The sequence below is a fragment of the Macaca fascicularis genome, chromosome 15, assembly GCF_037993035.2.
Source record: "Macaca fascicularis isolate 582-1 chromosome 15, T2T-MFA8v1.1".
Classification (NCBI taxonomy): Eukaryota; Metazoa; Chordata; class Mammalia; order Primates; family Cercopithecidae; genus Macaca; species Macaca fascicularis.
The window spans coordinates 15609649-15835964 of NC_088389.1; the positions used below are offsets into that span (position 1 = coordinate 15609649).

The 226316-nt window shown below is 52.9% G+C and overlaps 7 protein-coding genes and 2 non-coding genes across 81 annotated transcripts; 4 read left to right on the forward strand and 5 right to left on the reverse strand.

The window, feature by feature from the left end:
• Positions 1 to 6011: 6011 nt before the first annotated feature.
• Positions 6012 to 26643, reverse strand: SLC27A4 (solute carrier family 27 member 4). Of its 5 annotated transcripts, none has more exons than XM_015436097.4 (14): positions 26316 to 26643; positions 25733 to 25838; positions 24491 to 24657; positions 22239 to 22633; positions 18811 to 18969; positions 17136 to 17205; positions 16942 to 17033; positions 15247 to 15356; positions 14760 to 14969; positions 14453 to 14579; positions 12673 to 12810; positions 12301 to 12465; positions 12067 to 12213; positions 6012 to 6901 (listed from the first exon to the last, which is right to left on the reverse strand). In XM_015436097.4, the coding sequence occupies exons 3-14, from the start codon at positions 24649 to 24651 to the stop codon at positions 6744 to 6746; spliced, it is 1932 nt and encodes a 643-aa protein (XP_015291583.1). In that variant the 5' UTR covers positions 24652 to 24657; positions 25733 to 25838; positions 26316 to 26643; the 3' UTR covers positions 6012 to 6743. The 5 variants fall into 5 exon arrangements, with proteins under 5 accessions (XP_015291583.1, XP_015291584.1, XP_045228663.1 ...); XM_015436098.4 differs by having other exon boundaries at positions 25733 to 25843; XM_045372728.3 differs by having other exon boundaries at positions 25733 to 25843; positions 26297 to 26643.
• A 356-nt stretch (positions 26644 to 26999) lies between these two features.
• On the forward strand, positions 27000 to 27092 carry TRNAR-UCU (transfer RNA arginine (anticodon UCU)). The gene is made up of 2 exons: positions 27000 to 27036; positions 27057 to 27092. It is a non-coding gene; the product is annotated as a tRNA-Arg (tRNA).
• Positions 27093 to 27351: 259 nt separating this feature from the next.
• Positions 27352 to 46409, reverse strand: COQ4 (coenzyme Q4). Of its 8 annotated transcripts, XR_012424333.1 has the most exons (8): positions 46317 to 46409; positions 46092 to 46229; positions 43711 to 43807; positions 43071 to 43173; positions 37323 to 37427; positions 36378 to 36507; positions 35716 to 35809; positions 34577 to 35176 (listed from the first exon to the last, which is right to left on the reverse strand). XR_012424333.1 is itself a non-coding variant. In XM_045372726.2 (7 exons), exons 1-7 carry the CDS (start codon positions 46393 to 46395, stop codon positions 35005 to 35007), a joined length of 813 nt encoding a protein of 270 aa, XP_045228661.2. In that variant the 5' UTR covers positions 46396 to 46409; the 3' UTR covers positions 34577 to 35004. The 8 variants fall into 8 exon arrangements, 3 of the variants coding, with proteins under 3 accessions (XP_073872531.1, XP_065387019.1, XP_045228661.2); XR_012424336.1 differs by lacking the exon at positions 43711 to 43807; XM_045372726.2 differs by lacking the exon at positions 37323 to 37427.
• Positions 46410 to 46473: 64 nt separating this feature from the next.
• On the forward strand, positions 46474 to 60709 carry TRUB2 (TruB pseudouridine synthase family member 2). Of its 7 annotated transcripts, XM_074016428.1 has the most exons (9): positions 46811 to 46961; positions 47523 to 47654; positions 51781 to 51855; positions 53375 to 53436; positions 55528 to 55619; positions 55746 to 55827; positions 58243 to 58315; positions 58812 to 58948; positions 59935 to 60709. In XM_074016428.1, the coding sequence occupies exons 5-9, from the start codon at positions 55575 to 55577 to the stop codon at positions 60258 to 60260; spliced, it is 663 nt and encodes a 220-aa protein (XP_073872529.1). In that variant the 5' UTR covers positions 46811 to 46961; positions 47523 to 47654; positions 51781 to 51855; positions 53375 to 53436; positions 55528 to 55574; the 3' UTR covers positions 60261 to 60709. The 7 variants fall into 7 exon arrangements, 6 of the variants coding, with proteins under 6 accessions (XP_005580817.3, XP_073872528.1, XP_073872529.1 ...); XM_005580760.4 differs by lacking the exons at positions 46811 to 46961; positions 55528 to 55619 and adding an exon at positions 46474 to 46779; XR_012424332.1 differs by lacking the exon at positions 55528 to 55619 and having other exon boundaries at positions 58243 to 58336.
• A 22308-nt stretch (positions 60710 to 83017) lies between these two features.
• On the reverse strand, positions 83018 to 96522 carry LOC101867360 (DNA repair protein SWI5 homolog). Its single transcript, XR_006692555.3, has 5 exons — positions 96235 to 96522; positions 95881 to 95929; positions 87415 to 87536; positions 85935 to 86029; positions 83018 to 83353 (listed from the first exon to the last, which is right to left on the reverse strand). It is a non-coding gene; the product is annotated as a DNA repair protein SWI5 homolog (transcript).
• Positions 96523 to 96628: 106 nt separating this feature from the next.
• On the forward strand, positions 96629 to 117351 carry GOLGA2 (golgin A2). 6 transcript variants are annotated; one of them, XM_005580762.5, is made up of 27 exons: positions 96684 to 96743; positions 98506 to 98628; positions 99617 to 99697; positions 104306 to 104410; positions 104668 to 104711; positions 104831 to 104894; positions 105314 to 105373; positions 105557 to 105637; positions 106506 to 106544; positions 106811 to 106861; positions 106950 to 107043; positions 107140 to 107246; positions 110070 to 110128; positions 110458 to 110599; positions 111418 to 111507; positions 111612 to 111719; positions 111916 to 112003; positions 112374 to 112711; positions 112987 to 113100; positions 113795 to 114040; positions 114125 to 114200; positions 114625 to 114731; positions 114985 to 115203; positions 115291 to 115393; positions 115476 to 115582; positions 115660 to 115816; positions 115904 to 117351. In XM_005580762.5, exons 1-27 carry the CDS (start codon positions 96696 to 96698, stop codon positions 116116 to 116118), a joined length of 3066 nt encoding a protein of 1021 aa, XP_005580819.4. In that variant the 5' UTR covers positions 96684 to 96695; the 3' UTR covers positions 116119 to 117351. The 6 variants fall into 6 exon arrangements, with proteins under 6 accessions (XP_045228645.2, XP_045228647.2, XP_005580819.4 ...); XM_005580764.5 differs by lacking the exon at positions 105557 to 105637; XM_005580763.5 differs by lacking the exon at positions 99617 to 99697.
• Positions 117352 to 117914: 563 nt separating this feature from the next.
• Positions 117915 to 170760, reverse strand: DNM1 (dynamin 1). Of its 8 annotated transcripts, none has more exons than XM_005580766.5 (22): positions 170508 to 170760; positions 155316 to 155389; positions 154888 to 155037; positions 154365 to 154568; positions 153530 to 153628; positions 153275 to 153435; positions 151215 to 151357; positions 150952 to 151087; positions 150689 to 150756; positions 147390 to 147528; positions 138796 to 138882; positions 134069 to 134139; positions 133772 to 133823; positions 133556 to 133567; positions 131208 to 131321; positions 127052 to 127161; positions 126041 to 126152; positions 125589 to 125600; positions 124767 to 124937; positions 123074 to 123315; positions 122491 to 122706; positions 117915 to 118500 (listed from the first exon to the last, which is right to left on the reverse strand). In XM_005580766.5, the coding sequence occupies exons 1-22, from the start codon at positions 170666 to 170668 to the stop codon at positions 118440 to 118442; spliced, it is 2595 nt and encodes an 864-aa protein (XP_005580823.3). In that variant the 5' UTR covers positions 170669 to 170760; the 3' UTR covers positions 117915 to 118439. The 8 variants fall into 8 exon arrangements, with proteins under 8 accessions (XP_005580823.3, XP_065387023.1, XP_065387021.1 ...); XM_065530951.2 differs by lacking the exons at positions 133556 to 133567; positions 147390 to 147528 and adding exons at positions 120770 to 120771; positions 149133 to 149271 and having other exon boundaries at positions 117915 to 119151; XM_065530949.2 differs by lacking the exon at positions 147390 to 147528 and adding an exon at positions 149133 to 149271.
• CIZ1 (CDKN1A interacting zinc finger protein 1) lies at positions 169684 to 217955 on the forward strand. Of its 44 annotated transcripts, none has more exons than XM_074016367.1 (19): positions 186360 to 186405; positions 187266 to 187419; positions 187663 to 187778; positions 191161 to 191232; positions 193332 to 193576; positions 197953 to 198046; positions 198242 to 198350; positions 199029 to 199371; positions 199528 to 199723; positions 199950 to 200071; positions 200676 to 200873; positions 201975 to 202099; positions 208150 to 208237; positions 208736 to 208849; positions 209046 to 209192; positions 211412 to 211481; positions 211696 to 211817; positions 212170 to 212319; positions 215982 to 217955. In XM_074016367.1, the coding sequence occupies exons 2-19, from the start codon at positions 187271 to 187273 to the stop codon at positions 215988 to 215990; spliced, it is 2469 nt and encodes an 822-aa protein (XP_073872468.1). In that variant the 5' UTR covers positions 186360 to 186405; positions 187266 to 187270; the 3' UTR covers positions 215991 to 217955. The 44 variants fall into 44 exon arrangements, with proteins under 44 accessions (XP_073872475.1, XP_065387005.1, XP_065387003.1 ...); XM_074016368.1 differs by having other exon boundaries at positions 197968 to 198046; XM_074016379.1 differs by lacking the exon at positions 186360 to 186405 and adding an exon at positions 186586 to 186706.
• On the reverse strand, positions 215004 to 218888 carry BBLN (bublin coiled coil protein). Its single transcript, XM_045372724.2, has 2 exons — positions 218716 to 218888; positions 215004 to 215486 (listed from the first exon to the last, which is right to left on the reverse strand). The coding sequence occupies exons 1-2, from the start codon at positions 218792 to 218794 to the stop codon at positions 215314 to 215316; spliced, it is 252 nt and encodes an 83-aa protein (XP_045228659.1). The 5' UTR covers positions 218795 to 218888; the 3' UTR covers positions 215004 to 215313.
• Between the last annotated feature and the right edge of the window lie 7428 nt (positions 218889 to 226316).

Below are 226316 nucleotides of genomic sequence, written 5' to 3' on the forward strand. Positions count from 1 at the left end.
TGCGGAACTCTGTACTCTATAGGAGTTTGCCAAGAGCTTGCTGAATGAGTAAATGAATGAGTGATATCAGTCACTTAATGGCTTCCCTTTGCCAACAAGCTAAGGACCTACCTAGAAGGCATGCAGAGCTCTTTACAGCCTCTGATTCCAACCCACCTCAGTGTCCTCTGACCTGGAAGCTGCCTCCCAGAGCTGGAATGGAGCACTTGGGAGCAACTGAAGAGCTTCATCCACCGGACAAACCTTCACTGAGAACCTATTACACACCAGGGCCAGTGTTGCTGCTGGGAACAATGATGAACAAAACCTGTTGGTAGGCCAGGTGTGGTGGCTTACGCCTGTAATCCCAGCACTTTGGGAGGCAGAGGCAGGTGGATTACTTTAGGTCAGGAGTTCGAGACCAGCCTGGACATGGCAAAACCCCATCTCTACTAAAAATACAAAATTAGCCAGGCGTGGTGGAGCACACCTGTAATCCCAGCTACTTAGGAGGCTGAGGCAGGAGAATCGCTTGAACCCTGGAAGGGGAGGTTGCAGTGAGCCGAGATTGTGCCACTGCACTCCAGCCTGGGCGACAGAGCCAGGCTCCATCTCAAAACAAAACAAAACAAACCCCAAAACCTATGGGTCTCCTTGCCTCCTGGGGCTGATATTTAAGGAGACCACATAGAGGGAACCACAAAAGACACAGAGCAATCCATGCTATGGAGGGAGAACACGGGGCCTGTGGGAACCAGAGGAGGTCCCCAACCTAGTCCTGGGGTCCCGGAAGGCTTCCCACAGGAAGTCACATGGAAGCCCAAGTCTAAAGGAGGTGTTTCGAGTCTATGTGCAGGGCCAAAGACACTCCCTCCCTACTAGAATCTCCCAGGTGGTCCTCCAGCTTCTCCTGGCAGAGTCCAGAGATTGGTGAGCTCTTTGGGTAAGCCAGCCCACTCTGGATGCCCAGCTGTCACTGATAAAAGTCCTTCCTTCTGACCCAAGCCTACTCCACTCCACCCTTTAGTTAGTAACAATATTATCATAACACCCATAATCTTTCAGAGTATTTATTGCACGCCCACTTTGCACCTGCCAGGTGCATTGCAAGCACCCCCTAATTGCCTCCTCACAGGGACTCTTCAAGATCCCCTTTTCAGATGAGAGCACCAAGACTCCGACCCGGTGGCTTGCCTGAGCACCCGTAAGGCCTCAGCCCCAGGCTTTTGTACCGTCGGGATCCCTGCCCCTATGCACTGACCTCACTGCCTCCCCTTGGACTAGCCTCACCCAAATGCTTTCCCTTTGGGTCCACACAAAACAGGGGCTTGGGCCCCATTCCCTGTTCCCTCCAGCAGGCCGGCCAGCCCGGGCGTAGGCCTCCGTCCTCTCTGAAGCTCGTAGGGAGACAATGGCGGGGTAGGTGGGGGAGGCGAGGGCGCGGGTGCCCCCCTGCCTGCTGTCCTTTGTCTTCCCGCCTGCTCCCCTCGCGCGCCCCGGGAGGCTGGGAGGCGCCTCTCGCAGGCTTCCTCCTCCCATTCTTGTGCTAATTGGGTGTCAAGCTGAGATCAGTGAGAAAGAAATCCGCCCCGGCTCGGGTTAAACTGCCGCCAAAGACGAGGGCTGAGCCCAGAATATCATTAGACCAGGAGGAAGCAGGGCCCCCTCCTCGGGGGGAGGGGCTGGCTACGCATTTCAGGCCCCTTTGAAAGTCACTCGGTCACCCCCTCCTTTGCTGCCACAGCCTCAATGGGCCCCTCGGAGGTATTTAACCTTCTTCCCAGGAACTGAAAGTGATACACCACGCAGTGGCCTGGGTAGCCACTTGCCTGTCCCGAGGGCGGCTGGACCTCCGGGAGCGCGCGAGGCTAGCCCCTTCCAGCCTCTCCTGGAGGAGGAGAGAATTTGCAGATGGGAACACTGAGGCTCAGGGAAGGGGACTTTCCTCCCAGCTCTGCCATTCACAAGCTCTGTGGTCTTTGGAGAGACTTTGCCTCTCTGAGCCTCAGATTCCTCATCTGTGAAATGGGGATAAAAATGTACCTGCTTTGGGCCGGGTGCGGTGGCTCACGCCTGTAATCCCAGCACTTTCGGAGGCCGAGGCGGGTGGATCACTTGAGGTCAGGAGTTCGAGGCCAGCCTGACCAACATGGTGAACCCCTGTCTCTACTAAAAATACAGAATTAGCCAGGCGTGGTGGTAGGTGCTGAGTCTGAGACAGGAGAATGGTTTGAACCTGGAGGTGCAGATTGCAGTGAACTGAGATTGGGCCACTGTACTCCAGCCTAGGCAACAAGAGCAAAACTCTATCTCAAGGAAAAAAAAAAAAAAAAAAAACACACACACACACACACACAAGATAGTACCTACTTTGGAGGATTTAAAAAAAAAAAAAAAAAAAAAAGGTACCTGCTTTGAATAGGAGGATTTAATGAAATCATGCACCTAAAGCGCTTTGCACAGGGCCTGGCACATAGAAGTGCGCCATACATTGTGGCCATTAATGGGAACCTAAGGAAGGGGGTTTGACTTGATACTCGGACCTGCAAACAAAGCTTGCTCCTCTCTGGAGGCGTGCAAATAGAAGAGCCCACAAAGGATTCTAACAACTCTAACCCCTCTCCCCAACCCTGCAGCCTTGCTGCCTGCCCTTACTTACGTATTTATTTGAGACAGAGTCTCGCTCTGTCTCCCAGGCTGGAGTGCAGTGACGTGAGCGCTCAGCTCACTGCAACCTCTGCCTTCCGGGTTTCAAGCCATTCTCCTGCCTCAGCCTCCCAAGTAGCTAGGGTTACAGGCGCCCACCACCATGCCAGGCTAATTTTTTTTTTTGAGATGCAGTCTAACTCTGTTACCCAGGCTGGAGTGCAGTGGTGTGATCTCGGCTCACCGCAAGCTCCAGTGGTTCGTACCATCCTCCTGCCTCAGCCTCCCGAGTAGCTGGGACTACAGGCACCCACCACCATGCCCGGCTAATTTTTTGTATTTTTAGTAGAGATGGGGTTTCACCGTGTTAGCCAGGACGGTCTTGATCTCCTGACCTTGTGATCTGCCCGCCTCAGCCTCCCAAAGTGCTGCGATTACAGGCGTGAGCCACTGCACCCTGCCTAATTTTTGTTTTTAACAGAGATGGGTTTTCACCATGTTGGCCAGGCTGGTCCTCAACTCCTGACCTCAAGTGATCTGCCCGCCTGGGCCTCCCAAGGTGCTGGGATATAGGTGTGAGCCACTGCGCCCGGCCTGCCTGCCCTTCTTTAATTGGCCCTGGACTTTCAGACCTCTGCATACATGGTTGCTCCCTCCATCTCGAACAATCTTCCTTGAAAGCCCTCCCTGACCAAGATACGCCCAGCTTGGGTGCTGGATTAGGTGCAGCTAAGCACACAGCCTTTGCTTCTTTACCCACCATCCCCCTCTCTGAAGACGGTGGCTCCCTGAGGGCAGATCTGGGACCCGGGTCTCTATCTTGCTCATCTGGCAGTTCCCTGCCCTCCCTGCACTTTAGAATTTGCTCCATAGGGCCAGGCGGGGTGGCTCACACCTGTAATCTCAGCACTCTGGGAGGCCGAGGTGGGTGGATAACCTGAGGTCGGGAGTTGGAGACCAGTCTGACCAACATGGAAAAACCCCGTCTCTACTAAAAATACAAAATTAGCCAAGCGTGGTGGCACATGCCTGTAATCCCAGCTACTTGGGAGGCTGAGGCAGGAGAATCGCTTCAAACCAGGAGACGGAGGTTTCGGTGAGCCGAGGTGGTGCCATTGCACTCCAGCCTGGGCAACAAGAGCGAAACTCTGTCTCAAAAAAAAAACAAACAAGGCCGGGCGCGGTGGCTCAAGCCTGTAATCCCAGCACTTTGGGAGGCCGAGACGGGCGGATCACGAGGTCAGGAGATCGAGACCATCCTGGCTAACACCGTGAAACCCCGTCTCTACTAAAAAATACATAAAAAAACTAGCCGGGCGTGGTGGCGGGCGCCTGTAGTCCCACATGCGCGGGAGGCTGAGGCAGGAGAATGGCGTAAACCCAGGAGGCGGAGCTTGCAGTGAGCTGAGATCCGGCCACTGCACTCCAGCCTGGGCGACAGAGCTAGACTCCGTCTCAAAAAAAAAACAAAAAAAAAAACAAAAAAAGATTTTGCTCCATAGATGAACTTACAGGGTGCTCTGTAAACTGTGGGGGCACTATATAAATGTCAGGAAATGTCTGAGAAACAGTAGCTATTTTTTGTCAGTTAACTTCACAAGCATGTATTAAACACCTGCTGCATGCATGGAGACGACTCACATGGCCATGGCTGAGGTATGATCAGATGCAGACCCGAGAGCTGAAGGGGTCACAGGCTCACCAGTCCCTGTCCATCATGGAGGGGCTGCAGTGGGGTCCAGGGCAGAAGTGGGAAACTTAGCCTAGTCTAAGTGGGGTTTTAACATCTAAATATATCACCCTTTTCTCTTTTAATTACCACGCATTAAGCAGACACCAGCACCAGGTCCAGTGCTGAGATTTTCGTGCATGATCTCATTGAATTTTCACAACTATCCCAAGATAGGGATTCCCTGACATCCATTTACAGGAGAGGAAACTGAGGCTTAGCCTGGCAAGTGGTAGAGCTGGGATCTGGATGCAGGCCTGTCCGACTCCAGAGCCAGAGCTCTTCACCACCACTGCATACTGCCTTCAGGTGACTATGTTCAACCTGGAGGAAGGAATGCCTCACTCTGGAAGCTCCTTCTTCTCATTGTGGAGAACTCACTACTGAGGGTTAAAGACACAAAGCCGCACTGCCAACCAAGTCCAGGCCCTCAGAAACCCAACCAAAGGCCCTCGGAGGCCTGTCACAGGGTCCTCTAAGTTGGGGACCTGCTCACGGGTGAGGTGGGAATCAGCCTCTCCATGCTTTCCTCGGCCAGGAGTGGATTCTCCAAGCTCCACACGCCCTCTGCTGATCACACTCAGGCACGGCAGCTATACCTGCCACATGACCACTCAGCATCGCTCCGCAAGGCCCCCTACTCCAGTTCGGCCTCTGCATCTCAAATTCTCCCAAGACAGGCAATGGATTCCTCTGTCTTGCCAAGTGCACTCCCCCAGGAGGCACCCCAGCTTTCAGCCTGGCCACCCTCCGCCTGCACTGTCAGCTGCTGGCCTGGGGCGTGGCCGAGGCAGCTCTGCAGGCATGCGTGGAATGGAGGCTTTCTGGCTTCCCTCGCCTTCCGCATCAGGAGGCAGGGTGGTGTGGCAGGAAGGGCATGGGCTCCATTCCAGCCCCCTCTACTTCCTGCGAGATGTTGGCCATGTAACTGAAAACCTCCAAGTTCTGGTTCTTTCCTTAGAAAGCCCATAGTGGAGATAAAGGCCCAGGGGCTTGCACTGCCCACCGCCCTGGGCTGTACTGGAACCCCCTCCCCTTGGGCAGTGAGTTTCCAGCCTGGGTGTGACTCCTCCATCGGGGCCTAGGAGACAGCTGGCTCTCCACTGGCACTGCTGGTAGGGCAGCTGTGTTGACTGTTCCAGGAAGCTTCCCTGGCCTCTGTCCAGGCTGCCGGGCAGCCTTGCTTTGGCTCTCACAGCAGCCACCACCCCTGCATATCTTTCCTGCCCCTAAACAACTGGGAAAATGCACCTCAGGCAGAGTCAGAGTCCTGCCTGAGGTGAATTTCCTCTCAAGCCCCTTACTCGTGACGGCACTTTTAGCTTCTGAATCCTCTTAACCGATGAATCCATTTCACAGGTGAGGAGACTGAGTCATTTCCCCAAGGCCACACACTTAGAGTGACAGAGCTGGTTTGGACTTTCAAGCCCACACTGTGAAATGTCTTGCCAGACTGACATGGGCACTGCCCCAGCAGAACCAGCACACTGGAGACATGGGCTGTGGCATCTCACCTGCCGCACCCTCAGGTTAGATGGGTGAATGAACAGATGAGGTGGGTGAATGGGCCAGGGGGCTGGCGTGGGGGATCGAGTAGGCCGCAGGGGGGCTGCAGGGCTCTGGGGTCAGGGTGGGCTTGGGTGGCTTGCACACAGGCTAGGAGGACTCAAGGCAGAATTTATTGGCCCCTGAGCCCCCTCCCCCATTCCTCCTTCTCTCATAGCCAGGCCAAGACTGACATGGAGGGGACATAGACCCGTAAGGACTGAAAGGCTATGCCTGAGGGACAGCCAGGCAGCCATCTAGGGAGGAGGATGGGGAGTGGGGAGAGACCAGGAGCGTGGTCCTGACCTCCTACTATAGATGGGCATCAGGGGCCACCTATAGATGTCCAGTCCTCTCCTCCCCTCCTGGAGGTGGGGGTGGAGCCCAGTGAACTTGGGCCGCTCTGGGGCTATAATTCTCTTTGGCCACCGGATGGATGTGACCACTGTCCCTGACCACTCTGTTGACTTCCTGAGTCTGGGGACTTCTACCCTGGTTCCATTTATAAGCTCCCTGCTTTCTAGGAAGGGCTTGGTGACCCCTTGTCCTCTCCCTACCCTGACCCAAGACATCATCCTGAGAAGACCCGTCAGTCTCAGCCTGGGAATCAGAGGGCCTGCCCTGCCCAGAAGACGTTAATTTGGACATGAGACTTTCACAGAAAGCCTCTGGAAAGGTTGGGGAGGCAGTGAGTCACTTGGCAGTTTTGGATGGAGGGGGCAGCACCTCAGGATGGAGGTGCCAGGCCCCGCTTGCTTTGGTCTGGCCTTGTCCAGGACCCCTCTGGGGCGGAACCTGGGGCTCCGGATCCAGCATCCAACGGCCCTCAGAGGGATGGGGGGAATCACAGCTTCTCCTCGCCTGCCTGGATGCGGCTGTAGGCCTCTTGGTCCAACGGGACGTAGCGGCCCTTCCGGGCATCTAGATAGAACAGCGGGTCTTTCACAATAGCCGGGTCAAAGCCCTCCTTCCGTAGCTCTGTCTTCTGCAACTTGTAGGTCCCTGGGAGAGCAGGGAAGAAGACTCAGTGCAGGGCAGGGGCCTGAGCTCCCAGGAACCCCACCACCAGTGCTGAGGAAGGCAGGGAGTGGGGCTAGAGGACAAACACGGGAGGAAAGTGGGGGAGGAGGCAGCACAGCCCTTTACAGTTTGCAAAGAATGTTCGACCTATTACCTAAAGTAATAGAGCAGTCGTGGCAAAGTTGGGGCCTGGGGACAGCTGCTAATTACCCACCCACCCCTACTTTGCAGATGGGAAAACGGGCCTGGAGAAGGGAAGTTATTTGCCTAGTATTACATACTGAGTGACAGCAGAGTGGGGACCAGAACTGAGGTCTTCTGACTGTGATGTCTCCCTTTGAGTACCGACCAGATAACAGTGTGAGCTCATTTCATCTGTACATCAGCCCCACAGGGCAGGTGCTCAACCGTATCCTCTGGATTCTAACATGGACGTGCTTGCAGATTTTAACATCTCTGAACTAGTAAAATCAGCAGCACATATTTTCTTACTCGTATATAAAGTATTCATGGTATTTTTTTCTTTTTTATTGAGACAGGGTCTCGCTCTATCACCCAGGCTGGAGTGAAATGATGCTATCTCAACTCACTGCAACCTCCACCTCCCGGGCTCAAGTGATCCTCCTACCTCAGCCTCCCAAGTAGCCAGGACTATAGGTGTTCACCACTGTGCCTGGCTAAGTTTTGTATTTCTCTCTTTATTTTGTTTTTGGAGACGGAGTCTTTTTTTTTTTTTTTTTTGAGACGGAGTCTCGCTCTGTCACCCAGGCTGGAGTGCTATGGCCGGATCTCAGCTCACTGCAAGCTCCGCCTCCCGGGTTCACGCCATTCTCCTGCCTCAGCCTCCTGAGTAGCTGGGACTACAGGCACCCGCCACCTCACCCGGCTAGTTTTTTTGTATTTTTTAGTAGAGACAGGGTTTCACCGTGTTAGCCAGGATGGTCTCGATCTCCTGACCTCGTGATCTGCCCGTCTCGGCCTCCCAAAGTGCTGGGATTACAGGCTTGAGCCACTGCACCCGGCCTGGAGACGGAGTCTTGCACTGTCACCAGGGCTGGAGTGCAGTGGCTCGATCCTGGCTCACTGCAATCTCTGCCTCCCGGGTTCAAGCGATTCACCTGCCTCAACCTCCCAAGTAGCTGGGATTATAGGCGCCCACCACCACGCCCAGCTAATTTTTTGTATTTTTAGTAGAGACAGGGTTTCACCATGTTGGTCAGGTTTGTCTCGAACTCCTGACCTCAGGTGATCCACCCTCCTCGACCTCCCAAAGTGCTGGGATTACAGGCGTGAGCCACTGCGCCTGGCCAAGTTTTGCATTTCTTGTAGAGACAGGGTTTCGCCATGTTGCCCACGCAGATCTTGAACTCCTGGGCTCAAGCAATCCACCCGCCCCAGCCTCCCAAAGTGCTAGCATTACAAGCATGAGCTGCCACGCCTGGCCGCATCTTTCAATCAATGGTATTAATCCTGTACAGATGAGAAGACTGATGCTCAGGGTGGTAGAAGTGGGGTTGGAACCTGGATGAGACAGACTACCAGAAATGGCTACAGGTTCCTCCCCTCCCTGTACACACACACACCTCTGCTATGTGGCTTTGGCACTTCTGGCAAGAGCTCTTTTTCAACCTCCACTGGCCTCAATCTGGACTGGCTTTACAACCTGCTTTAACCAACAGAAGGTGGTAAACACAATGTTGTAGGAGTTCCGGATGAGTCTAGGCCTCGGGGGACCTTGCATCTTCCACCTCTACCCACTTAGGGGTGCCCTGGGGCTAGTCTAGCCTTCCAAAGGGTGAGAGGCCATGTGGAACAGAGATGAGCCATCCCAGGTGAGGGCCCAGACTGGCGCTGTCCAGTATGACCTCATGTGGCTATCTACATTTCAATTATTAAATAAGGCCGGGCATGGTGGCTCGCGCCTGTAATCCCAGCACTTTGGGAGGCCAGGAGTTCGAGACCAGCATGGCCAACATATCAAAACCCCATCTCTAATAAAAAAAAAAAATACAAAAATTAGCCAGGTGTGGTGGCACGTGCCTGTAATCCCAGCTACTGGGGAGGCTGAGGCAGGAGAATCACTTGAACCCAGGAGGCAAAGGTTGCAGTGAGCTGAGATTACGCCACTGCACTCCAGCCTGGGCAACAGAGCAAGACTCCATCTCAAATAAATAAATAAATAAATTTAAATTCAACAAAATTTAACCCCAAAGTGTTGATATTACAGGCGTGAGCCACGGCATCCAGCCAGCAGCCACCTTTCAAGTGTTCAGTAGCACTGCCAGGCTAGTAGCTATTGTGTTGGACAGCAGAAACCTAGAACATTTCCATCGCCGCAGAAGGTTCTGTTGGACAGTGCTGCAGAAGCAAGCAGTCGAGAGCCAGACACCTGGGTGAGGCCATCTAACTGCCTCCTGCCCCAGCTAAGTTACTAAGTGATGACAGCTCTTTCAGTGACCCCAAAGCAAGGTCAAAAAGAGAACTGCTCAGCTGCACTTAACCCCTACATTGCTTACCCACAGAATTATGAATAAATGAAGTGGCTGCTTCAAGTCATTTTGGGGCAAGTAAGTTTGGGGGTGGTTTGTTCTGCAGCAAAGCGCATCTGAAACACAAGGTCTGAGAGCCTCCCTGCCTGTCCTGGCCAGAAGTGTGGTGCTGCCCAATCCTCTGGAAGCTCCTGGTCTTGGCCATTAGCCTGGCCACAGTGTCTCCATCCTTCAGAACCACACTGAAGTCCTAAACCCTCCCCAATGCTTTAGGCACTCCAGGTACCCACTGTCTGGCAGAAGCCACACTTACTAGGGAGTGTCCACCATCAAGGCAGGACTGACATGATGACAACATGGGAGGTGGCCAGGGAAATGTGCTCCAAGGGTGAGCAGCCAGGGGGTGCTCAGAAGGGGCACCAAGGGCTGAGGAAAGCATGGGCAGGTATGGGCATGAGCCTCAGCATTTCCTGCCCACCAGGGAACTCTTGAGAGCCACCAATGGGCCAACAGATAGAAAGATGGTGCTGTCCTGTGGGCGACTGCAGGCCCGGGGCCCACCTCCCACCTGGACAACTGCAACCAGCCCTCCCTCGTCTCCCAGCTCCCTCAGGGCTGCCTGCAATCCTCTCCCACTCCATACACAGCAGCCAGAGAGCTTTCTAGAGCATGAGTCTGACCAGGTTCCCACCTGCTGAGATTCCTTTTTTTTTTTTTTTTTTGAGACGGAGTCTCGCTCTGTCCCCCAGGATGGAGTGCAGTGGCGCGATCTCAGCTCACTGCAAGCTCCGCCTCCTGTGTTTACGCCATTCTCCGGCCTCAGCCTCCCGAGTAGCTGGGACTACAGGCACCCGCCACCTTGCTCGGCTAGTTTTTTGTATTTTTAGTAGAGACGGGGTTTCACCGTGTTAGCCAGGATGGTCTCGATCTCCTGACCTTGTGATCCGCCCGCCTCGGCCTCCCAAAGTGCTGGGATTACAGGCTTGAGCCACCGCGCCCAGCGAGATTCTTTTTTTTTTTTTTTTGAGACAGAGTGTCACTCTGTTGCCCAGGCTGGAGTGCGGTGGCGTGATCTCAGCTCACTGCAACCTGTGCCTCCTGGGTCTCCTGGGTTCAAGCTATTCTCTTGTCTCAGCCTCCTGAGTCGCTGGGATTACAGGTATGCACCACCATGCCTGGCTAATATATATATATATATTTTTTAATATATTGAGACAGAGTCTCACTCTGTCTCCCAGGCTGGAGTGCAGTGGCATGGTCTCGGTTTACGGCAACCTCCACCTCCCAGGTTCAAGTGATTCTCATGCCTCAGCCTCCCAGGTAGCGGGGATTACAGGTGGCTGCCACTATGCCTGGCTACATTTTTTTTTTTTTTTTTGAGACAGAGTCTCACTCTGTAGCCCAAGTTGGAGTGCAGTGGTGCGATCTCGGCTCACTGCAACCTCCACCTCAGGGCTCGAGCTATTCTTCTGCTTCAGCCTCCCAAGTAGCTGGGACTACAGGCACCCACCACCATATCTGGCTAATTTTTTTGTATTTTTGGTAGAGAAAGGGTTTCACCATGTTGCCCTGGGTGGTCTCCAACTGCTGAGCTCAGGCTTTCCATCTGCCTTGGCCTCCCAAAATGCTGAGACTACAGGTGTGAGCCACCGTGCCCAGCCTAAATTTATTTTTTTTTGTATTTTTAGTAGAGATGGAATTTCACCATGTTGGCCTCGCTGGCCTTGAATTCCTGACCTCAAATGATTCGCCCACCTCGGCCTCCCAAAGTGCTGGGATTACAGGCGTGAGCCACCGCGCCCGGCCAGCTAATTTTTGTGTATTTAGTAGAGACGGGGTTTTGCCATGTTGGCCAGGCTGGTCTCAAACTCCTGACCTCAAGTGATCTGTCTGCCTTGGCCTCCCAAAGTGCTGGGACTACAGGCATGAGCCACCGCACCCAGCCTTGCTGAGATGCTTCTGTGGCTCCCTACTACCCCCGGGACAGTCCCGACTCCTGTCCTGGCCTGCAAGGCCCTGGACTTCCGGCCCCTGCTGGCTTCTCTCCCACTTCAATGCCACCGCCTGCCCCTCTCACTTGGCTCCAGCCTTGGGGGCCCCCTTTCATTCCTCGAGCACCCAAGCTCCTTCCTGCTTTAGTGGCTTTACAGTGTCTATTCCTGCAGCCTAGAGTGCCTCCCACCCCCATATTTCAGCTCTCAGCTGAACCATCCCCTCCTCAGAGGAGCCTTCTACTCATCCCAAGCGTCCTCCTTTTTGCTTTCCTATCAGCTTGCTCTGTGGTTCATTTTTCTTCTTTTTATCTGTTTAAGTCTAATCTCATGACAGATTATGTGGTCCATTCTTTACCTTTGGAATGCCTTGTCCTAGGCCAGCCACTCTCCTGCTCTAAGACTCCAAGAAGGCAAACGTCCTGTCAGAGCTCACCACCCGTATCCTGAGGCTTAGCGCAGTGCCTGGCACCTAATATTTGTTCTACTAAGGAACAATGTGTGTCCTCTCTGCTGGCCCCGTCTGCTCACCTCTACATGGGCAGGTCACTTTACCAACTGCCCGGCCAGGCTGTGTGCAGAGGTCAAATGACAGCCAACCGGGTCTCTCCAGAAGGAAACGGGAAGGGACCTGGGATCCGAGAGCTAGAGCAGGGGCGGGACACACCTGTTTTGTGCAGCTCAGGCAGGATGCGCAGGAAGATGGGGCGCGCATACAGGGGCAGTTCCTTCTCCAAGTCCTGAGCAAAGCGCTCCAGGTCACAGTTGCCAGTGGGGCTGGCCACGGCAGCCATTCCGGCCCGGCCCTCGGTTCCTGGGGGTGGCAGGGTAGACACTGAGCAGCTGGTGGTGCCCCTGGATGATGCCTCCCCACCCACACCTTGCGTCTGCCTGCACATACCTGGCACCTCGACACCATACACGGCCACGTCAGCCATGTCCAGCAGGCGGCTGAGTGTGCCTTCCACCTCGGTGGTGGACACGTTCTCACCTTTCCAGCGGAACGTGTCCCCAGTGCGGTCTCGGAAGTACAGGTAGCCCAGCTCGTCCATCACCAGCACATCACCTAGGGAGGGGCCGGATGAGGCAGGGCTGGGCCTGGCCAGCTCGGAGTCCAGGGCTCAAACCAGGGAGGCTTCGCTGGAGCCCAAGGATTTGTTTGACCACAAGGGCCAGGACTGGGGGAGTCCTGGGAAGGTGTCCTCTGGAGGTGGGAGAAGGTCCCCTCCTCCCCCAACCCTCAGGAAGGGGCTATGAAGGGCTGGGGACCCACCAGTAAGGTAGGCCTGGTCCCCCTTCTTGAAGACGTCCTTGGCAATCTTCTTGTTGTTGGCGCCCTGGTTGAGGTAGCCATCGAAGCGGCGCAGGGGGTCCTTCTGGATGATGCGGCCCACCAGCTGGCCCGGCTCACCTGGGGTGGGGAAGGCAGGGTTGGATCTGCCCTAGGCAGCCTCTCCCACCCACCCGTCCCGTCACCAGGTGTACCCTGCGTCGTTTTTTTTTTTTTTTTTTTTTTGAAACTATGTTTCGCTCTTGTTGCCCAGGCTGGAGTGCAGTGGTGCGATCTTGGCTCACTGCAACCTCCACCTCCTGGGTTCAAGCAATTCTCCTGCCTCAGCCTCCCGAGTAGCTGAGACTACAGGGGCACGCCAACACGCCCCACTAATTTTTTTTTTTTTTTTTTTTTTTGAGACGGAGTCTTGCTCTGTCGCCCAGGCTGGAGTGCAGTGGCACGTTCTGGGCTCACTGCAAGCTCCGCCTCCTGGGTTCACGCCATTCTCCTGCCTCAGCCTCCCGAGTAGCTGGGACTACAGGCGCCCGCCACCTCGCCCTGCTAGTTTTTTGTATTATTTTTAGTAGAGACGGGGTTTCACTGTGTTAGCCAGGAAGGTCTCGATCTCCTGACCTCGTGATCCGCCCATCTCGGCCTCCCAAAGTGTTGGGATTACAGGCTTGAGCCACCGCACCCGGCCATCCCACTAATTTTTTAAAAAAATTTTTTAGTAGAGATGGGTTTCATCCTGTTTGCCAGGCTGGTCTCGAACTCCTGACCTCAGGTGATCCGCCCACCTCAGCCTCCCAAAGTGCTGGGATTCCAGGTGTGAGCCAACACTCCCAGCCTGTACTCTGCGTCTTGATCTGATTTGAGTTACGCTGCTTGCCACAGAAATGCCCCACCTCCCCCAGCCCAAGAGCTCATCTTGGCAGTTCGGACAAACTGAGCCAGCGATGTCTGTTCTTGAAACTGATGGGAAGATGAACATAGGTCAGGCTCCTTGGGGACAGCCTAACGAAGCCAGTGCCCCAAGCCCCTGCTCCATGCCAGGCCCCACTCAAAGTTTTATGTTCTTTACCAAACATAATCCTCAGGCCAGCCCCACGGGCGGGTGCTGCCATGGGCACAGTTTGTAGATAAGGGGACTTAGGCACAGAGAGGCTGAATACTCGCCATGACACAGAGCTAGGGAGCTGAGCCAGAATAAATCTCAAGCAGCCTGGACTCAGGGTCATTTGGAGTCGATATGAAAATGAATGAATGAGGCTGGGCATGGTGGCTCACATCTGTAATACTAACATTTTGGGAGGCCAAGGTGGGTGGATCACTTGAGGTCAGGAGTTCGACACCAACCTGGCCAACATGGTGAAAGCCCATCTCTATTGAAAATAGAAAAACTAGCCAGGCATGGTGGCGTGAGCCTGTAATTCCAGCTACTCAGGAGGATGAGACAAGAGAATTGCTTGAACTCAGGAGGCAGAGGTTAGAGTGAGCCAAGCTCATGCCACTACACTCCGGCCTGGGCGACAGTGAGACTTCATCTCAACCAAAAAAAAAAAAAAAAAGAATGAATGAATGAAAATGAATGAATGGACTGATGGGCAGATAGAACGGTGAATGAATGAATGGATGGATACACAAAGAAATGAGTAACTTGTAGCCCTAGGAGCAGAGCTAACTGATGGCCACTGGTCAGAAAAGGGCTTCCCATCCACACACACCTGGATTCCTTCCTTCCCAGGCCAATCCCTCCCTCTCTGACCCCCAAGTGACAGACCTGGCTGGCAGGGAATGCAGATGCCATCGGGCCCCCGGATCAGCTCCATGGTGTCCTCGTTGACACGTACCAACCGGATGGGGTACACGAAGGACAGGATGCGGCTGTTGAAGCCACAGGCCCCCACCTGCGAAGGCCAAGACTTGGGCCTGGGCTCTCTCACCATGGGCCCAAAACTGGACAATGACGGGGAGGTGGGACTCCAGCACCCACAATCTCACGCTGGAACTCTGCCCTCCCCTCTGCGTCCAGTGCCTTCCATGGGCCATCCCTACAGCGGCCTCGCCCGTCCCCAACCTGGCCGCACCTGGCTGTCGAAGTTGCCCAGGCTACAGTTGCACTCCGTGGCCCCATAGAACTCAGCCACCTGGGGTATGTGGAAGCGGCTGGAAAAGTTGGTCCAGATGGACTGCCGGAGGCCGTTGCCTAGTGCCATGCGAACCTGGTGCTGGTTTTCTGCCTCCCTCGGTGGCTGGTTCAGGAGGTAGCGGCACAGTTCACCAATGTACTGCACAATCTGGGGGTGAACTTGGTGTGATTCGAGGCTCCAGAGGCTGCCCTCACTACACTAGGATTCTCCTGATCCCTCAAGCTCCTACTCTCCCCAGGGGCTGGCCATGCCATCCTTTCACTCTCCAGGTCTCAGTCTCCCCATCTGAACAATGGGGACTTTGCCACAAATGAGCCCTTTGGAATGACGGGCCACCTCAGCTGTAAGATAGATGCCCCGAAGTGTAGTTGGGAATAGGGTAACGAGGGGAAAGGGACAGTTCACCCTTCCCACTCTCGCTCACCGTGCACTTGTACTTGATACAATCATCCCAGAACCGGGAGGCTGAGAATTTCTTCCGAATCACCACCGTCATGCCATGCAGCAGGCACTGCCCGATCCCCACGATGTTTCCTGGAGGCGGAGGGATGGCCCCTGAGGGTCAGGGAGATGAAGACCCTCCCCAGACCAGCGATACTGCCATCCAGCCAGGCAGGCCTGCGCTGCCCTGCAGGCTTCTGTACCTCACATCTGCCTGCCTTGGGTGCCCTCCTCCAAGAAGCCTCCCCGGCTTCCATCCCCAGGCTCTTCCTGGTGCTGCACTCTTGTCCCTGCCCCTCTCCTACACTCACATATACAGCCGACTGTAAGCACGTGGAGGCCAGGAGCTATATTTATTCAAGTTGTCTTCCTGTAAGCCCCTACAAACAGCAGCAATGCCATGCATATCTGGGGAAACAAACTGAAATGAGACAGGCCCAGATGCTCCGTGGGACACTGCCACACACACTGTGAGGCTGCTGTGCTCATACTTTTTTCAATTTAAAACAACTTTTTTCTTTCTTTTTTTTTGAGACAGAGTCTCACTCTGTCGCCCAGGCTGGAGTGCAGTGACACCATCTCGGCTCACTGCAAGCTCTGCCTCCTGGTTTCACGCCATTCTCCTGCCTCATCCTCCCGAGTAGCTGGGACTACAGGCGCCCGCCACCATGCCCGGCTACTTTTTTTTTTTTTTTTGTATTTTTAGTAGAGATGGGGTTTCACTGTGTTAGCTAGAATGGTCTCCATCTCCTGACCTCGTGATCCGCCTGCCTCGGCCTCCCAAAGTGCTGGGATTACAGGTGTCAGCCACTGTGCCCTGCCTAAAACAAAATTTTTCTAGAGACAGGTCTCACCATGTTGCCCAGGCTGGCCTTAAACTCCCAGGCTCAAGTGATTCTGTCTCAGCCTCCCCAGTAGCTGAGACCACAGGCATGTGCACCACGCCTGGCTAATCCTGTTTATTTTTATTTTTAAATTAAATTAAGTGTATTTATTTATTTTGAGACAGAGTCTTGCCCTGTCACCCAGGCTGGTGTGCAATGGCGTGATCTAGGCTCATTGCAACCTGTGCCTCCTGGGTTCAAACCATTCTCCTGCCTCAGCCTCCCGAGTAGCTGGGATTACAGGCGCCTGCCACTAATCCCAGTTGTTTTTTGTACTTTTAGTAGAGACGGGGTTTCACCACGTTGACCAGGTTGGTCTCGAACTCCTGACCTCGTGATGCGCTTGCGTTGGCCTCCCAAAGTGCTAGGATTACAGGTGTGAGCCACTGCACCTGGCCTATTTTTATTTTTTTTGAGACACTGTCTCGCTCTGTTGCCCAGGCTGGAGTGCAGTGGCGTGATCTCAGCTCACTGCAACCTCTGCCTCCCAGGTTCAAGCAATTCTCGTGCCTCAGCCTCACAGGTAGCTGGGATTACAGGCACATGTCACCACACCCAGTTAATTTTTGTATTTTTAGTAGAGATGGGGTTTCGCCATGTTGGCCAGGCTGGTCTCGAACTCCTGGCCTCAAGTGATCCGCCCGCCTTGGCCTCCCAAAGTGCTGGGATTACATGTGTGAGTCACCGCACTTGGTCCAAAGCTGTGTGTTTGTACTGCAGCACACTGCCTGACAGGGGTGGGGTTCCTGGAGACCTGGCAGGTGCTGGAGGCTGAGTGACAGCCCTAGAGTTACCTGCTGAGTGGTAGAGGGGGAGGCAGTCATAGATGATGTCATTGGGCCGCATGCGGAATCCATAGTACACCAGGGCAGCCATGCGGTAATACCTGGGAGGGCACAGGGCCGAGGGCTGAGTGGGCCCTGAAAAGGCAGGAGGAGGCTCCCCAGCCCTGCCTGTGCCTACCCCACCCTGGGCACCTGCCCCTTACCTGCTGTGCACCACGATGGCGGCCTTGGGCAGCCCTGTGGTGCCCGATGTGTAGATGTAGAACAGTTTATCTAAAGAAAACAGATGCGAGTGGCTGTCGGGCGCAGCTCAGGGCTGGGCACAGGGTCACACAGACGGACACCTGCAGGTGTGCACCCTTCAACACCTGTTCCCATCACACCCCTGCCAGGAAGCCTGTTCTGATGACCTCAGATACCACTCAGCTCCAACACCAGCATCCATTCCAACACATATTTCCTGGGCCCTTGCTCTGTGCTAGGCCCTGCGGGGAGAGAGACATAAGTGAGCACGACGGGCATGGGCCTGGCCCTCTTGGCAGTCACAGCTCAGTGGAACAGTCAGATGAGGACACAGGCAATTCCAATACTAAGCAGCAAGTGCCAAGGGAGGCCACAGGACCTGTCGAAACCCAGTAGCCACATTCGGCCCAGGCTTGCAGGAGGGGAGCTGGTGCCAGGTAGGCTTCCCGATAAAGGTGACACCTGCCCCAAGTCATAGAGCACAGGGAGGTTAGCTGCGGGAAGTGGGGTGTTGAGTAGCTTCCGCACTGCTGAGCATTGATCTGCCCCACTCTGCAGCCCTCCACCGGGACTGCCACACTAGAGTTTCTATGCGAGGCTTGGCCCTACCAGACTTGAGGTTCCCTGGAGGTCAGGACCTCCACAGGAAGACTCCACATGCTTAGAACGCCTGCCAAGACACCTCACGCTCTCTGGCTGCCTGCTGTTTGCCAGCCCTAGGCACTATGAGGGCACCAGGGCAACCCAGCCAGAGTCCCTGCCCTGAAGTAGCTGACAAATGCACCCAAGAGACCAGATTCACGTACAAGAGAGAAGTTAAACAGTGCTGATGACAATGACCAGTAACTGAGCCCCTCCTGCCATACCCTAGCTTCAGGACTGGCTCCACTGTATTTTTTTCAACCCTCAAAGCCACCCATAGAGTAGGTTCTGTTACTGTCCCCAGTTTTATGGCTGTGGGAACTGAGGCTCCAAGGGCAGGGCAAGTGTCAGGGTTCACACAAAGGAAGCAGTAGAGCCAGGATATAAACTGGGATCTGACTCGATAGCCCAAGCTCTGAGCCACCAGGCAATGTGGCTTCACAGGAAAGGGAATGAGGAGAGCAGAAGAACCAGGTAGGCTACAGTATAAAAGAAGAGGGGTGAGAGGCTCAGGGAGACTGCCTGGAGGCGGGGTCAGGGAGGCAGCACAGCCCTGGGAGAGGATCACAGCTGGAGATCCCGAGGTGTCCTGCACTGAAGAGGCACTTGATGAATATTCAAAGGGTCTTGCTCCTCACCCACCCTCCCACCCAACTGCAACAAAGCCCAGACCAGGCAGGTTCCTGGAGTCCACAGGATTCTACATTAGGCATTAGTGAAGGCTTATTCAACAAATCAAACTGGACTTTGTGAGCTCCTGTGTTCTCAGCCCTGTATCTGGCACTGTGACACACATCAGCTCATGCCACCTTCACAGTAACCCTGGAGTGGCCCAGGTTTACTGTCACCATTTTCCAGATGGAAAAAGGGAGGTGATGTGACATGTTCCAGGCACACGGCCAATTTCCAGAAAAGCCTCCTTCTGGCACTGAGGCCAGTGCTCTGTCCAGGGCCCGTGTAAGCGCCCCTCTATGGGGTGGGGACGGAGCCCACCTGTGAAGCCCTTGTCAGGGCAACTGGGCAGGTGCTTGGGAGCATCTTCCAGCAGAGGGTCCAGGTGTTCTGTGCTTGTAGGCACCGCATTGGGCTCCCAGGAGCCAGAGCAGAAGAGACTGAGCGAGGGGTCCAGGCTGGCATGGATCTCACAGATGGCTGTGGGGAGACAGGGCAGTCAGCAGGCCAGAAAACCCCATGTTGCCAAGGACCTCTGCTCCCAGCAGGGCTGGCCATGTTGCTGAGGAGACTGGCTGGGCAGGAGAGGCAGTGAAGCAACTGGGCCTTCAGTGCTGATGGGGCACCAGCAACGGTTCTATTAGCCACAGGTTAACCACAGAGTAGGCCCGCTTTACCTGCATTCCCTGGTCTCACAGCCCTGGGAAGGAGGGACCAATGACAGTCCCTCTTACAGATGAGAAGATTGAGGCTCTGAGAATGAGAGGACCTGCTCACAGCTAGAATGTGCTGGACCTGGCATGCAACGCCAGCTCTACCTCACACCAAGGTCTGGGCTCCCACCCACTGTCCCGCACTACTTACTCTGTGGGGCACCAGATAGACGGGAGGAGTGCGGGTCAGAGGCCAGTGGCTGTCCATCCCCTTCCGAGAGTGGGAACCTTCTCTCAGGCTCCCCTGTGTGCTGCACAGACATCACATAACCACCCGCCCAGGCATGGAGCAGCGCTGGTCAGCTTGGCCCCACCTCCCTGGCTTCCTCTTGATTTGCCCAGCCCTCTCCTCTTCCCTGGCTGCCTTCTTCCCTCTCCCTTTTCAGCACCATTTTTATTTTTCTTTCTTCTTTTTTTTTTTTGCTTTTTAAAATAGAGATAGGGGATCACTATGTTGTCCAGGCAGGTCTTGAACTCCTGGGCTCAAGAGATTCTCCTGCCTTGGCCTCCCCAAGTGCTGGGATTACAGGCATGAGCCACTGTGCCTGGCCCCCTTTCAGCATCTTTTTTTTTTTTAAGACAAGAGTTTCGGCTGGGCGCCGTGGCTCACGCCTATAATCCCAGCACTTTGGGAGGCCGAGGCAGGCAGATCACGAGGTCAGATCGAGACCATCCTGGTTAACACGGTGAAACCCCGTCTCTACTAAAAATACAAAAAATTAGCCGGGTGTGGTGATGGGCGCCTGTAGTCCCAGCTACTCAGGAGGCTGAGGCAGGAGAATGGCGTGAACCCGGGAGGCAGAGCTTTCAGTGAGCCGAGATCACGCCTCTGCACTCCAGCCTGGGCCACAGAGCGAGACTCCATGTCAAAAAAAAAAAAAAAAAAAAAATACAGAGTTTCACTCTGTCGCCCAGGCTGGAGTGCAGTGGCATGATCTCGGCTCATTTGGTTCAAGTGATTCTTGTGCCTCAGCCTCCTGAGTAGCTGAGATTACAGGCTTGCACCACCACACACCTGGCTAATTTTTGTATTTTTAGTAAAAACAGGGTTTCACCATGTTGGCCAGTCTGGTCTTGAACTCTCAAGCTCAAGTGACCTGCCCTCCTTAGCCTCCAAAAGTGCTGGGATTACAGGCGTCAGCCACCGTGCCTGGCCCCCTTTCAGCATCCTAATGACTTCCCCATTCATTATCTCACAAACACAACAGTGTGGGGAGGAAAAACAGAGCACTGTGGTCAAGCTGAAGATCAAACCCCAGTTCTGCCACTTACCAACTGTGTGACCTTGGGTGAGCTCCTCACAAACCCCTCTGAACCCCAGGCTCATCATCCATAAAACCAAGATCCCTACCTTTCCCGGTCTTTATGGAGATTAGAGCTACTCTTGGAAAGCAGCAGTGTCAGCACTTTGCAGGTGCCCATTGTGGCAGCAAAAAAAATGCAGGCTCTGTGAGGACAGTGGGGAATTAATTTTGTTCCCATTATACAGATGAGCCAGATATGGCCTAATTAGTCACCAGGATGATTACCATTGTACTAAGGGGCCACTTCACATTAGCCATGTTGCTGGTGCTTCAGGTAAAGTATCTTTTTTTTTTGAGACGTAACCTCTCTCTGTCACCCAGGCTGGAACGCAGTGACGTGATCCTGGCTCACTGCAACCTCTGTCTCCTGGGTTCAAGCGATTCTCCTACTTCAGTCTCCCGAGTAGCTGGGACTACAGGTGCACACCTCCATGCTCGGCTAGTTTTTTTTTGCATTTTTATTAGAGACCGGGTTTCACCATGTTGGCCAGGCTGGTCTCAAACTCCTGATCTCAAATCTGCCCACCTCGGCCTCCCAAAGTGCTGGGATTTACAGGCATGAGCCACCGCACCCGGCGTTTTTTTATTTTTTTGGTTTTTTTTTTTTGAGACGGGGTCTCACTCTGTCTGCCAGGCTAGAGTGAAGTGGCACAATCGCCACTGACTGCAGCCTTGACCTTAGTCTTTTTTTTTTTTTTTTTTTGAGACGGAGTCTCGCTCTGTTCCCCCAGGCTGGAGTGCAGTGGCCGGATCTCAGCTCACTGCAAGCTCTGCCTCCTGGGTTCACGCCATTCTCCTGCCTCAGCCTCCTGAGTAGCTGGGGCTATAGGCGCCCGTCACCTTGCCTGGCTAGTTTTTTGTATTTTTTAGTAGAGACGGGGTTTCACCGTGTTAGCCAGGATAGTCTCGATCTCCTGACCCAGTGATCCGCCCGTCTCGGCCTCCCAAAGTGCTGGGATTACAGGCTTGAGCCACCGCGCCCGGCAACCTTAGTCTTAAGTGATCCTCCTGCCTCAGCCACTGAGTAGCTGGGACTACAGGTCCATGTCACCATGCCTAGCTAATTTTTTAAAAACTTTTTTAGTGGGCCAGGTGTGGTGGTTCATGTCTATAATCCCAGCACTTTGAGAGGCAGAGGTGGGTGGATTGCTTGAACTTAAGAGTCTGAGACCAGCCTGGGCAACATGACAAAACTGAGTATCTACAAAAAATGCAAAATTTAGCCAGGCATGGTGGTGCATGTCTGTGGTCCCAGCTACTCACAAGGCTGAGGTGGATGGATTGCTTGAGCCTAAGAGGTCAAGGCTGCTGTGAGCTGTGACTGCACCATTGCACTCCAGCCTGGGTGACAGAGCAAGACCCTGTCTCAAAAAAAGTTTCTTAGTAGAGACAGGATCTTACTATGTTGCCTAGGCTGGTCTCAAACTCCTAGGCTCAAGGGATCCTCTTGCCTTGGCCTCCCAATGTGCTGGGATTACAGGTGTGAGCCATTATGCCCAATCTGAAGTACCTTTTTGAAAACAGTATGAAGTAGGAACTACGGATGAAGAAACTGAGGCTCAGAGAAATCAGTCCCTTTCCCAGGATCTCCAGTTTACTCGTGGCACTGCCTAAGCTGTCTGACCCCACTCTGTGTCCTTAACCACACAGCCTCGGCAGGGCTGGAAGGGAGCCGTAGTCTGTGTAAGATCCCATGGAGTTCCTGCTTGTCCCTCACCCGTTTGGGGCTCACCTGAGGCCATTTCGCTGCCAAAGACAAGGGCCCGTGCACGTGAGGTGGTGAGGCAGTGGAGCAGGGCATCCCGCCGCAGGTTGGTGTTGATGAGGGCCGCCTCCACACCGAGCTTGGCCATGCCCAGCCACAGGCCCACGAACTCATTGCGGTTCTCCATGAAGATGGCAGCCACATCCCCCGAGGCCAGGCCCCGGGCCTGCAGGAAGTTGGCTACGCTGCTCGAGTACTCATCCAGCTGGCGGAAGGTCCAGTGGGTATCTGTGCCCTCGAAGATCAGGGCCGTCTTGTCGGGGTGGCGCCGAACGGTAGAGGCAAACAAAATGGGCACCGTCCGCCGCTCCCGCAGGCACTGTCGCACCTTCGCCTTCACCTTCAGGAGCACCAAGCCGCCACTGTGTGTGAGCAAGAGAGGGCGCTGTGCCTGCCATGGTTGGGAGTGAGGGGTCCTGACACCCTACCCCAGGCTGCTGCTTCGCCAGCCTATGCTTCATGAGCCAGATCCCCTACAACACTTCCATCTCCCGGCTCCTGCTGGGAACATGCACCGTCTTACTGATGCCGCTCAGTAACACTGAGAGTTCGTATGATTCCTATCTTCCCTCACACAGAAGGAAATCAAGGCTCTCGTGGTGCCGTGGCCTGCTCAAAGCTTCATGGATGGAGGGTGGCTGAGCTGAGATTTGAACTCTAGGCCTCTCTGGCTCCAGAGTTCAACTCCTACCCTCTCAGCCTGCTGCTCCAGCAGAAACCTCCTAGGTCTCCAGAACTTCCTGTAAAAGTCCAAACTCCTTGTTTGGGGCCTCCCACAGTCCAGCTGCTCCCCCCACCCACCATGACCACAGTAAATAAAGAATGAGTTTACTGGTCTGTCCAGTCTTTCTCCCTGTGAGCCTAGCTGGGATAGGCTTCTGTCTTATACAACACTCTGTCCCCAGGGTCCTGTGCCAGGCAGAGTAGATGTTCAGTAACTTTGTGGAATCACTTGGCAACATCCCACTCCTGCCACCTTTTTTTTTTTTTTTGAGATGGGGTCACACTCTGTCACCCAGGTTGGAGTGCAGTGATGCAATGTCAGCTCACTGCAACCTCCGCTTCCCAGGCTCAGATGATGCTCCCAACCTCAGCCTCCCAAGTAGCTGGAACCACAGGTGCACACCACGGTGCCTGGCTAATGTTTTTGTATTTTGGTAGGGACGGGGTTTTGCCGTGTTGCCCAGGTTGGTCTCGAACTCCTGAGGTCAAGTGATCCAGTCACTTCAGCCTCCCAAAGTGCTAGGATTACAGGTGTGAGCCATTGCGCCCAGCCCTGGACTCCATGGCTTCGTTGCTGATGCTGTGCCTTCTGGTTAGGACTCATCTCCTTCTACCACCACTAAGGCACCTCTCAAGTACAGCCAGTTTTTCTCCAGGAGGCCTTCTCTGATTCCCAGGATCCTGGCTGGAGGCTGTCTCTCCTTGCTCCATGCTCCCACAATTACCACCCTTCCTGGTGTGCCGCTCCGTGCCTTCTTTTGTAATCAACCCAGATTGACAAATGCTGAGCTGCCTGTGCTGGGTGTGGGTCACTGAACTGGGTGCTGGGACACAGTAGTGAGCAACGCTGCACCAGGGTCTCTGCCCACATGGGACTGCCAGTTTACAGATGTGCTGTGTCCCTTTCTTTCTCCTGACCAATCTGAGCTTGGCAGATAGGGTCTGCCTTATTCCTCTCTGGACCCCAGAGCTAGCCTGGCACCTAGTAGAGAATAAGCGGGAATAAGTATTTCTGGTACAGGATGTCTCTTGGAGCATACCTGGCTTTCTTTGGGGAGCAGGTTATCCCAGACATCTGAGTAGGGGCCCTGCTCTAGAACTCAGTGCCCCCTGTGTCATCTTGCACCCCTGCCAACCTGAGGGCAGGGCCTTTCCCCAAGGTTCCTCTTTACCCTTTCACAAACTTACAGAGTCCTCAGGACCCCTTGCAGATGTCTCAACACACTTGGTGTTCAATGTACGTCCTAGGCCAAGCCTGCCGAAAGCCTAGGAGCCTCAAGTTAGGGAGATTCCCTGGGAAAAGACTTTGACCTTGGAGATGGAGGTACCAGGTACCATTGCCAGGGGAAGGGTGTGGAGCAGAGGTTGCTGTTCTGGAACTCAGCTCAGCTGCCCTGTGCTGGTAGAGACCATGAGGTCTGGCCTGGGGAGACTTGGGGGACCAGAAGCTCACTGTAGTGTGAGAGACCCCAGGAAAGGCTGGACCAGGTACTCACAAAATATCGCGCCTGATGGTTTTGATGAAGACCCGGATGAAGCGCCAGCCTCCAGATCCCAAGTAGAGGAACAGCAGGGAGAATCCCACCTGGGTCCAGGGCAGTTTCAGCACCAGCTTGGAGAACAGCAGCACCCCCACTAGAGAGGCTCCAAGCAGCATTGTGGCCTGCAGACACAGAGCAGTTAGTGGACTCAAACACCCATCCCTCCAGGTCTCCTACCTCCCAGCCCAGACAGCCAGGCCACTGTGATCCCAAGGGGGCAGCCTGTGGTAAGGCTTAGCCATACTGAGTTGGGTGACTGACCACAGGGGTCCCTTTCCAGGCATGGCCTGGGAGGGGCAGGCTAGGGGCTTGGCACTTGAGGTGAGGAATTCCAAGAGTGAGAAGCAGGAGACTGGTTCTTGTCTCATAGTCCCATCTCTGCCTACCATTCTCCAAGTGACCTTGGGCAAGACCCTTTCACATTTTAGACTTTAGTCTCTGCCCTCTGTGCAATGGGTATAGGGAGACGTGTTCTAAGAGGCTTTTCTAGCCAAAACAGGACAGTTCCCTCTTCTGACATCCAAGGTCTATAAACCAGATGGCCTGGGGGTGGGTATCGACTAAGATCCTCTGGCTCACCAGCAGTGGGGGCTCACACCTGTAATCCCAGCACTTTGGGAGGCCAGGGCAGGCGGATCACGAGGTCAGGAGTTCAAGACCACGCTGACCAAGATGGCGAAACCCCATCTCTACTAAAAATACAAAAATTAGCCAGGCATGGTGGCACACACCTGGAATCCCAGCTACTCAGGAGGCCGAGGCAGAAGAATTGCTTGAACCTGGGAGGCGGAGATTGCATTGGGGCGAGATTGTGCCACTGCACTCCAGCCTGGGAGACAGAGCGAGACTCTGTCTCAAAAAAAAAAAAAAAAGTATCTGGCTCGACTCCTCACCCAGAGACCCAGGGAGGGTCTGTGGATGACCAGGCCAAGTCAAAGGGGCAGCTCCCTGGAAAAGGTGCCCTGCTCCGTCCCTGTCCACAGGCTCAGGCATCGCAGTGCGTCTGCTGGTCGATAGAGGGCGACCCAGAAAACGAGTTAGAGCCTGGAGGTGCTTGAGAGGTGACCGCCCAGGGGGCAAAGCTGATTGAGGGAGGCGAGGAGGACCTTGAAGATACCACCCCACAACACACAGACACACACAGACACTCGGATGAATCTTTGGGGTCTGGGACTTAGGGGAAGGCGAACGACTTACTGTGCTTCAGGGGCTGGGCTAAGCTAGGACTCTTGGATTCTATTCCTGGATCTTTGAGGACTTGCTCAAGGGGACATCTGATGGGGCTGTTTTTCTCCGGGTTTTCCTGTTCTTGGGAGTAGATGAAGGTCACGAATGTGAAATGGCCTGAGAGCCTCCAAGCCAGGATAAGGGAATGGTCTGGACCACAAGAAGCCCTGGGACACCATCTCCCCCGCCCCCTCGCGAAAAGCAAAAGCCGGGGGCGGGGGAACTGAAGCAGAGTGCTCAACCCCAACTCCAGGGTCCAGGATCCTCAGATCTCTGGCCTCCCATAGACCACCACAGCAGAGGGGCAGGAACCTGTCCTGGAAGGATGGCGGATGGGGCAAGAAGAGGCCAGAAGAGGGTGACCAGTTCCCTCGGGCCCCTGTCCGGGGTCACGCGTACCGCCCTCGCCCCTAGACAGCAACGTAACAGTGCGTCTGTCCGGGAAACAACGCCGCAGGGCGCGCCCCCCACCTGGGGTCCGCACCGCCACCTCGCCCGACTTGGCCCGGCACATTTCCCCACCCGGGAACCCACCGGCCCGGTCTGTGCTCACCCGGCGTCGGCTCCGCCGCGCGACGCCCCGTCCAGATGCGGCCCGGTTGCAGCAGAGTAGGGAGCGCGAGGGGCATTAGCCGCCCCTGGGCGCACGAAGCCGGGTCTCAGCAGGACTTAAACGGCTCTGCGCCCTGCATGGCCCGGCCGCCCCGCCAGCCCCGCCCGCCGCCAGGCCCCGCCCGCCGCGCTCCTCCCCCGCCCGCCTTCCGCAACCCAAACCGGCTGTGCCGGGCCGCAGAACCGCCTGCCGCACCTTCCCCGCGGCCGGCAAGCCACAGAGCCGGCGGCGCAGCGCAGCCCCAGCGCGCCCGGCGCCGCCCGGCCCCAGCCCGCCCTGCGCGCGCAACGGCTTCGGGCGGCGCCGCCGCGCGGCAAGCTGGGAGTTGTAGTCCACGCCGCCCCGCCCCACCCGGCCGAGGAGACCCCCGAGTCGACCCCCGAGTCCGCGAGGAGACAGGCGGACTTCACCCCGGCCCTTCCTCCCCGCCGACCTGGGCCCTTACCCACTGCTGTCCCCAGCGCCCGGATGTAGGAAGAGCACCCCAATCCATACCACAGCCGAAAACCCGAAGCACGCGCTCGGGCCCCGGCCGAGTTCAGCAAACACCCAGCACCACACCTAGAAGCTCGCTAAGAGGGCGATTTCAGGCAGAGGTGAGCGGGGCGGCTGCACTCCGCAGCCGGCTCTGTGGCGCAATGGATAGCGCATTGGACTTCTAGCTTGAGCTTTAGTGTGGTCATTCAAAGGTTGTGGGTTCGAGTCCCACCAGAGTCGAATTTTGATGGCTCCTACTCCCTGACTTCCACCTGCGTGTTTTGAGGACTCCAGGACCTATATAATAAAGTTCATAAAGAAAATCATAAATCACACCCAACTTTGCTGCGACACAGGCATAAACCTGGTGTCCGGGTGACTAAGAGGAATCCTTTCTCATATCATGGTGTCTTGTGAGCAGCCTGGCATACCTGTTGGCACAAAGGACACGGATTTGGAGGCCCTTAGTTAACTTCACCATCTATGATCTCTGGTCCCTGCAGTTAATCAGTTAACACACAAACCTATGCCCTTATTTGTCATGCCACCTGCAGAGCCATAGGCAAGTGGCCAGATTCTTGGCCCTGTTGGGACTCTTGGCCTCTGAAAAATTGGTTTCTCGTTAACCATGTCGGGCATCCACAATTGCCACTTGGAATAGATCCCTCGGAGGCTGAGGCAGAATTGCTTGAACCTGGGAGACCGAGGCAGAATTGCTTGAACCTGGGAGACCGAGGTTGCAGTAAGCCGAGATTGTGCCACGCACTCCAGCCTGGGCAACAGAGCAAGTCTCCGTCTGAAAAAAAAAAAAAAAGACATTCTGGCACTGGCGTGGTAGCTCAAGCTTGTAATCCCAGCACTTTGAGAGGCGGAGGCAGGAGGATCGCTTCAGCCAGGAGTTCAAGACCAGCCTGGGCAACATAGTGAGACCCTGCCTCTACAGAAAAAAAAAAAAAAAAATTAGCCAGGTAGCTCTGGCTTGTACTCCCAGCTACTCAGGAAGCTGAGGTGGGAGGATTGCTTGAGCTCTGGAACTTGGGGTTGCAGCGAGCTGTGACTGCACCACTGCACTTCACCCTGGGCAACAAAGTAAGACTGTGTCTCAAAAAATGAAAATAAGCTGGGCACAGTGGCTCATGCCTGTAATCCCAGTACTTTGGGAGGCTAAGGTGGGCAGATCCCATGAGGTCAGGAGTTCAAGACCAGCTGGCCAACATGGCGAAACCCTGTCTCTATTAAAAATACAAAAATTAGGCCGGGCGCGGTGGCTCAAGCCTGTAATCCCAGCACTTTGGGAGGCCGAGACGGGTGGATCACAAGGTCAGGAGATCGAGACCATCCTGGCTAACATGGTGAAACCCCATCTCTACTAAAAAATACAAAAAAAAAACTAGCCGGGCGAGGTGACGGGCGCCTGTAGTCCCAGCTACTCGGGAGGCTGAGGCAGGAGAATGGCGTAAACCCGGGAGGCGGAGCTTGCAGTGAGCTGAGATCCGGCCACTGCACTCCAGCCTGGGCGACAGAGCAAGACTCCGTCTCAAAAAAAAAAACAAAAAAAAAAAAACAAAAAAAAAAAACAAAAATTAGCCGGGTGTGGTGGTGCACGTCTGTAGTCCCAGCTACTTGGGGACTGAGGCAAGAGAATCACTGAGAAGCAGAGGTTGCAGTGAGCCGAGACTGTGCCACTGCATTCCAGCCTGAGCAACAGAGCAGCGAGAGCCTGTCTCAAAAAAAAAAAAATTATAATAATAAAATAAGGATGAAATTTTGGTCTGATAAGGATTGGGACCTATTTCTTCTGGAATACAGGGTGCATCCTTTTGGGGACTTGGGTAAATTCCAGCACCACATTCTTCATGGGTATCACCATCAGGAGGCAGAATGTGCAGTGGTATGGGCATGGGCATGGAGTTCAACTTCTCAGCTGAAAGGTCAAGATTCATTTTCTTCATATATATAAAAATTGGGACATACTAATTCATAATACCTCACAGGGTCGGTGTGGAGATTTGTGGGGAGTATTGGGGTTTTTTTTTTTTTTTCCTTTGAGACAGAGTCTTGCTCTGTCACCCAGGCTGGAGTGCAGTGGCACGATCTCCACTCACTGCAAGCTCCACCTCCCGGGTTCACACCATTCTCCTGCCCCAGCCTCCCAAGTAGCTGGGACTACAGGCACCCACCACCACACCCGGCTAAGTTTTTTGCATTTTTTTTAGTAGAGACAGGGTTTCACCGTGTTAGCCAGGATGGTCTTGATCTCCTGACCTCGTGATCGGCCTGCCTCGGCCTCCCAAAGTGCTGGGATTACAGGTGTGAGCCACCGCGCCCAGCCAGGGTTTTGTTTTTGAGACAGGAAGACAGGAAGACAGGATCTGGCTCCATCACCCAGGCTGGAGTGCAGTGGTGCGATCATAGCTCACTGCAGCCTCAACTTCTTGGGCTCAACGGATTCTCCCCGCCTCAGCCTGGGACTACAGGCACGTACCACCACATCCGGCTTGTGGGGAGCATTTGCAGTAGTGCTTTACATGTTTATAATTGTGGCTTATAGACTCATTAAGCATGAAGTACATACAACATCAAGATCTAGACAGGAAGATTATCTCTGATTGTTTTCACAGGGCTTGGCAAATAACAGCAGCTCAATAAACATTTCTTTTTGTTTGTTGGTTGGTTTTTTTGAGACAGAGTCTTGCTGTGTGGCCAGGCTGGAGTGCAGTGGCACGATCTCAGCTCACTGCAACCTCTGCCTCCGGGGTTCAAGCGATTCTCCTGCCTCAGACTCCCGAGTAGCTGGGACTACAGGCTTGCTCCACCAAGCCCACGCCTAGCTAATTTTTGTATTTTTAGTAGAGACGGGATATCACCATGTTGGCCAGGATGGTCTCGAGCTCTCTCTTTTTTTTTTTTTTTTTTTTTTTTTGAGACAGAGTCTCGCTCTGTCCCCCAGGCTGGAGTGCAGTAGCGCGATCTCGGCTCACTGCAAGCTCCGCCTCCCGGGGTTCATGCCATTCTCCTGCCTCAGCCTCCCTAGCAGCTGGGACTACAGGCGCCCGCCACCATGTCTGGCTAATTTTTGTATTTTTAGTAGAGACGGGATTTCACTGTGTTAGCCAGGATGGTCTCAATCTCCTGACCTCGTGATTCGCCCTCCTCGGTCTCCCAAAGTGTTGGGATTACAGGCATGAGCCACTGCACCTGGCCAACATTTCTTGAACGAATGAAAGGAAGAATGAATTGGAGGCTCTGACCTTATCCACATCGGGATCCGTGAGTATAAACATGAGTACTTCCACATCAACTACTGAGGTCATATACGAGTGGGCAGGTGAGAGTTAGCAGGAGGGTGCTGGTGACCAGCCATCTGCTCTCCTTCAGTCAGGCTTGTCACACTGGAGAAACCAAAGCAGTACCACCGGACATTGGGTCAGGCCTGAGGGGGAGAAGCAAGAGGGAGAGCAACAGAGAGAACAGGACAGCCTGCCTTTCAGTTGCTTACAGTCTAGCTGGCCACACAGAGGGCAGGTGGGAGTGAGATGGAATAGGTTGTCCCTCACTCAGTGCTCACTGTGCTGGTGTCACACTCATCACAGTACTGGCATTAAAATTTTTTAATTTTTTGAGACAGGGTCTTATTTGTATCATCCAGACAATCACAGCTCACTGCAGCCTTGACCTCCTGGGCTCAGGTGCTCCTGCTACCTCAGTCTCCTGGGTAGCTAGGGCTACAGGTATGCACCACCACATCGGGCTCATTTTTTGTATTTTTAGTAGAGACGACGTTTCATCATGTTGTTCAGGCTAGTCTGGAACTTTTGAGCTCAAGTGATCTGCCTCCCCCAGGCCTCCCAAAGTGCTGGGACTCCAGGCATGAGTCACCACCTCCAGCTCTACCAATAAAATAATTTCAGAGTGGTGAGCGCTCTAAAGAAAATAAGGGTAGGGTGCGGTGGCTCACATCTGGAATCCCAGCACATTGAGAGGTCAAGGCAAGAAGATGGCTTGAGGCCAGGAGTTCAAGACCGGCCCAGCCAGCATAGCAAGACCCTGTCTCTACAAAAAAAAAAAAAAAAAATTAAAACAAACAAACAAACCAAAAAAAACACAGCCGGGCCCGGTGGCTCACACCTGTAATCCCAGCACTTTGGGAGGCTGAGGCAGGGGGATCACGAGGTCAGGAGTTTGAGACCAGCCTGACCAACATAGTGAAACCATATTTTTATTAACAATTAAAAAAAAAAAAAATTAGCCGGGCATGGTAGCAGGCACCTGTAATCCCAGCTACTCAGGAGTCTGAGGCAGGGGAATTGCCTGAACCCAGGAGGCGGAGGTTGCAGTGAGCTGAGATCGTGCTGTTGCACTCCAGCCTGGGCAACAGAGTGAGACTCCATCTGCCAAAAGAAAGAAAGAAAGAGGCTGGGCACGGTGGCTCATGCTTGTAATCCCAGCACTTTGGGAGGCCGAGGCGGGCGGATCATGAGGTCAGGAGATCGAGACCATCCTGGCGAACATGGTGAAACCCCGTCTCTACTAAAAATACAAAAAATTAGCCGGGCGTGGTGGCGGGCGCCTGTAGTCCCAGCTACTCGGGAGGCTGAGGCGGGAGAATGGCATAAACCCAGGAGGCGGAGCTTGCAGTGAGCCGAGATCGCGCCACTGCATTCCAGCCTGGGCGACAGAGCGAGACTCCGTCTCAAAAAAAAAAAACAAAAAACAAACAAACAAAAAAACACTTGGCTGGGCATGGTGGCTCATGCATGTCATCCTAGCACTTTGGGATGCCAAGGCGGGCAGATCACCTGAGGTCAGGATTTCGAGACCAGTCTGGCCAACATGGTAAAAACCCATCTCTACTAAAAATAAAAATTAGCTGGGCGTGGTGGCACGCCCTTGTAATCCCAGCTACTTGGGAGGCTGAGGCAGGAGAATCACTTGAACCTGGGAAACGGAGGTTGCAGTGAGCCTAGATCACGCCATTGCACTCCAGCCTGGGTGACAGAGCGACTCTGTCTCAAAAAAAAAAAAAAAAATTTAGCTAGGCGTGGTGGCACGCATCCATAGGCCCAGCTACTAGGGAGGCTAAAACAGAAGGATCCTGGAGCCCAGGGGGTCGAAACTGTAGTGAGCCGTGATCATGGCACTGCACTCCAGCCTGGGTGACAGAATGAGACCCCATCTCAAAAAATAAATAAGTAAATAATAAACAGATGATAGCATGAAGAGAAGGGGAGGGGGACTAGGGACTGCTTTAGATGGCTGAGAAGCCCAGGAAGGCATCTCTGAGGTGACATGTGAGCAGAGATGTGAATGACAAGGAGCTCACCATGTAACAACCTGGGGATGGTGCTGTTCCAAAAGGCAGGAAGAAGCCTGGTGTGTTCAGGGAGCAGGATGAAGGCAAGCATGGTTTACTGAGATGGGAGACTGGAACTTTCTAAGCAGAAGTTAGTAGGGCCTCACTGGTGATTACCTATAGCCAGTTTGACTTTTCTCCAATCATGAGCTGGTAACACAAATGCCACCCTATGCTCAGGAGACCAGACTCCATTCCCAGCTAAGCCTGACGCTTTGTGTCCATCTCACGAGTGCTATAAAGGCCCAGGGTTGTCCAGGCACTGCTTGCCTAGAGCAGGTGAGCTACCCAGCTGGGCAGTGAAGGCCACCTGTCTGACCTCCGCTGCCACCCTGGCACTGTTGACTTTGGTGAGCTGCAGTGGGGGTGTCTAGGACCCTGGGAAACTGCAGAAACAGCTGGCAGGTCTGCAGAGACTGGTGAAGTATGGGGACTCACTAGCATGGCCTCCTTTTCCCGCAGAGATTCAAGAAGCTCAGAACAAGGTTTCCCTCCTGAAAAGTCCGTGGTTCTGAGGTGGGCCTCCAGCCTCTCCTGCCCTTCCTCTGCTATTGGGATCCCTGAACCAGACGTGGTACACACAGGGAAGGCTGGGGCCCTGGTATGGCAGTGCTGAGCAGGTCTTCGGACAACCCGTGGTTCCAACCCCAGCTCTACTCCTACTGCCTCATTAGTAAAACACAAGTAAAATACCACCTCCCTCCTTGGGTGGTGACCTTGAGGTGTCAATGCGATAATGCATCTCAAGTGCATGGTACTGCCTGACATATAGTACGGTTAGAAACTGATCATAGATAGGGAAACTGAGGCACTGGTAAACGTACCAGGGGGCCTGTGGCCTGTGTTTTAGTTACTCCAAGCAATTCTCTGCCTGCCTCTGGGCCATCAATCACCTATTCAAGCAATGAGGAATTGGCCTGAAAAATGCTAAAGCCTCTTCCATCTTAGGGCTTCTCTGGTTCTAAATCCCAAGCTAGGGCCACCCACTCTTCTAATACCTTTCATCCAGCCGGTCCTTGTTCCTTGGCTCTTACCCAAGGAAAATGCCTTTTTGCCACTCCAAAATGAACTGCAGCCTTTTGTGCTTATGAACACAGTAAGAAAACAGCTCCTGATTGGCTGGAAACAGTGGTTCACATCTGTATTATTTGGAAGGCCAAGGGCGGGAGAATCACTTGAGCCCAGGAGTTAAAGCAGCCTGTGCAACATAGAGACCTCAATTCTACAAAAAATTAAAATTAGTTGGGCGGCCAGGCATGGTGGCTCATGCCTGTAATCCCAGCACTTCGGGAGGCCGAGGTGGCCGGATCACGAGGTCAGGTGTTCAAGACCAGCCTGGCCAACATGGTGAAGCCTCGTCTCTACCAAAAAATACAAAAATTAGCTGGGCAGGATGGCATGCTCCTATAGTCCCAGCTCCTGGGAGGGCTGAGATGGGAGAATTGCTTGAACCTGGGACACAGAGGTTGCAGTGAGCTGAGATCACACCACTGCACTCCAGCCTGGGCAAAAAGAGCGAGACCCTGTCTCAAATATAAATAATTAAAAAATTAGTTGGGCATAGTGGTGTCTACCTGTGGCCTCAGCTACTGGGGAGGCTGAGATGAGGACTGCTTGGGCCCAGGAATTGAGGATGCAGTGAGCCATGATTATGCCACGCACTCCAGCCTACATGACAGGGCAAGAACTTCTCTCAAAAAAAAAAAAAAAAAAAAAACACAAAAAAACAAAAAACCCCACCTCCTGCTCCTTGGGTCCTTTCTCTGAAGTCCATCTTCTGAATGTCCTCTCAGAAACCCCCACAGTAGTCCTAAGGGGTGAGCGCCTTAGGATTCCACTTTTCTTGAGATGAAATGGGGACCCAGAGAGGGGAAGGGACTTGCCCTAAGTCCTCTGCTGGAAAACAGGGAGGAGTTGGCCGGGTGTGGTGGCTCATGCCTGTCATCCCAGCACTTTGGGAGGCCAAGGTGGGCGGATCACGAGGTCAAGAGATCAAGACCATCCTGGCCAACATGGTGAAACCCCATCTCTAAAAATAAAAAAATTAGCTGGGTATGGTGGCATGCGCTTGTAGTCCCAGCTATTCCGGAAGCTGAGGAAGGAGAATCATTTGAACCTGGGAGACGGAGGTTGCAGTGAGCCGAGATCTCACCATTGCACTCCAGCCTGGCGACAGAGCAAGACTCCATCTCAAAAAAAAAAAAAACAGGGAGGAGCAGGGAATTTGAATCCACGTCCACCCAACTTCAGCCAGAGGAGAGGGGACAAGCAGCTAAAGCCCAGGCTGGGAGGGGAACTTCTGCGCTAGTGCTTGGAAGTCGCAAGAGTGCCAAAGTCAGGGGCATCCCTGGGGGAAAGGACAAGCAGACACTTGACCTGATGGGAGCCTTTATTCACACACTCGCCTCCCCCCTCCACTTCTCTCTTCTCGGGCTTTTGGAATTGGGTGTAGCCCTCACTCCCGTGAGGACACCCAGCCTGGCCTCCAGCAAACCTGGCTGGTTGGAAGGAGTCGCAACAGGAGTGCTGCGACATCCCAGCATGAGCCCAGACGACTGATACTGTTCACGCATGGTTCTCCTTGGACAGCTGCTGGTCCCCCTGGGAGTGCCACTGTACTGCTTGCTCCCTGTGGGGTTCATCCTCAAGGCCACTCAGCAGTGGCTATGATAAATTATGATAAATGTTGTCCAAGGGTCAGTGTTCAAAGAAGAGGAACAAAGGTAGTCAAGGGAGCCCTCTGCCCCCAAGGGAAGCAGTAGATGGGGGAGGTAGGCCAGGCCCCGCTGGCTCAGGAACTCAGGCCAAGCCCTGGATATGCACGGGTGGTGCCGTAATGCCCAGCTCCTCCCGTAGAGCCCTCAGGGACTGCTCCCAGCGCCGCTCATAGTACAGGTTGAGGACACACGGGGCTCTGCGCCCGTTCTGAACGGCCCATGGGATCAACTCCGAGACCAGCACTTGCAGGCTCCTGTGGGGCAGCAGAGGAAAAAGAAAACATCAAGTCCCTGGGGGCCAGGCACTCGACTGCTCAGCACTTGTGCATTTTCTCAGTTCATCCTCACAAAGACCTCGGAAGGAGGTAGTTATTATCCCTGCTTTTCAGATGAGGCAACAGAGCTCAGTGAGGTGGAATCTCAAACCCAAAGCCACTCATCTTGAACATGCTGAAGCTCAGGTTTAAATCATAGCTCCCCCACTCCAGAATCTAACACCAACTTAACAGAATCTAACACCACTGATGCTCATCATTCTGACCATGCACTTAGGCCTGGCCCAAGAGACCCCAGAGTCCTGTGAAACTTATAGGCTTTATTTGCTCACCTGAAGACCCTTGCCCCAGGCCAGTTTCACATCTCTGCTCTATTCTTTCTACCCTTACTTCCTGGAGAACTGGAAGGGGCAGGGCAGGCGCCCGTGTGCTCTTCCTACTTCTAGGAGCCCTTGTTCCTCTGAGTTCTGTCCTGACACCACCCTCAACCCTGACCCAGCCACCACTTGAAAACTTACTGAGCACTGAGTTGGATCGGTCCAAAGAGAGCACCCAGGATGCACATGGGCAGGCCAGTCTGGACAGCCTCAAACCATTTCACCACGATCTCCCCTGGGGGTGAGGGATGGGTTGGGAAGTGAACAAGCTATCTGAAGGAAAGGCCAGTGGTGTTCACAGCAGGGCAAAGAGAGGCAACTGTTCCTCCCTAATCTCTACCAGGGTCAGCTGTGCCCAGTCCTGGCCTGTGCTGGGCCCTAGGGCACTTGGCTTGGAGTACGGGAGAGGGCCCAAGAGTGAACAGAAGGGAATAAGGGATGGAAAGGAAGCCTGGGGTCACAGCGCAGAGGATCCCATGACCCCATAAACCAGGCTAAACACTCCAGGATGGTTCCTGCAGGCCTTAGGGAGCTACTGAGGTTTCAGAGCAGGGAGGCAGCTAAAGCCCAAAAGACACCAGCCCATCTTGAAGATGGGCTGCTGCTACACTAGTGCAGGAGCCCTTGAGGGCCAGTGGGAGGGAGAAGGGGGACATGTGGCAAAGATGCTACTAAGATGTTCAGGTAAAACAGAAATTGAGGCACCAAGCCAGGTGATGCAGAGGGTGGTGGAGATAGGCAAGCCCTGCTCTGGCCCTGAAGCCACCCCAGGGAGACAGGCTGTCAGGGTTGGGGGCACTCACCCAGGATGTTAGTGGGCATTCCCAGCAGGGTGTGAAGCATGTCGTGCACCTCCCGGTATCGCTGAATCACATACGCTAGCTCCTCATCATCCACGAAGCAGGTGGGTGCTCGGGTGTCTGGGGAGACCCTCTGACAACCATAAGCCCCCCCTAGAACCCTTCCTGATGGTTCTCAGGGCCCGATTTGCCAGTCTGTCTCTGACACTGTCACAACTCTCACCAAACTCATACCCTACCAGAAAACTCTGGCGACTAGCCGGGGGCCGAGGCTCATGCCTGTAAATCCCAGCACTTTGGGAGGCTAAGGTGGGCACATCACCTGAGATCAGGAGTTCAAGACCAACCTGACCAATACAGGGAAACTCTGTCTCTACTAAAAAATACAAAAATTAGCTGGGTGTGGTGGTGCACACCTATAGTCCCAGCTACTCGGGAGGCTAAGACAGGAGAGTCACTTGAACCTAGGAGGCGGAGGTTGTAGTGAGCCGAGATTGCACCACTGCACACTCCAGCCTGGGTGACAGAGACTCTGTCTTGAAAAAAAAAAAAAAAAATTAGTCGGGTGTGGTGGTGTGTGCCTGTAGTCCTAGCTACTCAGGAGGCTGGGACAGGAAAATTGTTTGAGCCCAGGAGTTTGAGGTTACAGGGAGCTATGACTATACCACTGCACTCAAGCAAGACATTGTCTCTAAAAATAAAAAATGAAGCCCCAAAAACCCTGATCCTAGCACAAGCTGCTCCCAGCTTGGGGTGCTCTCTCCCACTACCCCTATCTTCACTGTGATAACTCCTACTTATCCTTCATGACCTGGGTTAAGTGTCCCCTGTCCCCCATCCCTTCCCCCCACCACAGAGAGGCCGCCCCTAACCTACAGACCAAGTGGGTTCATGTTATGGTCTCTGGAAGCATCATTCACCTCTTAGTGGCACTCAGAATAATTGTACCTTGATGTTTAGTGCATGTGAGTATTAATGTCTCCTAGACTTGCACTGTCCAGTATGGCAGCCGCTTGCCACATGTGGCCAAGAAAGGTGTCCAAGTGAGATGTGCTGAATATATAAAATACACACAAGACTTCAAATACTTAGTATGAAAAAAATGTACAAATCTCAATAATTTAAAAATATTGATTACTTGTTGAAATAATACTTTGGATATATCGGGCTAAACAAGATGCATATTTAAAATCAATTATAGCCAGGCACAGTGGCTCATGGTTATAATCCCAGCATTTTGGGAGGCCGAGGTGGGCGGATCACCTGAGGAGTTCAAGGCCAGCCTGACCAATATGGTGAAACCCCATCTCTACTAAAAATACAAAAATTAGCCAAGCATGGGGGCAGGCATCTGTAATCCCAGGTACTTGGGAGGCTGAGACAGGAGAATTGCTTGATCCCAGAAGGCGGAGGTTGCAGTGAGCTGAGATGGCTCCACTGCACTCCAGCCTGGGCAACAGAGTGAGACTCCATCTCAAAAAAACAAACAAACAAAAAATTAATTCCACCTTAATTTTAATAGCAAAATTTAATTTTAGTAGCAAAAAAATTAATTTTTTTGCTATTAAAGTAGCTGTCAGAATATTAAACATTACCTATGTGCTCACATTTATTTTATTTTTTTAGTCTTGCTCTGTTGCCCAGGCTGGAGTGCAGTGGCGTGATCTCGGCTCACTGCAAGCTCCGCTTCCCAGGTTCACGCTATTCTCCTGCCTCAGCCTCCCAAGTAGCTGGAACTACAGGCGCCTGCCACCACGCCCAGCTAATTTTTTGTATTTTTTAGTAGAGATGGGGTTTCATCATGTTAGCCAGGGTAGTCTCGATCTCCTGACCTTGTGATCCCAAAGTGCTAGGATTACAGGCGTGAGCCACTGCGCCCAGCCTATTTTTTTTATTTGTTTTCTTTTTTTTTTTTTTTTTTTTGAGACGGAGTCTTGCTCTGTCACCCAGGCTGGAGTGCAGTGGCCGGATCTCAACTCACTGCAAGCTCTGCCTCCCAGGTTCACGCCATTCTCCTGCCTCAGCCTCCCGAGTAACTGGGACTACAGGCGCCCGACACCTCACCTGGCTAGTTTTTTGTATTTTTTAGTAGAGATGGGGTTTCACCGTGTTCGCCAGGATGGTCTCGATCTCCTGACCTCATGATCCGCCCGTCTGTAATCCCTGTGCTGGGATTACAGGTTTGAGCCACCACGCCCGGCCTTTTTGTTTGTTTTCTGAGACAGAGTCTCGCTCTGTTGCCCAGGATGGAGTGCTGTGGTGCAATCTCAGCTCACTGCAACCTCCTCCTCCTCCTCTCGGATTCAAGCAATTCTTCTGCCTCAGCCTCCTGAGTAGCTGGGATTACAGGCACGTGCCACCACACCCAGCTAATGTTTTCTTTTTCTTTTTTTTTTTTTTTTTTGAGACGGAGTCTCGCTCTGTTGCCCAGGCTGGAGTGCAGTGGCCGGATCTCAGCTCACTGCAAGCTCCGCCTCCCGGGTTTACGCCATTCTCCTGCCTCAGCCTCCCGAGTAGCTGGGACTACAGGCGCCCACCACCTCGCCCGGCTAGTTTTTTTTTTTTTTTGTATTTTTTAGTAGAGACGGGGTTTCACTGTGTTAGCCAGGATGGTCTCGATCTCCTGACCTCGTGATCCGCCCGTCTCGGCCTCCCAAAGTGCTGGGATTACAGGCTTGAGCCACCACGCCCGGCCCTTTTTTTTTTTTTTTTAAAGTAGAGATGGGGTTTCACCATGTTGGTCAGGCTGGTCTCAAACTCCTGACCTTGTGATCCACCCGCCTCGGCCTCCTGAAGTGCTGGGATTACAGGCGTGAGCCACCACACCCGGCCACTCACATTTTATTTTTATTGACAGTATCAAAATAGCCTGTCTGCTACACATGGGCAGGACTGGCTCTGTTTCGCTTATTCTTTTACCTCCAGTAGCCTGATCCAGGGCCTGGATGAATGAACATCTCTTGAACATATGAATAAAAGGCCAGTCCTGGGCACTTTTCTGACCCCAGAACTCTCCTCCTCTTACCTGCCCACTACCTCTGAGTACTCAGTAGCACCCATACAGAGTGGGAACAGCCTGGTCTTCCTGTTCCCAAAGAACGGCTTTAGCTTGTTGTGTGAAGCTGAAGGTGATCATAGAGTATCCACCAGGTGCCGGCACCTAGGGTGTCCTTTACAGATATTATCGTATTTCATCCTTGCAATCTTGGAGGTAAATACTGTTATTACTGCAGATATAGATAAAGAAAACAAAGGCCGGGCGTGGTGGCTCATGTCTGTAATCCCAACACTTTGGAAGGCCAAGGCCAGCAGATCACTTGAGGTCAGGAGTTCGAGACCAGCCTGGCCAATATGGCGAAATCCCGCCTATATTAAAAATACAAAAATTAGCCAGGCGTGGTGGCGCACGCCTGTAGTCCCAGCTACTCGGGAGGCTGAGGCAGAAGAATTGCCAGGAGGTGGAGGTTGCAGTGAGCCAAGATTGTGCCACAGCCCTCCAGCCTGGGTGACAGAGTGAGTCTCATTAAAAAAAAAAAAAAAAAAAAAAAAGGAAAAAAAAAAGGAAAACAAGGCTCAGAGAGATAAAGTAATTTGCCCAAGATCACACAGCTAGTAAAGTGGCTGAGTCAGCATTTGAAACAAAAGTCTGTTGGATTCCAAAGCCAGTGGCCTTAACATCCATTACCAAAGCCAGTAAGTGCCCTGGGAAGATGTATGTGAGGTCCTCTTACTTCTGATGAGGAATCTGAGACTCAGCAAGGTCAAAGGATTTATCCAGGCTTGTAAAGCTGGGAAGTGAGCCAGGATTCTCATTCAGGCTCCTCCTAATTCTCAAGCCCATGCCTATAGTCTTGATACTACAAGATGACTTTACCTCTCACCAAAGTCAGCCTCAGGGAAGGGAGGGTAGCCTCACCTTGAACCTTTATCTAAATCTCTGCGGGGACAAAGGTACTCCTTCACATTCCATGAGCTGCTGATTTCCTTGCTCTACAAGTGTCACAATCGCCAGTGCCATCACAAGTGGGGCTGTGGCTGAGCAAGGTGTCCTGGCAGTCCCATCCCTGCTAGCCCCTCCCCTCCACAGCAACAGGGCTAAAGATGGGGAAATTCAGAAGACTTCCCTCCCTGTGTGGCACTTCAGGCAGGTCACCCTGGTGAGTTTCCCACTGATGAGATGACTTGCATCCTGGTGAAATCTGAGAGATGGTTTAAAATAGGGCAGGTGATCACCCTGTCAAGGTAGCTGTGCAGGAGACTGAGGAACAGAACATCGTCTCAGAGACAATAACCATTTAGAGCAGTGGTTCTTAACTGCCCACCAGAGGACACCTGTAATCTCTGGAGACATCTATGGTTGTCACAACTTGCCAGGGAGGGGATGCTCCTGGCACCCAGTGGGTAGAAGCCACCATTAAACATCCTATCAGGCTCAGGACCGCCCCCACAACAAAGAGTGATCCAGCCCAAACATTAACACTGCCCAGGCTGAGAAACTGTTCTAGGACAACCTTTGGAGACCCCTCACCTCCTCCAGCCTGGCTGGCTCTGGCAGCCAGGCTCGATAGCCATTTGGCAGGGGTGCCTTGATGGGATGTGTCTGTGTTGGAGGAGGGAGGGAAGATGGGACAGGGACAGGGAAGATGGGCCATCAGGATTCTGAGGTCCTTTACAAATCAGGTCACTTTACTACCCTGCTCAAAACCTTCCACAAGTTACCTACTGCTCCTATTACAAACTACAGACTCCTTCTTCTGGTGGCCTGCAGGGCCCAGCTGGGGCTCCCCTTCCAGCCCACTCACTCCTCTGTGGCCACACTGGTCAACCTTCCTTTTCCTAAACACATGGGGCCTCTGCCCTTGCCATTGCCTCTACTCAGAATGCTCTTTCTCAGCTCTCCACAAGGTTGGCTCCTCCTTACCTTCCAAGTCTCCCCAGAGGAGCCGGCTCTGACCACCCCGTCAGAAGTGGCTGTACCCTTCCCAACACCAAAGTTGTCTTCTATCACACTAACTTGTTCTCTTCATAACTGCTAGAACATAAATTCCACGAAGGCAGGCTTTTTGCTGGTTTTGTCCACTGTATCCCAGCTGCTGACAATAGTGCTGGTATACTTTTTCAAATTTTTGAGACAGGGTCTTGCTCTGTTGCCCAAGCTGGAGTGCAGTTGCGTGATTACGGCTCACTGCCCTTGACCTCCTGGGCTCAACCAGTCCTCCTACCTTAAACTCCCTCCCAGGTAGCTGGGACTATATGGGTATACATCACCATGCCCAGTTAATTTTTACATTTTTTGCAGAGACAAGGTTTCAACATGTTTCCCAGGCTGGTCTCAAACTCCTGGGCTCAAGTGATCCACCCACTTCAGCCCCCCAAAGTATTATGATTACAGACATGAGCCAACATGCAAGGACCAGTGCCAGAATATTCTAATTACTTGGAATATTTTACCTGTATTTCTATATGAATTTTTTTGTTTTGTTTGGTTGGAGACAGAGTCTCATTCTGTCACCCAGGCTGGAGTGCAGTGGCACGATCTCAGCTCACTGCAACCTCTGCCTCCTGGGTTCAATCAATTCTCCTGCCTCAGCCTCCCAAGTAGCTGGGATTACAGGTGCACACCACCTCACCCAGCTAATTTTTGTTATTTTTAGTAGAGAAAGGGTTCCACCATGTTGGTCAGGCTGGTCTCAAAATCCTGACCTCAGGTGATCCTCCCGCCTCAGCCTCCCAAAGTGCTGGGATTACAGGTGTGAGCCACCGTGCCCTCCCTGAAAATTTTTAAAAACTATTTTATTGTCTACCTCTCCAAGTAGAATAGAAATGAGGGCAGGGAACTTGGCTGTCTAGTTCACCATTATATCCCCAGTACACAAAACAATGGATGGGCTGGGCGCGGTGGCTCACACCTGTAGTCCCAGCACTTTGGGAGGCTGAGGCAGGTGGATCACTTGAGGTCAGGAGCTTGAGACCAGCCTGGTTAATATGGTAAAACCCCATCTCTATTAAAAATACAAAAATTAGCCAGGCTTTGTGGTGTGCACCTGTGGTCTCAGCTACATGGGAGGTTGAGGCAGGAGAATCACGAGATCGCACCACTGCACTCCAGCCTGGGTGGCAGAGTGGGACCCTGTCTCAAAAAAAAAAAAAAGATGGCACATGGCAGAGGCTCAGTGAGCTTGCCAATAGTCAGGACGCCCCCTTCCCCCATCTCCTTGTCCTCCCTGCCTGGGGCTGGAGAGTGCCACACCTGCCATACCATAGGGAAAGCAAAATAAGGGGACACAGTACAGCAGTGAAGAGCATGACCTGGGGTTGATTACTGTTCTCCATTAATACCGGTTATGTGAAATTAGCAAGTTGCTTCACTGCTCTGAGCCTGTTTCCTCATGTACTAAAAGAGGATAATAACAGAACATACTTGACAGGGTTGTGGGGGGATTCACAAGATCACGGATGAGGCTGGCATCAGGCATGCAGTGGAAGGTTAATGAACACTGGCCAGTATTATCATTTGGAGGCATGTTCCCACCCATTTGCCTATCTTATAGAAAATGACAAAGGCTTGGCATGAGCCTGAAGAGGACTCCTGCCGATGGTGGCAGCTCAGGGCTCCTCTTTCCTCAGGGTGTCATGCCTGTGCTATTCCTCTGTCCTGTCCGGTGACTGCCAGGTACATGGAAGCTGAAAACTCACATTCACATCCAGGAAACGGAGATACTCGCGACCCAGGGAGCCTTCTGGCAGGCTCTGGAGCTTGCCCAGGTCGAGGGTGGATGTCGAAATCCGGGGACGTTCCCTGAAAGGCAAGACTTGGGCATTGGGAGGGTGTGGGCAAACGTACGTGAACGATCCAACTACGGTGAGCTGAGGGGTGGGAGAATGTACAGAGGAGTAATGTGGCCACCACAAACCTTAATGGAGCACCTACAACTGGCTAGGCCAGTGTCAGGGTTAGGATACTACCCCAAACCAAGGACATGGGCAGGGGCACAATCTCGAAAGGAAGACAGTCCTCGAATGTGACCAGAGTACTTGCAAAAGGTACTGCAAGGAAAAGGTAAAGCCAGCACGTTATGATAACTTAATGAAGGCACAGAGCCCCGTGGCTGAAACTGGGCCAAGGCCATCACATTGCACAACTTTGAGGTCATCACAGTGTATACACATGTATGTGAATGACACCCCTGGAACTGGGGAGTGCCCAGCCTGTGCAACCATATGTGGCCAGGGTATCAAGAGCTCCCTAGCGGAACAGAACAAATACAATGTGATTCTAGAGAGGTCAGAATACCTAGAGATTGCCCCCAGACCCCCAGGCAGAGCTGGGACCTACTGCAGGATCTGGGCACCCTCTGGATCCCTCCTCATCCGGTCCCTGAGGACCTTCAGGGTGCGGTGTCCTGTGGTCTCCCCTAGAACTGCGACCATGTCTGAAAGGACAGAAACGGGCACAAATGGGGGATGTCACCTTAGGTAAGTTACCTGACCTGGTCTGAGCCTTTGTTTCCTACAGGACAAATTAGGGATAATAGCTAGCTTTTTGTTATAAGGATTCAGGTAAAACACTTAGCAAATTACCCAGCGCACAACAAGGGATCAGTACACATATCTATAATTCTTAATCTACTGGGGCGGGACAGCTCTGGTTGGCACAACGTTCTAAAGATTTTATAAATCACTTTTCACAATACAATATAATGTCTCCATTGATTGGTAGAGGCTTAGGCATCAGAGATGCTGGGCTACAGCCCAGGTGTGTTCACTATCTAGGTGACCTAGTGCAAATTGCTTCACGTTTCTGTTTTTTTTTCAGACAGGGTCTTGCTCTGTTGCCCAGGCTGGAGTGAAGTGGTGTGATCATAGCTCACTGCTAGGACTACAGGCGTGCAGCTAGTTTTTAAAATTTTCTGTGGAGATGAGGTCTTGCTATGTTGCCCAGGCTGGTCTTGAACTTTGGCCTCAAGTGATCCTCCCACCTTGGATTCCCAAATTGCTGAGATTACAGGTGTGAGCCACCACGCCTGGCCTGCTTCACATTTTTCAGCCTCAGTGTCCTAATTTGTGATGTGCAGACAACACCTTTCTCAGCTGGTTAATGTGAGAAACCATGAAAATCATGCATATATAACACTTACTAGCCAAGTGTAGTGGCTTACACCTGTAATCTCAACACTGGGGGGCTGAGGCAGGAGGATCACTCGAGGCCAAGAGCTTCAGACCAGCCTAGGCAACATGGCAAGATGCTGTCTCTACAAAAAAAAATTGAAAAATTCTCTGGCCGTAGGCCGGGCGCGGTGGCTCAAGCCTGTAATCCCAGCACTTTGGGAGGTCGAGGCGGGCGGATCACGAGGTCAGGAGATCGAGACCATCTGGCTAACACGGTGAAACCCCGTCTCTACTAAAAAAAATACAAAAAACTAGCCGGGCGAGGTGGTGGGCGCCTGTAGTCCCAGCTACTCGGGAGGCTGAGGCAGGATAATGGCGTAAACCTGGGAGGTGGAGCTTGCAGTGAGCTGAGATCCGGCCACTGCACTCCAGCCCAGGTGACAGAGCGAGACTCCGTCTCAAAAAAAAAAAAAAATTCTCTGGCCTTGGCCAGGCGTGGTGGCTTATGCCTGTAATCCCAGCACTTTGGGAGGCTAAGGCAGGAGGATCACCTGAGGTCAGGAGTTTGAGACCAGCCTAGGCAACATGGCAAAATCTCGTCTCTACTAAAAATACAAAAATTAGCCAAGTGGCACAGCCTGTAATCTCAGTACTCGGGAGGCTGAGGCATGAGAATCGCTTGCACCTGGGAGGTGGAAGTTGCATAGAGCTGAGATTGAGCCCCTGCACTCCAGCGTGGGCCACAGAGCAATACTGTGTCTCAAAACAAAAAACTAGTGGCGACATGGAGATATAGTGTTTTTTTGTTTAAGATAGGGTCTTGCTCTGTTGCCCAGGCTGGAGTGCAATGACGCAAATCACAGCTCACTACAGTCTCGAACTCCCCTGCTCAAATGATCCTCCCATCTCAGCCTGGGAATAGAGCCGCATGCAACCAGGCCCAATTAATTCTTGTATTTTTTTTTGTAGAGATGGGGATTCGCCATGTTGCCCAGGTTGGTCTCAAACTCCTCAGTTCAAGCCATTTGCCCGCTTCGGCCCCCCCATTGGGATTATAGGCGTGGGCCACTATAATAGGACCTGGCCTATTGTTTTTGTTAGTAGGAATAACAGTACTTCCCAGAACTCAAAAATCCTAGGAGACATGAGAAAAACACTGTAGAAACCTAGGATGTTCTAGTCACACATCCAGCAAACATTCATTGAGCATTTACTATGTGCCAGGCACTACCCAGAAGGCTGCAGATACAGTGGAAGGAGGCCGACACGGTCCTTGACCTCGGAGTTGACTTTTTAGTAGAACATTATAAACTGATCGGTACTTATGAATCATCTAGTTAGTCTAGATGTTCTTACTATGGCTGCATGACAGATTCTCCCAAGTAGTTTAAAAAGACAGACGTTCGGATTCCACGCCCATTTCTCCCTCCATTGCAGATTCAGATTCAGTGCGTTTAGGTGGGATGCAGGAATCTGCATTTTCATAAACGTTCCGAGTGGTTACGAGCCGCAACCAGGTTTGGGTACCCCAACCTAGGCTATGGTCCAGTTACCCACAGGAAACCGCTCCCAGCCGCCCCGACGGGGGCGAGGCGCGGGCGGCCTTACCGTGGCGATAGGGGTCATAGAGCGCCATCGCCGCGGAGCCGGCGGCCAGCAGCGCTTTCTGCAGCGGGGAGGTGGGGATGTGGTGCGAGTACAGCGGGCCGGCGACGGCGCCGTCGCTCCTGGCCCGGAGAGGCATTTCTGCAAGGCAAAAAAAAGGCCGAGGTCAGAGGAGCCGGGCGCCCTCAGGTTCCTTCCCGCCTGCGCCCGGAACCCGGCTCCACTTGCCTGCCGCAAGCCGCGGGAGGCCGGGAAGCCTGCGGAGCCCGCGGAGCCGGCGCAGGACAGGGCTCAACAGAGTCGCCATGGCAGTGGGCGTCCGCGGAGGATGGGCGGGCACGGAGAACGCCGTGAGTCTCTTAGGCGACGGAGCGTCGGAGGGGTCAAACACCACTGAAAAACCGATTCTGACGGCATTGCCAAGGCCTGTCGAGGGGAAACATCGCTGCACGAGCAGAAAGCATGTAGGCCAAGTAGGCGAAGGAAACGCACGCGAACTGTCTACCGTCTACGTCCACCGATACAAGACTCTCGCCATTTCACCTCGTCCCGGAAAGTGTCTGCAAAGGAGACGTAACCACGGTCACTCTGAGGCTCAGCGCCGGGCCCTATTTACTTCTCCACAGCCGGTTTTCCCCGAAGACTATAAAATGCGAACCTCTTCCGGCTGTGGAACATGGCGGCGCCCACGGTAAGGACCACATTTGGGGGCGGGGCCTTGCGGCACTTCCGTCCAGGTCCAGTGGGTGCTGTGATCTTCAAGCATGGGGTCCGCTGGCTTGTCGCGACTGCACGGGCTTTTCGCGGTCTATAAGCCCCCGGGGCTAAAATGGAAGCACCTGCGGGATACAGTGGAGCTACAACTTCTGAAGGGTCAGTGCCTCGAACCAGATCCACATTCCCGCTCTCGTTCTCTTGAAAGTCCATCTCCGTTTCTGGTCCTTCCCTCAAAACAAAATCACGTGACCTATTTCCTGGGCAGAGCGCTTTCCCAAACGTCTGTTCTCTGTGCTTTCTTACTCCTCACTTTCCTCTGTTTTTCGAGGGGGAAAATGACTCAGTATTGTTCCTTGTCACACCGTTACTACGTTGTAGAGTCTATTTTAATCCGCCTGTTCCTTAACTACTGCTCTTCTGCCCTCTGCACCATGGGCTTCTGCTTTGTCTTCTACATCATACTTCCCTGTTGTCCGGGTGTTTGAACAGAACAAGATATTCCTGGCCAGGAGTCGTCGTGCACGCCTGTAATCCCAACTACTCTGAAGGCTGAGGCAGGAGGATCGCTTAAGCCCAAGAGTTTGACATTACAGTGAGCCATTATGGTGCCACTGTACTCCAGCCTGGGCGACGGAACGAGATCCTGTCTCTTAAAAAATATTTTATATGTACATATATTTGTATGTATGTGTGTATATATTATCTCTGTGTGTACAGGTCTCAATGCCAGGAAGCCTCCCGCCCCTAAACAGCGTGTTCGCTTCTTGCTGGGCCCCATGGAAGGCAGCGAAGAGAAGGAGCTGACCCTCACAGCCACCAGTGTACCCTCTCTCGTCAACCATCCACTGGGTAAGGCAGATTTAAGCAGGATGCTGGGTGTCAGGAAATCCCTGAGCAGAGTCAGTGTCCCAGTGCTCAGACTCCTGTGCCAGGCCCTTGAAGGTCCACAGAGGAGTGAGGTATTAGACCAGGAATTGGTAGACTTCCTTGGAAAGGGCCAGATACTGAATGTTTTTGTTTTCAGGCCATGTGGTTTCTGTTGCAACTGCTCAACTCTGCCAATGTAGTGCAAAACAGCTATAGACAGTATCTAGAGGAGTGAGCCTAGCTGTATTCCGGTAGAACTTTATGAACATTCATATTTTAATTTCAAGTAATTGTCACGTGTCACGAAGTACAGTTGCCCCTGAGTCCATGAGTCCACATCCCATGATCCAGCTTCAGATCAGCAATATTTGGGAGAAAAAAGAAACACAAAGTTCCAAAAAGCAAAACTTGAATTTGCTGTGTACCTAGTACGGTGTTGAATCCACTCAAAGTGATGCATAGGCATCATATTAGATATTGTAAGTAATCTAGCCGGGCGCAGTGACTCACGCCTGTAATCCCAGCACTTTAGGAGGCTGAGGCGGGTGGATCACAAGGTCAAGAGATAGAGACCATCCTGGCCAACATGATGAAACCCTGTCTCTACTAAAAATACAAAAATTAGCTGGGTGCGGTGGCTCACGCCTGTAATCCCAGCACTTTGGGAGGCTGAGGCGGGTGGATCACGAGGTCAGGAGATTGAGACCATCCTGGCTAACATGGTGAAACCCTGTCTCTACTAAAAATACAAAAAATTAGCCAAGCGTGGCAGCAGGCGCCTGTAGTCCCAGCTACTTGGGAGGCTGAGGCAGGAGAATGGCGTGAACCTAGGAGGCAGAGCTTGCAGTGAGCCGAGATCACGCCACTGCACTCCGGCCTGGGCGACTGAGTGAGACTCCGTCTCACTCAAAAAAAGAAAAAATACGAAAATTAGCCAGGCGTGGTGCTGGGCGCATGTAGTCCCAGCTACTCGGGAGGCTGAGGCAGGAGAATCACTTGAACCTGGGAGGCAGAGGTTGCAGTGAGCCGAGATTGCGCCACTGCAAGCCAGCCTGGCAACAGAGCGAGACTCCACCTCAAAAAAAAAAGTAATCTAGAGATGATTTAAAATATGTGGGAGGGCCAGGCCCAGTGGCTCATGCGTGTAATCCCAGCACTTTGGGAAGCTGAGGTGGTGGATTATTTGAGCCTAGGAGTTTAAGATCAGCCTGGGCAACATGGGGAAACCCTACTTCTACCAAAGAATACAAAAATTAGCCAGGCATGGGTGGTGCGTGCATGTAATCCCAGCTACTCAAGAGGCTGAGGCAGGAGAATCGCTTGAATCCGGGAGGCGGAGGTTGTAGTGAGCCAAAATTGCACCACTGTACTCCAGTCTGGGTGACAGAGTGAGACTCTGTCTCAAAAAAAAAAAAAAAAAAAAAAAGGGGGTGGCCAGGTGTGGTGGCTCACTCCTGTAATCCCTGCACTTTGGTAGGCTGAGGCGGGTGGATCACTTGAGGTCAGGAGTTTAAGACCTGCCTGGCCAACATGGCAAAGCCCTGTCTCTACTAAAAATTAGCTGGGCATGGTAGCACACACTTGTAATCCCAGCTACTCAGGAGGCTGAGATACGAGGAGTCACTTGAACCTGGGAGGTGGTGGTTGTGGTGAGCCAAGATTGTGCCACTGCACTCCAGTGTGGGCAAAAGAGTGAGACTGCCTCAAAAAAAAAAAAAAAGTATATGGGACGACATACTTAGGTTATATGCAAATACTATGCCATTTTATATCAGGGACTTGAACATCTACAAACTTTGGTATCTGCAAGGGATCCTGGAACCAATCCCCCTGGATACCGAGGGACAACTGTAGTGTTCTATTTATTTAGAGACAAGGTCTCACTCTATCACCCAGGCTGGAGTGCAGTGGTGAGATCTCAGCTCACTGAAACCTCTGCCTCCTGAGTTCAAGCGGTCTTCCCACCTAAGCCTCCCGAATAGCTGGGACTACAGGCACAGGCCACTATGCCTGGCTAATTTTTGTATTTTTTGTGGAGATGGGGTTTTCTCATGTTGCCCATGCTAGTATTGAACTCCCGGGCTCAAGTGATCTGCCTGCCTTGGCGTTATAAGCGTGAGCCCCTGCAACTGGTCTCTTGATTTATTTTGAACCGTTAAAAAATGGAAAAGCCATTCTTAACTCATAGGCCACAAAAAACAAACAAGCTGGGTGGGGTGACTCTTTCCTGTAATCCCAGCACTTTGGGAGGCTGAGGCGGTTGGATCACTTGAGGTCAGGAGTTCAAGACTAGCCTGGCCAACATGGTGAAACCCCATCTCTACTAAAAATACAAAAAATTGGCCGGGCGCGGTGGCTCACGCCTGTAATCCCAGCACTTTGGGAGGCCGAGGCGGGCGGATCACAAGGTCAGGAGATCGAGACCACGGTGAAACCCCGTCTCTACTAAAAATACAAAAAATTAGCCGGGCGCGGCTGTGGGCGCCTGTAGTCCCAGCTACTCGGGAGGCTGAGGCAGGAGAATGGCGTGAACCCGGGAGGCGGAGCTTGCAGTGAGCCGAGATCGCGCCACTGCACTCCAGCCTGGGCGACAGAGCGAGACTCCATCTCAAAAAAAAAAAAAAAAAAAAAATTAGCCGGGCATGGAGGCGGGTGCCTGTAATCTTAGCTACTCGGGAGGCTGAGGCATGAGAATTGTGTGAATCTGGGAGATGGAGGTTGCAGTGAGTTGAGATCACGCCACTGTACTCCAGCCTGGGCGACAAAGTGAGACTCCGTCTCAAAACAAAACAAAACAAAACAAAAACCAAAAGAAAAACAGTCTTCAGGATTTGACTTGTGGACTGTAGTTTGCTGACCCTTTTTCTATTCTGGGACTCCAGGTGAGAAATGAGACCCTAGGTAGAAGTCCTAAGGTGGGGGTTTTGGGTTTCTGGGAAAGAATGATTTCCCAGAAAAATCATTCTGAGCCACCGTGCCCAGCCAAAAGAGTGCTTTTTTTTTTTTTTAAGACGGAGTCTCGCTTTGTCACCCAGGCTGGAGTGTAGTGGCGATATCACAGCTCACTGCAAGCTCCACCTCCTGGGTTCACGCCTTTCTCCGGCCTCAGCCTCCTGAGTAGCTGGGACGACAGGCGCCCGCCACCACGCCTGGCTAATTTTTTGTATTTTTAGTAGAGATGGGGTTTCACCATGTTAGCCAGGATGGTCTCGATCTCCTGACCCCGTGATCCGCCCGTCTCAGCCTCCCAGAGTGCTGGGATTACAGGCGTGAGACACCGCCCCTGGCCAGGAGTGATTTTTTTAGTGAACAAAGTTGCCCAACAATGGAACTGGTTCTGGTAATGTGCCCCCGTCCCTATATGTGATTAAGGCATGTGTCAGGGAATCTAGAGGTTTTACTAGAAACCTCTAAAACGCCTTGGACTTGTGATATTCATTGACTCTATTATATGGTAACAATAAGAAGTATAATGTATTGAGTCGTCACTCCGTACTAGGCATTGTTTTAAGCTTCCCCCAAGTACAATCCACAGTCCTGTGAGATGGGTCCTATTTTCATTTCACAAGAGAGAAAACTGAGGCTCAGTGTTGACATTTAGTAACATAGCCTGGATTCAGTAGGCCCTTAACTACTCTGGATCCTTCCCCTAAATTCCTCTTAATCTATGGAAGTGTAAACACTTCTGGCTCATTCCTGCATTTATTCTTTCAGTAGTTCTTTCCTGAGCAGCTAGTGAGCTGACACACCCAGCTTCTGCCTTAAGGAGCTCACGGCCTCCATTTTCCTCCAGGGACTCTTCGTCAGTAGAGCTGGGCAGGGAAGCCCACACTCCGGACCTTCAGTGTTAGGCCGGTCTTCCTAGAGCCTCTCACTGGCAGACTGATGTAGGCAGAGTAAGAGGTATCTGGGGCTGCCCTTTGGATCCCAGGGCACTGAGGAGACCGTTCAGGGTCCCAGATTCCATGCCAGGCAAGCCTGAGAGTCTAGCCTGATGCTAGTTTGGACTCCATGAGGCTGCATTCTGAGAACGAAGTCAACATGCAGCCCAAAGCCATCCTGGGGTGGCATTTAGTTGAGAAAATGGACCTCGTTTGTTTCTTTCCAGTATGTGGACCAGCATTCACCCATCTCAAGGTTGGCATGGGACATCGGCTGGATGTCCGGGCTTCTGGAGTACTTGGTAGGTGATGTGAGAAGCCTGGGGATACAGTGATAAGGCTTGAGAAAAGATCCCGGAGCTACCAGGAGCCCAGTCCGCTTCTTACCTGGCACCCACGTCCCACCATTCCTCTCCTGCCCTGATTCTTGCCCCAAGGCTGATCAGCTGGGGAGTGGATAGGTGGACGGAGGTAATCACAGGTTAATATCACAGTCACCCACCTTTGTTCAGTGATTCCCACACATGATGTAGTTCGAGGCCCTTTATGCACATTTATTTACTACGACGACTTTATTAGGTAGATACTGTATGATTTTATGGAAGAACAAAGTAGGAGTTAGGTGACTTGTTCTGTGTTCCGTGGCCAGTGAATACCCCTGGTCTGGAGAGGGAAAACCATCATTGCATCATGGGGCAGCCAGGCGCGTGACTCTGGGCCCAATGGCCAGGGCCTGCATGTGGCTGGGGCTGGACACACAAAGCCCTAGTCATGAGCCATCTGTGTCCCCAGGGTCAGGTGGTGCCCACATCCTCCAGCCGCGACAGTCACAGTCCCCTTGTCTTGCTTCCTGAGACACAGGCAGGCAGACATGATCTCACGCCCCCTCTCCCTGTTCTGTCTCCCCACGAGTGAATGCAGGGTCATTCTCTCCCGAAGCCAGAGGGAGAAACAGACCGGGAGAAAGGCAGGAAGTGACCACAGTGGCCACTGTTTATTGGGCCCTTCCTCTGTGCTGACTGCACAGCACCCACAGGAATCAGTATTTTTTTTTTCCCCGAGACAGAGTGTTGCTCTGTCTCCCAGCTGGAGTGCAATGGCGTGATCTCGGCTCACTGGAACCTCTGCCTCCTGGGTTCAAGCAATTCTCCTGCCTCAGCCTCCCGAGTAGGTGGAATTACAGGTGCCTGCCACCACATCTGGCTAATTTTTTTTTTTTTTTGAGACGGAGTCTCACTCTTGTTGCCCAAGCTGGAGTGCAGTGGCATGATCTTGGCACCACACCTGGCTAATTTTGTATTTTTAGTAGAGATGGGGTTTCACCATGTTGGCCAGGCTGGTCTTGAACTCCTGACCTCAGGTGAGCCGCCTGCCTCAGCCTCCCAAAGTTCTGGGATTATAGGCGTAAGCCACTGTGCCTGGCCTTCAGGCAGTATTTTTACCCCCATTTTGCTGATGGGGAACTTGACGCTCAAAGAGGCTACAGGTTATGCTTAGAGCTGCCCCTGATTTGAGTGCAGGTTTGTGTGACTAGGCCAGGGATCTCTTCCTTTGAGGTGTCAGAGTCCCCTGGGGAGCTTGGCAAGGATCCTAGGCCCCCTCCAACCATGAGTCAGATTCAGTGCATATGGGTAAGCCCTAGCAATCTGCATGTGATGCATACCCAGAGGGGCGTATTTGCCCCCTATAGATCTTCTTGCCTTCCTGCTGCCTTTGGCAGCATCAGAAAAGGGAGTATTCTGATGGTGGGGGTAGGGGCGGGAATATTTAGGGGAATGGGAAGGGGGTCCCAGGTGTGAGATGAGGCTGGCTGCTTTTCAGTGCTCGGCGTGGGACATGGATGCAGGCTCCTCACCGATATGTACAATGCTCATCTCACCAAGGTACGAGGGTCTGGGGACAGCCTATTTCTCTCTTGGTCCTTTCCTGGGGGTCACCAGCAGGATTCTGAAGCTTAGAGGATTCCTTCGGGGAGCACCCCAGCCATCAACAAGCATTTTTTTAATGATCGTATGCTGCACAGGGGCGGTAATGATGATAATAACTACTGGCGTTAGTGTATGCCAGCCACTCTGTGCCGAGCACTGTATGTGGATTCCCTTAGGGAAGCCTCACAGCCTCCCTGTAAAGTGGAATCTGTTGTTAGCCCCATTTCACAGATGAGAGAACTGAGGCTCAGAGAGGAGATGTCACTTACCCAGGTCACGTAGTTGTTAGGGCTTTAAGAGCTGGCATTTGAACCTAGGTCTCTCCAACACCAGAGCTTGATCATGATGCCATTCCATATTCTGTCCCAAGACTGAGAGGTAGATGTCAGCATCCTGCCCACAAGGGGCTTACCATCCAGAGGTAGGGTTGGGGCTATGGAGCCTGATGCCACAAAGTATGTGCGTAGGTGCCACGTTATGGGGCCCACGTTTTTAGTGGTTAAGAGCACAAAATTCTGGAGCCAAATGACTTCAGTTCGAACCCCAGCTTCTACCACTCTGACAGCTGTGTGTCCTTGGGTGGATTACCTAATTAATATCTGTGTTTCTCAGTTTCCTCATCTGTAAAATGGGAATGGGGGCCAGGTGTGGTGGCTCATACCTGTAATCCCAGTACTTTGGGAGGCTGAGGCAGGAGGATTGCTTGAGCCCAGGAATTTGAGGCCATTCTGGGCAACATAGCAAGACTCCATCTCTATTTAAAAAATTGTTTTAGGCCGGGTGCAGTGGCTCAAGCCTGTAATCCCAGCACTTTGGGAGGCCGAGGCGGGCGGATCACGAGGTAAGGAGATCGAGACCATACTGGCTAACACGGTGAAACCCCGTCTCTACTAAAAAATACAAATAACTAGCCGGGCGTGGTGGCGGGCGCCTGTAGTCCCAGCTACTGGGGAGGCTGAGGCAGGAGAATGGCATAAACCTGGGAGGCGGAGCTTGCAGTGAGCTGAGATCCGGCCACTGCACTCCAGCCTGGGCAACAGAGCAAGACTCCGCCTCAAAAAAAAAAAACAATTTTTTTTAAATTGTGGCCTGGGCTCAGTGGCTGCTGCCACTTTGGGAGGCTGAGGTGGGTGGATCACTTGAGGCCAGGAGTTCAAGAGCAGCCTGGACAACATGGTGAAAACCTGTCTCTACTAAAAATACAAAAAAATGGCCGGGCGCGGTGGCTCAAGCCTGTAATCCCAGCACTTTGGGAGGCCGAGACGGGCGGATCACGAGGCCAGGAGATCGAGAGACGATCCCGGCTAACACGGTGAAACCCCGTCTCTACTAAAAAATACAAAAAAAAAACTAGCCGGGCGAGGTGGCGGGCGCCTGTAGTCCCAGCTACTCGGGAGGCTGAGGCAGGAGAACGGCGTAAACCCGGGAGGCAGAGCTTGCAGTGAGCTGAGATCCGGCCACTGCACACCAGCCTGGGCGACACAGCGAGACTCCGTCTCAAAAAAAAAAAAAAAAAATACAAAAAAATTAGGCTGGTGGTGTATGCCTATCCTCCCAGCTACTCAGTGATCCACGTGCCTCTGTCTCCCAAAGTACTGGGATTATAGGTGCCTCTGTCTCCCAAAGTACTGGGATTATAGGTGTGAGCCACTGTACCCAGCCAATCATTCCTTATCTGTGGCAGATGGGGTTAGCTGCACAGATTCAGAGAAGGGGGAGTTTTTAGAAGCCGGGATGAGGAAGGGCCTGATCTGGGCCATGAAACCTTATTCTATTTAGAGGCGTGGAGAGAATCTGACAGGACATGCTAGAAGGGACTCGGGGTGATAAATTGCCAAGTTAGGTTGGAGAGGAGAGACATGGAGGCCTGGGGTGGCCACAGGGTAGCTGTCAGCGGTCAGCACCTTTGGAGGCTGCCAGTGCTGGTTGTCATGGAAACCAGCCAGCAATCTTGTAGGAAGCCTGCTGACTGGGAGCCAGGTACCATGTCCCGCTGGCTGAATCGGGGCAGCAGCACTGTGAGACTGGCCCTGTTACTGTCCCCAGGTGACGGGAGAGCTTGACTACAAAGAGGAAGAGCTGCTGAAGGCCACATGACAGAGCTGGTGCCCTTCTTCATGGGGCTGTGGAGCAACTGGGTGGGGGCTGGGCGCATGAGTTCCCTGAGGGAGACCTGGGGACTCCCCACCTCCAGCCTCTGGGGCAGGGGCTACTAGGGCTTAGAGTGGGGTCACTGATGGATCTTTTCCTCCCTGTCCTTGAAGGATTACACAGTGCGTGGCCTCCTTGGCAAAGCTACAGATGACTTCTGTGAGGATGGGAGGCTGGTAGAGAAGACAACCTATGGTGAGAACCAGAAGTGGCTGCTGCTGCCTCCCTCCGTGTTTGCTTTCCCCGAGTCCTCTCCCTGCCCTAGGCCACACAGGCCCCTTCTCAGTTCCATTCCACACACCAGGCTTGGGCTGAGGCTTTGGCCATGGGATCTGTCCACCAGGAGTACCCTCTACTCCCCTGCTTGCCTGGCTGAAATGTAACATCACTTCCAAAGACCCTCGTTTCTCTCCATCCGTATTGTCAGTCTTTTACCTTTTCCTTTTTTTTTTTTTTTTTTTTTTTTTTGAGACAAAGTCTTGCTTTGTCACCCAGGCTGGAGTTCAGTGGCACAGTCTTGGCTTGCTGCAGGCTCTGCCTTCCAGGTTCACGCCATTCTCCTGCCTCAGCCTCCTGAGTAGCTGGGACTACAGGTGCCTGCCACCATGCCCAGCTTTTTTTTTTTTTTTTTTTTTTTGTATTTTTAGTAGAGATGGGGTTTCATTGTGTTAGCCAGGATGGTCTCAATCACCTGACTTCGTGGTCCACCCGCCTCGGCCTCCCAAAGTGCTGGGGTTACAGGCGTGAGCCACCGCACCCGGTCTTTCCTTTTCTTTTCTTTTTCTTTTTTTTTTTTTTTTTTTGAGACGATGTCTTGCTCTGTCGCCCAGGCTGGAGTGCAGTGGCGCGATTTCGGCTCACTGCAATCTCCACCTCCCAGGTTCAAGCAATTCTCCTGCCTCAGCCTTCAGAGTAGCTGACATTACAGGCACACACCGCCACACCCAGCTAATTTTTTGTATTTTTAGTAGAAATGGGGTTTCACCCTGTTGGACAGTCTGGTCTGGAACTCCCGACCTCAGGTAGTCTGCCCGCCTCGGCCTCCCAAAGCGCTGGGATTACAAGTGTGAGTCACCGTGCCTGGCTACTGTTCTAAATTTTAAAAAGAGGCTGGGCACAGTGGCTCATGCCTATAATCCCAGCACTTTGGGAGGCCAAAGTGGGTGGATTACAAGGTCAGGAGTTTGAGACCAGCCTGGCCGATATAGTAAAACCCTGTCTCTAGTAAAAATGCAAAAATTAGCTGGGCGTGGTGGCAGGCCCCTGTAGTCACAGCTACTCAGGAGGCTGAGGTAGGAGAATTGCTTGAACCTGGGAGGCGGAGGTTGCAGTGAGCCGAGATCACACCACTGCACTCCAGCCTGGCAACAGAGCGAGACTCTGTCTCAAAAATAATAATTATAATAAATAATACAAAAAATTAACAGCATGGTAGTGCATGCCTATAATCCTAGCTACTTGGGAAGCTGAGGCAGGAGAATCACTTGAACCCAGAAGGTGAAGGTTGCAGTTTGCCGAGATCTCACCACTGCACCCCAGCCTGGGCAACAGGGCGAGATTCCATCTCAAAAAAAAAGGCCAGTTCGGCGGCTCACGCCTGTAATCCCAGCACTTTGGGAGGCCAAGGCAGGCGGATTGCCTGATGTCAGGAGTTCGAGACCAGCCTAGCCAACATGGTGAAACCCGTCTCTACTAAAAATACAAAAACTATCTGGGTGTGGTGGCGTGTACCTGTAATCCCAGCTGTTCGGGAGGCTGAGGCAGGAGAATTGCTTGAATCGAGGAGGCAGAGCATACAGTGAGCTGAGATTGTGCCATTGCACTCCAGCCTGGGCAACAGAACAAGACTCTGTCTCAAAAAAAGAAAAGGCTGGGTACGGTGGCTCACACCTGTAATCCCAGCACTTTGGAATGCCGAGGCAGGCAGATTACAAGGTCAGGAGATTGAGACCATCTGGCCAACATGGTGAAACTCCATCTCTACTGAAAATACAAAAAAAAAAAAAAATAGCTGAGCATGGTGGCGTGTACCTGTAGTCCCTGCTACTCGGGAGGCTGAGGCAGGAGAATCGCTTGAACCCGGGAGGCAGAGGTTGCAGCGAGCCAAGATTGTGCCACTGCACTCCAGCCTGGGTGACAGAGCGAGACTCCGTAACCAAAACAAAACAAAACAGCAAAAGAACTTTTGAACACAAGGAAATGATGGATACTGGGGTGTACTTGAGGTAGGGCAGGGTAGACAGAGAGAGAGAAGCAGAAAAGGTAACTATTGGGTACTGGGCTTAATACCTGGGTGATGAAATAATCTATATAACAAACCTCCATGACACATGTTTACCTATGTAGCAAACCTTCACATGTACCCCCGAACCTAAAATAAAAGTTAAAAAGAGAATGCCCTTACAATGCTGAGTCATGTGTATCTTTCTGAGAAGAAGGTCCAGAGCTTTCATGAGAATCTCAAAGGACTCCCAACCACCCCACCATGGGGATCCCTCCAAAACGTCCTGTCTCCATGTTCCAGGGACGGGGCTGTCCTGGGGGGAAGGAGTTTGCTGTAACCAATCCTCAGCAGGTACCTGTGCACTGACAACCACCTGCCTTTTCCAGACCACGTGACCAGAGAGAAGCTGGACCGCATTCTGGCCATGATCCAAGGCTCCCATCAGAAGGCCCTGGTGATGTGAGTGGGGCCCTCAGTGAGGTACTGGGAGAGCAGTAAGTGCCCTTGGCTCCCATAGGCTCCCCCAAACCTAGGGCAGATTCCATGGATCTTGTTTTTAGAGTCCAGAACCAGACGGGAGCTGCTTGTTTCTTTCTTGGCATTAAGAAATGGTTCTGTGTGCCAGGTCTTGGGTTAGCCAATGGGAGGCCAGGAAGAGCAAGAGAACCCAGCTGTCCTGCTGAGATAATATGATTTAATGGCAAGGAAACCATCATCGGAGCACAGAGCCCAAGGGCAAGAGCAGCCAAGGAGTTAAGAACTTGGGCTCTGGAGCCAGCTTGCCTGGGTTTCCTGACTCTGCCAGGCACCTGGTGATGAAGACGGGCAGGAAAGGTGGCTGGAGGAGCCACGGTGGCAGGGCACACAAAGCAAATGAGGAACTTACAGAGAGGCACCTTTCATGCGGGGGAAAGGGTAGGTGGTCTACCCAGCTGCAGCCCCTCCTGATCTGCAGGTACTCCAACCTCGACCTGAAGACCCAGGAAGCCTATGAGATGGCTGTGAGAGGCCTGATCCGGCCCATGAACAAGTCCCCGATGCTGATAACCGGCATCCGATGCCTCCACTTTGCACCTCCGGAATTCCTCTTAGGTAGGTTGGCCAAGGAAGTTGGAGCAGTGAGATGGGGCCCCTGGGTTTTGGAGTCACTCAGGAATGCTCTTGCAGAGGTCACTGTTGTCTGGCTCAGCTGAGGCCAGCATATGCCGGCCCTGATCTCTGCAGGCCAAGGCATCAGGCGCCGACTTCCTTCCCAGCCCTGTCCTGGACTTGGCTGATGACAGAGCTAACAGAACAAAAGCTCTCCTATCTCTTGCCAAGTCACCCTTGGAAGCCAAACCTTACCAAGCAAAGGTTATATTTAGTGGTTCATTTCCAGAGCTGCCCATGTTTGAAGCTGTGAGGTCTCCATCAGACACCACTCTTACCTCTCCAGTCCCACCCAGCTCAGGCCCTTCTTATCTGTGTTCCTTTTGTCTCTCCCTGCCCCTGCAGAGAGAGCATAACATGTTGGTCATGTTAATGCCTGCTCCTCTGCTTGAGCACTGAATTCTCTGTTATTAAGCACTTTCTATAAATGATCTTTTTTACTCCTCATAACTGCCATTTTACAGATATGGAAACCGAGTCTTAGTAAAAGGCAGGTTGTAACCTGGGCAACATGGCGAGACCCTGTCTCTACAAAAAATAAGAAATTAGCCAGTTGTGATGGCTCAGAACTGTAGTCCTAGCTACTCCGGAGGCTGAGGCAGGAGGATCATGTGAGCCTAGGAGGTCGAGGCTGCAGTGATCTGTGATCACAGCACTGCACTCTAGCCTGGGTGATGGAATGAGACCCTGTTGCCAAAAAAAGGCAGATTCTGACTTATCAGGTCCCAGTGGGGCCTGAGGTTCTGCAAGTCTAACATTTCAGGTGGCACCCACAGGGCAGGTCCAGTGAATAGCACAACCTGGAATGCTAAGGGGTCTTGCTAAGGTTGTTACACACCTAGGAGGTATCCAAGGGGTGTGGGTGCACAACCACACGCTAGAGGCTGTGCTCTCACCACCATGTCTTTGTCATTGTGTGTCCCTGGCAGAGGTGCAGTGCATGCATGAGACGCAGAAAGAGCTGCGAAAGTTGGTTCATGAAATCGGCCTGGAGCTAAAGACCACTGCTGTCTGCTCCCAAGTGCGGCGCACGCGCGACGGCTTCTTCACGCTCGACAGCGCCCTCCTGAGGACCCAGTGGGACCTGCACAATATCCAGGATGCTATCCGGGCTGCTGCCCCCCAGGTAGCTTCAGAGCTGGAGAAGAGCTTGGGCCCGCAGCTGGACACCAAGGAGCTCCCCAGTCGGGAATGGTCCTGGGAATCCCAGGGCCCGAGCTCTACCTTGGTGCCGGAGAGGGGTGCAGGGCATTGAATGCCCAGGCAGCTGCTGGGGCAGTGAATGGATAAATAGAAGAGCTGCTATGAGCTCGACCTGATAGCTGTGCAGAAAGTGAGAGCAGGAGCACCTTTTCTACGTGTGACACGAAACTCAAGCTGTAACAGAAAGATCAATGGACTTGACCCAACTGAAAAGGAAAAACTTCTGTATGGAGGAAAAGACAGTAAACAAATGACAGACTGATAGAAAGTACTGGCAGGCGAGGCGTGGTGGCGGGCACTTGTAATCCCAGCTACTCCCAAGGCGGAGGCAGGAGAATTGCTTGAGCCCAGGAGTTTTAAGGTTGTAGTGCGCTAGACGGTGCCTGTGAATAGCCACTGCACTCTAGTCTGGGGAACATATGAGATCCCCCCAAATCTCAAAAAAAAAAAAAAAATTCCCAATAAACTATGTGCCCATTAAAATTAAAAATTTTTTAAAAATTGTGTTTGCAGTGTCATTAACCAAGGACTAATATCCACAACATACAGAGAGCCCTTAGAAAGCAAGAAAACAGGCCGGGCGCAGTGGCTCAAGCCTGTAATCCCAGCACTTTGGGAGGCCGAGACGGGCGGATCACGAGGTCAGGAGATCGAGACCATCCTGGCTAACACGGTGAAACCCCGTCTCTACTAAAAATACAAAAAAACTAGCCGGGCGAGGTGGCGGGCGCCTGTAGTCCCAGCTACTCGGGAGGCTGCGGCAGGAGAATGGCGTGAACCCAGGAGGCGGAGCTTGCAGTGAGCCGAGATCCAGCCACTGCACTCCAGCCTGGGCGACAGAGCAAGACTCCGTCTCAAAAAAAAAAAAAAAAAAAAAGCAAGCAAGAAAACAGCCCGGGCGCGGTGGCTCACGCCTGTAATCCCAGCACTTTGGGAGGCCGAGGCGGGCGGATCACGAGGTCAGGAGATTGAGACCATCCTAGCTAACACGGTGAAACCCCGTCTCTACTAAAAATACAAAAAATTAGCCGGGCGTGGTGGCGGGCACCTGTGGTCCTAGCTACTCGGGAGGCTGAGGCAGGAAAATAGCATGAACCTAGGAGGCGGGGCTTGAAGTGAGCCGAGATCAAGCCACTGCACTCCAGCCCGGGCAACAAAGCGAGACTCCATCTCCAAAAAAAAAAAAAAAAAAAAGCGGCCGGGCGCGGTGGCTCAAGCCTGTAATCTCAGCACTTTGGGAGGCCGAGACGGGCGGATCACGAGGTCAGGAGATCGAGACCATCCTGGCTAATATGGTGAAACCCCGTCTCTACTAAAAATACAAAAAACTAGCCGGGCGAGGTGGCGGGCGCCTGTAGTCCCAGCTACTCGGGAGGCTGAGGCAGGAGAATGGCGTAAACCCGGGAGGCGGAGCTTGCAGTGAGCTGAGATCCGGCCACTGCACTCCAGCCTGGGCGACAAAGCGAGACTCCGTCTCAAAAAAAAAAAAAAAAAAAGCAAGAAAACAATGACAAAATTAGGCAGATGATATGAAGCATATATCAGAAGAAATCCAAATGGCTAGTAAGCCAGAAATGACACTCAACCTCTTTAATACTGGAAGACATAGAAGAAAATGAGAAGATTTTTGTTATTTTTCTGTTGTTTTGAGACGGAGTCTCACTCTTGTCGCCCAGGCTGGAATGCAGTGGCACGATCTCAGCTCATTGTAGCCTCTGCCTCCCAGGTTCAAGTGATTTCTCCTGCCTCAGCCTCCCAAGTAGCTGGGATTACAGGCGCCCGCCACCACACCTGGCTAATTTTTTGTGTAGTAGAGATGGGGTTTCACCATGTTGGCCTGACTTGGCTTCCTAAAGTGCTGGGATTACAGGCAAGAACCACTGTGCCTGGCCGGAACCTCAGTCTTTTTTTTTTTTTTTTTTTTTTTTTTGAGACGGAGTCTCGCTCTGTTGCCTGGGCTGGAGTGCAGTGGCCGGATCTCAGCTCACTGCAAGCTCCGCCTCCCGGGTTCACGCCATTCTCCTGCCTCAGCCTCCCAAGTAGTTGGGACTACAGGCGCCCGCCACCTCGCCCGGCTAATTTTTTGTGTTTTTAGTAGAGACAGGGTTTCGCCGTGTTAGCCAGGATGGTCTCGATCTCCTGACCTCGTGATCCGCCCGTCTCGGCCTCCCAAAGTGCTGGGATTACAGGCTTGAGCCACCGCGCCCGGCCGGAACCTCAGTCTTTTTTCTTAAAGGTCTTCAGTTTTTTGGATGAGCTCCACCCACAATTGTCGTGGATAATCAGTGTGACTCAAAGTCCACCAATTGACTGATTGAAATGTTAATCGTTTTTTTGTTTTTGAGACAGAGTCACCCAGGCTGGAGTGCAGTGGCTCACTGCAACCTCCGCCTCCCAGGTTCACACCATTCTCCTGCCTCTGCCTCCCCAAGTAGCTGGGACTACAGGCACCCACCACCGTGCTCAGCTAATTTTTTTGTATTTTTAGTGGAGACGGGGTTGCACCGTGTTAGCCAGGATGGTGTTGATCTCCTGACCTCGTGATCTGCCCGGTTCATCCTCCCAAAGTACTGGGACTACAGGCGTAAGCCACCACACCTGGCCTGTTTTGTTTTGTTTAAGATGGAGTCTCAGTCATCCAGGTTGGAGTGCAGTGGCGCAATCTCAGCTCACTGCAACCTCTGCCTCCCAGGTTCAAGAAATTCCCCTGCGTCAGCTTCTCTAGTAGCTGGGATTACAGGTGTGTACCACCATGCCTGGCTAATTTTTATGTTTTTAGTAGAGACAGAGTTTCACCATGTTGGCCAGGCTGGTCTGAACTCCTGACCTCAGGTGATCCGCCCATCTCAGCCTCCCAAAGCGCTGGGATTACAAGCATGAGCCACCACGCCTTGCTTGTTTTTGTTTTTTAGACAGGGTCTTGCTCTGTCACCCAGGCTGGAGTGCAGTGATGCAAACATGACTCACTGCAGCTTCATCCTCTCAGGCTCAGCCATCTTCTCACCTCAGCCTCCAGAATAGCTGGGACTACAGGCGTGCACACGGTGTCTGGCTTATTTTATTTTATTTTATTTTTTATATTTTATAGGTTTTTTTTTTTGTTTTTTTTTTTTTTGAGACGGAGTCTCGCTCTGTCGCCCGGGCTGGAGTGCAGTGGCCGGATCTCAGCTCACTGCAAGCTCCGCCTCCCGGGTTTATGCCATTCTCCTGCCTCAGCCTCCCGAGTAGCTGGGACTACAGGCGCCCGCCACCTCGCCCGGCTAGTTTTTTGTATTTTTTTTTTTTTTTTTAGTAGAGACGGGGTTTCACCGTGTTAGCCAGGATGGTCTCGATCTCCTGACCTCGTGATCCGCCCGCCTCGGCCTCCCAGAGTGCTGGGATTACAGGCTTGAGCCACCGCGCCTGGCCTATATTTTATACTTTATATTTTATTTTATATTTTATGTTTTCTTCTACTTTATTTTTAAAATTTAATTTAATTTAATTTAATTTAATTTAATTTTTGAGACAGGGCCTTGCACTGTCACCCAGGCTGGAGTGCAGTGGTGTGATTTTGACTCATTGCAGCCTCGACCTCCTGGGTCAAGCGATTCTTCCTGCCTCAGTCTCTGGAGTTGCTGGGATTACAGGTGTGCACCACCAAGCCTGGATAATTTTTGTATTTTTAGTAGAGACAGGGTTTCACCATGTTGGCCAGGCTGGTCTCGAACTCCTGACCTCAGGTGATCTGCCCACCTCGGCCCCCCAAAGTACTGGGATTACAGGCATGAGCCACCGTGCCTGGCCTGTTTTTGTTTTTTTGACAGTATTGCTCTGTCAGCCAGGCTGGAGTGCAGTGGTACAAACATGACTCTGCAGCTTCATCCTCTCAGGCTCAACCGTCTTCCCACCTCAGCCTCCAGAATAGCTGGGACTACAGGCGTGCACCACGATGCCGGGCTAAAATTTTTTTTCCAGCTAATTTTATTATTACTATTTTTTGAGACAGAGTCTTGCTCTGTCACCCAGGCTTTAGTGCAATGGCATGATCTTGGCTCACTGCAACCTCTGCCTCCCAGAGTCAAGTGATTCTCCTGCCTCAGCCTACCGAGTAGCTGGGATTATAGGCGTTCACCACCACGCCCAGCTAATTTTTGTATTTTTAATAGAGGTGGGATTTCACCATGTTGGACAGGCTGGTCTCGAACTCCTGACCTTAGGTGATCTGCCTGCTTCAGCCTCCCAAAGTGCTGGGATTACAGGCATGAGCCACCGCACCTGGCCCACCTGAGATCAGGAGTTCGAGACCAGCCTGGCCAACATAGTGAAACCCTGTCCCTACTAAAAATACAAAAATTAGCGCTATGGTGGCACACTCCTGTAATCCCAGCTACTTGGGAGGCTGACGCACAAGAATCGCTGGAGCCCAGGAGGTGGAGGTTGCCATGAACTGAGATTGTGCCCCTGCACTCCAGTCTGGGCGAGAGAGTGAGACTCTGTCTCAGAAAAGAAAAAAAAAAGGCTGGGCACGGTGTCTCACGCCTGTAATCCCAGCACTTTGGGAGGTCAGGGTGGGTGGATCACGAGGTCAGGAGTTTAAGACCAGCCTGACCAACATGGTGAAACCCATCTCTACTAAAAATACAAAATTAGCTGGGCGTGGTGGCGGGTGCCTGTAGTCCCAGCCTTCCGGGAGATTGATGCAGGAGAATAGCTGGAACCCGGGAGGCGGTGCTTGCAGTGAGTGGAGATTGCGCCACTTCTCTCCAGCCTGGGTGACAGAGTGAGACCTCGTCTCAAAACAACAACAACAACAAAAAAAAAAACAGAACAAAATCGAGCAATATTTAGATAAGCAGAAAGCAGAATCCAACAAAACGGTGAGGAAAGCTGGGTGGGAGTGGAGGGTATCAGCAAAACTCAGTTCTTTGGAAAAATTAGGTAACTTGAACCTAGGACCAAATGGGCTGTCACACCACCCCATTTAGAGTCCTTATTGGCATAGAGATGACAAAAGTGGACTCTGTGATGGCCTATCATGATCTCAGGATAGCAGGATAGGGGAACTCTGAGTCGTGGCCAAAATATTTGGTCAATGTACACAGCCTCAGACAGCTGGGAATACCACCCCAAATCACCTGGATAAGATGTTTTCCTTATCCCGTGTCTTTAACTCTGAGAAGGGTGGAGTTGAACAATCAATGATTGTTAAAAATGTACCAAATGTGTAAGCGTCATGAGGTATTTAAGCTGAGTTTTAAAATTAAAATTCTGCTAGGTGTGGCAGCTCATGCCTGTATCCCAGCATTTTGGGATCCTCACACAGGAGGACTGCTTGAGCCCAGAAGTTTGAGACCAACCTGGACAACACAAGGAGACCCTGTCTCTACAAAAAAAAAAAAAAATTAGCCAGGCGTGTTGGTGTGTGCCTGTAGTCTCAGCTACTAGGGAGGCTGAGAAGGGAGGATCGCTTGAACCTAGCAAGTCAAGGCAGCAGTAAATGGAGATCTGTACTCCAGCCTGGGCAACAGAGCAAGACCCTATGTCAGAAAAAAAGAAAAAGTCACCCAACAGGCTGAGTGCGGTGGCTCACGCCTGTAATCCCAGCACTTTGGGAGGCCAAAGCGGGTGGATCACTTGAAGTCAGGAGTTCAAGACCAGCCTGGCCAACATGGTGAAACCCTGTCTCTACCAAAAATACAAACATTAACTGGGCATGGTGACGCTTGTCTGTAGTCCCAGCTACTTTGGAGACTGAGGTGGGAGAACCATTTGAACCCAGGAGGTGGAGGTTGCAGTGAACCGAAATCAAACCACTGTACTCTAGCCTGGGTGACAGAGCGAGACCCTGTCTCAAAACAGACAAACAAACAAACAAAAACCCCACCAGCAACCTTGCTGACAAATCCACAGGCCCCCACATCTGCCAGTTGCCTGCCTGGATGAACTGGGCACCTGGGGGAGGGGCGTGGCCCCCAGGCTACTCTTCTTGGCCTTCACAGCTGAAAGGCCTAGGTTGAGCCTCAGCTTACTGTGTTTACTGACTGGGTAATGTGACCTCTGTGAAGCTGGTCACCTATGTATAAAATGGGGATTAAAACGACACCCACGTGCTCATTCTCTTTCATCCCACCCACGTGTGTTAATCGCATGCTCCTGTAGGCCAGCCACTGCTCTGGGTGCTAGGACTTGGTACTCAAGGACAGATGAGGCTCTAGGTCTCACAGAGATGATGATGTAAGGGGAGCAGGCAAGAAAATAATGGAGTGATGAGCACAGGGAGGAGATCTGGCTGGTCAGTGAAGCAGAGGCTGGGGACCTGATTTATTTAATATGTAAGTATGTATGTAAATTTTTTTTTTTTTTTTTTTTTTTTTTTTTTTTTGAGACGGAGTCTTGCTCTGTCACCCAGGCTGGAGTGCAGTGGCCGGATCTCAGCTCACTGCAAGCTCCTCCTCTCGGGTTCACGCCATTCTCCTGCCTCAGCCTCCCGAGTAGCTGGGACTACAGGCACCCGCCACTTTGCCCGGCTAGTTTTTTGTATTTTTTAGTAGAGACGGGGTTTCACCGTATTAGCCAGGATGGTCTCGATCTCCTGACCTCATGATCCGCCCATCTCGGCCTCCCAAAGTGCTGGGATTACAGGCTTGAGCCACCGCGCCCGGCCTTTTTTTTTTTTTTTTTTGAGGCTGAGTCTGACTTTGTCACCCAGGCTGGAGTGCAGTGGCGCGATCTTAGCTCACTGCAACCTCTGCCTCCCAGGCTCAGGTGATTCTCCCACCTCAGCCTCCCGAATAGCTGAGACTACAGGTGCACACCGTGACACCTGGCTAATTAAGACCCTCAACTTTTTTTTTTTTTTTTTTTTGGGAGGGGGGACGGAGTCTCGCTCTGTCACCCAGACTGGAGTGCAGAGGCGCAATCTCGGCTCACTGCAAGCTCCGCCTCCTGGGTTCACGCCATTCTCCTGCCTCAGCCTCCCGAGTAGCTGGGGCTACAGGCGCCCGCCACCGCACCCAGCTAATTTTTTGTATTTTTAGTAGAGACGGGGTTTCACCATGTTAGCCAGGGTGGTCTCGATCTCCTGACCTCGTGATCCTCCCGCCTCGGCCTCCCAAAGTGCTGGGATTACAGGCGTGAGCCACTGCGCCCAGCCGACCCTCAACTCTTAAAAAAAAAAAAAAACTAAAATGATAAATTTTACATTATGTACATTTTATCACACCCACATAAAAACAAAACAAAAGCTCCTTCTTGACCTCATAACTCTTTACGATTACTGCATTCCTCTGCCTCCTTTAGAGCAAAACTCCTGGAAAGGTGGTCTCTAGTCACTGTCCCCAGTTCCTCTCTTCCCACGTTCCCCTGAATCCATGCTAATCAGACTTTCCCTCGCCAGCACGTTCCTGAAATGACTCTTGTCAAGGTCAACAATGACCTCCTCCTTGTTAAATCCAGCAGCTCCTTCTCAGCAGCATCTCACACAGCTGGTCACTGACTCCTCCCAAAAGACACTGCCTTCAGGAGGCTCCTCCTGGTCTCCCCATCTCCCTCCCTGGTTCCTTCTCAGTCTCCTTTGTGGGGCTCCTCCTCTCCTGAGCTCTTCTCTGGCCCTGGCTCTTCCTCTGCCCACACCCAGTCCCTTGGTGACATCAACTCGATATTGCCATGGTTTTTCTTTTTTTTTTTTTTTTGAGACAGAGTCTTGCTCTGTTGCCCAGGCTGGAGCGCAGTGGCCGGATCTCGGCTCACTGCAAGCTCCGCCTCCCGGGTTTACGCCATTCTCCTGCCTCAGCCTCCCGAGTAGATGGGACTACAGGCACCCGCCACCTCGCCCGGCTAGTTTTTTTTTTTTTGTATTTTTTAGTAGAGACGGGGTTTCACTGTGTTAGCCAGGATGGTCTCGATCTCCTGACCTCGTGATCCGCCCGTCTCGGCCTCCCAAAGTGCTGGGATTACAGGCTTGAGCCACCGCGCCCGGCCTGCCATGGTTTTTCTTATTGTTTTGATATAGAGTCTCACTCTGTTGCCCAGTCTCGCTCTGTTGTGCAGTGGTGTGTTCCCAGCTCACTGCAACCTCCACCTCCCAGGTTGAAGCGATTATCATGCCTCAGCCTCCCGAGGAGCTGGGACCACAGGTGCGAGCCACCATGCCTGTCTAATTTTTGTATTTTTTTGTAGAGACAGGGTTTTGCCATGTTGCCCAAGCTAGTCTCAAACTCCTTGACTCAAGTGATCTGCTCACCTCAGTCTCCCAAAGTATTGGGATTACACGTATGAGCCACTGCACCTGGCCACCATAGGTTTTTTTTTGTTGTTTTTTTTTGTTTGTTTGTTTGAGACGGAGTCTCGCTCTGTCTCTCAGGCTGGAGTGCAGTGGCACGATCTCCACTCACTGCAAGCTCTGTCGCCTCCCGGGTTCACGCCATTCTCCTGCCTCAGCCTCCTGAGAAGCTGGGACTACAGGCGCCCGTCACCACGCCCGGCTAATATTTTTGTATTTTTAGTAGAGACGGGGTTTCACCGTGTTCGCCAGGATGGTCTCGATCTCCTGACCTTGTGATCCGCCCGCCTCAGCCTCCCAAAGTGCTGGGGTTACAGGCGTGAGCCACAACACCCAGCCCACCATGGTTTTTAATAGCATTGATGCATTCACTATACTGATGGTACCCATTTTTACACCTTCAGCCTGACTTCTCCCATGAACTCCATTCCACTGTTACTTTAACATTTCCACTTAGGAGCTGTGTTTGCATCTCAAACTAAACTCTTCTGAATCCTAACTCCTCATCTTCCCCCAAGACTGGCTCTTCCCAGGGACTTCCTCACTCCAGTGCATCACAGCTTCACCCTTCTAGTTGCTCAGGTCAAAATCCTAGCAAGGTTCCCTTTCCTCAGACCCCGTATTTGTTTATTTTTTGAGACTGAGTATCACTCTGTCGCCCCGGCTGGAGTGCAGTGGCATGATCTTGGCTCACTGCAGCCTCTGCCTCCCAGGTTCAAGTAATTCTCCTGTGTCAGCCTCCCGAGTAGCTGGGACCACAGGTGCATGCTACCGTGCCCGGCTAATTTTTGTATTTTTAGTAGAGACGGGGTTTCACCATGTTGGGCCAGGCTGGTCTCGAACTCCTGACCTTGTGAACTGCCCACCTCTGTCTCCCAAAGTGCTGGGAGTATAGGTGTAAACCGCTGTGCATACCCCCCCTTTTTTTTTTTTTTTTGAGACAGAATGTCACTCCATCGCCAAGGCTGGAGTACAGTGGTGCAATCTCAGCTCACTGTAAAACCTCCACCTCCCAGTTCAAGCAATTCTGGCTCAGCCTCCCAAGTAGCTGGGACTACAAGCATTCACCACCATGCCCAGCTAATTTTTGTATTTTTAGTAGAGACAGGGTTTCACCATGTTGGCCAGGCTGGTCTCGAACTCCTGACCTCAAGTGATGCACCTTGGCCTCCCAAAGTGCTGAGATAACAGGTGTGAACCACTGCACCTGGCCCATACCCCATTTTATTTTTATTTTTATTTTTTTGAGACGGAGTCTTGCTTTGTCACCTAGGCTGGGCGCCCAATGGCACGATCTTGGCTCACTGCAACCTCCACTCCTGGGTTCAAGTGATTCTCCCACCTCAATCTCCCAAGTAGCTGGGATTACAGGAGTGAGCCACCGTGCCTGGCTATACCCCATTATTAAATCATCAGGCCCTGACTTCAAAATACGAGTGTTTCCAGAATCTGACCACTTCTCACCATTCACCTGCTGCTCTTGGTCTTCTTCCACTCAGTGGACAGAAGTCTCCTCTAAAAGTGCAATTGGGCCATACGCGGTGGCTCATGCCTGTAATCCCAGCACTTTGGGAGGCTGAGGTGGGAGGATTATCTGAGGTTGGGAGTTCGAGACCAGCCTGACCAACGTGGAGAAACCCCGTCTCTACTAAAAATACAAAATTAGGGCCGGGCGCAGTGGCTCAAGCCTGTAATCCCAGCACTTTGGGAGGCCGAGACGGGCGGATCACGAGGTCAGGAGATCGAGACCATCCTGGCTAACACAGTGAAACCCCGTCTCTACTAAAAAAATACAAAAAGCTAGCCGGGCGAGGTGGCGGGCGCCTGTAGTCCCAGCTACTTGGGAGGCTGAGGCAGGAGAATGGCATAAACCTGGGAGGTGGAGCTTGCAGTGAGTTGAGATCCGGCCACTGCACTCCAGGCTGGGCAACAGAGCTAGACTCCGTCTCGAAAAAAAAAAAATACAAAATTAGCTGGGTGTGGTGGCGCATGCCTGTAATCCCAGCTACTTAAGAGGCTGAGGCAGGAAAATAGCTTGAACTCAGGAGGCAGGGGTTGCAGTGAGCCGACATCGCGCCATTGCACTCCAGCCTGGGCAACAAGAGCGAAACTCCGTCTCAAAGGAAAAAAAAAAGTGCAATTGGATCTTATCACATTTGTGCCCTTCCCATCTCACTTAGAATAGAAACCCAAGGCCGGGTGCCTTTAATCCCAGCACTTCGGGAGGTGAGGCAGGAGGATTGCTTGAGGACAGAAGTTGGATACCAGCCTAGGCAACAAAGAACCATTTCTACAAAAAATAAAAAATTAGCCAGGTGTGGTGGCACACACCTGTAGTCCTTAGCTGTTTGGGGGACTGAAGTGTGAGGAAAGTTTGACCCCAGGAAGTTGATGCTACAGTGAGCAGTGATCTCGCCACTGTACTCCAGCCTGGGCAACAGAGTGAGACCCTGTCATCTCTAAATAAATACATACATAAATAAACAGAAGCCCAAGTCCTTAAGCGGCCTGAAACCCTCATGATCTGCACCCCCTACTCCACTCCCTCTTAACTTCTCTGCTCTCCCCATTGATGCCCTTGCTGAGTCCACATAGCCTTCTCTTTTTTTTTTTTTTTTTTTTGAGACGGAGTCTCACTCCCGTCGCCCAGGCTGGAGTGCAGTGGCACGATCTCAGCTCATTGCAATCACTGCCTCCCAGGTTCAAGTGATTATCATGCCTCAGCCTCCCAAGTAGCTGGGATTACAGGCATGCCACCACGCCCAGCTAATTTTTCTATTTTTAGTAGAGACAGGGTTTCACCATGTTGGCCAGGCTGGTCTTGAACTCCTGACCTTGTGATCTGCATGCCTCGGCCTCCCAAAGTGCTGGGATTACAGGCATGAGCCACTGGGCCCAGCCCTAGCTTCTTTTTTCTTTCCCCTTTTTTTTTTTTTTTTTTTTTGAGACTTGCTCTGTCACCCAGGCTGGCTTGCAGTGACATGATCTCAGCTCACTGCAACATCTGCCTTGGGTTCAAGCGATTCTCCTGCCTCAGTCTCCCAAGTAGCTGGGATTACAGACGTCCCACCACCATGCCCAGGTAATTTTGTATTTTTAGTAGAGATGGGGTTTCACCATGTTGGCCAGGCTGGTCTGGAACTCTTGACCTCAGGTGATCTAGTTGCCTAGGCCTCCCAAAGTGCTGGGATTACAGGCGTGAGCCACCATGCTCAGCCTCTTTTTTCTTTTAATTTGTTAATAGAGATGAGGTCTTGATATGTTGCCCAGGCTGATATCAAACTCCTAGGCTCAAGCAATCCTCCTGCCTCGGCCTCCTGAGTAGCTGGGATTATAGGCACACTCCACTGTGCCCGGCCCATGTTGGCTTCTTCACTGTTCCCGATCACACCTGCCCCAGGACCTTTTCCACTTGCTGTTCCCCTGCCTAGAACACTCTTCTCCCAGGGGGCTTCCCCCAGGGAGCCACGGCTCCCTCTCTTACCTCCAACAAGTCTCCATTGCACTGACGTCTCACTTTATTTAAAACTGCCCCAGAGGCCATGCAGTGCCTCATACCTGTAATCCTAGCTACTTGGGAGGCTGAGGCAGGCAGATCGCTTGAACCGGGGAGGCAGAGGTAGAGGTTGCAGTGAGCCAAGATCATGTCACTACACTCCAATCTAGGTGACAGAAGGAGACTCTGTCTCAAAAAAAAAAAAAAAGAAAGAAAGAAATGTTCCTGAATGCTCTGCTTCCTAGGCCCCGGACCCAAATTTGAATTCATTCAATATATATTTGGGAGAGGCAGGGAGACTCACATTTGGTGAGCTTCAGGTCTCATCCCTCTTTCCTGATTTATTTTTCTCTCTAGCCCTTATCACCATCTGAACAAATATTTATTTTTTATCTGGTTTATTATCTGTCTCCTTTCACCCTAGAATGAAATTCTAGGAGAGCAGAGATGTCTGCTTTGCTCACTTTTGCATCCCTAGAGTTTAGAGCAGTGCCTGAAAGAATACTGTGGAAGGAATGCAAATGCCTACCTAACTGCAGCTTTCCAGGTCAGCTTTCCCCTCTACTCTCCCCAGCCCACTTCCCTCTCTTAAGTGCCCCCTCTCTACTCATCCCCAGCCCTCCTCAGACCCCACTGCAGCAGCCCTCCCAGGCACCTGGAGTGTCAGATCACTGAAGTCCTACTTTAAGCTATAACAACCTTGCATTTCCCCAGGGCCAGGAATATGCTTGGGACACACGAAATGTCATCATACTAATGAGCTGACATTTTACCTACAACTTTACAGTCATTAAGTCAGTCTCCATACAGATGAGCCCTTCAGAAGTGACTACAGCAGGCATGATATGACCTATTTTATGGATGAAGAAACTGAGGCCAGGTAAGGTGAAGCTACTAGCCCGGCCTATATCTACATAGTCTATCTCCATGACATGGCCTGTTGAGCTTTCTGTTTGGCCATAGTTTAAAAAACAAACAAAAAAAACCCATCCCTGCCACCATATCATCAATGTCTTGATTTCCTCTGAAACATTCTGTTAGTCCCTGACTAACTCCATCCTCTGAGCACTTTATTTTTTTTATATTTAATTTAATTTAATTTTTTTTTTTCCTTGAGATGGAGTTTCCCTCTTGTTGCCCAGGCTGGAGTGCAATGGAGTGATCTCGGTTCACTGCAATCACTGCCTCCAGAGTTCAAGCGATTCTCCTGCCTCAGTCTCCCGAATAGCTGGGATTACAGGCCCGCACCACCATGCCTAGCTAAATTTTGTATTTTTAGTGGAGATGGGGTTTCACCATGTTGGCCAGGCTGGTCTTGAACTCCTGACCTCAAGTGATCCACCCACCTTGGCCTCCCAAAGTGTTGGGATTACAGGTGTGAGCCACCGCACCTGGGCCCTCTGAGCACTTTAGCAGGAGCCTGGAAACTTATCCCAGAGATAGGCTGGGTAACAGGAAGGACTAACCTTAGTCACACCAAAGGAGCTCCTATCTGAGTGACTCTGGATCCGGATGCTGCTATGGGTGGTGGAGGCTGATTAGGAGACAAGCATCGCAGGTAGGCAGCCAGGGTGTGGTGAGTGGTGGGGGCGGGGGTGCTGTCCCAGGGCCTTCCAGCAGCCATGGGGTCTGTAAAGCAGGCTGAGGTCACAGTGACCTCCTGCCTGCACTCCTCTTCCAGCAGTCCCCAATTCTAACCCTCCATGTATTTTCTGACCACCTATGAAATCAGAAGCAAGAAGAGCCCTAAGATGGGAAAACAGGTCTTGCTCCTCCCTGGCAAACCAGCTGGGCAAGTTTGCTGGTTCAAGGGTGGAGGGTGGAGGAGCGAGTAAACTCCAGGGAATGAATGGAGCCAGCAAATGCCAGGGTCTGGGAGACAGCTCTGGGGCAAATCCAGATAAAAATCATGCCTGGGTTTGATCTAGCACAGACCACAGCCAGCATTTTAGGATCAGGTGACTGTGTAGATGTGTTTGAAGATGGGCTGGTTTTGAGGCAGGATTTCAGAGGATGTGATTAGTGCTGGTCAGAAGAAGCAATTTCATCAACCATCAAGGTACACGCACAGAACAATGTACCAAGAACACCCAAGGGGCCAGGCACGGTAGCTCACGCTTGTAATCCCAGCACTTTGGGAGGCTGAGGCAAGTGGATCACTTGAGGTCAGGAGTTCGAGATCAGCCTGACCAACATGGTGAAACCCTGTCTCTACTAAAAATACAAAATTAGCTGGGCATGGTGGCACATGCCTGTAATCCTAGCTACTTGGGAGGCTGGGACAGGAGAATCGCTTGAACCGGGGAGGCGGAGGTTGCAGTGAGCTGAGATTGTGCCATTGCACTCCAGCCTGGGCAACAAGAGCGAAACTCTGTATCAAAAAAACAAAACAGGCCGGGCGCGGTGGCTCAAGCCTGTAATCCCAGCACTTTGGGAGGCCGAGACGGGCGGATCACGAGGTCAGGAGATCGAGACCATCCTGGCTAACACGGTGAAACCCCGTCTCTACTAAAAATACAAAAAACTAGCCGGGCAAGGTGGCGGGCGCCTGTAGTCCCAGCTACTCAGGAGGCTGAGGCAGGAGAATGGCGTAAACCTGGGAGGTGGAGCTTGCAGTGAGCTGAGATCCGGTCACCGCACTCCAACCTGGGCGACAGAGCGAGACTCCATCTCAAAAAAAAAAAAAAAAAAAACGAAACAAAACAAAAAACAGAAAAACACCCAAGGAGTTTATTAAAATATATTTTTGGGCCTGCAAAGTCAGGATTCCTAGAGGTTGGATACCCACATCTTTATTTATTTATTAGAGACAGGGTCTCATTCTGTCACCCAGGCTGGAGTGCAGTGGCGTGATCTCGGCTCACTGTAGCCTCGACCTGGATCCTCCTGCCTCAGCCTCCTAAGTAGCTGGAACCACAGGGATATGGCACCACACCTGGCTAATTTTTGTATTTTTTGTAGAGATGGGATTTTGCTATGTTGCCCAAGCTGGTGTTGAACTTCTGGCCTCCAGTGATCCTCCCACCTTAGCCTCCCAAAATGCTGAGATTATAGGCACCCAGCCCCAAGTCTTTATTTTTAAAATCCCTCTCAATCCCAGCAGTTTGGGAAGCTGAGGTGAACGGATTGCTTGAGCCCAGGAGTTCAAGATCATCTTGGGCAACATAGGGTGACACAATCTCTATAAAAAATACAAAAATGAGTTGGACGTGGGGGCACGCGCTACTCAGGAGGCTGAGGTGGCAAGATGGCTTGAATCTGAAAGGTTGAGGCTGTAGTAAGCCCTGATCACACCACTGCACTCCAGCTTGGGTAACGGAGCAAGACCCTGTCTCAGGAAAAAAAAAAAAATAAATCCCTCTCAGATAATTGTGATATTCAGAAGTTTGGGAATTAGTACCTGGCCTTTAAAGAGCAAGTGTTTGAAACCCCTTCAACCTGTGAGTCTGCTCCTTAGCTGTGCTTCCTTGGGAAAGTGACTTAACCTCTCTGAGCCTCATTTACTTCATTTGGAGAATGAGGACAACTCTAACTGCCTCTCAGGGTGACCATGAGGAACACATGTGATAGGCAGAGCGTTAGGCTCAGGGTCTGGCACAGGGAATGTTCTCCAAGTTAGAGTGTGCTCATTAGCTGCCACAATGATTATTCCGCCAAGAACTTTTGGGATTGTGGGATGAACACGAGAAGCTGAAGGAGTCAAAGGTCAGGAGGGACTTCACTCCTGTCCAGACTTGCTCATGTTAGGAATGAGAGGCTCACTGGAAAGGAAGCCAAGCAGGCTGCCTACAGGAACCAGGAAGGAGGGACCCAGGCCAAGTCCAAGGCAGAGGCTGTTCATTTCTGGCCACTGACCTGGCCACTAGGTCAGGGCCCTGGGCAGATACAACATACAACAAACATAGCAGGGCTCTGTGGTTAAGACCTGAGGCTTAAGGGCTTGGAGAGCGCTGCGTTCAAGTTCTGATTCCTGTTTTAGTAATGCATGACCTCAGATAAGAGACTCAAGAGGCTCCACTGGGGAGGCAGGCAGCACACTGTGGCTACTTAGCCAGGTTCTGGAGTCAGATAGCTTCGCTGCTTCTCTGCACGCTTCTGAGCCTCAGTTTGCTCCATTTGGAAATGGGGACTCTCAACCACTCTCTGTTGTTGGGGGCAGTCAATGAGATATTGTGGGGCGTGGTAACTCAGCTCCCCATCTGCCTCGCAGAATTGCATACGTGCTGGAGATTGTGGCCATCAATCCCTTATCTGGTGAAACCTTTGGCTCAAAACTGGTTTGGGTGTGTGATTGTTACCTTTCACCTCATTCTCAGGTCCATCCACATGACATGGAACCTGGAGCTTTCCTCCCAATTTCTCCAAAAAATCAGGGTCGGGGGCCCTAACATCTCTTAGCCCCAACCACAGAGGGCACTGGGCCCTTGGCCTGGGCTTCCTCCCTTCCCTCTCTCCCCAAGTGGCCCCTCCTTTTTTTTGAGACAGGGCCTCACTGTATCACCCATGCTAGAGTGCAATGTGTGATCATGGTTCACTGCAGCCTTGACCTCCTGAGCTCGATAGATCCTCCCTACTTCAACCTCCTGAGTAGCTGGGCACCACCATGCTTGGCTTTTTTTTTTTTTTTTTTTTTTGAGATGGAGTCTCACTCTGTCGCCCAGGCTGGAGTGCAGTGGTGTGATCTCGGCTCACTGCAAACCCCGCCTCCCAGGCTCACACCATTCTCCTGCCTCAGCCTCCCGAGTAGCTGGGACTACAGGCGCCCGCCACCACGCCCAGCTAATTTTTTGTACTTTTAGTAGAGATGAGGTTTCACCGTGTTAGCCAGGATGGTCTCAATCTCCTGACCTCGTGATCTGCCTGCCTTGGCCTCCCAAAGTGCTGGGATTACAGGCATGACCACCGCGCCCGGCCCATGCTTGGCTACTTAAAAAATTTTTGTGGAGGCGAGGTCTCACTATGTTGCCAAGGTGGTCTCGAAATCCTGGGCTCAATTGATTGTCCCGCTTTGGCCTCCCAAAGTGCTAGGATTATAGGCATGAGCCACCACACCGTGCCCAGCTGATGTGGCCCCTTCTGAGCAAAACTAGAGTGGGGCACTATTTGGTGACACTGCTCTGTGACACATTTCTGTGTCAGGCCACCCAAAAATGACCCCTTCAGTCCCTAGGGACAACAGTGCAGGCTGTACTGTGTTAGTATTTTGAACTCTGTAGGTGCCGGATGATAAATATTTTCGAGTAGGGTTGATACCGGATATGATCAAACAAACCATGTATGTGTACACACCAGGCAGAGTAACCTCTGCCACCTGTTTTCCAGCACATGGGGGCACACCCTGAGGGATCCGCATCTTGTCACTTCAAACTCCTAAGAGGGGTGCTGCCAGAGAACCCCTCTTCTATGTGTTCTGAGGATTCAGCCTTCCGGAATCTGGCCTGGCAGGCTGGAATCTTTCCAACAAGGCCCTCCCAGGGCTTGCTTCCCAGGGCAGTTGAGCACATCTCTGAGTGGACACTGCCCCCTCGAGGCCGTGCCCACTAAGACACCTGCGCGAGATGAGCTCACACAAGAGAAACAGACCCAGGTGGATGCTTTCCTTCCAAGCGTCCTCCCTGGGTGCCTCAAGATTGAACCAAAATGCAGAGCTGGGTTACAATTGTGTTTGGCGAAGGCTTTCATCTTGCACCAAGAATCCAAGCGGACATAGCCTGCAAATCGCCATCCCTGATCACCTTTCAACCAGACCAAATCCCTTTGTGTCCTGGACCAACTAAGTTTTCTGCCTCTGGAATACTCTCCCACATTCTTTTTTCTTTTGAGACAGAGTCTCCCTCTGTTGCTTAGGCTGGAGTGCAGTGGTACAATCTTGGCTCACTGCAACCTCTGCCTCCCGGGTTCAAGTGATTCTCTTGCCTCAGCCTCCTGAGAAGCTGGGATTACAGATGTGTGCCACCAGGCCCGGCTAATTTTTATATTTTTAGTAGAGACGGGGTTTTGCCATGTTGCCCAGGCTGGTCTCCAACTCCTGACCTCAGGTGATCCACCTGCCTCAGCCTCCCAAAGTGCTGGGATTACAGGCGTGCAGCCCTGTCCCACATTCTTACCTGGCTGCCTCCTACTGGACAGACATGGATGTACTTCCCCTGGGAAGTTTCCCAGTGTCCCATATTGGTTGGATGCAGCTCCAATGTGCCTCCATAGCCCTGTGGCCGCATTTTATCCATATTGTCATGGCTGCTTGAGTCTCTGACCTCCCGCTGACAGGCAGGCGAGCACTGTGTGGCAGGGACCCAGATACCGGGGCTCCCCAGAACCTGGCCCTGACAGATTTTTTGTGTAGGAAGAGGCAAGACCAGCCAGCTCTCCACATAGAGAACATGGTGTAAGGTGAGAAAAACTCAAGGAAGGGCTCACCTCTCATGGGGCTCCCACCCATTCAGAACCTGGCCGCTTCCCTCTCTTCCTCCTCCTCCTTCTCCACCATAAAACCAGGTGGCCGGCCAGGCATGGTGGCTCATTCCTATAATCCCAGCACTCTGGGAGGCTGAGATGGACGGATCACTTGAGGTCAGGAGTTTGAGACCAGCCTGGCAACATAGTTAAATCCTGTCTCTACTGAAAATACAAAAATTAGCCAGGCATAGGGGTGGCCACCTGTGATCCCAGCTACTTGGGAGGCTGCGGCAGGAGAATTGCTTGAACCCAGGAGGTGGAGGTTGCAGTGAGCTAGGGTTGCGCCACTGTACTCCAGCCTGTGGCGACAGAGTGAGACCCTGTTTTAAAAAACAAACAAGGCCGGCGTGGTGGCTCATGCCTGTAATCCCAGCACTTTGGGAGGCCGAGGCGGGCGGATCACGAGGTCAGGAGATCGAGACCATCCTGGCTAACATGGTGAAACCCCGTCTCTACTAAAAATGCAAAAAATTAGCCAGGCGAGGCGGCGGGCACCTGTAGTCCCAGCTACTCAGGAGGCTGAGGCAGGAGAATGGTGTGAACCAGGGAGGCGGAGCTTGCAGTGAGCCGAGATCGCGCCATTGCACTCCAGCCTGGGCGACTAAGCGAGACTCTGTCTCAAAAAAACAAACAAACAAACAAACAAATAGGCCGGGCGCGGTGGCTTAAGCCTGTAATCCCAGCACTTTGGGAGGCCGAGACGGGCGGATCACGAGGTCAAGAGATTGAGACCATCCTGGCTAACATGGTGAAACTCGTCTCTACTAAAAAATACAAAAAACTAGCCAGGCGAGGTGGCAGGTGCCTGTAGTCCCAGCTACTGGGGAGGCTGAGGCAGGAGAATGGCCTAAACCCAGGAGGCGGAGCTTGCAGTGAGCTGAGATCCGGCCACTGCACTCCAGCCTGGGCGACAGAGTGAGACTCTGTCTCAAAAAAAAAAAGAAAAATAACAAACAAATAAAAACACAAAAGACAAACCCATGTGGCCCAGAACATTAAGGGAGGAGAGCAGATAAGGCACTCAGGCACTCATTGTCTCAGGCAAGGCAAAAGCTGGGTGGGACTGGGCCAGGCACGGTGGCTCACGCCTGTAATCCCAGCACTTTGGGAGGCTGAGGCAGGTGGATCACCCGAGGTCAGGAGTTGGAGACCAGCCTGACCAACAAGGTGAAACCCAGTCTCTACTATAAATACAAAAATCAGCCAGGTGTGGTGGCGCGTGTCTGTAATCCCAGCTATTCAGGAGGCTGAGGTGGGAGAATCACTTGAACCCGGGAGGCGGAGTTTGCAGTGACCCAAGATTGCACCACTGCACTCCGGCCTGGGGAACAAGAGCAAAATTCCATCTCAAAATAAAATAGATAAATAAAATTTTAAAAAGCTGGGTGGGACCTAAGATACATGAGAGCCTCTGAAGCCCCTCACAGTCCTGGTTCTATCTCCAGTGAGGTCATTCGCGCTCACCCAAGACCTAAGGGAACAGGAGCAGCCATGTTCATCAAGGCAAGTGCTGAGCGTGTGAGATGTGCAGGTGGAAATGATGTCGTCTGATGTGAATCTGACAAAATCTTGTTCCCAGGGGCATCTGGTTTGGTAAGAGTCTGGTGCAAGGCCTTGTGTGTGGAAAGGGGTTAGACAGACCTGGGTGCTGGTTCCAGCTGCCCCTGACTCACTGTGGGACTTTGATAGGTCGTTTCCGCTCTCAGAACCTGTTTCCTCATCCAGATGGGAACAATTATGGAACTTAGTTCAAAGGTGGTTGTGAAAACCTGTTGACATGACGAGGAGAAAGCAGAAAGTGTAAGAAATGACAAGGAAATCCCAGAAATGAGAATGCCCGCTGCCTGGGGCCACTGTCACTGAGGCTTGTACTTTTTGTGTGTGTGTTTCTTTTTGAGACAGAATCTCGCTCTGTTGCCCAGGCTGCAGTGCAATGGTGTGATCTCGGCTCACTGCAACCTCGACCTCCCAGGTTCAAGCGATTCTCTGCCTCAGACTCCTGAGTAGCTGGGATTACGGGCGTGTGCCCCCATGCCTGGCTAATTTTTTTTGGATTTTTAGTAGAGATGGGGCTTTGCCATGTTGGCCAGGTTGATCTTGAATTCCTAGCCTCATGTGATCTGCCTGCCTCGGCCTCCCAAAGTGGTGGGATTACAGGCGTGGGCCACCACACCTGGCTGTGTGTTTCATCTAGAAGAGCTGATAGATGGAGACAAGGGTCCGAAGTCTGGACCAGGACCAGAGCACAGGCATGGGATACTTGATGGCAGGGTGTGGGGGTAATGGGTCGCTGTCTAGTGTAACCCTAGGAGCCCGGTTGTGGGCAGTTGCCCACCAGATACTCAAAGCCGCCTCTGGAGGTGGGTCTTTTGTGGCTGACTCCCTATGAAGTGCCTGTGTGCTCACCCTTATTTCCCAGCCTCCCTCTTGGCTAGTTTGGGCCAAGTGACTAGTTATAGACAAGGAGCTGTGAGTAGAAGTTATGTCTCCCAAATAAGGGGGAGTTGGTTTGGAGTTGGTGTGTCTTCATCTCTCTCTTCCCCTGCTGTGGTCATTCTGGTGGCCACATGTTCTGATGGTATAGCTCAAAATAGAGGAGGGCTACCAGACCCTCATTAAACTGAGACAAACATACCTTTATTGTGTTCAGCCACAGAGGTTTTGTGGTGGTTTGCTGAGTTGGTTAATGCTAATTACCCTGGTGAATACAGTGCTACTATTATCTCCACTTTATTGGGACCACGTCAGTTGCCTGTAGTCACACAGCTTGTAAGTGGGCAGAGCTGAGACTGAAATCGAGGTCTTACTTGTATGGCTGGTTTTTAGAAACCAAGTTTCACCAAGTTGGCCAGGCTAGTCTCAAACTCTTGACCTCAAGTGAGCTGCCTGCCTCAGCTGCCCAAAGTAATAGGACTACAAGTATGAGCCTGTAGTCTGGTCTAAAATTTATTTATATTATTTATTTATTTATTTATTTATTTATTTTTGAGATGGAGTCTCGCTCTGTCAAACAGGCTGGAGTGCAATGGTGTGCTCTCAGCTCACTGTAACCTCTGCCTCCTGGGTTCAAGTGTTTCTCCTGCCTCAGCCTCCAGAGTAGCTGGGACTACAGGTGCGTGCTACCACGCACAGCTAAATTTTGAATTTTTTGTAGAGCTGGAGTTTCATAATGTTGGCCAGAATGGTCTCAATCTCTTGACCTTGTCTCTGACCTCCTTGGCCTCCCAAAGTGCTGGGATTACAGGCATGAGCCACTGCACCCGGCCTACTTTTTTATTTTTTTGAGATGGAGTTTCACTCTTGTTGCCCAGGCTGGAGTCCTGTGGCGCAATCTCGGGACATGTTTTTTTTGTATTTTTAGTACTGACAGGGTTTTGCCATGTTGGACAGGCTGGTCTCGAACTACTGACCTCAGGAGATCCACCCACCTCGGCCTCCCATAGTGCTGGTATTACAGGCATGAGCCACCACACCCGGCAAAATTTATTTTTTATTTATTTTTTTGAGACCGAGTTTTGCTCTAGTTGCCCAGGCTGGAGTGCAATGGCGCAATCTTGGCTCACCGCAACCTCCGCCTCCCGGGTTCAAGTGATTCGCCTGCCTCAGCCTTCCAAGTAGCTGGATTACAGGCATGCGCCACCATGCCTGGCTAATTTTTTTGTATTTTTAGTAGAGAGGGGTTTCTCCATTTTGGTCAGGCTCGTCTTGAACTCCCGACCTCAGGTGATCTGCCCTCCTCAGCCTCCCAAAGTGCTGGGATTACAGGTGTGAGCCACCACGCCTGGCCCGGCAAAATTTATTTTTAACAAGAAAAAAAAAATTTACCTTTGGGAACACAGAACATAATTTTTAAACAAAAAGGGGGTCTCTCGGCTGGGGGCAGTGGCTCACGCCCGTAATCCCAGCACTTTGGGAGACTGGGACAGGTGGATCACAAGGTCAAGAGATTGAGACCATCATGGCCAAGATGGGCGTGGTGGCATGCTCCTGTAGTCCCAGCTACTCAGGAGGCTGAGGCAGGAGAATTGCTTGAACCCGGGAGGCAGAGGTTGCAGTGAGCTGAGACTGTGCCAGTGCACTCCAGCCTGGGTGACAGAGCGAGACTCCATCTCGGGAAAAAAAAAAAAGAAAAGAAAAGAAAAAAGAAAGCGGGGGGGTGGTCTCTCTTTGTTGCCTAGGCTGGTCTTGAACTCCTGGCCTCAAGCGAACTCCTGCTTTAGCCTCCCAAAGTGCTGGGATTACAGGCATGAGCCACCACACCTGGCCCACTCTAAACTCTTGCCTGCTTCTTCCCAGCCAAGAAAGGCAGTATTGCAAAGCACAAGCTTGGGTCTGACCTGAGCTCAAATCCCTGTTCTGCCCCTTACTAGCTGTGTGACCTTGGGCAAGTCACTTTGTCTCCTCTCTGAGTCTCAGCGTCTTCATCTGTAAGATGGGGATAATTATGCTAATTTCTCACAGGATGATTTTAAGCATCAGAGACAATGGATATAAAGCACTTAGCAAAATGCCTGGCTCATGTAGGCCTGTTCTAATCCAAGGCACGCTCTCTTTGTCTTAGGTACTATTGGGGGCTATTGGAGAAGAGGGAATCAGTGTACAGATATGTTTATTGACAAATAAAGTACATATACCCCTATATAAGTATCACTGCGACATTTCAGGAACCTTGGAGCTGGGAACGCCCCTTCCTCCCTGCCTGCCTCTTCTCTAGGCTCCTCCTGATTCAGCTTGGGCTCTCTAGAAAAGCGCTTCTGGCATTTTCTCGCTGGAAACTCTGTAGGTGTGCTGGTTGGGCTCTCGGCGTTTATCATGTCCACACCCTTCTGTCCCTGGGGACTGTGGACAAGGGGCGATGAGCCTGCTCAGTCATTCATGTCCAGCCCAAACTCTGGATACAACTCTTTGGTGGTGACACCTCGGATCACAGCTGAAAGGAAGGAAGGAAGGCTGAATGTGCAGTGGGGACAGGTGGGAGGGAGTACAGTCAATGCCCCCAGCCAGTGTCACTGCCCTGACCCACCCAGGACCATCTCTGGCTTCAAGCCGGTCCGCACACTTGTGCTTCGCCTAACTGGCCAAGGTAAGCTCTCTGCTGCTCCTTCCAGGCTGCCCCACCGCGGGCCCCGCCTGGCCACGCTGGAGCTCCGCCATGTGCCAGCCACTGTATTCAACAATGGACCTACGAGGACTCCTTGGACCCTCACCCCATTTTGCAGAGGAATGAAACAGCTCCCTCCATTCCATTCTCCACACAGAGCTGCTGGATTCATCCGCTTCAAATGTAAGCTGATTGTATGCTGTGCCTGCTGAACATTCCAGACTCCTCGGCATGGCCCACGTGCTCGAGTTTGCCCCTCTGCAGCCTCTGTGATGTTATTCCTCCTCTGTTCTCCACAAAGGCTGGTCCTTTCTCCTGAAGAAGGGTTCTCCTCAGAGGCCTCCCCTGACTACCTATCTTACCCCACCGCCCCCCTGTTCATACCTCAATATTCTCCCCATCTCTGCCGTTTGTCACCTTCATAGCACCTAACACATTTTGTAATTAACTGCTGAGTCCACTTACTTCCTGGGCATTCCTCTACCCCCAACAGGAAAACAAACCACATGACAGCAAGAGACCTGAAAGTGTCTGGATCACCAAAGTGTCCCCAGCACTCTGTAGAGTGCTGGGCACAGAGCAGCTGCTCAGTAAATGTTCACTGAATAAACAAAAAGGACGCCAGGTACGGTAGCTCAGCCTATAATCTCAGCACTTTGGGAGGCCAAGGCAGGTGGATCACTTGGGGTCAGGAGTTCGAGACCAGCCTGGCCAACGTGGTAAAATCCCGTGTCTACTAAAAATACAAAAATTAGCCGGGCGTGGTGGCCGATGCCTGTAATCCCAGCTACTCAGGAGTTTGAGGCACTAGAATCACTTGAACCTGGGAGGCGGAGGTTTCAGGGAGCCAAGATCATACCACTGCACTCCAACCTGGGTGACAGAGTGAGATCAGTCTAACAAAACAAAAAAAAAAAAAAAGAGAGGCCACCGGCTCCAGGTCATATGACCTGGAAGTGACAGGCCTCATGCTGATTCTCGCTACTAAGAGCTTGTGTTCTTTTTTTTTTTTTTGAGACGGAGTCTGGCTCTGTTGCCCAGGCTGGAGTGCGGTGGTGTGATCTCGGCTCACTGTAACCTTCGCTTCCTGGGTTCAAGCGATTCTCTTGCCTCAGCCTCCCGAGTAGCTGGGATTACAGGCGCATGCCACCACACCCAGCTAATATTTGTATTTTCAGTAGAGACAGGGTTTCACTGTGTTGGTCAGGCTGGTCTCGAACTCCTGACCTTGTCATCCGCCTGCCTCGGGTGCCCAAAGTGCTGGGATTACAGTGAGCCCAGCCCTCTTTTTTTTTTTTTGAGATGGAGTTTCGCTCCTGTTACCCAGGCTGGAGTGCAATGGCACGATCTCAGCTCGCCACAACCTCTGCCTCCCGGGTTCAAGTGAGTCTCCTGCCTCAGCCTCCCGAGTAGCTGGGATTACGCATGTGCCACCACACCTGGCTAATTTTATATATTTAGTAGAGACAGTTTCTCCATGTTGGTCAGGCTGGTCTTGAAATCCCGACCTCAGGTGATCCATCCGCCTCGGCCTCCCACAGTGCTGGGAGTACAGGTGTGAGCCGCTGTGCCCAGTTGAGCGTGTGTTCTTAACCACTAGGCTACACTCCCCTCACACCCCCATCTTCTTGGGCCCTGATCACCCCCATCTTTTTATCCATCTATAGTTCCCGCCTCCAGTTTTTTCTTCTCCTCCTTTGGGGCCCATTGTCTAATGAAACACAGAGAAGCCTCCCTGCCGTGGAATCCTGGATGCTGAAGGCATTTCTGCAACAAGTGCCAAAACTCACACAGCAACTGGGCAGACGGCCCAGCTCTGAACACTACCCCTGGCTGCTGGTCACTGGCTGCTGAACATCAGAGTGCCCAGCACTCCAAGCTAGGGGATGGAACTGAAGGGTTTGTAGGGGCCACCTGCACATTTCGTCACCTCCAAGGTAGGCTCTCCTAGCCAGCATGACACGCAGGTGTTGGTGCCTTGGCTAAAGCCCTCTAGATAGCAAGATTTTGTTCAGGGAGGAAGAAAATACTTCTTTAAGTCACAAAAGGTCACCCTTGCACTTGCTGCCTCTTTAGCAAGCCAGCCACTTGAGGCATGGATGGTATCTCGATCACTCTGAGTAGGCCCCAGAAGACTGGGGAGACCCTGAGTCCTCAGTCTGGCAGATGGGCAAGTCCCGCTCAAACCTGGCTGCAGCTCCAAAGCAGGTTCTGTACTTGAGGAACAAACCTAGGCGGCCAGGGAGACCAGAGGCTGGTAAGGAGAGGGGCTGGGGCAGCCCAGGAGCAGGCCAACTGCGGAGGGCGTGAGAGTTGGCAAGTTAGGAGGCCCAGAAGCAAAAGCCAACACCCCTAGGTGAGACGACACCCTATGATGCCTGCTTGTGGCTCTGCAGTCCCAACTACTCACCTAGTTTGCCCATCAGCATCTGCCCCACATCCTTGATGTCATTGTACTCGTGAAGCTGGGTAATGTGGTCCTCCAGTTCATCCACACTGTAGCCTCTGGGATGAGCGATGGAGAGAGGGGGAAAGACAGCTCAGTTAAGAAAGCAGATGATGACCCCAGGCTCAGACAGTAATAAGGCATCTGTAAGGGCCTACTTGGTGCTAGGTACTAGGGATATGGTGACAGCAAGATAGGCCCTGCCCTCATGAAGCTTACAGCAGGGCAGGGCATCTTCCCAGGTCCGCACTCCTGGCAAACGTGCCCTGTCTCCTTAGGGCGGGGTCTCCAGCTACAATGGTACCATGTGACCCTGGCCACAGCTGAGGGACTCGCAGATGGGCACATGATCCAAACAGCCAGGTGGATTCCTTTAAGTGTGACATGCACATTCAAAGGCAGTTTAGTCTCTGCCATGTGGCTGGAGCAAGAGGTGTGGGGAACTCTAGGAGGTGTTCAAGAGCCAGCTTCCCCTACACACTGAAAACTCTACCTGCAGAGAGAGAAAGGAGTTTGTGCAGAGGGAAGTAGAGGCGGAGAACATGGCTCCAGAGACTGAGAGAGCAACAGCTTCCATCCCAGAGAGCTTTCCAGGTCCCAGTTCAGGCCCTCCCACAGCCTAAGCATCTCACTACCTGAGAGGCTGCTGAGATGTCCTGAATCCAGAAGCATAATCCGTCTGTCCGTCTTTCCGTCCTTCCTTCCATCCTTGCTTCCTCCCTCCCTCCCTCCCTGCCTCCCTCCTTCCTTCCTTTCTCCCCCTCCCTCTCTTCCCTTTCCCTTTCCTCTCTCCCTTCCCTCTCCCTTCCGTCTCTCTCCCTTCCCTTCCCTTCCTTCCTTTTTCTTTCCTTTCTTTCCTTTCCTTTCTTTTCCTTCCCTTCCCTCCTTCCCTCCTTCCTTCCTTTCTTCCTTTCTTTCTTGACCAAGTCGTGCTCTGTAGCCAGGTTGGAGTTCAGTGGCGCGATCTCAGCTCACTGCAATTTCCACCTCCCGGGTTTAAGCGATTCTCCTGCCTCAGCCTCCCGAGTAGCGCACAGTCCTATTTCTATGCTAAGCCAGTGCGACTGGGTTTTTCAGTTACTGGGCAGTTAGAGAGTTAAAAGTTATCTTTTTTTTTTTTGAGCTAGATTCTCAATCCATCACCCAGGCTGGAGTGCAGTGGCGTGATCTCAGCCGACTGCAACCTCCATCTCCCAGGTTTAAGCGACTCTCCTGCCTCAGCCTCTGGAGTAGCTGGGACTACATGCACGTACCACCGTGCCCAGCTATTTTTTGTATTTTTAATAGAGACAGGGTTTTGCCACGTTGGCCAAGCTGGTCTCAAACTCCTGACCTCAAGTGATCTGCCCACCTCAGCCTCCTAAAGTGCTGGGATTACAGGCGTGAGCCACTATGCCTGGCCCAAAGTTATCTTAACCATGATGGGGAACCCAATGAAACTTACTCAGATATGAACTGGGAGATCTCCTCATCCAGCATGTCCCTCTTCTCCTTCAGTTTCTGAATGTCAAGGTGCAGAGACTCCTCGCTGGTCCCATCAGCCTGGCCAGACTTGGGCGATGGCCTCTGAGAGGCAAAAAAAGTCATCAGCCAGACTGACCAGTTATCCAAAATTCACAGCTTACATGTCCCCCAGTAGTCACTTCCTGCTTGTGCTTGCTAATAGGCACCCTAACCCCCTGAATAAGACTGCATTTCCAAGCCTTCCTTGGAATTAGATGTGGCCCTATGACTAAGTTCCAGCAAGTAGAACTTAATCATCTGGGAATTTTTTTTTGAGACGGAGTCTCACTCTGTCGCCCAGACTGGAGTGCAGTAACCCAATCTTGGCTCATTGCAACCTCTGCCTCCCAGGTTCAAGTGATTCTCCTGTCTCAGCCTCCTGAGTAGCTAGGACTACAGGTGTGCGCCACCATGCCCAGCTAATTTTTGTATTTTTTAGTAGAGATGGGGTTTCACCATACTGGTCAGGCTGGTCTTGAACTCCTGACCTCATGATCTGCCCGCCTCAGTCTCCCAAAGTGCTAGGATTACAGGCGTGAGCCACTGTGCCCAACCTCCCCCCTACTTTTTTTTTTTTTTTTTTTAAATAGGGTCTTGTTCTTGTTCTGTCACCCAGGCTGAATTGCAGTGGCATGATCATAGGTCACTGCAACCTCAAACTCCTGGGCTTAGGTGATCTATCCTCTAGCCTCAGTCTCCGACAGTGTTGGGATTACAGGCATGAGCCACTGTTCCCAGCCAGTGACTGGGAGTTGTCCTCCCAGGAAGAGGGCATGCCTTTCTCTGGCTGGAATGTGGATGCAGTGCTGGAGCTGAGCAGCTATCTTGGATGATAAGGTACAAGTCATACATTGAAGATGGTGTTGAATTAGATGGAGGCCTGGGTGCCAATGACTGCTTAAACCATTGTTATTTGGGGTTTTCTTCACTCCTAGCCAAACCCAATCCTAACCAATGGGCCCGCCCTGGTCCCTAGTCTGACCCCACAGAACCTGCTCCAGGCCTCCGTCTTGGGCTCTCCTCTCATTTACAATGTTACTGGTTGTTTTTTTTTTTTTGGTTTTTTTTTTTGAGACAGAGTCTCACTCTGCCGCCCAGGCTGGAACACAGTGGCATGATCCCGGCTCACGGCAACCTCTGCCTCCGGGGTTCAAGTAATTCTCCTGCCTCAGCTTCCTGAATAGTTGGGATTACAGGTGCACACCACAATGCCCGGCTAATTTTTGTATTTTTTTTTTGAGATGGAGTTTCACTCTTGTTGCCCAGGCTGGAGTGCAATGGCGCAATCTCAGCTCACTGCAAGGTCCCAGCGATTCTCCACCTCTCAGGTTCCAGCGATTCTCCTGCCTCAGCCTCCTGAGTAGCTGCAATTACAGGCGCCTGCTACCATGCCCATCTATTTTTTTTCTTTTGTATTTTTAGTAGAGTTGGGGTTTCACCATGTTGGCCAGGCTGGTCCCGAACTCCTGACCTCAGGTGATCCACCCACCTTGGCCTCCCGAAGTGTTGGGATTACAGGTGTGAGCCACTGCTCCCGGCCTCATTTTTGTATTTTTAGTAGAGACAGGGTTTTTGCCATGTTGGCCAGGCTGGTCTCAAACTCCTGACCTCCGGAGATCTGCCTGCCTCGGCCTCTCAAGGTGCTGGGATTACAGGCGTGAGCCACCATGCCCAGCTGTCACTGGGTTTAGAATCTCATTGGATAAAACCCTTCCTTGGGGCTTTCATCTTTGCCCTTTCTGCCTGTAGAAGCTGTGAAGGCCAGTGCCTAGGACACAGCCAATCTTCAGGAAACGTATGTTGGATGAGCTGTCTACACATGATACAAGAAGGGACTGAGGAGGACGGTCTTCCTGGTTTTAGGTTAGTAGCTTGTAACCAGTCACTCAGAGGAAGGAGTGAGCACCCTCTGCCAGGAACTGACAAAGGGTCCAGGAGCGCAGCAATGAATGAGACATCAGGCCCAGCCCACTGCTCTCATAGAAGGCACAGCCCAGCCTCAAAGAGAAAGTGCCCCACAATGAAGTTCTTCCTCCAGATGCTTCCACTTAAAGCTCTACTTATGCATCGCTCCATCAGAAAGGCCCTCTCTGACAGTCCTGTCTACAACGGTAATGTCTCAATCACTCACTATTCCTTTTTCCTGATTTTTAATATTTTTTGAAATTTAATTTTTCTTTTTTTTTTTTTTTTGAGACAGAGTCTTGCTTTGTCACCCAGGCTGGAGTGCTGTGGCGCCATCTCAGCTCACTGCAACCTCCGCCTCCTGGGTTCAAGCGATTCTCCTGCCTCAGCCTCCCGAGCAGCTGGGATTGCAGGTGCATGCCACCATGCCCGGCTAATTTTTCTATTTTCAGTAGAGACGAGGTTTCAGCATGTTGGTCAAGCTGGTCTCAAACTCCTGACCTCGTGATCCACCCACCTCAGCCTCCCACAGTGCTGGGATTATAGGCGTGAGCCACCGTGCTCGGCCTTTTTTAAATTTAATTTTTAAGATGGGGTCTGTCTCGCTCTGTCATCCATGCTGGAGTGCAGAGGCACAATCACGCCTCACTGTAGCCTCAACCTTCTGGGCTTAAGCAATCCTCCCACCCTAGCCTCCTGAGTAGCTGTTACAACAGGCATGTGCCATCACACTCAGCTAATTTTTTTTTTTTGAGGTGGAGTCTTGCTCTGTCGCCCAGGCTGGAGTACAATGGCGTGATCTTGGCTCACTGCAGCCTCTACCTCCTGGGTTTATGCCATTCTCCTGCCTCAGCCTCCCAAGTAGCTGGGATTACAGGCACCCCCACCAGCCTGGCTAATTTTTTGTATTTTTATTAGAGACGGGGTTTCACCGTGTTAGCCAGGATGGTCTCAACCTCCTGACCTCGTGATCCGCCCGCCTCAGCCTCCCAAAGTGTTGGGATTACAGGCGTGAGACACCACGCCCAGCCACACTCAGCTAATTTAAAAAAAAAAAAATTTATTTTTTGTAGAGATGGGGTCTTGCTATGTCACCCCGTGTGTTCTCAAACCCTGGGCTGGAGCAATCCTCACACCTTGGCCTCCCAAAGTGTTAGGATTGCAAACATGAGCCACCGCACCTGGCCTCCTGATGTTCTACAGCATTTTTCATCACCTGACAAGTTATGCATTTCGTTATTTTCATTGTCTTACATTGCTTTACATCACTGAAGTCTAACCTCCATGAGGGAAGGGACTTTTGTTCACTGCTGATCACACAGTGTCCACAACAGTACATGGCACATAGTAGGCACTCAATATTAATATTTATCAATGAATGAATAAGTAACCAATAAATGAATTATGTCTGAAAAATGCTTTGAAGTTGAAGTCCAGTGTGCTATGGGAGGGTCTGACAGGGCAACTGGACTGACCCAGGAGTGGGGATATGGCTTCTCCGAGGAAGCTAAATTTTAAAGGATGAGCAGGCTTTAGCTTGGCAGAAAGATGGAAGAATGTATTGCAGACAGAGGGGACAGAACAGTTGGCCCTCCATATCAGTGGGTTTCACAATGAAAATATCTGATGAAAAAAAAGCATGGTTGGCCAGGTGTGGTGGCTCACACCTGTAATCCCAGCACTTTGGGAGGCCGAGGCGGGCAGATAATGAGGTCAGTAGTTCGAGACCAGCCTGGCCAACATAGTGAAATCCTGTCTTTAGTAAAAATACAAAAATTAGCCAGGCATGGTGGCGCGCGCCTGTGGTCCCAGCTACTTGAGAGGCTGAGGCAGGAGAATCCCTTGAACCTGGGAGGTGGAGATTGCAGCAAGACGAGATCATGCCATTGCACTCCGGCCTGGTGACAGAGCGAGACTCCATCTCAAAAAAAAGCATGGTTGAGTCTGTATTGAACAGGTAGAGTTCTTTTTCTTTTTTTTTTTTTTTGAGACGGAGTCTCGCTCTGTTGCCCAGGCTGGAGCGCAGGGGCCGGATCTCAGCTCACTGCAAGCTCCGCCTCCCGGGTTTACGCCATTCTCCTGCCTCAGCCTCCCGAGTAGCTGGGACTACAGGCGCCCACCACCTCGCCCAGCTAGTTTTTTGTATTTTTTTAGTAGAGACGGGGTTTCACTGTGTTAGCCAGGATGGTCTCGATCTCTTGACCTCATGATCCACCCGTCTCGGCCTCCCAAAGTGCTGGGATTACAGGCTTGAGCCACCGCGCCCGGCCAGAGTTCTTTTTCTGGTCATTACTCCATGGGGGTCCGGGTAGCAATCTCCATGGACACCCAGGGGTGAATGTGTACCCAAATGCCTTAAGGTAGGAGACAGCACATGTGTTCGGGGGAATGAAAGTGGTTTCCACATGTGTGAGTGGGTGAGTGAGGGGACAGTGGTGTGAAAAAGAATAAATGCAACTGGGCACGGTGGCTCACGTCTGTAATCCCAGCACTCTGGGAGGCCGAGGCGAGAGGATCACGAGGTCAGGAGATCAAGACCATCCTGGCTAACACGGTGAAACCCCATTTCTACTAAAAATACAAAAAATTAGCTGGGCGTGGTGGCACACGCCTGTAGTCCCAGCTACTTGGGAGGCTGAGGCAGGAGAATTGCTTGAACCTGGGAGGTGGGGGTTGCAGTGAGCCGAGATCACACCACTGCACACCAGCCTGGGCGACAGAGCGAGACTCCACCTCAAAAAAAAAAAAAAAAAAAAAGAACAAATGCAACCATGAGCAGTGCTATTAGAAAGAAGGAGAGGCAGAGCCCACTTTAAGAGCTTGGGGTTCCTCTGATGATGCAAGGGCAGTTGGAGGAGTTGGTTTGTGGTCCTGGTTAGGAGGCTGAGTGTGATTTCAGACTTGGCAAGTGGGAAGGCAAAGATTCTGCGGGCAGCTTTGGGTGTCCCGAGAAAGGTCAGGGCTGGAGAGACACAGGAGAGCTGTGGGCACTGGGATGGGCTGAGGGAGTGGCACTGAGACCTTGGAGCAGGTGTGTAGAAAGAGAACGGCAAGAGGAGAGCGGAGTCACTTGGAAACGTGTGGGCGAAGGAGTACCCAGGTGCCGAGGCAAGAGACTGAAGGCACAAACCGTTTCAGTATAATAAAGAAAACAGAATAAGAATAGTCAAAATACGAATTAGATATAGAGATGATGATGGACAATTATCAATCATTAGTATAAACATTACTAATCATTAGCTTTTAATATTCCTCTTTGTTTCATTACTCATATAACCTAAGAAAAACCGGAGGGTATAGGGTCAGGTGCTAAAGGGACATTGTGAGGTGACCTAGAAGGCAAGAGGTGAGCCCTCTGTCATGCCCGCATAAGGGCCGCTTGAGGGCTCCTTGGTCAAGTGGTAATGCTAGTGTCTGGGAAGGCACCTGTTACTTAGCATAGCAGACCGTGAAAGGGAGTCTCTTTTCCTTGGAGGAGTCAGGGATCACTGCTCCACCAGCTTCTTGTGGGAGGCTGGATATTAACCAGGCCTGCCCGCAGTCATCCGGAGGCCTAAACCCCTCCCTGTGGTGCTGTGCTTCAATGGTTATGCTCCTTGTCCACTTTCATGTTCCTCTTGTACTCCTGGTTTCTCTTGGAAGTTCGTAGTAGATAGCGGTAGAATAAATAGTGAAAGTCTTAAAGTCTTTGATCTTTCTTATAAGTGCATAGAAGAAAACGCTGACGTATGCTGCCTTCCCTCTCTGCTTTGGCTACCTAAAAGGGAAGGGCCCTCTGTCCCATGATCACGTGACTTGCTTGACCTTATCAATCACTTGGATGACTCACCCTCCTTACCTTGCCCCCTTTGTTTTGTATGCAGTAAATATCACCGCGCCCAGCCATTCGGGGTCACTACCGGTCTCTGCGTCTTGGTGGTAGTGGTCCCCCAGGCCCAGCTGTTTTCTCTTTATCTCTTTGTCTTGTGTCTTTATTTCTTACAATCTCTCGTCTCTGCACACGGGGAGAACACCCGCTAAGCTCCGTAGGGCTGGACCCTACAGAAATGCCCACATTTACCTCAGGAGTAGCAGGAAGCAGAGGAGCCAGCCAAGCGGGCACAGAAAAAGAGGCAGGAGAGGTCAGGAGGGTGCTGCTGCAAAGAGGCCCTGAGAGGAGCAAGCCCAAGGTACCGGTTAAGAGTTCAGTTCAAGCCCAGGCAAGGTGGCTCATGTCTGTAATCCCAGCACTTTGGGAGGCTGAGGCGGGTGGATCACTGAGGTCAGGAGTTTGAGACCAGCCTGGCCAACATGGCAAAATCCTGTCTCTACTAAAAATATAAAAATTAGCCAGGCATGGTGGCAGGCATCTGTAATCCCAGCTACTGGGAGGCTGAGGCAGGAGAATCACTTGAACCCGGGAGGCAGAGGTTGCAGTGAGCCGAGATCGTGCCATTGCATTCCAGCCTGGGTGACAGAGTGATTCCGTCTCAAAAACAAAACAAAACAAAACAAAACAGAAAACAACTCAGTTTCTCAATTTGAAGACCACAGCTCTGCCACGTCCTGGCTATATTCATCTCTCTGGAACTCACAGGCCTCACCTCAACATGGGGACAGTAAAGTGTCTGTCTCAAAGGTTGCTGGAAGGAACTGGAAAGATGATGTATGTAAAGTAAGCTGGTGGGGACAGTGCTCAATAGAGCCTCTTTTTTTTTTTTTTTTTGAGATGGAGTTTCGCTCTGTTGCCCAGGCTGGAGTGCAGCGGGATCTCAGTTCACTGCAACCTCCACCCTGGGTTCAAGCGATTCTCCCACCTCAGTCTCCAGTAGCTGGGATTACAGGCATGTACCACTATGCTCAGCTAATTTTTGTATTTTTAGTAGAGACGGGGTTTCGCCATGTTGGCCAGACTGGTCAAACTCCTGACCTCAGGTGATCCACTCGCCTTGGCCTCCCAAAGTGCTGGGATTACAGGCATGAGCCACCGTGCCTGGCCGAGCCTTGTTTTTAAAAGTGGAAGCTGGGACAGTGGCTCCTGCCTGTAATCCCAGCACTTTGGGAGGCCAAGGTGGGCAGGTTGCTTTGAGCTCATCAGTTTGAGACCAGCCTGGGCAACATGGCGAAAATCTGTCTCTACTGAAAATACAAGAAAATTAGCCAGGCGTCATGGCACACAACTATGGTCCCAGCTATTTGGGATGCTGAGGCAGGAGGATGGGTTGGCTCCGGGAGGCAGAGGTTACAGTGAGCCCAGATAGCGCCACTGCACTCCAGCCTGGGCGACAGACCCTGTCTTAAAAAAAAAAAAAAAAAAAAAGAAGGAATGAATTAGCATGAATGAGAAAGGCATGATCTGCAGTGAGTTACCCCATGGTCAAAGACAGTGGACACCAACTCACTTGCAGAGAGAAGCTCAATCAGCCCAATGCTTTTGGCAAACTGTGGCTGCCACCCCGTCATCATCATCTGAGCTCACTGTGACTTGCCCTTCAGGCCTTACCTCTGACCCTGCCATCTCTGGAGAGCCCTCTTTGCAAGCCCAAGACTGGGCTCCCCCTCTCAGAATCATGTGCATACTTGTCATGGAACCATTTTTTTGCCCGTGGCTCCTGGAGGGCAGGGGTCTATCTGGCATACACCTGCATTGCAGCAGTTGCTAAATCAATGAACAAATACCAAGTCTTTCCTGATCTAACGTCTTTTTTTTTTTTTTTGAGACATAATCTAGCTCTGTTGTCTTGGCTGGAGTGCAGTGGTGCATTCTCTGCTTACTGCAACCTCCACCTCCCGGGTTCAAGCAATTCTCCTGACTCAGCCTCCTGAGTAGCTGGGATTACAGGCCTGCACCACCATGCTCAGCTGACATTTTTTTTTTTTTGTATTTTTAGTAGAGACAGGGTTTCACCATGATGGGGAGGCTGATCTTGAACTCCTGACCTCAAACGATCCGTCTGCCTCCGCCTCCCAAAGTGCTGGGATTACAAGAGTGAGCCACTGTGCCTGGCCCTCACAATCTAACTTGAGAGTGGTGGTAGTGGTAGTGGCAACTCCATCTGGGGGATGAGAGGAGGAGGAGGCTGCGTTTTGGGGGTGGCTTGCCAGAGAAGAGGAGAGACTATTAGCAACTAAAGGAGTGGCCAGGGTGAACACCAAGCATTTTCCTGATTGGGGAGCTGTGGGTTTGTTTAAAGGCAGGGCTGGGTGAGGGGTGAAACGAGAGAGGAGGAGAGATGGCTGGTGCTGAACTGGAGTGAAAGGCATCTGAGGGGCCAGGAGACAGGATGGGGAGGGAGAGGAGTTAGCCTAGGACAGGACAGGATAGCACTTCTTTCAAGAATGGCGGGCCTGAGGAAAGGAAGGGGAGGGATTGAGGAATGACCTGGAGTTTCTCAGTCGGCTAGGAGAAGATATGGAAGAGGGCTAAGCGGGGATTGGCTGCGGTTGGGATGGGGAGGAGGGCCGGGAGCGCACGAGGGAGGGTCGGGGATGGGAAGGGGGGTGTGGGGGAAGAAATACTCACAGGGGATCGGAAGGCCCCGCGGCAACTTCGGGTAAGTCCTGGTTCAGTCCTGGAGAGGAATCCGAGGGGAAAGCCTGATTGGACCCACAGTCCGCTGTGAGGACAGGGGTACTGTGGGGATGCGGGAGGAGGAGCAGCTGGGAAGTAGGAGCGCCTGGGACTGGATCCATCTGGAAAGGGGACAGATATGCTCCCAGGATCAGGGTAGAGACCCTCTAGGAAGGGGGCGTTCTGAGGCGGGGGTTGTCTGAAGCACTGGATGGGAGTCTTTGGAGGTGATTTCTGGAAAGGGAAAGTCTGGGGCAGGGCTGTAAGAAGTCAGGAAAGAAACTGTGGAGTCCGTTCCTCGCCCACCTCCTGAGCCCTGGGGTCCGAGGCCCCCGGATCAGGGGGTTCAGTGGCGCAAGAGGGTCCAGCGCGGGAGTCGGAGAGCGGCCTCTCAGGTGCGCGAGGCAAGGAACACTGACCCGGAGCTTGATGGTCGCACAGCAAGCTGCGCGCGCACCCAAGGAAAGCCGGCCCCGCCCCTCTCCGAAGTGGGCGGGGACAGCGGTTGCGTGCGCAGCTTTTGTTGTGACGCCACAGGTCCCTCTGGCCACGCCGCTGCCTGGCCACGCCTCCTTTCCGCTTTATCTTTTTCATTGACGAATGGGCTTTGATCTTTGAGGCCACGCCCTTATTCTGCGCTCTAGTACCGCCCTGGTTACGCCTCCTCTGGCTCGGTCGCACAGCTGCGCGGTGGCTGACTGACTTCCGCAGTGGTTGCCGGGATCGCGCTGATGTGGCCCCAACCCCGCCTCCCTCCCCGCCCCGCGATGTCGGAAGAAACCCGACAGAGCAAATTGGCCGCAGCGAAGAAAAAGGTAAAGTGCACCGGGTCGCGGCCCCCTGGCCCAGCCCCAGCCCCATTCCGATGGCAGGACCACGGCCAGAGTCCCTGCCACTCCTGAGGCACACCGGGCTGGGCTCCCCCCAGCGCCTCTGGGCTCCCCCGACAAAAGTCTTGTCAGCCAGCCCCGCCCCCTCAGCCGCCCAGCCCCCGCCCTCGCCAGTCGCCCCCGGGTGACTTTGGGCTGGTGACTCCCGGGGCTCCCCGCTCCAGACTTGGCCCTCACCTCCTGCCGCCCCAAACCGGACCTCCCTGGGCGATTTGGGCTCGCGTCTCCAAGGACCTGGGTCCTGGCCCTGCGCTCCCCTCCCCCATCGCAGAGCAGCGACTCGGACGTCGCGCTGATGTTCCCCCCTAGGAGTGGAATGTAGTGACGTCACAGCCCCCCTCGGAACCGTAATTAGTGCGCGAGACCAGTCTTTGATCTTAGGACCCAGTCCCCTAAGTGTTCTCATCCCGCTTCTGGTTCCTCTGGTCACAGCATAAATTTCCAGCTGGAAGGGGATTGGGGACTATGGCACCTAGGAGGGAGAGGTTTCAGGCTGCCTTACACCCTTAACATAGACACTGATAGTGTGAAAAGCCTACACTTCCCCCGTGAGCTCAAAACATTGGCAGTATCTCTGGGTGGCAATGTGAGAACGGGATTGGTTTGATTTTCCCCCAGGCTTCTACTCTCCAGAGAGACTAACATTTTTTTTCTGACTTCCACCTCATATTCGAATTATCCATGGTTCTGGGACCAGAGTGCCCTTCAGTGGTCTCTGGAATGAGATCTGCTTATCTCCTGTGGAACAGGTCTTGGGAAACTGAACTTGACAGCTTGAATCTTCCTCATATCATCTCAGCCTAGGGTACTTGAAATGCCACAGGATAAATATCTTTCTGAAGCATCAGTTTCCCTTTATTCTCTTGAGAAAAAAACATTAATGTACTTAGGGATGACAGTCACATAAATTTCTAAGAGTATACCAGACTTTTCTCTGAAATGAGGCTTGGGTTGTCCTCTTTCTGTTGAATTCCCAGGTTCAACAGAAAGGCTGCCTTTTGCCAGGAGGATACATTGATGTAAGTTTCAGAGGCATTGGTGCATTTCTTACATTAACAAATGTGTGAGGATGTATGACTCTAAACCACACAGTGTACAGTTCCTGCCGACTTAATGTTCCAGCCCACATTTTAAGATACATATTTATTTTGAGAGGCGGAATGTCACTATGTTGCCCAGGCTGGCCTTGAACTCCTGGCCTTAAGTAATCCTCCTGCCTTAGCCTCCTAAGTAGCTGGGACTCCAGGCTTGACTTTTCCACCTCATATTTGAATTCTCCATAGCGGAGTGGAATGTAGTGATGTCGCAATCCCCCTCAGAACCGTAATTAGCGTGTGAAACTGACTTTTGATTTTAGGACCCAGTCCCCTAAGTGTTCTCATCCTGTTTCTGGGATGAGAGGTAGAAAGGTACCTCTGCCTCTGGTTTTGGCCCCTGGCAGCTGCTGATTTGTGGCAAAACCCCAGAGCTTGGAGTCAGAAGACTGAGTTTAAGTTCAATTCTTAAATTTTTTTAAGCCATGGTATCAGTCCCTCTCAGTCACTAAGTGATTGTGACAAGACCTTGTAGACTTGTTGGTGGCGTTAAATCAGATGGTATATATGAGTATTTCGGAAAAATTGTAAAGTAGGATGTAACTGTAGGGGCTTGTAGATCTCATGAGTATTATTGCTCTTCTTTTCCACAGTTGAGAGAATATCAGCAGAGGAACAGCCCTGGTGTTCCTACAGGAGCGAAAAAGAAGAAGAAAATAAAAAATGGCAGTAACCCTGAGACAACCACTTCTGGTGGTTGCCACTCACCTGAGGATGTGAGTCTTGGCTGGCTAGGCTCCTGGGGACAGGGGGCCCAAGGGGCAGTAGAGGGTAATTGTTATGATTGTGGAAGAACTGTTGGGTACTGATTAAGAGTTCTGGGTGTGTATCCTACCTGTCCATCTGCTAGGGATGTGATTTAGGGCAAATCGCTTGAGCTTTTTGGGCCTCTCTCTTCACATCTGTAAAGTATTGTTTTACTTACACTTGTGAAGTTTAAATGAGATTTGTTATTATTGTTGTTTTAATGTTAATCCCTAGTACAGGGCCTGCTGTAAACACCCAGGACACCCAGGAAATGGTAGTTGCTGTTTCATTTTCCTCATCTCCAGTCTCAAGGGGAAGCCAGGCCAATGACAACAGCCACTGGCCATCAGGCTATCCCTTTAGGAGTCATTGAAAGGGCCCCAGGGTGTGGTGAGGAGAGCCCCAGGCACTAGGATTAGGGGAAGATCTAACTTTTGAGTTCATCTTTGCCACCAGCTTGCTGCATGACCACAGAAAAACCACTTCTTCCCCTGGGCCTCAGTTTCCTCCTCTGTAAGATGACATTGGTTAAGATCAGTGTCTCTCAAACTTGTTTTTTAGCTGGAGCCCCCTTCGTTCAAGTGAACCCTTACTCAGAAGTCTGGTTTTTAAAATGGAGGTGGAGGTCTGCAGCTCTGCTAGATTCACTGCCCACATCCTGGGCCTAAGGAGAAGGGTCCAGTGAGCGTATTAAGAGCTGCATTGGTCAGGTGACTCCACTCTGTGTGACTGCATCCTTCAGGGGACTTTTCCATCTATTTGTTTCTGCCCCCGGCAAGGCAGCAGGTGGCCATTTGGAAGGATGGCACAGGCCATGGTATTGATCTCCTCCACTCTTCTTCAGCATTTCGTTTCCCTGAACCCACATCTTCCTCCTTCCCTGACTTTCTTGCCTCTCTCTAAGCCACTTCTACCTTTCTTCCCCTGCCCTTGTTTTTCCCTTTTCGCCTCCTGTAGATTCAGGACATTCTGAAGGTGCTGGTGTCCGACCTTAACCGTTCCAATGGGGTAGCGCTCCCCCCATTGGACAAGTGGAAGGTGAGGCAGTGCCGAGACCCCTCTCTGGCTTGCTCTCTCCAGCTGTGCATGCCCCTGAGGCTTCTCTGGTTTGGGGGATACTTTGCCTCTGGCTTATTTTATGTTGCTGCCATTAACCTTCCGCCTGTTTATGTCCGCTTCTTCACTTGCTTGATTGATCGGGTTTTTATTCTTCCCCAAAATCTTTTATCATCTTGGAGAAGGTGAGACATACCTTAAAGTTTAACAGTTTAAAGGTAATTTGGGAATAACTTTCAGAGGTGTGTGGGATTTGGGGCTTTTTTTTTTCTTCTTTTTTTTTTTTTCAGAGACAGAGTCTCACTCTGTTGCCCAGGCTGGAGTGCAATGGCACAATCTTGGCTCACTGCAACCTCTGCCTCCTGGTTCAAGTGATTCTCCTGCCTCAGCCTCCTGAGTAACTGGGATTACAGTTGCCCACCACCATGTCTGGCTCATTTTTGTATTTTTAGTAGAGATGGGGTTTCACCATGTTGGCCAGGCTGGTCTTGAACTCCTGACCTCAAGTGATCCACCCACCTTGGCCTCCCAGAGTGCTGGGATTACAGGCGTGAGCCACTGTGCCCAGCCTGGGATTTGGGCTTTTGAATGCCTATTGTGGGTACTCTCAGACTAGGAGAGATGAAAAAAAAAAAAAGAAAAAACCCAACGGACCTTTAGGTTTTGCCCTAAAGGCAAAGATCAGTAAACCACATAGAAGTTAGTGATTTTTTTTTTAATTAATTCACTTTGGTTTAAGAGTAGGGAACAAAGGGTTAAGAGAAAATGAGTCCACATTATAGTTGGAAGGATTGAAGCTATTTTTTCAGAGGAACTAACTGTAAAAGATGTGAGGTTAACTAAACAGATGAGTGACCAAGACGTTCTGCCCCTAACTTCTCCAAATGGACATTTAGCCATATTCACTGGGCTCTTGACAACAAAAGCACTTTGATAAATAAACAGTGGAGAAAATAGATGAACAAGGTAGGCTGCACACCGAGGGAGGCAGACTCCTTTGAAGGAGGCAAGAGATAATTTTGGACCATTCCAAATGCTCAGCTCAGGGGGAGGTTGGTTCCGAATGGACTCCAGGCTGGAGAAGGTGGCATTTGAGGCTGGCTTGAAGATTAAAGGTGGGTAACATTAATCCATATGGGGAGTGGGGGAGGCCGGGGGAGTGGTGAGGTCATGGCCAGAGTGTGAACTCACAGATCACCTTTCAGGAACACAGGGAGTCTGCTGGGGGGCAGGGCATGGGGGTACACAGGGCTAGGAGACAACCTCCTCTGGCTGTGATTTGGCATTTCCTCCATCTCTGACTCACCTGGGGGACTCCTTCCTGCCAAGCCAGAGGAGCAGGACACAAATAGAGCCTGTTGGAGATGGGTATGGGGAGAGGGACTGAGACAGAGCAGCCTTGGCTGCTGTTAGAGTTGTCCAGTCGTCACACCTGTTACCCTCCAGTTGATCAGGTCTGTCCAGGTGCTGTGACTCACCTTGCCAGCTCAGAGGAGACACTGAGTGGTACGGTTGGGGAGCACAGGCCTAGAAGCGTCCTGTAGCTGAGTATTTGGCTTTTGCTCTGCCAATGGTCCAGTGGATTAGGGGGTCTGCAGCCTGTTTCCTTATGCTCTGAGATTCCGTGCCAGCCCAGGTCCCTCTGTTCTGGAAACAAAGGCCTCGGTCCTCGTATTTCCGTCTTGTTGTTTTGTTTTTGTTTTTGAGAAAGAGTCTTGCTTTTTCTCCTGGAGTGCAGTGGTATGATCTTGGTTCACTGCAACCTCCCCCTCCTGGGTTCAAGTGATTTTCATGCCTCAGCCTCCCAAGTAGCTGGGATTACAGATGTTGCACTATTGCACCCGGCCATGTTGTTTTGTATTTTTAATAGAGATGGGGTTTTGCCATGTTGCTCAGGCTGGTCTCGAACTCCTGGCCTCAAGTGATTCACCTGCCTTGGCCTCCCAAAGTGCTGGGATTACATGCGTGAGCCACCATGCCCAGCCCCTTGCTATTTTTATACCTTCTCTATATGCATAACTGTTTCTAATGTAGGTTGTTTTTTTTAAATTTCTCATTTTTATTACCATGTAAGTTTTCTACTCCAGGAATGCAGGCCCGTGATTGTAGTATCTTGAGTAGAGCTGATAACATTTCCAGAAGTAGGGAATAATGGAGAGAGAAAAAATACCTTAATGGGATGGTACATTTTGAGGAGAATAGGCTTTCTTAAAAACTCTATCTTGGGCCGGGCGCGGTGGCTCAAGCCTGTAATCCCAGCACTTTGGGAGGCCGAGATGGGTGGATCACGAGGTCAGGAGATCAAGACTATCCTGGCTAACACGGTGAAACCCCGTCTCTACTAAAAAATACAAAAAACTAGCCGGGCGAGGTGGCGGGCGCCTGTAGTCCCAGCTACTCGGGAGGCTGAGGCAGGAGAATGGCGTGAACCCGGGAGGCGGAGCTTGCAGTGAGCTGAGATCCGGCCACTGCACTCCAGCATGGACAACAGAGCGAGACTCCGTCTCAAAAAAAAAAAAAAAACAAAAAAAACAAAAAAAAACTCTATCTTGGCTATAAGACTTAAAATTATGAAATAACTTGATTGCTCACAAAATAATCATGCTTTGTGTGTCAAAAAGTCCTCAGAAAAATGCTTTTTCAGCCAAGTGCAGTAGCTCATGCCTGTAATCCCAGCACTTTGGGAGACTGAGGAGGCTGGATCACCTGAGGTCAGGAGTTCGAGAGCAGCCTGGCCAACATGGTGAAACCCCATGTCTACTAAAAATACAAAAATTAGCTGGGCATGGTAGTATGCACCTGTAATCCCAGCTGCTCGGGAGGCTGAAGCAGGAGAATCTTGAACCCAGGAGGCAGAGGTTGCAGTGAGCGGAGATCTTGCCACTACGCTCCAGCCTGGGCGACAGAGTGAGACTCCATCTCAAACCAAAAAAAAAAAAAATTTCCCTTCCTCTGAGCATTCCTGTGTCTAATCCTAGAGATCAGTGGGAACCCAGGATGCCAGGAGGGCCCTAAAGACTTGCAGGGTCCATTGCTAGGAGTGCCAGCCTTCCCTCAAAGGCTTATGCCTGGCCAGCAGTTGAACCCCTGCTCTGACCTATTAGATTCAGTTGTAGGCATTGTCAAGGCAACACCAGGTTCCATGGTCACAGTAAACTTGCAAAGATGCAAAGACAGCTTGGCTCATCTTCAGTTCCACCAGCCTCTGCAGCACTTGCTGTAAGGAGGGAAACAGATTTGGGTTTTCAGAGGCCAGGGCTGAAGGGTCCAGCGAGTACGCAGTCCTTTCCCTGGAGAGAGGTGTAGCCACTTCCCCCAGACCCAGCTTCCCTGGAGAGAGGTGTAGCCACTTCTCGCAGAACCAGCTTCCGTGGCCAGGCCCTGGCTCCCTGGTGTTTTTCTCTTGTCCAGCTTAGCTGATCAGCCAGCTTTTTCCGCTGTCTGCCCATCTGGCCTGTCAGATATTAGAAGACCTCTAGAACCAGAGGCTTGGGTCAAGAGTAAGGCCAGAGCCTCGAGAGAGGCCGGGTGGGGCTCTGATCAAGCAGGTAGGTCCAGTTGGGGGCGAGGGAGAGGCTCCATGTGACCCCAAGTTCTGAATCCTAGGATTGTCCCCAGGTACAATTCCCAGGAAAGAGGCCCCATAACTTCCAAGTTGCCAGGAGCCATAGGGCAGATGTCTTACCTCTGTTTTCTTGGGTGGTTTCTTGGTTGGGTAGATGTTTTTGGAGGTAAGAGGTTGGGGTGGGGGTGGTAGCCATGGTTTATTCTCCTTTTACCTCCAGATAGTTGGGGAGAGGCTTCTAGTTGGGTAATTTTTTTTTTTTTTCCTGGAAAGGTCTGAATCAGAAACACAGCCAATAGGCCAGGTTCAATGGCTCACACTTGTAATCTCAACACTTTGGGAGACCAAGGTGGGAGGATCACTTGAGCCCAGGACTTTGAGACCAGCCTGGGCAAGATGGCGAGACCACATCTCTATAAAAATTAGCTGAGCATGGTGGTGTGCTCCTGTAATCTCCGCTACTAGGGAGGCTGAGGTGGGAGCATTGCTTGAGCCCAGGAGGTGGAAGCTGCAGTGAGCTATGATTGTGCCACTGCAGGGGAGAAGGGAAGGGAGGAAAGGAGGAGAGAAGCAGGCAGATAGCTACATTGCCCAGACAACTACTTCCTCATCACCATCCTCTGCCCACTAGGGGCCCAGTTAGGGTCACTCTGCAGCACAGACTGGCCTTCTGGAAGAACAGTGCCTTTCTCCTCCCTGACTTTGGCACACCTTCCTCCCACCTGCTGTGGCTGCCACAGGTCAGTGCCTGCTGCTGTCTTTTGCTGAGCTCCAGAGAGAGCGAGGTCCTCGTGTTCATGAAGGAGGCCGTGCAGCCCCTGCTTTGAGCTTTGGCCATCTGAAATGCTGCCTAGCAGCCCAAGGCCTGGGCAACCATATCCACACCCCTGAGTGGCTCCTAGCATGTGTGACTGTCACTGACTGCAGCAACACCTGTCCTACCTGTTCCACACCCTTGTGTTCATGGCACTGAGGCACCTTCTATCCCGCATGGCCCCCTAACCCCCTGCTCTGTTCTGTGACAGACACCCAAGGACAATGCTGATTCTCTACAACCGTCTGATGACACTGTGTTACCTGGCGGTGTCCCTTCCCCTGGTGCCAGTCTCACTAGCATGGCGGTATCTCAGGTTTGTGCCTCCTCCCCCTCTGCCTACTCCCCTCCTGTACCTACTATGGATTATCTTCTCTTTTCACAGGTAGCTTGTTCCCTAGGGCCAAGGGCTCTTCCTGGGGAATGGGCTGGGGGAAGGCTCAGACTAGGCTTTTTCTTGAGGTCTGGGGATATGGAAGATTGTTGGAATGAGTTTGGGAGCTTGACTCACCCTGTCCTGGGTGATTCTTAGCAGACATTGAATGACCATCTCATACGTTTCTTCCCACACAGAATCATGATGCTGACAATGTCCCTAATCTCATGGATGAAACTAAGTGAGTGTCTCCTGTTGGGGCAGCAGTCTCTAGGCCGAGAGAGTCAGGGAGGCCACTGCCCATGACCTTCTTTCCCATTGAGCCACCTGCACCCCTGACCCCTGTGTCTCCATCCCTAGGACTTTCTCATCAACCGAGAGCCTGCGACAACTCTCCCAACAGCTCAATGGTCTTGTTTGTGAGGTACCTCAGGAATTGAGGCCCAGAGTGGGGTGCGGGGGGAAGGGAACTATGATAGAAAGAAACTGAGGCAGGGATTCACAAGAGAGGGAAGATCCTGGACCAGCCAATGTGCTGGGCAATGTTGAGGAAGTCGGCTTTTCCCTGAGCTTTCTCCCTTGAAGTTGTGCACATGAAGGAGTTGGACCCTGTGACTGGTTGCATCATTTTATCCTGCTGCAGAAGCACTGGATGAGAGGTGCTCGGGAGGGAAGGATGGTGGGGAAATAAGAACCATGAGAGAAGTTGGCACAAAGGGGTTACGGGACAAAGGGTCCAAGTTAGAAGAGAAAATGTTGCCAATTGCTGGGGAAGAAAGGAAGTCAGAGGGCTTAGACACTGAGGGGACAGAACATCTCCATGTGCACTCTCGTCTCTTATAGTCTACGACATGTGTGAATGGGGAGGGCCCTGCATCATCTGCTAACCTGAAGGATCTGGAGGTAAGAGGCCCTGGGCCGTGGCCCAGTGACCCTGCAGGCCAGCCCTCCAACCTCCTCCCATAGCGGGGGCTGGGTGCCCCTCTGCCAGCTGAGACAGCCCACACACCCCCCAACCCTAATGATTGCTCTCTCTACCTCTCCCCCCAATCCTCCTCCAACTCCTCCTCTCTGCATGCGCCTCAGAGCCGGTACCAACAGCTAGCGGTAGCCCTGGACTCCAGCTATGTAACAAACAAACAACTCAATATCACGATAGAGAAATTGGTAAGAGTCCAGTGGGGTCCCCTGATTCCACGCTGCTAATCCTGGGCTCCAGTTTCCCCTTGGGACCCTGAAGAAAGGGGCAGGGGGCCCCTGGTGCCAAGGGCGAATGGGGAGCTGGGGGGCCCAGGCCTCAGCTGGAGGGACCCCAGAGCACGGAGCATGCAGCATGGCTCTTCTGTTGCTGCCCTCTTTGCCTACTCTCTCTTCTCTAGACACCCCTGCTCGAGTCCTTGCCACACATGCCCTGGGATTGTTGCCTCTTGGGGAAGCACTAGCCTGACTGGTTGTCAGGAGCCCCGTATTTCCACCCTGACTCAGTCCTTAATTTGCTCTTGGATTCGGGACAAGCCACCTCTCCTTCTTGGGCTTGCATTTCCTGAGGAGGTAGAGTTAGAGAGTATCAAAGGTCTCTTAGCTCTGAGCGTTGAAGATTTAAAGGCCCACTAGAATGTAAACCTCAGGGCCAAGGGCTCCTGTCTGTCTTTTTCTGTCTGATATCCCTGCTATTAAGAACTGTACCTGGCCTATATGTGCTCAGCAAATGTTTGTTGAATGAATACACCTTTCTAAATCACAAACTGGCAGAGGGTGGGCTTTTCTCACACTCCATCTCTAGAGGTTTATGTTACTGTCCTTTCAAGAGAATCCAGATTCAGACTTTCAGTTCTGTGGTTGTGGGCAAAAACCAACAAAGACACAAATCCCCTTTCCTTGGGAGCCTGAGGAGAGTTGAGCAGTTCGTGTTCCCATTGGGTCTGAGAACTTTGCCTTTAAAATCCATTCCTGGCTCCTGCCTACCCCTTCCTGGTCTGGGGAATAGGGTTGAGGGGGCCACCCTCAGTCACCTTCCTTTGACTCTTCCCCACAGAAACAACAGAACCAAGAAATTACGGATCAGTTGGAAGAAGTAACGTGATTTCTTTGTTTGCTCACAACATGACAGCTGGGTTTGGGGGGCACTCAAATGTAGAGGCCTCAGTCTCGTCTCACCCGCTCCCAGCCTGGGGAAGAAGGCTCACCCCCCAAGATTCCACCCCATCCCCACAGGGTCCCTGATAACCTGGTCCCATGGGTGGGCCGGTCCTGGGGCATTGGTGGCATTCTGGGGGCATGTCCCTTGCTGTGCCATCTCTGCCTCCCCCTAGTAAGAGCTCTGTCTTCCTCTTCCTGTAGGAAAAGAAAGAATGCCACCAAAAGCAGGGAGCCCTAAGGGAGCAGTTACAGGTGAGTGGAGGGGGTGAAGTTCCGCCCTGTCCTCTGGAGAATGTTTCTTTCCTTCTTTTTCAGCACTTGCTTGGGTTTCCTCCCAAAGGTTCACATTCAGACCATAGGGATCCTCGTATCAGAGAAAGCTGAGTTACAGACAGCCCTGGCTCACACTCAGCATGCTGCCAGGCAGAAAGAAGGTGGGAATCTGGGCACCCCATCATCCTTCAACCTGGCACTTTGACAGGCCTTTAGGGTGAGTCCTTTGGACCCCATCTCAACCTCTCTCATTCCAGGAGAGTCCGAAGATCTGGCCAGTCGCCTGCAGTATTCCCGGAGGCGTGTGGGAGAGTTGGAGCGGGCTCTCTCTGCTGTCTCCACGCAGCAGAAGAAAGCAGACAGGGTGAGTCCAACTGCCTGCCCCGAACCCTGGCAGCCTGGCTTCCCAGGTGGAGGAGTGAGCCTAAAGGTCTCTTCTGCAGGGTTGAGTGTCCTGCCCAGAAGGCAGCATGGGCCATTTGTCACTGCTTTTGTGTGTGGTTGTTAGAGGCATCCTGGGGCTGAGTCAGCTGCTGTGGGTGGGTGGGGGGGCACTGTGAGGAGTGAACACTGGACACAGAGCTCAGAGGCCAAGTGCCCGCCCTGCCCTTACCTGGCTGTGGCCTTGGCCAAGTCCTAGGTTGGGGAATGTGGTATTTGTTCTGTGAAGGTACAGAAGAGTATCTTTAGTATGTTACCATTTGTGTAGAGAGAGGGAACGTGTGTGTGTGTGTCTGTGTGTGTGTCCGTGTGTCTGTACATATGTACTGTGACAATATACATAAAACATGTCTGCAAGGATTCATAAAAAACTCAGGAGAGAGGAGCAGCATGGCTGGAAGATATTTCCCTTCTGTACCTTCAGAGTTTTGGACTATGCGAATGTATGATCCTTTCAAAAATTGAACAAAAGATTAATTTCCCTCTTCCTATCTGTGCCCCCACCCCCAGGGAACAAATGAACTTAGAGAGTCAGATATACCTGGCTATTCAAATCCCAGCTCTGTCTAAGTGATCTTAGGCAAACACTTAACCTCTAATACTACATATTTTTCATCTACAAAATAGAGGTAATAATATTGCAGTGAGCTGTCTCATGTGGTGATTATGAGGATTAAATGGGATTATTAGCATGGTGCCTGGTGAAACACTCAATAAAGGTTCAAACAGTGGTAGTAATAATGATAATAACAATAGCAATATTATCTGATCTCTCTGGGCCTCTGTTAGCCAGCTGTAAATTCGATCTTGGCCAGGTGTGGTGGCTTATAGCTGTAATCCCAGCACTTTGGGAGGCCGAGGTGGGCAGGTCAACTGAGGTCAGGGGTTTGAGACCAGCCTGACCAACATGGCAAAACCCTGTCTCTACTAAAAATACAAAAAATTAGCCAGGTGTGGTGGCAGGTGCCTGTAATCCCAGCTACTTGGGAGGCTGAGGTAGGAGAATTGCTTGAACCCGGGGGCGGAAGTTGCAGTGAGCCGAGATCACACCACTGCCCTCCAGCCTGGGTGACAGAGGGAGACTCCGTTTCTAAATAAATAAATAAATATACAAAAATTAGCCAGGTGTGGTGGTGCATGCCTGTAATCCTAGGTACTCAGGAGCCTGAGGTAGGAGAATCACATGACCCCGGGAGGCAGAGGTTGCAGTGAGCCAAGATGGCACCATTGCATTTCAGCCTGGGTGACAGAGGGAGACTCCATCTCAAATAAATACATATATACATACATACATAAATTCACTGTCTTTTCCTGTCCCTTTCACTCTTACCAAGCTCTGTATTTTTTTTTTTTTGGAGACGGAGTCTCGCTCTGTTGCCCAGGCTGGAGTGCAGTGGCCGGATCTCAGCTCGCTGCAAGCTCCGCCTCCCGGATTTAGGCCATTCTCCTGCCTCAGCCTCCCAAGTAGCTGGGACTACAGGCGCCTGCCACCACACTCGGCTAGTTTTTGATATTTTTTTGGTAGAGACGGGGTTTCACCGTGTTAGCCAGGATGGTCTCGATCTCCTGACCTCGTGATCCGCCAGTCTTGGCCTCCCAAAGTGCTGGGATTACAGGCGTGAGCCACTGCGCCCGGCCTTTTTTTTTTTTTTTTTTTGAGACGGAGTCTCACTCTGTCACCCAGGCTGGAGTGCAGTGGTGCCATCTTGGCTTACTGCAAGCTCTGTCTCCCGGGTTCACTCCATTCTCCTGCCTCAGCCTCCCAAGTAGCTGGGATTACAGGCACCCGCCACCACGCCCGGCTAACTTTTTGTATTTTTTTTTTTAAGTAGAGATGGGGTTTCACCGTGTTAGCCAGGATGGTCTCGATCTTCTGACCTCGTGATCCACCCACCTTGGCCTCCCAAAATGCTGGGATTACAGGTGTGAGCCACCGCGCCCGGCCACCCTTACCAAGTTCTTTTAAAAACAAATGAGACCAGCTGGGCACGGTGGCTCACACCTGTAATTCCAACACTTTAGAAGGTTGAGGCGGGTGGATCACTTGAGGTCAGGAGTTCAAGACCAGCCGGGCCAACATGGTGAAACCCCATCTCTACTAAAAATACAAAAATTAGGCTGGGCGTGGTAGCTCACGCCTGTTATCCCAGTACTTTGGGAGGCTGAGATGGGTGGATCACAAGGTCAGGAGATCGAGACCATCCTGGCTAACATGGTGAAACCCCGTCTCTACTAAAAATACAAAAAAATTAGCCAGGTATGGTGGCAGGCACCTGTAGTCCCAGCTACTTAGGAGGCTGAGGCAGGAGAATGGCGTGAACCTGGGAGGCAGAGCTTGCATTGAGCAGAGATGGCGCCACTGCACTCCAGCCTGGGTGACAGAGTGAGACTCCGTCTCAGAAAAACAAAAACAAAAACAAATTAGCCGGACATGGTGGCGTGTGCCTGTAGTCCCAACTACTCAGGAGGCTGAGGCAGGAGAGTCACTTGGACCTGGGAGGCGGAGGTTGTGAGCTGAGATCTCACCACTGCACTTCAGCCTGGGTGACAGAGCGAGACTCTGTCTCAAAAACAACAACAACAACAACAAAATGAGACCGTGGGCTTGGAAATGCCTTGAAAACATGTCAAGCGTGATTGAGAGTGAAGAAGTGTTACTGTGGAGTAGTTACTGTAGCTATTGTTACTGGTCGGCCAGCTGCTCCTCTGCCTGCTATATCCTGACTTAACCTTTCTGTGTTTACAGTACAACAAGGAGTTAACCAAAGAGAGAGATGCCCTCAGGCTGGAGTTATACAAGAACACGTAGGACGGGGGATGGTGGGATGGGAGGTCTGGGGGCCCTTAGCATGGGTGGTGTGCTGGGAGGTGGGGGGTACAGGTAAGCATGGTGAGGTGGTCATACAGGTTTGCATGTGTGCCCAGCAAAGCTCTAGTGCCAGCTGCGCCACTGACTCATGGTGTAGCCTTGGGTAACTCATGTCTTATCTCTGGCCTGTACATGTGACTTTTGATTCCTGGGGTTCCTTCCAGTGCCACAGTTCTGTGGTTGTGGGGCGAGGGTAGAGGGTGGATCACCAAAGCAGTCCTTTCTGTTCTTTGTTCATTCCTTTCTCTACTGCCTCTGGCCATAGCCAAAACAATGAAGACCTGAAGCAAGAGAAATCAGAATTGGAAGAGAAGCTTCGGGTCCTAGTGACTGAGAAGGCTGGCATGCAACTTAACTTGGAAGAACTGCAAAAGAAGTTAGAGATGACAGAACTCTTGCTTCAACAGGCAAGAGGCTGCAGCCCCATGGGTGGTGGGAGCCCCATCCAGCTGGGGCCATGGTCTAGGGGTCATGCAGGGCATGGGGAGGCTCCAGCCAATAGCTGAAAATTTGGGTCCTTGTTCCAGTCCTGGCGTAAAATCCTCTAGAGAGTGCTAAAAATCTACAAATTGGGGACCTGGGGAATCAGAATCTTAGGGTTAGGGCTTAAAACAATTTTTGTTTTGTTTTGTTTTAAAGCATCATGGGTGAAAACCATTATTTTAGAGATTACATTTATATGGCTAGGTCATGAGTCTGTTTATTTCCTTCTGAGGTTCAAGCCAACACTTTCACTATTCCATGGTAATAACAGACAGTAGAGAGCTTTTTTTTTTTTTTTTTGAGACAGGGTCTCGCTCTGTCACCCGGGCTGGAGTACAGTGGCGCGATCTCAGCTTACTGCAACCTCTACCTTCCAGGCTCAAGCCACCCTCCTGCCTCAGCCTCTCAAGTAGCTGGGACTACAGGCGATACCACCATGCCTGGCTAATTTTTGTATTTGTAGATACAGGGCTTTGCCATGTTGCTGAAGTTGGTCTGGAACTCCTGAGCTCAAGCAATCCACTCACCTCAGCCTCCCAAAGTGTTGAGATTATAGGTATCAGCCACCATGCCTGGCCTGAGATCTTTTTAAAATTATTTTTTATTTCTAAAGCAAAGAAACGTGACAGCAGAGTTGTATTGACTGAGCTGCACATTGAGCCTAGCCCTAGCCCTTTTAAGGGGCACTGTTTGGAACGGCCTGGGCTCCCCAGATCTAAACTTCTCACTCTCCACCATCCAGTTTTCAAGCCGGTGTGAAGCCCCTGACGCTAACCAGCAGTTACAGCAGGCCGTGGAGGAGCGGGCACAGCTGGAAGCACACCTGGGGCAGGTGAGGGATGTAGGGAGGGATGTAGAAGGAAGATGATCCCAGGTGGCCAGGAGTAGGTGACAACCAGTGACAGTCCTTCCTAATTTCTGTGGCCATTCTTGCAGGTAATGGAGTCAGTTAGACAACTACAAATGGAGAGAGATAAATATGCAGAGAATCTCAAAGGAGAGAGCGCCATGTGGCGGCAGAGGATGCAGCAGATGTCAGAGCAGGTGAGACCTGACCCTTCAGCTCCCCTGCAACCTTAGATAGGTCACTTGATCTTTCTGGGCATCTGTGAAATGGGAGGAGCACAGCCAGAGGTGCTCATGGGTCTGGCCTTTGTGGAGCTGGGGGCAGAGAGGGAGATGGTAGCCTGTCCAGCCACCAGCCCCTCTCCAGGGCACTTTCCCGCTGTGCTTTGGGCAGGTGCACACATTGAGGGAGGAGAAGGAATGTAGCATGAGTCGGGTACAGGAGCTGGAGACGAGCTTGGCTGAACTGAGGAACCAGATGGGTAAGCTGGGGCTGGGGTAACCTGGGAGCAGGACTGGGGTCAGAGGGCTGTCGGGGTGGTTTAGAATACCCCACGGAGTTGGGTGGATGGAAGGGCTTTGAGGCAGAGGGAAAGAGGTCTGTGCCAGGAGATAGCAAGTCTCATCATCTCCACAAGCCTCAGTGCCCCATCAGCAAAGAGGGAGGAGTGCCCATTGTTGGCCACCCACAATTGTCACTATTGGAAAGTGGCTTGGAAGATTGGCTAACATCTGGGTGCAAGGAATCATTAGCAGGGAGGCCACGTTTGGGGAGCCTGAGAGGAGCTATGGACCAAGAGGAGGGTTTTCTTTGAGAATCCAGAGGCCCTTATTGTCTGCTTCCTTTCTCAGCTGAACCCCCGCCCCCAGAGCCCCCAGCAGGGCCCTCCGAGGTGGAGCAGCAGCTACAAGCGGAGGCTGAGCACCTACGGAAGGAGCTGGAGAGTCTGGCAGGACAGCTCCAAGCCCAGGTGCAAGACAATGAGGGCTTGAGTCGCCTGAACCGGGAGCAGGAGGAGAGGCTGCTGGAGCTGGAGCGGGCGGCCGAGCTCTGGGGGGAGCAGGCGGAGGCGCGCAGGCAAATCCTGGAGACCATGCAGAATGACCGCACCACCATCAGCCGCGCACTCTCCCAGAACCGGGAGCTCAAGGAGCAGCTGGCTGAGCTGCAGAGCGGATTCGTAAAGCTGGTGCGCAGCCCCGCCTGGAGAACCTACCCTCCCCACTAGCCTTCCGGGCCTTTGTTTTCCCACCTGTAAAGTGGGGCAGTGTAGCCCTCACGTGAAATGGTACTTCTGGAGGCACCTGTGAGCCAGAGCCCTGCTCCGATGGCTGTAGGGGAGAGGGGATGATTTTTCTAACCTGTCTCCACCCTTCCTGGTGCCATGGGAGGCAAACACCAAGGCAGCAAGTTTTGGGGTCTCCAGCTGCAGTGGGTGGCCGCTGATTGCTTCTCTCTGTCCAGACTAATGAGAACATGGAGATCACCAGCGCACTGCAGTCGGAGCAGCACGTCAAGAGGGAACTGGGAAAGAAGCTGGGTGAGCTGCAGGAGAAGCTGAGCGAGCTGAAGGAAACGGTAACCCTACCCCATCCAAGAAGTGCTGGGAGGCGGGCACTAGCCTCTGGGGAGGGGTGGTGTGAGGCCAGAGGCAGCTCCAGCCTGGGGAACAGGTGACCCCAGCACCCTCCGGGGCAGTCCTGTGACTGTTTCTTGCTCCCTGCCGTCTGACTTTTAGAGGTGGATAGCCCTGGGTTCCTCTCAGATCTGGACATCATCGTCCCAGCTAGAGGCATGGATTTCCCCCAATCATAGGGAAAGAGACAGTGGTATAAGAGGCTCCTTAGATTCAAACAGGATTCTGGCCTCTGCTCCACTGGTCACCATTCAGCTACTCTGCATCTCTAAGCCTCAGTTTCTTTACCTTAAAAAGGAAGTTAGTATCTTCCTTGCAGAGGTGTAGAGGATTAAATGAGATAATACACGGAAAGCATTAGGCATGTAGCACACTTAGCAGATGGTAGTTGGCTCCCTCTGCATTTCCACCAGTCTATGGCCTACAGTTTAAGTGGTGGGAAGCAGCATGTGAGATTTGAGGCTGGGAAAGAAGGCAGTAGGCTCTAGGCAAGGGAGGCAGTCACTTAGGCCTGGAGCAAGGGGCCAGAGGTCTGGGCAGGCAACAGAGCCTCACAGAGCCCTCGCTACCCTATTTATGGGCCCCAAATCTGAAAGCAGTACACCACCTGCCCTCACGCCTAGGGTCTTCCTACAGGTGGAGCTGAAGAGCCAAGAGGCTCAGAGTCTACAGCAGCAGCGAGACCAGTACCTGGGACACCTGCAGCAGTATGTGGCCGCCTATCAGCAGCAGGTGGCCACCTATCAGCAGCTAACCTCTGAGAAGGAGGTGCTGCACAACCAGTTACTGCTGCAGACCCAGCTCGTGGACCAGCTGCAGCAGCAGGAAGCTCAGGGCAAAGCGGTAGCCGAGATGGCCCGCCAAGAGTTGCAGGAAGCCCAGGTGAGGGAGTTGCTGAGGGCAGGGCCCCGAGGGGGATGACCTGGCAACCTCCATGCCGTCTCACTCTCTTTCTTGGCCCCTTAGGAGCGCCTGGAATCTGTCACCCAGCAGAACCAGCAGCTACGGTCCCAATTGAGCCTCATGGCTCATCCTGGGGAAGGTACGGGAACCTGCTCACAGGAAGAGGAGAGAGCCCCAGGAGGAAGGGGGGACTGTTAGCAGTGTGGAATTGAGTTGGAAGAGACCTTTAGAACAGCTGGTCATTATGCCAACTGGGTGTCCACACTAAGTTCGGCATCATTATGGTGACTTCCTGGGAGCAGGGGACTAGCAGGTTGCCTAAGGATGGGTGAACTGGCCCAGGTCAGAAATGAAGCAGGTCAGAACTCCCATGCTGATCGGTAGTGGGACTGCACCTGGGCAGCATAGCGAGCTCTTGGCTCTTAAAAAAGAATAAAATAAAAAGCTGCTCATTCCCTTCTGGGGAGGGGCTGGCCCAGGGTTACACAGTGAGGGTGGGGGCAGAGGTGGGCACACTGTACCCTTGTTGGGTTGTCTGATGACCCCTCTGGCCACCCCCACAGGAGATGGACTGGACAGGGAGGAGGAGGAAGAAGAGGAGGAGGAGGTGGAGGCGGCGCCTCGGCCCATGCCAAGCATCCCGGAGGACCTGGAGAGCCGGGAAGCCATGGTAAGGCTGACTCCCCTCCCTGGCCTTTGCTGTCTCCCTCTGTGGTCCCTCCCAGACCCCCTTCTGCTCTTGGTTTCCCGGCCTTCTGATTTATTCAGACTCACCGCTTTCCTGGGAGCCAGTGGTCAGACGCCCATTTCACCTGGGACCAACAAGTGCAGCCTCTGAGGCCCCAAGGGAAGGGCTGCTCTCTACCTCCCTGCCTGTTCGTCCTATATATCCTCCTACAAGAACGCACCTCTCTTTCCTGCAGGTGGCATTTTTCAACTCAGCTGTAGCCAGTGCCGAGGAGGAGCAGGCAAGGCTACGTGGGCAGCTGAAGGAGCAAAGGGTGCGCTGCCGGCGCCTGGCTCACCTGCTGGCCTTGGCCCAGAAGGAGCCTGAGGTGGCAGCCCCGGCCCCAGGGACTGGGGGCGATTCTGTGTGTGGGGAAACCCACCGGGCCCTGCAGGGGGCCATGGAGAAGCTGCAGGTGAATGAGTCTCTCCTGGCATGGGTCAAGAAGGGTGGGGGCGGGGCTGGTCGCTGCCAAGATGTGACTCCATTGTTTTGGTTCCAGAGCCGCTTTATGGAGCTCATGCAGGAGAAGGCGGACCTGAAGGAGAGGGTAGAGGAACTGGAACATCGCTGTATCCAGCTGTCTGGAGAGACAGACACCATTGGTGAGTGGGAGGCCAGGGCACGGCAGGAGGAGCTGCACAGTGGTCAGAGGGAACCCAGTATCTGAGCCCTGTCCTTCCGCAGGAGAGTACATCGCACTGTACCAGAGTCAGAGGGCAGTGCTGAAGGAGCGGCACCGGGAGAAGGAGGAGTATATCAGCAGGCTGGCCCAAGACAAGGAGGAGATGAAGGTAGGGCGTGGAACATCTCTGTGGGGGTGGAGGTGGGCACGGGCACAGGCATGGCAGCTTAGCACCCCTCCCTCCAGGTGAAGCTGCTGGAGTTGCAGGAGCTGGTCTTACGGCTTGTGGGCGACCGCAGCGAGTGGCATGGCAGATTCCTGGCAGCTGCCCAGAACCCTGCCCATGAGCCCGCTCCAGGGGCCCCAGCCCCCCAGGAGCTTGGGGCTGCCGACCAGCAGGGTGGTGAGTAGAGCCCTCGGGAGGGGTGGGCAGGCAGGAGCAAGGGAGGGCTTGCGTGGCGCTCAGAGCCCTGCCTCTCTCTCTCCAAAGATCTTTGCGAGGTGAGCCTCACCGGCAGCGCGGAGGCCGCCCAAGGAGAGGCCAGGGAGGGCTCTCCCCGTGACAACCCCACTGCACAGCAGATCATGCAGCTGCTTCGTGAGATGCAGAACCCCCGGGAGCGCCCAGGCTTGGGCAGCAACCCCTGCATTCCTTTTTTTTACCGGGCTGACGAGAACGATGAGGTGAAGATCACTGTCATCTAAAAGCCGGCCGCTGTCAGCAAAGCCTGAAGAAGGGGGGCTGGAGACCCTGCCCCCACTATATCCCTACCACCCCCTCAGTGACCCCTTTACCCTTCCAGTAGCAAGCATAGACCCCTGTCTAACGGGGGTAGACAGGTGCAGATGAGGTGAAGATCACTGTCATCTAAAAGCTGGCCACTAAACTTAAAAAAAAAATTAAAGTTATGGGATTAAAAGAAGTTATGGGATAAAGAAGGTTATGGGTAAGTTATGGTATAGAAGTTATGAAAAAAGGCCGGGCGTAGTGGCTCACACCTGTAATCCCAGCACTTTGGGAGTTCAGGAGGTCAGGAGTTCAGGACCAGCCTGGTCAACATGGTGAAACCGTGTTTCTACTAAAAATACAAAAATTAGCCAGGCATGGTGGCGTGTGCCTGTAATCCCAGCTACTCAGGAGGCTGAGGCAGGAGAGTCACTTGAACCCGGGAGGCGGAGGTTGCAGTGAGCTGAGATGGCGCCATTGCGCTCCAGCCTGGGCGACAGAATGAGACTCTGTCTCAAAAAAAAAAAAACAAAAAACACGGGATTAAAAAAAAAGTCAGGATAAAAATTTTAAAAAGCAGGCCACTGTCAGCAAAGCCTGGAGAAGTGGGGCCGGAGGCTCCGCCCCCATCATGTCCCTGCCACCCCTTCCCAGTCACCCCTTTACTCTTACAGTAGCAAATAAGACCCCTGTCTAATGGGGGGAGACAAATGTGTAGAGCCTTTGCCACCTTGGCCAGGGCTGATTCCTTAAATTTCTGGATGATGATGATTGTTATTTAATAGCCAGAGGCTCATAGAATTGACTTGTTTGGAGGAGGCCTGATGGCCTCCTTACTCTCACCAAAGCAATTTTTCCCTCAGGGGGGCTCCCATCTTCTTACACAGAGAGGCAGCTGAGGCAGGACAGTGGGGTTAACTGTAGACCAGGTGAGGGCACGGGCTGCTGGGGTGGCCCCGCTTCCCCAGTGTACATATTGTATCTGTGTAACATTTTGTATATTCCAGGGGTAGGGCAGCCCCCTGTATCATACCTAGCAGAGGTTGGAGCTGGCACATGGGGAGGAGGTTCTAATAATTATTTGGGGCTGGGAAACTTATTTATTGATAGCATAGGACAGAGGAAGGAGGCGGGGATGGGGTCGTGGCACCCTGGTGATGCAACTCCTGTTTATTTTGCTTTTTATTTCGGAATAAATGGATTTAGCCATACTGCTCCGCCTGGCGTGTTCCTGTTTCTCACTGGGTTCTGGAGTTTGTGCCACTGAACGGGGAGCCCCAGAGTGTCTGAGCCTGCGCATGTGGGCTGTTGGGACCTTCCAGGCCTGTTACCGGTATGCTGCCTGGTGACATCTAGGGGATTACACAGGGACTACCATGGTACCTATGGGGACAGTTCGGCCCTGACGGCCAACAGGCTCAGAAGCCTGATCTAGCGGTGGCCGGGAAGGCAGGGTGCCAGCACCCAAGGTGTCTTCTGTTCTGCCCTCCTGCCTCCCTCGCCTGCCTGAGCCTGGTGGCCTGTTCTGTCTGTCCCTCCCCAGAATGCTGGCCACCCCGCAGGCTCCCTCTAGACTGAGTTAATGGCCCTGCCCCCTAGTGGCCAGAGCCGGCTTCACAGGGTGAGAGCCAACTAAGCTCCAGGGACTTTCCAGGAAAAGTGTCCCTTGGAAAGGATGTGGTCTTTTTACCGCCCCCAACAGCACCCTAGTAATGGCTTAGCCCTTCCCCTCCCCTGAGCTCCAGAGAGAACACAGCCAGCAGAGGAGACATTCCCCGTCATCCAGAAATAGGTTTTATTCTCAGCCGAGGGACAGCAGGACTGGTAGACTGTCAGGCCACACGGCTGCCTGCACAGCACCCCCATGCTTGGTAGGGGGCGGGAGGTATGGCGGGGGCTGGCTGTCCACAGGCTGGGCATGACAGGGAGGCTCACTGGAGGTGGCACACTTTAGAGGGGGATGTCAGGGGACAGCGTTCTCTTGTAGTTGGGCCACAAGACTCCACAAGGACAGCACAGTGACTGATTCCCAGCGCTAGAGGCGAGGCGGTCGGCCATGTGTAGGTGTGTATATATATGAGTATTTATAGATATTTATAGAACAGGGCAAGGGCATACCACTGAAGGGGCACAAGTTTTCACCAATGGTCACGCCTGGAGGTGTCAGCTCACCACTACAACAGACTAAGTCACAGATGAAGGGGGCTGGCTTTGGGGCTAGGGAAGCCACTGTCAAGTCACAGAACAGCCGTCCAGGCAGGCTTGGAAAGGGAGGTCTCCGAGAAGAGGAGGGATCTGTTTAGAGGTCGAAGGGGGGCCTGGGGCTCTCAGGACGGGATGGACTTGCCTGACCCGATCGGCTGGCAGTTGGAGAGAAAGCAAAGAGAAAACGGGAGAGAGAAAATCGAGGAGAGAGCTGGTAAGGCAAGTGCAGCACACAGCCGGCTGGGGCGGGCCGCACCGCAGCAGGTGGGAGGGCCGGGGAGGGGAGGGTGCAGGTGTGGGTGTGGCAAGGTTCCTGGAAAAGAGGGGCTGGAAGGAAAAGGGGAGGAAGATGGAGGGAGGAGCTGTAGCTTCACAGGTATCGCCTGGGGGCTGTGGCGGCCCTCCCCACCCCACACACGCTGGCCTCTCACACAGCACCCAGGCAGGGCACCCACAGTTCAAGCTGATGCTCGGCCCCCTTGGGCTTCCCTCTTCTCTGGTCACCCTGTCTTCCAACCCACCGGCCCAGGGCCACCCCTTGCCTTGGGGAGCCCCACGCAACAGCCACCAGGCCTGACAGAGAAAGAACACTGCTTGAACCAGGAGGGTGAAACTAAAAGGGATGGCTGGAGGGAGCGCCAGAGGCCCTTCTGGGTGGTCAGAAAACCCAGGACCCTCTGAAATGACCCTGGGGGAGGCAGGGAGGGCAGACAGCCGGATGCCAGTGGCCATAGACTTATAAGTCTAAGAGGGGAGCCTCAGCTGGTCGGGGGGCTGCAGGTCGCGTAGGTGAGGCTGGGCCCTTCCTGCTGGGAAAAGCAGAAGAGCGAGAGTCAGTGGCCGGAGAAGGGGGGCGGGCTCACTGGGTGGAGCTCAGCAGGACCAGCAGGCACGGTCGTCCCCTTGGCTGAATGGCACAAGTAACCCTAGGAGCAACAGGCCAAGGTGCATGAGCCCGCTGGCTGGCTACGGTGCTTCAACTGGGGCCAGGGACACTGCCTTCAGTCACACGCTAGCAGCTATGATGGTACCTGGGAGGGAGGAAAGGGGGCTGTGTGTCCCTGCCTGGCCTGTGAGGTGTGTTGTGGGATGACCGTGTGTATGGGACTCTCAAGCTTTTACCCTAGATCACCACTGGATTGCCAGCAGATAGAGGAGGTGGTACCCTGACTATCACCCCTGCTCTGCAGTAGAGTTGGCTCTCAGCGCTGCCAGGCTGGGAGCTGGATGCCTTACCCCAGGAGCATGACTCTGACTGCACACCAGGCACGGTGTGCCCAGGATGACATTCCTAGGCCTCTGGCCGCCTCACAGTCCAGCCCCACACACAACCCCCTCCAAGTTCCCAGCCTTTACACAATAAACCACGAGCTCTCTGCCCTCTCTGATGGCTCCAGAGAGCACCCATGTCTGCCAGCTTGGGCACGGAGCCTGTTCCAAGAGTCCCCAGGCTCAGCCATGGAGGCCTTGGGCAGTGGCACTGAGTCCCGAGGCTCGCTGGGAAGGGAGGTGAGAGAGCCAGCGGCACAAGGACAGAAAGAGGAAAGAGCAAGTGTACAGCTGCAGAAGGGAGGGGCGGGGAGCCTGGCTCTGAGGTCCCAGGTGCGTGCCCCGTGTGGAGCTAGTGCAGCGGGGCAGACACACCGTTCATGCAGCAGGCGGTGAGGCAATACCTACCATGGCTGACGCTCCTCAGGGGTCACTGATAGTGATTCTGAAAGACAGCACGAAATCAACATGGCAGTTCACACGCACGGGTGGGACAGGCCTGGGGGTGGGGGACACACACACGCACACGCCCGGGCGTGCACACACATGCTGTGAGGCCCCATGGCCCACATGCACACGCTAACACACATGCCCACAAACAACACGCATACGCCTCCTTCCCTGCCACCTCCCGGTGCCCAGCACCCTCACTGGCCGGCGGCACGTGCAGCACGGATCTGGGGCATGCAGCCACTCAGCACACTGAAGCACACGTGTGGGCAGAGTCACAACACAGAAGCTCACCCGCACACAGAGGTATTTGCACCAGCTCCCTGCACACTCGTGCCTGGCGTGCTCAGAGGACCACCCGTGCTGCTCATGGAGACAGGACTAGCTCGCTAATGTCCAGCTGTCATTTCTCCACCTAAGAGCCTTCTGTGGTTCCCTCCTGCCTACAGCATTGAGCCCCCCAACAAGTCAAACTCTTCGGACTTTGAAGGTTCTCCATCCTATGCCCCACCCTCCCCACAGAGCTCTTCCTCATTCTGTCTCTGTTCTCTGCTTTGGCCAGTGGCTGTCCTCGATGCAGCCCACACTACACCTCTGCCCACACTGCAGCTCTTTACCCAGATACCCTCCTTGCCACATAAGCCTATCTCAGCCATGCCTCAGACCGCACTGAAGTCAGGTTGCCTTGAAGAAGCTCTCCCAGACTGCTCTTTTCCCCAAGGTAGCGTCATGATTTGCCAAAAGTTTCTTTTTTTTTTTTTTTTTTGAGACGGAGTCTCGCTCTGTCGCCTAGGCTGGAGTGCAGTGGCGCGATCTCGGCTCACTGCAAGCTCCGCCTCCCGGGTTCACGCCATTCTCCTGCCTCAGCCTCCCGAGTAGCTGGGACTACAGGCGCCCACAACCGCGCCCGGCTAATTTGTTGTATTTTTAGTAGAGACGGGGTTTCACCGTGGTCTCGATCTCCTGACCTTGTGATCCGCCCGCCTCGGCCTCCCAAAGTGCTGGGATTACAGGCGTGAGCCACCGCGCCCGGCCAAAAGTTTCATGTGTGTTAGCAAGACTGGAGTCAGGCTGGCATCAAACCTTACGTCACATATCTCACACCGCACCATAGACCTGGGTGCCAAATCTGAACTCACGTTGGCAGTTAGCAAAGTGCTCCTACGGCTGCATCTGCAGTTAACACAGCATCCCTATAGCCATTGTCTCCCTCGATCCCCACAGCCACCCTGGGAGAAAGGCAGAATGTCATCATTTGGTAGAAGGGATGCTGAAGCTCTGGGAGGGAAAGAGACATGTCTAAAGGCGCAGGGTAAAGCAGCATCTCTGGACTCCCAGTCCAGTCCTCTTGCCCAATACCATGCTGCTTGCCTCTACCCATCTGCTTTGGTCATCAGAGCATAACAGGGCAAGCCCCAATCCCTGCCTCATTTTGGTTTATGGGCGCTAGACCCACAGCCCTACCCTCCAGCCATGCAGAAACAAAACAGATGCTATTGTCCTGCAGTGTTCTTCCTTAGAGAATGTGGCCAGTGGAAACAGGGCAGACTGGGAATTGGAGTGAACTTCCTTGAAAGAGGGTCATGGGTCAAGAAAGTCAAGCCAAAGGATGCAGTAGAAAGCTTTTCCTTAGAAATCTTTGGGAATGAAGCAGGCTTCAGCCACTCCCATCCCTGCCCCTGCCGCCACCCCTACCACATTGGTTTAGACTGGGTAGGGCCAGAAGCGGGGGGTGGGGGTGGGGAGGAAAAAAACCATCAGATTGCCCAAGGCCCCAGGCTCCTTCCCCAGCTGCTCCTGTCCTAGCCCGGGCCTGGGTGCCATTCTTACACTCTCACACTCGTGTGCACGCCCACACACACATCACACACCTCTCTAGTCACACAGTCACAGCCTGGCCTCTGCTCCTCTGGGCCAGTGGCTGGACACCCCCTGGGATGGCTCAAAGGAGTCAGGACTGGGAAATGGGGACATCAGGGTAGCTGAAGGAAATCCACACACCCAGAGCAGATAGGGGTTCAGACTCAGACCTAAGGTAGGCTCCGTAGGGGCTGGGAGAGGAATTGGACGGAATGGAGGATGGAGGACAGCAAGAAGAAAGGAGGAGGAATGCAACGTGTGGGCGGCCATCAAGAGTGAAAATAGAGGGAAGCGCCATGCAAGTGCTGGAAAGAAGGGGGCAGGTGGGACGAGCCCCACAGCCCCCTCCCCAGAAACGACCACCTCCGGGACTCAGCGCTCCCTCGGGGGCAGGCTCCGCCAGCCCTCGGCCACACGTGGCGTGGCTCCGGCACCCAGAGTCCGATTGCCTGGGATGGAAACGGCCGGTTCTGGCGGCCGGGTCCGATGCTCTGGAATCCAGCCCCATTTCCCTCCCGGCCACGCCCGTCCGGCAGCCTCTCCAGCCGCATTCAGCCCCTACTCACCTGGGGACCCCGGGCGGGGCGCGGTTGGGGCGCGAGGGCACCTGAGGGGGAGGGCCGAAAGGGTCAGGGGAAGCCCCCGGCCTGGAGGGCACGGGGGGCGCCCCCCCCAGGGCGGACCCAGCAGGCGGAGGCCCAGGAGCAGGGCCCCGCGACCCGGGCCGGGCTGGGGGCACGGCGGGGGCTCGGCGCTGCGGCGTGGGGCTGGACGTGGGCGACCTGAGGGCGACAGGCAGCGAGAAACAAGGAGAGGCGAGATGAGCGGCTCCGCCCACACTGAGGCCCCGCCCCAGCCCAGTGCTTGCCACGCCCATGCACGCAAAGCCCCTCCCTGCCGTGCCCCGAGGCGGTCGCCGGAGCTTAAGCCCCGCCCCCAGCGGCGCCAACGTCCCAGCTCCACCCCGCCTCGCAGCCAGCTCTCCACGGCAAGCCCCGCCCCGCGGCAAGCCCCGCCCTCTCTAAGCTCCGCCCCTCGCTCCAGGTGGGAGCCGCCCGGTGACGCGGGCGCGCCACTGCCCGGTCCCGGCACTCCTCCCGTGGGCCCCGGGCTGGGGGGCTTTGGGGCCGTGGGGGCCGGCCCTGGTACCTGCGTCCGGCCGGTACGCTCTGCACCTGCAGCCAGGAGTCGTCCACGGGCGGGGGCATGGGCGTGCTGACGGTGGTCGTATTGATGTCGCCGATGATGCTGAGCGCCTCCTTCAGAGCGTGGTACATGCGCAGCATCTCGTCGCGCCGCTGTGCCTGCTCCGCCGACTCCTCCATCAGCGTGTTCTGGTCCCCACACGAGTACAGGTTGGCCAGCAGCTCCGAGAAGATGAACTCCTTGGTCTGCGAGTAGGCAAAGAGGGAAGGAGGTGGGGACTTGATGCCTGTGCCGCCCTGGCCGCCCCACCCGGCCGGCCCCCACGGCCCCCCACGGGACTGTGAGCTGGTATGGCTTTTCCCACGCGGCTCCTACACTGCGTAGACTGGAAGATTCGCCTCCCCACCGCGCTTTTCTCGCTCAGATGAGGACACTGAGGTCTACAGGAAAAGTCACCTGACTAAGGTCACAGATCCGGGAGGGGACTTAGGACCTATCACGCCACCAGAACACTTGTCTACTCAGTTTTTGTTTTGATTTTCTTTTTGTTTTTTTTTTGAGATAGGGTCTCGCTCTGTCGCCAGGCTGGAGTACAGTGGCAAGATTACAACTCACTGTAGCCTCAACCTCCTGGGCTCAAAGTTATCTTCCAATGTCAGCCTCTCCAGTAGCTAGGACTACAGGCACGTGCTACCACCAACCCCAGCTTTTCTTTATATATATATATATATATATATATATTTTTTTTTTTTTTTTTTTTTTTTTGAGAGGGAGTTTTGCTCTTGTTGCCCAGGCTGGAGTGCAATGGCACAATCTTGGCTCACCGCAACCTCCACCTCCCGGGTTCAAGCAATTCTCCTGCCTCAGCCTCCCGAGTAGCTGGGATTACAGGCATGCACCACCGCGACCGGCTAATTTTGTATTTTTAATAGAGACGGAGTTTCTCCATGTTGGTCAGGCTGGTCTCAAACTTCCAACCTCAGGTGATCCGCCCACCTTGGCCTCCCAAAGTGCTGGGATTACAGGCATGAGCCGCCGCACCCAGCCAACCCCAGCTATTCTTTAAAATTTCTGTGTAGAGACGAGGTCTCACTGTGTTGCCCAAGCTGGTCTTGAACTCCTGGGCTCAAGTGATCCTCCTGCCTTGGCCTCCCAAAGTGCTGGGATTACAGTTATGAGCCACCGTGCCCAGCCCCTCATTATATTTCTTTCTTTTCTCTTTTTTCTTTTTTCTTTTTTTTGAGATGGAATCTCGCTCTGTCGGCCAGGCTGGAGTACAGTGGCAGGATCTCAGCTCACTGCAACCTCCGCCCACTGCAACCTCCACCTCCCGGGTTCAAGTGATTCTCCTGTCTCAGCCTCCCAAGTAGCTGTGATTACAGGCTCACGCTACCACACCTAGCTAATTTTTCTATTTTTAGTAGAGACGGGGTTTCACCATGTTGGCCAGGCTGGTCTTGAACCCCTGACCTCAAGTGTTCCGCCTGCCTTGACCTCCCACAGTGCCGGGATTCCAGGTGTGAGCCACTGTGCTCAGACCCTCATCATATTTCTATCGGACAGCTCTGGTCTGGACCGTGCCTCCCTCCCTGGACCTGGTCCCACAGGGCTGGTTGGCATCTCCCCCAGGCCAACATGGCCACCTGCGTCCCCAGTGCCACAGGACTTCCCTGCCCCCATGCGGCGGAGCACGCACATTGTTAATCATGAGGTGCATGATGGTTTTGGGCATGAGGTCCCGCACGGTCTTGTTGACAATGGCCATGTACGAGTCCACAAGATTCCGGATGGTCTCCACTTGCCGTTCCAGCTGTGGGTCCATGGAATGCATGAAGCTGTCGGAGCCATTCTCCTCGGTCTCACTGGCCTGCCATGGAGAACACAAGGGCATCAGGGTGGCCAGGCCACGCAGCCAGGCTCCAGGCATCGCCAGGATCTCAGCCCCTCCAAAGGTACCCAGAACATTGAGGCACAGAGAGAAGCAACTGGCCTGAACACACACCAGGCTCTCCATCCCTGTGCCTCTCAGGACCCTAGACTCCCCTGATTCAGCCTTGTCTTGGTTCTGACTCTAGTGCCTAGAATTTGCCTCAATTTCCCAATCCAGAAATTATTATTATTATTATTTTGAGAGAGTCTTGCTCTGTCGCCCAGGCTGGAGGGCAGTGGTGCTGTCTTGGTTCATTGCATCCTCTGCCTCCCGGGTTCAAGCGATTGTCCTGCCTCAGCCTCCTGAGTAGCTGGGATTACAGGTGCGCACCACCATGCCTGGCTAACTTTTGTTATTTTTAGTAGAGATGGAGTTTCACCGTGTTGCCAGGCTGGTCTCGAACTCCTGACCTCATGATCGGCCCACCTCGGCCTCCCAAAGTGTTGGGTTTACAGGCGCGAGCCACTGCGCCTGGCCCCAATCCAGAAATTAGAAAAGAACATCTCCTGGTCCCTTGCTTGAAAACCTGGCTGGAGCTGGTGCCAGGCTGCAGATGCCTGACAGGAGGCAAGAGAAGGGCATACTCACTTTCTCTTTGTCCTGGGAGGCCCACACACCAACATTGTCACCACCGCCACCACCAGGGAGCACAGCCGAAGGAAACATACAGAGAGGAAAAGGGGAGAGATTGAGTGAACCTGGGGACACTGCACCCCAACTCTCAGGCTACTCTAGACATTGCCACAGTGAAATAGGGGAGGAAAGAGAAGGCAGTCACAAGAAACCACCATCATAGAAAGGGGAATATAGAAATGCCATCTGCAACAGAGACAGAGACATGAAACTGCCACTGGAGAAGGATGGGAGGACCAGGAGACTTATCTCTGTTCCCACCCCCAGAGTGGGTAGGGGGAAGGATTCCTATTATTTCTGAGCCAAATAAGGGCTCGGAAACATGACGTGACTTGGCATCACTGAGGATGGTGCCCCAGGGGCCTTAGGATCATGCTTGCCCCTCCTCTCCTTGCCCTGCCACTCACCCCAACACGCTCAGGGTATACGCCAGCCCTCAGGAAGGAGGCCTTCCAGCTGTCCACCTCCTCCTGTGTCTCACAGGCCAGCTCCAGCTGCCGATAATCCTTATAGACATTCCTGCAAGACAGGGCGGATGGTGAGGGCAGATGGGCAAAGCCCCACCCTCCCTGGGGGTTAAGGGCATGCCCAGACTTTGGGGTCACCATGCCTGAGGCCAGCTCATTTCCCAGCTGTGTGACCTGTGCAAGTCCCTTCCTCTCTCTCAGCCTCAGTTTCCTCATTGGGAAGATGGGTTAATAAGAATTCCTGCCGCCTCCGGTCACTGAGGATTCAGTGAAGTGAGTGGCAAAATGCTTAGAAGGGGACTGGACCTTTGATAAGGGGACAACCATACTCAGTGAAGTCTCTAGCTTGGGGCCCAGACCCCACCAGCTTCCTCTGTGGCTCTCTGAGGACCCCTCTGATGGCAGCTGGACTGAACCCTCATCTCTGAGTAGCAGAGGGCCCGCTAGAGTCAGCCTTGGCTCAGGAAGGAAGAGGCCTGGTACTGCCACCACCCTATAGGAAAGTGAGCAGGAGAAGAGGACCAGGCCTGACTAGGGCCCTTTGGCTCCAGTGCCTGGCAGAGTATAGTGCACGAAGAGCATGCACTATACCAGTGACAATGGAAGGGAGGAAGGGATAGAGGGAGGGAGGGAAGGGGAGACTGGAAGGGAGGAAGGGAGGGAGGGAGGAAGGAGGGAAGAAAAAAGGGAGGGAGGAAAGGAGGGAGGATGGAAGGAAGGAAGGGAGGAAGGAAAGGAGGGAGGGAAGGAGGAGGGAAGGGAAGGGGAGGGGATGGGAGATCTTGACATGATGTCTAGCTCAGAGCAGGAACTCAGTAAGCATCTGTCAGTGGATTGCTTGCTGTGGGGCCTGGGGCAGGTTCCTCTCCTCCCTGGATCCCTGTACCCAGCTTCTACTCAGCGCGGGTGGTTTTGGGGCTGCAGCAGCTACAGCCAGGGGCAGGCAGTCACCTCTGTTCCGTGTTAAAGAGGGCAAAGATGTGCTTGCTCGACATGAAGCCCTTCTCCACGTCCCGCAGCTTGAGGTTGTCCACAGACAGCATGTATTTCTTCTCTTTCTCCTGTGGGTGGTGGTAGGAGCAATGAGTGAGGTTGGCACTGTTCTCTGCCACACCTCACTCCCTAAGAGTCCCCTTGACTGGCCCAGGGCTTCTAAGCATCAGCCCCCTCCCACTGTGAAGGTGCAGCTAGATAAAATCCTGGCCACAGGACCGTAGGCCTCCTGGGCACCACCGGCCCCCAGTGGCGTTCCAGCCGGTCCCACCAGCTCTGCATCTATGCTGGAGGCCAGGAGGCTGGTGAGGGGTGGGGAGTTGAGAGTGTGGGAGGCTCCCACAATCCCTCCCCAGGCAAGTCCTGGATACAAGCCAGGCCGGCCTCAGGCAGGGACCGCACACTCAGGCCTCTCTCGCCCCCGGCCTGGCCGCCTCTGACTTCATTTCCTGACTGCAGAGACCAGGAAGGGGGGCCACCAGCCCCGGCGGCTTCAAAGGGCTGGCTCAGCCCACTCCCCCAAGCTCCCCATGTGTTAGCAATAAGGCAGCCAGCACGAGCCTGGAGATGGTGTGCCTGTGTGTGCAACATGTGTGTAGTTGTGTGTTTGTGCCAACACATGCAAGCCCAAGTACATATTACCTATTGTGTGTGTGCACATGTGTATCTGGGGAGGTGCCCAGCATGAACCACGTGTCAGTGTGAGCGTGTCTGCATCTCAGTGTGGATGTGTGCACACTTTGTGGATGTGTGTGGCAATTGTGCAAGGCTACTACGTTTGCACAGCCATGCACAAGCTTATACCACACGCTTACACTGGGGTGCACATCTTACCTGCACACTGTGGTACAATGGGCTGTGTGTTTGGTTTATCTAGAACTGTCTAGGAGGAGTTATGTGTATCTGCGCACAGGCGTGTAGGGTGCTAGGCCCATGTGTATGCTTGGTGTGGGCACGTGTGTATGTAGGCTGCTGTGTCCCAGGAGAGGGGTTCAGGGATCTGGGGAGGAGACACCCCAGGATGGGGCTCTGGGAGAGGGGAGGGGTTTTTGTCACCCATGCCCTACTTGCTCACGGGGGTCGTCTGTGTGGGCCTCGGGGACTCAAAGAGCTTGGGCATGAGCCTTGCCTAGGGTCTCAGGTAGGGGGCTGGGTTTAGGGGGACCTTGCTCCCCTGTCTTGGCGTCATCCTGCCCACCCCTCTCTGCCCCCCACGCCCCCCTGGCCCATGCAGCCACATAAAGCCCTCTTTATGCCAGGCGGGTGGCCGGGAGCCCCAGAGGGCGGCCGGGGGAGGAGAGGAGGAAGTTGCACACACGGCCAGGGAACATCTGGAACCGTTCGAGAGAGGCCCCGCCGCCACCCGGCCTGCGCTTCGGGGTTGGACACTAGGTAGGAGCGGCCTCCTCCCCCCACCCCTCCCTTCCTGCCGGCCGGCCCCCTCCTCAGGCCCCTCCTTCTCAGCCCCAGCTCCCGCTCACCCCTGCCACGTCAAAGGAGGCAGAAGGGGAGTTGGGAGCAGAGAGGGGACCACGGGCTGGCTGGTCTGGGGCTGGGGGGACACAGGCTGGGGTTGGGGGGTTCTTGGATCTCCAGGGGATGGGGCTGAAGCGCCCACCGGATGGACAGACACTGCTGCCTGGATGGACCAGAGGACACCTCCACTCCGTCTACCCAGTGTTTAGACTATCTGTTCAGGACTCCCAAATTGTACAGTAGTCTGCACATTGGTTAGGCTGGGCTGGGTTAGACCCTCGGCGCCGCCGCCACTGGAGAGCTGGACCGACCCCTGCCTGCCATCCCAGAACCGGAGCCTGGAGCCAGGGCGTTGGGGCACAGGGTGGGCTGGGAGGAGGCACAGAGGGATGGGGTTGCCACCCTGCTGTGGGACTGGTGGGGGGTAGCGGTGATGGGGGAAGGGTGGCCGAGGAAGACTGAAAGGATGGGGGGGTCAATGGGGACTGGGGATGTGGGCAGCTGCCGGTCTGCCCAAAGAGCCTCCCTCACCCAAAAACCTGAGGGCTGGCGGCTGGGTAGAGAAGTACAGACCACTCTCCCACCAGCCTGGACCACCTCCACATCCCCAGTGGTCCTAGTGCAAAAATCCACTCACATTCAACATACACGCACCTTGATACAGCTCCAGAACTCACATACATGAGCACCCCCATACTTTCAATCTCACACCCATGTCCCAAACAGACACACACAAGTGCATGCACACACACCCATACACACCCTCACGACTGGAACACTCCCCCCATTCTCACATCCCAAAGACATACACAGATTCTCAAACACCCCATACTCACACCGTCCCTCCGGAGCCCCCTCCCCACACACACCTGCATTTACATCCCAAGTACAGGCACGTGCCCAGAGTCACTCCGCAGGTACACAGATTTCACCCCCAGATGCAAATGCAGACCACATATTCCAAACACACCTAGATGCTTATACCCCAGTCACACTCCTAAAAAACACCCACACACCAGACCCACAAGCCCCCCCTACACACACACACACCCTGCCTCCCAGCACCCACAGCCCACAGCCCACTGCCACCTCTCCACATACGATTCTCAGAGCTGTTTTCGAATACGACTTAACTCAGATGTACACAAAATCTCCAGAAAGACCTACAGGCTCAGGCACAAGGACAGGGGACCCCCTCAGTGGCATGCGCCCCTCCCCCACAGTATCGCCAGGTCTCAGGCCCTCAGCCCCAGCTCACATGGTCTCCCTGGCCCTGTGTAAGGAGCCTCAACATGGGAGACCCCAAACCCATGGGGGCATCTAGGCAGCCTGCAGAGTGACCGGCAGGAAGCCGCCCCCTACCCGCACCCCACGCCACCGCACACTCCATCCCTTCCAGGGGCTCCCATGCTGGGGGAGGCCAGGGTTGGGGTAATGAGGTCCAGATGGCTTGGCGCCCCCGCCAGTGACGACAGAGGGCCCCTCCCAAGGTGGAGAGTTGGGGCCCCTGCCCAGGACAAACTTGGAGGAGACAGGGACCTGGGAGGGGGCTTGGAGGCCAAAATCACAGGCCCCACCCAGAGCCCCGCTCCCCCATTGAGGGTGCTGTAGCCTCCAACAGCCCCTCAGGAAGAAGAGGGTCCCTTCCCCCACTCCTTGGCCAGCTGGAGTTCATTACCACAAGCCCACCCCCAGCCCTCCCCATTCTCTCTGGTCACCTCTGGAATCCAGATGTGAAAGCCAAATAGACTCATTCTTAAAGGAGACCAGCAACAGGGGAAGGAGGTGGCAGGGGCTTCTGTGCACCCTAGTGGGCGGGGAGGGTTTTTTTGTGGCAACTCGGCAGGGCCCCCACACTCCTTGCCCCTCAGCCTGGGGGCACTCTGCGCATTTCCCTTGGACTGCAGGGGTCTAGGGGACTGGGGTGCAGGGGTTAACCGGGTGTCTGGCAGCTGGACTCGTGTGTGTCATGGGCCTGTGGGGGCCACAGAGGAGGCGGCACGCCCTGCAGCGGGAAAACAGGAAGGCCGCTGGGCCGCAGGGTCAGGGAGGGGCACCCAAGGCCCCTGCCCACCCTCCCCAGGGCACTTAGCCCCAGGCTCCTCAGTCCTGCTAAGCCATCTTCTTCTTCCAACCTAGGTGAGAGGGTGCCTCCCCCTGAACCCCCAGGGTCACCTGCCTTGGACCCTTGCATCCCAACTCCACCCGTGGATCCTTTTTTATTGAGACGGAGTCTCGCTCTGTTGCCCAGGCTGGAGTGCAATGGTGCGATCTCGGCTCACTGCAAACTCCGCCTCCCGGGTTGAAGGCATTCTTGTGTCTCAGCCTCCCTAGTAGCTGGGATTACAGGCGCCTGCCAACATGCCAGGCTAATTTTTGTATTTTTAGTAGAGACGGGGTTTCACCATTTTGGCCAGGCTGGGCTCAGACTCCTGACCTTAGGTGATCCACCCGCCTCGGCCTCCCAAAGTGCTGGGATTACAGGTGTGAGCCACCATGCCCGGCCTGCCCACGGATCTTTGATGAGACATTTTAAAACCCTATTCCATGGTCCAGCCCACTCCAAGCCCATAGGAGGGTCTGAGCCTGACTCTGGCCACCAGCCCAGCCCCTTGATGACTAGTGGCCCTTGACTCACCTCATCATCCTTGTACCAGGACAGATTCTCAGCGGTCAGCACAAACCAGTACTCCTTGGAGCCCCCTTTCATGATGCCAATATTATTGATAGTCAGCCAGCCCTTGCGGATGACCTGGAGGGTGATGGGGCAGGAGGTCAGCGGACAGGGCCTGAGCCTCCCTGTGGGGGATGGGGTAGGCAAAGAGAGGCATTCGGAACCCCACCCCTCCCCCAGCTCTCGGAGGCCTGGCAGTCAGCGAGGGTGGGGGCCAGACCTGCCTTGGTTTGAACCACAAGTGAACAGAGTGGAAGACAGAGGAAGACAGAGATCAGCTCAGGATAAAGAGCCTTTGACAGGCAGACCTGGCCGAGTAAGGGACTGGAGGCCTGGGTAGGGGATGAGCTCCCTGTCATCACTAGGAGTATGCAAGCACAGTTAATGGGGGCGATTGGGCAAGCCAACTGTGAGTCTTGGAAGCTTAAGGTCTCATCTGTTCTGAGATGTGTTTCTGACTTTACACATGCTGCTGCTGCCTCTGCCTAGAAAGCACTTCTTCCTTTTTGCCTGGCAAATTCCTACTCAGCCTTCAGGTATCAGCTGAGAATTCACATTCTCAGGCAGGCCCTTCCTGGCCCCCAGTATAAATCAGGATTCCTATAATAATCTTTGATCACTCCCTGAAGTTGACTTCTGTAACATGATTTCGATTTTTAATTAACTTCTCTGCATGCGTGTGTGTGATTATCTGTCGATGTAGCCTCCCCTGCTAAATCGTGAACTCTTGGTCACTAGTACATCCCAGCACCTTGCAGAAGGCCTGGCAGATAGTAAGTGATCAATACATATTTGTAGTATGAATAAATAAAAGCTATGATAGTATGGTTCTAAGGGTCTTTGGCTCCAGGTCCCCAGGGGCAAGGGCTGCGCCACGAAGTGCCCAGAGTAACAAGCTAGTCCCTTTTCATGGCAGGAAGCAGCTGTCCCCAGGACTGTCCGGAGCCATGGCCACAGTCCAGGTCCTGTGGATTCTACTTCGGGGGTAGGGTCACCGGCCAGGTGCTGGCCATGGATCAGACCAAGAGGATGAGGGAATTTCTTCTGCTCCCTCCTGGACCCTGACCTCCCCAGATTCTTCTCTTGGGCATCCAGAGAAGACCCAAGGAGGCCTGGGGCTGGTGGCAAAGCCCTCTGGGGCCAGGCTTGCTTCTGGAGCCCTCCTTATGCCTCTCTGGCTTCCCTGAGAACCTGGCTGAGAACCCAAGCTGCACAGCCCAGCAGCAGTTGAGCTGAGGGGAGGCCACCAGCTGCCTCTCTCACCCCTTTCCAGTCAGGCGAGGATTCCCACAGGGTCTTGTCACCGTCTCTGGAATTGAGTCCACTGTCCCAGGATGTGACCAGCAGATCTTGCCACCTGCTCCCCACCCTAACCTGTAGTCTTTGTCCTCCCCTTTGGCCACACCCAACCCTGAACTCCTCTCTGCTCGTCCTAAGCCCTCTCTGCAGCCCCGCACCAGGGACTTCCTGCTCTCCCAATCCCTACCCTGCATGGAGCTCTCGGGGGCCTTAGCTGGGCCCTACCAGCAGGCCTAGGTCTCCACGTCCTGCCCAGGGGCCAGCACCGTGTAGGCAACAGCTAATGTTGGCCGAATTGAATTGTCCTGATACTATGTTCATTCCTCCCTTCATTCTGTTGAGCACCTACTGGGTGCCAGGCACGGGGCTTGAGCTGAGGATTTAATGATAAATGGGACAGACTCAGCCCTCCCCTTGTGGGGCCTGGGAAGGAAATAGACATTAAGCCAATAATCACATAAACACCTAGAGTCTTACAAAGAAACTACGGCCTCTGGAACCTATGGAAAGAAAAGCTGAGGACCCTCGGGCTCATGTGTACAACTGAGCAAGCGCTTCGGACCAGGGATGTTTCCGCAGACATCTAAGGACAGAGAGCAGGAGGCCAGGTGAGCAGTGATTTCTTAACTTCTCTTGACTTCTCATTCGTCTCTTCATTCAAGTCCGGAGGCGATGGTTGTCAGCTTCTTAAAAACGTGTCTCACTCACGTGCATCCATCCATCCAACAGATGTTTAAGGAGCACCTACTCCATGCCAGGCCCGGCCTTCTCACCCACCCAGCCCCACACGGTCTAGTTTTGCCTGATGTAGGTGCTTGGCTGGTGCACACAGATGAACGGGTGGATGCGGCTGGGCCTGCCTCTGGTCTGAGGGCAGGTGTGAAATGCCAGGGGCTGGTGTGTACAAGCAGCTTCAGCCAAAGGGTGCCCTCCTACCCACTGCAGATTCCCACTGCCAATGGACCCTCCGCCCCCTCACTACACAAGCCGAGAGCCCCAGTCCTGGTACTCACCAGAATCTCATCCTGCAAAGAGGTAACCATAGCAACCACGAGAGGCATCGGGGAGAGAGGAGAGAGGGTTACTGAGGCAGAGTGGGAGGCTTGTGGCTGGCAGCTGACAGGTCCCTGGCCCCCTTGGGACTCTTCCCCTCAGGGGAGGAGCTCTCAGAGTCTGGCGTCCGTCCGGCACCCTCCATCCCTCAGTCTGGGGTGCTGGGGCCCACTCACCTGGTTCCCTGAAGTCTTCTTCTTGTTCATCTGGTTACTCCTCTGCTGAGCACTAATGGGAGGGAGGGGAGGAGTCTCAGAACTTCTCCTTTCAAGAGGCCCAACTCTACTGCCCACTGCTTAGTGGGCACAGGACCCAGAGCGTTAACCTAGCAGACCTGGGCTCTACACACACTCACACACACACACACATATACACACACACACACACACACACACACATACACACACATACACACACGTTATTACCTTCTCTGCCCAGGGAGCACTCACTTTTTGCCCAGGGAGAGCACTCACTTGGCAAAGCCTATGAAGTCCTCATGGTTGGTGTTCATGTAAGCCAGCTCGATATCGATGAGAAGCATGACCTTCAAGGATACGTAAGTTGGTGGGCAAGTGGAAAAGACACCACAAAGTTTTAAAACGCAGGGCAAGCGGGGAGAAAAATACTTGCAGCACATATAGAAGGTTGGTATCCATAATAAATATAGTCCCTACCATCAGTGAAAGACAAAAGCTAAGCGTGGTGGCTCACACCTGTAATCCCGGCACTTTGGGAGGTAGAAGTGGGAGGACTGCTTGAGCCTAGGAGTTCAAGACCAGCCTGGGCAACATAGGGAGACCTGTCTCTACCAAAAAACACAAAAGTTAGCCAGGCGTAGTGGCATGTGCCTGTAGTCCCAGCTGCTTGGGAGGCTAAGGCGGGAGGATTGATTGAGCCCAGGAAGTTGAGGCTGCAGTGAGCCAAGATTGCACCACTGCACTCAAGCCTAGAAGACAGAGCAAAACCTGAGAGAAAAGAAAAGAAAATAAGAGAGAAGAGGATGAAAGAAAGAAAGAAAATCACAAATCAAAATAGTCAAGAACATGGTGAATAATTCACAGAAGAAATGCATACAACCACTAAGGATGTGTAAAAAATCCTTACCCTCATTAATAAAGAAATGTAAGTTAAAAATGAGGCTTTTAGCCAGGTGTGGTGGCTCACACCTGTAATCCCAGCACTTTGGGAGGCCAAGGTGGGCAGATCACCTGAGGTCGGGAGTTTGAGATCAGCCTGGCCAACGTGGAGAAATCCCGTCTCTACTAAAAATACAAAATTAGTTGGGCATGGTGGCACATGCCTGTAATCCCAGCTACTTGGGAGGCTGAGGCAGGGGAATCACTTGAACCCAGGAGGTGGAGGCTGCAGTGAGCTGAGATGGTGCCACTGCACTCCAGCCTGGGCAACAAGAGCGAAACTTCGTCACAAACAAACAAACAAAAAGAGGTTTTTTCAATGATCAGCATGGCACAAGTGTTGGGAAATGAGCTCTCTCATATATTGTTGATGGAAGTGTAAATCAGTATCACCTTCTTGTAGGGCAATTTGGCAATATTTAACAAACATTAAAATGCACAGGGCTGGGTGTGGTGGCTCATGCCCATAATCCCAGCACTTTGGGAGGCTGAGGCAGGAGGATCGCTTGAACCTAGGAATTCAAGACCAACTTGGGAAACATGGAGAAACCCTGTCTCTACAAAAAATAGAAAAATTAACCAGGTGTAGTGGTGCACGCCTGTGGTCCCAGCTACTTGGGAAGCTGAGATGGGAGGATCACTGGAGCCCAGGGATGCAGAGGTTGCAGTGAGCCATAATGGCACCACTGCACTCCAGCCTGGGTGTCAGAGCGAGACCCTATTTCAAAAAAAAAAAAAAAAGCAATGCACATATTCACTTCCAGAATTATATCTCACAGATACACTCAACAAGTAAGCAAAGATACAGGAGCCAGAGTATTCAAAGTAGTACAGTTTGTAATAGAGAAAAATTGGGAGCAAGCCAGTGGCTATCTGAGGGTGAAATAGATTATGATACTCTCTAGACAAGAAAGCACCCTGCAGCTGTTCAAAAGAACAAGGATGGGCCGGGCGGGGCGGCTCACGCCTGTGATCCCAGCACTTTGGGAGGCAGAGGCAGGCAGATCTCCTGAGGTCACAAGTTCAAGACCAGCCTGGCCAACATGGTGAAACCCTGTCTCTACAAAAATTAGCCAGGTGTGGTGGCGTGCACCTGTGGTCCTAGCTAATTGGGGGGCTAAGGCAGGAGAATGGCTTGAACCTGGGAGGCAGAGGTTGCAGTGAGCCGAGATCAAGCCACTGCACTCCAGCCTGGGCAACTGAGCGAGACTCCATCTCAAAAAAAAAAAAAAAAGAAAAAAAAAAAAAAAAGAACAAGGATAATCTCCAGGTTCTGGCCTAAAAAGACCCTTGCAAATGATTAAGTGTGAACAGATTTGGAATTGAGTAGTGATAAGAATGACTTTCCAGATGGGACAAAGAATGCCAGGTTCAGACCCAAGCCCCACTGCTTCCTATGAGCTTGGGGTCTGTCCTCAGCCTCAGATTCCACAAATGTAGAGTTTCTTCCTCTTAGAACTGGTGAAGACACAGAAGACGAGATACTCAACAGATGTTAGATATTATGATTATCTTCAGAGGAAAAAGGCAAGGCACACAGCAGGATCGTGGTTTAGGATAAAGATGGAATCTGGATTGTGTGTGTTTGTGTGTGAGTGCACCTGCGTAAGAAAATGCCTGCAAGGTGACACACTAAACTGTTTTGCTTTTTGGGGTATTACTGAGGCAGAGTCTCGCTGTGTTGCCCATGCTGGAATGCAGTGGCATGATCACAGCTCACTGCAGCCTCCGCTTCCGGGGCTCAAGCGATCCTCCCACCTCAGCCTCCCATGTAGCTAGGAATTCAGGTGCATGCTGCCTCACCTAGCTAGTTTTTAAATTTTTTTGTAGAGACGGGGTCTTGCCATGTTGCCCTGGCTGGTCTCAAACTCCTGGGCTCATATAATCCTCCCACCTAGGCCTCCCAAAGTGCTGGGATTACAGGTATAAGCCACTGTGTGGAGTCCCAAACTGTTACTAATGGTTATTTTTCAGGAGGAACTGGGGGTGGGGAAGAGTGAATGGAGGGCTATCTCCTTGTAATTTAACCACTTCAATACTGATTGAATCTTTTATTGAGTATTTATGATGTTTGTAATTAGAAAGCAATCAATAAGGATTTAAAAATATGACATCAACAACAAAAACATGAATGAATGGAGATGGCACCATCATGGAGAGATGTGTGAAAACAGGAAATGGGAAATGGGAGCCAGAGGAGCCTACAACAGACAGGCAGGGGCATGGCAGACATGGATCAGGAAGGAGGACTCGTCTCTGAGCTCCGTGAGGGCCACGATGGGCCCTGTTCACCTCTGCTCCATGCAGCTCAGAGGTGGCATTCAGTGGCTATGTTTGTGATTGAAGGAAGAAATGAGTGAATATTTGATGAATGATGACAAAAAAAGTGGGGGTCACTATGAGGGGTATAATGTGACCCAGAGAACCAGCAAATAGACAAAGAGAGGCCCAAAGAGAGGACCACAAGGATAGACTGCCAGAAAGTGAAGAAAGCCACACTAGCCTGGGCACCGTGCCTCATGCCTGTAATCCCAGCACTTTGGGAGGCTGAGGCTGATCGCTTGAGCCCAGAAGTCTGAGACCATCCTGGGCACCATAGTGAGACCCCTGTCTCTACAAAAGATTTTAAAATTAGCCAGGCATAGTGGCATGCACCTGTAGCCCCAGCTACTCAGGAGGCTGAAGTCGGAGGATCGCTTGAGCCCGGGAGGTCGAGGCTACAGTGAACCATGATCATGCCACTGTACTCCAGCCTAGCAGGGGTGACAGAGCGGTACTCTGTCTCCAAAAAAATAAGCATAGAATTACCCTATGGCCCAGCACTTCCACTTTTAGGTATATATCCAGAAGGGTTGAAAGTGGGGACTCAGATAGGGATTTGTACACTCATCTTCATAGCAGCGTGATGCACAATGGCCAAAAGTAGAAACAACCCACATGGATAAACCAAGTGTGGTCCATCCATACAATGTAATATTATTTAAGTCTTAAAAAGGAAGCAGCTTTTGACACATGCTACAATATGGATGACCCTGGAAGACATTATGCTAAGTGACAGATACTGTATGACTCCACTTACATAAGGTCCCTAGAAAAGTCAAATTCATAGAGACAGGCCAGGCACGGTGGCTCACGCCTGTAATCCCAGTACTTTGGGAGGCCGAGGCGGGTGGATCACTCAAGATCAGGAGTTTGAGACCAGCCTGGCCAACATGGTGAAACCCCGTCTCTACCAAAAATATAAAAAATAAGCCGGGTATGGTGGCACATGCCTGCAATCCCAGCTACTTGGGAAGCTCAGGCAGGAGAATCACTTGAACTCAGGAAGCAGAGGTTGCAGTGAACTGATTTCATGCCACTGCACTCCAGCCTGGGCAACAGCGAGGCTCCGTCTCAAAACAAACAAACAAACAAAAAAACAAATTCATAGAGACAGGAAGTTGAATGGTAGCTGCCGGGAGCTGGGGGAGCAGGGAATGGGATGTTAGTGTGGCTCATGTCTATAGACGGTGGCTCATGTCTATAATCCCAGCACTTTGGGAGGCCAAGGTGGGCGGATCATTTGAGGTCAGGAGTTTGAAACCAGCCTGGCCAACATGGTGAAACCCCGTCTGTACTAAAAATACAAAAATGTCCCGGGCATGGTGGCACACGCCACCTCCCAGTAGCCTCCCAGCTACTCGGGAGGTTGAGGCAAGAGAATCGCTTGAACCCAAGAAGCGGAGGTTGCAGTGAGCTGAGATCACACCACTGCACTCCAGCCTGGGCGATAGAGCAAGACTCTGTCTCAAAAACAAAGAGTTCTGTGGATGGATGATGCTGTGCAACAACGCAAATGTACTTAGTGCCACTGAACTGTGCACTGAAACACAGCTAAAGTGGTATGTTATGTGTATTTTACTACAATAAAAAAGAGAGAGAAGCAGAGAGTCAGTATGAAAGGGAGGAAGACTGAGACCGAAGAGACAACATGAGAAGGAAGCGACCCCAGGGCCAGGAGTGGAAGGCGCAGGCGGCCAGGAGGGGAAGGAAGGTGCGGCCAGGCCGGGTGCCACAGGGCTCACCTGCTCCTTGGTGCGGCCCTCGCGCTCCCGGATGTGGGTGGTCACGATGCGCTCCATCTCCTCCCGCAGCCGCGGGTACTGCTGGAGCTGGGGAAGGGCAGGAGGGCAGAAAGCCACGTACACAGGGGGCATGGGTAGGGAGCACCCACAACCCATGAGTCCAGGGATCCGCGGCGCAGGGTGGGAGGCACACACAGAACGCCCACGACGCGGGGAAGAGAGACCTGGGGTCCCAGGACGCTGATGGCACCAAGCCACGGCCACCCCTTTCCCCCAAGTGTGGGTTCCAAATGTCAATTCAAGGGTCTTCCTGGTTCCAGGCCCTCTTCACTGGCCTACCTGGGCAACTTCAGGGCAAAGGGGTGGTTCCCGTGGGAGAAAGGCCATGGGAATGAGGCTGCCCCACTGACTGGTTAGGTCGAGACCTTGGGACCGTTAGCTCCCAAGGTGTTCCCTCATCCTCAGGGCCACCCCGTGCCTTCCTAAAGGCGTGGAGGGACAGCTAGACGGGGAATCGGGCAGGGGACAGCCTCCGGATTCCTATCCAGGAGGAATCGGGGGAGGACAGGGCCCAAGGTGCCAGTTGGCCTCCTGAGTCAGGCTGGGGACAGGCAATGCTCCTTGTCAGAGCTGGGGAGGGGGTTCGGGGGAAACCAGCAGTCACACCAGAGGACATGCAGGAAACACAGGCAAAAGCATGCAAGGGCTGGGGGACATGCGAGGCGGGGGCCAGCAGCATGAGCAGTACCCCGCGGGGCCTGGCTGGGCCCTGGCCCTCTTGGTGGAATCCATTCAGCTGTTTCCCTTGCATGCCCCTGCCTGGCACCACCATCCCCAACCACATCTGCCCGGCTCTGGCCAGCCACACTCTCTCGACCCCACTCCCTTGGGGTAGGAGCTCAGCAGCACCCTTTTCCCCCCAGTTCTTATGAAGGGAGGCTGAAGGGGAAGTTGCTCCATGCCCATCCCCCTCTGCCTGTGAATCGTGCCCTCAGCTCAGTCGGGCTCTGGACACAGCCCAGGTGATTCACTTGACTACAAGGTTCTGCCGGACTTCAGCTCCTCCAGAAAGCCTGCCCCGACTGCCTGAGAGCTGAGTTAGGGGCCTCTCTCCACTCCTCTCCCACTCCACCTCCTCCAATCAACTGGGTTGCAACTGCCCCTGAGGCAGGGCTGGGGCAGGGCCAGGCCCATGGCCAGTGCCGGAAGAGGGCGTGTTGGAGAATGAGGGAATGAATGAAGGATGGATGCCAGGGTGAGTGGCACAGGGTCCTCAGCCCTCTGGCCCATGATCAGATCTTCCCGGGGAGGAGACTCAGTGCGTTTCTGTTGGTGGGAGCCCACCCCCAGGGGCTCTGGTCCTGTGGGCCCATCCTCCCCACGCGCTGGCCACCTGGGGCCCAGGCAGCGTAATGGGGCAAAGCTGGGAGCGCTCCTCGTCCTTCTTCCCGTGGCTGGGTCAGGCCCTTCAGGTGGGTCCCCCAGTGGAGGAAGAGGCCCAGGGATTGGTGTGCCTGAGTCACAGGTGGTGATTCTGAGGGCAGGATGGGGGCCAAGGAGTTTCGAGGAGGGGCATCAGGAGAGGCAGGAGGATGGGGAGAAAGCAGTGCCCTGGATATCGGTCCAGGATGCCAACACGAGGGATGCCCACATCACACCCATCATCCCGTGGCTGTGCCAAGGGTGTGGCTGATGTGGCTAAGCTCAGGAGGCCTGAGGGAGGGGCAGCCTGAGACCAGGGGCTTAAAAACAGTGACTAGAGGGGCTCTGTGGACCCCACTGCTCCTGAGGCTCAAGGAAGAGCTCCTGCTCTTTGCAGTCTGCAAGTCTGGGCAGACATTTAGGACTGGGTCACCACCACCAAGCCTCTTCTGAGGTGGTCCCAAGTGCTCCCTCCCAGGGTAGAGTTTGGAGGAGCGGGGAGAAGGAGGGAGGAGGAGGGAGCAATTTGCCAAAGAGCATGACCAATTCTCCCACTAACCGCCTGGATGTCACATGTCTCAAGTTTTCCACGTGTCACCCATGGCAGGGCAGCCTCCACCCCTTTAAGAAGTTCTGTTCCCTTTGAGCATCTTTTTCCATTCTGGCTGCCTCTGAACATTTCCAGGACATTTCGCCAGCTTTTCAAAAGGAACTTTCCCCTCTCAGCCGTTGGCTGAGGGGGCGGTCAGCCTGGAGCCCCCTGGGTTAGCGGTCAGGGACACAGCCCCTGGAGCCATTCAGCCCTGGGTTCAAAGCCAGCCACTGTCTGCTGACTCTCCTTAGAAAAGTGACCAGACCACTCTGGACCTCAGTTTCTCCATGTGGAAAATGGGGTAGTAATGACACCTTCCCTCCTAGGGTTGTTGAGAGAACTGAGCAGCACACCCCATGCCCAACATTAAACTCTTGATTTCACTCAGAGATGGCAAGTCTAATCCCAGCAGGGCTAGGAGTAATGAGAGTTCACTTATTAACACTCTTTAAACCTCTGGCAGGAGTGACTTGCTAAACTTAGAAAACTCGAGGGAAGGAAAAAAATACACATACAAAGATAGGTGGGTTTTGACTATAAGGAAAAAAATAATTATGATCCACTAAACCAATCAAAAGGCAAAAGTGGTGGGGCGCGGTGACTTACACCTGTAATCCCAGTACATTGGGAGGCTGAGGCGGGTGAATCACCTGAGGTCAGGAGTTTGAGACCAGCCTGACCAATATGGAGAAACCCCATCTCTACTAAAAATACAAAAGTAGCCGGGCGTGGTGGTGTGTGCCTCTAATCCCAGCTACTTGGGAGGCTGAGGCAGGAGAATCGCTTGAACCCAGGAGGTATAGGTTTCAGTGAGCTGAGATCGTGCCATTGCACTCTAGCCTGGGCAACAAGAGCGAAACTCTGTCTCCAACAACAACTACAACAACAAAAAGGCAAAAGTATCCATTTCCTCCTTGTAGACCAAAGGTTTCCTTTTCAAATATTTGTTGATCAGTTTTTTCTGCTCACAAAAATCACACAGATGGCAGGGCACAGTGGCTCATGCCTGCAATCCCAGCACTTTGGGAGGCTGAGGCAGGTGGATTACTTGAGGTCAGGAGTTCGAGACCAGCCTGGCTAACATGGTGAAATCCCATCTCTACTAAAATTACAAAAATTAGCTGGGCATGATGGCGCATGCCTTTAATCACAGCTACTTAAGAGGCTGAGTCACGAGAATCGTTTGAACCCAGGAGGCAGAGGTTGCAGTGAGTCGAGATCGTGCCACTGCATTCCAGCCTGGGCGACAGAGCAAGACTCTGTCTCAAGAAAAAAAAAAAAAAAAAAAAAAAAAGACAAAGAAAAAAAAATCACACAGACTCACTGTGAAAGATTAGAGCATGACGCCGGGCGCGGTGGCTCACGCCTGTAATCCTAGCACTTTGGGAGGCCGAGGTGGGTAGATCACAAGGTCAGGAGATCGAGACCATCCTGGCTAACATGGTGAAACCCCATCTCTACTAAAAATACAAAAAATTAGCCGGCATGGTGGCAGGTGCTTGTAGTCCCAGCTACTCGGGAGGCTGAGGCAGGAGAATGGAGTGAACCCGGGAGGCGGAGCTTGCAGTGAGCCAAGATCGAGCCACTGCACTCCAGCCTGGGCTACAGAGCGAGACTCCGTCTCAAAAAAAAAAAAAAAAAAGATTAGAGCATGACTAAAATTTATGAAGTGGGCTGAGTGTGGTGGCTCATGCCTGTAATCCCAGCACTCCGGGAGGCCAAAGTGGGTGGATCACCTGAGGTCAGGAGTTCGAGACTAGCGTGGCCAACATGGTAAAACCCTGTCTCTACTAAAAATACAAAAAACTAGCTGGGTGTGGTGGCGGGCACCTGTAATCCCAGTTACTCGGAGGCTGAGGCAGAATTGCTTGAACCTGGATGGCAGAGGTTGCAGTGAGCCGAGATCGCGCCATTGCACTCCAGCCTAGGCAACAAGAGCGAAACTCCATCTCAAACAAAACAAAACAAAACAAAACAAAAAAAACTTCATGTCTCTTAGTGCCTACTGCATGGCAGTAATAAAATCTGTGAAGTGAAAATCAAAAGATTCCTATGGTGAATACGCTTTTGGGATTTTATCATTCACATATATTATTTTTTCTCCAAAATACTACATATTCTTTTCTGAAACCTGCTTTTTTTTCCCCCAAGGAGGGACAAGCAAATCCCATCTTTTTTTAATCTTTAATTTTAATTTTTTTTTGAGGCGGAGTCTCAATCTGTCACCCAGGCTGGAGTGCAATGTCTCGATCTCAGCTAACTGCAACCTTTGCCTCCTGGGTTCAAGCAATTCTCTGCCTCAGCCTCCCGAGTAGCTGGGATTATAGGCACCCGCCACCACACTCAGCTAACTTTTGTATTTTTAGTAGAGACAGGGTTTCACCATGTTGGCCAGGCTGGTCTTGAACTCCTGACCTTGTGATCCACCCACCTCAGCTTCTCAAAGTGCTGGGATTACAGGCATGAGCCACCACGCCTGGCCCCCTGCCCTGTCTTCTTTTTTTCCTTTGAGACGGAGTCTCACTCTGTCACCCAGGCTGGAGTGCAGTGGCGTGATCTTGGCTCACTGCAACCTCCGCCTTCCAGGTTCAAGTAATTCTCCTTTCTCAGCCTCCCGAGTGGCTGAGATTACAGGTGCCCACCATCACACCTGGCTAATTTTTCTATTTTTAGTAGCGACAGGTTTCACTGTGTTGGCCAGGCTGGTCTCAAACTCCTGATCTCAGGTGATTCACCTGCCTCGGCCTCCCAAAGTGCTGGGATTACAGGCGTGAGCCACTGCACATGGCCAAGCTTTTTTTTTTTTTTTTTTTAAAGACAGGGTTTTGCTCTGTCTTCCAGGCTGGAGTGCGGTGGTGTGATCACAATCACGGCTCACCGCAGCCTCGACCTCCCAGGTTCAAGCAATCCTCCCACCTCAGCCAGCCAAGTAGCTGGGACTACTGGCTTGTGCCACCATGCCCAGCTAATTTTTTAAAACTTTTGTAGAGACAGGGTGTTACTATGTTGCCTAGGCTGGCCTCTAACTTCTTTTTTATTTATTTAAAAACAGGGTCTCTAAAATAACCCAGGAGTGCAGTGGTGCAACTGAACTCCTTGGTTCAAGCCATCCTCCTGCCTCAGCCTCCCAAGTAGCAAGGACTGCAGGTACACACTGCCACACCTGGCTAATTTTTTAAAAAACTTGTAGAGACAGGGTTTTGCTGTGTTGCCAAGGCTGATATTAAACTTCTGGCCTCAAGCAATCCTCTCGCTTCAGCTTCCCAAAGTTCTGGGATTACAGGTGTGAGCCATGGTACCTGGCCTATATAAACATTTTAATGGGTGTGTAATATTCTATTGAATAGATTTATCACAGTTTACTTAACAATTTTCCTATTGGTGAATATTTAGATAGTCTCCAGTTTTTCTTTTTCTTTTTTTCTTTCTTTTTTTTTTTGAGACGGAGTCTTGCTCTGTTGCCCAGGCTGGAGTGCAGTGGTGTGATCTTGGCTCACTGCAACCTCCACCTCCCCAGTTTAAGCGATTCTCCTGCCTCAGCCTCCCGAGTACCTGGGACTACAGGTACATGCCACCATACCAGGCTAATTTTTTATTTTTAGTAGAAATATTTCACCATATTGGCCAGGCTGGTCTTGAACTCCTGACCTTGTGATCCACCCACCTCAGCCTTCCAAAGTTCTGGGATTACAGGCGTGAGCCACCGCACCTGGCCAGATAGTCTCCAGTTTTTCAATATTCTAAATAGCCTGGCAATGAATATCTCTGTGGTTAGATTTTTGCTTTTCTTTCTCTGTGATTGTTTCCTTAGGATAGATTCCTAGAAGACTGATTACTAGATATAAACATTTTAAAACCATGAAACACTTTGACTCTCATTCCAAAAGGAAAGCAGTAATTATGGTAAAATTTGGAAACAACCCAAATGTCCATCAAGAAGGGACTGATGCCAGATGGTGGCTCATGCCTATAATCCCAGCATTTTGGGAGGCTGAAGCAGGAGGACTGCTTGAGGCCTGGAGTTCAAGAGCAGCCTGGGCAACATAGTAAGATCCTGTCTTAACAAAAAAATTATTAGGCTGGGCAGGATGGCTCATACCTGTAATCCCAGCACATTGGGAGGCCGAGGTGGGTGGATCACTTGAGGTCAGGAGTTCAAGATCAGCCTGGCCAACATGATGAAACCCCAACTCTACTAAAAATATGAAAAATTAGCTGGGCATGGTGGGAGGCGCCTGTAATCCCAGCTACTCAGGAGGCTGAGGTAGGAGAATCGCTTGAACCTGAGAGATAGAGGTTGCAGTGAGCCGAGATCGCACCACTGCACTCCAGCCTGGGCGACAAGCGTGAAACTCTGTCCCCCCCCAAAAAAACCCAAAAAATAAACAATAAAAACAAAACCAAAAAAACCAATCAAACAAAAAAATTAGCTGGGTGTGGTGCTACGTGCTTGTAGTCCCAGCTACTTGGGAGGCTGAGGCGGGAGGATCGCTTGAACCCAGTTTGAGGCTGCAGTGAGCTATGATGGTGCCACTGCACTCCACGCTGGGAGATACAGCAAAACCCTGTCTCTAAAAAAGAAAGAAAAAACAATGGGATAAGTACTACAAATACATCTGTAAGGATGTTCACTGTAGCATCATTTGTGAAGGCAAAAAAAAAAAAAAAAAAGCAAAAAATTTAAACTTAAATGTCCGTCAAGAGGACATTGAACATATAAATCATGCCACATTTCTACAGTAGAATACAACTCAGTAGTTAAAGAGCGTGAGACCGGCCGGGCGTGGTGGCTCACACCTGTAATCCCAGCACTTTGGGAGGCCGAGGTGGGCAGATCACCTGAGGTCAGGAGTTTGAGACCAGCCTGGCCAACATGGTGAAACCCTGTCTCTACTAAAAATACAAAAATTAGCCAGGTGTGGTGGTGCTCACCTGTAGTCCCAGCTACTTGAGAGGCTGAGGTGGAAGTACCACTTGAACCCAGGAGGTGGAGGTTGCAGTGAGCCGAGATCATGCTACTGCATTCCAGCCTAGGCAACAGAGTACGACTCTGTCTCAAAAAAAAAAAAAAAAAGAGGCCGGGCGCGGTGGCTCAAGCCTGTAATCCCAGCACTTTGGGAGGCCGAGGCGGGCGGATCACAAGGTCAGGAGATCGAGACCACAGTGAAACCCCGTCTCTACTAAAAATACAAAAAATTAGCCGGGTGCGGTGGCGGGCGCCTGTAGTCCCAGCTACTCAGGGGGCTGAGGCAGGAGAATGGCGTGAACCCAGGAGGCGGAGCTTGCAGTGAGCCGAGATCGCGCCACTGCACTCCAGCCTGGGCAACAGCGTGAGACTCCGTCTCAAAAAAAAAAAAAAAAAAAAAAAAAAAGAAAAGGCATGAGACCAATCTTTATGGAGCAACATACAATGATTACACAACACACTGCTCAGTGAAAAAGAATGAGCGGTGGCTCATGTTTGTAATCCTAGCACTTTGGGAGGCCGACGCAGGCGGATCACCTCAGGTCAGGGGTTCGAGACCAGCCTGGCCAATGTGGTGAGATCCCACTCTACTAAAAATACAAAAATCAGCCAGCGGTGGTGGTGCATGCTTGTAATCCCAGCCACTCGGGAGGCTGAGGCAGGAGAATACTTGAACCCAGGAGGCAGAGGTTGCAGTGAGCCGAGATGGTGCCACTGCACTCCAGCCTGGGCGACAGAGCAAGATTCCATCTCGGGGAAAAAAAAAAAAAAGGAATGGAGATGATTGATGCTTACTTGAAACTCAATGCTAAGGCGGATGTGCCTCCACCCACCAGCATAGGAAAGTCCTTCAGATACAGGTGAGGCTGGGCTCACCCCTGGCGCCTCTGATTTAGCCTGCTGGAGAAGCTCCTGCAGGCAACTGATTCTCTTGCACCCCCCTGGGAAGAACTGCTTTAGACAACCTGGCTAAAAATTCTCAAAATGCCCAAAAGCAGACAAATAGGAAAAAGGCATCTAAAAAGTCACAGACAACTCAAAAGAGGCCGCCCCGTCTAGCATGCACGGTTTACTCACTGTAAAGTGAGTAATCCAATATGCTTTTAGGCAAATTGGTTTTTAGGAACTAGGACAGCTCCCCCTGCCCAGGAGTCCCTGACCTCACACCCTTTCCTCTGACCTTCCTAAATCTGAATCACACTCTGCTTCTCTTTTCTGAGACTCTGTTTTGCCATCTGCAAAATGGGAATAACAACACTACCCACGTCTCAGGGTGGTTGAGAGGACTGAGTCAGATAGTAAGGGCAAGCACTTAGCCCGTGCTTGGCACATAGTAGGTGCTCAGTAAACAGCTGCCATCTCCTTAACATCATCTTCATCACTGGCATAGGTGCCACCAAGGAGACTTGGGTTGGAGTCAAGTCTTCTGGCAGGGATGGGGGCCTGGAGGAGTCATGAGTGCAAGCACCCAGGGTTAGAAACTGGCAGGAAACACTAGGGCTGGGTCCCTGTGAGTAACCATGAGGCCTGCTCAGGAGATCGTTCTGCCCACGGGAGGCCATGGCCACAAGGAATGGACGGCCAGGTCCAGCCCCGCCCAGGCGGCTGTCATACCTTTTCGCTACACTTTCTGATGGTGGCTGTGAGCTCACTGACTACCATATCCACACACTTGATACTGGGCTCTTTGAGCTTCTGCACCTGCTTTTTCACTGTGGCTTCAAAAGCGAGGTCAGGTGTGAAGAGGCCCGTCCTGCACCCGGGGAGGAGGTGGGGACAGGAGGAGGAGCAGCCGTGAGTGGGGAGAAGTGGGTGAAAGCCAAGCAGAGACAGGAATCCAGGGGTGGAGAGGATGGCACGGGCATGGGGGAAGAGAGAGACATCGACACAGATAAAGAGAGAGAGAGAACAGAAGACAATGTGAGCGTGGGACTGGCCCTCCCTCGCCACCCGGGGTCGGCACCTCCCAGGTGCTGCCAAGCATCCCCTGGGCTCCGTGGGTATGGCCAGAGGTACGAGGGACCAAGTCCCTGCTCCGTACAATACCCTTATTGAGTTCAGATCCTCTTCCCAGGGATGCTCCTCGGCCTCACTGAGGCTGCCTGCTCTCTCCCAGTGCCATCTTTGTCCACGGCCTTGGGTTCTTCTAAGGAGCTGACCCAGGCCAGGACAAGGCCAGGACCTCATCCACCCATCCTGTTCAATTCTACGTTTCCCAGTGTCCTGGAATTTGCTTCATCCTGACTCCAAACCTCAGCACCATTTCCTATCTCTAGGGTTGCCACATCCAGTTGCCCAGGCCATGCACTGCACAACTCCAGGGGGCTCCATTCTCATAAATCATGGTGCAGAGGCCGCCTCCTGGAGTTGCAGCATAGCAGCCTGACCTCCACTCTCCAGCTCCCTGCTCTAGTCGTGACCCTCCCTTTCTCTTCAAGGGGCATTCCTTGTCTCTCCTCCACAGGAGTTTGGTGGAACCAAAAGACAGAAAGAGAAGAGGAAAGACAGAAAGAGTGGAGGTGGTGATAGAGACGGGCCAGGACAGCAGTGGGGAGAGGAAAGGAAGGGAGGCTGGAGGGTGGAATCGAGGAGCACTGGACTTGGAGTCCAGAGCCGTGGCTTCAAGTAACAGCTCTGCCACCTCCTGACTACTGTGACCTTGGGCAAGCCACTTGATCTGGAGCTTCACTGTTCGTGCTGTGAAATGAGCACTGTCCTCCGTGCCCTGCCTCCCTGCGTGGTTCTGTGAGGCTTGGGTGGTGGCGCAGATGGGAGAAGGGCTCTATCCTTGGAAGGCCAAATGTGGATGGAAGGGAGGGAGAGGCCCTGCGTGAGGGTCCTGCGTGAGGGTGAAGTGAGGATGGGGAAGATGAAGGACAGTGGGGAGCCAGGGCACCTGCTAGTCCTGGGTCCTCTGCACCCCTCTGGCCACCCAGGCCCACCGAGCAGTGCCCAGGACTGCCCTGCACTTCACCTGTCTCCAAGGCTAAGGTTTCCCCAGACCCCTCCCTGGAGCTCCCAAAGATGACACCTCTGAGGACAGGGAGGGGGCGCAGGGTCCCCTCAAGCCCTATTCTCTGAGCTGGGGGAGCTCTTGGTGGGCTCTTGGGGTAAACAGCCAGCCATCATCCCCGTCTCACCCATGTCCAATCCCTGAGTCCCCAGACCTGGGGGCCAGGGGTGGGTGAGGCCCCCTCAGAGGCACATTCTCTCCTGGTCAGTGGCGGCCTGCCTCCCCACCCCGCTGAGGTCTGTACATGCTACCGAGGAGGCAGGGGGGGACATGGGGAGGGAGCGCCTGGCAGCAGTGCAGGGCGGGGCAGAGGCAGTGGGGGCTGGCCCGGGCCTCCGGGTTACCTTCTTGGTGCACTGTCTAACGGTGCTGATTAGCTCCGAGATAACCATGTCCACACACTTGAGACACGGTTCTCGGATCTTCTTCACCTGCTTTTTCACAATGGTCTCAAAGGCCATGTCTGGGGTAAACAGCCCCGTTCTGAACGCCCGGAGCGGGAGAAGGGCACAGTGTCACAGGCCAGTGCCAGCCAGGAGGGCCAGATCGAGGCCCCTCCCCAAGCCCATGAACTCTGCCCGAAGGGCCCTTCCACTACCCCTCTCTGGGCCTCGGTGTCCCCAGCTGTAAAATGGGAGGGAGGGGTTCTAATGAAGGGTTTTTTTTTTTTTTTTTTTTTTTTCCCCGAGACAGAGCCTTGCTCTGTTGCCCAGACTGGAGTACAGTGGCGCGATCTCGGCTCACTGCAACCTCTGCCTCCTGGGTTCACACCATTCTCCTGCCTCAGCCTCCCAAGTAGCTGGGACTACAGGTGCCCGCCACCATGCCCGGCTCATTTTTTTGTATTTTTAGTAGAGGCAGGGTTTCACCGTGTTAGCCAGGATGGTCTCAATCTCCTGACCTCATGATCTGCCTGCCTTGGCCTCCCAAAGTGCTGGGATTACAGGCATGAGCCACTGCGCCCGGCCTTAATGAAAGGTTTTCAATTGAGGCTGTTTGGGGCAAGACAAGGTGGTTGAGAGGACTGAGTATCTGATAATATAAGTCCTGCTTCCTCATAAGGGTCTGTGCATACAGAAGGTTCTATGGCCACAAATGGCTTGAAAATTGCCAAACTGGGTTCTCCATAAGAGCCTTTCCAGGAATAGAGTGCTTTGTTTTAAGACTAGGAAAGAGATCTTTTTTTCTGTGAATTGGCCAGTGCAGTTATCAGGAAGTAAATTCCATGCCAAATCTTGGAAATGAACCTGCATGAGAGCAGGGGACACTGGGTCTTGTTCACTGCCTGGCAGAGGGTAGGTGCTTTAAATTTTCCTGCCCAGTGGATTTGTTGGATGAACACAGCATAGATCTGGGTCCCTGAAGGGGATCTAAGCTTTTGAGGAACAGATTCCACCTCCCAATCCTGTTTCCTGCTCCACAGGTTGCCTAGAAGGAGGGCAGTGGGGTGGAATGGGATTGACTCTGGGCTAATGTGAATACAGGAGGGTCTGGAGGGTTGCAAAGTCCCCGGCCGTCATAAAAGGACACAGCTTCATACTTAGATGCTCCACCCCAGGCCCTACCTAGTGGTTTGGGTATCTTTGCCCCGTCACCCGGGTGGCACTAGGGGAGCTATCTCACCCTGGGGATGGGCCCAGCCCCAGAGGGTGTTTCCCCGGCCACCTGCGCCCTGGGCTGTGCCCAGTTGGCCCAGCAAGTTGCAGTAGGCGGGGTGGCCCGGGTCCACTGCCCCAAGCTGGAACCTGTCATGCAGGGAGCCAAAAAGTTGGGGTGAAGAGGACTGGGGAACAGAGCTCTCAGTCCTTCCTGAGGGAGGCCCACTTCATCACTCCCTGCGCCTCTGTCCCAGACCCCCTGCTTCTGGAGTTCAGCCCCCCTCCCAGGCCCCAATACGTGCCTAATGCCATGGATATTCTTGATAGCATAGCTGATCTCCCTTCGAAGTTCCTTCTCGTCAAACTCCATCTGTGTAGAAAAGCAGAGAAAAGGCTGGTCAGGGCCTGTCCTCCTACCTGGGAGGTCAAGACAGGGCCCATACCACACCCAGGGCTGGGCATCAGGGCCTCTGGGGTGGGGGTCAGCCAAAGCACACACAGAGAGACTCCTGAGTGAGGGTGGGGGGGTCCTGAGCCATCCTGTCCCCAGGGCTGCCTGACCTACCTTGACCAGCTCAAAGGGGAAGCGCTCGTGGAAGATTCGGTTAATGCGGGCTCCCCCTGACAGTTCATAGGTGTCGATCTGATCTCCTGAGCCCTCAATGCGCTTCTCAAAGTCTACGGCGAACTGCTGGACCATCCTGGGGGGAGAGTGGTGTGGCCTGAGGGGGCACGAGCAGCCCAGCAAAGGGAACCCTGGGAGAGCCCCCTGCTGAGAGGCTGGGGGTGGGGATTCAGTGATAGGAGCAGGAGCTGGGGGAGCCTCACTGCAGCAGGGCCTTGGTCTTGCGAGCCGGGTCATCAGGGCGGAAGTTCTTGTACTCCTCCACCTCCTTCTCAATGGACAGCAGCTGGCTCTGCAGCTTGTTCCGCAGCCCCGGCAGTGTGTCCCGGATGTGGTTCGTCAGTTGCTGGGGGTAAGGGTGAGGAAAGGGTTAAGGACAGATGGTCACAGGGCCAGGAAGGGACTTGGATGCCAGGGGACTGTGTGAATGTGGTGAGGTGGAGTGCTAAGGAGGGCAGCCCTGCCACTGCTGTCCGGACCACTGGCATGAAAGCTGGTTCATAGAAGGAGCTTGCAGAGATATATTAGTTGAATTAATGGGTGCATAATTTTCAGTAAAGCCAGAAATCTGGATTTGTATTTGGAATTTCCTGATTTTTGGCCAATTTAATATTTTTCTTTTTCTTTTTCTTTTTTTTTCTTTTTTTTTTTCGCTCTGTCGACCAGGCTGGAGTGCAGTGGCCGGATCTCAGCTCACTGCAAGCTCCGCCTCCCGGTTTACGCCATTCTCCTGCCTCAGCCTCCCGAGTAGCTGGGACTACAGGCGCCCGCCACCGCGCCCGGCTAGTTTTTTGTATTTTTTAGTAGAAACGGGGTTTCACCGTGTTAGCCAGGATGGTCTCGATCTCCTGACCTCGTGATCCACCCGTCTTGGCCTCCCAAAGTGCTGGGATTACAGGCTTGAGCCACCGCGCCCGGCCTTTTTTTTCTTTTTTTTTTTGAGACGGAGTTTCACTCGTCACCCAGGCTGGAGTGCAATAGTGTGATCTTGGCTTACTGCAACTTCAACCTCCGCCTCCCAGGTTCAAGCAATTCTCCTGCCTCAGCCTCCTGAGTAGCTGGGACTGCAGGCATGCGCCACCATGCCTGGCTAATTTTTTGTATTTTTAGTAGAGACAGGTTTTCGCCATGTTGGCCAGGCTGGTCTCGAACTTTTGGCCTCAAGTGATCCACCCGCTTCAGCCTCCCAAAGTGATGGGATTACTGGCATGAACCACCATACTGTCCCAATTTAATATTTTTAGACGTGTGTCTGAGGCAGGGGTGGCCAGAGGGCTGCCCCTTGGACCCTCTGGGTTTAAAGCCTCCTTTGAGGTCATTCTCAAGTTCTAGCACTCCTTGCTAAGTGCCCCCACACAGTATCTCCCTGAACCTTTACAACAATCCTATGAAACAGGTCTGATCACCATTGTCTCCATTTTACAGATGCAGAAATAGAGGCTTAGAGACCAGGCACGATTATGGCTCATGCCCGTAATCCCAACACTTTGGGAGGCCAAGGCGGGCAGATCACCTGAGGTCAAGAATATGAGACCAGCCTGGCTAACATGGTGAAACCCTGTCTCTACTAAAAATACAAAAATTAGCCGGGTGTGGTGGTGTGTGCCTGTAATCCCAGCTACTTGGGAGGCCGAGGCAGGAGAATGGCTTGAATCCAGGAGGCGGAGGTTGCAGTGAGCCGAGATCGCACCATTGCACTCCAGCCTGGGCAACAAGAGCAAAACTCCATCTCAAAATAAATAAAGAAAGAAAAAAAGAAAATAAAGAAAAAAGAAATAGAGGCTCAGTGAGCCAGAGAGAGTGTCTCAGAGAGGGAGTGACAAAGCTGGGATTGGAACCCAGGTCTTGCCTACACAGACAGACAGACAGTCAGACAGACAGACAGACACACACACACACATGCTTCAGTTCTGGACGCCCCATTCCAGATAGAGAAAAGTCCTGAGAAAGTCCCTGGGATTCCCTGTTAAGGTCTTCAGCCAAGTATACTTGAATCCTGGCTCCCAAACCCAAGCTCTTCCCCATGACACCCTCCACATAGGTCTTGGCCTTCTCCATGTTGGGGACTTCCAGGTCCCAGACGGGGAAATGTCAGCGAAGCTTTGCTGCTACCTGGCTGTAGGGCTGTGGGAAAGTTGCTTTGATTTTCTGAGCCTCAGTTTGTCTATCTGAGGCTAACCTCTGCTGGTCACTCTCAGAACACACTTAAATTATCCTGTTTTCATGCTTGTTTCCCCAGGCCCATCCTGGCTTGGTCGCCTACCTGATTGAGGACCTTCTGCAGGTAGGGCGTGCCCATACGGTCAGCCAAGTGGCGATAAGATGGATGGGAGAGGAAGAACTTTCGTTCAGCAGCCAAGGCAGCGGTAATGTCCTTCTTGCCATCAATGTCCTTCTGGCTCCGGTTCACCACCCCAATGTAGCCTGTGAACAGTATCAAGGTCAGGGCAACCAGCCTCAAGGGGAAGAGAGGGGTGGGGAAGGGCTGGGGAGTGGTTGAGGGGCATGGCCTGCTTACCTCTGCGCAGGGGGAGCAGCTTGTTCTCCAGCACGTCACGGGCATCTGTGCCCTCGTCCATCAGGTCCAGCTTGGTGATGACCCCGATGGTGCGCTGGCCTGGGTGCACCAGCGGGAGGGCTGTCTACAGCTGCACCCACTCTCACACATGATTCCATGCACTCCCACTCCCGCCCCCCTGCCTACGCAGCCCCCTGCCCGCTCACTGCCTCCTCTCTTTCCCCCTCATTCATTTTCCACAGAGTAGCCAAAATGATTTTTATTTATTCTTCTTATTTTTTTTTATTTGTTAGAGATGGGATTTCACTTTGTTGCCAGGCTGGTTTCCAACTCCTGGCTTCAAGCGATCCTCCCAAGTTGGCCTCCCAAAGTGCTGGGATTTACAGGCATGAGCCACTGCACCTGGCCTTTTTTTCTTTTTGGAGACAGGGTCTCACTCTTGCCCATGCTGGACTGCAGTGGTGCGATTAGGGCTCATTGTAGCCTCAACCTCCTAGGCTCAAGTGATTCTCCAGCCTCAGCCTCATGAGTAGTTGGGACCACAATCGTGCACCACGGTGCCCGGCTAATTTTTAATTTTTTTGTAGAAATGGGGTCTCACTATGTTGCTCAGCCTTGTCTCGATCTCCTGGGCTCAAGCGATCCTCCCGCCTCGGCCTCCCAAAGTGCTGGGATTACAGGCATGGGCCACCATGCCTGACCTCAAAATTATTTTTAAAGGTACATATCTGATCCTACCACTATTCTTAGACCGTTCAGAGGCTCCCCTTTACACTAAGAATAGACAGCCCGCAAGCCTGGGACTTTGTGCATTGGCCACCGGGTGGGAACCTACCCTGGGGGTCCACCTCCTTGGCGACCTTGAGGGCGTCAGAATTGGCCAGGTCAGAGTTGGCAGGGGACACGGCCAGGATGAGGCAGTTCTCCTTGGTGACAAACTGCATCAGCATGTCCCGGATCTGGAACTCGATGTCGGGAGGTTGGTCCCCCACCGGGACCTTGGTCATTCCGGGCAGGTCCACCAGGGTCAGGTTCAGCACTGGACAGAGCGGCGAGAGGGTGGGCTCAAGGCGAGGGGCGTGGCCGCGGGCGAGGTTAAGGAATAGGGCGGGGCTTAGAGGAGCTGCTTGGGAGCAGGGTGGCAGGTGGGCGGGACTAGGAAATCTCAGGGCGAAAGTGGCTGCATGTTGGAGGCGTGGCCGGAAGTGAGCGGAATCCACGGCTGGGTGGAGCTTGGAATAGGATGATGCGGAGGCAGGGTCGCTCTAGGGGCGGAGTCTGCAGGAGGAGAGAAGCACGCAGAGGGGCGTGGCCAAGAAAATGATTCTTAGAGGTTGGGGCGGGGCCAGGGTCCTCACCATGCGGCGAGTAGACGCGGAGGTTGATAGGCACCGGCGAGATGCCCTTGTTGGTGCCGGTGACCCGGTCGGTCTCGGCCTCGATCTCAAGGCGCACCTCCTCGAAGTCGGTGAATTTCTTTCCCTTGCAGTGCAGGAACTCGGCATATTCTGCCCCAGAAGCGGGCAGGGGAAGGGCAGTAGGCATCAAGTTCTGGAACCCCACCTGGGGGTTTTCATCTCCCACCGGTAATAGGACTCCCTAGACACACCTAAGCAGAACCACCACCCACGTCTCCATTACGTATTTTGATCCCTGCTATCCCTAAGGGGGACGAGGCCCACAGTCACGCAGTAACCAAGTTTCGTGGCCAGGCTGGCCCTCAGCTTGGGGACGGAGGAGAGGCTGGAGTGGGCAGGCCTGGCTGCTGGTGAAGGAGGGCACGTACCTGTGGTTGCATTGACCAGCTGCAAGACCAGGGGACGTCGGGTGACAATGCCAGATCCTCGAGGCAGGAAGTCCCTGCAATGAGTTGGAGGTCAAAGGAGGGTCAAGATATGAGGGTGCGCCCTCTGTTCCAGGGGTACCTGTCCTGCCCCTGGGAGAGCCAAAGCTCCCTCCAAAGTGCTGGCCCCACCACTCCTTAGCCCAAGGGCTTCAGGTAACTAAGGGGATATGGCAGCCCAGAAAGGTGGAAAATACTTTTCCTTAAGTCGCCGGGGTCACAGAATTTATGTATCTGAGCTGCCAAGAGACTGGATCAACTCCTAGATACGTCCTGTGTTGGTTTTGAACCAACAGGAAGTCCCTGCCCCAACCCTGTCACTGCCATTCAGCCCCAGAGAAACTGAGGCATGGGGTTTCCCACACGCCTATGCATCCAGTGCCCACAGAGTGGGTCCCAGGAAACGGAGCTGTAACTTCTCCCCTCCCTTCCGCTGTGGGGCAGGGCAGCATCTCACTTCCCCTTCTCCAGGCCCCATATGGCTAGGGTTGAAGAAGAGTGGGGAAGGAGACGGCAAGGAAAAGGACTCATGGGCTGGGTGCAGTGGCTCATGCCTGTAATTCCAGCACTTTGGGAGGCTGAGGTGGGCGGATCACCTGAGGTCAGGAGTTCGAGACCAGCCTGGCCAACATGGTGAAACCCTGTCTCGACTAAAAGTACAAAAAAAATTAGCCGGCAGGGTGTTAGGTGCCTGTAATCCCAGCTTCTTGGGAGGCTGAGGCAGGAGAATTGTTTGAACCCAGGAGGCGGAGGTTATGGTGAGCCAAGATTGCGCCATTGTACTCAGCCTAGGTGACAAGAGCAAAATTCCATCTCAAAAAAACAAAAAAACAAAAAACTCGGTCTTCTTGGTGCCTACTGCATGCCAGGCGCTGAGTGGGGCTCCATACGGTAGCCCCATGAGGCAGGTGCTGTTATTACCCCCATTTTGCAGATGAGGGAGCTGCAGCTTAGAGACATTCAGGTTGCACAGCCAGTATCTGGCAGAGCAGACCCTGGTCTCAGATGTATTTACTCTGCAGTGAGACTCCCCTGCGCTTCAGCCCCCTGTGAATCCAGCCGCCTTTGAAGGACTGGACCGAGGGGTCCCAAAGTCATCCACTGTCCCCAGACCTGACAGTCTATAGCTCAGACATCTGCTCATGCCAATGTCAACCTCAGCTGTTCTTTTGGCTGACTCTTGTGGGTGCCAGTTCTCTGTCCAGTCAGCTCTTTTCATCTACCTCCCTCTGCACTGCCCTCCAGGGTGGTGCAAGCATGAGAGTGAAGGCCTCTCCAGGAACCAGGATGTCAGAATTGCCAGTCATGGGATCCCCAGGGCCCAAGAAAGCGGGGAGCAGGCTGAAGCCCAAGGGACCATTGAGACCCAGCCAGCGCCTTATTCATGGAGAGGCCCAGGGAGGGAAAAAGACACACTCAGGCTCTACAAAGCCAGAAGCGGAACCCAGGTCTCTTGCCCCCAGCCCAGAGCCTGACCCAGACTCACAAGTCTTCTTCCACCCCAGGGTCAGGAGCAAAGGGTGTTAGGTACAACAGACTAGATCCAGAGCTCCTAGGTTCAAAGCCCCTTCTTGAAGCCTCTCCACTGCCTCATATCTGGGGAAGCCGAGGCTGCTGGGGAGGAGTCAGGAATTACACTGGAGAAGGAGGATGGTAAGCCCTATGTATATTCATCATTTCTACACACCAGGCAAATGCTTTTCATTCTTGCCAGTGAGCTTTAGGCAGGCAGGGCAGCCTCTTTCTGTCTGCCACTGTATCCCAGTGCCCAGGACAGGGCTTAGCACACAAGGGGCACTCAGTAAATTCTGATTGAATCCCCAAGTCCTCGAATCTGTGCTCTGATATAGAGATTATCATTTTATAGAGGAAGCGGCTGAGGCTCAGCGAGGTGAAGTGACTCACCCGAGGTCACACAGCCAAGCGGGGATTCAAAGCCGAGTGTCTGTTGGTCCCTCAGCCTGGGAACTTCCTCATTCAATGGTGCTGCCTCAAACCCAAGAAGCCAGACTTGGCTTTTTATGTAATTCAATTAAATTCAGTCTGTGCCGGGCCCTGTGCCGGGCTCTGGGGATGGGAGATGATGAGTCAGACAGTTCCCACCCTGAGGAACTCACAGTGTGGTGGGAGAGACAGACAAGTAAACAGATAATGCAATGCAGTGTGGTATGTGCTAGAACAGAGGTGTGCCAGGCGGCACAGAGGGAGGGGGTTTGCTGAGGGGTAGGAGGACTTCCGGTCTCAATCTCTTCCATCCTTTACTCAAAGACTCCTTTGGGGGCGTGACTTCCAGTTTTGGGAGTCCCCCAGGGCTGTGGAGATAGAACAGCTGTTCTCATAGAAGCTGGGGTGGGTGGGGGGGCTGGGGGTCCACCCTATTCTCCACCAGCTCCTCACCAGCAACACCATGGTAACAGTAGTTGCCATGGAAACCACGGGAGGGGCTGGAAAGGATGGGACTCCCCACAGAGAGTCCCCCACGCAGAGACATGGACTTTCCCTGGAGTTCTTCCCCGAGAGGCCTCTCCTTGAGCACATGGGCCCACTCAGTCCTGGTGAGCCTGAGGGGTGGAGGTCTCCAAGGTGCCCCATAGGGGGTGCGAGGAGCCCAGGACCCAGCTGGCGAGAATGCTACGTGGTCAGGGTCTGGGCCAGCTGCCCACTGCCTCCCAAGGGCTGCTTAAAGGACAAGTAGCTTCTGGGAAGCAGAAACTAGAGGCAGGGCCATGTCTGGGGGTCAACCCCTCCCAGGGACAAGATCTCCTGGTGCCCAGATGGGGAGGTGGCCCATCTCTGTCATGGCCCAGGTTCTCAAAGTGAGGCCCTCATGCAGCCTGCCTCAGAATGCCTTGGGTAGTTTGTCCAGATGCATGCTCCTTAGGCATGCTGGGCTAGAATCTCAAGAGGGCTTCACCGGGAGGCAGAGTCTGGATTTTAAACAGATCCTCCGGTGGTTTCCACACTCCCTGTCAACTTTAAGGACCACCTGCCCTGTGCTGAGGAGCCAGGGCCAGGCTGGCTCCTACATCAGATCCTACATTGGCCTTTCCCTGGCCTGGTGCCTGGTGCCAGGACCCGGGAGGTCTGCTTCCCAGTCTCACGCCTAGATGCACAGTGGGGAGGACCAGCAGGTCCCCAGGTCCGGACAATGAGCTCCTCACTCACTTCCGGGTTCCTGACTGGCACAGGCCCTGCACGTAGTAGGTGCCCAGGCAACACGGGAAGGAATGTGCATGACTCAGCAGCTCCCTAGCTCTTCCCTTTCACCTGGACACACTGTCCCACTTTTGCGCTCTAAGGGCCCCCTGGGGTGGTCCTCCTTCCCCCGAGTGGGGATCCAGACCAGATCCAGCCTCCAGCTCCTGGTTAGGCTGAGGGAGGACAGAACAGGTGCCCAGAGAAAAGTGTCAGGCCCACCAGCCTCGGAGGCTGTGTGCTGTGCCCGGCGTGGGAGGGGCGGCTGCTGGCATGCCAGTTCTCCCCACTCATTTGGAGCAGATGGTGGGTTCCCAGGGAGGCTGTGCCTGGCCATCTGCAGAGGCACCTTCAAACGTGAAGCATAGGGGGACAAAATAAACACCTCTCAGGACCCCCAAATGCCACACTCCCTATCTGAACTGGTGCTGTCACCCTGAGAGGGGTCTGGAGAAACTGAACCCAAGGGCTGACGTGACCCCTACCCCTACCCCTACTCTAGGACCCGAGACTTGGGGCCAGAGCTCCGGGATCCTGGTTCCCAGGCCCTGCTGAATGCAAATGATGCCAGGAAGTAACACGCTTAACTGGGCATGCACCCACTGCCAGTCATTCCTCTATGCCTCCTCCTTCTTGGGCTCTGATATCAGATGAATCCTGCATTGAATGTCCAAGCTGTCATATAGGAGCTGTGTGGCTGTGGACAAATGACCATACCTCTCTGAGCCTCAGTTTCCACATCAGTAAAATGGGTTGCTGTGAGGCTTATACAAGCTGATGATTGAACCAATGGCGGCTACTATGCTTATAAATAATGATAGTTTGCTGGGCATGCTGAGAGCACAGGCTAGACTCCCACAGCCTCGTCACCAGAAGAGGCAGCAGGGAGAGAGCTGGAGGTGGAAGGCGAGGGGGGTGGGCAGGGGCACCCTCTGAAGCAGGGAGCTGGGGTGCCGGCAAGGGAGTGGGTGGGCCAAGAAATACAGCTGGGAGGAGGTGAGACTGCCCCCAGGCAACAAGTCCCTCTCTGTTCCAGCTGCCCCAGGGGACCCTAGGCAGCCCCACGTCACAGCTCATGAATTTCAAGCTGAGGTTTGAACACTGCAGGGCAGTTCTGGCCTTGGCTTTCCTTGATGTTCTGATGGCCCCGCGAGCAGGGACTAGGCTAGACCTGTTTGTCACAATATCCCAGCACCCAGCACTGAATCTGGCACGTAGCAGACTCTCAGGACACCCACATTGACCAAAAGAGTGAATGCAAGATGAGCTCTACCATCGGCTTCATTGTGTAGGGGTAGAAACTGAGGCACAAAAGGGAAGAGTCTTGCCCAAGATCATGGTGCAAGTTGGTGACAAGGCAGGACTGGTACCCAGGGTTCCTGACTCCGGGTAGGTGCTCTCTCCACAGCAATCTTTCTCCCTATTAAGCCGAGCCTATTACCTTCCCTTACTCCTTATCCTCCCATCCTTCCTACTTTCTTTCCCACCCTCCCTCCCTTCCATCCATCCAAGTGTGGATGACTTTATATTTTCAAAATAGAAATCGATCGCTTTTGCCTCTAATTTTAAAAATCATATGTTCTCCATTTTAAAAGATTCAGAAAATGACCAGGCGCGGTGGTTCATTCCTGTAATCCCAACACTTTAGGAGGCTGAGGCAGGCAGATCGCTTGAGGTCAGGAGTTTGAGACCAGCCTGGCCAACATGGTGAAACCCCATCTCAACTAAAAATACAAAAATTAGCAGGGTGTGATGGCACGTGCCTGTAGTCCCAGCTACTTGGGAGACTGAGGCAGGAGAATCGCTTGAACCCGGGAAGCGGGGGTTGCAGTGAGCCGAGATCCTGCCACTGTACTCCAGCCTGGGCGACAGAGTGAGACTCTGTCTCAAAAAAAAAAAAAAAAAAAAATTCAGAAAATACGTGAAATATTTAAAAAATAAAAACCAATCATCCTCCTAACACCTGATGAGAGCCACTGTAAACATTTTATCATTAATAATCATCATCATGGCTAAACACTGATGAATTGCTGACTGTCAGCCAGGGACTCTGCCAGGGACTTGAAAATCTACATCAGCACAAGATTTCTTTTTAGAGTGACGGAAATATCCTAAAATTAGATAGTGATGATGCTTGCACAACTCTGTAAATATACTAAAAATCATTGAATTGTGCCTTTAAAATGGGTGAATTGTATGGCATGTAAATTATGCCTCAATAAAGCTGTTTAAGAAATCTGCATCCTGGCCGGGCGCGGTGGCTCAAGCCTGTAATCCCAGCACTTTGGGAGGCTGAGACGGGTGGATCACGAGGTCAGGAGATCGAGACCATCCTGGTGAACACAGTGAAACCCCGTCTCTACTAAGACTACAAAAAACTAGCCGGGCGAGGTGGCGGACGCCTGTAGTCCCAGCTACTCGGGAGGCTGAGGCAGGAGAATGGCGTGAACCCGGGAGGCGGAGCTTGCAGTGAGCTGAGATCAGGCCACTGCACTCCAGCCTGGGCGACAGAGCGAGACTCCGTCTCAAAAAAAAAAAAAAAAAAAAAAAAGAAATCTGCATCCTTTGGATTGATTCTTGCATGGCTGTGTGAAATCAGAGTGATAAGTTTCTCCATGTTACAGGGAAGACACTGAGACTCAGAAAGGTGAAATCACATGCCTCTCAGGCACCCACATGCACACTGGGTTTTCAGCCCCCTTGATAGCTTCTCTATTCACCTAACATATCATAGATATTTCCAAAGTTATTCAGCATGCAGCCACATCTGGATCCTCTTTCCCCTTCCTTCCTTCCTTCCCTCCTTCCCTCCTTCCTTCCTTCCTTCCGGCCGGGTCTTGCCCAGTTGCCCAGGATGGAGTGCAGTGGTACGATCATAGCTCACTGCAGCCTCAAATACCTGAGCTCAGGCGGTCTTCCCACCTAAATCTCCGAAGTAGCTGGGACTACATGTGTGCACCACCATGCCCGGCTATGGATCCTTATTTCTTATCACCAGCATCCTGATGAGAAGGAACCCCAGCTCGGCCACTAAATTATTTCCCTGTTCTGAACCTCAGTTTGCCCATCAGTGAAATAGGACACAGGCCAGCAGCTCCCTCCTGGGTCTGTTAAGGGAATGCCCTGACATCTGGCAGTAGAAGGACCTAACGGGGGTGCCCATTGGTGGGTCCCAGTTCCTGAGCACGTGCCACCTGCTGGGTGCTTTATGTGCTATAGCATTGCATTCCTTCTAAATGGGGACCCAGGTTGGAGGTGAGGGTGCATTCACCTGCTGAGATTTTTCTCCTCACCCTGGCTAGTGGCCTCCTTTTCCTGAGCTAAGAGAGGCACATGAGACAGAGTGATTAAAGAATAACACAGTCATGACTAGATACATTGTTAATATTAACCATGGTTGGAGCTGCCCTCTGCCAGGAGTTCTGAGCCCAAGGCAACAGGCTTCTTTCATCCTCTACAGCTTCCCATCTGGGAGAAAACAAAGCCCTACCCCACACAGGGAGGGCCAGGTCATGGCGGGAGAGGATGATCAGGGAAGGCATCCCAGAGGAGGTGTTGGGTGATGTGAGACTTGCAGGAAAGACCCAGTGAAAGAGGAAGACAAGGGCAGGGTGAAGAGCTTTCCAGGGGCTAGGCGCGGTGGTTGGAACCTGGAACCTGTAATCCCAATACTTTGGGAGGCTGAGGTGGGAGGATTGCTTGAGGCCAGGAGTTCAAGCCCCAGCTTGAGGCCAGGAGTTTGAGACCTGGCTTGAGGCCAGAAGTTTGAGACCAGCCTGGGTAACGTAGCAAGACCCTGTCTCTACAGAAAAAAGAAAAAAGAAAAAAGAAAAAAGAAAAAAAAAAAAAAAAAAAAAAAAGAAAAAAGACGCTTCGGCCGGGCGCGGTGGCTCAAGCCTGTAATCCCAGCACTTTGGGAGGCCGAGACGGGCGGATCACGAGGTCAGGAGATCGAGACCATCCTGGCTAACACGGTGAAACCCCGTCTCTACTAAAAAATACAAAAAACTAGCCGGGCGAGGTGGCAGGCGCCTGTAGTCCCAGCTACTCGGGAGGCTGAGGCAGGAGAATGGCGTAAACCCGGGAGGCGGAGCTTGCAGTGAGCTGAGATCCAACCACTGCACTCCAGCCTGGGGCACAGAGCAAGATTCCGTCTCAAAAAAAAAAAAAAAAAGAAAGAAAAAAGACGCTTCCAGGTGAGAGAACAGCATATGCAACAGCACCCCAGGAGAGTGAGAGAGTGGGCACAGCCCTGCTTTCCCCACGAACTGTAATATATTCAGGTAGACCAGGAGGGAGCGGCTGAAAGGAAGCAGGACTGGGTAATCAAACCTCAGGGGCCCAACTCAGGTGTGGGGTTCGGTTTTGAGGGCTGGGAGTCCAAAGAGGGCTTCAAGTTAGGAAGATAGATTTGGGAGGCTGGAGAGAGTTCCATGCTATTGGGCGGGGAATGGGTTAGGGGGGCAAGGGAGGAAGTTACTCTGCTGCTAAGACAAAGGGGCTGGAGTTTGAGGTAGACAGGAGTGAGCTGGGCAGAATCCACAGGGCATGGGGGCCGAGTCGGATGGGGAGGATGGCGGAGCCGGCAGGCAGTCGATCTTAGGGCCTCTGGCCAGGGCAATGGGAAGATGCCATTTAGGAGAATATTTTGAACACCTTCCAAGCTCAATATTACTTTTTTTTTTCTGTTGCTTATAGTAATTCTAAGTTGCCAGGCCTGACTTCTCCAAACGATTCTTGTTTCTTAGCCAGATTTCATTCTAGGGAATGGGTGAGAGTGCCAGAGAGTCACCCAGGAAGACGAGGAGAGGAGGAAGACTCTCCAGTGTGTAGGTGTGTGCACACATGGGTGGGACTGGGGTGGGGAATAGGGAGACAGAAACATGGAAAGGTATGGACTGGAGGCAGGAGACCCATGCCTGTTCCTGGCCTGCCTCTGATTCAATTGCTGTGTGACATTAGGCAGATTCCTTACCCTCTCTGTGTCATTTTTGCCATCTAAAAACCTGGCGGCTCACACCTGTAATCCCAGCACTTTGGAAGGCCAAGGCGGGCAGATCACCTGAGGTCAGGAGTTCAAGACCAGCCTGGCCAATATGGTGAAACCCCATCTCTACTAAAAACACAAAATTAGCTGGGCATGGTGGCGGATGCCCATTAGTCCCAGCTATTTGGGAGGCTGAGGCAGGAGAATCGCTTGAACTCAGGAGGCGGAGGTTACAGTGAGCTGAGATTGTGCCACCGCACTCCAACCTGGGTGACCGAGCAAGACCCTGTTTCTAATAATAATAATAATAATGCTAAATAAACACAAATAAAATAAAAACCTGGTTGGAAGGCCGAAGTGGGAGGATCACTTGAGTCCAGGAGTTTGAGGCCACCCTGGGCAATATAGTGAGACCCCATCTCTACAAAAAATAAAATAAAATACTTAGCTGGATGTGGTGGCGCATGCCTGTCATCCCAGCTTCTTGGAAGGCTGAGGTGGGAGGATGGCTTGAGCTCAGGAGGCGGAGGTTGCAGTGAGCCAAGATCACCCGGCTGTACTCCAGCCTGGGTGACAGAGTGAGATCCTTTCTCAAACAAAACAAAACAAAATAGACAAAAAAAAATAAAACAAAAACTTTGAATGATAGAAGACATCAGTACTGTCCTTAGGGGTCCCTTTCTGGACCTCCCCTGGCCTCACCCTCCCCGTGGGGCAAAGAGTTCCCCAGGGGCCAGGGGAGGTGCCCAGCTGGAGCCTGTGCTCCCCTCGTAGGCTACGCTCAGGTGCCCCAGGATTCCCTCTCAAGCAGTTCCAAGCCCACCGCCCAGGCCCATGTGGGGACCAGCTCAGGCCCAAGGTGGGTCCTTTCTGGAGCTGGGATATGAGGGCTGGGGTGTTCACAAGTGACTCCTGGAGGGATAAAGAGGGAAATGATGGGGCAGCCCGCGGAGAGGGGACACCTGTGTCCCCACGCCTCCACATCCACCACGGAACTCCAAGGAGTCTGAAATTCTGAATTCAAACCCAGCTGGCCAGGTTGTGATGAAGGTGCATTTGTTATGGTGGGAGGGCAGAATGCATTGCATTTAGCAATTCCTCAGCTTGATTTATAACTGGAATACATAGACATATGGCACGTGGGCGTCCGTTTCTCCATGCCTGACAGTACTGTGTCCATGACCCGCTTCCTCCACTCCTGCCCTGCCCACTCTCTCCGCTCTCCTACCTGCACCCCCTTCCCTGGGTCCGACCCTCTGACCCAGCCAGGGCCCGGGAAACTCGATTCTCCTGGCGCCGGGATCAGATACTGTCTGCCAGGGTCACCTTTCACTCCAGCTCCTCTGGGCCACGGTGGGGCGTGGGTTTGGAGAGGATGTCCTCTGGCTGCGGATGGGTGCATTTCCATGCATCCAGCCTCGGGGGTGTGCTCCACATGTGGCCCACAGGCAGTGTGTGCTTAGCATGTGGCAGGTGCGTGCTCTGAGCATGCAGAGGCCGGAGCAGAGTGTGGCAGCTCCCCAGGTGTGTTGGGGACTGTCAAAGGATCCCTAACAGGCCCCTCAAGCCCCGCCTCCCCAACCCTCATAGTCTCACCTCTGGCCTCCGCTCCTCACTCAGCCACACCGCCCTTCATCCTTCATCCGGGTTCTTTTCCCCCTAGGCCTTTGCTCAGGACGGTCCCTGCACCTGCACCAGTCCACGCCTTGGCTTGACCACGTCCTAGTCTTGCTCAGGTCCAGTCTTAAATGCTACCTCCTCAGGAGGCCTTCTGATGGCTCAGAAAGCTCCCTTCCCCTCAATGTCAGGTTCCTTGCAACACAGGAGCAGACTCCTTCAAAACACAACAAACGTGCTCTTTGTGGATTTCATGTTTGTCTGCCCCGATCAGCTACAAGCCTCCCAAGCAGGATGGGTCCGGCTGATTCACAGCTGTATCCTCAGGGACTGGCACACGGCAAGTGCCAAGGAAATGTCAGTTCCCTCTGCCCCCTCCAGGTTATCCACACTCTGCCTAGGATGTCTCATTTATCCCCTAATAGTCTTTGGCCTCCATCTCCAAATCTAAGAAATGGGACCGCTATGATGCATCCCAGTGTGTTCAGAGGAAGAGACAGAGCTTAATCATGGGGAGTGGGCTGTCTCCCCGGGAAAGGCTACGTTTGACAAAGAAAGGGGCTCTCAGAGGCCAGAGACCAGCACCATGTCCATGCTGGGATAGAATGCAGAGGAAGGAGCTGAGTGCCATGGCTCTCGCCTGTAATTCCAGCACTTTGGGAGGCTGAGGTGTGTGGATCGCTGGAGGTCAGGAGTTGAGACCAGCCTGGACAACATGATGAAACTTCATCTCTATTAAAATACAAAAATTAGCTGGGTGTGGTGGTGCACGCCTGTAATCCCAGCTACTCAGGAGGCTAGGACAGGAGAATCACTTGAACTTGGGAGGTGGAGGTTGCAGTGAGCTGAGATCGCACCATTGCATTCCAAGTCTGGGTGACAGAGCGAGACTCTGTCTCAAAAAAAAAAAAGGAAAAAAAAAAAGAATGTGGAGGAAGGGACAAGGGCATTGGGGCAGACAGGAAGCCTGGGGGTAGGGGGGAGGGTAGGCAGAGCCATGGGGAAACCTAAAACCCTTCCCCCTGGGCTGCTCCTTGGGCTCTGGGCAGAGGGTCGCTCATCAGGACCCCTAACCTACCCTGGATGGAGAAGATCCCCAACCCGTGCCCCCATCCTGGTGCACCTCCCAGCCCGCACCATACCAGGGGGCTTGCCTGCCTATGCTCAGGCAGGGATAGAAGCAGCGCGTCCTCCATGCGAGGCCCTGCCCCGAGTGCTTCCTGGGGATTGTCTCAACACTCACCATAATCTCACAAGGGCTGTGCTATTATTATCCCCATTTTACAGATGAGGAAATAGCAACTGGGCAGGGTTTGGGGAACATGGCCAGGGATTCTCTGCTTGTAAGTGGCAGAGTTGAGCTTCAAACTCAGCAGGTCTGACTTCACAGCATGCTCTCGGCTCCTCTGCCACATTCCCACCGGACTTGGCCTGTCCAGGGACAACCCACTCTTGGCCCTACAGGAGCATTGGGGTGGGGGGTGTAGCGGGGCGGGGGTGATAAAGAGGAGCTGGAGGGACAGCAAGGAGGCCCCTTTGGCCTAGGGCACCAGGCATCTGTTCATGAAAGGCTGGCGGGTGCTGGGTCCACAAACACTCCCCCGTCTACACTTACCCCCAGGATGAGCTCATCTACTCTCGGGTTTAAATCCCATCTCTACACCAACGACTTCCAAATTTTTATTTCCAGCCCGCCTTCCCCCTGAGCTCCCGACTTGCATCACCAAACTGCCAGTTGACATCTTCCCCTCAGAAGTCTAACAGGCATCTCAGGCTCAATATGTTCAGAACCAAACGCTGGTCTTCCCCCGTCCCCCCAGTCTGCTCCTCCTTACTCTTCCCGACTCTGTTAATGGCACCAACACCCACCCAGGAGCTCAGGTCAAAATCCCAGATGTCATCATTGATTCCTCCTTCCTCACCCTCCACATTCATCCTCCAGCAGGACTTCCTCCAAAATATATCCTGAAACCTACCCACCGTTCTCCTTCTCGTTGCAGCTAAAGCCCTCGTTCGGGACCTCCACTGCCCTCTGCCCACTGCAGCAGCCTCCGCACCAGTCTCCTGCCTTTTCCCTCACCCCCTCCCCAAGTCACACCCTTGCTAGAATCAGCTCAAGTCAATCCACTACTAAAAAGCTTCCCACAAGAGAGAAAATAAACCCAAACTCCTCACTCCTCGTGGCCTAAGGGCTTTGTAGATCTAGCCCCTGCCTGTCTCTCAGGTCCTGTCTCCCCCTTGCTAGCCAAACACCAGCTACAGGGGGTCCTTTCTGTTCCTCAAAGGCACCAAATTCTTTGCTACCCCAGGGCCTTTGCACCTTTCCCTCGGCCCGGAACTCTCCCACCCCGGCAAGTTACACAGCTTCTCATCCCTCGGTTCTCATCTCAGATGCCACCTCCTCCCGGAGACTTCTGACCTCCCTTGGGAGAGCAGCCCCGCTCCCCTCCCTGACGTTGACCACATTTTCCAGTTGTCTTCTAAGTTTCTCCCTCTGCAATGCAGAGCCTTGGTCTTTTCCACCATAGTGCCAAGACATCGTGCACCCTCCACAAATGTTTACTAAATGACTGAATGAATTAGCCTCAGTTTTCCCTTCTGTAAAAGGGAAGGGGGTGAAGAAACAGTATAGACCTAGACAAGTTCTAGCAGCATCCCGGGCAGCTGCAACGCTACCTCCATTGCAGAGCTGACAGCAAGATCCTTCTGAGCGCCCAGAAGCCCAGGTGGACCTGGGACAGCCCTGATGCATTTTCCTTTGAAGCATTTTCCGTGGGGGATTGGCTCCTGGGAAGCCCCAGGAGACAGAATGGCTGTTACTATGCTCACCAGGCTGGGGACTGAGCCCTGTTGGAGAGGTCAGGAGCCCTTGAAGGAGCTGTCAGGCTGAGATGGTGGAACCCACTGAGCCTCAGTTTCCCTGGCCTTCTCACTAGCTTTCAGGGGATCATGAATGCTTTCCTGCCTACTCCTTCACATCAACCTAAGCCCCCTCCCCTGCCCTGAGCCTGCATCTGGACACCCTGCACATCCTCCTGTGGGGACCTGGCCAAGGGCATTGGGGTGCAGAGGGCAGCCAGAGGGCCCAGGCCTCCTGGGGTACAGTCCACACCCTGCTCCGCCACTCAGCCAGCAAGTACTTGCTGAAATCTGCCGTGGTCAGGGCTGGCCCCTGCATCATGGGCTCCAGGAGGGCAGGGGCTGGACATGCAGGTCCCCAAGCCTAATTGGCTATCAACGCCCTGTCCCGCATATTTACAAAAGAACCTTTCCACCCATGAACTCAGTGGAGCCCACAGTCACCTTCTCAGGAAGGCAGGGCAGTGGCTGTCAGCGTTCCCATTCCACAGATGGGGAAATGGAGGCCCACCCACCCGCTTGTCCCTGTGTCTGGTGCAGGATCCGGCTCTCAGAGGATGTGCAGCGTCGAGATTAGGAACTGGGCTTTGGAGTCTAACAGCTGCTGCCCTTCCTGAATGTGTGACCTTGGGCAAGGCATTTAACCTCCAGGGTCTCAGTTTCCTCATCTGTAGGATGGGCATCATGGTGCCTGCCTCTTGGGAGCTCCTGTGAGCCTATGACTGATTCAGCATAGGGGGTACATAGGATGGACTCAGTAGACGGGGGCTGAAATCACCAGTTGGTTCCCTCCCTACCCCAAGCCTGGAGCACGCAGCCTGGCGTGGGGCAGGAATTCAGCCAACATTCAAAGGAGGAGAGGTAGGAATATGGTTTCTCCACTCTAAACTGTTGGCTGTCCCTGACTGCCGGCCCTTGGGGAAGGGGCTCATTGTGTGTCTCTTGCCTGGGTCTCTGCAGCTCTGGGGGTCATGTGATCAGAAGGGGGGTTCTGCAGGAGCCATCGGAGAGACAGATGCCTCCCCCTCTGCTGACCAGATGGGCACGGCCGCCTCCACGGTGGCATTCCAACATCCCACACATACGTGGCTCCAGTCAGGCCCTCTCCCTCTCACCTCTAGGGCTGGCATGGGTTTCCCAGGACATTTGAGGGGCAGGAACAACCATCTAGTCCCACTGTCCATGTTAGAGATGGGGACACTAAGGCTCAGAGAGGGCAAGTGACTTGCCTGAGGTTTTGCAGCAGAACCTGGCTTGGACAGAATTGCTGTCCCTCTGCGGAGAAGGACCCCTGCCTCCCTCTCCCATGTGCCAGTCACTTTTTTGGCCCTGAAGGTCATTGGAAGAAAGCAAGGGTTTCTGAAGAAGATGGGGGGGAGATGAAAGAGGGGGTCAGTGTAAACTCTCTCACTTCGTCTCCCAGTCTGCCCAGCCCCCCATCTCACCTCCAGTACCTGGAGAGCTCCTATCTTTCCTCTCTGTCCTCAGCACCAGAAAAACTGTTTCTTCCTCCCCCTGGGGGTTTGGGGAGAGCCTGGGGGTCACGACCCTCCCTGCCCCCGTAATCCCAGGACCCTTTGTCTTTGTGGTTGCTCCCCTCTCCGCCACCTAGGCCTCCCAGCGCCTTGTGGGATCAGAGGCGGGAGGGGGATTAGGTTCTGCAAATGGCTCCCCCCTCCCGCCATCCCGGTCTTAGTCATCTCTGCCCTCTGCCGCCTCTCCCTCCATCACGATCCCTCTGGCCAGGCCAAGGGGACGGCGACACTGAGAGGCGCCCCCCACCCAGGGGCCGTGGCGAAGCAAGGGGCCGGCTGCTCAGAGAAGGATAAGAAGTGGTTTCTCCTCCCCTCTTCCCTTCCTCATCCTGCAGCCCGCGCCTCCCCCTCTCCGCCGCGCTGCGCACGGATGGCGGCGGGAGCCGCAGAGGTGTGTGTGTGCCGGGGGGAGGCCGTACCGGGTCCTCGATGCCCACGGGACTACGTCCTCTTTTAGGGACTGGGGTGGGGGTCTGACCCCTGCCACGGCCCAGGAATTCCCATGGGGGTAGGAGGATGTCCCCCATAGAGTCCGGTGGGGGGGCCGCTGCCCCCGGGTGCTGCCCGCTCCAAGGGACTCCCGGAGCCCAACGGAGGCGCTGAGTAATGCGGGCTCTCTCCATGCCCATGTTGGGGGCGGGGGGCAGCCCTTTGGCCAGGGCTTCTGTCAGAGGGTTGTCTGCCCTAAAGGATGGGACGGAGGAGGGGGCGTGATTCGGCAGCCGGAGGCTTGACGACGTTTGCAGACTAGCGGGCGGCGCTGCTGCCCGGAGGGGCTCTCGAGGTGGGGAGGGCCGCCTCGCTCCGGCTGGGGGTGGGGGGCGCGCCGGCCGCGGGTGCAGCGTCGGGGGCTGCGAGGTCGCCGCGCCGTCGGTGCCCCGGGCAGGGACTCCGGGGATCCTGGGGGTCGGGGGTCGGCGCCTGGGGGCGCGCCGCGCCTACCTGCCTACGAAATTCTCGAGCACCGAGCTCTTGCCGGCGCTCTGGCCGCCCACCACGGCGATCTGCGGCAGGTCGAGGTCCGCGTTCTGGCCGATGGCAGAGAAGGCGTCTTGCAGCCGGTTGACCAGCGGGATGAGATCTTCCATGCCGCGGTTGCCCATGGCTGCGGCGGGCCCCGCAGGCTGCGATCCGGCTGCCGCTCGCGCTCCCGGCTCCGACTCCGGCTCCGCCGCTGCAGCCTCGCGCCCCGACTGCCTGAGCCGCGCGGCCCCCGCCCCTCGGGGATCGGAGCGAGCACCGCTCCGGGAAGCCGCTAGGGGGAGCCCGCGACGCTGCGGGCCGGCCGCCGTGCGCAGGCGCCGCCCGGGGCACCATGGGTGTCGTAGTTTTAACCTTCTGCGGCTTTCGGGGTGCTTTAGCAGTGTCTAGGGTGCGCGGACGGATGCTGCGCAGAATATATTTGTCAATGGGTGGGGTCTCACTCCTAGTACCAGGCCTCTTGGATAGTGGTCATGGATGTTTCACTCTATCTTACCGATGAGGAAACTGAGGCCTGGAGAGTAGATGGGCTTCCTCTGAGGTCACAGCTTCCTGACCTGGAGTTCCCCTTCACCTCGCTGCCTTCGACCCCTAGATCCTGACTCTGATCTCCAACATGTCCCTTTCTGCCTTTGGTCCTCAGTTTCCTTGTTTCTAGAAGGAGAAAGTTGGAGCATGAATTCAACAAATATTTACTAGGTACCTGCTAGAAGCCAGGCCCTGTCCTAGGCACGGAAGATTGAGCAACGAATAAGACAGCCAAGGCCTCTGCCCTCATAGATCTTGCATCAAGCTGGTGAGATCGACACTAAATGGATAAGCAGATACACAAAACAGTAAAAATGAAAATAGTTTATAGTAACAGGGATGGAGGAAATAAACAGTGTGAAAAAAAGGTATCATTGTGGGTGTGGAAAGTTCACATTGACTTGGGAGGAGTCGGGGGACTTCTCTGCAGAAGTGACATTTAAGAAGAGACCAGAACGATGACAAGGAGCCAGCAGCAAGCAGATCGGGGGAAGAGCATGCCAGGCTGAATGACCAGCAAGTGCAGAGGCCCTGATGCCTGAAAGGCCCTTCTTGGGAGAATTGGAAGCTCTTGCCCTAGAGTTGGAAGTCTTTGCTCCAGCCCATTAGGATGGTGGTAAAACAGCATAAAACGGTGGGATTCGGCCGGGCGAGGTGGCTCACCCCTGTAATCCCAGCACTTTGGGAGGCCGAGGCGGGCAGATCACGAGGTCGGGAGATCACCTGGCTAACACGGCGAAACCCCATCTCTACTAAAAATACAAAAAATTAGCTGGGCGTGGTGGCGGACGTCTGTGGTCCCAGCTACTCAGGAGGCTGAGGCAGGAGAATGGCATGAACCCGGGAGGCGGAGCTTGCAGTGAGCCGAGATCGCGCCACTGCACTCCAGCCTGGGCGACAGAGCGAGACTCCGTCTCACAAAAAAAAAAAAAAAAAAAAAAGCAGTGGGATTCAAATCCAAGCCTCCTACAATCCTGCCCTGCTTACCCTTTCACACGGAGAGACCATGGGGCCCTGAGCCCAGCCATCCACCTCTGCATTTAAGAAACCTAATTAGTATTCATGGCGGAGGCTAGGAAGGGAAGGCTAGCCTACACTGTGCTTATGGGGAGTCAGTGAGTCATTTCCCTGTGCTGTGAACAGTGTGGGGGCACTGCTGACAAAGTGGTCTGTGAATTGAAGACTGTTCACTTACTCATCCATTTAATGCGGATTTGTTGAGCCAGGTACTATGCTAGACTCCAGAGATAAAGCAGTGAGCAAAATGGACAAAGTTCTTACCCACATGTGGCTGACAATTCAGTGGAAAAAGACAGACAATATGGAAATAGGGCAATACCGATGGCCCTGTTAGATGATGTGCCCTGCAGAGCCAGAAAGCAGGGGCGGGGTAGGGTGGTGTTGCTATTGTGAAGACGGTGATCAGAGAGTGACCCTTGTGGGGAGGAATCTTCGAGGCAGGCATGGGGAACAAGCAGGCCCTCTCCCTAGTAGCACAAGGGAGTGGATTAGGAGCCTAATCTGGGCCTTAAACAAGCTGCATGACCCAGGTCCCTCCACGTCTCTGAACCTCAGTTAACTAATCTGGATAATGGGGATAATAATAGATCAAATGCCTGTGTAGGGCACAGCCCAGGCCTGGTGCTCAGGGGACCCTTATTTTTTTTTTTTTTTGAGACGGAGTCTCGCTGTGTCGCCCAGGCTGGAGTGCAGAGGCCGGATCTCAGCTCATTGCAAGCTCCGCCTCCCGGGTTTTTACGGCATTCTCCTGCCTCAGCCTCCCGAGTAGCCGGGACTACAGGCGCCCACCACCTTGCCCGGCTAGTTTTTTGTATTTTTTAGTAGAGACGGGGTTTCACTGTGTTAGCCAGGATGGTCTCGAACTCCAGACCTCGTGATCCGCCCATCTCGGCCTCCCAAAGTGCTGGGATTACAGGCTTGAGCCACCGCCCCCGGCCAGGGGACCCTTATTAAGCTGCAGCTGTGAAGATGCCAATGATGACAGCTCACCAGACAGCTGGAGCATCAGTGCCACACAACTTGCATCCTGGCAGCTGTTCCATGCCAACCTGTTATTATGCTCTGAGGACAAAAGAAGGCAGAGATGGGAGCCTGGATGAGTGGCACCAGGAGGGGGTGCAGTTTATAGATGTCCGCCTAGAGGGCATCATGGCGAGCTTTTAATATTATTTATTTATTTATTTATTTATTTATTTATTTATTTTATTTTTGAGACAGAGCCTCACTCTGCCACCAGGCTGGAGTGCAGTGGCGCGACCTCAGCTCACTGCAACCTCTGCCTCCTGGGTTCAAGCGATTCTCCTGCCTCAGCCTCCCGAGTAGCTGGGACTACAGGCATGTGCCACCACCACGTCTAGCTAATTTTTGTATTTTTTGTTTGTTTGTTTTTTGAGATGGAATCTCGCTCTGTTGCCCAGGCTGAAGTGCAGTGGTGCGATCTTGGCTCACTGCAACCTCCATCTCCCGGGTTCAAGCGATTCTCCTGCCTCAGCCTCCCAAGTAGCTGGGACTACAGGCACGTGCCATCACACCTGGCTATTTTTTTTTTTTTTGTATTTTTAGTAGAGATAGGGTTTCACTGGGTTAGCAAGGATGGGCTCGATCTCCTAACCTCATGATTTGCCCGCCTCTGCCTCCGAAAGTGCTGGGATTACAGGTGTGAGCCACCATGCCCTGCCAATTTTTGTATTTTTAGTAGAGATGGGGTTTCACCATGTTGGCTGGGATGGTCTCGATCTCTTGACCTTGTGATCTGCCTGCCTCAGCCTCCCAAAGTGTTGGGATTACAGGCATGAGCCACTGCACCCAGCCTTTTTAAAAATTTATTTATTTATTTTTTTATTTATTTGAGATGTAGTCTCACTCTGTCTCCCAGGCTGGAGTGCAGTGTCGCGATCTCAGCTCACTGCAACCTCCGCCTCCCGGGTTCAAGTGGTTCTCCTGCCTCAGCCTCCCAAGTAGCTGGGACTACAGTCGTGTGCCACCACACCCGGCTGATTTTTTGTATTTCTTTCTTTCTTTCTTTTTGAGATGGAGTCTTGCTCTGTCACTCAGGCTAGAGTGCAGTGGTGTGATCTCAGCTCACTGCAACCTCTCCCTCTCTGGTTCAAGGAATTTTCCTGCCTCAACCTCCTGAGTAACTGGGATTACAGGCGCTCGCCACCGTGCCCAGCTAATTTTTGATTTTTAGTAGAGACGGGGTTTCACCATCTTGGCCAGGCTGTTCTCAAACTCCTGACCTCATGATCTGCCCACCTCGGCCTCCCAAAATGCTGGGATTATAGCTGTGAACCAGCATGCCCAGCCAGCTTTTATTATTTTTACTTTTTTCCCCATAATTGCAATATTGAAAGTTATTGTAAAACTAGACTTTACACAAGTATTTAAAAACTTCTGGTCATCCTCTCACCTAGAGATAACCACTATAGCTTAGGTTTTATTATCTGGCTTTGTTTTTCGTATATATACATATTAATTTTGTTCCATTTTGTTTTTACAGAAATGGGATCATACTAAGTATCCTATACTGCTGTATCACTGACGCCAGGCCAGCAGCCTGGCATCACATAGAGTTGGTTGAAAAGAAGAATCTCAGGGCCAGATGCGGTGGCCCACGCCTGTAATCCCAGCTCTTTGGGAGACCAAGATGGGTGGATCACTTGAGGCCAGGAGTTCGAGACCAGACTGTCCAACATGGCAAAACTCCGTCTCTACTAAATACCTAAAAATTAGCTGGGCATGGTAGCCCCCGCCTGTAATCCCAGGCACTTGGGAAGCTGAGGTGGGAGAATTGCTTGAACCTGGGAGGCAGGGGTGGTGGTTGCATCAAGCCGAGATCATGCCATGCACTCCAGCCTGGGTGACAGAGCAAGACTTCTTCTCAAAAAAAAAAAAAAAAAAAGAAAAAGAAAAGAAATGGCTTCTTTACTCTCTCTTGAGTTCCCAAAGCTTTTTTGTTCTTTGGTTTATTTTTAGAGATAAGATAAACCTTGCTTAGCTGCCCAGGCTGAATTGAGCTGCAGGAGCATAATCTCAGCTCCCTGTAGCCTCAAACTCCTGGGCTCAAGTGAGCTTCCTGCCTCAGTCACCCAAATAGCTGAAACTACAAGTGCACACCACCATGGCCAGTTAGTTAAAACAATTTTTTTTTGTACAGACGGGATCTTGCTTTGTCGCCCAGGTTGGTTTTGAACTCCTGGCTTCAAATGATCCTACTGTTTTGGCGTCCCAAAGTGCTGGCACTATAGGTGTGAGCCACCATCCATGGCTGAGCTCCCAAAGTTTTGACCACCAATTGTGCTGGGCAGAATTTTTTTTTTTTTTTTTTTTTTGAGACAGAGTCTTGCTCCAGCTCCAAGCTGGAGTGCAGTGGCGTGATCTCTGCTCACTACAACCTCTGCCTCCCGAGATCAAGCAATTCTCCTGCTTCAGCCTCCTGAGTAGCTGGGATTACAGGTGCCCACCATTACGCCCAGCTAATTTTTGTGTTTTTAGTACAGATGGGGTTTCATCATGTTGGCCAGGCTGGCTTTGAACTCTTGGCCTCAAATTACCCACCCGCCTCGGCCTCTCAACGTGCTGAAATTACAGATGTGGGCCACCGTGCCCAGCCCTGGGCAGATTATTAACAGCAGGAGTGTTTACTGGGCATTTCCTCCCAGCCCATTTACTGTGCTGAGGGATTCACCTGTACTGTCTCCCAAACTTGAGAAAGAAGTTTTTTTTTTGAGATGGAGTTTTGCTTTGGTCACCCAGGTTGGAATGCAATGGCGCAACCTCAGCTCACTGCAACCTCCACCTCCCAGGTTCAAGCGATTCTCCTGCCTCAGCCTCCCAAGTAGCTGGAATTACAGACACGTGCCATCATGCCCGGCTAATTTTTGTATTTTTAGTAGAGATGGGGTTTCACCATGTTGGCCAGGCTGGTCTTGAACTCCTGACCTCAGGTGATCCACCCACCTCGGCCTCCCAAAGTGCTGGGATTACAGGTGTGAGCAATCATGCCCTGCCGAGAAAGAAGTTTTATTAGCCTCCTTTGACAGATGAGGAAACTGAGGCACAGAGAGGTTAGTGAAGAGCATGTCTGAGGTCACATAGCCAAGAAATGATGGAGTCAAGGTGTGGACGGATGTCAGTTTGACTTAGAGCTTCCATATTTACATCCTACACTATGCCAGTTCTGGTAATCGATGGTTTTCTCCCAGGGATGCTGTGTGGAGAATACATATTTTTGGTGCACATAAAATAAAACATGAGGCCGGGCGCGGTGGCTCAAGCCTGTAATCCCAGCACTTTGGGAGGCCGAGATGGGCGGATCACGAGGTCAGGAGATCGAGACCATCCTGGCTGACACAGTGAAACCCCGTCTCTACTAAAAAATACAAAAAAAAAACTAGCTGGGCGAGGTGGCGGGCGCCTGTAGTCCCAGCTACTCGGGAGGCTGCGGCAGGAGAATGGCGTGAACCCGGGAGGCGGAGCTTGCAGTGAGCCAAGATCATGCCACTGCACTCCAGCCTGGGCGGCAGAGCGAGACTCTGTCTCAAAAAAAAAAAAAAAAAAATAATAAAATAAAAAAAATAAAACATGAGCCTTTTCTTTTTTTTTTTTTTTTTTTTTTTTTTTGAGATGGAGTCTTGCTCTATTGCCAGGCTGGAGTGAAGTGGTGCGATCTCAGCTCACTGCAACCTCTGCTTCCTGGATTCAAGCAATTCCCCTTTCTCAGCCTCCCAAGTAGCTAGGACTGCAGGCACTCGCCACCACGCCTGACTAATATTTTGTATTTTAGTAGAGGTGGGATTTCACCATGTTGACCATGTCTTGATCTCCTGACCTTGTGATCCACCCGCCTTGGCCTCCCAAAGTGCTGGGATTACAGGCGTGAGCCACCATGCCTGGCCAAAACATGAGCCCTTTCTGACAGTGCTTGTGTTGTATACATACACAGTGGGTGCTCAATAAATGCCAGTTGAATTGAGCAGTGGCCTTAGTACACAGCTCCAGGGTCAAGTCATTATATTTAGTCACTAAGTCTGCTCAGGGTCTGGCTCTTTGGAGTCATCCATTCATTTATTCATTCATTTTTTCCACAGGTATGGATCAGTGGCTACTTTGTGCCAGATCTCAGCAAGACAACAGGGGGATGAAGAGGTTAATAAGATGCAGGGATCATCCTGCTGGAATGGGAGTCACAGGGGAGGGGTTAAGGGGACCAGGTGCATGGAACAAGGGCACCTGGCACAGCCTGGGGCAGGGTCACTGCTGAGGAAACAGCTGGGTCAGACTGGGCCTTCTCTACATGGTTGCAGGCTGGGCACCAATATTTCCTATGGGCTTTGGGGCTCTGGCAGTCCAGGCGTCTGTGCCTGCACCACCTCATCTCCTGTTGAAGGGCTCCCTGTGAGCCTGGAACAGGGCAGGTGCCCATGTGTGCTAATCATGCCATGGTTAGGTCTGAAGCCAGACTGCCTGGTGCTGAAATCCCACCTCTGTCACTTTCTAACCTGATGACCTTGGGCAAGTCATTTTACCTTCCAAAGATTCAGTTTCTTCATCTGTAAAAGGAGGATTATAATAACCCCTAACTCATAGGATTGTGTGAAGGTTCAGTAATGTAATAACAACTTAGGTAAATCATCCAACAGTGCCTGGAACTGTGAATAATGAGAGCTACAAATAGTGTCATTATAACCATCATCACCATTGCACTGTCCAAAGAAACTTATTCGGTGTTGTGAAGGTAGCAGAGGGTGTGGCTGGATGCGGTAAGGAAGGAGACAGAGTCTGTTATCCACAAGTCAGTCCTGTCTGGCAGAGATGGCCAAACTACAGCCCTAAGTCAGGACCTACCCTGGGTCCCCTGGAAGGTAGGGGCAGCAACAAGCTCGTGCCCATCTGGCTATTCCCTGCCTCTGTCCTCTGCCTTTCATATTCCATTTATTTTTAGGAAAAGGCACAGGTGGCGACAGCCACTGGGGAGGCCACGTGATAAGCATATGGTCTTATATATTTCTCTGCCTCTTGTCTGACTTGGAGCTGTTGCCGAATACAGCCTGTTCCCAGGGATTCTGAGCTGGGGCATCTGGTGGTGGCGGGGGGGGGGGCCCACCTTATGACCTATGCTAGGTGCCTCACTGGAATGTGCCTCTGTAGGGTGATGGACACAGATATCAAAGGCACGAAGGGCTACTATGATGAACACTAACCCGAGGAAAGAGGGAGGAAATTGCATCCTGAAGCAATCCATTCATTCACTCATCATTCACTAATTTAATCAGCCTTCACCACACAGACCTGTGATGTGCAGGGTTCTGAGCTGGGTCCCAAGGACATGAGGACAACTTGGCAGGTGCTTTCCACCATCATGGGCACACGACATTGCTGAGGACAGAAATAGTGCAAGGTGGGGAGGTGGTAGGTTACAAGATAAAGAAGCTATAGTCAATAGCCAATTAGAAAGGGTACTGGGGGCCGGGCGCGGTGGCTCAAGCCTGTAATCCCAGCACTTTGGGAGGCTGAGGCGGGTGGATCACGAGGTCAGGAGATCGAGACTATCCTGGCTAACATGGTGAAACCCCGTCTCTACTAAAAATACAAAAAACTAGCCGGGCGTGGTGGCGGGCGCCTGTAGTCTCAGCTACTTGGGAGGCTGAGGCGGGAGAATGGTGTGAACCCGGGAGGCGGAGCTTGCAGTGAGCCGAGATCACGCCACTGCACTCCAGCCTGGGAGACACAGCGAGACTCCGTCTCAAAAAAAAAAAAAAAAAAAGAAAGAAAGGGTACTGGGAAAATAGCAACAACTACTATAGAAACCGTTCAGGTACTAGGTGAAGAGGCCTGTGAAACCGTAACTTAATGCAAGGCTTGAATAAATAGAGATGTTCATGGCCGGGCGCAGTGGCTCACGCCTGTAATCTCAGCACTTTGAAAGCCTGAGGCGGGGGGATCACGAGGTCGAGAGATCGAGACCATCCTGGCCAACATGGTGAAACCCCATCTCTACTAAAAATACAAAAATTAGCTGGGCATGGTGGCACGCGCCTGTAGTCCCAGCTACTCAGGAGGCTGAGGCAGGAGAATCGCTTGAACCCGGGAGGCAGAAGTTGTATTGAGCAGAGATCGTGCTACTGCACTCCAGCCTGAAGACAGAGCAAGACTCTGTATCAAATAAATAAATAAATAAATGAGACATTCACATTCTTTTCTCCTTCCTTCCTTCCTTCTTCCTTTTTTTTTTTTTTTTTTTTTTTTTTTTGGAGACAGGGTCTCGCTCTGTTGCCAAGGCTGAAGTGCAGTGGCACGATCATGACTCACTGTAGACTTGACCTCTCTGGCTCAAGTGATCCTCTTACCTCAACCTCCTAAATAGCTGAGACTACAGGCATGCACCACCATGCCCAGCTAATTTTTAGTTATTTGTAGAGACGGTGATCTCCCTATATTGTCCAGCCTGGTCTCGAATTTCTGGGCTCAAGGAATCCTACCACCTTGGCCTCTCAAAGTATTGGGATTATAGGTGTGAGTCATAACACCTGGCCCATTTACTTCCTTCTTAAACTGAAAAACCGGGGGTAAAGATGTTAGTTTTTCTCCAATTTAAACATATTTAGTGCAACACCAATCAAAACTCTGATGAGGTCCAGGTTTGGTGGCTCATGCCTGTAATCCCAGCACTTTGGGAGGCCAAGGAGGGCAGATCATCTGAAGTCAGGATTTCGAGACCAGCCTGGCCAACACGGTGAAACCCCATCTCTACTAAAAATACAAAAAATTAGCTGGGTGTGGTGGCGCACGCCTGTATTCCCAGCTACTTGGGAAATTGAGACACAACAATCACTCAAACCCAGGAGGCAGAGGTTGCAGTGAGCCAAGATTGCACCATTGCACTCCAGTTTGGGCGAGAGAGTGATACTCTGCCTCAAAAACAAACAAAAATTCTGGTGGGATTTCAGAGGCTGGGGAAGGTTTGACAAAATTCTATAAAGTATCTGAAAAAAAAAAAACATAATTGAGAATTAGCAAAAACTTTTTAAAGAATGACAATGTCTGGCCGGGCACGGTGGCTCAAGCCTGTAATCCCAGCACTTTGGGAGGCCGAGGCGGGTGGATCACGAGGTCAGGAGATCGAGACCATCCTGGCTAACACGGTGAAACCCCGTCTCTACTAAAAATACAAAGGCCGGGCGCGGTGGCTCAAGCCTGTAATCCCAGCACTTTGGGAGGCCGAGACGGGCGGATCACGAGGTCAGGAGATCGAGACCATCCTGGCTAACACCGTGAAACCCCGTCTCTACTAAAAATACAAAAAACTAGCCGGGCGAGGTGGCGGGCGCCTGTAGTCCCAGCTACTCCGGAGGCTGAGGCAGGAGAATGGCGTAAACCCGGGAGGCGGGGCTTGCAGTGAGCTGAGATCCGGCCACTGCACTCCAGCCCGGGCTACAGAGCAAGACTCCGTCTCAAAAAAAAAAAACAAAAAACACACACAAAATTAGCCGGGCGAGGTGGCGGGCGCCTGTGGTCCCAGCTACTAGGAGGCTGAGGCAGGAGAATGGCGTAAACCCGGGAGGCGGAGCTTGCAGTGAGCTGAGATCCGGCCCCTGCACTCCAGCCTGGGCGACAGAGCGAGACTTCGTCTCAAAAAAAAAAAAAAAAAAAAAAAAAAAAAAAAAAAAAAAAAAAAGAATGACAATGTCAGGGGCTTGCACTATCAGGGGTAAACATATTCTAAAGCTATAATCATCAAAGTATATGGCATCATCATGAGAACGGATAGATAGAGTCCATGAGAAGGGATAGATAGATAAAGTACTGGAGCAGAATAGGTCTGCAAGACCTGGCACAGTGGCTCACACCTGTAATCCTAGCACTTAGGGAGGCCAGGGTGGGTAGATCACTTGAGGTCAGGAGTTCCAGACCAGCCTAGTCAATACGGTGAAACCCCATCTCTACTGAAAATACAAAAATTAGCCGGGTGTGGTGGTGCATGCCTGTAGTCTCAGCTACTCAGGATGCTGAGGCAGGAGAATCACTTAAACCCAGGAGGCAGAGGCTGCAGTGAGCCGAGATCGCACCACTGCACTCCAGCCGGGGTGACAGAGCAAAACTCTGTCTCAAAAAAACAAAACAAAACAAAAACACGAGTCCACTCCACTACACACCTGGGATGGTAATGTGCCCGCATTTTATAAGCTGGTGAGCTCACTTCACATCATATTGTGGGTGTTTATCCTTTGAAAACATAATTTCTGATGGCTGTGCACTGTTCCTTAAAAGGTGACACCATGACTTATTTAGCTATTCCCCTAAAGTTGATTCTTTTCCAGACAGCTATTATAAATAATGTTTTGGCTGAGTGTGGTGGCTCACGCCTGTAATCTCAGCACTTTGGGAGACCATGGCAGGAGAATCACTTGATCCTATGAGTTCAAGACCAGCCCGGGCAACATAGTGAAACCCCTGTCTTTAAAAAAAAAATACAAAAATTAGCTGGGCATGGTGGCATGGGCCTGTAGTCCCAGTTGCTCAGGAGGCTGAGGTAGGAGGCTCCATTGAGCCAGGGAGGGAAAGGCTGCAGTGAGCTGTGAGCTGTGATTGTTCCACTGCACTCCAGACTGGGAGACAGAGCAAGACCATGTCTCTCTTTTTTTTTTTTTTTGAGACGGAGTCTTGCTCTGTGCCCCAGGCTGGAGTGCAGTGGCGCGATCTCGGCTCACTGCAAGCTCCGCCCCCCGGGTTCACGCCATTCTCCTGCCTCAGCCTCCCGAGTAGCTGGGACTACAGGTGCCCGCCACTACGCCCAGCTAATTATTTTTGTATTTTTAGTATAGACGGGGTTTCACTATGTTAGCCAGGATGGTCTCGATCTCCTGACCTCGTGATTCGCCCGCCTTGGCCTCCCAAAGTGCTGGGATTACAGGCTTGAGCCACCGTGCCTGGCCTCTTTTTTTTGTTTTGTTTTGAGACGGAGTTTTGCTCTCGTTTCCCAGGCTGGAGTGCAATGGCATGATCTTGGCTCACTGCAACCTCTGCCTCCCAGGTTCAAGCGATTCTCCTACCTCAGTCTCCTGAGTAACTGGGATTACAGGTGCCCACCACCACACCCAGCTAATTTTTTGTATTTTTAGTAAAGACAGGGTTTCACTTCGTTGGCCAGGTTGGTCTCGAACCCCTGACCTCAGGCGATCCACTACCTTAGCCTCCCAAAGTGCTGGAATTACAGGCGTAAGCCACCGCGCCCAGCTGACCCTGTCTTAAAAAAAAAAAGAAAGAAAAAAGAAAAGAATATATAAATGTTTCCATGAACAACCTGCTATCTTGTAAAAGTCTCATTTCTGATTATTTTCTTAGGCTAGACTCCTACAAGTGGTGTCACTGGGTCAAAGGGCAAAACATGTGCAAGATTTTTTTTTTTTTTTTTGAGATGGAGTTTCGCTCTTGTCACCCAGGCTGGAGTGCAATGGTGCAATCTTGGCTCACTGCAACCTCTGGCTCCTGGATTCAAGCAACTCTCCTGCCTCAGCCTCCCGAGTAGCTGGGATTACAGGCGTCTGCCATCATGCCCGACTAATTTTTGCATTTTTAGTAGAGATGGGGTTTCACCATGTTGGCCAAGCTGGTCTCTAACTCCTGACTTCAGGTGATCCGCCCGCCTGGGCCTCCCAAAGTGCTGGGATTACAGGCGTGAGCCACCACATCGGCCCAAGATTCTTTTTTTTTTTTTTGAGACGGAGTCTCGCCCAGGCTGGAGTGCAGTGGCCGGATCTCAGCTCACTGCAAGCTCCGCCTCCCGGGTTTACGCCATTCTCCTGCCTCAGCCTCCCGAGTAGCTGGGACTACAGGCGCCCGCCACCTCGCCCGGCTAAGTTTTTGTATTTTTTAGTAGAGACGGGGTTTCACCGTGTCAGCCAGGATGGTCTCGATCTCCTGACCTCGTGATCCGCCCGTCTCGGCCTCCCAAAGTGCTGGGATTACAGGCTTGAGCCACCGCGCCCGGCCTTCAAGATTCTTGATATAAAATTTGCAAATTGCTTTCCAGAAAGATGAACCAGGCCGGGCGCTGTGGCTCAAGCCTGTAATCCCAGCACTTTGGGAGGCCGAGGCGGGTGGATCACGAGGTCAGGAGATCGAGACTATCCTGGCTAACACGGTGAAACCCCGTCTCTACTAAAAATACAAAAAAATTAGCCGGGCGTGGTAGCGGGCGCCTGTAGTCCCAGCTACTTGGGAGGCTGAGTCGGGAGAATGGCGTGAACCCAGGGGGCGGAGCTTGCAGTGAGCCGAGATCGCGCCACTGCACTCCAGCCTGGGAGACACAGGGAGACTCCGTCTCAAAAAAAAAAAAAAAAAAAAAAAAAAAAAAAAAGATGAACCAACACAGGAAGTTAGTGCTGGCTTTCCACCTTCACCAGCACAAGCATTATTTTTAGTTTTTTCACTTTGGCAATTTGTTAAGCTACTTCTGTGCCAGGTGCCAGTGCTAAGCATTATGTAATGTCATCCTTACCACCCCGGGAGGGGGCACACATTTCACTAAGGAGGAAACCAGCTAAAAGGCCTCTCCCCCAGCCAGTGTCACCTAGTCACAAGGCAGGGGAGTCACGATTCAATTCTGGACTTCTCCAACGCTAGCACCCAGATCAAGGTGTCAACGTGCTTGCTTGGCAGCCTGGGCAGTCTTTTATTTTTATTTTTTGAAATGGAGTCTTGCTCTGTCATCCAGGCTGGAAGGCAGTGATGTGATCTCGGCTGCAACATCTGCCTCCTGGGTTCAAGCGATTCTTCTGCCTCAGCCTCCCGAGTAGCTGAGATTACAGGCGCCCGCCACACACCCGGCTAATTTTTTGTATTTTCAGTAGAGACGTAGTTTTACCATATTGGCCAGGCTGGTCTCGAACTCCTGACCTTAAGTGATCCACTCGCCTGGAGCTCCCAAAGTGCTGGGATTACAGGGGTGACCCACTGTGCCCAGTAGAGCCTGGGCAGTCTTGACTCGCCCATCTCTCCTCACTGCTTCCCTCTTGGTTTACACGGGAACGGGTTTTCTAATTGGCAGATTTGATGCTGTCACTCATGAGGTTCACACCCTTTTCTCCGTGCTCCCTACCCTTAAGGGATAAAGCCTACTCCTCAGCCCAGCGTTCCAAGTCCCCACCCTCCAGGCAGCCTGTTCACTCATAAGCGCCGACGTCCCCCGGGCCCCGGAAGCCACCCTGCCCTCCGGCCTCGCCGAGTCACTTTCGCGCCTCTAAGTCCTAGCTCTTCCGCGGCTAGTCCAGGCCGAGTTAGGCTCCTCGGCCGCAACCTGTCTGCCGCAGAGCCAGTCCAGAGCTTTGGAGCGGTGCTCGTCACATGACTGCAGTGATTTATGGACACGCAAGTTCTACTGCCCGAGCACCCTCAGTCAACGCGCTCCGCCTGCCCTGGTCTGCGCGCCGCCAGCGCCCCCGCGCGCCCTGCCGGCCCAACGTCGGCGCGGAAGGCTGGGCGAGGAGTCGCCGGGCTGTGACTCGCGCAAGGCAGGGAGCCACAGAGAAGGGAGACTGAACTGCTACTTAGTCCAGGAGAGGTGGCTCACCCCTGTAATCCCAGCACTTTGGGAGGCCAAGGCAGGCGGATCACTTGAGCTCAGGAGTTCGAGACTAGCCTGACCAACATGGTGAAGCCCCGTCTCTATTAAAAAATACAAATGGCCGGGCGCGGTGGCTCAAGCCTGTAATCCCAGCATTTTGGGAGGCCGAGACGGGTGGATCACGAGGTCAGGAGATCGAGACCATCCTGGTGAACACAGTGAAACCCCGTCTCTACTAAAACTACAAAAAACTAGCCGGGCGAGGTGGCGGGCGCCTGTAGTCCCAGCTACTTGGGAGGCTGAGGCAGGAGAATGGTGTGAACCCGGGAGGCGGAGCTTGCAGTGAGCTGAGATCCGGCCACTGCACTCCAGCCTGGGCGACAGAGCGAGACTCCGTCTCAAAAAAAAAAAAAAAAAAAAAAAATACAAAAATTAGCCGGGAGTGGTGGCCCGCGCCTGTAGTCTTAGGTATTCCGGAAGCTGAGGGCGGGGGGACCACTTGAACCCCGGAGACGGAGGTTGCGGTGAGCCCAGATGGCGTCACTGTACTTCAGCCTCCGCGACAGAATGAGACTCCATCTCAAAAAAATAAAAAATAAATAAAAGAATTACTACTTAGTAGCCAAGGATTGTTACGGCGCGGGGACGGGGGATACGGTGGTTGTTAAAGGGGTCCTTGGGGGCAGGACCATTTTAGGTGCAGGATGAGGGAGCAGGGCTCTCTTTGTCTCTCCTTTTCTTTTTAAAATTTTTATTTTTTAATATTTATTTATTTATTTATTTTTTGAGACGGAGTCTCGCTCTGTCGCCAGGCTGGAGTGCAGTGGCGCGATCTCGGCTCACTGCAACCTCCACCTCCCGGGTTCAAGGAATTCTCCTGCCTCAGCCTCCCAAGTAGCTGGGACTACAGGCAGTCACCACCATGCCCGGCTAATTTTTTTTGTATTTTTAGTAGAGACGGGGTTTCACCACGTTGGCCAGGATGGTCTCAATCTCTTGACCTCGTGATCCGCCCGCCTCGGCCTCCCAAAGTGCTGGGATTACAGGCCTGGGCCACCACGCCCGGACTATTTATTTTTTTGACAGCTCTTGCTCTGTCGCTCAGGCTGGAGTGCAGTGGCGCGATCTCAGCTCACTGCAGCCTGTGCCTCCCGGGCTCAAGTGATCCTTTTGTCTTAGCCTTCCGAGTAGCTGGGACTACAGACGCCCGCCACCACGCCCGGCTAATGTTTGTATTTTTTGTAGAGAGGGATTTCACCGTGTTGCTCAGGCTGGTCTCGAACTCCTGGGCTCAATCGATCCTACAGCCTCGGCCTCCCAGAGTACTGAGATTACAGGCGGGAGCCACCGCGCCCAGCCCCTAGGGTTGTTTTTTGATAATTGGACTCGACCCTCCTCACCCACTCCTTCCTTAGCCAAATTTACTGAGAAAGGACTTTGAGGTGGACTCCCCCTCCACCCCTCCGTGGGCAAACTCCTGCCGGACTGTAAGACCTTGGCCGTCCTCTCGCCTGGCCTGGGTCCCTCGAATGAATGTACATCCGCTAACTGCGCGCCCTCTCCCACCGCAGCCCCGCGCGGGCCCCAGGATCGCAGGACCGCGGCGGCCGCAGGGAGGTCGGTTGGAAACAGGTTCTTCTGGAAGTCCCCCTCGATGCCCCCGCGGGATGGCTGACCCTTCCGGGCGGCAGACGGACCTTGGTCTTCGAGCCTTCCCTTCGCGATGCGGAGGACGCGGTTCGGAAGGTGTGCGCCGCCCAGGACTCCCTGGCACCTGCTCGCGCTCCGCAGCCGCCCCCGCAGCGTGACGGGTGCACTGGGCGGGCTCGGGTGGCGCGGCTCGTGGCGCCTGGACCTCCCGTCCCCCAGAGGGCGCTGCCCTGGCCGGCCCCGCCCATATTTGGGCCTTACGAGCCCACAGGCCCCGGAGAAGCCGCGGGGAGGCCGGGAGCCCGCGGGCCGGAGCCGCCCGGCCGGAGTGTGGGCGCTGGGCGGCCGGCCCACCCGTGGGGGCGACTTGAGCGTTGAGGGCGCGCGGGGAGGCGAGGTGCGGGGCTGGGGGCGGCGGGATCGTGGGGATCCGCGCGCGAGCTGGCTGTGTCTGCGGAGGAGGGGGCTGGCGGGGTGGGAGCGGGTGGAGTGGGGCTCGAGGAGGTGGCGATGGTGGGGAGAAGCCGTCCCACGGGGCTCAGGACCACGGTGATGGGGTTGGACGGGTGCCGATGTTATTGACACCCGGGGCCGGGAGAGGGTTGCGGTATTGAAAAGGGGGTGTGAGTGGGGAAGTGATGGGCGCAGAGAGAGGCTGAGGCTGAGTGTGGGAGGATGGAGCCGCCAGAAATGGAGAGAGGGAGGGAGTTGAAGGAGGGGCTGTTGGCAGTGTCTGGGGGGCATTGGCAGTAGGATGGTTGAATCTTGCCCCTGGCAGGATTGGAGGTAACTTGGAAGGATGGGCCAAGCGAGTGTGGCAGGCTCTTGGCAGGACTGGGAGTGCAGCTGTGAAAGCTCCTCGCGGGCCGTGGCTTGGGAGAGTAGCCGTGGATGGAAGGGGAGCAGGCCTGACCCATAGTGGGGACCCCTGGCCTTACTCTGCTTTCTGCCCCTAGCCATCATGTTCAACCAGCAGCAGCAGCAGCAGCTCCAGCAGTTACAGCAGCAGCAGCTCCAGCAGCAGCAATTGCAGCAGCAGCAGTTACTGCAGCTCCAGCAGCTGCTCCAGCAGTCCCCACCACAGGCCCCGTTGCCCATGACTGTAAGCCGGTGAGTTCCGCCTCCGGGGGCGATGGCTTCAGCCTTGCCACTCAGACCCATGTCTCGGAGGTCCCGATCCCCATCCTTTTTCCCAGTGCCATCTCCATTTGAGTCCTGGAGATCACCCGTTCCAACCCCAAGGGGTCCTCTGTCTACCACAGAGTGGGGCAGAGAATGGAGGTGAGAAGTCTCGGGGAAGAAGGAAAGTCTGACTTTCCAAATAACCCTCTGACACCCCCTCCCAACACACAGGGGCCTCCCCGCACAGCAGCCACAGCAGCCGCTTCTGAATCTCCAGGGCACCAACTCAGCCTCCCTCCTCAACGGCTCCATGCTGCAGAGAGCTTTGCTTTTACAGCAGTTGCAAGGTATGGATGGCCCCAGGCCTCTTCTCAGTCTCTTTTAGTGTAGCTCCCTAGCAGCCCATTGCACTAAGTCTCAACTCCACCCAGCAACCCTCAGAGGGAGCTATTCTTGGCATCCTAGTTCACTCAGGAGGACACTGAGGCTCCAGGAGGTGAAAGTCCCTAAGCTGCTAATTTGAATGCAGATCTGTCTGATCACAGAGGTATGTCCTTGGCGGCAGTGCTGGCTCTTTGGGTGGTACTCAGCACACTTCACTCACATTCAGATTAGATGCCATTTGACAGATGAGGAAGCTGAGAAGGGAAATCATTTGCCCTGCATCAGCAGTGGCTAAGCTGGGCCGACGCCTGGGCGTCTTGACCATCCAGATATCTGAGTGGTTGTCTCTAGCCCTGTGCATTAAGCCTGTGGCTTTGTCTCAATTTCCCAATATGGAGAGCAGTCTCAGCTCTTCCTTCCAAGATGCTGCTCCTTTTTTTTTTTTTTTTTTTTTTTGAGACAGAGTTTTGCTCTGTCACCCAGGCTGGAGTGCAATGGTGTGATCTTGGCTCACTGCAACCTCCGCCTCCTGCATCCGGTCCAAGTAATTCTCCTGCTTTAGCCTCCCGAGTAGCTGGGATTACAGGTGCCCGCGACTACACCCAGCTAATTTTTTTTTTTAATTTATTTATTTATTTATTTTTTACTTTTTTTTTTTTTTTTTTTTTTTTGAGACGGAGTCTCGCTCTGTCGCCCAGGCTGGAGTGCAGTGGCGCGATCTCGGCTCACTGCAAGCTCCACCTCCCGGGTTCACGCCATTCTCCTGCCTCAGCCTCCCGAGTAGCTGGGACTACAGGCGCCCACAACCGCGCCCGGCTAATTTTTTTTGTATTTTTAGTAGAAACGGGGTTTCACCGTGGTCTCGATCTCCTGACCTCGTGATCCGCCCGTCTCGGCCTCCAAAGTGCTGGGATTACAGGCGTGAGCCACCGCGCCCGGCCACCCAGCTAATTTTTTTTTTTTTTTTTTTTTTTTTTTTTTTTTTGAGACGGAGTCTCGCTGTGTCGCCCAGGCTGAAGTGCAGTGGCCGGATCTCAGCTCACTGCAAGCTCTGCCTCCCGGGTTTTTACGCCATTCTCCTGCCTCAGCCTCCCGAGTAGCCAGGACTACAGGCGCCCGCCACCTCGCCCGGCTAGTTTTTTGTATTTTTTAGTAGAGACGGGGTTTCACCGTGTTAGCCAGGATGGTCTGGAACTCCTGACCTCGTGATCCGCCCGTCTCGGCCTCCCAAAGTGCTGGGATTACAGGCTTGAGCCACCGCGCCCGGCCTTTTTTTTTTTTTTTTTTTTTTTTTTCTTTTTTGAGACGGAGTCTCGCTCTATCACCCAGGCTGGAGTGCAGTGGCTGGATCTCAGCTCACTGCAAGCTCCGCCTCCTGGGTTTACTCCATTCTCCTGCCTCAGCCTCCCAAGTAGCTGGGACTACAGGCGCCTGCCACCTCGCCCGGCTAGTTTTTTGTATTTTTTAGTAGAGACAGGGTTTCACTGTGTTCGCCAGGATGGTCTCGATATCCTGACCTCGTGATCCGCCCGTCTCGGCCTCCCAAAGTGCTGGGATTACAGGCGTGAGCCACCGTGCCCGGCCAATTTTTGTATTTTTAATAGAGATGGGGTTTCTCCATGTTGGCCAGGCTAGTCTTGAACTCTCGACCTCAGGTGATCCACCCGCCTTGGCCTCCCAAAGTGCTGGGATTATAGGTGTGAGCCACTGTGCTCAGCCAAGATGATGATCCTGATTCTACTGATAACCCCCTAAAGAGAGGTACAACCACAATCCCATTTTACAGACAAAGAAACTGAGGCCCAGAGAGGGGTCATGTGCCCAAGATTACATAACAAGTCGGTATTGATTAGATGGTGGTCACTCTGTGGACCTGTCAGGGCCACATGGGTGTGGACAGTCCTGGGAACTGACTTAAAAATGATAAGCAGGTAGGTAGGGAGAGAACCACACACAGGGACCTGCCACATATACATATACATTTTCCTTTTCTTCTTTCTCATTTAAAAAATTACAGTCTTCAGCCATGGGCTGTGGCTCACACCTATAATCCCTGCACTTTGGGAGGCCAAGGCGGGAGGATCACATGAGTCTGGGAGTTTGAGAACAGCTTGGGCAACATAGTGAAACTCTGTCTCTATTAAAAATACAAAAATTAGGCCAGGAGCAGTGGCTCACGCCCGTAATCCCAGCACTTTGGGAGGCCGAGGTGGGCGAATCACGAGGTCAGGAGATCGAGACCATCCTGGCTCACATGGTGAAACCCTGTCTCTACTAAAAATACAAAAATTAACTGAGTGTGATGGTGTGTGCCTGTAGTCCCAGCTACTTGGGAGGCTGAGGCAGGAGAATTGCTTGAACCCGGGAGGTGGAGGTTGTGTTGAGCCGAGATCACGCTCCAGCCCAGTGACAGAGCAAGACCCTGTCTCAAAAAAAGAAAAGAGAAAAATACAAAAATTAGCTGGGTGTGGTGGCGTGCGCCTGTAATCCCAGCTACTCAGGAGGCTGAGGCATGAGAATTGCTTGAACCTAGGAGGCGGAGGTTGCAGTGAGCCAACATTGCATCACTGCATTCCAGCCTAGGTGACAGAGCAAGACCCTGTCTCAAAAAAAGAAAACAAATCACACTCTTGGCCAGGTGCAGTGGCACGTGCCTGTAATCCCAACTCTTTGGGAGGCCAAGGCAAGAGGTTTGTTTGAGGCCAGGAGTTCAAGATCAGCCTGGGCAACATAGCAAGACCCTTTCTCAAAAACAAACACAAGAATAAAAATCACACTCTTTAAAGTGGGGAAAAAGGTTAAAAGTGGGGATAGGAAAACCCGCAGTGTCATCTGTTGACTCACTCACCACCTGAAGAAAACCACCAGTCAGCATATTTGTCTGTTTCATCCCGTTTTTCTTCTAGGCACAGACTTGGGGATTTGTATCTGATGATGGCGATTGATATAAGTCCCAGGCTGTACCTTGTTTCTTTTTCACTGAATAGAATGGCATGATCGTTTACCATAGGATTTCATCATCTGTGTTAAGATTATTTTTAATAACTGTTTAATATTGCACCAGAGGGCTATGCCTTTGTTTATCTAAACCTTCTTAGCTGTTTGGCTCTTTCCTTTTTTTTTTTTTTTTGCTTTTTTCTTTCTTTTGCTTTTTTTTATTTTTTGTTTTGTTTTGTTTTGGGTTTTTTTTTTTTTTTTTTTTTTTTTTTTTTTTTTTTTTTTTTTTTTTTGCTGTTTTAAGTAACCCTGGGATGAATATGATGTTTGAGAGTGTTTTCTCACTGAGTGAGGGGGGATGGATGTTTTATGGCTCTTGATAAGTATTGCCAAATTGCTTTCCTAAAGGACTGGACCAGTTTGCAATGCCACCAGCCACGTATGACACAGCCGGTCTCACCATGCCCACGGCAACACTGGGTATTATATGCTTTTTATATATATATATATATAAACGTATATATACATATAATTAAGTTGGTTGGCAAAAAGAAGCTATGTCATGAATGTTTTAATTGACATTTCTTGGAGTGCTAGTGCAGTTGAACATTTTATATTTGTCTGTTGAACATTTTATTTCTTTTTGTGACTTGTCCATGTCCTTTGTTCATTTTTCTTTTAGGTTGTTTCATCTTTTGTCTTATTGTTTTTAAGAGCTGGGTTGGCTCTCTGCATATATGTATATATGTATTTGTTTCAAGTTAATGTTAATTGAACATTTACTATGTACCAGGCACATTTGTATATTTCACTGAATCCTCATAAAACATTGTGAGGCAGGTGCAATTATTATCCCCATTTTACAGATCAGGGAAATCAGGCTAAGCAGGGGGAACTGATTTGTTCAAGGTCACAGAGCTGGTACTGTAGAGTCTGGATTTGAACCTGGCACTCACAGCACAGCTGACCCATGTTTTAAGCTTTAACCACTGTGCTTCCCATCCCAGCACTGGGGCAAGAGTTCCAACTGCCTTTCATCCCTTAAATACTTCCCAAGCTCTGGGCCTCCCCTGAGGTGCAGAGCTGAGTTAGATGATGTGAAGCAGAAAGCAGACAAGGAGTTGGATGTGGTGACTCACATCTGTAATCCCAGCACTTTGGGAGGCCGAGGTGGGCGGATCACCGTGAGGTCAGGAGTTTGAGACCAGCTGGCCAACATGGTGAAATCCTGTCTCTACTAAAAATCCAAAAATTAGCCAGGCATGGTGGTGGGTGTCTATAGTCCCAGCTACTTAGGAGGCTGAGGCAGGAGAATCACATGAACCTGGGAGGTGGAGGTTGCAGTGAGCCAAGATCGCACCACTGCACTCCAGACTGGACAATAGAGCAAGACTCCCTCTCAAAAACAAAACAAAACAAAAAAAGCAGACAAGGAAAGTATGTAGCTCATCCTAGAACTGGAAGCTGGGGCCTTTGGGGACACAGTCTGCAAAGGTCTCTTGGAGGAGAGACACCTACAGGGAGGTCTGAAGGGTGAATGGGAGTCAGCGGGTATAACAGCCCAGGCAGAGGGAACAGCACATTCAAAGGCCCTGAGGCAGGATGTCTGAAGGACTGCACAGGGACATGTGACTGGAATATAGTGGGGACATGTGAGGAGAATGGCAAGAAAGGAGACTGGAAAGGTGGGAAGGGCCAGACCATGCAGTGAGGAATGGGCTTTGCTGCCCAGCAGCAGGGAGCTATGGAAGTGTTTGGGCAGAAGGGAGAGATGAACTCAGAATATGGTTTGAGAAAGATGACTGTTTGCCGCCATCCTGTGCAAAAGCTGTGGCTGGAATTCAAGCAAAGGATCAAGCAGTTTTGGGAGGAGGCAGGGAGTGGGAGTGGGGATGGAGCAGGAAAGTCAGATTGGGAAGAGGCATAGGAGACAGAGTTGATAGGATCTGGGGATGGCTTGCATGGGATAGGGCAGAGAAAGGGAGGAATGAGGAAGACCCCAGAATCCTGGCTGGGGCAGTAGGTGGATGGCGGTGCCCCTCATAGAGACCCTGGGCAAGCTGCACCTCCACTCTGCCTCTGTTTTGTCATCGGGAGAAATAACACCCACCCTGATACCTGCTGGGCCGAGGGACTGAGGCAGTGTGAGGAACGGGCTTAGCACAGTGCCTGGCTCATAGTTGCTGCTGATAAAGGGTAGCCGGTGGGGGTAGGGGTGGTGTCCTGTTATCCCAGGGACCAGCCCTCCTGCTGGTTCTCCTTATGGGCTGTGCTAAGTCTCTCACCTACTCTATGGCAGACTCTAAAGCATGCCTGAGGGTGAGCAGGGTTTTGGGGAATGCTAAAGGCAGCACCCCCACCCCTAGCTGGGGCAGAAAAAAGCCCTAAATCCTTCACCACCAGTGCCCAAGGTGAGACTGAGCCTCAGCTCTAGTCTCTTCCCTTCAGCTGCCCTTGGGTGGGAAGGTCCCTTTCAATTATCTGGGATGTTCCCATGATGCTCTGGGGCACTGACGCCTGACCCTACCTTCTGCTACCTGACCAGTGTGACCCCTCTTCTCCTCACTTCTTGCCTGCAGGTAACCTCCGAGGCTACGGCATGGCATCCCCAGGCCTCGCAGCCCCCAGCCTGACAACCCCCAGCCTCACACCCCCCCAACTGGCCACTCCAAATTTGCAACAGTTCTTTCCCCAGGCCACTCGCCAGTCCTTGCTGGGACCTCCTCCTGTTGGGGTCCCCATGAACCCCTCCCAGTTCAACCTTTCAGGACGGAACCCCCAGAAACAGGCCCGGACCTCCTCCTCTACCACCCCCAATCGAAAGGTGAGTGATGGCTGGGGTGGGTCAGGTGGGGATGGGAGTGGGCGGGAGGGGACTCTGGGTGTCAGCCCCAGTGCCACCCGCTCTGGCTCAGCCTGGGCCTTCGAAGAGGTCACACCCCCTTTATGCCTCAGTTTCCTCTCTCTGGCTCAGCCTGGGCCTTCTAAGAGGTCACACTCCCTTTATGCCTCAGTTTCCTCATCTGTAAAATGAGGGGGCAGGAATGGACTTGTTTAGTGTTTCCCAAAATTTAAAGATTCTTGTATCACTGAAGGGATTTTTGCCATGCACAAATGCTACCATTTACTTAATGTTTCTCCTTTTGAGACAAAGTTTCGCTCTTGTTGCCCAGGCTGAAGTACAATGGTGGGATCTCGGCTCACTGAAACCTCCGTTTCCCGGGTTCAAGCGATTCTCCTGCCTCAGCCTCCCGAGTAGCTGGGATTACAGGCATGTGCCACCCCAGTAGCTGGGATTACAGGCATGCGCCACCACGCCCGGCTAATTTTGTGTTTTTAGTAGAGATGGGGTTTCTCCATGTTGGTCAGGCTGGTCTCAAACTCCTAACCTCAGGTGATCCTCCCACCTCAGCCTCCCGAAGTGCTGGGATTACAGGCGTGAGCCACTGTGCCCAGCTTAATGTTTCTTTTAAAATTATCAGTGTGGCTGGGCCTGGGGTCTCATGCCTATAATCCCAGCACTCTAGGAGGACGTGGTGGGTGGATCACCTGAGGTCAGAGGTTTGAAACCAGCCTGGCTAATATGGCGAAACCCCTTCTATACTAAAAATACAAAAATGTCGCCGGGCATGGTGGTGCACGCCTGTAATCCTGACTACTCAGGAGGCGGAGGCAGAAGAATTGCTTGAACCCAGGAGGTGGAGGTTGCAGTGAGCCAAGATTGTACCACTGCACTCCAGCCTGGTGAACAAGAGTGAAACTCTGTCTCAAAAAATTAATAATTAAAAATAAAATTATTGGGGCATGATGGTGCATGCCTGTAATGCCAGGGACTTGGGAGGCTGAGGTGGGAGGTTTGCTTGAGGCCAGGAGTTAGAGGCTGTAGTGAATTACGATCATACTGCTGTACTCCAACCTGGGTGACAAAGTGAGACCCTGTCTCAAAAAAAAAAAAAAAAAATAATAATAATAATTCAGCACTGCTCAGTAGAAATAAAATATAAGCCATATATGTAATTTAAAATTTTCTGGTATCCACCTTATAAAGTAAAAAGAAATGGGCTAAATTAATATTACTAACTTATTTAACCCAATCCCATGTGAAACTATTATTTCGACCTGTCATCAATATAAAAAATAAGACTTTTGGGCCGGGCGCGGTGGCTCAAGCCTGTAATCCCAGCACTTTGGGAGGCCGAGGCGGGCGGATCACAAGGTCAGGAGATCGAGACCACAGTGAAACCCCGTCTCTACTAAAAATACAAAAAATTAGCCGGGCGCGGTGGCGGGCGCCTGTAGTCCCAGCTACTCAGGAGGCTGAGGCAGGAGAATGGCGGGAACCCGGGAGGCAGAGCTTGCAGTGAGCCGAGATCGCGCCACTGCACTCCAGCCTGGGTGACAGCGTGAGACTCCGTCTCAAAAAAAAAAAAAAAAAAAAAAAAAAGACTTTTACATTCCTTTTTTAAAAACTACGAAATCTTCACAATCTGGTGTGTTTCTGATACTGACCTCTCAATTCAGCCCGGCCAGTTTCAACTGCTCTCCCGAGGCTGTGGGGCGACTGTGTGGGAGATCATGGCTTTGAACAAGTGAACTTCCTTTCTGTTACATTTGTTTTGAAAGGAAACATATTGTAACCTGACATTCTAAAAACTATCTAAGTTAATTGCCATTCACAGAAGTATAAGAAATTGCTGGGTGCAGTGGCTCAGGCCTGTAATCCCAACACTTTGGGAGGCTGAGGAGGGCAGATCGTTTGAGGTCAGGAGTTCGAGACCAGCCTGGCCAACATGGTGAAACCCCGTCTCTACTAAAAACACAAAAATTAGCTGGGCCCTAGTGGCGGGTGCCTGTAATCCCAGCTACTCAGGAAGGCTGAGGTAGGAGAATCACTTGAACCTGGAAGACAGAGGCTGCAGTCAGCCGAGATCATGCACTGCAGCCTGGGCAACAGAGTGAGACTCCGTCTCAGACAAACAAACAAACAAAGAAACAAACAAACAATAGGAAATGTAACTGGGGTAGAACAATGCTATAAAATCCTAAGCTATGCGCTGTTGCTGGCTGTAGGTTCCAGCCTGCAGCCCCCTGGCTCCTTGTGTGTTTGAGAGGTGTTTACCTTTTTCCTGGCGTAAGCAGGAGATCTGCAAAGGGCTCACCTCCTCCCTAGACTGTCCTGTCCCTGAAGGTCCCCGCAGCTCCTCCCTCACACACTTTCCTGGGTGCATTCCAGGGCAGGGGCAACGCCACTTCTGGAGGTGAGGCCTTTTCCTCCAGCGAGGGGCCCCGCCTCCAACCTTCCAACGGGCCTGTTATCACAGATATGGTCTAGTGTCTAACCTGTCCTGCCCTCATTTTTTCACGTATGGAAAAACCCAGGCTCAGAGATTGGGGTGGGGTTGGTCCTGAGTCTCACAGCTGTCGAGGTGGACCCAGAGCCCAGGCCTCCTGACTCTCAGGCTGGTGCCTGTGTCGTGCAGGGTGACAGCTGGGTACTTTCTGAAGGGCAGAATCCTGATATGTCCAGATTGCCATTCCCTGCTCAGTGCTCATTCCTTGGGCTTAGCAGGAGGGAGGGAAGGAGGGAGGGAGGGAGGCTGCAGGCTTCTGGTGGCCTCCTGGGGTGCCCTGGAACTGGCCAGAGAGAGCTGTGTGTTCATTTAGCAGACATCTGGAAGTCCCTGCAGGGGACTCCCTGGTGCAGATGACGTATCTGGCCTGGCCCTCCCTGAGGTCTTGGACAGGAATGGGGAGGGCGGTGAGAGATATTAATGCAAATAATGCTCCAACCAATTAATTAAGACTGTGGAGGCCGGGTGTGACAACTCGTGCCTGTAATCCTAGCACTATGGAAGGCCAAGGCAGGAGGATCACTTGAGCCCAGGAGTTCGAGACCAGCCTGGGAAACACAGTGAGACCCTGGCTTTATGGAAGAAGAAGAAGAAAAAAAAGAATACAGAAATGCCACGAAAAGGAAGTGGGTTCTGGACCCATTCTGGAGTCAGGAGGGCTTCCTGCGAGAGGCTCTAAGTGAAAGCCTGGGGTCAGGGACGGGCCTGGGGCTTGACCAGAGAGAAGGCTAAGGGAGATAAGCAGAGAGGGCTGGTTGTCGGGGCATGGCCGGGGCAGGGAGTGTGCAGAGGCCAGGTTGTGCAGGGAAGGGGTGGGCGTGCAGAGGGTTTTCAGGCTTGGCGTAGGGCATGCACCAGGGCTGTGGGAAGCCATGGGAGGGCTTTAAGCCTGAAAGAAGAGACATGATCAGGTTTGCATTTTAGAAGGACCCCATTGGGCCGGGTGTGGTGGCTCATGCCTGTAATCCCAGCACTTTGGGAGGCCGAGGCGGGCACATCATCTGAGGTCAGGATTTTGAGACCAGCCTGGCCAACATGGTGAATCCCCAACTCTACTAAAAATACAAAAATCAGGCCGGGCGCGGTGGCTCAAGCCTGTAATCCCAGCACTTTGGGAGGCCGAGATGGGTGGATCACGAGGTCAGGAGATCGAGACCATCCTGGCTAGCACGGTGAAACCCCGTCTCTACTAAAAAATACAAAAAACTAGCCGGGCGAGGTGGCGGGCGCCTGTAGTCCCTGCTACTCGGGAGGCTGAGGCAGGAGAATGGCGGGAACCCGGGAGGCGGAGCTTGCAGTGAGCTGAGATCCGGCCACAGCACTCCAGCCTGGGCGACAGAGCGAGACTCCGTCTCAAAAAAAAAAAAAAAAAATACAAAAATTAGGCAGGTGTGGTGGCGTGCGCCTGTAATCCCAGCTACTTGGGAGGCTAAGGCAGGAGAATCGCTTGAACCCAGGAGGCGGAGGTTGCAGGATTGTGCTATTGCATTCCAGCCTGGGCCACAAGAGTGAAACTCTGTCTCAAAAAAAAAAAAAAAAAAAGAAGGACCCCACTGGCTACTTCGTGGAAAACTGGGTGGGAAGTCAGGTCAGGAGGTAGCACTGTGGTCAGGAGAAGGCTTCGTGTCCTCCAAACCTGGGTTTATTTAACAGACAACTAGGTAGAGTCTCCTAGACACCATTGCTGGGACATTTTTACTAAGATCATCCACTCGGCAGTTCTGGGGCCAGGCCCACCAGAGGTCCTTGGGGCCTATCATCCCCTGGAGGATGGGGGCAGCTGCCCTTGGGCAAGGGGGTACTGATGGGGCGGGTATCGGATGTCAACATAGTTTCTGAAAGGAAGCAGGATTCTTCTTCTCAGACAATGCCTGTGGAAGACAAGTCAGACCCCCCAGAGGGGTCTGAGGAAGCCGCAGAGCCCGGGATGGACACATCAGAAGGTGAGGGAGGGAGGCTGCTGGCCCTTCAGAGGGACATGGATGGGGCGGGGCCGGTGGGCGGGTCAGCAGGTGATAGAGGCAGGTGTGGGAGGCTGGGGTTCTTGGTGGGAAGGTGGGGAGCCCAGTCTCTATCTCATGGAGGTTAGAGATGCTCTCCCCAACATCTGAGTTCCCTCGCTCATGCCTGCATTCCAGACCAAGATTTACCACCCTGCCCAGAGGACATCGGCAAGGAAAAATGCACTGCAGCACCTGAGCCTGAGCCTTGCGAGGTGTCCGAGCCGCCAGCCAAGAGGTTGAGGAGGTAACTGATGCTGAAGACCTGACCTGGGCCTGGGTGCCCTGCAAAGGCAGGGGTGGCAGTGGCAGTAGCAGAGGGGGTTCCCCAGCCTGTAAGTGGTAGAGCGAGCATTAGAAACTGAGTCTTGGGCTGCATGCGGTAGCTCACACCTGTAATCCCAGCACTTTGGGAGGCTGAGGTGGGTGGATCACCTGCAGTCGGGAGTTTGAGACCAGCCTGACCAACATGGAGAAACCCCTTCTCTACTAAAAATACAAAATTAGCCGGGTGTGGTGGTGCATACCTGTAATCCCAGCTACTCAGGAGGCTGAGGCAGGAGAATTGCTTGAACCCAGGATGCAGAGGTTGCAATAAACCGAGATCGTGCCATTGCACTCCAGCCTGGGCAACAAGAGCTAAACTCCATCTCAGAAAAAAAATAAATAAATAACAACAACAACAAAAACAAAAAAGAAACAGTCTCGGGCTGGGCATGGTGGCTCATACCTGTAATCCCAGGTTTCACCACATTGGCTAGGCTGGTCTCGAACTCCTGACCTCAAATGATCCACCTGCCTCAGCCTCCCAAAATGCTGGGATTACAGATGGGAGCCACCATGCTCGGCCTAGTTTTGGCCTTCCTTGGGAGCGCCTGGGGCCTCTTTGAAGACATGACTGGGATTTTCTTTTGATCCTTCCTAGCTCAGAAGAACCCACAGAGAAGGAACCTCCAGGGCAGCTACAGGCGAAGGCCCAGCCACAGGCCCGGATGACAGTACCGAAACAGACACAGACACCAGACCTGCTGCCTGAGCCCCTGGAAGCCCAAGTGCTGCCACGATTCCAGCCACGGGTCCTGCAGATCCAGGCCCAGGTGCAGTCACAGACTCAGCCACGGATACCACCCACAGACGCCCAGGTGCAGCCAAAGCTGCAGAAGCAGGCACAAACACAGACCTCTCCCGAGCACTTAGTGCTGCAACAGAAGCAGGTGCAGCCACAGCTGCAGCAGGAGGCAGAGCCACAGAAGCAGATGCAGCCACAGGTACAGCCACAGGCACATTCACAGGCCCCAAGGCAGGTGCAGCTGCAGCAGGAGGCAGAGCTGCAGAAGCGGCTGCAGCCCCAGGCACGTTCACAGCCCCCAAGGCAGGTGCACCTGCAGCTGCAGAAGCAGGCCCAGACACAGACGTATCCACAGGTCCACACACAAGCACAGCCAAGGGTCCAGCCGCAGGAGCAGCCTCCAGCGCAGGTGCCAGTACAGCCACCAGAGCAAACCCATGAGCAGCCTCAGACCCAGCCACAGGTGTCGGTGCTGGCTCCAGAGCAAACACCGGTTGTGGTTGATGTCTGCGGGTTGGAGATGCCACCTGATGCAGTAGAAGCTGGTGGAGGTAAGTGAGCACTGGCTTCTAGCTGGTCTGGTGATGGAACAGCTCTGCCCAGACCCTTCATTCCTCCCCTAACTGGGTGCTGCCTGGGACTGATGGCTAGGCCCGGAACCCAGGTCCAGGATCATCCATGCTGGGGGCCTCAAGGTTCTGGCTGCGGACGGAGAAAGCAGCTCTTGGTCCTGGGGTGGGAGATGCACTCTGGGAAACAGCACATCTGTCATTTCAGGCATGGAAAAGACCTTGCCGGAGCCTGTGGGCACCCAAGTCAGCATGGAAGAGATCCAGAAGGAGTCGGCCAGTGGCCTAGATGTGGGAGAATGTGAAAACAGAACAAGAGAGATGCCAGGGGTGGGTAGAGGCCCTGATGTGGCAGTGTGAGGGCCACAGAGCCCAGCAGGGTGGGATGGCCTCTTTCTGCCCCAGGCCACCTCAGGGCCTCCTTGTGTTTCCCCCACTGTGAAATGGGATGACAGCCCTCTGCCTAGGATGGGGGGACAGACCAGGCTGGGCTTGACAGTGGTCTGCATGGGACCTTCTTGCTGTTGTGCTGTCTTCACATCCATCCCTTCCAGCCTGCCCATCCCCAAGCAAGAGCCCCAGTCTTGCATGGGTAATGTTGCCCTCATGGAGAGAGCACAGAGTGGAAGCCTCTCTGTGGGGTTTGGGTCCCAGCTCTGCATAACTGTGGGCAAACCCTTTCCCTTCTATGAGTCTGTTTCCCCATCTGTCCTACAAGGGGTGGGACGGGTGGTACTTTAGGCTGACCTGGGTACGCATCCTGACTGCAGTGCTTTCTAGCTGTGTAAGCTGGGGTGGTCCCCTAACAGCTCAGAGCCTCAGTTTCCCCATCGTCAGGAAGATCTGATGAGACAATGTTGGTAGATGTCGAATGCTGGGCTGGCCCACTGTAAGTACACAGTTGGTAGAAGCTCAGTTTCTACTCCCCATGCAGGTATGGGGCGCTGGGGGCTCCCTGAAGGTCACCATTCTGCAGAGCAGTGACAGCCGGGCCTTTAGCACTGTACCCCTGACACCTGTGCCCCGCCCCAGTGACTCTGCCTCCTCCACCCCTGCAGCTACCAGCACTCCCTCAAAGCAGGCCCTCCAGTTCTTCTGCTACATCTGCAAGGCCAGCTGCTCCAGCCAGCAGGTACTGATACAGGAGATAAGGGCGGGGAGGGGTGGGGCCTTCGTGGAGTGCGCAACCTGCCCTCCCAAGGCTGCCTCAGGCTGCACTGGGCCCTGCCTCCAGCAGCCATGCATTTGCTTAGGAAACATTTCCTGACCAGCCAAGAAGGCAGGTTTTGGTGGTTTTGTTTTTTTGGTTTTTGTTTCAAGACAGGGTCTTACTCTGTCTCCCAGGTTGGAATGCAGTGGCATCATCTCAGCTCACTGCAGCCTCTACCTCTTGGGCTCAAGCAGGTTTTTAGAGTCAGGCAGACCTGGTTCATATCGGCTCTGAGTAGCTGGGGGACCTTGGAAAGCGAATTCCACCCCGTGCCTATTTCCTCTTACGTCAGACAAAGGAAAGTTTAGGGTCCCGCACGGTGGCTCACGCCTGTAAACCCAGCACTTTGGAAGGCCGAGGTGGGCGGATCACGAGGTCAGGAGTTTGAGACCAGCCTGACCAACATGGTGAAACCCCATCTCTACTAAAAATATGTAGTGGCGTGCGTCTGTAATCCTAGCTACTCAGGAGGCTGAGGCAGGAGAATCCAGGAGGCAGAGGTTGCAGTGAGCTGAGATCATGCCACCGTACTCCAGCCTGGGTGACAGAGCAAGACTCTGTCTCAAAAAAAAAAAAAAAAAAAGAAAGAAACGTTTAGAATCTACCTCACTGGGTGGTTCTGGGGAGGCACCAACGTGACATTGGAGTCCTGAGCGCAGGCCTGGCCCAAAGTGAGTGTAGCAGTAATCATGATCGCATTGTACTTGTATTATTACTACTCTTGTGCTGTGAGCTGTGTTACTCTGTGCCTCACCTGGCAGAGCCTTGGAGACCTGGATGCTAACCAGGCTGCTCCTTGTCTTTGAGGCACTCACACATTCTCTGGGAGGGGCAGAAGCTTGGGCTGGCATGTACCCTGTGTCTCAGTTTATCGTGCCTGCTCTAGCCTACACAAGAGAGAAATGTGTGGTGAGAGAAATGGGCTCACAGTGATGAGGCTGGGATCTGCCTCCCGAGGCCCCAGCCTTGCCCACTGTTCCAGGCTCACGCCCCAGGCCCATCCCTCACTCCCTCCTGCTGCAGGAGTTCCAGGACCACATGTCGGAGCCTCAGCACCAGCAGCGGCTAGGGGAGATCCAGCACATGAGCCAAGCCTGCCTCCTGTCCCTGCTGCCCATGCCCCGGGATGTCCTGGAGACAGAGGATGAGTGAGTGGGGGATCGTGGAAGCTCTGCGTTGTGGGGAGGTGGTCTCGTCAGCCAGGGCCTGAATCTGCTATCTGCAGGGTCTACCTTTGGGTTAAGCATTGCCGCCGCCAGCCAGGCCTCCTCACACTGTTAACTGTGTGACCTTGAACCTCAGTTTTCCCTGCCTGTAACATGGCTTGGTGAGGGATATAGTACAGGAATTCATGACAGTCTCTTAAGGTTCCCTCTAGACAGGAACAGTGTGACCATCCCTGTGGGAGAGGACAGGTTGTGGCACAGACCCCAGCCCCCTGCGGCACGTGTGCTGACCCCGCTGTGGGGTGACAAGGCTGAGGATCAGGTTCTTTTGTGGTTGGAGGTTAGGGCTTCCCTGTGTCTCCCCCTTTCATTGTCATGGGGGCCTGTTTAATCAGAAACTTCAGCCCTCCTGGGATCTGGAACTAGACTGGGGCGGGAAGGCCTGGCGGGCAGCCGGAGGGGCTTTCAGGACTCTGTGGGCAGTTGTAAAGGTGTGCAAGGGCTGGGACATGTCATCTCAGCAGCAGGACCGTGTTAGCTAGGGCCACAGCTGGGACACAGGCTCTGTCTCATGAGACAGCTGCTTCTCAGCTCCAGATCTCTTAGTTTTTTGGTTTTTTTGTTTTTGTTTTTGTTTTTTTGAGGCGGAGTCTCGCTCTGTCGCCCAGGCTGGAGTGCAGTGGCCGGATCTCAGCTCACTGCAAGCTCCGCCTCCCAGGTTTACGCCATTCTCCTGCCTCAGCCTCCCAAGTAGCTGGGACTACAGGCGCCCGCCACCTCGCCCGGCTAGATTTTTGTATTTTTTAGTAGAGATGGGGTTTCACCGTGTTAGCCAGGATGGTCTTGATCTCCTGACCTCGTGATCCGCCCGTCTCGGCCTCCCAAAGTGCTGGGATTACAGGCTTGAGCCACCGCGCCTGGCCCAGATCTCTTAGTTTTAAGAAGAATCCAGAAATCCAGGTTTGTATGTGAAATCTCCCAATTTCAAAATGTTAACAGCTAGTTCAGAATTGAAACAAAACAAACCCTATGGAGGGCAAATCAAACACTTTCATAGGCTGGACAGGCCCTTGAGTCAGTGGTCACGGGCTCTGTCCTGATTTTACAGAGGTCACGATTTGAAGCTTCCAGGTGGGGTTGAGGGGACAGGAAGGGCTCTTGGTGACCTCCGCTTGCCTGCAGCCTGCGTCTCTGTTAGCTGTTTCTCACGTTGAGAAGAGTTTCCTTGAGTGGTTTTCTACTTGGGTAAAATAATCATAAACACAGGAGAATGATGACTCACCGAGACGTTCTTTGCTATTAGTATCATGGTAAAAAAAAAAGCTAACGGGAAATGATCTAAAATACTCAAAAGTAGGGGATTGGTTAGATGGTGAAAAAGCCCGCCCAGCTCATGGAACAATGAACAAATAGGATAACTGGGGAATTTATAATAATGTGGAAAGGTGATGCAATGTCAGATAAAACAGGATTCAAAATTGCATCTGCAGAATGAGTTGTTTGTATAAAAATAGATCTTGTGACACAGAAGGAAACTAAAAAGACATACTTAGCACAAGCTGTTAACAAGCTTCAGGTGTCGGGGATTTATCAAACCCTCTCCCAATGATCTCTCTCCATGAAGTCTTCTCTTGAATCCTACTTGGCCCCGAGGCCATGAAGAACATTATGGTCAGGTGCAGTGGCTCAGGCTTGTAATCCTAGCACTCTGGGAAGCTGACGTGGGCAGATCACCTGAGGTCAGGAGTTCAAGACCAGCCTGGCCAACATGGTGGCACCCCCTTCTCCACTAAAAATACAGAGTTAGCTGGGTAATGTGGTGCATGCCTGTGATCCCAGCTACTTGGGAGGCTGAGGCAGAATTGCTTGAACCCGGGGGCGGAGGTTGCAGTGAGCCGAGATCACACCACTGCACTCCAACCTGGGTGACAGAGTGAGATTCCATCTCAAAAACAACAACAAAAATGTACAAAGTCCCTCCAGTCCCTAGCTACGACCACCTCACCTTGGTCCCCAACACAAAGACATCAATACTGTCCTCCTGCATCAGTGGCGGTTCTTTGCGGTTGTAAGTGACAAAAATTCTAATTTCTGTAAGACAGAAATTAGCTTGAGCAAAAAGGAGCAATGTTTTTGGCTTAGGTAAGTGGGAAGGCAAGAGATACAGCTGGACCCAGGGGATACCATTTCTTAGAGAGGCTCCATCTCTTACTACAGTGGGCACCAGGTACCCACAGCCCCAGCCTCCCTGCACAGTGACCTCCAAGGAAGGGCAGTCACCTGTGTCTGCAGTAGCAGAACAGTTTCTAGGGGAAATGCTGGTTAATTTGGTTGTGGTCATGTGCACGTTTCTGAAGCAATCCCCTGGCCAGGGATGGGGCGTTCTGACTGGCTAGGCCTAGGCAGGCCAGCTCTACCCAAATCACATGGAAATACATTTCCCCATGGAAGGCAGGGGGGGTGTTCCCAGGAATGGGGCTGAAGGCTGGATCCCAATACCCTAGCTGGGGGGGTGCCCGTCTCTTTCCTCCTCAAAGCCCATAGGGCAGGTGCTGTGAAATAAGCCCTTGCCATTTCTTTTCTTTTTTTTTTCTTGAGACAGTCACACTGTGTCACCCAGGCTAGAGTGTAGTGGCATGATCATGGCTCACTGCAACCTCCGCTTCTGGGTTCAAGCAATTCTCGTGCCTCAGCCTCCCAAGTAGCTGGGATTACAGGCGTGCCACCATGCCTGGCTAATTTTTGTATTTTTAGTAGAGAGGGGGTTTCACCACATTGCCCCAGGCTGGTCTCGAACTGCTGGCCTCATGTGATCCCCCAATCTTGGCCTTTTTTTTTTTTTTTTGAGATGGAGTCTTGCTCTGTTGCTCAGGCTGGAGTGCAGTGGTGCGATCTCGGCTCACTGCAAACTCCGCCTCCCGGGTTCACGCCATTCTCCTGCGTTAGCCTCCCAAGTAGCTGGGACTACAGGCGCCCACCATGCCCGGCGAATTTTTTGTATTTTTAGTAGAGATGGGGTTTCTCCATGTTAGCCAGGATGATCTTGATCTCCTGACCTCGTGATCTGCCCGCCTTGGCCTCCCAAAGTGCTGGGATTACAGGTGTGAGCCACCATGCCTGGCCTTTGGCCATTTCTGGGCAGCCTCAGACATGACACTGGCATAAGGTGTCCACCTGTTTGATGACCATGTTCTCTCCCCACCCCGTTTCTTCATTTATTGTGTTTTTCTCTCACAGAGATCAAAATGCACATTAAAAAAATAGAGCCAGGCCGGGCGCGGTGGCTCAAGCCTGTAATCCCAGCACTTTGGGAGGCCGAGGCGGGTGGATCACGAGGTCAGGAGATCGAGACTATCCTGGCTAACATGGTGAAACCCCGTCTCTACTAAAAATACAAAAAACTAGCCGGGCGTGGTGGCGGGCGCCTGTAGTCTCAGCTACTTGGGAGGCTGAGGCAGGAGAATGGCCTGAACCCGGGAGGCGGAGCTTGCAGTGAGCCGAGATCGCGCCACTGCACTCCAGCCTGGGAGACACAGCGAGACTCCGTCTCAAAAAAAAAAAAAAAAAAAAAAAAATAGAGCCAGACTGGTATGGTGGCTCACACCTATAATCCCAGCACTTTGGGAGGCTGAGGTGGGGGTATTGCTTGAGTTTAGGAGTCCAAGACCAGCCCATCCTGAGACCTGTGCCTCTACAAACTATAAAAAATTAGCCAGGCCTGGTGGCATGCACTTGTAGTCCCAGCTACTTAGGAGGCTGAGGTGGGAGGACTGCTTGAGCCCAGGAGGTGGAGGCTGCAGTGAGCCTTGATCATGCCACTGCACTCCAGCCTGGATGACAGTGCGAGACCCTATTTCTTTAAGAAAAAAAAAATGCAAACTTTACAAAACTGTGTTTAAAAGGAATATTCCACAGCAGTGCAAGCTGCTTTAAAGTGATTTTGTTGCTTGCAGCAGTATTAAGAAGATTTTACTGAGGACAGTAAGTGTCCCTAAATCTTAAAACCTAAAACCTGGTACTCTCACTGTGTGGCCGATGTGCCTTTTTTGACTAAAAAAAAATTTTTTTCTGATTATAAAAATAATTCGCTCATTATATAATGTTTTGAAAATACAAGGACACAGACACACAAGAAGATAAAAATCACCCATAATCCCATTACCCAGAGATAAACACTGCTTACATTTTGACCTAGTTCTTCTTGTGATCCTTTCTGGATTTATACAATCTTTAAAAATAAAAATCAGATTCATGCTACATGACAACACAAACACTTTCTGTCCTAAGCAGCCTTCCCCAGCAGAGCTCTTACAGCGCTTTCTCAGTGGACAGGGGGGTTACGTGCCCCCTAAAATTTATGAAAAAATTGTATACTTGCATATTTTATAGAGAGTCCTTATTTTCACTGATTCAGATACTTTTTTTTTTTTTTTTTGAGACAGAGTCTTGCTCTGTTGCCCAGACTGGAGTGCAGTGGCGCAATCTCGGCTCACTGCAACCTCCGTCTCCCACACCAGCATGCCTAATTTTATTTTATGTAGAGACAAGATCTCACTATGTTGCCTAGGCTGGTCTTGGACTTCTGGGCTCAAGCGATCCTCCTGCCTCAGCCTCCCAAAGTGCTGGGATTATAGGCATGAGCCACTGTGCCTGGCCCCCTTTTTATTTATTATTTATTTTGGAGACAGTGTCTTGTGTTGCCCCAGCTAGAGTGCAGTGGCACAGTCACGGTTCACTACAGCCTCCACCTCCTGGGCTCAAGCAATCCTCCCACCTCAGCTTCTGAGTAGCTAGGACTATAGGCATGTGCCACCAAACCCAGCTAATGTTTTTTATGTTTCATAGAGATGGGGTCTTGCTATGTTGCTCAGGTTGGTCTCAAACTCCTGGGCGCAAGCAGTCCTCCTGCCTTGAGGACTGGGATTACAGGTGTGAGCCATTGTGCCTGGCCTCCCTTTTTTAAAGTGTTTGGTTTTTATTTTTATGCCTGACTCTCTAGTAGTTCAGCTAGAATTCATTTTCAAGTAAGGTGGAAGGTGGAAGCAGAAGGCCTTTCTTCTCCAAGTAGACAATAAATTGTTCTGACATAACTTGTTGTATAATCTATGCTTTTCAATACCAATTTATCAGAAGCTGAATTCTGTTTTTTGAGATGGGGGTCTCACTCTGTCACCCAGGTTGGAGTGCAGTGGCACTATGTTAGTTCACTGCAACTTCTGCCTCCCAGGCTGAAGCAATTGTCCCACCCCAGCCTCCTGAGTATCTGGGACCACAGGTGCATGAGCCACCATGCCTGGCTCATTTTTTGTATTTTTGCTAGAGAAGGGGTTTCGCCATGTTGCCCAGGCTGGCGAAGCTGAATTCTTACCAATATTTGAACCTGGTTAGGACTTTCCATTCTTTCCCATTGATACACTGTCAGGATGTACATCACACTACACAGTTTTATCTATTGTAGCTTGTGGTTTTCATTTTAAAGGTTGGCATCCCCAGTGCTTCATTCCCCTTCCCCCTAAAGTTTCCTGGGTTATTTCTGCTTAAGTACTCATCTAGATGAACCTCAGAATCGGTGTGTGTTTTTTTATTTTTATTTTTATTTTATTTTATTTTATTTGAGACAGAGTCTTGCTCTATCACCCAGGCTGGAGTGCAGTGGCGCGATCTTGGCTCACTGCAAGCTCCGCCTCCCGGGTTCACGCCATTCTCCTGCCTCAGCCTCCCAAGTAGCTGGGACTACAGGCGCCCGCCACCTCGCCCAGCTAGTTTTTTGTATTTTTAGTAGAGACGGGGTTTCACCATGTTAGCCAGGATGGTCTCGATCTCCTGACCTCGTGATCCGCCCGCCTCGGCCTCCCAAAGTGCTGGGATTACAGGCTTGAGCCACCGCGCCCGGCCCAGAACCGGTGTGTTAAGCTTCCCTAAGAGATCCTGTGGGAATTGCTATTGGAATGGCATGACACTTACGGAGCACTCTCGGACAGCTGCTGTCTTTCTGGCTTCACATTGTACTTGCTTTGACTGTTGTCATTCAGGGAGCCTCCACCAAGGCGCTGGTGTAACACCTGCCAGCTCTACTACGTGGGGGACCTGATCCAACACCGAAGGACACAGGACCACAAGGTAGGAGGGCCTGCACGCTGCAGAGGCACCCGCACTGCTGTCTCCAAGTGGAGGCCAGGCAACACAGAGCCCCAGGAGGAAAGTAAACGTTCCTCTTTGTCCCTGTACCCGCATAACCCACAATGCAGTTCTGGATGAGTCAGTCTTGTTTCTTCTTCGGGCTTCAGGTTCCCCATCTGTCCAGTGTAGGCCAGGTACCATCTCACCCTGCCATTCAGCCATGGGGCTCACGGGTTATTTGGGCAGCTGCCCTCTCTCTCGTCTTCTCTCTGTGTCTGTCCTGTTTCTGTGTTGCCATCTGCCATCGCATCTCTCAGCCACCCACACCACGAAGACATGTGTTTGCCCACGTTCCAGTGCAGGGGTGGAGCACAGCCCAGCTTGTTACAGATATGGTGGGCCTGCCCAGGGGAGGTGAGCTCTTGCCGGGCCCTGCCTAGGTGCTAGTCAGGGGGCTTGCACCTGGGGACACTGCTTGGTCGGCCTGCCTTTTTCCAGATCGCCAAACAATCCTTGCGACCGTTCTGCACCGTTTGCAACCGCTACTTCAAAACCCCTCGCAAGTTTGTGGAGCACGTGAAGTCCCAGGGTCATAAGGACAAAGCCAAGGAGGTAACCCGAGCTCCCTCAGAGGACATGGGCCCAGAGAGGTACAGAGCCTTGGCCAAGGCCATGCAGCAAGCTGATTTTTTTCCCAGCCCAAACTCACAGCAGGTCTGGAGGGATCGAGACTCTCAGGGGAGGGGTGGGGTGGGTAGGGCATGGCCCCTTGGCTGTTCAGAGCTGACCTTGCCTGCTCCCTGGGCAGCTGAAGTCACTTGAGAAGGAGATTGCTGGCCAAGATGAGGACCACTTCATTACAGTGGACGCTGTGGGTTGCTTTGAGGGTGATGAAGAGGAAGAGGATGATGAGGATGAAGAAGAGATCGAGGTTGAGGAGGAACTCTGCAAGCAGGTGCTCGGGGGAGGGTGTGGGAGGCGGGCTCGGTGCTGGATTCCCAGCCCAGAACAGACCTCATCCCACCTCCCGGAGGCCAGACACTGGGCTGGCATCTGTGGGCACTAATGCATGCCACAACTGATTATTACTGTCAACTGCCTTCTGCATGACTATGTAATTATGCATGATGACTAGAGAGTAGCAGTTAAAATATGCAAAGCCTGACTGAAATTTGGACCTGTGTGGAGGAAGGGAAAGGGAACAGCATCAGTAAAGGCACCAAGGTGGGAAACTATGTAGCGTGCAAAGGAAAAGTCAGATGATAGTGATGATAATGGTGAGGCTGATAGCAGCAGACATCTTTTAATTAATTAATTAATTTATTTATTTATTTATTTTTGAGACAGAGTCTCACTCTGTCGCCTGGGCTGGAGTACAATGGTGCGATCTCAGCTCACTGCAACCTCTGCCTCCCAGGTTCAAGCGATTCTCCTGCCTCAGCCTCCCGAGTACCTGGGATTACAGGTGCCTGTCACTTGCCCAGCTAATTATTTTTGTATTTTTAGTAGAGACGGGGTTTCACCATGTTGGCCAGGCTGGTCTTGAACTCCTGACCTTGTGATTCACCTGCCTTGGCCTCCCAAAGTGCTGGGATTACAGTGTGAGCCACCGCACCCGGCCAGCAACAGACATCTTTTTGAGCACTTACTATGTTCCAGGCGTGTGTACCAAGCACTATCCTGGCTGAATCTCATCAGATTGGATGGCACGAACTGAAACCTTCAGAGTCCAGCTTTCCAATGCCGCAGCTACCCTGTCTCCCATCAATGAGGAGCTGGAGGAGCTTGGAATCTTTGCAGTTTTTATTTTTATTTATTTTTTTGAGACGGAGTCTTGCTCTGTCGGCCAGGCTGGAGTGCAGTGGTGTGATCTTGGCTCACTGCAACCTCCACCTCCTGGGTTCACGTGATTCTCATGCCTCAGCCTCCCAAGTAGCTGGGATCACAGGCACCCGCCACCACGCCTGGCTAATTTTTGTATTTTTAGTAGAGACAGGGTTTCACCATGTTGGCCAGGCTGGTCTTGAACTCCTGACCTCAGGTGATCCACCCGCCTTGGCCTCCCAAAGTGACGGGATTACAGGCGTGAGCCACCGTGCCCAGCCAGATTCTTTGCAGTTTGACACGTTTCCAGAGCGCGTCTTCTGGGTCAGGCCCTGGTGCTGGACGCAGGGACCCATAAGGGCCAAGGCCTCGTCCTTGCCCTCACTGAGGCTGCCCCAGTTACAGTCCAGGGGCCAGCTGGGGCTACTTATAGGCTGTGGCAGTCACAGTGGGGTATGAAGGGGCTGGGGAGGAAGCGTTGTGGGGGTGGCCTGCAGTCCTAGGCAGGGCAGTATGAGGCCCATCTTCCTTGCTCAGTAGCAACAACATCTCAGGCAAGCCACTTGGCCTCTCTGAGCCTCAGTTGCCTCTGCTCAGAAATAACAATCTGAACTTGGACAATAAGGGAAACCCAGGGCCCACGGCTTGGTCCTAGGAAGGGCTTAGCAAACGGGGGTGGTTGTCCTTCTTGGAAGCCACATTTGTTTGCCTAGTGAGTGGTGGAGGGCACTGCTAGGCCTGCTAGGGCTGACATGGCCAGAGTCAGATGACCTCATCCGGAAGGGGCTGACATCCAGCACGTGAAATGCACAGTCTTTGATCCCCTGAACCCACCCCCTAGGACCAAGGTCACTGCAGTATTGGATAGGACCTTAGGGAGCTAGCAGGGGGCTCATGGTTGAGTGTGAACTATGGCTTAGACCTACAGGGTTCCCTGCCCAGCTCCTCCGCAAACCAGCTGTGCAACCCTAGACAAGTGAGTTAATGTCCCTGGGCCTCAGTTACTTCTTAGTAAAATGGGTGTAGCCATATAGGGTTGTTATGAGGATTCAGTCAGATGACACATGATATCTTGGGCACACCTGGCATGGATTATGGCCCCTGTAGGAGCAGGAGGACTTCCTGGAGGAGGAGGCTAGTTGAACAGAGTCTAGAAAGTATAGATTGGGAAGAGCACTCTGGAAGGCAGGATCACCATGTGCAAAGACTCAGAGACCACCACCCACTACCTCCTGGAAATCAAGGGGATTCTGTGTGTCCAAGGGCATTGGTGGGCTCCAGGCCCCTGACCTGCATCTGGGAGGTGTCTAGGGGAAGCCAGATCCGAGGCTCATGCTTGCATATTTTCAGATGAGGTCCAGAGATATATCCAGAGAAGAGTGGAAGGGCTCGGAGACCTACAGCCCCAATACTGCATATGGTAAGGCCCCAGCCCTGAGCCCACCCACAGGAGCTTCAGCCCTTAGGCCCAGCCTCCACGTGACCCTCCCAGATTCCGGCCATGGCATTCTGGCTGGGAAGCCTTCTCTTCCGCTCCTGCCTAGAGGGTCGGGGAGCACATGGGCCCCTAGAGAGGGAGGGACACCTCGCTGGTACAGGGATGCGAGTGCAGACCCTGCCATCCCGTCCTACAGGTGTGGACTTCCTGGTACCCGTGATGGGCTACGTCTGCCGCATCTGCCACAAGTTCTATCACAGCAACTCAGGGGCACAGCTCTCCCACTGCAAGTCCTTGGGCCACTTTGAGAACCTGCAGGTGAGCCGGACATCCTGCCCTGTCCTCCCCTGGCCACAGACTCAGTCGTATCCAAGCTGATCCGGGTGGCTAGTGGCCACCCCTTCTTGTGCTGGGCCTCAACCCCAAGACACCACCCCTGCACCAATAGGGAGAAAATTAGAACTGGGGTGGGGTTGGGCTCTTATTGTTCAAGGGGATGCTGAGTGCGAGGCTGTTAGCTCCAGAGTCTTGGCCCAGAGAGGCTGAGTGCATCACGCAGGGTCACAGAGCACACTAATACTGTCTCAGCCAGAGCTGGGGAAGTAGCTGCTGGCCAGGAGCATACCATGAGGGAGGAGACCCTGACCTTACCTGCACCTTCTGTATCCAGAAATACAAGGCGGCCAAGAACCCCAGCCCCACCACCCGACCTGTGAGCCGCCGGTGCGCAATCAACGCCCGGAACGCTTTGACAGCCCTGTTCACCTCCGGCGGCCGCCCACCCTCCCAGCCCAACACCCAGGACAAAACACCCAGCAAGGTGACGGCTCGACCCTCCCAACCCCCACTACCTCGGCGCTCCACCCGCCTTAAAACCTGATAGAGGGACCTCCCTGTTCCCCAGCCTGCCTGGGTCCAAATCTGCTAATGCTTTTTAGGAGTCTGCCTGGAAACTTTGACATGGTTCGTGTTTTTACTCAAAATCCAATAAAACAAAGTAGTTTGGCTGTGCAGTTCCCACCAGTACTTCTGTCTGGGTGGAGAGGGGAAGGGGGGCACCCCAGCCAGCTCTCAGCCAGCACCCAGCCTCTCTGGGCCATGTGGTGGCAGAACTGGAAGGCCAGACAGGCTCCCTGGGAACCAGGGACTCTGGATCACAAGGCACTTCACCTGTCTGAACTTTGTTTTTTGTTTTTTTTTTTTTGTTTTTTTTTTTTGTTTTTTTGAGACGGAGTCTCGCTCTGTCGCCCAGGCTGGAGTGCAGTGGCGCGATCTCGGCTCACTGCAAGCTCCACCTCCCGGGTTCACGCCATTCTCCCGCCTCAGCCTCCGAGTAGCTGGGACTACAGGCGCCCACCACCACGCCCGGCTAGTTTTTTGTATTTTTAGTAGAGACGGGGTTTCACCATGTTAGCCAGGATGGTCTCGATCTCCTGACCTCGTGATCCACCCGCCTCGGCCTCCCAAAGTGCTGGGATTACAGGCTTGAGCCACCGCGCCCGGCCCTGTCTGAACTTTGGTTTCCCTCTTTTAAAAAAAGTTTTAGGCCGGGTGCAGTGGCTCATGCCTGTAATCCCAGCACTTTGGGAGGCTGAGGCGGGTGGATCACCTGAGGTCAGGAGTTCAAGACCAGCCTGGCCAACATGGCAAAACCCTATCTCCACTAAAAAATACAAAAATTAGCTGGGCGTTGTGGCGGGCACCTGTAATCCCAGCTACTTGGGAGGCTGAGGCAGAGAGAATTGCTTGAACCCAGGAAGCGGACGCTGCAGTGAGCCGAGATGGTGCCACTGCACTCCAGCTTGGGCAAAAGAGTGAGACTCCATCTCAAAAAAAAAATTAATTAATTAATTAATTAATTTTTGAGCCAGGTGCAGTGGTTTATGCTGGTAATCCCAGCACTTTGGGAGGCTGAGGTGGGCAGATCACCTGAGGTCAGGAGTTTGAGACCAGCCTTGCTAACATGGAGAAACCCCATCTCTACTGAAAATACAATTAGCCAGGCATGGTGGCGGGCACCTGTAATCCCAGCTACTCGGGAGGCTGAGACAGTGAAGCAGGAGAATCGCTTCAACCTGGGAGGCAGAGGTTGCGGTGAGCCGAGATCGTGCCATTGCACTCCAGCCTGGGCGACTCCATCTCAAAAAAAAAAAAAAAAAAAAAATTAATTTAAATTTATTTTTTGAGATGGAGTCTCACTGTGTCTCTCACGGTGGAGTGCAATGACCCAATCTTGGCTCACTGAAACCTCCACCTCCCAGGTTCAAGTGATTCTCCTACCTCAGCCTCCTGAGTAGCTAGGATTACAGGTGCATGCCACCATGCTCAACTAATTTTTTGTATTTTTAGTATAGACCGGGTTTCGCCATGTTGGTGAGACTGGTCTTGAACTCCTGACCTTAAATGATCCGCCTGTCTTGGCCTCCCAAAGTGCTGGGATTACAGGCGTGAGCCACCACACCTGGCTCATTTTTATCCTTTTGAGGCAGGGTCTGGCTCTGTTGCTCAAACTGGAGTACAGTGGTGCCAATCTCAGCTCACTGCAACCTCTGCCTCCCAGGCTTAAGCCATCCTCCCAACTCAACTTCCCGAGTAGCTGGGACCACAGGCATGCACCATCACGCCTGGGTAATTTTTCTTATGTTCTTGGTAGAGATGGTGTTTCGCCATGTTGCCCAGGCTGGTCTCAAATTCCTGGGCTCGAGCAATCCACCCACCGTGGCATTCCAAACTGCTGGCATTATAGGTGTGAGCCACTGTGCCTGGCCAAGTTTCCCTCTTAATAACATATCAGACCTGGGGAAGTTCCTTTGGCTGGAGGCCTGGCAAGGTCAAGTGACTTGCTGAAGGCCACGCAGTTGCTAAGTGGCTGGGATTTGACCTGGGCCTGACCTCTCTGACCCATGCTGGCCTGGCTCTCCAGCTGCACCCTTTGGAGTGCAGGAGTGGGGTCCTTGCTGCTCAGGCCCTCTGGTTCTCTTCTTGGTTCACTAGCAGGCACCCCGCCCTCCTGGTCAGGCGGCCGTAAGATGAATCATGGGTGGATAGGGCTCGGGCTGAGTTGGCCCTTTACTTCTGCTATTTCCTCATTAGAAAGACCCAGAGAGATAAATGACCAGACCAACCCTGTTACTGGGGAGACAGGCCAGGAGTAGGAGGGCAATGCGGAGGCTGCATAGCATGTCTTGGTGTTGGCTGTCTTGGCAAAAGGCCTTAGTACCCAGAGAGGCTGAGAGCATCACACAAGGTCCCACAGCCTGTCCAGCAGCCTCAATTGGGCTTCTGGGCTAGGACGCAGCTGCTGGCCAGGAATGTAGGGAGGAAGCCCTGCCCTCACCTGCACCTTCTGTGTCCAGAGGTACAGGTGACCAAGAACCCCAGCCCCACCACCTGGCCTCTGAGCCGCCAGTACATGATCAACACCTGAACACCTAGATGGCCCTGTTCACCTCCAGCAGCTCCTGGGGTTCTCGTCCTGGGATACAGAGGAGAGAGGCACAGCGGTGTGGGAGACCCATTTAATGTGGACACTCAAGGCCTGGGCAGAGTGGGGAGTGCCCAGGAGTTGGGTGGGCAGGCATGTGGGTGGGTTGCAGGCCCCACTCTTGGCCCCAGGAGGGGATGCCAGGCAGTGGGGGCTGGCCCAGGTAGGCCAAGGGGAGGCCCAGGCAGGAAGGGTGGTCCAGGTAGGCAGACCCACCAGGGGACCCTGAAGACCAGCCCTTGAGAAGGTGTCTAAGCCAGGAGGTGAGTACCCAGGCCAGAGCCTAGCCCAGGGAGGCAGGGTTGGGTCCCGGTTGGGGGCTCTCGGAGCCTAGGGGCTGGCATCACTGGGGGCCTCCCCGAGCTGCTGCTGGAACTCCAGGCGTGTCTGCCGGTTGGACTCCAGCAGCTCCTGGAGGCGGGCGTGGAGGTGGTCGTTCTTCTCCTCCAGGTGGTCCAGACAGGAGTTGATCTGGTCCAGCATGGAGTTGATGGCAGCGTATTCTGGGAGGAAGGCGAAAGACAGAGCCCAGATCCTATGTCTCCTTGGGGCTAATGGCCACCCTCCCTCCACCGTTTCCCAGCCTGCTTCCCAAAGGGCTTTGTGCAAGTCCCTACTCCTTCCTGAGCCTCAGTGTCACCGTCTGGAAAATGGGTGGATACCAAAAGAGGAATGGCTTTGAATGAATGACACCTGAGTACTGCATCCTTTTTTCTAGGGTTAGGGTGGTCACAGGGTGGCAAGCCAGTGTCCTACATGGGAAGTCCGGCCAGGTGCCAAGTCTCTGCACTTTCTGCAGCAGCTGCTTAGTGGCCAGAGCCCACATTCCTGAGTTGGGCATTCAAGGCCCCTGTCCCCAGATGGGCCCTGTTTGCCAGCCCTTCTGTGGCTCCCTCAGGGTAAAACACCCAGCGGAGTCTCCCAGCCCCTGCCTCCTAGCTAGCCCTGCCTCCCTGCCTCTTCCTTTCCTCTCTCACACCTGCCTTTACCTACCTCAGGCCCTTTGAACATGCTGCTGTCTCTGCCTGGAATGTGCTGGGTCCTCCCATCTTCCTTCCCTCCTCTCCTCCTGGATGAGTCCCACTCATCCTTCAAGTCTCAGTATGGATGTCACCACCGGGAGCCCACCCAATGCCCCAGACTGGATCAGGCCTCTATGCTGAGCCCCTAGCCCTCCTCAGCCCTCCACGACCCTCTCCAGGATTGACTGCTGTGCTTATCTGAGTGCTGTTCTGTTTCCCCATGAAAGCTGAATGGTCCTGTGTTCGCTGCTGGCTCCCTGGCACCCTCACAGTTTTGCAATAAGCATTTGTTGAATGACTGAGTGAGTGAATGAATGAAGCCTCTGACTTTCCAGCCTCTCCGCCATTGCTCAACTATCCCTGCAACCTAGAATGCCTCAACCACAACAGCCCATCAAGGACCAGCTCAAAATGCCTCCTCCAAGAAGTCTTCCCTGATCTCCACTAGAAACCATCACTCCCTCCCCTCCACGGCCACTCCAGAGCTGCCTTGCTCAGCAACACAGTGTCCCTGAGGACTCAAGGTCTGGGCCTGTGCCCACTGCGGGACCCAGTTCTGAGCCAGCCCATGACTCAGATACACTCAGCTGCCAGCTTGAGACCAAGAGGGAAGCAGCCAGTGGAGGAGCTGGAGGAGCCTATCTGGGTTATGGGTGCACTTGTGCCTGTGTTCTGGGAAAGGGCACCCATTCCCAGCCACCCTCACAGAGGACAGAGTCCTGGGAAATTGGCTGCATCTTAAAGTCCAACCCCCTCGTGGTATATAGCTAGGGAAACCAAGGCCTCCAAAGGAACCTGCCCAGGATCCTCCAGGTTGGTAACAGAGTTGAAACTCAGGATTGGACTTGGAGGTCAGGGGCACTTGGGTTTGAATTCCAGCTCTGCTTTACCCCAGCAAGTTGTTGCACCTTTCTGGAAAAAAGGGAAAACTGGGTGGTCGTGAGGATTCAAACATATCAAGAGTTCAGACAGTGGCCAGCGTGGTGGCTCACGCCTGTAATCCCAGCATTTTGGGAAGCCAAGGCGGGTGGATTACCTGAGGTCAGGAGTTCGAGACCAGCCTGGCCAACATGGTGAAACACTGTCTCTACTAAAAATATATAAAAATCCTGTAATCCCAGCACTTTGGGAGGCCAAAACGGGCAGATCACGAGGTCAAGAGATCGAGACCATCCTGGCTAACACGGTGAAACCCCGTCTCTACTAAAAAATACAAAAAGCTAGCCAGGCAAGGTGGCGGGTGCCTGTAGTCCCAGCTACTCGGGAGGCTGAGGCAGGAGAGTGGCGTAAACCCAGGAGGCAGAGCTTGCAGTGAGCTGAGATCCGGCCACTGCATTCCAGCCTGGGCGACAGAGCGAGACTCCGTCTCAAAAAAAAAAAAAAAAAAAAATAGCCAGGCGTGGTGGTCACTTATAGTCCCAGCTACTTGGGAGGCTGAGACATGAAAATCGCTTGAACCCAGAAGGCAGAGGTTGCAGTGAGCCAGGATCATGCACTGTACTCCAGCCTGGGCAACAGAACAAGACTCCAACTCAAAAAAAAAGAGTTCAGACAGGATCTGGCCACAGCAAGTACTTAGTGGATATCATTATTATCAATATTTTGAATTCTGTGTCCTGGGATACAGGCTGGGAGGAGGAATTGGGGAGGCAGGTGCCCCACACCCCTCCAGGCCAGGCTTTATCTGTGTCAAGGGTACTTCCCAGTTCCAAGCCTTTGCTTCTGCCTGGGACACCACTGTCCTTAGTCCTGTCTGCCAGCATCCACTCAATGTGACCTCCTGGGAAGCTCTTCCTGATGCTCCCAACAGCATTGCCCAATGCAAACCTACCTAAAACTATTGTGGTGATGGATGCACAGCCCTGGGAATACACAAAAGCCCACTGAACTGTACAGTTTAAATGGGTAAGTTGTATAGCTCAATAAAGCTGTTACCCCAAACAAAACAAAGAGCATGCGCCATACTTACACCACATTTACTAAATCCTCAGTGTATGTTAACATGCCAATCTTTACCAAAGAGAATAATGACAATAACCATTTACTGAACTCTTGCATGCTAGAACCTGCTAAGCATTTCCCATTTATTTTTTGCATTTAATGCTGACACATCCCGGTGCAGGAGACACTAATCATTATTCCTATTTTATAGAGGGGGAAACTGAGGCTGAAGAATGTGAGAAGGGAGCTGATGGTTCTCTCTCCACACCCCACCCCTGCACTTGTAAGCACGCAAAAGGCTGCTCTGTAAGCTGCTGACATTTGGCAAGGCTGCGAGGCTACACCAGCAAAGCCAAGTGGCTGGGGATGCTGACTCGGCAGAGCGACGCCCCCGCGCCCCCCCAACCCCACGCCCCAGCCCGGCCTCTCCGCTAAGCCAAGCCGGCCAAGCTCAACCCTGCCTCAGGTGCCTCGGTCTCCCCCCAGGACTGAAGGAAGTGGTGGAGCAAGGCCCACAAGGGCGAGTGTCCCCGAAGCTGCCTCAATTTCCCCATCTGTAAAAGGGGACTGGTGACCCGCAGCTCTCACGGAGCTGGCGACCGGCTCGCGGGTGCTCGCCCTGCATCCGAGACAGCACCTACAACTCCGGACCCACTCGGGGCGGAATGGGGTGGGTTCTTTGTTCCCTTCCAAGACCCCATCCCGATTCCCCTTCCCGGGAGGGCAGCCCTGAAAAAGCAAGGTTGCTCCAGCAGCCCCCTCGGGTCACCTGCTTCCCCGAAGCCATCCTCCTCGCCTTCCGCTCCCGCCTCCACCGGCATCCCCAGGTCCCCGTTGGGGCCCGACATTGCGGGCTCGGGCGCCCGAAGGGCCGCGCGACGATGGAACGCGGCGACCGTCGCGCCGAAAGCCGGCGCCGGATGGAAGGTGGAGGCGGTGGATAGAACACCGGGCCGGAAGGGTGGAACGCGGCAGCAGATCTCCGCCCAGAGGCCGGGGCCCCACCCCTGAAGCCGGAATCCCGCAGATCTCGCTCCGCCCCGCCCCGCCCCCCAGCCGGAACTCCGCCCCCGCCCCGCGTCCAGACTCCGCCCCCACCGCCGGAGTCTCACCTCCACCTGCCTCACAGTCGAACTCCGCCCATTCCGCCGCTGGCTTCACCCGTCTCCTGGGCGCTGGGCGGGGCCACCACGGTGCTGTCCCTGGAAAAGCCCAGGAGTAGGGAGGTCCAGGAGGAGGGGCGGGAGACCTCCCAAGCCCATCTGCTGCTTCGACCCCTCCGCCTGGGCGAAATCGAAAACGGGTTTCCTTGTTATTTTTTGAGATAGGGTCTGGCTCTGTCTTCCAGGCTGGAATGCAGTGGGGTGATCTCGGCTCACTGCAACCTCTGCCTCCCAGCCTGAAGCGATCCTGCCACCTCAGCCTCCAGAGTGGCTGGACTACAGGCGGGTGCACCACGCTGGCTATTGTATTTTTTGGAGACGGGGGTTTCGCCATGTTGCCCAGGCTGCTCTCGAACTCCTGAGCTCGAGCCATCCACCCGCCTCGGCCTCCCAAAATGCTGGGGTTACCGGCATGAGCTACTGGGCCCAGCCTTGGAAACGGGGTTTCCATACCTCCTGTGGCTTCAGGACATTCCTCTTCACAGCCTCGCTGAGAGTCACGAAGGGTCTCCTTCCTCCTCGCCTCTCTGCCTGCACCCCAATGGGGAGGACCCAACACCCCTACCCCTGATCTGGGCCTTCCTGGTCTCCAGCGCTTCTTTTTTTTTTTTTTTTTTTTTTTTGAGACGGAGTCTCGCTCTGTCGCCCAGGCTGGAGTACAGTGGCCGGATCTCAGCTCACTGCAAGCTCCGCCTCCCAGGTTCACGCCATTCTCCTGCCTCAGCCTCCCGAGTAGCTGGGACTACAGGCGCCCGCCACCTCGCCCGGCTAATTTTTTTGTATTTTTTAGTAGAGACGGGGTTTCACTGTGCTAGCCAGGATGGTCTCGATCTCCTGACCTCGTGATCCGCCCGTCTCGGCCTCCCAAAGTGCTGGGATTACAGGCGTGAGCCACCGCGCCCAGCCAGCCAGCGCTTCTCTTAGGGCTCATTGGTTACAACCTGTGGGTGGGGATCAGGCTGGACTCCAGCTCTGGACAAGAGAAACAGGAACATTAGGCGGGATGGCTCCCACCTGTAATCCCAGCGCTTTGGGAGGCTGAGATGAGAGGATTGCTTGAGCCTAGGAGTTGGAGACCAGCCTGGGAAACATAGTGAGACTCAGTCCCCCATCTCTACAGAAAGTACAAAAAAAATTAGCCAGACCTGGTGGCATGCACCTTAGTCGCAGCTGCTTGGGAGGCTAAGGCAGGAGGATCACTTGGGCCCAGGAGTTCGAGGCTGCAGTGAGCTATGACTGCACCACTGCACTATAGCCTGGGTGACAGAGTGAGACTCTGTCTTTAAAAATAATAATTAATTAATTTTTAAAAAGTTTAATTAGCCAGGTTTGGTGGCACACCCCTATAGTTGCAGCTACTCAGGAGGCTGAGGCAGGAGAATCACTTGAACTGGGAGGCAGAAGTTGCAGTGACCAGAGATCGTGCCCTTGCACTCCAGCCTGGGTGACAGGGTGATACTTCATCTCAAAAAATAAAAATAAAAAAAATTAAATGTGAGGCCGGGTGCAGTGGCTCATGCCTGTAATCTCAGCACTTTGGGAGGCTGAGGCAGGCGGATCACGAGGTCAGGAGTTTGAGACCAGCCTGACCAACATGGCGAAACCCCATTTCTACTAAAAATACAAAAATAAACCAGGTGTGGTGGCGTGCGCCTGTAATCCCAGCTACTCAGGAGGCTGAGGCAGGAGAATCACTTGAACCCGGGAGGCAGAGGTTGCAGTGAGCTGAGATTGCACCACTGCACTCCAGCCTGGACAACAAAGAGAAACTCCGTTTCCAAAAAAAAAAAAAAAGAAAGTTTGGCCTGGAGCAAGCAGACCTACTTTTGTTTGTTTGTTGTTTGTTTTGAGACAGAGTCTCGCTCTGTTGGCCAGGCTGGAGTGCAGTGGCATGATCTCAGCTCACTGCAACTTCTCCTCCCCGGGTTCAAGCAATTCTTGTGCCTCAGCCTCCCGAGTAGCTGGGATTACAGGTGCATGCCACCACACCTGACTGATTTTTTTTTATTTTTAGTAGAGTTGGAGTTTCACCATGTTGCCCTGGCTGGTCTCAAATTTCTGACTTCAAGTGATCCACCTGCCTCGGCTTCCCAAGGTGCTGGGATTACAGGTGTGAGCCACCGTGCCCGTCCTGGACCTACCTTTTTTGTTTTTGTTTTTGAGACGGAGTCTTGCCCTGTCGCCAGGCTGGAGTACAATGATCTTGGGTCACTGCAACCTCCACCTCCCAGGTTCAAGCAATTCTCCTGCCTCAGCCTCCAGAGTAGCTGGGACTACAGGTGCGCACCGCCACGCCCAGCTAATTTTTGTACTTTTAGTAGAGACGGGGTTTCACAATGTTGGCCAGGATGGTCTCGATCTCTTGACCTCGTGATCCGCCCGCCTCGGCCTCCCAAAGTGCTGGGATTACAGGCGTGAGCCAACGCGCCTGGCCCCTGGAGCTACCTTTATAAGTTGAACTTTGAGAAGTCAAAGAGAAAAAAAAATTAAATTAAAGTTTAAATTTTTTTTTTTTTTTTTTTTTTTTTTGGAGATAGAGTCTCCCTCTGTCGCCCAGGCTAGAGTGCAGTGGTGCGATGTCGGCTCACTGCAACCTCTGCATCCTGGGTTCAAGCAATTTTCCTGCCTCAGCCTCCCAAGTAGCTGGGATTACAGGTGTGTGCCACCATGCCTGGCTAATTTTTGTATTTTTAGTTTCACCATGTTGGCCAGGCTGGTCTCGAACTCCTGACCTCAGGTGATCCACCCGCCTCGGCCCCACAAAGTTATAGGTGTAAACCACCATGCCTGGCTAGATTTAATTTTTTTTTTAAATAAAGAGAAGTAGGAATAGTTCATTTTAGGAAGAGCCCCTTAACTGGGACAGGAGCAGGACAGGGGTAAGGCTACCCTTAGTTCAAGCTCACCTCAAACCCACCCAGGACTGTGTGTCACATTCTCCAATAAAGGAAAGGTTTGCCGCCCCCTCCTGTGGGTGCTGCAGTGGAGGGTGGAGGGCCGTGGGCAGAGTGCTTCACAGACTGCTCATCAAGAAAGGCTTCATGATAATCGGCCCAGCTGCTGTCATCCCACACTCCACTTCCCAGCTAGGAGAGGGCGGCTTGCCCACAGTCACCCAGCTGGCAAGTGTCACCCCTGGGTTGGACCCAGAGCTATGATCCTGACCAGGGGTCCAGCTGAGAATTAGGCCCACGCTCTAGGCAGAGGGGTCACCTACTGGGACTCCAGTAGCTATAGTGCATGGAGGTCTCATGGCTGCAGCAGCCTGGACCTGGTCTCACACTGGCTGTCCCTGTGGGCAGGCCATCCTCAATGCCAGATCAGGCCCAAGCGTGTATCCCAGACAGTGACAATGGGGTGGAATACTCTCTTGTCCCAGAAGCCACCTTCACTGTTCTACCTGAGGAAGGCAGGGGCATGGTGGAGTCTGAAGTCTGCTGTGAGGGTCTCCACCGACTTGCACATGGTCAGCCCTGCCTTCTCCCTGAAGTAGATTGAGCGAGAGCAAGAAGGACACTGAACCAGCACCCAAAGAATTTTGGGGAATGGCCTCTCATCCAGGTCAGGCTCACCTCCTTTTTAAAGCTTAATTTTTTTAATTTTTTTTTTTTTTTAATTTTTTTTTTTTTTTTTTTTTTTTTTTTTTTTTTAGAGACAGGGTCTTGCTGTGTGGCCCAGGCTGTAGTGCAATGGTACAATCATAGTTCCCTGCAGCCTCAAACTCCCCACCTCAGCCTCTGGATTAGCTGAGACTACAGGTGCACCACCACCACACCCAGCTAGTATTTTTATTTTTATAGATTGAGGGTTTCACCATCTTGCCCAGGCTGATCTCAAACTCCTGGGCTCAAGTGATCCTCCCACCTCAGCCTCCACATGCTCAGATGACAGATGTGAGCCGTGGTGCCCAGCCTAGCCTGCCCTCCTTTTTTTTTTTTTTTTTTTTTTGGAGACGGAGTCTCGCTCTGTCGCCCAGGCTGGAGTGCAGTGGCCGGATCTCAGCTCACTGCAAGCTCCGCCTCCCGAGTTCACGCCATTCTGACCTTGTGATCCACCCGTCTCAGCCTCCCGAAGTGCTGGGATTACAGGCTTGAGCCACTGCGCCTGGCCAAGCCTGCCCTCCTTGACTGAGAGTGAGGCCCTCAGCAGAGAAAGAGATTTGCTGATGCTCCGCTGCCTTTGAAGGAGGAAGGAGCCAGAGACTAAAGGGTGCAAGGAAGACAGCATGAGAAGCTGGGAAAGGCAGGGAGCAGCTTCCCTGAGAGCCTCTGGAGGGAGCACAGCTCTGTGGACACTCATTTCTGCCCAGTGAAACTGGTTTCAAACTTCTGACCTCCAGAACTGAAAGCGAATATATAGGTGTTGTTTTAAACCCACAGTTTGTGGTGATTTGTGATAGTGACACAGGATTTTTCTTGGTCATTCTACCAGCTGGAAACCCCCAGCCAGTGACACCCCTGCCCAGGCAGATGTCAGCCCTGTTATCTGCTCTGGCCTGTGGCTCCAGAGCCGGCTCAACCCCACCACTGTTAAAGCTTTCTTTGTACCCTCACTTGGTGGGTCCCAAGCTCTTGTCCCGAATCCAAGAAGAATGAGGATATGCTGTATCCAGTCAAATGGTGAGGAGGACAGAGAATGATTTTGTTGAGTGATGGAACAGCTCTCAGCAAAGAGGGGATGTGAAGGTGGTCCCGCACCCCAAGTTGGGCAGTCTCTCCCTCAGTGTGGCTGGGTCCTGGGCTTTTCTGGACTCAGAATGGGGAATGCATGCTGACTGGCTTGTGAGTATGCAAAAAAGGCTAAAACAAAGGCACTACTCAAAGGTGGGCATGACAGTATAAAAAACCAGTTAGGCACTTTGGGAGGCTGAGGCGGGCGAATCACGAGGTCAGGAGTTTGAGACCAGCCTGGCCAACATGGTGAAACCCTGTCTCTACTAAAAATACAAAAACAAAAAATTAGCTGGGCATGGTGGTGGGCACCTGTAATCCTAGCTACTTGGGAGTCTGAGGCAGGAGAATCTCTTGAACCCGGGAAGTGGAGGTTGCAGTGAGCCAAGATTTTGCTACTTCACTCCATCCAGCCTGGGTGATAGTGCAAGACTCCGTGTCTTTAAAAAACAAAACAAAACAAAACAAAACAAAACAAAAAAAAAACAGGCCAGGCGCAGTGGCTCATGCCTGTAATCCCAGCACTTTGGGAGGTTGAAGCGGGCAGATCATGAGGTCAGGAGATCGAGACCATCCTGGCTAACACAGTGCAAACCCCATCTCTACTAAAAATACAAAAAATTAGCCAGGCGTGGTCGCGGGCGCCTGTAGTCCCAGCTATTTGGGAAGCTGAGGCAGGAGAATGGTGTGAACCCAGGAGGGGGAGCTTTCAGTGAGCTGAGATCATGCCACTGCACTTGAGCCTGGGCGACAGAGTAAGACTCCATCTCAAAAAAAAAAATGTTTAGGGATGGGGAGGTATATGTAAAAATGTAAAATAGGTGAAGGGTGGGGATCAATCAGAGGAAAGCATGCCAAGTAGGATGACAGGGTCTTAATCTGGTCCACGGATTTGAGTTGTAGCATAGCTTTCAGGCTTTAAACTGTCTTTGGCTTGGAGGTGGGGTTTCACCGGGGACTTGCCCCTATCTGCCAAGATATTTGTCTGCCTGCCTTTTTTTTTTTTTTTTTTTTTTTTTGAGACGGAGTCTCGCTCTGTCGCCCAGGCTGGAGTGCAGTGGCGCTATCTCGGCTCACTGCAAGCTCCGCCTCCCGGGTTTACGCCATTCTCCTGCCTCAGCCTCCCGAGTAGCTGGGACTACAGGCGCCCGCCACCTCGCCCGGCTAATTTTTTTTTTGTATTTTTAGTAGAGACGGGGTTTCATTGTGTTAGCCAGGATGGTCTCGATCTCCTGACCTCGTGATCCGCCCGTCTCGGCCTCCCAAAGTGCTGGGATTACAGGCTTGAGCCACCGCGCCTGGCCTTTTTTTTTTTTTTTTTGAGACGTAGTCTCGCTCGCTCTGTTGCCCAGGCTGGAGTGCAATGGCGCAATCTCAGCTCACTGCAACCTCTGCCTGCTGGGTTCAAGCAATTCTCCTGCCTCAGCCTCCCAAGCAGCTGGGACTACAGGCGCGCGCTGTGACGCCCAGCTAATTTTTTTGTATTTTTAGTAGAGGCGAGGTTTCACCATGTTGGCCAGGCTGGTCTCGATATCCTGACCTAGTGATCCACCCACCTCGGCTTCCCAAAGTGCTGGGATTACAGGTGTGAACCACCGCGCCTGGCCATCCTGCCTCTTTCAATAGTGGCAATAGGAAACTCAAACCTCTGGCCACCTGGAAGGAAACACAAAGCCCTTCTAGGCCCTAAGAGTTTTTGATCCTGAAAGGCTCAGCAGGCCCAGGGGCGACAAGAAGCTGCCTTGCTTGGGCCAAGCTAGGAAACTGGATCTGCTGCTCCATTTGGAGCCCAAGGGCCAGGCGTGCTGGGTGCGATGTCCACTCCCTTGGCCAGCTAGCAGTCCTTGGGTGCCTTTCTCAGCCCAGAGCCTCTCTAGGCTTGGGAACAGTCCCATCCCTCTCTCAAAGCCCGGGCTGCCCCAAGCTGGCCTCTTCCAGGAGTCTGGACCAGACTTTCAAGGCTTTGGCAACATTTGGTGGGCCTGGGTCTCAGGCCTGTCCTGCTCCTTGGGGTCCGAGGCTGGAGCTGGCTCACAGTACCAGCATCTCTCCTTAGCCCAGCCGAGGGTGAACGGGGTGGTGTGTCTGTCCATGGGGTTTCCGCAGAACCCCACCCACTCTGGCCTCTGTCCTTGCACCGGGAAAAGGGGCTGGGGAGGGAGTGCCTGTGTGTGACGTGAACCTGCAGAGGTTGCCTCTGTGGCCAGTGGGGGACCAAGGGCTTGTCAGGCCTGACACGGGCAGCCAAGTGATGAGTGCAGGCCTGGAGCTCTCTGAGTCCTGGGGAACTGGATTCTTGGCGGCATAGCCACTCCTCACTTCCCCCTGGCCCTGCCCCTGGCTTCAGAATGCACCCCCAACGTGGCCTGGATGTCATCAGGCGGGGAGGTGTGGAGTAAAGGGCAGCGCTCTGAAACGGGGTTAGCATGGACATGGCTCCTCACCCATGGGGCCCACAGTGGGCAGCAGAGGGCCAGGGACCACCCCCGCCAAGCCGACCCTCTCTGCCTGGAATGGCCTCCAGCTGCGCATGCCCC

Bases quoted from the DNA above. Each gene is read 5' to 3' on its own strand.
- SLC27A4 (XM_015436099.4), bottom strand. From the start codon at position 24,651: ATGCTGCTTGGAGCCTCTCTAGTGGGGGTGCTGCTGTTCTCCAAGCTG. The intron at 17,034-17,135 runs GTAAGGGGCAGG...GTGCCCTCCCAG, and splicing joins GCCATCGTGGTGCACAGCAG to GTATTACCGCATGGCTGCCC. The intron at 12,214-12,300 runs GTATGTGCAGGC...TGCCACCCCCAG, and splicing joins GTATGGTGTCGAGGTGCCAG to GAACCGAGGGCCGGGCCGGA.
- COQ4 (XM_045372726.2), bottom strand. From the start codon at position 46,395: ATGGCGACTCTGTTGAGCCCTGTCCTGCGCCGGCTCCGCGGGCTCCGC. The intron at 43,808-46,091 runs GTAAGGCCGCCC...CTGTCCTTTCAG, and splicing joins CTATGACCCCTATCGCCACG to ACATGGTCGCAGTTCTAGGG. The intron at 35,177-35,715 runs GTAAGTTTTCAA...GCTGCCCCACAG, and splicing joins CCGATCCAACTCAGTGCTCA to GAGCCTGCAAGTGCTGGTCT.
- TRUB2 (XM_005580758.4), top strand. From the start codon at position 46,853: ATGGGGTCCGCTGGCTTGTCGCGACTGCACGGGCTTTTCGCGGTCTAT. The intron at 58,316-58,811 runs GTGAGTGGGGCC...CCTGATCTGCAG, and splicing joins CATCAGAAGGCCCTGGTGAT to GTACTCCAACCTCGACCTGA. The intron at 58,949-59,934 runs GTAGGTTGGCCA...TGTCCCTGGCAG, and splicing joins ACCTCCGGAATTCCTCTTAG to AGGTGCAGTGCATGCATGAG.
- GOLGA2 (XM_005580762.5), top strand. From the start codon at position 96,696: ATGTCGGAAGAAACCCGACAGAGCAAATTGGCCGCAGCGAAGAAAAAG. The intron at 110,129-110,457 runs GTAGGACGGGGG...CTCTGGCCATAG, and splicing joins CTGGAGTTATACAAGAACAC to CCAAAACAATGAAGACCTGA. The intron at 114,732-114,984 runs GTAAGGCTGACT...TCTTTCCTGCAG, and splicing joins TGGAGAGCCGGGAAGCCATG to GTGGCATTTTTCAACTCAGC.
- DNM1 (XM_045372723.3), bottom strand. From the start codon at position 170,668: ATGGGCAACCGCGGCATGGAAGATCTCATCCCGCTGGTCAACCGGCTG. The intron at 154,569-154,887 runs GTGAGGACCCTG...CGCTCTGTCCAG, and splicing joins CCGCGTCTACTCGCCGCATG to TGCTGAACCTGACCCTGGTG. The intron at 133,824-134,068 runs GTGAGTGCTCTC...CCCTCCCATTAG, and splicing joins GACTTCATAGGCTTTGCCAA to TGCTCAGCAGAGGAGTAACC.
- CIZ1 (XM_065530931.2), top strand. From the start codon at position 187,271: ATGTTCAACCAGCAGCAGCAGCAGCAGCTCCAGCAGTTACAGCAGCAG. The intron at 208,850-209,045 runs GTAACCCGAGCT...CTCCCTGGGCAG, and splicing joins ATAAGGACAAAGCCAAGGAG to CTGAAGTCACTTGAGAAGGA. The intron at 211,482-211,695 runs GTAAGGCCCCAG...CCCGTCCTACAG, and splicing joins CAGCCCCAATACTGCATATG to GTGTGGACTTCCTGGTACCC.
- BBLN (XM_045372724.2), bottom strand. From the start codon at position 218,794: ATGTCGGGCCCCAACGGGGACCTGGGGATGCCGGTGGAGGCGGGAGCG. The intron at 215,487-218,715 runs GTGACCCGAGGG...CCTTCCTCCCAG, and splicing joins GGATGGCTTCGGGGAAGCAG to AATACGCTGCCATCAACTCC.